The following is a 268117-nucleotide window of genomic DNA, read 5'->3' on the forward strand; positions in this document are numbered from 1 at the left end:
CATATTCGATGGAAAGTAAAGTAGAAGGCAACAGATCTCATCCAGGTCAAGATATAGATATATTAGCACACAAAGGCTCAACTCAACCTGTAGCAACATGTCAGTTATCTCTTATACAAAGGGTTTAATGGCTCCAGGATGAGAAACAACAATTTTCACAGATTTCCTAAAAGGAAAATTTTTGGATCATTTTTAGCAGATTATTCGTAACAAGCAATACAAAATAAATTATTTAAGACCTGCTTTGGGGGGCAGGCCTGGGTGGTAGTAGGAAAATTCAAAACAATGTTGGTGGGAAGGTGTAATAATGGTGGGGTTGGTGTTGGAATATCGAATGTAATAAGCTATTGTGAATAACTTTAAAAAATTTAATTTAATTTAATTTTTTTAAAAAAAGAACTGGGGCCAGTAGCATTAAAGGCAAGCACCTAAACTCCTGGACTATCTCTCCACTCACCAGTTTTATGTATTTTTATGTATTTTAATATGTAGTAGGTCAAGACATCAAATGATGTCTTATTGCATCATTCTTTTCTAAGTTTTCCTCATATTAATCTGACAAATATTTTCATAATTAAGATTTTTTAATTAATTTAGAGTTTAACTACACATTTTTATTGTTGCTTTTGGGTCACATCCAGTGGAGCTCAGGGTTTACTCCTGGCTCTGTGCTCAGGATCACACCTGGAGGGCTTAGGAGACCATAGAGGGTTCCAGGGATAAAATCTGGATTGACCACATTTAAGGCTAACAACCTACCAACAGTACTACTGCACTGGCCCCCCAAACAAGGAAAGATTTCACTTTGCTTTTGCTTTTTTTTTTTTGTTGCTGCTGTTTATGAGCCACACCCAGTGATGCTTAGGGTTTATTCCTGGCTCTGCACTCAGGAATTACTTCTGGGGGCCCTGGGGGACCATATGGGATGCTGGGGATCCAACCTGGGGATCCAACTTGGGTCAGCGTGCACGGCAAGTGCCCAACCTGCTGTACTATCACTCTAGCCCCTCGACTACACAAAGGGAAGACTAAGCGTCAAATTTTGTTAATTTTTTTATCAGCGATTATTGAGGTTCTTTTTTAAATTGAATCACAGAATAATAACTTTTATAAATTCCCAAATACTAACTTATCTTTGCTTTCCTAAGATAAGCTTAAATTGGAAGTTTCCCAGTTTTAGTACTGTTTTATTCTTAATACCAATCAATTCTTTTATTTTTAGCATATTACTATTTTTCAATTTTTATTTTATAAAGTATTTCACAATATTTGATTACAATTAATATTCAAACACCAATCCCACAACCACTATACCCTCCCACCATCATATTTTGGATGTTTACATCCCACACCCCAACCCCTGCCCCAAAACAGAACCAAAATAGTTTATTTTGTATTGTTATGAAAAACTGCTGAAAATGCTCCGAAAAAGTTTCCTTAGAGGAAAGAGTGTGAAGATTGTTGAATTTCACCAAGGGGCCATTAAGCCTTTCTATAAGAGATCACTAACATATTGTTAAAGGTTGAGCCTTGTGTGTGTATATGTATATATATGCACATATATACATATGTATGTCTGTAAAAATTTTTTCCCTCTAAGATTGGTTGCCTCCTACTTTGAACCCTATCAAATGTGTTGCGGTACTCTTGGAGTATGGATAGGTTGTGTGGTACAAAGTGTCAGTACAGGAATAGGTTCACTCATGGGTGAGGCTCAGCCCGAGCATATGGAGAGTGGCTGTGAGCATAGTGGCAGTTGAGTTCTGGAGGTTTTCAGCTGCCAGGGCTGGGTCCCTTGGGCCAGAGAGGGCTCACACCCACCCCACTCTGTGGCACCCTGAATGAAACAGCCTGGCGTGTGGGGGGGGGGAATGGTTGCAACGGCGCATGGAGAGGCAGGCAGTGGGAGGAGGGAGTTCCCGAGGCCTGGCTGTCTCCCCGAAGATTCTCAACAAAATACTAGCAAATAGAATCCAACAACTCATAGAAAAAATCATACATCACGACCAAGTAGGATTCATCTCGGGGATGCAATGATGGTTTAACATTCAGAAATCAATCAACATAATCCATCATATCAACAAAAGTAAAAATAAAAACCATATGATCATTTCAATAGATGCAGAGAAAGCATTTGACAAGATCCAACACCCATTTATGATGAACACTCTCACCAAAATAGGTTTAGAAGGAACTTTCTTCAAGATAGTCAAAGCCATCTACCACAAACTCATGGCAAGCATTATCCTCAATGAAGAAACACTAGGGCCTTCCCTCTAAGATCAGGGACAAGACAAGGATGCCCACTCTCACCACTTCTGTTCAACATAGTGCTGGAAGTACTTGCAATAGCAATTAGGCAAGAAAAAGACATTAAGGGTATTCAGTTAGGAAAGGAAGAAATCAAGCTCTCACTATTTGCAGATGACATGGTTCTATACCTAGAGAACCCTAAAACCTCCACTAAGAAACTCCTAGAAACAATAGACTTGTACAGCAAAGTTGCAGGTTATAAAATCAATACTCAAAAATCCATGGCCTTCCTATACACAAATAGCGAGTCAGAGGAAAGTGACATTAAGAAAAAAAATCCCATTCACAACTGTGCCCCAGAAGATCAAGTACCTAGGAATAAGCCTTACTAAGGAAGTAAAGGATCTCTACAAGGAAAACTACAAAACACTACTCAACGAAATAAAAGAGGACATGAGGAAATGGAAACACAATCTGTGCTCATGGATAGGAAGACTTAACATTGTCAAAATGGCAATACTTCCCAAAGCACTATATAGATTCAATGCGGTCCCTATGAGGATACCCATGAAATTCTTCAAAGAAATTGATCAAACACTCCTGAAATTCATAAGGAACAATAAATACCCACGAATAGCTAAAGCAATTCTTGGGAAAAAGATGATGGGAGGCATCACCCTCCCCAACTTCAAACTTTACTACAAAGCGATAACAATTAAAACAGCATGGTACTGGAACAAAGGTAGAGTCGCTGATCAATGGAACAGGGTGGAATATCCCAACATGCAACCCCAAATTTATGATCATTTTATCTTTGATAAGGGAGCAAGAAATGTGAAGTGGAGCAAGAAAAGCCTCTTCTACAAATGGTGCTGGCATAACTGGACAACCATATGCAAAAAAAAAATGGGCTTAGACCTTGACCTAACATCATGCACAAAAGTCAGATCAAAACTGATTAAAGCCCGGGTGGCCATGCCTTTACACAACCACTTTGCTGCTGAACGATCACGATCCAGAGCCAGCTATATTACTTCTGGTCCTAGCAAGTGCTTGCAGCCCTGTCTCCAGACTGTGAACTAAGCTTTTGCTCCATGCTGCCCCAGGAAGGGAAATGATGCAATTTCCAACTTAAATTTCCCTGGACTTAATGACTAAAATACAGAAATCCTAAACTGCAGTAGCAGCTGCACGACTTCATATCTCTTCATTCTCATCAGTGGAAAACAAATTATCAAATGCTTCCTTGTCAATAGGGCTGTATTCTTGGGGGATAAACTCCAACAAGAATAGTGAGTTATGTGTTGAAACTCCAACAACAATAGTGAGTTTTATGCTGAAATATGGAATGTAATCAAGGTAAAGAGAAAATGAAGTGAAATTTATCAGTTATGCAGGTTTGGGTGGGGGGTCGGGGAGTGAGGGGTGGGAGGTATACTGTTTTTTCTTCTTTTTTTTGGTGGTGGAATATGGGCACTGGTGAAAGGACAGGTGTTTGAGCATTGTATAACTGAAATATAAGCCTGAGAACTTTGTAACTTTCCACATGGTGATTCAATAAAATAAATTTTTTAAAAAAGACCTCAACATCAGACCACAATCCATAAGGTACATTGAAGACAAGGTTGGAAACACCCTCCACAATATTGAAGCCAAAGGTATCTTCAAAGCTGACACAGAACTAAGCAATCAAATAGAAACAGAAATAAACAAATGGGACTATATTAAACTAAGAAGCTTCTGCACTGCAAAAGATACCGTGACCAGAATACAAAGGCAATCTACAGAATGGGAAAGGATATTAACCCAATACCCTCAGATAAGGGGTTGATATCAGGGGTATATAAGACACTGGTTGAACTCTACAAGAAGAAAACATCCAACCCCATCAAAAAATGGGGTGAAGAAATGAACAGAAACTTTCTCAAGGAAGAAATATGAATGGTTAAAAGGCACATGAAAAAATGCTCTTCATCACTAATCATCAGGGAGATACAGATAAAAACAACTATGAGATACCACCTCACACCACAGAGACTGGCTCACATCCAAAAGAACAAAAGCAATTGCTGTTGGTGTGAATGTGGGGAGAAAGGAACCCTCCTACACTGCTGGTGGGAATGCCAACTGGTTCAGCTCTTTTGGAAAACAATATGGTCGCTTCTCAAAAAATTAGATATCGAGCTCCCATTTGATCCAGCAATACCACTTTTGGGAATATATCCCGGAGAGGCAAAAAAGTATAGTCAAAATGACATCTGCACCTGTATGTTCATCGCAGCACTGTTTACAATAGCCGGAATCTGGAAAAAACCCAAATGCCCGAAAACAGATGACTGGCTAAAGAAACTTTGGTACATCTACACAATGGAATACTATGCAGCTGTCAGAAAGGATGAAGTCATGAACTTTGCATATAAGTGGATCAATATGGAAAGTATCATGCTAAGTGAAATGAGTCAGAAAGAAAGAGACAGACACAGAAAAATCTCACTCATTTGCGGAATATAAAATAGAATAGTAGCAATAAGTACCAGGAGGCCTGTTCCATGGCTTGGAAGCTGACCTCACATGCTGGGGGAGAGGACAGCTCAGACAGAGAAGGGAACACCAACCAAAGTGCAGTGGAGGATCCACTCAGGATAGGAGAGGCAGGTTGAAAGCAGACTATAGATTGAACAGGATAGTTACCCAGTATCTCCATTCAAACCATAACACCCAAAAGGAGAGAGAGAACAATAAGGAATTCCCTGTCACGGGGGGTTGGGGGGTGGTGGTGGGGCGGATAGCACAGGTCGGGGGAAGGAGGGACCCTGGGGCCATCAATGGAGGAGAATGGGCACTGGTTGAGGGATGGGTACTCGAGTATTGTATGACTGTAACACAGGCACGAAACTCTGTAACTGCACTCTCACAGTGACTCATTAATAAAAAAATAAAAATTAAAAAATAAAATAAAAGACACAGCTTGGTGTCAGGTCCAGCATAATGGTTATGGCAAGTGTCATGTTATGCTCCCTCCAGGAGAGAAGGACATGTGATTCTGGGTGGTGGCTGATGATGAGATTATCTGGCATTTCTGGGCGTGACTGTTGAGTTGCCAGAGACAGGGACATATGGGCAGAGGATCCCTGTTTCTTGTTCTGTTGAACTCAGAGTTCTCACAAAGTTCCCACATACCTGGGTTTTCTGGTTTAATACCAATTCTTAATACCAACGTTCAATAAACTGTATACAGTGACACTTGACTTTATCTTCAGGTTTTATTTTATTTTATTAATTGTAGGAGTATTGCTATTTATTCAGCCATTGATTAAGCTGATTGAATTGGGCATGAACTTCACATTATATTTTTTAAAAAATTTTAATTTAATATCCATGAGATAGACCATTACAAAGCTGTTCATAATTGGCTTTCAGTCATACAATGATCCAGCACCCATCCCTCCACCAGTGTACATTTCCTACCACCAATGTCCCTGTTTCCTTCCCACCATCCCCCACACCCCACCAGACCACTCCAGGCTTCCTTCAATGGGAGGCACTTTCCTTCTTGCCCTCTCATTTCTTTTCCTTTTGTGCATTATGATTTGCACTACAGGTGTTAAGAGGTCATGGTGTTTGTTCAGATCATTCAGTATTTTCACCTGGATGGTAAAGCTGGAGTAGCTTTTCAGTTGGGTGGCCACTTTTGGGTGTGACTGCTGAGGCTTCTGGAAGTACAAGGAGGTGGGGGGAGGTAGCCCATCTTGACTTCAAGACAGCCTGGAGATTTCAGTCACAAAACCCGCATACCCGAGTTTTCAGCAGATTATATCTTGGTGAGGTCCATCCTGAGACAGTGGAGTCAGGCTGGAGATATGGCAGTAATTTTGGATTGTGGAAGCAAGCAGCTGCCAGAGGCTCTGCATGGGAGGTCACCAGACTAACCCACTAACCCACCTTCCTCCAATTTACCCCAGTCTGTTCAGCCATGCACAGGTCTGAGATTAACTGTGTTTTTCGTGTTTTTATTTTTTACCTCTTTCGAGATTTATTTATGGGTCCCTGAAATCACTGTATCACTGTCATCCTGTTGTTCATCAACTTACCTGAGCAGGCACAAGTAACGTCTCTATTACACTCAGCCCTGAGATTTTAGCAGCCTCTCCTTACTCGTCTTTCCCAATGATTGGAGGCTCTTTCAGGGTCAGGGGAATGGGACCCATTGTTTCTGGTTTTGGCATATTGAATACACCATGGGCATCTTGTCAGGCTCTGCCGTGTGGGCAGAATACTCTCAGTTGCTTACTGGGCTCTCCCAGAGGTATGTATATATCTGTTACTGTATTTTGGATATGAATATGCCACGGTGAGCTTGCCAGGCTCTCCCATGTGGGCAATAGTCTCTCGGTAGCTTGTCAGGTTCTCCAAGAGAGAGAACTAGGCTATTAGAACTAGGCTTCTGGGAGGTTGGCTTTATAGTCTCTGGATGTTGGTCGTTGATGGGATTAGACAGCACTGGGGGTAGTCTCTGGGTGTGACTGCCAAGCTACTGGAAAATGGGGGATCTGGGTGGAAGAGGCCCAGTCCTGATCTGAGCAGCCATGGAGATCTCGGCCCCAGGTCCCGCTCACCTGGGTTCCTCCACTGGCTCCCCCATGCGTGAGGCTCATCCAAACATGTAAAGCGTGGCCCTGAGCATGACCATGGATGGGTCCCGGAGGTCCTCAACTGTCAAGGCTCTGCTCAGAGGAGGGGGGTTTCTGAAATAAGGCCAATAAATGAGCTTATATAGCTGAGCCAGAGGTGGTTTGTGGGCATGGCTCCCATATACTTTTGGCCATTTAATTTCTTGGTAAACTTGGCCCCAAGTTGTTGCAGTCGGCCAAAGGCATAGTAGCAATTTGGAGGTATCAGGAAATCTAAAGGCACCTTCAGGCTGCTGACACACTCGCCCCGTGGGTACAGGTTGATCTGTTGGTGTCACCATACCCCCTTTCAAGTATTTTCTGATAATATAAACTCCATGAAGATACCAGGTCAAAGATTAAAGCAAGGAATACTATTAATATAGGGGCAAAATAATGATTACATTAGATCAAAACACCCCCATTGAAACTGGACTAGTCAATTAGATTGTTCAGGTGCAATTCAGTACAGTACCAACAACATATTGCACTTGGTCCTGTCTACATAAGAAAAATACATCTCAGAAGAAGTCTGCTTAATTTTTAAAAGAAAATATAGTACATTTTAGAAAGTTTAAATAAATCAGTGATTAATAATAGTGTGCCTCTGTGGGGTACTTTACAATTTACAATTTTTTAACCATATATTATATCAACCCATTAAAATCATGACTTTTTTACACACAATGTTTTTTTAAGTTAAAGGGAACTACAATAAATTGAAAATATAGGAAACCTCCAAATTTTAATAACAGGCAATGTTCATCAATGTTTCATTGTATATTTTGTTTTTATATTTGTGTGTGTGATGTTTTTCACAATATTCTTTAATAATATACCAATATGTATCTGGAGACATTCTTGATCTACTAGAAATTTCACCACATTACCAGTTTTCTTGATAATTAAAGCATTTCAATAAGCTTTCTGTAATGTTATTATCAATAAAGTAAGAGGTTTTGTTCATTCTAAGGCTTTCTCGATCTCTAAACTTTTAAGTACATGTGTTTGGATGATTCAGAAACCTGTGCACTAATTAATTCAATCGATCTTAAGAAATGTATGCAATTAGCTGCTGACTGGAGAGAAGAAAACCTTGCTGGAAAGCAAAATGCCTTCCCAAATTGTTTCATCTGGGGGATATCAAGAAGGACACTTCAAGTCCTATGACCCCCATCTCCAGACAAGCACTTTAGCTGGATGACCGAGAGAATTGCAGATTCTTCTTTTAACTCTTGACCTTATTTTCTGGTAAAATAAAAAATGCCTCTCTGCAAAGGTCATATATTAAACATTATCAGTCATTTTTACCTGGATTTGAATGAAATTCTTTTTCCATTTGACTCTGTCTTCTTCCACAAAGAACTCTGAAGCTGCTTCCCGAGAGAATGAGCAGAGCAAATGCGTTTCAGAGTTACGACATGATGAAAGCCAGTGTGGATCAGAGAAGAACACAGGAAGAAGGGTGTCACCTACCAGAAAAGCTCTGTGTAAATTGGAAATTGCTCTGAGAATATTAGCGTTCATTATTAGAAATGGGGGGAAGCTAGATGGCTAAAGATAAACCTTGCCCATTACCCAATGAGTCAGCCGTTATTCAAAAACTATTCTTCATTCTTCTTATGGGGTTTAATGTCCCCTGTCTAATTCTTTGGACACTGTCAGGAAAAGAAAGCCAATCATAATTTGCTCTTTACCGTGTTCATGTTGCTTTCCTTTTTCCAAATGGCACAAAATTCTGTTAGCTGCTCTGCTGTCTGGAACTACTGTTTACAGTCTCCTGATCTTCCCCATTTCCTGGAACTACAAAGAACCTTTCTTCCTCTCAGACTAAATAGGTATCTTATTAAGCCCAGGAAGGAAAAAAATGATTCTCCCAACATTACCAGGATTTATTGTAGCAGAATGGATTGTTGTGCTATAAACAGTAATGAAATGTCTCCATCTATTTTCAAAGTCACAAATAATAGATAGCAAATTACAGGGGACAGAGAGATAGTACAGGGGTTACGGTGCTTGCCTTGCATACGACAGACCCAAGTTCGATCCCTGACACTGCATTTGTTCCCCCAAGTACCTCCAGAAATGGTCCCTTATGGAAAAAATAAAACAGTATAATAACAATAACAACAATAATAATAGTAATAATAAAACCAAACCAAGGAGGAAAACGATAACAAATATGAAATACGGAACCACACGAATCTGTGTGAAAACAGAAGTGGAGGGGTGGAGGACTGGTGAGGGACAAATCCCAGGTGCATCTAAATGAACCCAGAATATTTGGCCCTACCCAAACTCCAACACCAGCAAAGGCAAACCAAAGCTCATTCTGGATTTAAATATGACCAATCACCACCTAACAAACACCCCACCAATCGGAACTGCACTGACTGAAACCCTCATTTGCATAAAGCAGACCTCAATGGGGATTGGTCCCATTTTTTTTGTCTGTGTGGATGTCCGCGTGGATGTGCTTTTTCCTCCACCCCAATACAGTAACTTGGACTGTATTGCATGTGGACGTGTGGCTCACATGCTTCGCTTTGTCTGTGTTGTATAGACTCCAGTCCTGAATGTTTATGTTAACACTCTCATTGTAACAATGATGTTGAAATGCCTTCAGACTTGCAGTTCTCAGCAACAGAAACATCACCGGGTGATCAAAGCAAAACAGAATTTGGCCACAAACTGCAAAGAAAAGTCAAAGTATGTTTTCAGCTGTACAGATTGCTGCCAAATAAAAAAATTCAGTACATTTAAAAATTGTACTACACAGTTTACATTTTGTTGAGGCCACAGAGAGGACATAACTTTGACAAGAGGGGGCAGGGAGTAAGTTTGAAATGTGTAGAACTGGTCTTAAAATACTTTGCATTGCTGGATGTAGCTTAGGGGTCAGAGAGTCATGAAAGAAAAATTGGCCTTTGGGTAACCTTATAAGGCTATTAGCAGAACTTATTCTTGAACAAATAATTAAAATATTCTAAGAAACTTTTACCATTATGATGTTACTGGCCTCAATTAACAGTCTCCAAATAACATTGTGGTATCAATATTCAGAGTTCTCTTTAAATGAATTTATCTGACAAAAAAAATAGGGTTCAGAGGTATTTAAAAGACCACCCACACTATGCCATGTGTCCTTTGCTCTGTAGAATACTCAGCAACAGAGGTTCCCAGGAGAAAGATAGTCCTGAAGGCCCCAGGCAATCCTCTTTTGGCATTTGGGGACATAAGGACTTGAGCTGGGGAAGTCAATGTCCAGATATGTGTGTTCATGTAACATTTAAATAAATAAACTGTGATGCTTAGACAAACAAACAGAAGAGACTTGGGCAGAGAAACCACAGGACAATCTATGGAATTAATAATGGAAAGGCTCACCAACAAAAAGACAAAGTTATTATTTTGCCACTGTTAGTTCAAACCTTTCCTCAACCAGTTGGCAATGGAAAATATTACAACATACAGCATTATGACTAGAAGTTGGCCATATTCCTTGAAAATATGTCTATTTGAAATATAGGTTTATGTTCACTCATAAAAGTATCTTATCTTAAAAGTAACTCATCGTTTGGATGTGCATTACTCTTCATTGGCGGCATCCTGATTTCTGAGACCTTTAAAAATCAAGTTGACTGGGGGCCGGAGTGATAGCACAGTGGGTAGGGCGTTTGCCTTGCACGTGGCCGACCCGGGTTCGATCCCCGTCCTCCAAGCACTGCCAGGAGTAATTTCTGAGTGCAAAGCCAGGAGTAACCCCTGAGCATCGCTGGGTGTGACCCAAAGAAAAGCAAAAAAAAAATCAAGCTGACTGTGGGTGGAGCGATAGCATTGCGGGTAGGGCATTTGCCTTGCACACAGCCGACCCGGGTGAATTCCCAGCATCCCCTACAGTCCCCTGGGCACCTCCAGGAGTAATTCCTGAGTGCAGATCCAGGAGTAACCCCTGTGCATCACCAGGTCTGATCCAAAAAGAAAAAAAATAATAAAGCTGACTAACATTCTGAGAAGAAAGCAGAGAAGTGGGAGGAATCTATCTCCCAACTCAGACAATACACTGGAAGAGTCTGTCTGATGTAACTATGTTGGAACTCAGGTCTGTAGGCTTGCAACTTCCAGGAAGGCCCGCCTAATCCATTTCATTGCATTTCCACTATTAGCTCAGCAGCTACCTGTAACCATGCCGGTGGTAGCCGCCCATTTCCCACCCTGGTGGCAGGTAGCTAGACAATTCAGCTTTACATGTAGCTTTGGGAACCAGAGTAGTCAGTAAAGACTATATCCTCTAAATACTGAGAATCTGGGTTCTGATCCTGATCCAAGTCACAAAGTGGCAAATACAGGTGAGAACCCAGCTGTGGTGGGACCATCCAGTACCATCGAAAGCCCTTCTCCCTTTACCTGAAGGGCCTCTCAAAAGAAGTAATGTGCCAGAAATTCCTTTTCTATATTTTTCCCTCTTTTCTCTATTTTTGAGGCAGACATGGAAAACTTGGGCATTCAACTAGCAAATGGCATTTATCGAGGACATTAAGTGGTCACTGTGCTTACTCAAGGAAAGGCCAAGACCAAGTCAAGACCAGATGGCCTTAGCTTTATGTCTCAGAATAAACCTTGGCAAAGGAACAGCCTGGAGTAGACAAAATAGAGCAAAATGAACCAAACTCCAGCAAACCTGGAAAGGGAGAAGAATCTGAGTTTCAGAATGTGAAATTATTTGATTCAAATGTCTAGTTTTCAGCAATAGAAATCACAAGGTATGCTCCTAAAAAGTTAGAAAATATGGTCAATTTCAAAGCATAAACAAAAGCAAACTTCCCTAATTAGCTGTTTTAAAAATGTTCAAAGGGTGAGTGCACAGAGTTTATAGTAAACTCTGAGCACAGTCAGTGGGGTCTCAAATCAAAGCAAAAGCAAAACAAAAAATGCTCAAGGTGTGATATATAATATAAGGGTTAAGGCATTTGACTTAAATGTTTCCAACCCTTGTTTGATCCCTAGCACCACATATGGTCCCCTGAGCACAGCCAAAAATGATCCTTGATCTCAGAACCAGGACAAGCCCTGAACAAAGTTGAATGTGCCCAATCCCCACCCCCCAAAAAAGCTAGAGGCCAAAGAGATAGATGAGAACATAATAATGGCACTGCATATGGTGCTTGAGGGAAAAAAAACCCTCATAAACATTACAAATCTGATGTTGTCTGTGATAAAAGGCAATGGCTACCTAGGATATATTTTTTAAACAAATTAATATGTTTAATCTTTTCTGTGAAGGATGGGAAATTTTAAATAAATTTTAATGATGAATAAAAATTGCCATTGTATTTTCAGATACATTTATGCTATGTTGGGTCATTTGGGGAGTGGGTACTGAACATTTGACACAATTATCTTATGTTGCTGTTATATTTTCCCTGGGCTCTAAGCCCACTTGTCAAAAATTGAGAGATAAATAAAAATATAGAGACTTAAGAGTTTTTCAAGAGCAAATGATTGACATCCAAGAAGATGGAAATTTTCTAGCTGAAACTTCAGCCACAAACCTACATAATTGACAGGTAGAGATGAAAATGACTATCTTGATTTGGTAGCAAAGCAAATGATACACTACTTCTAGCCCGACCTATGTATCTATGAGAAGTATCTTTCTTAGCTGTGACAGACATAAAAATCAAGTAAAAATAAGCTGGAAGTAAAACCATATCTTTAAATTACTATCACACAAAATGTTAAATCAATGAAGTCTACTCAATCAATTGAAGTATATTCAACCACTTAGCTAGCACTAATTGAAGCATACTCAATCACTTTGTCAGTGCTGAAAATATCATACTATTAAAATATATATTTACTGGATACAAATAATAGTTTGAGTACAAAAGAATAATAATCATAAACAATAAAAAGTATTTTATAGGCAGGGGATATGTCACTCAGTGACAGAGATTACTTCACGTATCTAAGGTCATCCAAAATCCTTAACACCAAATTTTCTTTTACAGAATTTAATTTTTTTTCTTTTTGGGTCAAACCTGGAGATGCACAGGGATTACTCCTGGCTCTACACTCAGGAATTACCCCTGGCGGTGCTCAGGGGACCATTTGGGATGCTGGGATTTGAACTGGGGTTGGCCACGTGCAAGGCAAACTCCCTACCAACTGTGTTATTGCTCCAGCCCCAGAATTTAATTTTTTTATATACTCTTTGATAACACAGCGGGTAGGCTGTTTGCCTTGCACGCAGCCAACCCAGGTTTGATTCCTCCGCCCATCTCGGAGAGCCTGGCAAGCTACTGAGAGTATCTCGCCTGCACAGCAGAGCCTGGCTAGCTACCCAGGGAGCATTTGATATGCCAAAAACAGTAGCAACAATTCTCACAATGGAGACTTTACTGGTGCCCACTTGAGCAAATAGATGAGCAATGGGATGACAGTGATACAGTGATACTCTTTGAAATATGTAGCTTCTAATTTAAAATGGGCCACCAGAGCCAGGATGTGGCTCTTTGCTAGAACATTGGCTTAGCATGTGAGGCCCTAGGTTCAATTCTGAGCACTGCTCAAAGTAAACCATCAACAATATTTTACTCTGAGAAATAGTGCAGTCAAAAGTTTCAAGAACAATCACCTAAGAAAATACCAATTTTTCTTACCTCTGTAACTGACACTGATGACCAACATTTTCCCTTTTCCCTTGGGGCCTCTCTGTGGTTCCTCTCACAAGCCCCCATCTCCAATTCTATACAGAAAGTGCCAAACTTCCAGAAGTCCCCTCCAGCCAGTCCACACCCAGGCAAGACTGACTTTATCATATAAAATAGTTTAGTTCAGCAGTACTCCTACATAGTACTGTAGCACTGCCGTCCTTTTGTTAATTGATTTGTTGTTACTGTTTTTTTGGCATATCAAATACGCCAAGGGGAGATTGCCAGGCTCTGCCGTGTAGGCGGGATACCCTAGGAAGCTTGCCGAGCTCTCCGAGAGGGACGGAGGAATCAAACCCAGGTTGGCTGTGTGCAAGGCAAACACCCTACCCTCTGTGCTATTGCTCCACACCCGAAGGATTCCTAAGAAACACATATTGAGAAACCAAGACCTAGGTCCTTGGAGGGAAGTTGTTCATACGGAGGAAGGTGCGGTGACTCATGCTGGCTGTTGAAATTTGTAATCGGTTCTGAAAATGGAACATTTAACATTCAACCACACTAGGGACCAGAGAGACAATACAGCAGGCAGGGTGCTTGCCTTGCACAAGGCTGACCCAGGTTCCATCTCCAGCACTCCCTGTGGTCCCCCGCCACCCATTAGGAGTGATCCCTGAGTGCATCGTCAGGACTAAGCCGTGAACATCTCTGGGTGTGACTCAAAACAAACCGAACCAAAAAAAGATTCAACCACACTAAATCATTTGGAAGAAGCATAAAAACAAAATAGTTAAGTGGGTGTTCTGGATCCATAGCTATTTGCAAGCTATTTGGGTTAATTTTTTTATCAGATAATTTTTTGCAGTCATGGACACAGACAAGTTCAAACATATGTTTGCATCAAGGAATAGACATCTTAGTTATTATATAAGAACAACTTATATAACAATATGAAAAATCAGTTGAATTCTCAGGCCTGGTTGGGTGAGTATTGTTAGGAAGGACTCTGGGGCCCTCCTACCCCTCCCCACCTCTCCCAGCCCTGAGCATTTTGGATGACCCTCTCCCTAAATTAGTTGAAAGAAAAAATACCATGGAAGAGAGAACTGAAGCAATTTAGCTGCGACTTGTAATCAGAAGCCCACATGATGAGGCATATTTTAAACGCAAGTGCTTGTTAAAGACAGTCGTTGGAAAGGTTTCACTGTAATGGCAGGGCTCTGGAACACGAAGTTGGAGCTATGCTGATTGCTCACCAGAAGGAAGAGCCACACATCACCTGCAGTTTCAGCAATTCATGTTCATCTGTCCAGAGTGCTGTAAAGAAATTCCTCATTCCCAGAAACAAGAGAGGAAAAGCTTAGGGCAGAAGAAAGGTTATTCTTCCCTTGAGCAGCACCAGCACTGAGCACAGAGCCAGGTGTAAGCCCTGAGCACTGTTGGGTATGAACACTCACCGTTCCCCCCCCCAATAAAATTGTTCTTTTACCAGAAGTTGGTTATATTTCACCATGATCTCTACCCATGTGTGCTAAAATATCCAGCACTTGCATCTATATCCATGTGCTTGTGACTTTTTTTCCCCTCTAGACATTTTTTTATCCTGGGCAGAGAGGCTGTCACTGTCACTGTCATCCCATTGCTCATGGATTTACTCAAGCGGGCACCAGTAACGTCTCCATTGTGAGACTTGTTGTTACTGCTTTTGGCATATCGAATACGCCACGGGTAGCTTGCCAGGTCTCCCGTGCAAGAGATATACACTCAGTAGCTTGCTGGGTTCTCAAAGAGGGGTGGAGGAATCGAACCTAGGTCAGCAGCATGCAAGGCAAACGCCCTACCCACTGTGCTATCGCTTCAGCCTGGGGAGAGGGGCTAGTATTACTTTTAAGAAGTGGATTGGTGGGCTGGAGTGAAAGCACAGCGGGTAGGGCATTTGCCTTGCACGAGACCGACCTGGGTTTGATTCCCAGCATTCCATATGCCCCCCCCAAGCACTGCCAGGTGTAATTCCTGAGTGCATGAGCCAGGAGTAACCCCTGTCCAATGCCGGGTGTGACCCCCCCAAAAATGAAGTGGATTGGGTTCTTTTGCCCCATTCATATGGTAAAACCCCTGTTTCCAGTGCGACTCTGTTAGGAGTAACCCCTGTGCATCACCAAATGTGACCCAAAAAGAAAAAAAAAAAGAGTGGGACCTGTGAAGGACTAATGTGTTTCTAAGAGGAAGATACCTAGAGTTACTACAGAGAAAAGCAGTGATCTGAAAGTCAAGGAGAGAGTCTCGGGAAACACAAACCAAAAACATCTTGACAGCTTGATATGTACTCCACATTATGAGCCCTGAAAACTAGAGTTCTGCTATGGTATTTTGTTAAGAAATTCTTTGCTAAGGGGTCAGAGTGATAGTACAGTGTTGGGTTCTTGCCTTGCATGCTGCCAGCCAGAGTTCAATCCCCGGCATCCCATATGGTCTCCTGAGTACTGCCATGAGTGATTCCTGAATGCAGAGCCAGGAGTAAGTCCTGAGAAGCAGTAGGTATGCCTCAAAACTCACCTCCGCCCTCCTCCCCAAAAAAGAGATTTTAGCTGATTAATACATTTATCTGGAGTGGAAATGAGTGACTGTCACTCAACATCCCTGCTAATTCCAGTGTGTTGTTCTGAAGTGTAGAGACCAAAGGGCTCCCAGTGATATCTTTAAGTCTTGGATGTTCCCAGTGAGATGCCTTCCTAGGATATGGAGGTGGAAGTCAGTTGAGGGTTGTCTTCAGGATGCTGGCAGGTTGGTGGCATCTGTACAGTTATGAAACTTCTGGACTTGACTATAATAGCATCCTAATACCCAGGCTTAGGCTTAGAGGGTAATGAGGGACTGTTGGGTGGTAGTTAAAGGCAGCCCCCTGATCATCGGTGGTTGAGATTTGCCCACAAGATCAGCAGTCCTAAAGGTGGACTTTCGATGCTCCCATCCATGACTATGGTGGGATGGGGGGAGGGCTGCCTTGGGGACCACATTGACAGTGTTGTTCCAAGTCATCCTTGAAGCCTTGGCATGGAATTTGCTTTTCTACTACGTTGTGCATATTTAATCATCTATGTCACTTCTCTACTGATGTCTCCACTGTGTCTTTGACATTGAACATAATGTCTGACACATAGCAAAGAAGAATAGATCCTTATTGCTGTCCAAACTGGTGGTACTTAATCATGTATATCAGAATTGTCTGAGTGAATAATGAAGAATTTAGATTCATGTTCTTTTTGGGATACACCCGGCAATGGTCAGAGGTTACTCCTGTTTCTGCATTCAGTAATTACTCTTGGCAGTGCTCAGGGGACCATATGGGATAGAACCTGGGTTGGCCACGTACACTATACTATATAGTACCTCTGTGCTATCGCTCCAGCCCCCAGCTTCATTTTAAAAGTTTTCCAGGAACCAGGTATGCTTAGAGACACTTGCCATTGAGGCACTTATTCAATTCTCAGATAACTCTACAAAGTATCAAGGAGTCTGATCTCCATTTTGTGGATGAGAAACTGGAACACAAAGAGGATAGAAAAATATCTAGTGGAGCCAAATAGCACAGCAGGTAGGAAGCTTGCCTTGCACGGAACTAATTGGGTTTGATTCCCAGCATCCCCTACGGTCCCGGAGTACTACCAGGAGCGATTCCTGAGTGCAAAACCAGGAGTTACCCCTGAGCATTGCTGTGTGTGTCCCCCCCACCAAAAAAAACACACACAAAAAGAAAAACATCCAGGATCACACAATATCACTACCCTAGCACCAATGGACTTAGACCATAAGCCCCAAGCTTATGGGTCCCCTCCGTGCGGAGCCAAAAGAAGAATTTATAGGAGTATAAATTTAAACTAGAGTTAGCCCCCAAAATCTTTTAGATTAACAATATCCCCAATCTTTCTCATTAGATCTTTAAGTTTCTAAAGAAAATTATCAAGTTAACAAATATCTCTCCAGTAAAGTAATAGTTTCAAGGGTAAATGCCAGCATGCTTCAAAGACAAAAAATCCTTATTTAAATCAAGGAGTCATTTGAAGGAATAATTGTTCTGAGATACAAACTCACAATTTTCAGAATCTTATTATTATCTCTGAAGTGATGAATAGCAAAACTGACCCTTACATTCGTCTATTTATCAGAGAAAATCATTGAAAATCTTCATGAAGAATAGATAAAAATAATTATGTTTAGCTGCAGAGTCCCACAATCCATTTTACTTACTAATTATGTTCTGACGTTTTCAAGATTACTTTGTTAAGGTTTAATAAAATATTTTTTCTTTTAATAAGCATAAATTAATAATGTTGAGAAAGATATCAGAGGACATTCAGAAGAACTAACAGAAATGTGAAAAATGCACAACATATAGCCTCCCCTTTAGTATTTTGTATGCTATTAGCAGTATTTGGATTAGGTGTCTAAATTTTAACAATATAAAAGACAACAAATAGATAAAATTTAGAGGTAAAAATAAAAGGGGGAACACTCTGGTGGAGAGTGTGGTATTAGGATATCATATTCATGAAACTCTGCCATGAGCAGTTTTATAAACCACAGTGTCTAAAATTAAAAAATGAAAATTTAAATAGAAAAAATACTACTGGAAAGGAAGAAAAGAATGACTGTAATCTAGGATTCATGCCCAAATTTCCATTCTGCTGCTTTATGGACTTTGGGTTCAAGGATGTAATATCAACTTTATCTGAATTTTCAGTCTGGTACTCTGCCCTGAGACTTCAGTCTTTTTAACATGCTACAATCAGATGACTCAGGTTTTAAAATAATTCTCTCTACATATCTATATCTCTTGCCCCTGTGCCAGGCTGTCTTCACCGGGGCCCCTCTGAGGGGGGCAGGTTGAGTTTCCCTCCCCACCCCAAGCAGAACCCTGGCAGCCAAAAACCTCCAGAACCCAACCACAGCCATGCTCAAGGCAACTTTCCACATGCTTGGACAAGCCTCACACATGAAGGAACCGGCAGAGGAACCCAAGTATGTAGGACACGTGGCTGAGATCTCCAATTCTGCTCGGATCGTGACTAGGCCTCCTCCACTCAGATCCTCAGTTTTCCAGCAGGTTGGCAGTCACACCCACAAATTGCCCCTGACGCCATGTAATCTCATCAACAGCCAAGATCCAGAGACTATAAAACAAAGCTCCCAGAAGAGAGTAATGCAAAATCTGGCACAGCAGAGCCTGGCAAGCTACCTGTAGTATATTTGATATGCCAAAACCAGTAAAAATAATGGACCTCATTCCCCTGACTCTGAACGCGACAGAAATGAATGGAGATGTTACTGGCGCCACTCGAGCAAATTGATGAGCAACGAAACAACAGTGATACAGTGATACACGTACCTATAAGTGTAACTATACCTACATCCAGATTCCTGTTCTTTTCACTATCTCACTTCTATATTTTCTATTTATTCTGTTCCTCTAAAGAATTCTGGCTTTTCCATCTTTGCTGTAATTATTTCTTTCTAAAGCAAGGATAGAAAGTTTGGCAGGTGCTGCTGGGCTGAAATGTTGTATTAAAGTTGCAAGATTTCAGCTACATAGTTACATGGGCGAAAATTTGGAACAGTCATTCTTTCTTTCCACTAGCATTTAGCGTGAATTACCCGCTAAATTGTAGGTACCATATTAAGGAAAACACCTACGTTGGCTTCTCCTAGAAGCAGTCACTGACATAAGAATTGGAGTGAGGCTCAATGTACTCCACTAGGTTTGATCCCTGACACTACATAGTCCCAGGAAATGCAGAGAGCAAGCCCCAGGCACCATGCAGGAGTAACTTCTGAATACTGCCTCATATTCCCCTCAAAAAAAAAAAAACAAAACAACCAAAGAGCTAAAAATCAAGTATGAGAAAGGGTTTTTTAAAAAAAGGTGTTACAATAATTAAAACATATTATGTTAAAATAAACTCAGGCATAATTTAGAATACTACAAAAACTGGGAATTTTTTAAAGCATAAGAATTCAAGAGTATTTTGAACTGAGAATGTCGCAGTTTAATCTTTGTTTCCTTCTCTTCCCCTTTGTGTCAAATTTTGAATTTATTTGCCAATTTGCAAGGATTCTCCTTCCCTCAGACACCAAATTTGTTTCTGAGCCCCAGAGCCTTGCTGGTTCCACTGCAAAAGAGCTTGTTTCAGACCTGAGTCCTGGTAGCAGACCTGTTGGCCGGGTCCCCAGACCCCCTCCTGTTAGTTGCAGGTATGCTAATGGGGCATAAGTGACCCAGGTGCTCCTTCTCACTTTCACAGAAGCTCAGCGCCCAAACGTCTGCACGTCTAACACATGCACACCTCATTATCTCGCATAATGGGGACAGACCCCACTGCCCACTTAAATCTGACAGCAGGCATCTAGTGTTAGAGTTATCCTAGTCTGGTATATAGGCTGGTGTTGGGCTTGCTTTGTGTCTTCAACAAGACTGGAACAATAAAAGATGGTGGACAGGCTGTACTTTTTCCAGGAGGTACTTGAGGAGAAATCATATCAAGTAAGAAAACACAATAAAATTGAAAACATCCTAAGGTGGATACAGGAAGTGGGGGAGAGGTGGGGAGACGGAGAAGGAGAGGGAGGAAGGGGGCCCAATTAGTTTGAAAGAGGGCCTAAAACAAAGTTTTCATCAAATTGAGTAGAAAATGGGACCGGTGATTCTGTTTTGCTATATTTCCTAATTTCTAGAAAAAACAAGGACAACACTTTACCAATTTAACATTTTTTTGCCCCCAAATATAAATTTTATTTTGGAGGGGGTGGTGAAGCCACACTCAGTGATGCTCAGGGACTACTCCTGGCTCTATGCTAAGAGGTCACTCCCGACCATTCTTGGAGAAGCATATGTGGAGCTAGCGATGGAACCAGTTTGCTGAGTGCAAAGCAAGTGCCTTAGCCCCTATATTATCTCTCACACCCAAGAAAAACTGATTTATTAGAGAAGACAGATTACTCTTAATGTCCACTTCTGCCTGTACAAAGAGAAAAAATAACCTAGAATTCCAGTAGCGTGGCCTCTAGGACATCATCAATGAGCCTTCATTGAAAATCATTTATGAACAGGGTGCCTTTTTCATGTCACTAATACTAGTCTTCTTAAAATAATAACAGGTACAAATATTCTTTTCTTGTCACATAATCTTTCACTATAGACAAATGGATCAACTCTATTTGTGTTTCACTTTTAAAATGTCACCATGATATTGAGAAAATGCCACATTAATGAGGACTATAATTTAGATTCTGGATCCTGAACTGCACACAGTCAGCTCTGTGATGAAAAATAATCTGTCTGATGCCTGAATTGTGGTACTTTCATTTCTTTGTGTTTTGATTTGGTGTTCAAATACTGAGGGATGCTCCTTCGTGAGTGTTGACGTAACACAGTCCCTAAAATTGCACTAAAGTCGTTTGGGACAATAATGTGGAACCATAAGCAATTCTCTGAGGAGATAATCTTTCTATGAGGACTGATAAGAAATCACCAGATCATTTTCCACCTGACTTTACTATTGCTAGAGTTAGTCATTTGACAGTTTTGAGAAATTAGCTACATGAGAAAGTTCTCTCATGACTTCCTATAAAAATGGAGGTGAATGGGCACTGGTGGAGGGATGGGTAAACGATAACTGTATGAGTGAAATACAAACACAAAAGTTCAGAAGTTTGTAACTGTACATCACAGTGATTCTTTCACAATCATGATCACGAAATCTCGTTAATTGTCAATTTCTCGAGCGGGCTCAGTAACCTCTCCATTTGTCCTTTCCCTGAGACCTTAGAAGTCTCTCTCGACTCGGCCCTCTCAACGATGTCGATGTCGCACTGGAGGCTCTTTCAGGGGCAGGGGAATGGGATCCAGCTTGTTACTGGATTTAGCATATGAATACACCATGGGAAGCTTGCAAGGCTGTCCCATGTGGGCAGGAAACTCTCAGAAGCTTGCCAGTTTCTCCCAGAGGGAGAAGTGGGCTACAAGATATCACTCGGCCACGAAGCGAAGCTTCTGAGAGCTTGCTTTTAAGTCTCTCTGGACTTTGGCCATTATTGGGATTACAGACACCTGGGTTCCTCTGCTGGTACCTTCATGCGTGAGGCCTGTCCGAACGTGTGGAGAGGGGCCTCGAGCATGGCTGTAGCTAGGTTCAGGTGGTCTTCGGCCACCGGGAGCTCTGCTCAGGGTGGGGAGGGAAGCTGGAGCCCATCCCCTCTGAGGGACCCTGGGGAAGACAGCCAGGCATGCGGGCAAGAGTCTCTCTGCATCACTCTCTTCTGGGAGCTTGCTTTTAAGTCTTTCTGGATGTTGGCCATTGATGGGATTACATACACCTGGATTCCTCTGCCGGTACCTTCATGCATGAGGCCTGTCATAAAATAAGTGATTCTTTAATAAAAAAATTTTTAAAAAAACAAAAAAAATGCAGAGACAAAGATGGAGAGTCAAAAATGGAGAGTCATGAGAATGTTTTGCTTTTCTTCCTGCCTGCATTTTTCTCTGGGCATCTGAAAGAGAATGTGATGAAATTTCAATGGTCACTTTGATATGATCCGTTAAGGATAGCAGAATGGAAAGAGCTCGGGTCCTTGGCTTCTTGATGATGCTGAGGCTTTGAATCAACTGTGGGAATGCTTCTCCAGCTTTATGGGGAACAGTAAGTATCCTGTCATCAAATCACAGGGACTTGGACTTTCTCCTGTGATTTCTCCTGTGAATCACCACAGAGTCAAGAGGCAGCAGTTGAGTTTCCCCACTTACATACAACAGGTGGGGGTCAGAGATAGGGAAAATGAAGAAGTGAAGGATGACAAGGTCTGCTACTCAGTCTACGTCCAGCAATAAGGTTTGATTCCCTGTGTAAAGAGAGGTAGCAAGCAGAGGCAGAAGGTTCTTTTTTAATCATGAAGGCTACTGTGAGCCTTGGACTCAGTCACCTCCGTGATCTTATAGCTTTGTGAGGAGTATCAAGGTATTGCATCATGAGCAGTGACTTTGGAGCACTAGATATCACTGAAGCAGGCAGATTCAATCATAAGCTGGTTCTTTGTCCTTAGCACTTTTGAACCACTTCTCAAGGATTCCTAGAAGTAGCAGGAAGAGGTTTGAGGAGGAACCTGAGGCCTCAGACAGGGGCTAACTGTGCAGTGACAGGTAATTGAGATTTCTGAGCACATTTGTTTCCAAAGATAGTGAGGCCTGTGACATTTGTGATATATACAACACAGGATCATTTTTTTCAGTTTAAGTCAACTGTTGACAACATCCAGTCTGATCTCTTCTGCAGATAAATGTGGCGTGATTAAAGCAACTGAAAGTTCTATTCATTGTAGGTTGCAGAATTTCTGATTGCTGCTTTGATTTTCATAAAGACTCTGTTCCAGAATAGCCTGACTATACCTTATTTCTATGTGGCTTGAGGGTATTTGGGGGACATACTGGAGGTGTTCATGGACTACTACTGGCTCTGTGCAAGGAGGTCACTCTCAGTAGTGACCAGGGGACCATGTGGAGCTTGGAATCAGACCAGGGTCAGCTATATTCAGGGTACACAGATATGGACCCTAACCCTTATACTGTATATTTTACTATAAGTGGCATATATATTTGGTGCAATCCCAAGAAAAATTACAATACCATTTTGAGGAAAAATAATGAAGAATTCAACAATCTAGATAAAATCTTAAAATACCTCAAATAACTAAAGCAATCTGGGGAAGAGGAGGAAGAAGGGAAATGGAGGCATCATGTTACCTAACTGAAAACTCTACAATGAAGTCACAGTAATTAAAACAATGGAATTGAAGTAAAAATAGACTCTTGGATCAATTAAATAGAAAGTTCAGAAACAAACCCACATGTAGGCAGTAATTCACAGCAAAGGAACCATAATGATATAATGGAGAAAGAAAAATCTTTTAAGTAAATGGGACTGAGAAGACTGGAAAGATATATGCAAAAGAGTGAAACTGGATTATTTTTAAAAGAAGTTTGTTGAACAGGTTCTTTAGTATTTTTGAATGATTTCTGTTTAATACTTTAATTTGCATGCTTGTATTTACTTTTGCTTTAAAAATCCAGGTACCGCTTCTGGGAATATATCCTAAGGGTGCAAAAACACAGTAGAAATAACATCTGCACTCCTGTGTTCATTGCAGCACTGTTCACAATAGTCAGAATCTGGAAATAACCCAAGGGCCCAAGAACAGATGACTGGTTAAAGAAACTTTGGTACATCTACACAGTGGAATACTATGCAGATGTTAGGAGAGATGAAAGAATGAAGTTTGCTTATAAGTGGATGGTCATGGGGCCGGAGCGATAGCACAGTGGGTAGGGCGTTTGCCTTGCATGCGGCCGACCCGGGTTCGATCCCCGGCATCCCATATGGTCCCCCAAGCATCGCCAGGAGTAATTCCTGAGTGCAAAGCCAGGAGTAACCCCTGAGCATCGCTGGGTGTGACCCAAAAAGCAAAAAAAAAAAACAAAAAAAAACACCAAAATAAGTGGATGGTCATGGAAAGTATCATGCTAAGTGAAATGAGTTAGAAAGAGAGGGACAGACATAAAATGACTGCACTAATTTTTGGAATATTAAATAATATAATATGAGACTGACACCCAAGGACAGTAGAGACAAGGTCCAGGAATATTACTCCATGGTTGGAAGCTTGCCATGATCTTGGGGTAAAAGGCATCTGGAATAGTGAAGGGATCACAAGAAATCAATGATGGTTGGAGGTATAGTTCAGGATGGGAGATGTGTGCTGAAAGTAGATAAAGGACCAAACGTGATAACCTCTTAGTATCTGTATTGCACACCATAACACACCATAATGCCCCAAAGTAGAGAGAGAGTATGTGGGAAATTGTCTGCTATAGAGCCAGAGGGAAGGTTGAGATGGGGGGATACTGGGGACATTGGTGGTAGAGAATGTGCACTGGTGGAGGAATGGGTGTTCGATCATTGTATAACTGAAACTCAAACATGGAAGCTTCGTAACTATATCTCATGGTGATTCAATAAAAGAAATACAGGTACCATGGTCTATATTTATGTATTATTAATATTTCTTGAACAGTGTTGCAATACCACACCTACCACCAGAGTACTTCAACACTGTCTCTAGGTCCCTCTAATCTCCTTTTCCCTTCTGCCCCACCCCTCAGCAAACTCAATTCTATAAGCAGACTTTCACCGTCTGTTATGGTTAGTCATTGTTTATTTCCTTTCTAGGTTTTTGAATATGTCACATATAAGTGAGATTTAGTATTTGTCCTTCTCCTTTTGATTCACTTCCCTAAACATGGTAGACCCTCCAGTTCCAACCAAGTAGCAACAAACCACAAGATTCCATATTTTTTAGTGCTGAGTAGTATTTCATTGTGTTTATCTGCCACATTTTCTTTATCCACTCATTTACTATTGGGTACTTGAATTGTTTCCAGACCTCAGCTATTGTGAATAACTCTGGCATGCAAACACCTTTCCAAATGAATGGTTTTTGTTCTCTTGGGGTAGATGTCCAGAAATATAATCCCTAGGTTATTCAGAGGTCTGGTCTAAGTTTTTGAAGCTGAATCAGATGAATATCCCACCAACAGTAAGAAGATGAGGGTTCCTCTTTTACCATATCCCACCAACACTAATTGTTTCCAGTCTTTTGGACATCATCCAGTCACTGATAGGAACTGTATATGATTGTTTTGTTTCGCCATTTTCCTGATAACTCTTGATGATGAAGATGTTTTCATATATCTGTTGGCCATCTCCGGGACTCTTTTGAGGAAGTTCAGTTCCTCTCCCCATTTTTGGATGGGATTATTTGCACTCTTTTATCTTGTTGCTGTTGTTAACTTTTGTGAGTGCTTTATAAATTTTGTATATTAGTCCTTTGTTAGATGTGTGGCATACTTTGTTTTCCCTTTCCACCAGGCAGTCTTTTCAGTTGGGCATCTTTTTTTTAAGTTTTGAATGGTTTATTATTTATTTATTTAATTGAATCACCATGTGGAAAGTTACAAAGTTGTCAGGCTTATGTCTCAGTTTTACCATATTCAAACATCCATCCCTTCACCAGTGCCCATATTCCACCACCAAAAACCCCAGTATACCTCCCGCCCCCGACCCCCACCCCCAACTGCGTAACGGATGAATTTCACTTCATTTTCTCTTTACCTTGATTACATTCCATATTTCAACACAAAACTCACTATTGTTGTTGGAGTTTCCCCCCCAAGAAAGACAGCCCTACTACCAAGGAAGCATTTGATAATTGTTTTCCATTTGCTTAGAATGAAGAGATATGTAGTCCCATTGCTCCAAGTACATAACTCTTTATTTTCTTTTCTCATCCCCCTTCCCTCGCCTCATAATATGGTGGACGCCACACCGCATTTCTCCCCGAAAATGGGAAACAACTGGGAAAGAGGGATATTTCCTCTTCTTGGCCGACGTAGGGCTATGGCTTAGTTCACCGTCTAGAGAAATGGCTGCTACTTTGATTACGTTCAATATTTTTTTTTGCTTTTTTTTGGGTCACACCCAGCGATGCTCAGGGGTTACTCCTGGCTTTGCACTCAGGAATTACTCCTGGCGGTGCTTGGGGGACCATATGGGATGCCAGGGATAGAACCGGGGTCGGCCGCGTACAAGGCAAATGCCCTACCCGCTGTGCTATCGCTCCGGCCCCCTGATTACCTTCAATATTTCAACAAAAAACTCACTGTTATTGTTTGGAGTTTCCCCCCAAAGTCAGATCTGCTAAAAAGGAACCGTTTCACATTGCTGACAATTAAGAAATGTTAAGTTTTGGATTTCTGCATAAAGTCCACGGAAAATTCTGCCAGAAATTGCATAGCCCAGCTCACAGTCCCAGTGCATTGCTGTAGGAAGCTGCTCTGGATGACAAAATGGGTTAGAAGACCTCTGGAATCAAAGGAGCAGAGGGTCCGTTTTGCGCTCAGTAGCTCCGGATTTATCTGGGCCGAGGGCATGCCGTGGTTGCCTATGAGCCCCAAACTGTAAAAACCGTATACCTCTGGGTTAGGAGTCTTAGAAGGTGGCTCTCACCACGTGGATATTGCTGCCGCCACCATTTTCCCTGCAGAAAAACAGGGTGGAGAGAAAAAATCCATCCCTGGGCAGCGCGGAGTTGTAGCTCAGCTCACAGTCAGTTGGGCATCTTTTATTTCGGTCATTTTTTCTTTTCTAGGCCAGAAACATTTTGACGTATTCCTTTATTTTCTCAGTCAATGACATTGAATTGTTGAAAGTAGGCATTATTCTTAGTTGCCTAACTCAATTTTGACACTTCATTAATATTTACTAACATTTCAATTCTTGAAACATTTGTTTTTTCCATATCCTCTCAAATGACTGTTTTTCCCAGTTGCTATAGATGAGGAAACTTATATCCACAGGGAGGGACTCTGGAAGTATCACTGTATAGGCGGGTGGGAAGCAAAATTCATTTCTATTTTGAGGCGGCTTTTATCTTACCCCAGTTGCATCTTCTTTTCCCTCTATGTCTTGTGATCTTTCTCAATTCAAGCACCTCCTTAATTATTGGTCACTTCTTCTATTTGGATATTAAAATAATGCCTCCACAGAGTGCACAGTTTTGGGGGGGGGTGATGGTGTTAGAGGTTCATAGATGGGTGGGGTGTCAGGATGGAAATGGTGTAGAGTTAAGATCTACTGACAGAGAAATTACAAAATACAGGAGAATGTTTTTGTAGAGAAACAATGTTTTGTGGAGTTTACATTGCCTTTAAGTATTTTGTTCTCTACCGCACCTCTTTCCAAAAATGATTTCATAAACAAACCTGACAAAATCACTATCAGGAAACTGAATTTATCAACACAATATTTTAAAGTGTTGTAAATGTCAGGCCATTTTTCAGTGATGGTCCTTTTAGTTTTCTATGGTCTATTTGCTCTAGTCCTTTAGCTTTTCAGAATGTAGTCCTTTTTATTTTTTAATTTTTATTTATTTATTATTAGTGAATCACCGTGAGGTACAGTTACACACTTACAAACTTTTGTGCTTGCATTTCAGTTATACAGTGGTCCAGTGCCCATCTCTCCACCAGTGCCCATTTTCCAACACCAATGGTCCCAACATCCCTCCTACCACCTCTACCTCATCCTCCCCCTACCCCACCCCGCCTCTGTGGCAGGGCATTCCCTTTTGCTCTCTCTCTCCTTTTGGGTGTTGTGGTTTGCAGTAGAGAGAATGTAGTTCTTTGCTAGTGTCATAATTACCTGGGAGTTGGTCAGAAATGCGGATTCTGCTGAGGTCTTGGTGAGTCAGAAGCTGCATTTTATGTAACTACAGTTTGTATCATTCTTCAGTACATTGAAGTTTCACGACATTATGATGGAGTAATATTTTCAGAAATTTTGGTTTGTTTACTTGAAACCTTTTTCTTTTGAATCCTACTTATGCTTTGCTTAAAGTACAGACATGTGTATATTTGGGTTCTTGATTGTTTTGGTAAGAGTACTCTAATAGGTGTATTATTTCCTAAGCCTTTTATTCTAGCATTTTTTTTTTAGAATTTCAATTAGTTAAGTCAGTTACTTACAGTTCTCCCAAATATCTTTATATATTCTCCCAAGGCAAGAACATGTTCTGCTTTCCTTTATGTCCACACAATTCCATATGTATAAATTTTGAAATGACTGCAAATGGAATGAACTATAAACAAATGCTTGCATGAAAGAACATGTGGAAGGCGAGGAATCCAGAAATTCTTCCCTTGAAAACAGGGACCGTATCTCAGTCACCCTTGACGTTTACATGTTTTGTAGAAAAACTCTCAATAAATACTTCTTGGTTAAGTTGTGGTTGTTTAATGGGAAGACCTTCTCTGTTTTTACACAAGACCCCAGAGATAAAGGCACAGAAATGGAAACGATGTGGAGTGCTAAGTGCACCTTCTCCATGGTTACTTCTGCCAGCCACCGCAGTCCCTAGTGAAGCGGGCAGTCTACTAGAAACGTGGAGACTACGTTCTAAAATTCCTCTCCCAAGTTCACACAGTGCCAGTGCCTGCCGATTATTTGGTGAAAAAATTGCCGGGTCATTGTGTGCACCGTCCTTGTGCAGCAAGAGGGATAACCTTTTATAAGAAAACAAAACGCGGAGTCCCCTTGGTGCATCGGAGTCGCTGCGGCCCAGACGTGGAGGAGAGAATAGCCTCTGAAGCCTGACAGCAGGTGCATAAAGAAATACTATAATAATATTAATAAATTAATTAACGCTCTCTCCCGCCAGTAGGTCATTTTCTGCTTGCGGAACTCAGATGCTGGGACCTTTCGGCGCAGGGGGGACCAGAGAGAAGGACGGACACACAGCCCTGCAGTTGCCTGGTAACGCCCGCAGGAGTGGTCCCCGCGGAAGAAGGTCCCGGAGAAGTGTCACTGGCCCTTAAAGTGGGACCCCGCAGCCCGTTCTTCCCGCGCCAGCGGTCAGCGCCCGCGGTTGAGCGGGCCAGGGCAGGGGAAATGTTGCAGGAGGAGTCGGATCTGTCGCGCATCATTGCCCAGATAGTGCAAAAGCTCAAGGGCTCCAACCTGTACGCCCAGCTGGAGCGGCAGGCCTGGGTAAGTGAGGGCGGTGGGAAGGGATGGGGCGGGGGCCGGGCATCCCGCCTGCGCCCGCTCCCCTGCGCCCGACCCCGCGCCCAGCGCGGCTGGGGAGAGACTGGTCCAGGGCGCGGCGCATCCCGCCGCTCTCCCGGGCCCGAGAGAGCCTGCGGCTGCTCATTGATTGGCTATTGTCATGTGCAGGTCAGCGCGGGACTCCGGGCCGCCCGCTCGCTAGGACCAAGTCCGCTCTCACATCCTGTGGGTGTGTCGCCCAATCTCTTAGCAGTGCCCCCCACCCCCCACCCCCCCAGTGGATCACATATTTTTGCACTCAGTCCGGCCTGTAATGATTCCCCTCCTATTCGTCCCACGCAGCTTTTATTATTTTGTTTTCTCCCTTTGGATGCTGATTGGATATCATTCCTCCCCGGCCTTAATATATACATATATATACACACACATATGCATATACACACATATGCCTATGTATGTATATATACACGTATATAAGTGGAATCTTTTATTTATTACAGTGTATAATACTTTGCTCCTGGTTTCCGGCCTTTCGTTCTCTACTTTCGATAATGCTTGTTGGTATTTCGGTAGTTCTGTTCCTTTTTTGTGACTGAGCAATAGTTCCTTGCTTAAATGTTTTGTGAGTTGTATGGTCACTCATGGGGACTGGAGTGATAGCACTCGGGTTTGGTTCCTCCATCCCTCTCGGACAGCCCGGCCAGCTACGGAGAGTATCTCACCCACATGGCAGAGCCTGACAAGCTACCGTGGTGTATTCAATATGCCAAAAACAGTAACAACAAGTCTCATAACGGAGACCTTACTGGTGCCGGCTGGAGCAAATCCTTGAAGTGATATAGTGAGAGTGATGGTCACTCATTGGTTGTTGGGCATTTGATGCTGAGGTGTACATTCTGGTTTTGTTTGTTTGAATATTTGTTTTTTTTGTATGGAAACTTTGGAGAGAACTGTTGAGTTGTAGACTAAGCGCATTTTTAATTCTGTAAGGAACTGCCAAACTTTCCCAAAGGTGTTTGTACCATTTTCTGTCAGGGGTGATGAGACCCCCAGTTGTTTTGCATCTTTGCTCATGGGTAATTTCAGGGGTTTTTGTTTTTGTTCTTTGGGCTTTTTTGGATCACATCCGGCAATGAACATATGTTATTCCTGGTTCTGCACTCAGGAATTTCTCCTGGCGGTGCTCGGGGGACCATATGGGATGATGGCATTCAAACCCAGATGGGTCCGTGCAAGGCAAACGCCCTACCCGCTTTACTATCGCTCCAGCCTCCCCCCCTTTTTTGTTTTTTAAGCTTTATTCATTATGTTCCTGTGGTAGGAGTGTACTAATATCCCATTGTGACTTTGATTGCATTTCTCTGCTAATGCTTTTGAGCACCTTGTCCTGAGTTAATATCTTCTGCGATGAAGTAACCTGTTCCGTGTTCTTGGCTATTAACAAAAATTGTGTTTGCCTGTATAGACTATATATGATGCAATATGATACATTTTTTAGATCTGAATCTTGCAATGAATCATAACTTTTACTCCCACGCCCTCCCAGGAGTTTACCTTTTTATTTTCTTAACTGGACGTTCCAAGAGCCAATTAATTCTTTTCTGGTGATATACTTAAATTGATTTATTTATTTTTGTGTGTTTTGTCCTTTTGGTGCCTTACTAAGAACTTTGACCTGTTTAAAGATCTCAGAAAAGTTTCATGTTTTATTTTAGCAGGTTTTTTTTTCCTAAAATAGATTTTTAAAAAATTTTATCGAATCACCATGAGGTACAGTTACAGACTTAGAAACTTTCATGCTTACGTTTTAGTCATACAGTGATCGAGTACCCATCTCTCCACCAGTGCCCATTCTCCACCACCTATGTTCCCAGTATCCTTCCCACCTGCCCCCATCCTCCTCTCCTGTCTCGCATTCCCTTTTACTCTCTCTCTCTCTCTCTCCTTTAGGGTGTTGTGGGAGGGAGCTTACTATTTTTGAATTGCATGTGTATATGCAAATAAGGACAGTTTTATTTCTTTTCCAACCTTTGTCTTAATTTTCATTTCTTTGTTTCATAGCCTTCTGTGCTCAGTTATATAGATTTTTTATTAGATTGAGTAAACACTCTATGTCTTAGTTTTATTTTGAATAGCTATTGCAACAATGAAGTTTCCCAAATTATTAAAAATAGATTTACCAAAAAAAAAAAAAGATTTACCAGGGCTGGAGAGATTACAGAGAGTAAGGTACTTGCCTTGTATGGAGAGATAGTATAGGTAGTAAAGTACTTGCCTTGGATGAGAGATAATACAGGGAGTAAGGTACTTGCCTTGGGTGGAAGAAAGTATAGGTAGTAAGGTACGTGCCTTGGATGCAGCTAACCTGGTTTGATCTCTAACACTTCATCTGGTTCCCTGAATACTGCCAGAAATTATCCCTGAGCACAAAGCCAGGAATAAGTCCTGAGCACTGCTGGGTGTGGCCCCAAAAGCAAAAAAAAAAAAAAAAAAGAAAAAAGAAAAAGCCCTAGAACAAACCAACCTACCATCCATCTACTTCAACAAGAACATATAACACTGGGGCTGGAGCAATTGCGCAGTCGGTAGGGCGCTTACCTTGCTCATGGCTGACCCAGGTTCCATCCCCAGCACCCCATATGGTCCCCAGATCCTACCAGGCATGATCTTTGAGCTCAGAGCCAGGAGTAAGCCCTGGCACTGCCAGGTGTGCCACCCCACTCCCCGCTCCACAAAAATAAAACCTTAAACCAAGAGCATAAAACACTAATCAAAAAAGACATACTCACACTATTCACTGTATCACTGTTATAGCCAAAATATTGCGATCAAGTATTGAGGGACCTGGGAATAGATAAATAAAATGTGGTGTATGTTCATACATTCGCTGTGGAAAGTACTGAGTAGAAAATATAAGAGATGATATCCAGTCCTTTGCTACAACATACATGTACTGGAGAGAATTATGCTAAGTAAAATAAGAAGAAGAAAACTAGATTTCAAGTAATTGCATTCAGATGTGGTATAAAGCACCAACGTTCAAGGAAAACAAACCTTGGACCCCCAACTGCAGATCTGAGGTTACCAGAGCAGGGGCTGGGCTGAGGAGGGGCGCTGTCGTGGAAGGATATTGGCACTTTAGTGGTTGTGGTGGCCATAATGTAGTTGTGCCACTTTCTCATCATCAGAGTAGGACTGGATACTGTTGTGACTTTCTACAGTCTGTGTCTTTGCAGAGCCCTGGGAATAAGTGTTTGGCAAGCGCATCAGCATCTATGCTTTTGAGAAAGAACTGCCTGGAATCTTATTTCTTGCAATATTTTTGACAGGTTTTATATCAATGTCATGCTTATCTGATAGAGTGAGAAGGGAAGCTGATTTCTGTTGTAAGAGTGTTATGAGATTTATTTAAAAGACAAATGTTTAAAAGAATTCTCCCACAAAGCTGTGTGTCAGATTTTCCTTTTGGGGGAGAGAAAAAAAGAGAGGGGGGGGGAATAGATTTTATTTAAAATTGTTTTAGGTTTGCAGTAAAAATGAATAGAAAGTTTAGAGTTCGTATATATAATATGTATGTATGATTATATATGCCTATATAATATTTATTTATTTATATAAAGAAAACTAGATTTCAAGTAATTGCACTCAGATGTGGTATAAAGCACCAACGTTCAAGGAAAACAAACCTTGGACCCCCTAGAGCATGCAGCTGCATTTGTTTTTTTTATGAATGATTTTGATGAATTAAAGCCTTTATTATTTTTTATTATTAATTTATTCTTTTATTGAATCACCATGTGGAAAGTTACAAAGCTTTCAGGTTTAAGTCTCAGTTATACAATGCTCGAACACCCATCCCTTCACCAGTGCACATATTCCACCACCAAGAATCACAGTATACCTCCCCCGTCCTTCCCACCTCCCCAGCCCCCCACCCCGCCTGTGTAACTGATAAATTTTACTTTACTTTCACTTTACTTTGATTACATTCAATATTTCAACAAAAAACTCACCATTATTATTTGGAGTTTCTCCCCCCTAAAGTCGGACCTGCTGAAAAGGAGGCATTTGATAATTGTTTTCCATTGCTGAGAATGAAGAGATATAAGGTTGAGTGGCCGCACTAGCGGCCGCATGGTTTTGGATTTCTGTATTTTAGTATTTTATAACTAAGTCCAGAGAAATATCTGCCAGAAATTGCATCATTGCAAACTTGTATCTCTCAGTTACTTTATATTTCACATATGAGTGCAATCTTTCTATGTCTGTCTCTTTCTTTCTGACTCATTTCACTCAGCATGATACTTTCCATGTTGATCCACTTATATGCAAATTTCATGACTTCATGTTTTCTGACAGCTACATAGTATTCCATTGTGTAGATGTACCAGAGTTTCTTTAACCAGTCATCTTTTTTTGGGCACTCTGGTTTTTTCCACATTGTGGCTATTGTAAACAGTGCGCAGCTGCATTTGCAGCCGTGTGACCTCTTTATTTTTATTTATTTATTTATTTATTTATTTCCCCGAACGGCAGAGCCTGGCAAGCTACCTGTGACATATTTGATATGCCAAAAACAGTAACAGCAATGTACTTTTTGTGTTCCTGGAGCAATCAGATGCCATTGGGCTACACTAGCATGAGACAGGAACAAATGAAGACATTACTGATGCCCGCTCGAGCAAATTGATGAAAAATGGGATGACAGTGATACAGTGGTATATGTATATGTATATATATGCACATGTATACATATATATACATATATATATATATATATATCTCCCCTCTTCCTCTGTCCCCTGTATAGTTTACTGTTAACATCTTAGTAGTATAGTTACTACAGTAGTTATTCACTGTAGTATATTGTTGCAGTTAGTCAATTCTTGGTAGCACATTATTGTTAAATAGAATTCATAATTTATATTAGGGTTATCTTTGTGTTGCATAATCCTGTGTGTTTGACAAGCCTATAATGCCATATATCCATCCTTCTGGTATCAGAGGAGTTTTCGCCCCCTCAGAACCCTCCATGCCCCACCTGCTCATCCATTCTCCCTCTTTTTCCAGGCACCAGGCAACCACTGGTATTTTTACTGTCTCTATAATTTTGCTTCTAAGAATTTCATGTAGTAGGAAATAAAGTATTAAGTCTTTCTGTAGCTTGATGGCAATATGTTTCCTAAATAATATTCTGTGTATAGATACCTCATATCTATACATATTTGTCATGTATTTACCTATTGGAAGACATTTATAGGACACGTATAGTTGCCCCAGGTTTGGGCACTGCTATAATGTAATCTAATTTCTGCACAGATTTTTGTGTTGAAGTAAGTTTCCAAAGCAGTTGGATAAATAGAAGTGTGATTGCTGAATTGTGTGGGTAATGTAAGTGATGAGTGATGTAAGAAACTATGAGTGATGTAAGAATCTGACAACTTGACTTCCGGTTTTCCTGTACATTTTGCATTTCCACCAGTAGCAAATAAGTGTCTTGTTGCTCCCCATCCTCACCAGTATTTGTTGTTATCAATGCTTTAGAGTTTAGCTGTTCTAATAGGTATGTAGAAATATGTCACTGCTGTTTTAATTTGTAATTCCTTAAAGATATTGAACAATTTTTCATGTTTGTTTGTCACCTGTTTTCCTTCGTGAGCTATCAAATCTTTTGAACATTTTTTAATTGGACGTTTTCTTTGTGTTCAGTTTGAAGAGTTTATTACATATTTTGGATACAAATTCTGTATCAAATATATATATTTTTAGAAAAAGCATACTTTCCTTCTAATCTGTGGCTAGTCTTTTTATTCTCTTTTAACGGTATCTTCACGGAGAAGTGCTTACTGTGTTGTGTGGTTTTGGACCCCACCCAGTGGTGCTCAAGGCTTTCTCCTGGCTCTGCACTCAGGGATGGGAGCTCCTATGGGGTGCTGGTTGAATCCGCATTGGCTGTGTTACTCAGGCCCATTCCCTCTTATTTTGAACTTTGTAGCACTGTCATCCTGTTGTACATCGATTTGCTTGAGCGGGCACCAGTAATGTCTCCATTGTGAGACTGGTCGTAACTGTTTTTGGCATATCGGATACGCCTTGGGTAGCTTGCCAGGTTCTGCCATGCGGGCGGGATACTCTCAGTACCTTGCCGGGCTCTCCGAGAGGGACTGAGGGATCAAACCCGTGTTGGAATAAATATAACAAATATGACTATATTGACTATATTTTGGTGTTAGTTTTTGTTTTGCTTTTGCAGTGCTGAGAGTTAAGCTCAGGGCATAATGCATGTAAGGCAAGAGCTCTACCACTGAGTCACGTCCCAGGTCCTGACTGTGTAGCGCAGGGTAAATATTTAGTGCCTGGCCCTGAGGAGGTATCTCTAGCTTTGGGCTGAATCGTTAGCCCAAGGGACTACAGCAAAGTTTAAGTTCCACCTTAATGGGTAGATTTACTACGAACAGAATATAACATTAAGACACAATCATGTGCCACCTGCTTTTGTGGTTAACTGTGGACTGCATCTCTGATGGTGCTCCCTGAATTCTGTCACCCAGTTGACTAAGCAGTGGAGAGTTGTACCAGAGCAGTGGCCTCATGCTCTTGTTTATCAGGTCCCTCGAGAGCATCATTTTTCTTTGTGCTCCATCCAATCTTTGTGTTGTTTTGTTCATCATAGTCCTAAGCATACAAAATCTATTGCTATTATTGCTAATATCCTCATCGCTCACTTAATGAGGAAAGTGCATGACAGTGCGTCTCTCAGAATGGAGCCCACCAGGCCAGGCGCGACAGGAAATACAGGCGCAGGAGCCCTCACAGGAAGGAAGGAAGAGAATACATTTTTGAAATTTGGAGTTTTTCAAATTTTAGAAAGGTAATGTATTCGTATTCCATATGCTATTTAGTATCCGTACCGTGGTGTTTGTAGTTATCCTCATTACTACGACTGCCAGTAAAGCATCTGACTTTTCACACTGTGTTATAAATAAGGCCTGCAAATAATCTCATATCAATTCAGAGTGGATCAGATTTTGCCACCAGATGAGTTCAAGTCAGGACAAATTTTCTATCAATTCAGTTGTGAAAAAAATTTTAGTTTCAAAGCTTTTCAGGGCTTGGGATTTCAAATAAAGGGCTAGGTATCTGTAAATAGGACACCAGGTAGTTATAATTGCCTTGATATAATAAATCACTGTTACTGTTATCCTGTTGTTCATCAATTTACTTGAGCAGGCGCCAGTAATGTCTCCATTTATGCCAGCCTTGAGATATTAGCAGCCTCTCCTTGTTTGTCTTCCCCAATGATTTGAGGCTCTTTTAGGGTCAGTGGAATGAGACCTGTTATTGTTACTGTTTTTGGAATATTGAATATGCCACAGGGAGCTTCCAGGCTCTGCTGTGCAGGAGGGATATAATAAAACTTAGGGCAAAAGAATAGAACGATAAAGCACTATAAAGATATGATTAGATGGAAACCCAAAACATGTGTTTGCTGAATCTTAAGAAAAATAAAACATACTATTATACATTTAAACTTTAAGAGAATATAAAGATTAATATTTAAAAACTGCATTCTTGGATTTGAAAAAATGTGTGATACTAACTTTGCCTTAATTTGTACCCCACAGCATAAACATATAATAGAAAACTACTCGCTCTTAAAAAAACAAATTTATAACCAGCTTTTTTTTTTAAGGGTAAAAGGCAAGATTGGGGGGCTGGAGCGATAGCACAGCGGGTAGGACGTTTGCCTTGCACACAGCTGATCCGGGTTCGATTCCCAGCATCCCATATAGTCCCCGAGCAGCGCCAGGGGTAATTCCTGAGTGCATGAGCCAGGAGTAACCCCTGTACATTGCTGGGTGTGACCCAAAAAGGAAAAAAAAAGGAATTTATTGAAAACTTGAATTAAGGCAAAAAAAAAAAAACATTCAGTGTGGAACTTCATAGAATGATTGCTACAGATTGTTATGCTTTGGTTTAATCACTATATCACTGTCATCCCGTTGCTCATCAATTTGCTCGAGCAGGCACCAGTAATGTCTCATTTGTCCCTGCCCGGTTCAGGGTCAGGGGAATGAGGCCCATTATTGTTACTATTTTTGGCATATCGAATACGCCATGGTAGCTTGCCAGGCTCTGCAGTGAGAGATTATGTGTTGCTCTCTCTTGGGAGCTTTGTTTTTTGTTTTGTTTTGTTTTGTTTTTTTGCTTTTTGGGTCACACCCAGCGATGCACAGGGGTTACTCCTGGCTCTTCACTCAGGAATTACCCCTGGCCGTGCTCAGGGGACCATATGGAATGCTGGGATTTGAACCCGGGTCGGCCACGTGCAAGGCAAACGCCCTACCCGCTGTGCTATCTCTCCAGCCCCGGGAGCTTTGTTTTATAGTCTCTGGGTCTTGGCGGTTGATGAGATTACATGGCGCCAGGGGCAGTTTGTGGGTGTGACTGCCAAACTACTGGAAAACCGTAGATCTGGGTGGAGGAGGCCCAGTCCTGATCCGAGGAGGCTTGGAGATCTCAGCCACGGGTCCTGCATACATGGGTTCCTCTGTCGGTTTCTTCATGCATGAGGCTCGTCAGAGCGTGTGGAGAGTGACCCTGAGCATGGCTGTGGCTGGGATTTCAGAGGTTTTCGGCTGCCGGGGCTCTCTTTGGTGTGGAGTTTAATATTAGTTGAAACAACAAGAAAGGATTTTAAGATAATGTTTCCGGTTTTGGGGCATAAACTATTGACTTCATATTGAAATAGAACTTTCTATAGTGGCCAGAGCGATAGTATAGCTGATAGGGCATTTGCCTTGCACAGTGCCAACCCGGTTGGCATCCCTTATGGTCCCTCAAGTGCTACCAGAAGTAATTCCTGAGCGAAGATCCAGGAGTAAATCCTGAGCACCTTCTAGTGTGGCCCCAAATCCAATACAAAAGAAGAACAAAACAAACAATAAAAGAATTTCCAATAAAAAGCAATAGGTATAACCAGCTTTGAAAATAGACATTTTACCAAATGGTTGCTTGTAATGTGCATTTTAAAACTTAACACAAGAACCTTTTCCTGCCACCAAGATTTTCTGTACTATTTTCTCTGAGTTTGTTCAAAAAGTGCTAGGATAGTGTTGATCCAGTTCAACTAGAAAAATAAAATATTGCAGAATATTTCAAAGCCAAGAAGAAATGATTTATGTGCTTTTCTCTGCTACTTTGCCTTTAAGACTATTAAAATTAGTTTTTGAATATATATATAATTTTATTTGGATTCATTTTATTATTTAATATCTTATTGGGATAACCTGGAATTTTGTGTTTCTATAAAGAAATTTTGAGGTTGGTGGGGTTTGGGGCCAACTTACTTAGAAATTTTTCTAAGTACTTTGTTATGAAGTCAACTTGCACATTAAAATTGAATTTACTTGTCCATCCTCTAGACAGTAAAATAATAGCCTAATTCCATATTTGATGTTTATCACAAGATCAGCTTTGTTATTTTGTGTTATCATGCATTATTTGTATATAAAGTGGATATTATATAAAACCACAAATGTTATTTCCATTCCATTAAGTGTTTAATAAGTCTTGTTGCTCAGATTGTTATTATAAATAATAGAGTTTTGAAAGGAAGCAACCTGAAAGAAGATAGACTTTGGAGAGAGAAAGAATAATATCACCGATATGCTGTTGTTATAAGTCTAGAACCCCAGATCATCTTAATGCTGGTGTCTTACTCTGACGGAAGGCGGACAATCAATGAAAAAATGTTTATCATCACTTGTGATTAGGGAAATCTAAGTCAAGATGACAATGAGATATCTCACACAAATGAGAACAGCATATATCAAAAATTCTGGGAACAGAGCTCGGGCTCCGGCCGAGATTCGACCCGTGTGGCCATGCCTCTGCACTGCCGCGTGAATGCCGAATGAGCAGGAACCAGAGGCAGGTATAAGACTTGGGGTTCCGGCGAGTGCTTGCAACCATGTATGCGGACTGTGAACTAAGCTTTTGCCCCACGCCGGCTAACGGAGGAAATATCCTTCTCCCTTGGTCTCTCCTCCCTCCCGGGGGAGAAGGCGTGGTGTCCGACATTTTATGGGTCCTTTGAGCAGGTATGAACTTTGTGGCGTGGAAAAAAAAAAATGTGTGCTTTGAACTTGAAACCAGGACACGTGGGCAGGCTCGAGCCGGGGCCGGAGCTCGGGCTCTGGCCGAGATTTGACACGGGTGGCCATGCCTCTGCACAGCCGTGGGAATGCCGAACAAGCAGGAACCAGAGGCAGATATAAGACTTGGGGTTCCAGCGAGTGCTTGCAACCATGTATCCAGACTGTGAACTAAGCTTTTGCTCCATGCTGCTCCAGGAAGGGAAATGATTCAATTTCCAACTTTAATCTCCCTGGATTTAATTACTAAAATACAGAAATTGTAAACCTTTTTATCTCTTCATTCTCATCAGTGAAAAACTCAATATCAAATATTTCCTTGTCAATAGGGCTGTATTCCTGGGGGATAAATTCCAACAAAAATAGTGAGTCTGTGTTGAAACTCCAACAACAATAGTGAGTTTTGTGTTGAAATATGGAATGTAATCAAGGTAAAGAGAAGAGTGAAATTTATCAGTTACCCAGGCGGGGGTGGGGGGTGGGGGTGGGAGGCATACTGGGGTTTTTGGTGGTGGAATATGGGGACTGGTGAAGGGACGGGTGTTTGAACATTGTATAACTGAGACATAAGCCTGAGAACTTTGTAACTTTTCACATGGTGATTCAACAAAATAAATTAAAAAATAAATAAATAAAATTTTTTTAAAAATTCTGGGAACAGTCTATGGTGGTGGGGATGTGGTAAAAAAGAAACTTTCATTCCCTGCTGGTGAGAATGCTGTCTGTCTGAAAGCCCATGGAAAACAGTCTGGAGATTTCTCACTAAACTAAGAATTGAACTGCCACAATGACCCAGCAATCCCACTTCTGGTATCTATACCCAGGACACAAAACTGTTCATTCAAAAGAACATATACACACCATTATTTATTGTAGCACTTAGTACAATAGATCAGATATGGAGATAAGATATGAAATCAACCTGGGTATGTGATGATAGATGAGTGGATAATGAAGATAGTGTGTGTGTGTGTGTGTGTGTGTGTGTGTGTGTGTAATACTATGTAGCTATAAAGAATGATTTCACTTTAACCTGTAAGAAACCATGTTAAGTGAAGTAAGTCAGAAGAAGGACAAATACCGGATGATCTTATGCATCTGCAATATGTAGAGCAGGTGGGTGAGGAAATGCAGTGTGTAAAAGGGGAACTGCCTAGCTCCCCTTGGCCCCAAAGCATAGGGTAGAGAACAGAGAAGGATAGAAATTGAGGGGGGAAATTAGCATAACGGAAGTAACAGGGGGCAAGGGTCAAGGACATCAGATACATCAGTGATGTAGAGAAATGGTTTAGCTATATATGCAAACCACAAAACCAACAACGCTGGAAACTTAAGAGATCCAAACTACCACAACCAAACCTAAAAATGAGATGCAGGCTGGGAGGTGGGAGGGAACTTGGGACACTGATAGAGAGAAGGTGACATTGGTGGTAGGATTAGTGATGGGATATTGTAGGTCTAACACTCATTTATGAATAACTTTATAAATCATAGGGTTTTTTAAATTTAATTTATTTATTTTTAATTGGTGAATCACCATGAGGGTACATTTACAGATTTATACATTTTTGTGCCCATGTTACCCCCATACAAAGTTTGAGAACCCATCCCTTCACCATTGCCCATTCTCCACCACCGGTACACCCAACATCCCTCCTACCCTCCCCAATCCCGTCTCCCCCCACCCCACCCTGCCACTGTGGCAGGGCATTTCCTTTTGTTCTCTCCCTCTCTCTAATTAGGTGTTGTGGTTCGCAATAGAGGTGTTGAGTGGCCACTGTGTTCAGTCTCTAGACCACATTCAGCCTGCATCACCCTTCCCCCGCATGGCCTCCGATCTCATTATACTTGGTGATCCCTTCTCTGAGTTGCCCTCTCCCCAGAATATGAGGCCAGCTTTCAAGCCATGGAGTCATGGAGTCAACCTCCTGGTACTTATTTCTACTATTCTTCTATTCTTGGGTGTTAGTCTCCTACTCTGTTATTCTATATTCCACAGATGAGTGCAATCTTTCTATGTCTGTCTTTCTCTTTCTGACTCATTTCACTTAGCATGATACTTTCCATGCCGATCCACTTATACGCAAATTTCATGACCTCCTTTTTTCTAACAGCTGCATAGTATTCCATTGTATAGATGTACCAAAGTTTCTTCAACCAGTCATCTGTTCTAGGGCACTCGGGTTTTTTCCAGATTCTGGCTATTGTAAACAGTGCTACAATGAACATATAAATGCAGATGTCGTTTCGACTATACTTTTTAGCTTCTCTGGGATATATTCCCAGCAGTGGTATTGCTGGGTCAAATGGGAGCTCAATATCTAATTTTTTGAGAATCGTCCATATTGTTTTCCAAAAGGGCTGAACCAGTCGGCATTCCCACCAGCAGTGTAGAAGGGTCCCTTTCTCCCCACATCCTCTCCAACAGAAGTCATAGGGTTTTAATAAAATTTTTAAAAGTGCTAGCATCTTACTAAGTAATTTTGAAATTATATCTCAAATATTGCTTCCTTTTCTACTTCATGAGAAATATACCATGTACATATACTGTAGAGCTCACTGAGGAGAGATGAAGTTGACATGTATTTATTGTAGGAAACAAAAATTAAATGATTCAGCTACATATTAAGTATACTTCCTCCTAGACATGGGATAGAATATATGTTAGTATTGTAAGGTCTGTTTCTTATTGAGAAATTGATATATTTTTATGTTTTCTTCTTTGAGGTGGGATATAGCATATTCTAGGAGAAACTCAACATTGGGCCACTGCAGTTGATATGAAAACTATATTTCAAAAATCGTGATTGTTTGTTGTGAACCAGGAAGGGGTGTCATCCTTATCCGTATATCTCCCTTGGCTGCTATTGTGTCCTTTAATCCTTTAAAGAGAGAAATAGATACTGAAATGTGGGTTTGCCTTGTGTAAATAAATATCTCTCCATGTTTTATTTCAGTCCTGAGTTACTTAGAGAAAGTCATGTAGAATTCCCTAATTAGTGATGGCCAACTTGAAATGAGAGGCAGAAGATCAGTTCCAAGATAGAACCTGAAGGCTGTTTGAACCAATAAAGTATATTGTGAAAGGAGGCCAAAAATTGACCATGGGGGGTCAGAGGGAGACTCCAGCCAGTACTGGAAGAGAGGTGGATGAGTTTGGGAAGGTCAGTAGGAGAAACCCACTGAGGGGTCCATCGCGGTGAGTTGTACAATGCAGGTTAAGAATAGGTCCGCTTGGACAGAGCCAGAGTTTCCATTTTGAAACCCAAACTAATTCCTGACTATGTATGATCTGTCTATATCTATAAATCCATGTCTGTATGTATGTCTATATCACCTAGATCTATTATCTCCACAGGAACTACTAGGGTTATAGAAACAATTCTCATCTGTAGCTTTTTTTTTTTTAAACAAGCATGTGAAGAAGAAATGGGTATACCATGCGTAGCATGTTTCGGTTGAGCCTCTTCCTGGTGGCAGTGGTCAGTGATAGAGGACCACATGTGCCAGGGTTAGCTGCATGCCGGCAAGTACGATGGCCCCTGTGGTCTTGCTCAGGTCCCATGATGCACATTCTTGTTAAGAGCTCCTGAACAGACACACATGCTTACCATTTTTTCTTCTCCAGCAGAAGTCTTGGTGACTAAAAGAATTTAAATCAAATGAAATAAATTCTCTACAAGTGAATTTTTTTGCATTACATGTTTTACACTAGTATTAATATTTATATTTATATATTTTATATGGGACTGGAGCAATAGCACAGTGGGTAGGGTGTTCACCTTGCACGTCGCCGACCTGGGTTCGATTCCTCAGCCCATCTTGGAGAGCCCGGCAAGCTACAGAGAGTATCTCACCCTTATCTAACCTTTAACCAGTGCTGTTACAAGGAGAAAAATAGAAATCCACGGTGGCATTTTTGCGATTTTAACCTCATACTATTAGCAAGGACCAGAGCGATAGCACAGGAGATAGGACTGTGCTTGCACATGGCTGACCCGGGTCCAATTCCTCCGGCCCTCTCAGAGAGCCCGGCAAGCTACCGAGAGTATCCCGCCCGCATGGCAGAGCCTGACAAGCTACCTATGGCATATTTGATACGTCAAAAACAGTAACAACAAGTCTCAGAATGGAGACGTTACTGGTGCCTGCTCGAGCAAATCAATGAGCAACGGGATGGCAGTGACAGTGATATTTTATATATTTTAGGTGATCAATGTTACTATAGCATATCCACCACCAAAGTGCTCTGTCACCAGCATCTAGAGGTCCCTTCTTGTCCATCCCCATCCCATACCCCCACCCCCCATTCCTCTTTGGTAAACAGAGTTCCGTTGGCAGAGTCTTAGTGTTTGTTTCCTTTGGCATTTCTCTATTCTCCTGCTTTATTTGTGTTCCATATTAGTGTGAGATCATCTGTATTTTTCTTTCTTCTCTGACTTATTTCGTTCAACATGATACTATGTAGTTCCATCCAATTTGCATCAAAAGGCAAGATTCATCTTTTCGTATAGCTGAGTAGTCTTCCATTCTGTATGTGCAATGCCCTCATCTGTTGTTGGGTACTTTCCTGAATCTTGGCCACAGTGCTGCATAATGAATATAGGTGTGTATATATCTTTTCAAATTAGTGATTTTGTCTTCTTGGGATAGATGTTAAGGAAAGAAATTATTGAATTATAAGGTATTTCTAGTCTTAGTTTTTTGAGATGTCTCTGTTTTCCATAAAGGTTGAACCAGATTATATCTATCTCTACTCGCAGTAAATAAGGGTTCTTTTTAAAAATTGTGTCTGCCAGCATTGATTGTTTAGAGCCTTTTTTGATACAGTCATTCTCATTGATCTCATGTGATAACACATTGTCATTTTGCAAAAAATTGGTGATGACGAATACTTTTAATGTGCCTGTTGGCAAACTCTATGTCTTATTTAAGCAAAAAATATTAATCAAGATTTTTAACTTTTGACCTGTCTTCAACTTTATTTTTGTTTTCTTAAATAGGCCAGTCTTCAGAGACCTGAAATTAAGCTTGAATCACTAAAAGAAGATATTAAGGAATTCTTTAAAATATCAGGTGTGTAAGTTACTTTCCACCCTAATTCTTTAAGGAAAATAAGTAAAAATTTTATTTGGATGAATTATTGTATCCCCAACATTTAAAATTGCGTTACACTGGCTTGATAGCTTTCTACTGGGGGTTAATTAGAATTCTCAGAAATGTTAAAAAATGATGCAAAAACTTAGAAACCCTGAATGAGATTGGTCATCATTGGTTTTTGAATGCTCTAACTTTGTGGTCAAAATGCTTTTGATCATATTAAGAATCCCCTTTGCTTTTCATTTGTGACTTTTCCCCATCTACACTTCTTTCCTTTTCTCTATCCTTGGAAAGAAAAGGAAAAAAATTTCTCAGCGAGAAAAAAGTTGGGGGCCAGAGCGGATAGGGAATTTGCCTTGCACATGGCCGACCTGGGTTCAATCCCCGGCATCCCATATGGTCCCCCAAGCACTGCCAGGAGTAATTCCTAAGTGCAGAGACAGGAGCATTGCTGGGTGTGACCCAAAAAGCAAAAAAAAAAAAAAAAAAAAAATTCTCTTTTCTTATCGTTAGCTCATAGACACTGTTTAATTACTTAGATAAGTCTGTCAGCAGCTGGACTCTTGCTGATGGCATCTTAAAATAATTTGCCTCTTGTTTTTCAGAAGTTTATGATTTTTTTGTTGGTGTTTTTGTGCCACACCCAAGCGGTGCTCAGGGCTTTCTCCTGACGTGGCGCTCAGGGACCTTTGCTGGTAGGACTGGGGGACCCAGAAGTGATGACAGGGATTGAACCTGGGCCTAGAGTGTGTAAGGCAAGTGTCTTACTTGTTGTACTCTGTCTTGGGTCCTGTGTCCGAAGTTTTCAGACTAGCTAATGGCAATTAATTACACGTGACCTATCTCTTTGCCATGTGATCGACGGTTTCTTTTCTTTCAGTTGTACATTTATCATAACACTGAGAGTACAGCAACCACGCTTTGTCCTTTATCCTTTTGAGAACCTTAATAGTGGAAGTGGAGCGATAGCATAGTGGTAGGGCATTTGCTTGCACACAGCCGACCCGGGTTCGATGCTTCCGCCCCTCTCGGAGAGCCTGGCAAGCTACCGAGAGTATTTCGCCCGCATGGCAGAGCCTGGCAAGCTCTCTATGGCATATTCAATATGCCAATAACAGTAACAAGTCTCAAAAAAAAAAAAGGGAGACATTACTAGTGCCCACTGGAGTAAATCAATGAGCAACAGGATGACAATGATACAGTGATAACAATAGTGGAAGTAGAAAATGTTTCTTTCATCTTGGTACTATGATGATGCAGTCATTTTATCATTTTACTTAAAAAATTGATAAGTTTCTTTCCTTTTCTTTTTGGTGTTTGGGCCACACCTAGTGGTGATCAGGACTTACTCTTTATTCTTCCCTTAGAGATCTGGGGACCATAAGGGGTGCTGGGGGTCAAATCCAAGTCTGCTGCATGCAAGGCAAGCACCCTACCTGCTGTACTATTTCTCCAGCAGTGATGTGGATGACTTTGCTACTCATTTTTATTGATGACTTTGCTACTCATTTTTATTCAGGAAACATAGTCAAGAAATAATTCCTTAAAACAAATTTATGGAACAGTTGGCAATTGTAATGTTCTTTCACAAGGGAATATAATGGTATAAAATTTTAATGATAACATATTTCTAAAACTAGTATATTCATGTAATTTATCCCTTTTTTTTAAAGGTTGGGAGAAGAAGCTTCATAATGCTGTTTATAGTGAACTGAGTGTGTGAGTTTTTCCTATTTTAAGTTACTGTCACTTTTTCTCTGTTTACTTTGTAAGTAATGGAGTACAGCATGGCTATGTACACTCTTTGTGTTACTGCATTTTAGTGTTCATGTATAGTATTAGAAGCAAATAAAATTATAGAGTTGCCAGAGAATAATGGATAGTTCGGTTTAGTCACTAAATATTTTATATTATCAGTGTTATTAGAGACTGAGATATTTCATATAACTGAAGCATACTCACATTCTTTTTATTGTTGGCCTTTAATTTTACAGTTGTTTTCTCCTTTGTAACTGATCATTCAAAATATAATTTCTTTAAAAGTTGGTGTCATTGTGGAGACCATCGGTACTTTTGTTTAGCTGGATTTTCCCTTGGTCCTTTAAAGTGTATAGAACTGTTTATAATTATAAACTCTTTATAATTATATTTATAATGATAAAAAATGAAGGTCTAGAATGTTCACTTTTTTAGGTTATTCAATGTTCCTTTATTCATCGTTTTTATTTTTCAATTCCTGTATTCCAGCACCATGTTACTCAGAGGTGATATCGTGTAGAATAATCTGTAGTTTCCTGTCACCAGTGACTCTGTGGTTTAAGGGAGTTTTAATGTCTTCTGGGTGTTGTTGCTTTCACTACTCTCTGTGGACCTGTGTCTGGCATCTCTAGTCTCGAACATTCCTCTTTCCAACTTGTCCCTTTGAATCTGTTAGCTGGGAAATCAGAACAAAGCTTGCCAGAATTGTTTCTAAAGGAAGGAGACTCAGATGAGTGTCTGTGGCTCAGGCCTGGAGATACATTTGCCCAATAATGTTTGCTTTTTCCCTTATCACCATCTTTCCAGTTGGCTTTTGAATTTTTAAGTAACATCAGATATGGGTAATAAGTAGATATGTATCTACTAATTAAAGTTGCTGTGTTAATTCCTTTGGTAAAAGCCACCAAAGAAATAGATGATTATCACGATAATTAAGGTTTTAAATTCATAATATGAGATGCCACACGTTGATTGAACTAATGTAAATATGGTAATTTATCTCTATTACACAGAAAGCTTGAAACTTCAGTGTCTTTGTCTCAGATGCTGGTGGGATAAAAGCACCCAAATAATGGGTTTTCTTCTGAGGAGAATTTAATGATTATCTAGTATTTTCCTAAGAACCAATAATTGGATTTTATTTATTTACTTTTCTATTAACAATTTTTTGTTTTGTTTTTTAAAAAACTTCATATAAACACTGTGGTTTACAAAATTATATAATTTTGTAATTATATAATTCGGTTATTTCTGGCGTTCTGTGTTCCAACACTTACCCCATCACCAGTGTGACTTTCCTCCCCCCCACCATTGTCCCTAGTTACCAAGGCAGCCCCTCAAAACTGCCCCTTTTGTACAAAATAATTTATTTCATATTGCTTGTTACACAAAATAGCTAGTGGCATTATCAGAAAATAGTCAAGTGAAAAAAAAATTGTGAAGATTGTTATATCTCACAGTGGGGTCATTCAAGTTGCCATCTGAGTTTTGCTGAGCCTTTGTGGTCTAATGCATTCCTGAAAATTGCTCTTTTAGACTAACGCCCAAGAATAGTAGAAATAAGTACCAGGAGAATATTTCCATGGCTTGGAGGCTGGTCTCTCATTCTGGGTAACTCAGGGAAGGGACCACCAAGTAAAATGTGGTTGGAGGACATGTGGGGGAAGGGTGAGGCTGGTGGAATACAGACTAGAGACTGAACACAATGGCCACTCAACACCTCTATTGCAAACCACAACACCTAATCAGAGAGAGAGAACAAAAGGGAATTCCCTGCCACAGTGGCAGGGTGGGGTGGGGGGAGACGGGTCTGGGGAGGGGGGGAGGGATGTTGGGTTTACGGGTGGTAGAGAATGGGCACTGGTGAAGGGATGGGTTATTGAACTTTGTATGGGGGAAGCATGAGCACAAAGATGTATGGATCTGTAACTGTACCCTCACGATGACTCTCTAATTAAAAATAAACTAATTAAAAAAATAAATAAATAAATAAATAAAAAAAAAGAAAATTGCTCTTTGAGACAGAGTGAGTGCTCACTCACTTGGTGAAAAGGACAGTCTTCCAGGATTGGCCTTTCTTTAGAACACTACACTCTAGATTCAAACATTTTTAAATAAGTTGTTGGGATTTTTGAAGGAGACCAGTAATACCGCCATTTTTCTTGTGTTTCCTGAGAAAATTGAGAAATAAAGGCAATGGGAGATGAAAATAATGGATGCTTTCCAACTGATGATAGTTTATTTGGGATTGTTTTGATTTTAAATGATGTGGAAGCTACACACACTCAGTGGAAGATTGATCCTGTGGTTCTTGGCGCTGATTGTGTGCTGAAATCACCTGAGCAATGGAGAAATGCTGAGTTCTGGATCTCATCCTCCGAGATTATTCTGACAGAGTGTTTGTAATTGTGGGATGGCCCTCAACCATGCTGTTAGGAATTTTGAAAGACATTGTGAGTTTTCAAACCTCTCTGGGTGATTCAAATAAGAAGTAAAGCTTGAGAGCCTCTGGACTAAGCTACTATGTTCATTAGGTTAGATATATCAAGTGAATTTTATTAAAATGCAGTCGTATTGATTTGCTGTTGGTTTATGGTACAGCATTTGTGTAAACAATTTTGTATTCACCCCAGCTTTCTTGTCCAGCTATCCATGAATATTTTGTTATTTCTGTGTCATAGCTATTGCGAATAGCACTGTTTTGAGCATAGGGATACAAATATCTTTTCAAATTATTACTTTCATACTCTTTGGATAAATACCTGGGAATGGGATTGCTAGATCTTATGCTTCTGTTTGTCGTTTTTTAGTACTCTCTATGCTGTTTTCCATAAAGCCATACCAGTTTATATCCCGTCGTTGTTGTATGAGAGTCTTCATCTCCACGCCCTTGCCGACATGCTGTTCCTCGTCATTTTGATACTCACACATATTTCATGGTTTTGAGTTGCATTTCCCTTAAAGTAGGTGAGGCTGAACATTTTTTTCATATGTCTGTTGCCATCTGTGTATCTTCTTTGGAGAAGTGTCTCTTCAACTCTTTTTGATTTCCATTGTTCCTTTGTTACAAGTTGAATATTTTGACTATTTTATATGGTTATATATAAATATCTAACATATTTATATATGCTTTGTATATTTAATTATTGAGCTCTTGTCTGATATCTGATGTGCTAATAGCTTCTACCACAGAGTAGATTCCTTTTTTGTTTTTGTGGTACAAAAGCATTTTAGTTTGATATAATTTCATTCATTAAAATGTTTTACATCTATTCCTTTGCCATTAAAGTCAGATCCCCAGAGATGTCTGTGTTTTTTTTTTTAATATAGAACATTAAAAATAGTTTTGTTTTCTACTATTTACTCACGGCTTTAAGTTTTATATACAAATATTTAATCTACTGTAATTGATTTTATATATGATCTTAAACAATGACAGTAATTTTTTGCATATGACTCTGCAGGTTTTCAAACATCATTTCTTTTATGTGTCTTTATTTCAGATTTTTGTTTTGTGATTCCCATGAAGATTGCAATGATATTTCTGTATATAAAATAAATCTCTTTTTTTGTACTGGAGTCCACTTGTCATTATTTGACTAAACAGATTCTGTTCTTTTTCCCTCCCCTTTAATGTTTTGTTGTTTACTCACTTTATTACTTATTACACTTTGGGTCCTCTTTTACTACTCATTATCTTGCTCAAGTTCACATAATATTTTTTTTCTTTCATGTAGAAGAACTTTTATCATTCTATGAAGGCAGATTTTGTGGCATGTAATGTCCCTTAGGTTTTTTGTTGGCTCTGAAAAAGTATTTTTCATGATCTTTGAAATATAATTTTGTGTGGTAGAATATTCTTGACTGGTAATTGTTACCTCTCAGGACTGTAAATATGTCATTCCACTCTCTCCTAACCTGTAAATTTCCTTCTGAGAAATGTGATGATTGTCTGATTCAATTGCAATTGTGTGTTACATTTTCTTTTCCCTAGCAGTCTTTTCTGTTTTTTCTTTATTGTTGACTTGATAATATAGTACTAATGTCTCTTGGTATAGGTCTTTTTGTGTCTAAAAATTTGGGTCTTCTATCAGCTACCTGGATTTCTGTGGTTTATTGTTTTTTTTTTAGGTTTGATAAGCTCTTATATTGCTTTGACTAAGCTCAATGTGTTTGTTTTTTTCATCTCATATTTGTCTTTTAGCATACCCATCATTCATGTTTCCTCTTCTGGAGTCTGATAATTCTGAGTAGAATTTATTTATTCTTTTCCTAAACTTAATTCCTTTTTTTGTGTTTATCATTTCATCAGTTTCCCTGATTCTTTTCTCTTTGAAACGGAGTCACTTCTATGCTTTCACATGAGATCAGGCACATTCAGGGCAAGATGGCCGTAGATATGCTTGCTATGCTTTAAGTGGGAGCTTTATTTTAATTTTGTATTTTATATCTAGCATTTCTGTGTGGGTTTTTAAGGAATAGCTCCAATTTGGTGATGAACACCCTTTCTTGCCTTTTCTTTCTTATTTCATAATGATGTGTTCTTTGTTCAAATGTATTTGATGTCACTGATTTTCTTCAGAATAGTTATTTTAAAATCACTATTAGTCTCATCTTTTCCATGTCCATTGATTTTTTTTTAAAAAAGAGTTCTCCTTCTTATCCTTTCTACCATAGTATTTCACCTATGCACGTTTGCTTTGATTTTGCAGTCGGAGGCACGGTGGCCTCGTTATGGAGTTCTGTGTTACTGTTTAGGACCTCCAGTGCGTGGGGAGAGAAGCCCCAGTCTGTTAGGGGTTTCCCTCAGTTACCATGTAGTGGTAGGATGGAAAATTCGAGCTGGGTGTAAATTCCTTATGATCCTGTCTTCCCTTGTCACTAGAACCATTCCAGTTTGAGTTCATGATTTATGGTCCCGGATACCCTCCTGCGAACCCAGCCACAGTATCTGCAGTTGGTGGTGACCTGCTCTGAAGACAAATCTCCATGGATTCCCAAGTAGTAGGCAGGGTCACACAGCTACCACACTAGCATGTGCCAAAATAATTGAGATTTATCACACCCAGCTTTGAAAGGCAAGTGGTGGTTCCTCTGCGAAGGACCTAACAGGAGTCTTAGGTATATGGGTGTCCCCAGAGTCCTGGTTCTAACCTCACTTATCTGCACACCTGCACCATCTCAGCTCTTGACCCTGTCCCAGCTGTGACCACATCTCTAAGCTCCCTTTCCTGTGAGCTCTACCTATGGGCTTTGGGCCTCCACCTTCCAAAATGCAGATTTAATCAGGCATGTTTTTTTTAAAAAAAAAATTTATTATTGAATCACCATGAGATATATTTACAAGATTTCATGTTTTGGGCTTTAATCATATAATTATCAAACACCCATCCCTCCACCAGTGCACATTCTCCCACCAATGTCCCCAGTATATCCCCTACCCCTTACCCACCCTCCCTCTGCCCTCATGGCAGACAGTTTCCCCCATACTCTCTCTATTTTGGGGCATTATGTTCTGCAGTACAGATACTGAGAGGTCATCAGGCATCTTTCAATGGTAAACTGGTGCCAATTGTTTGAGATGTTTAGTTGGTTACTGGTTATGATTTGAGTCCTAGCATGGCTTATTTTGCCAGGTTTTCTGGGCGTGTAACCAGTGCATTTTTGACATATTTTCAACTCTTGGTGCTTTTTATTAAGAATGTAACTATTCTAAACACTCAACAACTGCTAGTGGGAATGTTGTTAGGTACAACCCCTGTGGACAATAATATGGAGAGTTCTTAGTAAACTTAGAATTGAACTGCCATATGACCCAGCAATACCACTTTGGGCTGTCTAACTCAGCCTCCCACCCAGGGCATGAAAACACTCTCTGAAAAGGACAAATGCACACCATTACTTACTGTTGCACTCAGTGCAATAACTGAGATATGTAATTAACTGAGGTGTCCAACAACGGATGAATGGGTTATGAAGATGTGGTATTTATACACAATGGAATATTATGCAGCTACAAGGAATGATGAAATCATGCAATTTGCTGCAACATAGTTGGAACTGGAATATATGTTGAGTGAAGTAAGCCAGAAGAAGTAAGAAAAGCACAGGATGATCTCATTTATCTGTGGTATATATAATTGGTATATAGAATATTGAATGAGGAAACGTAGCAGAAGGGGGTTGTGTAGATCACCCTTGACCCCAGTGTTTAGAGAGGAGAAGAACAGAGAAGAAAATAAATCAAGAGGGGAAGAAGAGAACTGGAAGTAGTGGGTGATCAGGTATCAGGGCTTCAGTTATACCAGTGGCACGAATGAGTAGTGTAGCCATATACCCAAAACAGACCCAACGAAGCTGAAAGCATGAGATCTAAGCTGCAACCACTGAAACTTTGTAATGTGCCTGCTAAGTTGATAGGTGGGGTTGGGGTGGGGTTGGGAGTGGGGCGGGAATATGGGGACAGTGGTGGAGGGAAGTGACACTGGTGGAGGGATTGGGGTTGAAATATTATATACTAAAATACAACCATCAATAACTTTGTAAATCATAATTCTTTAATAATTTTTTTAAAAAGATGCAACCATTCTAACTGGAGAAAGATCTGTACACTTATAATTCTGATGAAGATTAGTAAAGGACATAGCTTAGTACAAGAGAAAATTGTCCTTTCACTGAACCCTAAAATTGACTTAGGGTTCAAAAGCCTTGGGGGCATCAGTGGTGCAGAGGAGTGCCATGGCTGTTTCTAAAGCAGAGTCTTCAACACCAAGAACATTATCCAAGCTACAGCATGTGCCTGTCAAGGTGTCAGACTGGAGACACTGAAGGAAGTTGACACCGGTGGTGGGACTGGTGCTAGAACATTGTGTGCCTGAAACTCTACTATCAATAGCTTTGTAAATCATGGTGCTTTAATAGAATTTTTTAAAAAAGAAACCCAGTTAAATAACCCTCTTAAGGATGCTCAGGTTATTCTTCCAAAATTTGAGAGTGACTTTCTGAATAATTCTTCTGTGGTTGAATAAAGCCCTCGAGAGTCTAAGAATGTTGAAGTAATAGAACTCTTCACATGGAAGATTTTTTTAAATTGGTTTTTCAGTTCATTTCCTTTAGTCTTTAATATCCTACATAAGAGAAACTGTGCACTAATTGTCTTTCACTTAGCAGAATCATGTCAGCTACCAATCATGTCACAAAGGCAAAATTCCATCTTTTTGACACTGGTATTCCATTCAGTATGTAGGAAAGTGCACACTAGGTGTATTACATGCATTCTGTATGAGATGTAGCATTCCTAACAACCCTATATGATGTAGGATTTTTAAAAATGATGTTATTTTAATATAAAAAATTTTAAATCACTATATTACTGAGAAAACATCTGGTTACTATGTTGGTGGTCAAGAACAGTGCCACAGCAAGACTTCTTTCTTGCAGTTTGATCCAAGGCTCAAACAGTTGAAGGCATCGTGTTCGATGAGATGCATTCCTCACCTGGATCAAAAGTGTTACAGAACAAGAATCATGTCTCATCATGTATTGTCTCATATTGCATGAGTATTACTAAAGATGGTTCTTCTGTGCTTTTGAAAATAAAATAAAATTTGTCATTGGTTTGTAATGCTATATAAATTTGAGGGAATATAAATTTACACCAAAGGCAGCTATTGTAGTTTCACCTTCGTAAAATATAACCAGAAACGCAAATAATTTTCATTTCTGATTGGGAGAAATAAAATTGGGAGAAATGAAAATAATATATGTTATCAAGTTTTCATAGGCTCTTTCACTCTATGTAGATGCATGGAATTGTTTTATTTAATTTTTACACGAACTCCAAAGGTAATTTCTTAACAAAGGTATCAACTTATTATCAAGCATAATTTAGTTGCCTCTTTTTGTCTCTAGGTTTCCTTTACCTAGTCATCCTGCCGCGCCTCCTGAACATCTCAAGGAACCTTTGGTGTACATGCGGAAAGCACAGGTTGGCTACTGTTCATATGTAACATTATTTTTCCACATCATGTTATGTAATGCAGAGTGAAAGGTCCTAATTGATATCAAGAGTCTGTGTTTCTCTTTATATAAAAGACTGAGTAAGAACCACTAAAATGATGTGAATAGTATTTCTTTACTCTTTCCTTTTACTTTCAATAACCAAAGGTCACATCTATTTAATTATGGTAATCCTGAAAATATTGAGCCAAGGAAAGGCCATACTGACCTGAACTTTAAAATGATAAAAATATTATGAAGCAATATGTTCCACATGATCTGTGATATTAAATGAATGAAATGGGAATGAATGACTCATTTTTCCTTTAAAATTTTTGACTTTTGAAGCCAATGCCAATGTTACCTATTTGAAATAAATTTGTTCTCACAGCAAGTCGTTTTGAACTAATTAATTGCATTTTGTTACAGAATTCAAATTCTCTCTCAAGATAAAATGGGCTGAAACAACTAAAACTGACTTTAATAAAAACAATAAAATAGATCCCTAGCTTCTTCATAGAGCCTCAGAAAGTGTCAGAAAAATTACAGTCTGCCTTCAGACAACTCTTATATGCCTATCACTCACCTTCAAACAACTCCTGTATGTCTGTCACTCACCTTCAGCAATTTGTCTTTCTTCACTCCTCAGAAACTTTCTCTTACTCTGGATTATCATATTGTTCTAGAGCAGTAGATTTTAGACAGATTTTATTTTCAACTTTTAATTTTAAAAAACCCTTTAAAGTGGTGAAATAAGCAATATAAACAAAGAACATGAAGTTATTTCAGAAAATGTGTCATTTTATTTCGCTTTTCAGGGGGTACCTATAGAACTAGTAATCAGACTTTATTATTGATATGTCATAAAGCATAGTTAAAAATGATACATGTGGAAAAAAATTCTTTTGTCTTTTGTTGTAAAGATATAAAATTAAGAAAATAAATGCAGTAAAGTGTGGGTTTAAGCATTTTTTTTGTTAAATTTGAAATTTTTCTAAAGGTTTAGAGAAAGAAGCAGTTTTTAGCATGTCAGTAAAATTTTAGCATTTTAGTAAAAATTTACTTCCATATTTTCATTTTTTTTGCCCTTATGTACTTAATTTAATTTTTAAAAATTTTTAATTTTTTTAAATTAATGAATCACCATGAGGGTACAGATACAGATTTATATATTTTCATGCTTGTGTTTCAGTCAGACACTGCTTGAGTACCCATCCCTCCACCAGTGCCCATTCTCCACTGATGACCCCAGCATCTTTCCCTCCCCCCATCCCACCCCCTCTGTGGCAGGGCATTCCCTTTTGTTCTCTCTCTCCTTTTGGGTGTTGTGGTTTGCAATGGAGGTATTGGGTGGCCATTGTGTTCAATCTATAGTCTGCTTTCAGCACACCTCTCCCATCCCGAGCAGGTCCTCCCACCACACTTTACTTGGTATTCCCTTCTCTATCTGAACTGCCTTTTCCCCCAGCATGTGAGGCTGGCTTCCAAGCCATGGAGCAAACCTGGTGCTTATTTCTATTATTCTTGGGTGTTAGTGTCCCATTCTGTTGTTTTATATTCTGCAAATGAGTGCAATTCTTCTATGTCTGTCCCTCTTTTTCTGACTCATTTCACTTAGCATGATACTTTCCATGTTGATTCACTTATATGCAAATTTCATGACTTCATCTTTTCTGACAGCTGCATTGTATTCCATTTGTGTAGTTGTACCAAAGTTTCTTTAACCAGTCATCTGTTCTTGGACACTTGGGTTTTTTCCAGATTCTGGCTATTGTAAATAGTGCTGCGATGAACATATAAGTGCAGATGTCATTTTGACTATATATTTTTACCTCTCCAGGATATATTCTCAGAAGCTGGGTCAAATGGGAGCTCAATTTCTAATTTTTTGATACTTCCATATTTTCTACGACTGCGTTTGCAGTACAGTGTCAGACCTAAGTAGTGGCATTGGAGAATGTACAACCCACAAAGCCTAAAACATTGGTAATCCCTCTTTCAGGCTGTTTGCCAGTGTCTGCACCAATTTATTCATTCTTTAAGAGCAGGACTGTGCTTTTTATTCTCAGCACCTAACCCAGTGCCTGGCCTACAGAACACTCTTGGTAAATGTTTATTGGAATAATAGGTTCTCTCTCTTTTTAATTGTTCGCATTGATTTGGTACATTCAGTATTCCAATACCAATCCCACTACCCCTTCCCACCACCATTGTTTGCTGTTTTCCCAACCACCACCCAAGCCTTCCCCAAAGTGGCCCTAAATGATTTATTTTAAATTACTTGTTATGATTAATTCACTAAAAATGATCAAAACAGATTTCCTTAAAAGAAAGTGTGAAGATTCTTGTATCTCAACCTGGAGCCAGTAAGCACTTGTATAGAAGATAACTAACATGTTGTTTGTAGGCTAAGCCCTGTGGTTGCCTTACTGTACGTCCCATTCAATGTGGTGTGCTGCTCCTGGCAGGGAAGTGGAGTATGAGATGTTGCACAGCTGCTCCAGGAATTCTAAAATTTTGGTGGGGCGATAAAACTGGAGTTGAATTATTAACTGGATGGCGACTGTGGACTCCGGACGCATCTCTGCAGCTTGCTGATCTCTATTGAGATTTATTTATGAGTTTTTGAATCATGGCCAGTTAATGAGCTTATTTGGTGCCACTGGAGACAGTTCATGGGCGTGACTGCCAGGCTCCCGGGAGAAAAGGAGAGTGAGGGCAGGCCACCCATCCCCGACTCCATGGAAGCCTGGAGAGTTTGGTCACAAAATCCATGTACCTGAGTTTTCCAACAGATGCATTCATGCAATAGGCTCGCCTGAACCTGTGGGGTCAGACCACGAGGATGGCTGTGATTGGGTTCTGGAGGGTTTTGGCTGCCAGGGTTCTGCTGGAGCAGGTAGGGGGACTCACGTCCCCGCCTCCCACCCCTCCAGGATGCCTTGGATCTGAAATTCAGGCTGGCTTGAGACCTGGGGGCATCTCTCGAAATAATAGGTTCTTTAACCGTGATCACAGGGAGGAAGAAGTCCTCTGGCTGTTAAGCCTGTCCTTGCTGTTCTACATCTGTTCTTGTGTTACCTATGTCCTTTCGCTTTCGCTCCTGTGTGGCAGTTTTGCTTGAAAGCTACCTTGTCTGGACTGCCGATGGTCCTTCCATCATGTTCTGTTGCATCTCATGTTCAGTCTATCTGCCATTCCAACAGTTGGCTTCAGGTTACCTCTGCTACCTACTGCCTCCTTTCTCATTGAATACTCAGGAGGTAAATCACAATAAAAAGTTCTGTCTTTATTAGCTAGTATCGACCCATTTCATTCCTTTCAGTGGTTCATTTTGATGCCATTCGGTGCTCCTATCATTTGTTTTCTCTATTCTAGTTAACGTTTTCATGCTTTTGGTCATCTCCCATGCCTACTTCATCTCTGCCTCATTCATTTTTAATATCTGCATTTTTATTAAGAATATTCAGGTCTTCTCATTGACACTTTCAGAGTTTTTTTCTTGGTTGAAACAGTTTTTTTGGGCTTGGTAGTCAACTGTTTGTACATTCCTTCTGTGAGAAGTACTGTACCAGCTCAGTACATCTAGAACTGAGTTTATTATATTATTGCTAAAGTGAGCATCTCTCCATGACCTTCAAATTCCTCTAAATTGTTTTACAGCATTACCATAGTCATTTAGACTTGAAATATCTTTGATTTCAGTTTTTCATATCCAAGCAGTCCCTAAGTTCTGTCAATTATTTCCTTTCCATCCCAGAGCCTTTCCTTTTCATTATCAAGGCCATTTCCATGATGATGAAGATAATAAAAACTAATGGCTATATTCAATTGTTTACTTTGTTTCAGACATTATGCTTTTAATTCATATCCTTATTTTATCTTACCAACTTTCAATCTCTCCCCATTTCCTCATATTTTAAAAACACGATTAACTTTAAACACAGGCAGTTGAACACTTACTTAAAATATAGCTCACTGTCTTCCAACAAACTGTCAGTGACTCCCCAGTGCCGAATAAATAAAGTAAGTGCCTTCTTACTCTAGTGCTCCACAGTTAAGAACATTTGCTCTGCCCCAGCCTCCTCTGCCTTACCCATCTCTGTTTCTTAAAACTGTCCTATTTGCCTTCCAGTTGAGTCCTTCTACCAGTGGTTCGTGCATCTTGGACACCTTTCTAGTCATGGGAAGCCCTTTTGGCCTGCTTTCCATTATGAAAGTCCCAGCTCTCGTGGGGGCTCAGTGCGAAGAGCGTCCCTTCTCCCATCCTGGCATGGTTTCTGTTGGAAAGAACCTTTGGCTCTAGGACCTTTGTAACAAGCACACTGTCACTGGAGGGCCTTTTATCACAAATTGCCTTGTATGATAGTAATGTGGGAACACATCCTTCTGACCATTGTCACAGTGAAAGTGGTTGCCATTTGACATCATTTTTGCATGCCCATTGCATCTAGTATATTGACCTTTATGTAGCAGGAACTTAGTAAGTTTGTGCTGAATTATAAAGGCATTAATCATCTCTTCTGCCAATGTTTACACTATTTAAAATCTAGTTACTAGATGCCTGTTAGTAGAAGACACTCTTGTTATATGCTGTGGAGATCCTGGCATAAAGGTACAGATTTTGCCATCAGATAACTTAGTGATTTAATCTTTGAAGTAAGACTTGAACACCAGTAGCTAAAGATAAAAAGTGCTGAGTGGTGAGGAGTTCTGTGGGAGCCCTGGGAAGGTGCAGCGCCAGTGGAGTCCCCATAAGATTTATTTCTCTTTACAACCAAAACAATCTTTTTAAAGAACTAATTGGGTAACTCTTTACAAATCTCCCTTTTATATAGTAAAATACTTGGGCACAAAATTGTTTGAAACTCTGCCCTCGAAACATTTGATTCTTATTTTTCCCGAGTTTCCTGTGTTATTTTCAGTTCACTTGGTTTTTAGTGACATCAGAAATGTATCAACTTCTTGGCATCCTTAGCCAGCTACGAGTGAAGCTTAATTTTTCGGCTGGGAGGAGAACTCTTTAGACTTCATTGACTTTTCCCAAAGCACATGTGTAGGGTGCTAGCATGAGAGATACACCAGAGAGGGTTCCACAGACAGAGAAGTTGGGAAATGAGGGACACACTTCCTCTTGAAGAATCACAACTTATTTTGTTATTTTAAAAAATAGATTGAATTATTTTTATGGGAGGGGGGAAGTGCCATGAATCAAACCGAGAGCATCATATGTGAGTCATGTGTACTGTCACTGAGTCACTTCTATAGCCCAGTATTGGGCTATTAGATTGACAGAAAGTTTTAGACAATTAGGAAATTCTTACAGGTCTACCCAGTTTCTCCTATTATTAGCATTTTAACACTGATGTGGTACAGTGTTATAATTAGTAAACCAATATGAATGGTTTACTAATTCATATTGTTAACTAAAATTCACATTTTATCCATATTTCTTAGTTCTAATCTATTTTGTTGCTCATAGTATATTTTGGTGTGTTAAAGGTTTAGTGAACTTCTGCCATGAGCAAAGTGTTTAATTTTATTTAATTCAGTGTTCAAATTTGTTTGACCATAAATTCTTACTTCTATATAAACAACTTTGCTATATATGTCAGATAAAGCAGTATTTAAAGAAATTGATACACAGTGTGATAACTGAGTATTCATGTGAAATAATCTTAGTAAGCATATAAAGCTCTGGTTTTGTGGCAGGTGCCATTCTGATGCTTTGAAAATATCTACGAACTTAATATGCATGGCAACACTATGAGATGTTACCCTTAGTGTTGTAGGAGCTGAGATTTGAACCTGGCAGTTTGGCTCTGGAAATGTCCAGACATACTCGAGCTATGATGTCCAGATGACTTTGCTGTGTTCTCTGACAACCTAGTCACCGTGACAGTGACACTTTCCTTTTATACTGTTTCACGTCAACACACCTGTCTTCACTGGTCTTTCTGCTTCCTGTCTTTTGATTCGCAAGACTTAGACTAGTATGTGGATTCCTTACTTTTGCTAACCAAATGGAATGCTTGCGTCTCTTTCTCACTATTCCCATTTTGCCTGTTTTCTCACAGGAAGCCTCTCCATCCTCCTACTCCTCTCTCCTTGTGGAGTCACAAACTCCCAAACACTTTCTGTCTAATCTAATCTAATTATACGCGACTTCTTCAGTTGTTCTGGCAGGTGACCCTGCACTCATCCCCATATGACTGCTGTTCCTAGGAACTGCCTTCCAAATCCCATGTCTTTTTATTTTTTCAATTTAAATTAATTTATTTTTTAATTAGTGAGTCACCGTGAAGGTACAGTTACAAATTTACCCATTTTCGTGCTTGTGTTTCCTTCATACAATGTTCGAGAACCCATCCCTCCACCAGTGTCCATTCTCCACCACCAATGAACCCAGTATCCCTCCCACCCCCCAATCCTACCCCCCCACCCCACCCTGCCTCTGTGACAGGGTATTCCATTTTGTTCTCTCTCTCCTTTGGGGTGTTGTGGTTTGCGATAGGGGTATTGAGTGGCCATCGTGTTCAGTCTCTAGTCTACTTCCAGCACGCATCTCCCTTCTCACTCGGGATCTCCAACCACATTTTACTTGGTGTCCCCTTCTTTATCTACCAAATCCCATGTCTTTGTGGCAAATGTGGCCATAGCCTCCTGTGAGACAATGGCGGCTTTTGACAGATCTCGGTTGCTCGGCTGTATCCTTCCTTCCAGTTCTCTGCCCGGAGGTTTCCTACTTCCTGCCACACTATTTGGGCTGTCTGAAGGACAGTCCTCCGTTTGAACCGTGTGCCACTCCGTTTTGTTAAGGTGAGTTGAAGTCCTACAGGTGCGTGGGAAGTTTCCTGACTCCCTAGAAGAAGAGCAGTTGGGAGTCTCACCCGGAGTTAGGGTCACTGCCACCAGGAGTAATCGTTTTATGGGAGTAACCTATCTCTGCAGCTGGAAAGACTCTCATTCCAGAGCACCCGCCCTTTCGAAGATGCTTCATCCCGTGGCCCTTGCCTCCCTCCTTCCTTAGCTCAGGGTACATACCCTCAGCTTTCCTTACTTGGGTTTGGTACCCCTACCCCTACCCCCACCCCCACTCCATGTCTTTGTGGAGTCCCTGTATGTACAAAATTAGTGTTCTCCTATTAACGTGTTCCTGGTGTTGATCTGATTATTTGACTAGCACAGGGAGGAGCTCAGAGGTGGGGAGGAGCCCGGCTCTCTATCCTCACTCTTAGTTCGGGAGCAGTTGTGTGTCTTCATTCCCTCTCCCAGGTCTGCCCCGGGGCCTGACTCAGGGTATGCTCCATCAGTATCGTTTAAATGATTATGTGCTAAAAACTGGAAAAAGTCCCTCCTATAAAATATTCATATCCTCTCCCCTAGTAATCCCACTTCTAGAACCATTTCTCAAGGGAAGAATTTGAGAAATGCAACTTGTATTCATGATGAGATTTTAAAAGAATCTAAGTAAGACCTAATTAAATGTAATGTGGTTTCTCCAAAGACAGTGCGGTACAGGGATCAAAAATACCATTTTAGAAGAAGCTAAGTAGGAAAGTGAGTATAATATATTCTTAAATATTCTTAAATGGACAAAGCAAAATTTAGTTAATTTTATGATATATACAAACATGTATATATAACATGTATCCGGTTATACACATACATGCATAGAAATAAGGGACAGAACACAATGTCAATAGTGGCTGCTTTTAGCTGATCTGACTTTTTGGATACTTATTGATTATTTTGTTCTTTGCAGGTTTCCTCCTCCTCTCTGGCCAGTCACATGTTTTCTAAATTAATTTGACTAAACAAAAGTCAGAGAAGAATGTTAAAATCATTTTCTACTATTTAGATGGTTAATAGTTATTTTCTGTGGGAGGAGAGATGAGGGTGAATAAAATTTAAAAAAAATTTATACTTCCAAAGAATATATTTATGGTTTTTTTACAGACTTGCATTTGATTGTTTAAAATATAAAGTAGTAAAGTGATCACCAGTGCCTATTTGAAGATTTCATTGTAATCACTTTTTTTCTTTTGATGATTATTTTGCCTCTATGGCTTAGAAATTGCCTTATTTGTAACACTTAAAACCCTTTGGGTTAATATGATAGATTCCAATTATTAGGGAAATTGATTTTAAGAACAGAGTAATTTCATTTGGAGAGGATATGGGTTTGGGTAAAAGGTAATGTCTTCCTACTTAAACATTTTAAAATTAAAAGACCATTAATTTAAATAAGTTTTCAAAATTCTTTTATATGTTTTGTAAGTCTTTTTGTTAGAAACCATTACTTTTTAAAATACTATGTTGAAAAACTTACTTGCTGCCTCCACATATATCTTTTTTTCTTGGTGTCCATATATACACTGGAAGCTTAGTAGTATGAGAATATAGGGCTACCTTGGAAAAGTCCTGCCAGCCTTCTCAGTGTCTCTTAGATATGGCACAGGAAGTGAGGAAGACATGCCAGGCAGTCAGTTTTCTTTCATTACTTTTAGGACTATTTTGTTTAGTTGTTTTGTCTTGTTCTGGGGTCACGGAGTGATGCTCAGGGATCACTCCTGACTCTGTACTCAGTAGTTACTCCTGGTGGTGCTTGGGGGACAATATGACAACTAGAGGAATTGGTATATCTAGCTTTCTGTTTCTTTGCTCATTTTTATTTATTTATTTATTACTTTTTGGGTCACTCCCGGCTCCGCACTCATGAATTACCCATGGGGCTGCTCAGGGGACTATATGGGATGCTGGGAATCGAACCCGGGTTGGCCGCATGCAAGGCAAACACCCTACCCACTGTGCTATTGCTCTAGCCCCTATAATTTTATTTTTTTTATACATATGTGAGAGTAATTATCTCTTTACAAGTTCACAAGCTCTTTTATGATTGGCTGAGAATTAGACTATTTGCAAGCATAACTCAACAGCTAGTTTTTTTTTTAGTATAACAAGATAAATGATACAAATTTTGGATTGAATTTCTGATTTTCATGATCGTGATTAGAATAAAAATACCATTTTTAAAAATTAACTTTCTCCGACCTACTTCTTCCACATTCTGTCGTGTTTTGGTTTGTCTTTGAACCACACCCAGCAGTGCTAAAGGCTCTGCTAGAGGCTCTCAGTGGTCCCGGCGCTGCTCAGAGATCACTCTTGACGGTGCTTGGGGCCCTGAGGTGCTGCTGGAGAGCAAACCAGGGTCGGTTGCTCGCAGCGGGAACCCCTTAACCCCCGTTCTGTGTCTCTGGCCTCCGCTTCCACAGGCGGGAGTGGGGGAAGTAAGTGACATAGCCTTATTAGAGAGAATTGAATTTAAACAGAGATACGAACGTTGAATAAATTTAATCCTGGTATTTGGGAATTGGATGTTGAAAGTAAAAGTGGGTTGTATTGTTATCCTCAATGTTTTATCATGAGTAAGGCAGCCGAATATGTTTTTTCAGTTTTGTATCTATTTACTGTGTATTATATATGTGTGCTATGTACGGTGTGTGTGTCTGTGTGTGTGTGTGTGTGTGTGTGTGTGAGAGAGAGAGAGAGAGAGAGAGAGAGAGAGAGAGAGAAGATAGAAAATTGAAAATAAATCAAAAGGGGAATTTGGGGATATTTTATGTACTTTAATCAGTGTTTTTTAATTCATGAAATTTATTTTTATATATTTAATAAACTAAACCTATATGTTTCACGCTATAATTCTATCACTCTATATTTCTCTCATTTTCTTCCTATTTATTTATTGCATAGACCATTATATCAAAACTGTTAGAAATCCTCACAACATTTCTTGGAGGAGAAATCTGCTCTGTTATTTGGGTTCTTTTATGTGCTAGAGAAAGTGTGACGTGTGCCCTGACAGGGATGGACAGGGTTCGGTGAGAAGCCCTCGGCAAGGACTTAGCTGGCATGTGGGCAGGAGGCCAGGTGACAGGGCACAAGGGAGGTGAGGAGTGGAAAGGGGAGAAGATTCCCAGTAAGTTAGGATTAAGGAGTGTGTTGGGCATAGAAGAATTTAGTACGTTTCAAATGAAGAGAGTGATGTATTTTAAAAAGTATAAAAAAAAAAAGAAGCTGTGACTGATAGTGTTCAAACTCTGTTCTTGCATGATTATTTTCACAGTTATGTCACTGTTAAAGCATGCTCCAGCTTTACTCGATGACAAACACATACAGGAGTTATTATTATTTTTATCATTATTATTTTGCTTATTATATTGCTTATATTGACTGGTTATTACTGCCCTCCCCTCTACGAATAACATTATACAGAGTCCCTCTTCTTGTCAAAACTTTGGATTTGGGTAATTTTAAAATTTTTGTTTCAGTAGGTCAGAGTGGCCTGTGGATGGACTCCAGTAAAATATGACATTGTAACTTAGTATTGATAATATGTGACCTGCTATTAAAATTAACAGTTACTGAAATTAGTTCAGTCCCGAAATTAGTCAGTAACTGTTCATTTTAATAGCAGGTCACAGATTATCAATACTAAGCTACAATGTTATATTTTTACTAAAGTCCATTCACAGGACTAGAGCCATAGCACAGCGGGTTGGGCGTTTGCCTTGCACGCAGCCTGCCCGGGTTCGATTTCTCCATCCCTCTCAGAGAGCCCAGCAAGCTACTGAGAGTATCCCGCCCGCACGGCAGAGCCTGGCAACCTCCCCATGGTGTATTAGATATGCCAAGAACAGGAACAACAAGTTTCACAGTGGAGACTTTACTGGTGCCCACTCGAGCAAATCGATGAGCAATGGGATGACAGTGTTATAGTGCTACAGTGCTACTGAAATTAGTAACTACTATAATACAATTAATGCAGATTGTGGCACATTCTGTCAGATAGCCTGGCCTGGACTCCTCAAAATAATTCTTATCATGTAAAAGTAAACAAAGGCTCTTGACAAAGCTATGCTAAAAGAGGCATAACAACCAAATGTGACATAATGGCATGGAGTTTTAATGGATCTTGTATTTAAAAAGTACTGTAAAAGTATCTTGGGGATGTCTAGAAAATTTTGCAAATGGACTTGATGATATGAAATATCATTTGAAATATCATTTTCATTAATTTTCTGAAATGTGATATATTATGATTATATCAGAAAGGTAGTCTTAGAATATTTATGGCATTTAGGGGTGAAACATTATGTTTCTATAACATTTTCATTTTTTTTGCCAGCTCATTGATGGAATTCCTGATGCTAAATTTAGCCTATTATTTTTCTCAAAATATGACTTAATTCTTCTTCATTCTTTATTCTCATCCTCCAGTAGGCCATCAGTTCCTCATAGATGGAGACTTTCTATTATTAATTACTCATTCACAACACTAAGGCTATATCTGTTCATACAGTCAACATTAATCATATTTGTTGAGTTAATGAATGAAGAAATATCAATTATTAATATTACTCACGATAACTTTAATTTTTCAATAAATTTCATTATTATCTAGAAATACCAGTAATAGACTATTCCTTATGTTTCAGGGAAGTTGGGAAAAAAGAATTTTGAAGAGTTTAAATAGTATGTGCACAGAACTGAGTATCCCATTGGCAAGAAAGGTACTTTTAATATAGAATTATTTTATATAAATGCAAGAATGTGTCATGAAATTATAACTGTTATGTGGATATATTTTCTTTATAAAACTTATCTGTCTGCTTTGACACAAAAAGCTTCATGGGTTTATACCATATGGGTATATTCTATATAGATTTCTATTATGTATGTATGCTGTAATGATTTCTGTATTAATCTGTGTCTAGAGTTTGGAATCTGTGGTATAGATTATTTAGAGGTTTGGCTCTGAAGGAAATTATAAGTACACTTCAATGATTTTTAATTACTCTTATTCATCTTACTTTTGGGCTAATTAAATAACCATACTTCTTAAATTGAAGTGGACCTCTAATTCAATTGACTTGTAATAGCCAAAATGGTACCATCTTTCATGTTAACATAGACAATACAAAGAAACCATTTTTCTTCTCTCTGTAAACAGTTTAAATCTAGTAGCATTAGATTTGTTTAGGTCTAATGCTCAATATTTATCCACCACTCTGGACCTCGAGTAGGGAGAGAGAGAAAGAAGACACAAGGCACGTAAGGAATGCCCTGGATTCTCTAGAGTTGCTTACAAGTAACAAGTGGGAGAGGATAAGTTTCTTTCCATTTTAATCTCTTTACCTGCTGTATATTCCCGACTGTTAGACAGGACATATGGATGGACTTTGGATAATATCCAAGGACAAATTACTGAAGGCACCAGTAGGATGGTGTATAAAAGGATAAATTTATATGAAATATTGTCTAACCGTGTAGTGCTGTATAATATACCACTTTTCATACAGGAAGATGATGCCACTGACTCGCAGTCACACTCTCTCGGCCAGTGCCCCTGTGATGCATTTCCGAGATGCTTTCTGCATCTCTGGATGGGGTGAGAGAAGTCGTATGTGACTGAGGAGCAGGTTTTCCTTGTGAAATTTACTGGCCTGTACACATCATTGACCTCTTTTTAGATTCCTTAGCACCAGATTCTGAGTTGACACTAGATATATAATAGTTAAATAATAATAATTTAAGTGTAATTCCAGAAATTGTTTACTGTCTGTGATGAAGTTATTTTCCCTTATGCTTGGTAGCTTAAAGTTTTAGATAAGTTACCAATTTTTATTTTTTAGTTGCATTGTTTAGCTTCATACACTGAAACCAATTTTAAAAATCACTTTTTTTAGAGGCCAGTTGGAGAACAGAAAGAACTTCTCAATAAGTGGAATGAAATGGGAACCGATGAACCAGGTATTTCAAAATATTTTTTCAAAATATGGTAGAGGGGAAATATTTTCCTTCTTAATTACAAATCCATAGTAGTAACATTAATAATTCTTTTGGAAAGATAGTTCTTTCCCCATTCTGCTAGTTTATTGTCATCTGTTCACTTGAACTTTACAGTTGAAGAATTCCTAACTTTGGTCTCTGTGTTTCACTATTTGAGGACATTTTCATCAATTATAATATTTCAATTTTATTTTTATTTAGGGTGTCACACCCATCGGAACTCATGTACTACTCCAGGCTTGTTGCTAGGGCGTGTTCCCAGCAGGACTCAGGGAATCATGTGGTGCCACAGATCAAACTAGGGCCTCTTATATACAAAGTATGTGTTCAGTTAGTTGATCGGCTGGCTCCAGTGCTCAGAGATTTTTTAAAGCAGCATTTAGAAACATTTTTATAAAAGTATAAAATAAATAGATTCCTTGAACTCAGATAAGGTAAATATTTTCAAACTTAGTTACATTGCAAGTAAAATGATGAATTAACAAGATGAATTAAGTAGTAAAATGTTGCGAGTTCTAATTTTATAATTTATTTTGGTTTATTTAGTATTTAAAATTGAGTTAGTTTTGTGAAAAATAGTGACAACTAGACATCATTTACTGTGGTCAGCTGATTTATGTAATTTCTTTTTTTTTTTTTTTTGGAGGGGGTCACACCTGGCGATGCACAGGGGTTATTTCTGGATCATGCACTCAGGAATTAGTCCTGGCGGTGCTTGGGGGACCATATGGGATGCTGGGAATCGAACCCGGGTTGGCCATGTGCAAGGCAAACGCCCTACTCGCTGTGCTATTGCTCTAGCCCCAGTTTTTTTTTATTTATGTAATTTCATAGTCAAGACACGCACAAAATTTTTCTCTGGCATTCAGTAAAATAGTGTGGTCATCTAGACAAATGGTACCCATCATAATAGAGGAAACTGTGTTATAAGCTCAAAAAGGCAGACAGGCCCAAATTATCCGGGAAACTCATTAAGAGTACATTGTTGTCTAAGTATTTTGAAAATTCTCTTATAGAACTTCCATATTTTATTAATTTTTAAGAATTTAGTTCAAAATAATTTGCAAATTTATGAAGGCAGATTCTTAATTTCTTGCATATAATGTCATCTGAGCTGTAGGGGGAAGGACTATGTTTATTTCTGTGTTCCCAATTCTCAATACAATGTCTGACAAATAACAGCCTGATTCTCAGCCAGTGTTGGAATTAATCTAGCTGCACAGCAGTGTACGAATCATTGACATTATTTATTGGCATGGATACAAAATCTTAACTGAAATTTTGTTTTAATATATCTCATTAATTTTAGATTTAAGCCTTTTCAGACCTGTTTACGCACCTAAGGATTTTCTTGAGGTAAGTTCTTTGGGAAAATGTGAAAGAAATGATGGTATTATAATATCTCCAGGCAATAAGATTACCATATAAGAGCTTTGAGCCATTGAAACAGATGAAACAATCTGATTTGTGTCTGGAAATTGCTTTTGAAAAATTTAGAATGATTAGAGTGTATATATATACATATATATGTATGTATACACACACATATATATATGCATATATATATGAAAGATTTTGATTAAATTCTGCCTGGCATGTAAAGATGCTGAGTAATCTTTACATTTGCATCTCTTCCCTGTTTTCGTAGTCCAGGTAAAACATGATAAAGTTCTGTATGTTTAAGAGGACAGCTTTGGAAATAGAATTCAAAGAGATTTGGAGGAGGGTTTAGGAACTGTTTAGATGTGGCTATATCAGAAGAAAAGGATGACCTTTTCATGCCTAGACTTTGTAGTAATTGGGCAGAGATAATTTGTCCTGGCAGTAGATCGATCTGTCCTCTAGAGGTCCGGAAGGGACATGTCCATTGGTGAAGATGGAGAGCAGTTGAGAACGACACAAGTTTCCTAGTGGAACTCTTTCGTAGACCTTTAGAACTCGTTATTTAAATTTGCTTTCTTCACTTCAAGCTTTCCTTGTAACTTACATGAAATTCAGTAGGAAATCCTATTCGTTATCTATCAAAATAGATACAGAATCTATCCATTTCCCATCATGGCCACAGCTACCCTCCTGGTCCAAACATCCCTCTCCTGTCTGGGTTGTCACAGTAGCTCCTCACTGACTTCCCTGTGTCACCCTGACCTTTGTCTATAATCTGTTCTTAGCACAATTTCAGAGGAAGCTCTTGAAGTGCCTTTCAGAATAAGCCACTCATTTGGTATCCAGTGACTTTTCAACCCATCCTTGTTATAAACCTAAGCCACAACAGTGGTGTAAAACACTGCTTTCCCCAACACCCTGTTCACTGTCACTGTCATCCTATTGCTCATCGATTTGTTCGAGCGGGCACCAGGAACATCTCCATTGTGAGACTTGTTACTGTTTTTGGCATATTTAATATGCCACGGGGAGCTTGCCAGGCTCTGCTGTGAGGGCGGGCTACTCTCGGTAGTTTGCCGGGCTCTCCAAGAGGGATGGAGGAATCGAACCGGGTCAGCTGCGTGCAAGGCAAATGCCCTACTCGCTCTGCTATGGCTCCAGACCTGTTCTCTCTGAATTTATATCCTTTGACTTTCTTCTAACTGCTTTTGCCTCTTGCTTCCCTGACTTCCTTCTCTCATCCAGGCCTTTGCTGCTTGCTTTCTCTGTTGGAACTCCTGATAGCTATTTCCTGCTTTATTCTGGACAAAGCTTTTCATCATAAATTATACTGCTTTCTTATTTTGCTTATTGCTAACCTTCTCTTGCAAGGTGCCTGCTTCAAAAGGCCAGGCCCTTCTCATTCTGTTTTGGTCATTGCCTGGACAACTTGAGTCAAATCATTGTAAGGACTCACCAGGCTTCACAGGGGATGCCCCATCAGAAAGCCCCTGTCCAGACACCCAGGCCTTCCTCATTTGTACAGGATGTGTTTTTTTTGGCGGGGGTAAGGAGGGGTGTTATAAGCCACCAAGAGATAAGCAAGATCTCTTAGTCTTGGAAACAAGGCCAACATTTTCCAACAGGTCTTATACACTCCCACTGGTTAAATCAAAGTTGCAGTTTTTATTTTAGATTAGCTATTTCCCATCCCCACATATACACACACCTTCCCTCCCTCCCCAGCCTCTTCTCAGGTAACCGTAGTTTCATGCGTAACCTGTGCATTGTTAATCAATAATGGATATAAATCGATCAGCCTCTAGGGGATATTAAAATAACATGTGCTACATAAGTAGTATATTTCATTCTGTCTCATCAGTGATGAGGGCACAACTTGGCTTCATGTAGACCTGGAAATAGGCATACAACTACTATTTAACTGCTTAAATAGTGTTAAACTGCTTTCTCCAGCCAGTCACAGAAGGCTTAGCACATAGGTGTCAATAAATGGTAGTTAAATGATTGTGCAAATCATGACTGAATTCCTCACATTTTATTTTGCGAATGTTCTGAGCACAGGGTCTCTCACACCGATTCTTATAGCATTCAATGTTAGAAATTATTGCAGGCCTTTTGCATGTTATCTCTAATAAGATGGTAATCTGTCAGAAGCTGCCCTTTGTTGTTGATAGTGCCATTTGTCTGATTTATCAAAGGTTTCTCTCAAGCTATCCTTTTCTGGAACTTAAGGGCTGAGATGTCCTATTATTTTATATGGATTATCTTTAACTAGATTTTCTCCTTAATAATAACATTATATTTCCTTTAGAACTATTGCTAAATTTATCTTTTATTACTTATGCAGAGATTCTTCTTTTAATCATTAACATTTCCTACAGTTATTTCCTTCATTATAGTTTCTGTATTTCTGCCATATTCTCTCTTTTTTTTTAGATTTATTTTTCTTTAATTTTTTTTAATTTTTAATTTTTTTAAATTTTTTTATTGAGTCACCATGTGGAAAGTTACAAAGTTTTCAGGTTTAAGTCTCAGTTATACAATGCTCGAACACCTATCCCTTCACCAGTGCACATATTCCACCACCAAGAATCACAGTATAGCTCCACCCCGTCCCCCCACACCCTAGCCCCCCACACCCTTAGCCCCCCCACAACCCCTAGCCCCCCTTTGCCTGTGATATTCTCTTTTTTATTACCCATGTATTCATGCTCTCTTTTTGTTTTCTATTCTATTTTTTATTTTTGGCTTTTTGGGTCACACCCGCCGATGCACAGGGGTTACTCCTGCCTCTGCACTCAGGAATTACCCTTCAATTACCCTTGGTGGTGCTCAGGGGACCACAAGGGGTGCTGGGAATGAACCTGGGTCAGCCGCATGCAAGGCAAACGCCCTACCTGCTGTGCTATTGCCTCAGCCCCTTTGTTTTCTATTCTATTTGTGACTTTCTTATGAAGTGTGATGCATTATTTGTGTAATTAGGCTAAAATTTCTTTTCTACATTAGTTTGTATTTAACACTATTGCTTGCTAAATATTTTCAAGTACAGGTACTGTTAATGTGGGCCGGGGGTGGGGGGCACACCCAGCGGTGCTCAGGGATTATTCCTGGTTCTACACTCAGGAATCCTTGTGGGCTCAGGGGGACTACATGGGATGCTGTAGATTGAATCCAAGCTGGCTGCATGCAAGGGAAACACCTTACCCATTGTACAATCTCTCTGGTCCACTACTGATGATTTTAGTTTCAATTTCGTGTTTGTATTTTTGGAAATTTTTACATAGTAGGATTCTGTTTATCATCCATAAATTTCCAGTTAAGGTTGTGCCAAACTATGACAGTGGTTTTGTCATCAGTGGTTTTGTTTTCCTCTAGAGTTGCAGTTCAAAATTTAATTTAGCAATGTTTTAAAAATTATTTTGCTTTCCTTCTGATGCATATTGTAAGAAAAATGAGAAAATATACAAGATTTCAAAAGAATTGCCCATAATTATTAGCACACAGCAATAAATACAACCATTTAAAAATCTTAAATGTTATACATTTTTTCATAGAATTATATTTATATTAAAGAATAGTATGCCATATTTTACTATATGAATTGACTATAATTTATTTCATAAATTCCTTCTAACCCAATAGTTAATTTGTTCCATGTTCTACTGTGATTAGAAGTGCTTCATTTTGTTCTTTCTGCACTATCTTTGCAAACATCTTTTTTTCCACAGAGAAGTGAGTTTTCTAGACAAAGATATGCATATTTCTAAGACTTCCTTTTTTCCATTTAATTTTGAAAAGAAAAGTATGTAAATGGTCTTTGCCACTTGCTAGTTTGACTATAAAAATACCCCCTTTATCATATGGATTTGGTTTAAAAACCCTGTAATAATAAATTTTTTTGTTAAAAAAAAGTCTTAACAACCTTGTCAATATGTTTTTCAGAGTTTAGACTTGTTTTACATTTTTCTATGAAAAATAGTATAAGCAAGCAATTAAACTTTTTTTTCTCACCTTCCTTGGTAACATATTATAATCAAATATTTTTTCTTATTATCAAAAAGTTTTTCTCACTAAATTATTAACTTATTATTTTTTTCTATAGATAATTGGTTGGAATGAATGTTAAACTATCCTAATTAAAAGTGTCTGGTATTTTAATCTTGAAATATAATTTTATAGTATTTTAGGATATAATTAAAGAACATGTGTAGCCCCAGATAGTTTCTTATTTTGTGGTGACATACAAAGAATAGTACAGTCAATAGCGTAAGTGTTGGCATCTTGTAAAGAAACTAACCAATTTTGTTGGATTTGTTTTTAAAGGTATTAATTAATCTTCGCAACCCAAATTATGAAAATGGTGATTCTCTTAGTTTCAGGACTCATTTGGGTTTAATCCAAGTTCCTCTGAAAGTAAAAGATATCCCTGAACTGGTAAGTATAGGACTTAAAAAACAAACATATTTACAGTCATCAGAAATATACTGTAGGGTAGCATTTATCAACAGTAACAGCACAATCTGCTCATTAAATAAAGGAATAAAATGAAAAAGGAAGATAAGGATGAATTCAGCTCTCTTCTCTGGAGACTTTTTAGTAGAAATTAGTTAAGGCAGTTAGTGGGAGATTTCCTGATAGTTGAGCTGTAGCACTGTAGCACCGTCGTCCCATTGTTCATCGATTTGCTCGAGTGGGCACCAGTAATGTCTCCATTGTGAGACTTGTTGCTACTGTTTTTGGCATATTGAATACGCCACGGGTAGCTTGCCAGGCTCTCTGAGAGGGACTAAGCTCTCAGAGTTTAGTTGGTTGAGCTAAGAAAAAAAAAATCATTCCAAAAATACAAATGTTTAAATACAGTCTTAGGAGACATGTAAATTTTTTTTGAAGATACTAGGGAGCAACTTGTTATTCAGAGGTGTACTGTAGTTAGAGAACTGATGGAAAAATGATAAGTGGCCCCCAAATGAAGAAGGAGGTTGAGCCTATATGCCTCTAGAAAGAGAAGGTGGGGGTGAGAAGGGCAAATTTATCTCTCAATTCCAAATCCACCCCTTGCTTTAGCTCTGCTCTCTGTTGGAGCTGGTGGACCACAGAAGCATTTCCTTTCTGTCAGAGGGCTCACTGTGAGACTGTGTCAGTAGAGCATTGTGGAGGGCCACCACTAGAAGGAAGGCGCTTCCTGCAGGCCCTTTGTATCCTGCATAGTCAGGGGACTCCTTTGCTCCTGGACAATCAGAAGCATATGAAATAGAGAGAGTCAGGAAAGCTCTGGGCTCGAAGGCCTCAGATAGATGACCAGGAATAAGACACTGTCATTTAATCAGAAGAACTAAGTGAAAGTTCACTGCCTGGTGAAAGCATGTCTTCACCCCTTCCTACTACCACGATGCTTGCCCAGTTCACTCTTTCTCTACCTTGTACCAACTCTGAACGCAGCAGGGCAGGCGAATAGGCCCTGACAAAGGATTGCTGACTGGTTATAAAATTGCCTTTACCACGCAGACTGCCACACTCTACATCCCGTCCCTACAGACAGCGCTCCTAGTCAGTTTTTTATTGTCTCATTCTTAAATATGAATGACCAGTGTAAAATCTTTAAATATTTGCAAGCTTCCAATTTGAAAGGCAAAGACTAAAACTTAAAGAAACACATAAAGAAATCATAATAAAGTGGAGAAATATCCAAGTTAGCCAGATTAGGAACTGAGTGCTTATCAGGACCATTAGTAGTAGTTTCAGGTTTGAATTTATATTCATACTCTCACAGGCCCTAGTAGATAGAACTTGGTACCAGGTTCTTTTAGATTTGGAAGATGATAGTGGGCAGAAAACAGCCTGTTCATATGTCAGTACAGCATTATCAGATAAATATTCACAGGAGTCTGTAGTCAGTCAGAGCTACTTCCAGCTTTGACAAGGAATACACTCATGTGGAAGTGACAAGGTCACACACACACAATGTAAGGAAATCTCACAATGGGAACCATTTCTCGTCATGCGCATGAGCACAGCTTCCAAACCCTCTCAAGGAACACCTCACAGGGACGCTTGGCCTTCCATTTCTTAGTAGATTTTGAGTCTTTGCCTAGTCTTGCATCTCAAATATAATTACCAGTTAAGGTTCATAGTAATGAAAATTGCTTACTAATGTAGGTAGCACTCCACCTTTTGGGGGGGAACGTGGGTGGTGGGGTGATAATCTGGTATATTTTCAGAGTAATACAGCTAGGAGAAGGAAAGCCCTAGATCATCTTATCATGGATAAAGGGGCTAGATTTTTAAAATTTTTTTATTTTTAAAAATTTTTAAAATTTTATTGAATCACTGTGAGATAGTTACAAGCATTCGTGTTTGGGTTACAATCTCACAATGATCCAACACCCATCCCTCCACCAGTGCACATTCCCCACCACCAATATCCCGGCTATACCCCCCCTTTCCCACCCTCCCCTGCCTCTAAGGCAGACAATAATACCCATACTCTCTACTTTTGGGCATTATAACTTGCAACACAGACACTGAGAGGACATCATGTTTGGTCCATTATCTACTTTCAGCATGCATCTCCCATCCCAACTGGTTCCTCCAGCAATCATTTTCTTCGTGATCCCTTCTCTATTCCATCTGCCTTCTCCCCTCCGCTCATGAAGCAGTCTTCCAGCTATGGGGAAATTCCCCTGGCACTTGAATCTACTGTCCTTGGGTATCAGCCTCATGTGATGTTATTTTATATTCCACAAATGAGTGCAGTATAAAGGGGCTAGATTATTATTAACCATTTCATCCCAATAGAAACAGAAATATTAAATCTTTTAGTATTCTCAGAGAGAAGATATTATTCATGAAACAACATTTTCTAAAATATATGTACATGCATATAATGAAAAAGCTTTTTTTTGCTTTGAATACCGTTCAAAAATATAGTATGCAAAAAAATCAGTAGATTTGAAATTAATACTGAGGAAATCTCTACCACAAAGAGAGCAAAGTCAAAAAGCTGAAAAATAAGTAAATTTTTTTTTTTTTTTAATTAGAAGACTAATCCAGGAGGTCTAACATCTGAACAGGAGAGTTCCTGAAAAAAGGAAACAGATGGGTGAATTTTTTTAATTTCCGGTAATTGAAAGAGGAATCTCTAGTTATGAAAAGACTCAGCCACTTACAACCATTGTCATCAGTGGATGAAGACCTACATCAAATCACCAGATATAATGGAGATTAGAGAAAGAGATATTATTAAGTGCTGGTATCAGGAATTAGAGTGGAATCTGTCTCAATGACCGGACTTCAGGCCAGAGATCTTGAAATGATGCCTTTGCATACCAATGATTTCAAACCCAGAATTCTACATGTAAATAACAGTCAGTCAGCTATAACATTGGAGTAAACATTTTCAGATTCATGGGGGCCAAAATATTTACTCTTATTCAGGAAGTTAATGGTAGAAGCTTCCAAAAACAAGATCTTAAACAAAAAGTTAAATAGATGACATGGTAAATGGAGTTCCAGTGTAGAGGAGAATTTCTGAAATAACCACGAAGAAAAGCTCTGGGACAAAGAGGACTGAGTGATCCCAGATGGACACAGAAACTTGGAAGGCTTTAGGGAGAACGCCTGCAAAAGAAACACCAGAAGTTTGCGTGAGCTGACAGATTTGACCACATGCAAAATTGTTTCAAAGAGTGTCTTTTCAAAGTTATTCAAGAATCTAGGTAGAACTAAGTGAATACAGAAAGTTGTATCACTGTCACTGTATCACTGTCATCCCGTTGTTCATCGATTTGCTTGAGTCGGCGCCAGTAAGTTGCTTGAGTCGGCGCCAGTAACGTCTCCATTCATCCCTGTCGTGTGCTAGTGTAGCCTGATGGCATATTGGGGGCTCTTTCAAAGTCAGGGTAATGGGGACCATCATTGTCACTGCTTTTGGCATAGTGAGTATGCCACAGGTAGCTTGCTAGGCTCTGCCGTGCAGGTGGGATACTCTCAGTAGCTTACCGGGCGATCAGAGAGGGATGGAGGCTTTTGGAGTGGTCTCTAATCACCTTTACATATGTTCCCAGTCAGGCATATATATATAATAAATATATAATTTATTACATATAAATATATAATAAATATATGTAATAAATGTATATCTTATGTATAAATATTTATTATATTTATAATATGTGTAATAAATATTTGTATATATAAATATATATATTTCCCTCTATGATTTGTTGCCTGCTGTCTGACCCCCATCAAAAATGGTGTGGTAATTATGGAAAATGAGTAGGGAGTGTCTTATGAAGTGTCCAGGAATATGTTCACTCATATGTGAGTGTTGGCCCAGCCTGTGGAAAGTGGCCTGGAGCATGGTGGCGGTTGGGTTGTGGAGGTTGGCTGCCAGGGCTGGGTCCCTTGGGGGTGGGAAGGGCTCTTACCCGCCCCCCTCTGGGGCACCCCAAGTGAAAACAGCCTGACGTGGAGTCTGGTGGCATGGTTATGGGGGCCTGAGTTTATGCTCCCTTCTGGAAGAAGCAGTCGTGAGTTCTGGACGGTGGCCTGGCTGATGAGGAGATTATTTGGCGCCACAGGGGGTGGTTTATGGGTGTGACCCTCGCCCAGAGGTTGGGGGAAGCAGGCAGAGGATCTCTGCTCCGGTCCCGCTGAGCCCAGAGTCCAAGGTCACAAAGTTATACAACAGAAAGTTGTATAAATGAAAAATGGCTTAACTGTGAGCTACAAAAAAATGAGCGTAAAGAAAGAGAACATACTTCTAGTCATCATATGATTGTAAACTGAGCATGGATGTAAGCAAGTATTGATATATAATTTTGTTGACATGATGGAAGGAGGAAAAATAATCTGCATAAACTAAAAATTCTCATTTGGCATAAAAATCAATATCGATATTGATGAATTAAAAATAATAATGTACCAATGTGAATATAAATGCCAGGAGAAATATGAAAGTAGTGGTATATTGGGCCAGTTATGCTTGTGTGTGTGTGTGTGTGTGTGTGTGTGTGTGTGTGTGTGTGTGTGCGCCCATGCAGGTTTATATTGGGGAATAGTATATAAGACATAATGATATAGGGAACTATTTTGTTGTTGTTGCCAAAAGTCGTTTAACTGAATTGACTTCTTAAAGTCACTATTTCTTCAAATAAAGATCTTGATAATGGGATTTATTTGTCCTGATTTAAATTCTGTTACTTACTGACTGGGTGACCTTGAAAAAGTGTTCTTGACCTTCGATGTTAGTTCTTTCAGGTTTTTTTTTTTTTTTTTTTGCTTTTTAAATCACACTTGGCGATGCACAGGGGTTACTCCTGGCTCTGCACTCAGGAATTACCCCTGGCGGTGCTCAGGGGACCATATGGGATGCTGAGAATCGAACCCGTGTCGGCCGCGTGCAAGGCAAACACGCCCACTGTGCTGTCGCTCCAGCCCCTAGTTTTTTCAGTTTTAAAAATAAGGATTAAACAAGCTCTGATTAGTGTTCGGCAAACCAGTAGATTAAGAGATACTTTATGGATTGTGTCCCTCCAGAAGAGGTGGGGAAATCCTTTAGTCTAGTATCTGTGAACTGTACTTGCAAAGAGAATCTTTGCAGGTACATTTGATTTAAAATAATATCTTACCAGAATATAGTAATCCCTATGTTTAATATTATTGGACTTTCTAAAAGAAGAAACACACAGGAGAACAAAAGTAACAGAAGTAGAGATTAGTGTGCTCTGTCTATAAGCCTACAAAAAAGACTTTCAGAATACCAGAAACTAAGAGAAAGGTGTGAAACAGATTTTCCCCTCGGGCCTTCAGGGCGAACATGGTCTCTTAACAGCTGTGTTTGGATTACTAGCAACTAGAACTGTGAGTATAAATTTCTGTTCTTTAAAGCTGTCCAAGTAGTACTACTTTTTTAGAAATAGCAACCACAGGCAACATAATATATGAAGCAAATAGCTGGTATTTGAAATATAGTAAGCAGTATTAGTACCAAGAAGAATTACTATTTAGGATTCTCTTTGCTTTTATGGGATAATTTATCATCACTATTAAGTTTTTATGTTTGGTTTTTAAGCATTAAAAGTCCTCTTAGCGGTGGTTTGTACCGAATGCTATTGTTGTGTGGAGAGAAAGTGTGAGATTTTTCTGGAGAAGGTGTGATGTCACTTCAGACTTACTGCTCTTTGAACTAGGTTGGTAGAGCATACTAGTGAAGACGCATTTATGCAAAGGTTCCGTTTGTGTAGAAGTGGCACTAATCATGCCTTCTCTCCTAAAGGCAGCTGTGCTAATTCGGATTCAGTCTTAGCTGTTGGACAATCAGGAGCCAGGGATGATTTTCAAGCAGTCGAGGCTTTGACTCTGAGGGTCCATCAGTTATTCTCTTCCTGTAGGCATTGGTGTCAGTTATCTCTGTCTTCTCCGAATCATCTGCCTTATATAATGATTATCACCCCAGTATGCTTGGTTTTATCTATGACCTGATGTGCCTGTATAACAAGGATTGAACTTGGCAAAGTTCACTTAATTTTGTGAGCCCTTAATATATGGCTCTTAAATCTAGCTTATAATATTAGATATATCCAATGATGTTTAAAGGAAATTTCTTTTTTTAGAGATTTTTAGCTGATTTTTTTCCCTTTTTACTTTTATTGGTATGCAAGGTCATCGAATTTCAAGGCCTTAGCTTCATCGTGACTATCTGGTGGTCATCACTCCCGTGTCCAGGGCTCCAGGGCCACAACCTTGCAGTCCTCAAATACTATCAAAATACTTTAAAAGAAGATATTGGTAAAGGTGATTTTGATATCATGGGATTTTATGCTTTGGATTACAAAATGCATGCTGGTTTCAGAAAGATTGAAAAGTGAGGGTTTTGTCAGTGTGCAGATTGTTACAACATGCCAGTCGACCAAAAGCTTACATTCGGTAGACTGGGAACACCTGTAAAGGTGATTAGAGGCCGCCCCAAAAGTCTCCATCCCTCTCAGAGATCCAGGCAAGCTACTGAGAGTATCCCGCCCACATGGCAGAGCCTGGCAAGCTACCTGTGGTGTACTCAATATGCCAAAAACAGTAACAATGATAGTCCTCATTCCCCTGACCATGAAAGAGCCTTCAATGTGCCATCAGGCTACACTAGCACACTACAGGGACGAATGGTGACGTTACTGGCACCCGCTCGAGCATATAGATGAACAACGGGATGACATTGTTATATACAGTGATATAGTGATTAAGATTGATTTTTAAAAAAAGTAATTCATGACAGTTGCCTATACCATCCTAGGATATCAAGAAAGTTATGCCACCTTGGGTGAGTTTTGAAGGAAATTTTGAGATTAGACCTGGGGTCTGCTGATAATCGAGGAAAATCTAGGACAGAGCTGTGAAACAGAAAGTTAATGCTGAGAAGCCTGCTTATGTACTTACAGAAGTGGAAGTCGCCATTGTGACCAAGAACATAATCTTAAAATGTTTATTGAACCTAAGTTCTTTATAGATGAAAATCAAACTTACATTAGCACAGTGGTAGGGCGTTTGCCTTGCACGAGACTGACCCGGGTTTGATTCCTCTGACCCTCTCGGAGAGCCCGGCAAGCTACCGAGAGTATCATGCCCACACAGCAGAGCCTGGCAAGCTACCTGTGGCATATTCGATATGCCAAAAACAGTAACAGCAAGTCTCACAACAGAGATGTTACTGGTGCCCACTCGAGCAAATTGATGAGCAACAGGATGACAGTGACAGTGATTTTAAAAATAAAATATTTATTTTAATTATTTTGGTGAAAAAAGAATATGTATAATAAGTGGAAGATAAAAACATAGGAAGGGAACAACAAATGGTTGAAGTCATTGGAACTGAAGATTTTGTCTACAGAACTGACCTTTCATTGTGAGGAAGGGTCCTAGGGACAGCAAAATGGGGTGATGGGGTGATGTTGGAATGACAATATATGAGTGTGATTCACTGCATCGTAAACTCCAGTACTTCAATTAAAACTGATTCAGAAATATTGATTGGAAGGCATGGGTTGAAAATTAGAAAATAGCAAAGTATTGCTTGTGTAGTCACTAAATGGTGACATAAGATGCAGAGCATTTTGAAAGAATAGATAAAAATCAAATTTAGCTAAACATTTCAATAAGTAGCAATGATTTAAAATCAATACAGAAATGAAATGTGTGTGCATGTTAGGCAGAATAACTGTCAAGTTAGAAACAGTAACAACTAAATTAAATCATATATGTAATTTTTGAAGGATTAAAGCTATTTTCATGTTCTGAGGAAAGACATTTAGTTTTAGCAAATAGAATAGTAACAAAATACTAAGCAAATATTAATAGAAATATTTAATTACTTGTGAATAAAAATAACGTGAATAATATGGGATTATAATATATATGTGTGTGTTTTTTACAGACAAACATGATTATTTTCCCTAGACATTACTAGATAAGTAGAGGAAGTCTGTAGAATAAATCTAATTTATGCTTTTTTTAGCAGAGCAGTTGATAGTTACTTAAAAATTAATTTAAGTTGTTTTGAATATTTGCCGTGTTTTGTTATGTACAGTACCATAGAAAGCACAGATACAAAATTATATTAGTAAATTTAGAAAATTATTTTGGAAGGTAAAATTGACAAGTGCTTTATAAACTGTGTGTATGAGCATTTCAGAAAGAATTTGAATGTTATTTTTACTCAAAGGGATAATTATCATTCCTTTCATAACTCATTAGTCTCTTTCCTAAAAAGGGAAAATCAAACCTACTTAAAAAAAAATTTCAAAAAACTGCATCACTGATATTGGTCCAAAGCATAAAAGCATCAAATTTCTCTTAGAAAAGTCAGGGGACAGAAAAATATTACTAAAGATGCTTTATTTGGAGTAATATGTATTTAAGATTCTTTTCGTATTATTAAACATTTTATAACATAGTTTCCATTCATGTTTATTTTACATAAGTGTCAGAAGTGTTTCATAATTATACTTATAGTCAAAGAATCATGGTCATTCTGCTCTTTAATTTTGGATTAGTGAATAATTATTTAAAAGTTAAATGATATGTTTTTAAAAATATTTAAATAAAGCCAAGATTTCTTTAGCTTTGTGATTTTAAGCTGATGTTTACGTGAATGTGTTTTTCTTTTGTAGGTAGCAAAGTATGACATGTAATTCTTCGTGTGTTACTTTTCAGAAAGAATTCTTTGTAGAACTCGGCTTAACTACAGGACAACTGGGTATAGATGATTCGACACACGTGCCTCCTGGTTAGTATTTCTGCTCTGTGGTATATGATTAATGATAAAGGAGCTTGAGATCAAGAAGCTTGTCATTTCCAAATTAATATAGTGAATTTGGGGAGGGGGCATTGTGAGTGAGGGTGGGCTAACCTGGCAATGTTCAGGGGCTACTCCAGACTCTGTACTCATATGGTCCCCTAAGACCTGGTGGTGCTCAGGGGACCACAAGGGGGGCTGGGAGTTGAACCAGGGTCAGCCACGTGCAAGGCAAACTCCTTAGTTCCTGTATTATGTCTCATGCTTGATAGTGAACTTTTAATGCATGGCAGTTAAGCATGATTTTCTCCCTCTCCTTGGTTGCCATTATTTTTAATAGACTATTATATGTTGTAATTATCAGAGTTCACCTATAAGTGAACTTTGTAGATCATTAAAATAATTTTGAAAAGTAATTAGACATATGTGACTTTATTGGCAAATTATTAATTGGCAGCATTTATATTTTCCTTTACTAACATCAATACTTGTTCATTTTTAAAATTTTACCAAGTTTTCTAGATGCCTTATGTTCTACCATGAAAAAATAAAGTGTTTCATATAAATCCAGTGTGCTTTTCACATATAAGGATGCTGTGAATATTTGTATGTATGGCTTGGTGAATATAGATATACCATTCTATTGATTACACACCAGGAAATCCAGTTTCTTAGTCTTAGGGTATGCATAAATTCAGCTTTAATAAGCAACTGCTAAAGAATTTTAGCCGTGGTGGTATCATTTTATATATTTATTTATTTATTACCTGGAGTACCATTTTTATTTATTTTTTTAATGAGAATTTTATTTTATTGAATCACCATGTGGAAAATTACAATGCTTTCAGGCTTAAGTCTCAGTTATACAATGGTGAAACAACCATCCCTTCACCAGTGCCCATATCCCACCACCAAAAAAAAAAAAAAAAAACCCACACAATACACCTCCCATCCCCCCACCCCTTCCCCCCACCTTGTAACTGATAAGTTTCACTCTACTTTCTGTTTACTTTGGTTACATTCAATATTTCAACACAAACCTCACTATTATTGTAGGAGTACCCCACTAGAGTCAGACCTGTTGTGAAGAGAAATGAGGTAGGTCCTCAACAGGTCTTCACCTGTTGTGAAGAGAAACTGCGGCTGCTCGGTTTTGGATTTCTGTACTTTAACAACTAAGTCCAGGGAGATTTCTTCCAGATATCGGATCATTGCAAGCTTGTAAACCCCATCTGTGGTCGTCATAATATGGCGGTCACCACGCCCTTCACCCCCGGCAAGGAAGAGGCGAGAGAGAGAAATACCTTTCCCCTCCTGGGCGGGCATGGGGTCGGGGCTTAGTTCTCAGGCTGGAGACATTCTGCAAGGAGCTGCCCATGCCGAAAGTGGTTTAGCTGGGTCTGGAGTCACGCTGCGCTCGTGCAGCTGCGGAGAGGCCGCACACACGTGCGGCCCCCGGGATCACATCTCGGCGGCAGGAGGGGCCGGTGCCACCCCCGTGATGGTATCATTTTAAACCAGCAGCAGTGAGTAAGAATAAGAGCTTGAGCTGTGAATTTGCTGCTGCTGCTGCTGCTGCTGCTTTAATCGTTTTGCTGGTGTGTAATGATGGAGCAGTGTGGTTTTCATGGTGTTATGTGTGTAAGGTAGAAGGACTACCACCACTTTATTTATTTATTATTTTGCTTTGGAGTCACACCTGGCAGTGCCCAGGGCTTACGCCTGGCTCTGCTCAGGGATCATTCCTGGTGGTGCTCAGGTGACCTTATGTGGTATTAGAGATCAAACCTGGGTCTGCTCCATGCAAGCGCCCTACCCGCTGTACTATTTCTCCAGCCCAATGTTATCACCAGTTTAAAGTTGAAGCAGTGAAGATGTTAAGTAATGTGCCCCAAGTCACAAAGCTAGTGGAACTAAAGTTCAAAACTAAGCCACTTGCTATACTATTCTTCCTTGCAACTCTTTTTGGTAGTCTTATTTTATTAGAAAATATTAGATATCTTTATTTTTTTTTTAAATTTTATTGAATCACCATGTGGAGGGTTACATAGTTCTCAGGATTATGTCGGTTATACAATTCTCAAACACCCTTCCCTTCACCAGTGCCCATCCTCCATCACCAACCCCCCCAGTATACCTGCCGCCCCCTCCCACCTCCCCAGTCCCCACCCTTGTACTTGATAAGTTTCACTTCGCTTATGCCTTATCTCGATTACATTCCATGTTTCAACACACAACTCACTACCGTTGTTGGGGTTTCCCCCAAAAAAGAAAAGCAGTCCTATTGCCAAGGAGGCATTTGATAGTTCTCCACTGCTAAGAATATAGAGATATTAAGTCCCGCTGTTTGTTACATAACTTTTCTTTTTCCCCCTTGCCCCGCGCCACCGAGTTCACGCCTGTTTAGTAATCGCCACGCTGCCTGACAAGGGAAAAAAAAAACGAAAAGGATGGTTATTTCCCGTCATCAGCAGACGTGGGGCTCTGGCTTAGTTGATAGACTAGTAGAGTGTCTGCAAGCAGTTTCTGGAACCGAAGGTCTTGTGCTGGTATGGGCTCTGGCTCGAGATTCCACCAGCGTCCCACTGTTCCATGTACATAATTTTTCCCCTTATATCCCATTCCCACGCCACCAGGTCTGTTTGCTTAATGGACATCACACTGTAGTTGACGACACGCCGCGTTTCTTCCCGAGAAAGAAGAAAATTTCTTCTCAGCTGGCGTGGGGATATAGCTTAGTTTAGTCTAGAGAGATGGCTACCGTTTTGATTGCCTTCAATATTTCAGCAACAGACTTACTATTCTTGTTAGGATCTCCCACAAAAGTCCGACCCATTAAAAGCGAACCATTACATATTGCTGATGCTAAGATGGTTTTGGGTTTCTGTATAAAGTCCAGGGAAAGTACAACCAGAAATAACATCACTACAAACTTTTACCCTTTTATGGTGCTCATAAGATGGAGAAGTCCTGCGCTGTGTTCAGGAGGGAGGAGTTGAGAGAGAGAGACAGGTTAAAAGAATTGGGGGATGCCCGGTTCCCACTGTTTCAGCGCACCGTGGGGTCTCTGGTCCCATGCTGGAATTAGTTCAGTGGGCTGCCTGGAGTCCAAGGGCGCTCCCTTGGGCTCTTCCATCATGCTCGCTCCGCAGCCGGATCCAAAGGGAAGCACACGTGGGGGAGGTGGGTTTAAATATCTATCTGCGGTGGGCGGGGGTCGCCGCCCCCGCCCCCTGGGGTCTCCCGCAAGCGCGCGAAAGCGTCCTGTTTCAGCTGGATCGCCGGCTCCATTTTGCGCTCAGGAAAACCGCGGATCCTGCGCTGTGCTCAGGAGGGAGGAGTTGAGAGAGAGAGACAGGTTAAAAGAATTGGGGGATGCCCGGGTCCCACTGTTTCAGCGCACCGTGGGGTCTCTGGTCCCATGCCGGAATTAGTTCAGTGGGCTGCCTGGAGTCCAAGGGCGCTCCCTTGGGCTCTTCCATCATGCTCGCTCCGCAGCCGGATCCAAAGGGCGAAAATATTAGATATCTTTAAAAAATATTGTATTGATTCACCATGAGATACTGTTAAGACTTACCATTAAAGACTTACAAACTTTCGTGATTATGGTTCAGTCATACAATGGTTGAGCACCCACCCCTCCACCAGTGCCCATTCTCCACCACTTCCCACCACCCACCCTTTCCCACCCCCCACCTCTATGGCAGGCACATTCCGTCTTACTCTCCCTCTCCTTTTGGGTGTTATGGTTTGCAATACAGGTACTAAGAGGCCATCATGTTTGGTCCATAGTCTACCTTCAGCACGGATCTCCCATCCCAGGCTCCAACCACCATTTCCTTGGTGGTCCCTTCTCTATCCCAGCTGCCTTTCCCCCGAGCATGTGGGGCCGGCTTCCAAGCCATGGTGTGATCCTCCTGGTCCTTTAGATATCTTTTTTAATGAAAAAAAAAATCGATTTGTTCAGAGGGTAGGAACCTGAAAATACGGCAAACTCTTGTCAAAAAAAAAAAAGTCATCTTCAATATCAGATATCTTTGGGGGTTAGATATCTGGTTTCACTATTTGTGTTCCACCCCACCTCCTCACCTCAAATTCATATATACTCACCAAAGTGATTCTAGTAAGAGGTGGGCCCTTTGGAAAGATCAGGAAAGGATGTTTTCATGGACCCTTTTCATAGAGGCTTCTGGATTCCCCCCCGTGGAGGACCCAGGAAAGTCAGCAGTCTACACCTAGGAGAAGGCCTTCTGACCCTGCTGGCACCCTGATCTTGCGTCATGCATTCTACATGCCTGTAGAATCGTGAGAAATAAATTTCTGCTGTGTATATATTCCCGTGTCTGTGGGGTCTGGGGGTGTTCGAGTCACTTTCATGGTTTCTCCGAGATATCTTATACTTCTGTTCATGGCTAGAGATAGCTGTACAAAACAAGCGGTAAAAGTAATAACTGTTCTCTTCTTATTTTTTTCCCGCTTTTGTTGTTATAGGTTTTTTGTTTTGTTTTTTTGCTTTTTGGGTCACACCCAGCGATGCTCAGGGGTTACTTCTGGCTTTGCACTCAGGAATTACTCCTGGCGGTGCTCGGGGGACCATACGGGATGCTGGGAATCAAACCTGGGTCGGCCGAGTGCAAGGCAAACGCCCTACCCGCTGTGCTATTGCTCCAGCCCCTGTTGTGTTAGTTTTTTTTAATTAATTTTATTTTTATAAAGTTGTTCACAATACCTGATTATGTTTAAAATTCGAACACCAATCCCTCCACCTTTCCACCTTCCCACCACCATATTTTCATTCCAAACCTCAAACCCAACCCTGCCCCCAAAGCAGATTCGAAATAATTTATTTTGTATTGCTTGTTATGAATAATCCACTAAAAAGGAAACAAAAAAAGGTTTCTTAGAGGAAAGTGTGTGAAGATTGTTGAATTTCACCCAGGAGTCATTAAGCCCTTCTATAAGAGATTAGTAATATATTGTTAAAGGTTGAGCCTTGTGTGCTTATATCTATTTCTGTATAAATATATTTCCCCTAAAAGTGGTTGCCTTCTACTTTAAACCCAATCAAATGCGGTGTGCTACTCTTAGTATATTGGTGGTGTAAAATACAAGATGTCATGCAGTCCAGGATTAGATTCCCTTGAGCATGTGGAGAGTGACCGTGAGCCTGGTGGCGGTTGAGTTCTGGAAGTTTTCGGCTGCCCAGTCTGTTCTGTTGGGGAGGGAAGGGCCTCACTGCCTCCCTTGGGTTGCCCTGGATGAAACAGCCTGGCACAGGGTCCGGCGACATGGCTATACAGTTTAGTTTTATGTTCTAGAGATTTATATTGAATCTCTGGATCATGGCTGTTAATGAGATTATATGGTGCCAGTGGCAGTTTTGTGGGTGTGACTGCCAAGCTACTGGGAAAACGGGGGAGACAGGGGGAGGTTAACCATTCCCGGTTCCGTTGAGCCTGGAGTTTTCAATCACAAATCCTGCATACTTGAGTTTTCTGCAGATTAGTCGAGGGTGAGGCTTTTCCAAGTGTGTGGAAATTTTTTTTTTTTTTAGTCTAGGCCTTTGGATAATTTGACAATGGCAGGTATTTGATGATATTGCAAATACTTGTATTTAGGTAGCGGCAAGGGTTTGTTTTTGTTTGTTTTGGGGGGCATAGCCAGCAGTACTCAGGACTTACTCCTGACTCTGTTCCCAGGGACCTCTTCTGTGGGGCTTCTCAGGAGACCATATGTTGTGTCTGGGAGCAAACTCAGGTTGGGTCTGTGCAAGGAAAATTTTCCTCAGCAATACTATCTCACCAGCCTGCAAGTTTTCTGTTTAGTATTGAGCTTAACTATCACTTAGTAGAATGATCTGAATATATATAACAATGAATCTCACTAGATGGGGCTTCTACTAAATAGGCGTTTTCTTCAGTTTATTAGTTCTTAAAAAATAGTGCATCTTCAGTTGGCAAAATATTTCTTGAAGTGAGCTCTGCAAAGCTGTCTTCAAGTAGCTGGTGAAGAAGAGGGTGCTATAGTCCAGTCGGGTTTGGGAAAGACGGTGCATACACATCACACTGTGTATGATTATTCTAAACACTGCTGGAAGCCTGAAGTGAGCTGTCGGCTCAGCGTCTTCCAAACTCATCCTACCGCTCAGCATCTTCCAAACCCATTCTACCAGATAGCTTTTTATCTAGGTAAGATAGACTCATCTAGAATCATTTGTTAACACCGGAGTCCTTAGAGAATTAGTTGAGAAGCAGACTACAAACCTGTTTCTGACAGCTTATTCTTACCTCCTCTTGGGATAGACAAAAGGACTTAAAAACAAAATAGTCGAATTTCACTCTTATCCACAAATACCCACTTTTTCAAGAGAAGAAAATTGACTGACAGCTTTTGATTTTTTTCTTTTGTTTTGTTACTAACTCTGGGAAATCATAGCTAATTAGAATGAGACTTGAATTGCTTTTTCCTATGCAGTCTTTGAAATAAATACGCTAAACTATTTTAGCGATAAAAATAATTGTATGTTACTAAGGACTGAAATATTTTACTTGGCTGTTGTGTAATCTACTTAACTAATAATGTCAGGGCCATTCATGATAGAATAAAAGTATAGGCTACACTGGCTCAAATATTCTATTTATCAAAACCAGATTTATAGATAATTTTCAAAGTCAGAAACTAACACCGAAAATAGTAACAAATGGAAATCAGAACCACAGTAATATTTTTATTTGTCTAAACTAATCCTGCACATTGCAAAATGAGCTTCTGGAAAACTGGGTTAAAAGCTTAGCCTAGGACCTGCTTTCCACTCCCCTGGACCCAGATCGCACCAGCAGCAGCAGCAGGCCTCTGACTTAAGAGAGCCAAGGTGTCTGAGCAGTGGCCTTCTGCTCAGAAGAGAGACAAATGCCAGCATGGCCACCATCTTGTCAGGGCACCCAAGGCCCTATTAACCTAGAGTAATGTGCCAGTTCGTGACCTCATATCACAGTTATCCTTTTATTAGAAAAGGATAGTTTCTGTGAACTAATTAACTTTTCCTTTCTCACATGGTAGGAAGAAAGTGAAGAAAAAGAAATTGAGAAACTGATTTTCTCACGGATGGGAAGAGGAGCTAAAATCCCTCTTCATAGTTTCATAATTTTTTTGTTGTTTATTTTACTCTATTTAAAAAATAGAAATGTACAAGAAAAAAAAACTCCAACTCCATCAAAAGAAATAGGGAGAAGAAATGAACAGAAGCTTCCTCAAAAAAGAAATACAAATGGCCAAAAAGGCACATGAGAAAATGCTATTAGCTAGAAAATTAGCTAATAATCAGGGAGATGCAAATCAAAACAACAATGAAATGTCATCTCACACCACAGAGACTGACACACATTCAAAAGAACAAAAGCAGCCACTGTTGGCATGGATGTGGAGAGAAAGGGGTGCTCCTTCACTATTGGTGGGAATGCCTACTGGTCCAGCCTTTTTGGAAAACAATATGGGAATTCTTTCAAAAACTAAAAATTGAGCTTCCACATGACCCCGCAATACCACCTTTGGAAATGTATCCCGGGGGTGTAAAAATGCACAGTAGAAATGACACCTGCACCTGTATGTTCATTGCAGCACTGTTCACAATAGTTCAAATCTGGAAACAATCTGAGTGCCTGAGAACAGACTGACTAAAGAAACTTTGGGATAGCTATACAATGGAATACTATGCAGCTGTTAGGAAAGATGAAGTCATGAAATTTGCTTATAGGTGGATGGTCATGGAACGTATCATGCTAAGTGAAATGAGTCAGAAAGAGAGGGACAGACATAGAATGACTGCACTCATTTGTGGAATATAAAATAACATGAGACTGACACCCAAGGACAGTAGACACAAGGGCCAGGAATATTGCTCCATAGTTGGAAGCCTGCCTCATGTGCTGGGGGAGAAGGCAGCTGGGATAGAGAAGGGATCACTAAGACAATGATGGTTGGAGGAATCGTTTGGAATGGGAGATAAAGGACCAAACATGATAGCCTCCCAGGATCTATATTGCAAACCATAATGCCCAAAAGTAGAGAGAGAGTATGGGGAAATTGTCTGCCATAGAGGCAGGGGGGAGGGTTAGGAAAGGGGAGGTATACTGGGGACATTGGTGGTGGAAAATATGCACTGGTGGAGGGATGGGTGTTCGATCTTTGTATGACTGAAAGTCAATCATGGAAGCTTTGTATACTGTATCTCATGGTGATTCAACAAAAAATATAAAAGTGTATCATGCATACCGAGAAGGGCATATAATTATTCAGATCAGTGAATTTTAATAAAATGTGCTCACTTGCATAACCCCCAACCAGATCTAGAAATAGAACACTGCCAGCATCCCCCCATCCCACTTAGACAGTCAGACTCCTCTGACCATAACAACTATCCTGACATACAGCATTGCGGTTAGTTTTGCCGAGTTTTGACTTTACGGGTATGAAATCATACCCGTATGTATGTAAGTACGTAGTCTTGTATCTAATTACTTATTCTTGATGTTGTCTGAAGCATCCATTTGTCTTATGTCTTTTAAATCATTCATTCTCATTATTGGATAGTAATCCATTGAAAGAATATGTCATTGGGGATCCATTACACTATTGATGATCATTTGTATTGTTTCCATTGCTTGGTTATTATCAATAGGGCTATTGTGAATGTTTTTGTACATGTATTTTGGTACAGGCATACACTTATGTTTCATAATTTGTAACTGTACCCCATGGTGATTCACTAATCTCTGTATCACTATTATCCCGTTGTTCGTCAATTTACTCAAGCGGACACCAGTGATGTCTCTATTCCTCCCAGCCCTGAGATTTTAGCAGCCTCTCCTTACTCATCTTTCCCAATGATTGGAGGCTTTCTCAGGGTCAGGGGAATTAGACCTATCATTACTGTTTTTGACATATCGAATATGCCACGGGTAGCTTGTCAGGCTCTGTTGTGCGGGCGGGATACTCTCTGTAGCTTGCTGGGCTCTCCGAGAGGCATGTATATATCTGTTACTGTATTTTGGATATGAATACACCACGGGGAGCTTGCCAGGCTCTCCCAAGCAGGAAATAGACTCTTGGTAGCTTGTCAGGTTCTCCAAGAGGGAGAACTAGGCTATTAGATGTCAAGGCTCTGCTCGGGAGGCAGGGAGGGAAATGCAACCCGTCTCCTCCGAGGGGCCCTGGTGAAGACAGCCAGGCTCGGGGGTGAGAGACTTCTTTGCTCTCTTCCGGGAGCTTGGGCTTATAGTCTCTGGATGTTGGCTGTTGATGGGATTACACAGCGCTGGGGGCAGTCTCTGGGTGTGACTGCCTAGCTACTGGAAAATGGGGGAAGAGGCCCAGTCCTGATCCGAGCAGCCTTGGAGACCTCGGCCCCGGGTCCTGCACACCTGGGTTCCTGCGCCAGCTCCTCTATGCATGAGGCTCATCCGAACTTGTTTAAACGTGTTCAAATGTGTTCAAAATCGTTAGTCCAAACTATTCACTAATACAATTTTTTTTAAAAAATCTGCATATCCTATATAATCTTTTAATTTTGTTATTATTATTATTGGCAACACCCAGCTGCACGCAGGGCTTACTCCTAGTGCTGTGCTCAAGTATCATTCCTCACAAGCTTGGGGAATCATATGGGGTGCTGGAAATTGAACCTGAGTCCATTATGTGTAAGACAAGCACTATTAGCCACCCTACTATCTCTCCAGCCCCCTGTATAATTTTTAATGGCCTTTGTACAGTGAGATTTTACCTATGTAGTCTTAAGACTTTTACTAAATCTACAATAAGTAGATTTGAGTAGAAGGGGAGTTATCAACTAGGATTTTTTTATTTTGGTGGGACAAACTGAAGATTAATAAACTGAAACATTTTGTGTTAATGCTATTGTTTTAACAGGAACAAATTTGCTTGTCAAATTTTTCTTCTGCTTAAATAATAATTTATTACCCTTTTATTTTCTATGATCTTCTATACAATTTTTTAACGATATTTTATGTGGAGGCCATCTAGCTCGAAAAATAATTTAAAGTATTAATACCAGAAAAAAGTAGACCTAATATTATCCTCAGTTTGGCTGACTGTATTTGTGTCTGATCATTTTAATTTCTTTTTCTATTTTTAGAACTTTTTGAGAATGAGCATGTACGTATTGGGCAAAAAGGTAAGCTTGGATTATTATTTATATCATAATTTTTGAAACTAGGCCATCCTATGTGTTTCTTAGCTCTCAACTGAAATTTAATTTCTGAAAAACTAAAAGCCTGAAAGAGGTTTGATATTTAACTATGTAGATATTATAGTTAGCATTCCTTATAAAGAGGGGAAATGCATCTTTTGATATATCAAGAGATGTTAGATACGGAAGTATGCAGATGTTTCACTAAAGAGGAAATAATGACTGACAAACACGTCTCTCAAGAATATCAGCTTAATCTGGTCAGCAGTCAGATATCATTTGGGCATCAAAGCGGTAGGCTTTCTCTTTGATGCATCCACACGCTTCTCATTAGTGCTAATGAGAAGATTCTCCTGTGGCAGAGGAAAATGGAGCCGTCAGGCTTCCTGATGGCTCATCACAGTGGCAGGACCTAATGGCCAGAGACGCTGTTTGTGTACTGTGGCCTAATTTTTGCCGATCTTTTGAAGATTCTTTTTCTTGCTTTTCTAAATCCTGTTTTGTCTTTGAAATATGAAGTGCAGAGATGTCTTTGAGGCAGAATGAGCCTTTGGCAATTATGCAGTTCCATTTCTCAGAATTATACTTGTTTAGAATGTTTCATTTATGCAATTTTACATTTTCACTAAACACAATTTAAATTAAAGCGCCTACCTTGTCTCTCTTATTTCATCTGATCCTTTTGTTTCTTGACATTATTACTTAATGGAAGATTTTTCTTCTTTTGCTTTTTTCTTTTTCTTTGTGTCCAGTTTTTCATTTATAGCTGAGTGTATGAGGTGGTCATTTCTGCGATTACCAACAGTGAGGGTGGGAGGGGAGGAAGGAGGCAGAGAGAACGTGGAACAGAGATGCAGGCAGTTAGTGCCCCACTAAGTTGTGCGAGGGGCTGGGGAGCCCCTCGCTAGCCCCAGCAAGGCCAGAGGGAACTTTCCTAGGAGAATAAAGCACTTAGAACAACAGTGCTGTCAAATGTTAGTAGATGTGTAGTATGGTTTTTCTTTTTTGGGGGGTGTGAGTGGGGAGAGCTGTTTGTTTTGGAAGAAGCTGTTTGTTATGTTTCAAGACTTAACTGGTATTTGTATTAAAGCAGTTCAAACAATAATAAAAAGCAAAAGGATATTAACTTTGTGAATTTGACTGCTCACAATAATTTTTGGCCAACTTAAAATATCAGATCTTTTTGTTTTTTTCTTAAAATATTTTCTTTCTGTTTATTTTGACAGCTAGCAAAGAAGCCATATAATGAAATATAGATACCTTATACCTTTCTAAATTCTTATTACTTCCTCTGTCATTGTCACTGTCGTCCCATTGTTCATCGATTTGCTCCAGCGGGCACCAGTAATGTCTCCATTGTGAGACCTGTTGTTACTGTTTTTGGCATATCAAATACTCCACGGGTAGCTTGACAGGCTCTGCCATGCAGGTGGCATACTCTTGGTAGCTTGTCGGTTCTCTGAGAGGGATGGAGGAATTGAACCTAGGTTGGCCGTGTGCAAGGCCGTACCCGCTGTACTATCGCTTCATACGGCTTCCAAATACTAGAACACCAGCTTCCAAATACTAAAACATCAATGAATTCATAGAATATATACAAGAAACTCAGGGTTCCTGTGAATATATGACTTCCTTGATTGTGGTACTTAATTATAAAATTAATAATATATGTACGTAAATACCCATAGATTATAAAGCAAATAAGAATCTCCCAAGAAGATTTTATTAGTCATATATATACACACACATATATATATATATTTTATATTACACATGCACACACACATAAATACTATCATTAGTTTCATATTCAGGGAGTCATAGTTAAAATAAAATGATGTAGAAAATTACAGACGTCTTACCAGTCAAGGTAAGGCTTGAGACTTAGATCTGTAAGTTGGGCCACATCAAAATTCAGAGAGTGAAAGAAGGTTGTCAGGACACGATATAATTATTTGATGTAGAGATAAAATGTTGGCTTCCCCAGACATTTTTAATTAAGTATGCCAGAGTAATTTCTTACCTCGGCAGTTTTCTAATGGGATCTTAATATCCTCTTGTCAGTTCTCGCGGAGCAAGATAGCGCCGCCGCCCAGCAGTATATCAGACAAGGGAGCCCCACGGCTCTGCGGGCCGAGTTATGGGCGCTCATCCTGAATATTTCCAGTCAGCCAGAGGTAAGAGGGATAAAGGATGTACTGTTTGAGCTTTTGCAATTTTTCTTTTCTTTTTAAAATTTATTTATATTAAATCACCATGTGGAAAGTTACAAAGTTTTCAGGCTTATGTCTCAGTTATACAATGCTCGAACACCCGTCTCTTCACCAGTGCCCATATTCCACCACCAAAACCCCAGTATACCTCCCATCCCCCACCTCCCCACCCCTGCCTGCATAGCTGATAAATTTTACTTCATTTTCTCTTTACCTTGATTACATTCCATATTTCAACACAAAATTCACTATTGTTGTTGGAGTTCCCCAAAAAAAACAGCCCTGCTGACAAGGAAGCATTTGATAGTTTTCCATTGCTGAGAATGAAGAGATATGAAGTCTAGGTTTAGGATTTCTGTATTTCAGTATTTTAGTAGTTAAGTCCAGTGAGATTTATGTTAGAAATTGCATCATTTCCCTTCCTGGGGCAGCATGGGGCTATGGCTTAGTTCACAGTCTAGAGACTTTGGTGGAAGCAGTTGCTGGTACCAAAAGTAGTCTAGCTGGCCCCCAGATCGTGGTCGATTAGCAGCAGAGTGTCCGCACAGCGTGTGGCCACCTGGGTCGCATCTCGGTGAAGCGCGCACTGGTATCACCCAGGCCCGAGATTGCCCACGCTGTTTCAAGTTCAAACCTCATTTTTTTTTTTCTTCCCGCGCCACCAAATTCGTACCTCCTTAATGGTCCTCATAATATGGCGGGTGCCATGCCGCTTTTCCCCGAAAAGGGAAAAGAAACAAGAAAGATCTTTCCCTCCTCGGCCGGCGTGGATCTATGGCTTAGTTCAGTCTAGAGACATTGCTGGAAGCCACTTCTGCTGTTTCTTCATATAATTCTACAGCTTTATTTTCAAAATGATTGTAGTTTTGAGTTCTGAGACACAACTGGCATAATTTAAACACTGTATACTATAGAAGATTTTGTTATTGATCATTTGAGATCATTTGACGAGATTTTGTGAACTTGTAAAACAGCAGAACAAAAAGTAACATTTCTGAGGAATTCAGTCTGGGGACCGAATATACAGCCGGTAGGCATGTGCCTTGCTCCTGGTTGACCTCAGTTCCATCTCCGGTACCCCATATGTTCCGCTAAGATCAGCCAGGAGTGATTTTCTCCCCTTTTTTAAACTTTACTTTTCTTCAGGGTGATCCTTGAGCTCAGAGCCAGAAGTAAGCCCTGAGCACTGTCAGGTATGCCCCTTCCACCCCTCCCCACGTGCCCCCAAAAAAGCATGAAATCTGCCCATTTCAGTCATTGAAGATGGGTAGCTTGGTGAGTGAGTACTTTGTCTCTACTTTAATTTTTGAAAAATGTCTCTTTTTATGGTTCTAAACACTGACAAATTATAAGGATATATTATGTTGTAAGAATAAGAATGTTTTGTTCTAGGAAACATAGTAATCATGAAGAAAAATTACTGACAGACAGATAATATAGTCAACAGAGAAAAATTATCCAATATATTTATTTATTTTGAAATGTCCTTAGTTAAAATTTAATTAAAAGTTCTTTTTCTATGCCCATTATTCATAAAAGTCATCCATGTAAATATTTTAATAAGCAGTAAACCAGTGTTTCCCTTTTTTCTGGTTATTTAAAAAGGTGGTTTCGTACAGCAGCAATAACCAAGCACTGCATGTGGTGTGGGCCAGCCCAGGAAGCAGTTCCCTGTGCAGTTAGGATATTTAAGCAGCGCGTCTTTGGGGCTGTTCACCCTCCATCCCAGCTCCTGCCCTCCCTGCATTTCAAGGATTCCGTTTCTCAGAGGATCCAGTGGTGTCAGTAGCAAGGGAGGAATCCTGGACACTCAAGCTGGACAGTGGCGGTCAGTGTGTCTCCTGCCTCTCGAGAAGGCGGTGAGCAGACACAGCATATTGTATGGATTAATGATGGCGTAGCTTTAGACTACAAAAAAGTGTTCTTTGTCATTTCTTTCCAGAACATTTCTCTCCCGTTCCACCCCTACCGCCATCCTTCCTTTTTTTAATCCTGGTGTGAAACAATAGTAATCTGATATATGGCAGTTACATTGGCATTTCTCAACCCAGTATTGCGAGATCTCGAGATATCGCACACTTGTCTAGTGCTTTGCTTTTTGCAAGTTTAACCACCGAACAGAAATTTTGTCACATGATAAATTGGAGCAAAGGAAAAGCGATGTGGGTTTTGGTATTAGAGACCTAACTTCAACTCCTATGCTTAACTTGAAGTATTTCCAGGGACTGGAGAGATAGTACAGTGGGTAGGATGCTTGTCTTGCAAGCAGCTGAGCCTGGTTCCATACCCAGCATTCCATATGGTCCCCCAAACCTGCCAGAAGTGATCCCTGAGCACAGAGCCAGGAGTAAGCCTTCAGCACTGCTGGGTGTGCTCCCGTCCAACACCAAAAAAAAAAAAAAAAAGTCACTGAGCTAGTTTCTTAAATTTCTTCAAATCTCAACTTATGCATACTAAAATTATATATACGTGTATACATAGTAATGCTTATGTCAGAGTTGTGATGATTAAATCAAATAATACGTATGAGTAATATATGCAAGAAATCAGACGTGATACCAATAATAGGTGTTATATAGATAGATTGCAATTGCATATTAGTAATAACACTGCAGAGTTTTATCTTGTTTTTTGAGCCATGCTCAACAATGCTCAGAGTTTAGTCCCAGTTCTGTGTTCAGGAATCATTTCTTGCAGTTCTTGAAGGAGAGTCTGCAGTTCCAAGAATTGTGTCAGGGATAGTCGCATGCTAGGCAAGCTCCTTTATCCTGCACCAGCTCTCTCCATTTTCAACACTGTCATTTATAAGAAAATCAAGCATTATTATTGTATCACTTGTATCATTTGTCATCAGGTTGATCTTTGATTTGCTCGAGCGGGCACCAGTAATGTCTCCATTCGTCCCTGTCATGTGCTAATGTAGCCCGATGGTATCTGCTCGCTCTAGGAACACGAAGAGCCTCAAATAGTTCTTTCAGGGTTTTGACGAAGAAGTCTGACCATCTCATAGGTGGGCGGCCACGTGGTCTTTTGACATCCTGGGGCGGGAATCCAGTCGGTAACAGCTCTAGTCATTGTCTCTAAATTGCATTACATATCCGGCCCATTTGATTTTCAACGCCTTGGCAAACGAGACAGCATCCCTGATTCTTGATCGTTGATGGAGGTCGGAACTCTGGATTCCTTCTCTCACTTGAATGAAAAATGATATTCCAAACATAGCTCTTTCGATTCCTCTTTGGGATACCCAAATAGCGTTCTTGTCCTGTTTTCATAGGCCCCAGGTCTCTGAGGCGTATGTTAGTGCAGGAAGAACAGTTGCGTCGAAAAGATGTGCCCGGAGCCAGAGGTTCTTTGTCCTCTTAACCACTTCTTCGATACTCTTGAAGGCATTCCACGCTGCTCTCTTCCTCCTGCGCAGTTCTGGTGCCAAGTGGTTCCTCATGTTGAGTTCTCGACCCAGGTACACATAGCTGCTGCATTCGGAGATGTTTGTTCCATTGAGAGCAAATGGAACATCAGGGACTAGTTTGTTTTTCATGAACATTGTCTTGATGAGATTCAGCTGCAGTCCGACCTTTCCACACTCTCGGTTGAAGTTGGCCAGCATTTGTGTCACTTGGCTAATGTTTGGTGTTATGAGAATGATGTCATCAGCGAAGCCGAGGTGGTGTAGTTCCCGATCGTCTATCTTCACTCCTATTCCTTCACATTCCAGTCGTCGAATGACGTTCTCAAGGGTGGCACTGAAGAGTTTCGGTGAAATGGTATCACCCTGACGAGCCCCTCTCTTTACATCAATGATCACTTCCTTGTAGAATGGTGAGATCCTGGTGGTGAATCCATAATACAGCTCGAGGGGGATCCTGATGAATCCTGAAGATCCAGTGCCCCAGGGATCACACCCAGATAACCCACCCTACTGGCGCCTGATAAATATCTCATCCGCTGACCTCCACTACCTCCACTACCCAACCACTATCATGCTCCAGGACACTTTCTGGACCTCGCATCATAGGACACTTAATACCCATTTTCCATAATTACCACACCATATTTGATGTGGCTCAAATATGGTGTGAACCATGGGAACACCTGTAAGAGCAATTAGAGGCTGCCCTAAAAGCCTCCATCCCTTTCGAAGAGCCTGACAAGCTACTGAGAGTATCCAGCCCGCACGGCAGAGCCTGGCAAGCTACCCGTGGTGTATTTGATATGTCAAAAATAGTAACAACAATGGACCTCATTCCCCTGACACTGAAAGAGCCCCAAATACAGCAGCATTAAGAAGGGTGTACAAAGAGAGGCTGATAAAATCTCAGGGATGAACTAGACTGCCAAAATGAAGAAGGACTAAAATGAATGTCTGTACTTTCTGTACATGTATACTGGCATCAGAACATCCATCGAGGACTTGATGGTGCAAGCGCAGAAGATCAATTTCGACATAATTGGTCTGACCAAGATGAGAAGGCATCGATCACATCACGCCATTTTCGACACTGGAGAAGAACTGTTCCTTGGAACATGCGACAAAAGAGGTGTCGGTGGTGTCAGTGTCCTTGTCAACACGATCTTGGCCCATGAGCATTGATTCATTCAAATGCATAACAACCCAAATCTGATGATTACGGTTGAATAGATGTGGCTCACTGCTGGCAACTTCTATCTTCATTATCTATGCATCAACATCCAACTGATGAAAAAGTTGAGAAGTTCTACATGAAGCTGGAGAAGTTCTATAAAGAAGACCACATCTTCTTCTACAAGATCATTGTTGGTGATTTTAATGCCAAGATAGGACCCAAAAGGTCACCCAAAGAACTCCACATTGGGACCCATGGCCTAGAATGGAACGAACAGTGTGAGAGACTGTCTGAGTTCATTATGTCGACCAAGACCATCCATGGTAACTCACAGTTCCAGAAGACTGAATCTAAACATTGGACATGGAGTCTCCTGGTGGACAGTTCCACAACAAAATTGACCACATCATATTCAATTGAGTGTTTTGCCTGACCAATGTAGCTGTTGTCCCAAAATTCCAAATGGGATGAGACCACCGTCTCCTTTGTGCAAAATTCTACTTCACAGAGCAGGGAGAAAGGACTGCAAAGTTTAAATTTAAGAAGAAAACTCCCCAGAATGACCACCAACTGGGAGCTCTTTGGCACTATTGCAGCAACATGGGAAGATGCCGTCCTTGACAACATCGATGAGGAATATGATCGACTGGTTCAGCACCTCCCTGACTTCGTGAGGAATGCTGAGAGTGGGAAAGCCACAAACAGATGCCTGTCTTCGGAATCTCTCGAGCTCATTCGCCAACATGGTTTGGCATGAGCCCCAGGCAATCACAAGCTAACATCCAAGCTCACAAAGCTGTGCAGAGAAGCAATAAAGGAAGACCTTAGAGAAGAGTAGCAGTGTTGGCCGATATGGCAAAACTGGGAAAAGTATTCACAATGCTCGCCTGTCCTTCACCAACTACAAGACCAAGATGACTGCCCTTCGACATCCTGATGGATCTATCACATCTTCCAGAAGGGCAATGGAGAGGATTATTCATGACTTCTACTTGGATCTCTTCAACAGCCATGTCCACCTGCCCACATACCAAATTCTGAAGGATGATGTGTCATTCCCAACATCCTCCCTTCCAAAATCTGACACATCATTTCGTCAGTAAAGATGCGTACAGCACTCAGTCCAGAGAAGGTCAGATCCGAATGCCTGAAGAATCTGCCGCCAGTACTCGTCAATACACTGGCTTGGCTCTTCACACACTACCTGTCTGAATGCATGGTTCTGTCCCAATGGAAAACCAGCAGGACTGTTCTGTTGTACAAAAAGGGAGACATCCACGACATCGGCAGTTATCGCCCAATCTGCCTGTTGTCCATCATCTACAAGTTGTTCACTCGAGTCATCCTGAATAGAATAGGCAGAACACTAGATGAAGGATAACCATTCGAGCAAGCTGGGTTCGAGTTCTGAAAAGGATTCAGCACCATCGACCACACTAACCAAGCTCATTGAGGTTTTTCACGAGAGTTCAAGATGCTGCTCTGTCTACTGTTCATCAGTTTAAAGAAGGCCTTTGATTCTGTTGAGACTGAAGTGGTCTTAGAAGCCCTCACCAAACAGGGCATTCAAACTCATTATTATTTATTTTAGAAATTATACCTCTAACTTTGGCAAATTGTGTGTGATTTCAATTTCCTTGTGAATCACACTGTCAAAAAAATCACACTTCCTTTTGGAAAGAATCAAGTTGTGATTTATTTTAGAGCAGTTTTAGTTAAATGACATTGCTGATCTTTTATGCTGTCACTTTAGAACTAAACAGTTTACAAAATACATTTGAATGTATGTTGGATATTTTTATAGTTTAGTCTCATAGGAGAGGTTGTAATTCTTGTCTGCCCTGACTCTACAACTAATCCAACAACTTCACAGATCAAGAGTCGAACTGAAAAAGCTTGTTTCCTAGTAGAAGTAACTACTTCCATTTCAAAAACAAATTTGACTGTTTTCTGGAACTATCTCAGAATTAATGTGGTAATTCCTGATGTCTTCTCTTGTTCAAAGGTAGTTTTCATACATGGATTTTGAAAATAATTTTCTAAATGCAAAATGATGTGTATGCTAATGGAAATTAATGTTTCTGGAAAATGAATCTTTAGTGAATAAAACATTTTCAATCATAATTTGCAATTATGTTCAATTGTACAAGTCTGACCTCATCAGACTCTCGTGGCTCCAAAGTAATTGTTGTAGGTGAGGGAGGGAGGGAGAATTCTTACTTCCTATCAAGAACATCTCAGCAGGATGTTTTGTTCAACTGCTTTCAATCATTCAAAATAAGCTGCAGATAAATGCAGTCATAATCTCGGAATCTGAAAGATAAACAGTATTTCACATTTCACACCCATAAATCTATTTTATAAAAATACTATCTCAATAGGACTTTAGATATAATGCTTTCAATTCTTAATAGTAAAATTATTTAGTACTTTCACTAGAACATTACCTGAGATTTTTACAAAGAAAATAGGTTTTAAAAGATTGGGAGTTAAGGCCAGGAAGACAATACAGCAGATAGTACTTGCCTTGCACACACTCGGCCCAGGTCTGATGCCTGGCACCCTTGAGCTTTCCCCAAGTCTTCCAAGATTTATCTCTGCACACAGGACCAAGAGTCAACCCTGAGTACCACCAGCTGTGGCCTTGAAACAAAATCAAAATGGGGGCCAGAGAGATAGTACAGTAGGTAAGACATTTGCCTTGCACACGGCCAATGTGGGTCTAATCCCTGGCACCCCATATGATCCCCTGAGCATGGCCAGGAGTGGCCCAAAAGCCAAAAATAAAATAAAAGATGAGATATCTTTCATTTCTATAAATAGCTAGGGTAGCATCGAAATATCCGAATTTCATGAACATTATTCATGTTTTAAAGTAGCACTGTAGCACTGTCCTCCGTTGTTCATCAATTTGCTCAAGTGGGCACCAATTACATCTCCATTGTGAGACTTGTTGTTACTGTTTTTGGCAGATCGAATATGCCACAGGTAGTTTGCCAGGCTCTCTGAGAGGGACGGAGGAATCAAACTCAGGTCGGCCTCTTGCAAGATAAATGCCCTACCCACTGTGCTGTCACTCCAGTTCGCCATTATAAAGTACTTTGCTTAATCTTAGCTTGCTTGTTATGTGGAGACAAAACTTTCCTATAGTTTGCTCTAGTTACTTGTTCCTAATTGCTAAAATTACTACTAACATTAAGTACTAACATTCACTGTCACTGTCATCCTGTTGTCCATCGATTTGTTCGCCTGTTGTCCATCAATTTGTTCGAGTGGGCACCAGTAACGTCTCTCAATGTGAGACTTATTGTTACTGTTTTTGGCATATCCAATACGCCATGGGTAGCTTGCCAGGCTCTGCCGGGTGGGCTCGATACTCTCGGTAGCTTGCCAGGCTCTCCGAGAGACACGGAGGAATCGAACATGGGTCGGCTGTGTGAAAGGCGAACACCCCACCGCTATGTTATCGCTCCAGCCCAAGTACTAACATTAAGAAGATTAACTACTTCATCTTCCTTAGGTTCACAACAATGCCTGATTTTTCTGTTCTGCTTATCTTGTCTTCACATTTCCTGTTTCTCCCCTTCTTTCTCTTCAAACACGCCCTTTCAGCCCTAGCGACAGGCCTCTTCTCCCACGTAGAGAACACAGAAACCATCTTGGGAACGCATTCACGGGGCCAGAGAGGGAGCACGGGGAAGGCACTTGCCTTGTGTCCTACGGCCCCAGTTCAGTCCCCAGCATGAGTTGGGTCTCCCGAGAACTACCAGGAGTTGCCCCCGAGCACAGAGGTGTATCCCTTGCCCCCCAAAGAGAAACACATTCAAATTCTTCCCGCCAGACCTGCAGTTAATTTGTCTGAGCATCTCTTCTTGCCTCTTCCACTTTTACAGCTAAACCTGAAAGCTGCTCCTAGATCCTTAATCTCAGGACTGCTTTGGCATAGGCCCAGGACATGACTGCGACTCCCTTGACGTGTGTGGTATTACGATAGTCTAGTCTAGTCTAGTCTGTGTTGGTCTCACCTTTTTTTTTTTTTTGTCTCCATTTGGGTTTCTGTACTGGACCCCAAGGACTTGTATTTCTTGGAATTCTGTTTTGAAACTTTTCATTCTGCACATTTCCCTGGCCTGGTTCATTCACCTGTTCCCCACTGGTTTTGATTCTGTTTTTGGTAAGTTTCTATTCAGACTAAACATTCCTTTTCAGTGGTTTCCAGACCTTAATTGTATGTTCCAGTGGTATATCAGACTAATGGTATCCAGAGGAAATGGCACGAATCTTTACAGGGACATTCTGGGCCTCTTTATCTCTCCATGCACTGTGTTTTTCTCTTCCAAAATAGACTCTCTGCTTTCTTTTTTACTTGAAGACTCGTGTCTTTGGTCTTATCACCTTTTCCTGAGAAGGTGATATGACCTTCTTTTTAACACTTATCTTCCCAAAATCCTATCAACATTGCAGTTAGATACTTCCTTCTCTTTTCTCTGGTCACAGCCAGGTTGTAGCAGAGCCTGAAAGCCAGAGAATTCTATCCCATACCTCTTCCTCTGAGAATTTTATCCCTTACCTCTTCCTCTGAGAACTATGTCCTGTTCTTCTTGCCTGCCTGCCTCCATTTCTGGACTTGAGGCCCTGAGGACAGGGAATTCATTTTTCACCATCCAGAATGGCAGTATATAGGAATGGTTGGTTGGTTCATTTAAGTGTTTAATGAACAATTCAGTTTTGCTCTTATGAATATTCTGAGTTCTTTCATTTCCTGAAGTATTTCTCTTTCCTGTAGTTAAATTGCATAAAAAAAACCAAACAGGTTATACTAAAATATAAGTATTTACTGGTGCTAAAAAATTTGGAACACTTTGTTTTTTGAAGATTGCTTTTTGTAATTATTATTTATCACTCTTAAATATCCATCTTACCAGAACTTATGCACAAAGTATACTTAAAAAATTTTGTGATACTGGAAATTCACTACATTATAAGTGTTCCTGTATTTTAATAATTAAAGTTAGAATATTAGTGTATAAATTATCCTTTACTGGTTTGTTATAATTTTTACTCTTGTAGCTATATATATTTTTAATTTTATATGAATGAATTACACAAAAAGCTATTGAAACCCAACCTTATAGACTGGAAAATAGAACTGTTTCCATCACTAGCTAGTTCTGTCATTTTAGTTAAAGCAGTTAACTTGGGTACATCTCATTTCCAAATTTGCAAATAAGGAAAGTTAGCTAGATATTCTTAAATTTTTCTAAATTAAGGCATTGCTATTTACGAAGTTACGCATAGTTCAGTTTTAGACATACTGTGTTCCAACACGATATTTTCAATATCCCTTGGAGTTCTCAAGTACTTTGATAGATTTTTTCCCCCCACAGAATTAAACATAGGTTTTTCACAGTATGGTCTTTATCAAAAGTTATAGGCATTTCTAATCAGAGCATTATGAATTTTTTTTTTTTGTCTCCCAGCATGGCCCATTCTGGCTGGGATCAAACTTAGGGTCTCACAGTCCTGCATTCAAGCCTTAGATCACCTGGCCCTCAGATATGTTTTGAAGTATCCAATACTGAAATTAGAATATTTACAACTTGCTTGTATTAAAATTTGTTATTTTTCTAACATTGGCCATGAAGGATATTTATTTATAATAGAAAGCATTTTATAAATAAATTGTTATAGAAGAGCAACTATAGTTACATTTCCTGTGGAAATTTATAATTTGTAGGTAATAATGCAGATAGCAATACGTGTTTAAGAATATTTCCTAGGAATATTACCTTAATTGGTCTTGCTTTGTTTTTAAAAATATGAACGTAAATTTTTTTCCATTAAAAATTTTTTGAAATAATTTTCAATAAATTTGTTTATAGCCAGGGGATAGGGCCGGGTGATAGGCCAGGTGATAGGCCAGGTGACAGGGCCTCCAATGTGATGCACAGCTGTTCGTGATGGAGTTTTAGTTGTACGGTGTTGGAGCATTCTTCCACCAGTGTCCCCAGTTTAACTCCTTCTCACCCTGGTCTGCCTCTATGGCAGACACTTTTCTTTTTATATTTTTAGGCATTGTGGTTGATAGTCCTGCTACTGAAGGGCTTTCATTCATATCACTTTACCTCTTTTCAGCCTCCAGTTCTTGTCCAAAGTGGCCATTTCCCACTATCATTGTCGTAGTGGTCCTTCTCTGACCTAACAGCCCTCCCCGAATTGTGGCAGGCTTCCTGCTAAGGACAAGTTCTTCTGGTCTCTTTTCTATTGTCTCTGGGTATTCTCTGCTTACTATGCTTCTTTATATCTAGCAAATGAGTGACCATTCCGTGTCTGTCCCTCTCTCTCTGATTCATTTCACTCAGCATGGTACTCAGCATGGTGTCCATCTATGTGTCACCAAATTTCATGACTTCATTTTTTTCCTAACAGCTCCTAGTGTTCTGTGTAGATGTACCATAGCTTCTTTATCCACTCAATTGGTTCTCAGGCACTTGGGTTGTTTCCACATTTTGGCTATTGTGTTTTAGGGCTGTTAGGGTATATTCCCAGGAGCAGAATTGCTGGATCATATGGAAGCTCAATTCCTCGGATTTTTGAGGAATGTTCATATTGTTTTCCAAAAGACTGGACCAGTCAACATTCCCACCTGCAGTGAATGAGGGTCCCCCCACCCCCCACCCCTGGCATTCATGCCAACACTGGTTGTTTCGTAAACCAGAATTTTAAAATAACAAACAATAAATTAAACTTACTTGTAGACTATTCTAAGAGTGTTTTTTTTTAAAGGACATTGCTTTATTTATTTATTTATTTATTTATTTTGCTTTTGGGATCACACCTGGTGATGCACAGGGGTTACTCCTGGCTCTGCACTCAGGAATTACTCCTGACGGTGCTCAGGGGACCATATGGGATGCTGAGAATCGAACCCAGATTGACCTCGTGCAAGGCAAATGCCCTACCCGCTGTGCTATTGCTCCAGCCCCCTAAGAGTGTTTTTTAACATTGGGACTTTGCTTTTTCTGGAAACAATTTCAAGTTCGTCGGAAACTTGAGATGGGTACAGAGATTTTTCCCACTGCCCATTGCACCCCACCACCCTACACATAGCACGCCAATTAACCTCTCATGAGAGCGGCGCGTTTGTTAAGATGGATGACCTTCTTTTGACACTTTATAATCACCAAAATCCTAAGGTTTATCATAGGTTTCATACTCGTTGACTCTCTGAGTTTGTATGGCAGGTATCTATAATTATAATATCATACAGAGTACTTATGCTACCTAGGAAAATCCTTGGAGCTCTGCCGGTTCATCTTTCCTCTTCCTCTACCAGATTGCAACTTTACTGTTTTCACAACTTTACTGTTTTGCCTTTCCCAGAACGTTACGCAAAATAATTCTCCCCTCTTAGCCTCGGTTTCACTTTCTGCCGTTTCTGTTACCTCATGGTCTGAAAATATTATTTGCAATAAAGATATTTTGAAAGGGAGAGAGATCACATTCATAAAATTTCTTTTAACTATTAGAAAAATATTTTTAATATTTCATTTCTATCTTTAAAAAAGATTTTAAAACAATACACCTTTTTATTTGATGTATTGAACACTAAGATTTCTTTCCCCAAGAGAGGAACTTTTCTTCCAATTAAAAATCAATGCAGACCCTTGTGATGATTTTAAATAGGAAAAAAAGTTTCTTTCTACTTGTTTTTAAATGCCCTAGATCGTCATTTGAAATGGCGTGAAACTTGGAACAACAACAACAAAATGCTTTGTCCCTTATTAAATTCTATCATTGCATTGATTTGCTATTTCTTTGTTACATCAGAGATTGAGAAGATAAGACCTTAGCCACGTTATAAATGGTAACAATTATATTCGTTGCAATTAGATTTATTTTTGAACACCACAATTAAAGGATGATCATCTAGTTCAATAATAGAAGCCAGGATGCTAAAAAAAAACAGTCACTAAAGCAGTAATAAGTTCTCAAGATGCATTGTTGCCCTGGCACTGATCAACGGTTTATTTTTTTTCCCCTTTTTTTATTGATTCATTGTGAGATACAGTTACAAGGCTTTCTTGTTTGGCCTTTGGTCATACAACATCAAACACCCATCCCTTCACCAGTGCACATTTTCCGCCACCAAAATCCCCAGTTCCCTGCCCCCCCACCACCATTGCAGCCCTTCCCCCATACTATCTCTCTACTTTGGTTACATTCAATATTTCTTCATTTTGCTTTTTGGATCATACCTGGCGATGCACAGGAGTTACTCCTGGCTTTGCACTCAGGAATTACTCCTGGCGGTTCTTAGGGGACCATATGGGATGCTGGGAATCGAACCCCGGTCCGCCATATGCAAGGCAAATGCCCTACCCTCTGTGCTATCGTTCCAGCCCCACATTCAGTATTTCGACACCAGTCCCGTCACCACTCAAACCTGCCGAAAAGGCGATGCTAGACAAAGTGTTTTGTATTGCTTGTTATAGATAGAATATAAAGTCACACTTGTGGCCACACCCTCTAGGAATTCTAAAATTTTAATACTTAGGGTCTGGAGAAATCTCTGCAGTGAGCTGCTTGGTTCCGAGATTCATATTTGTGTCTCTGGGTCATGGTCGTGTCGGGGCTTAAGTAGCCTGTGGCAGTTTGTAGGCGTCATTTCAGAGTCTGATCAGGGCGAGGGTGGGGGGAGGGAGAAGGGCCAGCTCCCCACCTGTCCCGTGAGGCCTAGCGTTTGTCGCCACTGCCACCGTGTACCTGGAGCTTTCGCTGAGTTCTAGGAGATGGAGGCCACCGGGATTCCTCGGGGGCAGGCGGAGGGACGGCACCTGCTCCCGTTTGGAGTGGCTATCGAAAGTGGCCCATGGCAAAGTCCCGAGGCATCTCTGCAGCGAGCTGCTCGGGTTCAAGATTCGTGCATGTCACACAGATTTTTTAATACAGTATAGTCTTAAAGTTTTTCTACTCTATTTTTCCTATTTTATTGTGTACATAATTCATAAACTGAACATTATTATAGCTCTCTCTGTGTCTATATATATATAAACCTATATATAAAAATATAGTATGTTTATTTCTCAGTATTCACATGAGGACACAGGCAATTACTATAAGGACATTGTACATGCTTTCACACTTTAGCAATTTCAGTTAGGAGTAATATAAGAAATTTTACCCGTCTCAAATGCTTTATGACTGCTTCTGCTACCAGGAATGATTAAACGAAATAATTTAGACATTTGAAAGAACCAGGTTGTCTTGGATAAAATCTTAACTACCTTTGTGACGTTGGAAAGTAAATTATTTTTCTATGAGGCCTTATTTTTTCAAGTGATTATAATCTCGAATTCTTGTTTTATTGATATGGGATTAAAGAGGTTAATTTATTTGTACTAAGTGAATAGTACCTGTCATGTTGCAGTCATTTAGTAAATGCTCCGTTTACCATCACAGTTAAATTGCAGTTAATCAATTTAGGAAACATTGAATGCCCATAGGTGCCAAATCTTAGACTAAGTGAAATTGTTTATTGTTTATTATGCAGCTGCTATTGCCCAGATATATAGAATATAATACTGAATAAAAATATTTGCTTTTCTCTTTGTATTTATGATACTAATGATTATTATTTATTAAAAATTATAATGGACTGTATGAATATAATTGACCTTTAATATTTTGGTTTATTTTACTTTCAAATCTAGGATATCTTATATTATGAGCAGCTTAAAACCAATGTGATACAGCATGACCTTTTGGTGGACAGTCTTATTTATAAAGTAAGTAAAAATGTACATCATTTTCCCATTTTATTAATAGTGTTAAACAGTTTTCAAGACTCTTTAACATGCAAGACCAATACTATGCATGTTGACACATATTAACTTTGAAAAACAATTCTAAGTACTCTTTATACTTACAAAGCTTAAGCTCACTTTCAAAATGTATAATCCTCATTCAGTATTGTCTTTTTAATGCTATTCTCATGATCCTATTCTGGCCATATGATTTTTTAAATTAGAGGGCTAAACATTTTTTATCCTTATAAATTCAAACTAAATGAGCTTAACAAAGCTAATAAACAACTGAAAGGAAAATTAAATCATGCTATTTGTATCTGATTTATCTATGATTTTACAGGGCCTTTTTGTTTATTCCCTTATATTGTGCTGATTTTTTTAAAAAATTTCTCTTCGTTTTTAGATAGATAGGCTTAAGTATATCTCGAGTTTTATGACAGAGATGTATTGAGTTTTTATTTATTTCTTTTATTTATTGTTATGACAGAGATATTTTGGCATCTGATAATGAAGTTGAGAGTTAAGATGTAGGTAGGTGCCCTGTGCAAGATACAGGGTATGACTGACTCTGATGAACAACTATGCTACCTAAAGGTTTTGTTTCTGTTTTGGGGCTCAGGGATTACTGCTGGCTCTGAGCCCCGAGGTCACATCTGTCAGTGCTCAGGGGACAGAGGGACGGATCCTGAGTCGGTCATGCAAGTGCCCTACCTGATGTTCTGTTCTGTGGCCCCGTGACATAAAGGATTTGGATTTTAAATTTAGATTTGTAAACTCGAGAAACTTTATTTCTAAATAATCTTCCTTAAAATGGAGCATTATTCTGTCGTTAGAAATGAGGGAGCAATTGCATTTTGAGGACCTTAGTCTTTGTCTGACCAGAATATGACCAAGGCTAATAATAACAATTACTACTAGCATTTAAGTCATCCTTAGTATATGCAGTATTCTCGAAATGTCATGCAAATTGTCATTATATCCAGAAAACTAATTTTTTTAAAAAATCAGCATTGCATTATTGAAGATATAAATGGCAAGTGCATTTCCCCCCAAATACTCATACATAAAAATAGTACACAGTGTATGGGAAATTAGGATTGGAGTAGATTATTAAAAATTTAGGCAGCTTACTCAACACCTTTATTGCAAACCACAACAGGTAATTAGAGAGAGAGAACAGAAGGGAATGCCCTGCTGCAGTGGCAGGGTGGGGTGGGGGGAGATGGGATTGGGGAGGGTGGGAGGGATGCTTGGGTTTACTGGTGGTGGAGAATGGGCACTGGTGAAGGGATGGGTTCTCAAACTTTGTATGAGGGAAACATGAGCACAAAAATGTATAAATCTGTAACTGTACCCTCACGGTGATTCACTAATTAAAAATTAAAAAAAAATTTAGGCAGCTTTGTGAGTAGAGTACCAACAAAGATGCTAATTGACAGCTTCGGAGAGAGACTGGACAGTGCCCATCGGCTGTTCTGCGGGTGCTATTAGAAATATGCCACAACAGTGAAGTGAGTGCTAACATGATAGCAGCAGCGCGGCCCAGCGCCTGGAAGCTGGGGTGTTGGGGTGCACCTCAAGGGGAGCCGCCCGGGCGGACTTTCAGTTTTCATTCATTTCTTAAAATGCTGTTGTCCATGTCTGTCTGTGTAGCAGCTCCAAGGGCAGTTTTTTCCTTCCTGTTGAAGATTGATTCTGCCTCTTCATCCGGCCTGCCATGCCCACCCCGTCCCATTAGTTTTTTTTTTAATCTCTTTAAGATTAAAAGATTAAAATTAATATTTAACACAATTCCAACATGTTAGCCGGCTTTTTTTTTTTTAACTGACAGGCTAATTCTAAAAGTACATGAAAATGCATGGGACCTAGAAGAGCTCGAATATCTCGCAGAACATAGAGGACTCGTACGGGCTCCTCTCTTTTAAAGAAAAATTGTATATGAACATTCACAGTTTTCATGTTTATTCTAATATCATTCCAGCCACATGTTGACAAGCCCTAGCAAAACAGGAAGTAGTGCTGTGAGATTTTACAGAAGAGGGAACCTTGTTTAAAGATTAAAATATTAGGGCCAAAGAGAGAGTACAGGGGTTCAGGCTCTCTACTGGAGGTAGCCAACTCCAGTTTGATCTCCGTCACTGCTTATCATCCCCTGAGCACTACCAGAATGGAATGATCTCTGAGCACAAAGCCGGAAGGAATCCCTGAGCATCTCTGGGACCATCCCCACCCCAGTAAATAAAAAAGATTCTTAAAAAGTTGTTTGATGGAATCAAAGGCTATTAACATGCTGAGTGTAACCTGTCAGAAGGAAAGGGATAGGTACAGAATGACCTCACTCATATGTGGGTCTTCAAGATACACATCAAGGTAACAACGAAGGTCCAAGTGTAACATACCGGGAGAACTGATCCACACGATTGAGTTGGGGTGGGGGTGGGTTTGAGAGGGAGAGGCCCTGGGGTCCTTGGGGAGAAATGTAACTACATTGATGATGGGTGTGGTGTTGGAACCATATGCACGAGAAACTATTATTGACAGTATTGTAAAGCATAGGATCTTAATTTAAAAACATGAAAAAAATTAATTATTTGAATGTACTTAAGTAGCAAAGCCACAATTAGGATCTAGGGAATGTGCCTTCACGAAGGCAATGCAGTCCTTTGAAAGCTTGGCTCTCCAGAGATTTTTTATTTGCATTTTAAGTGATACTATTAACTTTGAGTTCCAATGAGCATGCTCAGGATTATTTTTTTAATTAATTAATTTTTTAATGAATCCTGTGAGATGCAGTTACAAGGCTTTCATGATCCAGTTTCAGTCACACGATGTTCCAACACCCATCCCTCCCCCACTGTACATTTCCCACCGCCAATATTATTTTAGCAGTAGGCTAGGATCTTTGGGACTCTCAGATCCTAAAGTAACTCTTTTCTATCCAAATGAAGAAGAACCTCAAAAAGTGACTATCAGGGAATCCTAGCTCCATGAATTTCAGTGTGAGTCAGTGAAAACAATCTGCTGTTAATCAGAATCAAGTTGTTATGCCGTCAGCCCTGGCTCTCAGCAGCAGGTGAGGGCTTTGGGGAAGCCGTTACGTCTCAAGTTGTACCTAACTTTTGTTGGGCTCTGCTGATCTTGTTGGAGCAACTCCAGACATTATTAAAGCCATCTCTCGAGGGAATAAGCATTTTAAAAAGATTACTTGGAGTTTCATTATAGCTCTCTTTGGCAAAGACTCATTTTTAATAACTTCAAATGAAGGAGAATCGCTTTATTGGTTAAAGGAAGAATGGAATAAGACATGCCAAGTACAAAACACCATGAAACCTTCCATAAGCTGAAACATGAAATGCTTTTGTCTGAGTTTTGTTCTTTTCCCTCCCAAAGCTTGTCTTGCATCTACTCCAGTCTCTCCGTGCAGGCCTCGTTCACTAGCACACCCATCATGGCTGTCCCCGTTCCCCTACCCCAAGGTCCCAAGGGCCCCTATGTCCCCCCCCTTCCCTGCACGTAAGCTCAGGTCTATAGGCAGAATCTTCAGTTCTGATAACTTGAGCCATTTGTTGTTCCTTACTATGTTTCTGTGCATCCCACATATGAGATCTCTAAAAGAAAAAAACAAAAACCTTATCTTGGAGTTGGTAACACCTATACATGCATAGATGAACTAAACTCCTAAAACTCCTAAAATTCCACAAAATTAGAAATCAGTAACAGTAAAACTGTTTTAAAAACTGTATATTCCTTCTCTTCTTATAAAAATTAATTTAAAAATTAATAGAATAATTCCATGCTAATATACTACAAATAAGCAATTTTAGTTAGAATGAGGGGAGGAGAATTAAGAAAATTTTAAGGGAAAATCTGAGTATACCAACAATTATACTAATGTTTCTTAACCTATTATTATTGCCTTTCTAATATGAAAAATTAAATACCAAAAAATAAGATTTTGTTGGGCTTTAGTGGTTCACTCACCATTGAAATATGTAAATTTTTTGTTTTGTTTTGTTTTTTGGGGCCACACCCAGCAATGGTCAGGGGTTAATTACTCCTGGCTCTACACTCAGGAATCGGGGACCATATGGGATGCCAAGAATGGAACCCCGGTTGGTCGCATGAAAGGCAAGTGCCTTACCAGTGTACTATTGCTCTGGCCCTGAAATATGTAAAAGTTTTAATTCCCAGAAGCCAGTTCTCACCACATAAAGGCGATATCCCTATTGAAGAAGCACAGTCTCCAGTTAGTGCGGACTTCTGATTTGAGGGCTGGTCCTTACTTCTCTCTTCATCTGTCCTTTTCAGTTTTTCCAGGCTTAGCACGCACACATTATTTCACCGAGAGTCATCTATGACTCATTTCACTCTTTCACTTCTGCATTGCTCAATTTTCGTGATTGTGTAATATCATGAATTTTTGCAATATTTTCGCTGTAATGGTGCTGTGGTTTTACTGTGAGATCGTAGACTTGTTCAGGAGAAGCGTTCTCATTGTTTGGGGTAATTGATGACTTGCAAGTGAATAATCACAAAGGTATAGAAGATTTTTGATATCTTAAGGGAATGACAAGAATGTATACTTGAACCGTGGAAGATAAGATTAGAGCAGTGATGTGTATTATTATGGGTGTTTCTGGATGCTATGATTGCATCTGAATTTTCAACTTTAAGACATCTAACTGTAATATTAAAAGGAAATAAGACAAATAAGTAATAAGGAATTACTAATAAACCCTAAACTAGTACAAGTAATTTGTTTCACTTATGTCAAGTAAATCGGTAGCAGCAATAAAATCTAATTGAGTTTCTAATCATTCTTAAAGTAATATAAAATCATTTTGGCATTGTTTTTAGATATTTGGTTTTCTAGATGACTCACGTAGTTCTTTTCAAATATTCTCAACTTTTAATTACAGGATGTGAAGCTGACAGCAAGTAATGATGATTATTATTTTGTATTTGAAGATTACTTATACCAGGTAAGTTGGAAGAGAAACTGTTTTGTTTTGGAGGGGAAGTGTTTCAGCGGGTGGTGCTGAGGCGCTGCTCCATGCTCTGTGCTCAGGAGTACTGGCCAGTGGTGCTCAGGGGACCAGGCAGTGCCAGGTTGAGGGGACTGACTGCATGCAAGGACTGTCTCTGCAGCCCAAGAGCCCTTGTTCTAATTCCTCTGACTCTCAATACTTTAGGAGATATCCCTATTGTAACTGAGGCCTCTTGAAATTTAAGCCATGTTTATTTACCTTGTTGCTGTTGTGTTTGGCTTGGGGATCATGCTCAGGACTTTCTCCTGGTTCTGAGCTGGCAGAACCAGGCAGGCTAGGGGGACCATATGGGATGCCAGAACTCGAACTCAGATCAGCTCTGTGCAAGGCAAGGTACTCGCTACTATTTCTCCAGCCCTGAGCCATGTTATTGTTTAACAAATTAAATTTTCTGTTTGCAATAAGATTTTCCTTAACATTTTAAAGAGTTTTTTTTTCTATAGACAAAGTTAACTTTATTTTTTTACTTAGGTGGGGAAAAGTACCAATGAGTGTTTAGAATGCTCCTTGTGATCATATTTTCTACAATCTAGAGAGATAGAGGCATAAATTCTTAAATTGGATTCACTAAAGTAAGATTCATATTTAAGCTATCCTACTGTATTTAGTGAAAGTATTTTACATGATATTTTCCTATTAAGTATATTGTAAAAATGAATATTTGAACTATTTTAAATCATTTTTAAATGTTTGAAACATTTCAAACATTTGAAATCAGTTCAAAGTGTTAGGATTACTGTGACCATTTTATACTTGACACTGTGGATCTATGGATCCTTCTTTAGGTCTTTTTCCTAACTGTTAAAATAAAACATTTTATCATGAATAGAAAATATATAATAGAGAGTATTGCCTAGATGATGTTCTTTTGTTAATGTCACTCACACACATATATGTATTTGGTTTTGAGTGAATGTCATGGATAAAACACTGATTTTTACTTAGTAACTTCTTCTTGACGAAATGTGAAAAGCCCTGGGTTCAGTTCCAGAACCACCTGGGCTCCTGTGTCCCCAGCACTGCCACCCATAGCCTGGTGGCTCGCAAGTACCTCTGAGTGTGGCCCCACAACTGTAAGAACAAAAAATTAAATGTAAATCAGTCTCAGATATTTAGGTTACTAGCATTTTATTTGCTAACAGTGGTACAGTGGTGTGTGTCTGTGCCTGTGTATATGTATACCTGAAAAGAAAAAAGAATGAAATAAGAATCTCCGAAGAAGGTTTAATTAGTCACACATTCAAGAGCCAGTGTCCAAACACCTCATAAAATGAATTTATAAAATTGAATTTTGAAAAACCCAAGAACTAATTTTTTAGAGATTTAAAAAGTCAATGATTTGAATTCATTTAAAACATTTCAACTTAAAAACATTTCAATAATTTCAAATGTATGATTTTAAAAAAATTGTAAAGATCTCAAATCTCATCCTTTAGTATAATTATTAAGAACTGAAACTTTATTTTTGAAAATTTTGAAATTTGAAAATTTATTTTTGTATAGATATTATGTATCCTGATGTCTAATTTTAGTACTAACCAAAAATTCAAATGCAGATAAAGTTAATGCTTCATCATAATCATATTAGTTTATTGATAACCCCTGCATTTAAGTAAAAATTAACGCTTCAGAATGGCTACAAGAGAAATTTCACAGATGCAAACATACCAGAAAATTATTATTATTATTATTATTTGTTGCTTTTTGGGTCACACCCAGCAATGCACAGGAGTTACTCCTTGCTCATACACTCAGGAACTACTCCTAACGGTGCTTGAGGGACCATATGGGATGCTGGGAATCGAACCCGAGTTGGCCAAATGCAAAGCAAATGCCCTACCCACTGTGCTATCGCTCCAGCCCCCAGAAAATTCCTAATTGGTAAAACATGTAAAAAACAAAGATATTTAACTGAAAGTCTTTTCCTCTGAAGTCAGGCACAAAACAAGGGTGTTTCCACTTTCACCAGTAATTTTAATCATAGTATTAGAAGATACTGCCACAGCAGTTAGTCAAGAAAGAAAAAAATCAAAGAAATTCAGATTGGCAAAGAAAAAGTCAAACTGTCACTACTTGCAAATGACTTGATATGATACACAGGAAACCCTAACGACTCCAGCTGTAAAACGTCCTAGAGATCTGGTAGATGGATAGGTATACTCCTCTGCAACTATACAACAAGGGCTCTAATATTATTTTAAACGATGGTACCCAATTAAAAAGTGAATTAAAAAAATCAGAAACAATCAACATGTACAGTAAGGTGGAAAGCTATAAAATTAATGCAGAGAAATTGGTTGCATTCTTATATATTAACAATGATGTAGAACAGAAAAAAATTAAATATTCCATTATGGTCATGTTTATAAAATCTCAAATGTGAATCAGTTTAACAAAGGAGGCGAAAACCTATTTAGTAAAAATTATGAGTCACTTATGAAAATTACAGAAGAACTCAGGAAATGGAAAAATATTCCTGCTCATGGAGTGAAAGAATCAACATTATCATCTTACCCAAAGTAATTTACAGATGCAGTGCAATTGCTGTCAAAATTCCCATGGTATTTTTCAAGGACACAGAACAGAGATTTCTAAAATTATATGGAGGAGCCGGAGTGATAGAACAGTGGGTAGGGCACTTGCTTTGCATGCAGCTGACCTGGGTTCAATCCCCAGCACCGCGTTTGGTTCCCCAGGCACCACCAGGGCTGATTCCTCAGTCAGGAGTCAGCCCTGAGCACCACTGGGTACGGCCCCCAAACAAAATAAAACAATGTTGATTGTTTTAAAATAAATAAAATCTTTATGTAATGCTAAAACTCCCAGAATAGCTAAAGCAATCCTGAGAGGTGGGGGCAGGAAAATAAAAAGGAGTCATTGCATTCCCAGACTTTAATCTACTATGAAGCAATGGTGATTAAAACTACATGGTACTAGAATAAAGACAGATTCTCAGATCAGTGGAATAGAATTGAGGGCCAAGAGATTAGCCCTCAGGTAAATTGACAGCAGAAGGGCTGCGTACATGAAGTGGAGCAACAGGAGACTCTTCAACAAATAGTTTTGGGAAGATTAGATAGCCACATGCGAGAAAATGAAGTTAGACCTCTTTTTCACACTGTATGCAAAGCTTGATTCCAAGTGGATTAAAGACTTTGATATCAAACCCATTTCTATAAAATACATTGAGGAAAGATTAGGTAGGGCTTCCTAAGATCTCATCCTCAGAGGAATCTTCTTCTGACAGAAAATACAACCCCACTGACAAAGGAAACAGAAGCAGATAAACAAATGAGAATTGCATCAAACTAAAAGTTTTCTACACTAAAAAAAGAAATGAGGTATAAAATAAACCCCACTGATTGGGAGAAAATACTCAGACATCAAACAAAGATATTCAAGATATATAAAGATCTCTCAAAACACAACATAAAATTGCAAACCATAATACCCATAAGTAGAGAGAGAGTAAGAGAGTAAGAGAGAAATTGTCTGCAATAGAGGTGGGGGAGGGGTGACAGGATGGGGGCAAATACTGGGGACATTGGTGATGAAAATGTACACTACAGGAGGGTTGGGTGTTTGATCATTGTATCACTGAAACGCAAACATAAAGAAAAAAACAAATGCAAAAAAAAAAAACCCTCAACATAAAAACAAACAACCCATCAAAAAAATGGGGAGAGGAGATGAACAGGTCCCTCAAAAAATGACAGAAAGATAGCCAACCACACATATGAAAATTTTTCACCATCACTGAGCTGATGGGACTGTAGCCTGCTGGAAAACTCTTTGTAAAATGGTTCGATCACAAAAAGTTAAGAATATAGAGTAAGTTTCTGTTGGGCAGCTACTCCCCAAACACAAAGACGTTAATCCCAAAGGACATAAGCACACCTGTGCTTGCTGCAGCACCATTCACAATAGCCAACACCTGGAAACTACCAAAGTGCCCCACAACGATTGTGAACGGGTAAAGAAATGAGCTCTTTCTTGTACCATTCAACAGCAGGTAGGGCATTTGCCTTGCAAGCGGCCGGCCCGGGTTTGATTCCCAGCATCCCGTATGGTCCCCTGAGCACCGCCAGGAGTGATTCCTGAGTGCATGAGCCAGGAGTAACCCCTGTGCATAGCCAGGTGTGACCCAAAAAGCAAAAAAAAAAAAAAATTTGCAGTTTGCTGCAACGTGACTGGAACTCAAGGAAGTCATAATACGTGAAGTCAGAAACATAAAGACAAACATTAAATGATCCCAAAGTGTAAAAGAACCAAGCCAGGGATTAGACGATTCCCAGGTATTCCCAACACTGAGACAAGATGAATAGGACTGTGATCTAAAGGTGTGGGAGCGACTGTGGCATAATGGTGGAGGGACGTTGGCACTCTGCAGGTGGGCACTGTAGAGTGGCACTGCAGGTATAAAATAATAATATTGTCCTGTAAATATTTTTAATTAAAGTTCTTTTTTTAAAGAGATTAGAAGGTGTTGGAACACTGTATGACTAAAACCAGATTATGAGCAGCTTTGTAAAGGTCTATCTCACAGTGATTCAATCATAGAAATCTTAAAAAAAAATAAAGACTCTAGAAGAAAACACTTAATGTTTTCTTTTCTTTTCTTTTTTATTTTTTGGGTCACACCCGGCGATGCACAGGGGTTACTCCTGGCTTTGCACTCAGGAATTATCCCTGTCGGTGCTCGGGGGACCATATGTGATGCTGGAAATCGAACCTGGGTCAGCCATGTGCAAGGCAAACGCTGTGCTATTGCTCCAGCCCCATTCTTTAATGTTTTCTTGATGCAAAGTTCAAGACGAGCATAATCTCTCCAGGAGGGGCAGGGGGCCAATGCAGCCCAAGTCTCTCAGTTCTCTTTGCAAATGCAAAATCCAGAAAAAGTGTATATGTACATGTATGTGCATGTGTAGATATGCGTGTATACACATCCTCTTTCATTTATCCACTTCCAGATACTTTGGTTGCTTCTGTATATTGGCTTATGGTGATGAATACTGCAGTGAACATGTCCTTTGTCAAATATCACTTGACTCTATAGCAAGGTTTTATTTCTGGTCTCTGTTCCAGAAAAAAAAAAAAAACACCTTAATTCTGGTGAAGTATCCTCTCCACCAGTTCTCTGATTGCATCGTGCAATTGAACATAACTGGTATAACTCATTTGTTATAACTCATTTGTGACCCATAACCTTGGGCTCTTTACTATGTGCCTTGATTCCATTTCTATCTTCTTCTCTCAGCTGATGGCTGAGTCCTGTTTCTGAATCAAAAAATTTAAGTTCTGAGAACTTCCTCATTCCTTTATGACCATTATAGTTCCCCTTCCTGCTCTGTGCCCACCGGTGATAAACTGTTTTTGCTTTCACTAATAGTCCCCGAATGTATTACAAAAACGTCAATCCTCACACAAAGCTCATTCCCCCCTTGGTACTCAAAGACAGTGCACTTGTTAATTTTTCCATTGTCAATTTTTCTATCTCTATTGGAACACCCCCCTCAATATAAAATATTCTCATCTGAAAGACAAAACAGGATACATAAACAAAAAGCCATTCTTGGTCCCAGGTCCATTGCAAAGGACATTCTTCCGTCCTTTGTTCAGTATAACTTTTTTTTAAAACTCTGTAGAGACTGGGGCTGGAGAGAGTACAGCAGGTCAGACTCTTGCTTTGCATGCACTTGACGCAGGTTCAATCCTTGACGCCCCATATGCTTCCGGGAGCCTGCCAGGAGTGTCTCTGAGCCCAGAGTCAGTAGTAAGCCCTGAGCACAGCAGGGTGTGGCCACCCTCCAAATCTTGTAGATATTATTTCCAATGATTGTCCTCCTATTCTCTCATGAGATTAGACTTTTGCCCAACTTCCCCACCAAGGGTCGAGAGTGACTTCACATTGTGAAGCCAGTGGTCCCAACTGCTGTCTTCTGTTTAGCCATTTGGTTACTCATGTTCTTTTCTGCATTCTCTTCGCTTGGCAGCTTGCACGTTTGCTTTGTGCATCCTTCTGTCTTGCCCACTGGCATTCCCTCCACCTCTGCTGGCTTCTCCTCTTCCCTGGAGTGCCCTGAGGACCAGTGCTTAAACCTTCTTTCTCCCACGCTTTGCCCTTGATAGTCTCATCTATTCTGATGACTTGAAATACCATCCAGACCCTGATTACTCTCAATTTTATATCTCTTCTAGGGCCTTTCCCTTTCACTCCAGGCTTGCCCAGGTACCTGTTCCCAGAGAGGTATATTTCAGTTAAAACTCATGACTCAAGGGGGCTGGAGAGATAGCACAGCGGGTAGGGCGTTTGCCTTGCACGCGGTCGACCTGGGTTCAAATCCCAGCATCCCATATGGTCCCCTGAGCACAGCCAGGGGTAATTCCTGAGTGCAGAGCCAGGAGTAACCCCTGTGCATAGCCAGGTGTGACCCAAAAAGCAAAAAAAAAAAAAAACTCATGACTCAAGATTCACTTTCTGATCACTTGTAGATCATCTAGTAGAAGAGCATGCTTCTTCCATTAACTGCCCGAGGCATACCCATGCATCATCCCTCCAGTCTGCAGCTTTTCTCTATGGCACTGAACACTGTGTGACATACAATATATTTTGCTTTTTATCCCCCTGTCTCCCTTCACAAAAAAGTATTAATGTTTTAAGAACAGTTTTTTTGGCAGTCTTTTTTACTCACAGTTATATTCTCAGTCCCTAGAACAATACCTGCCATGTCGTAATTGTTTAGTAAATACTTGTTAGGAAGAAGGATAGATAATGAACTATCAAATGCAGGATAAACAGAATTTGGGTGGCTGAATAAACATGAAGATTGAAAGACACAGAAGAATCAAGAATGACTGAACATTCAAACATGGTGATACTAGGGATTAAGACTGAAAACAGAAAGGATGTGAAGGTTGGCAGTCAGGGGGAGAGAGAGGTGGGATATTTGTAGTTTCTTTTCCTCCATAAAAATGTATTAAGAGGCTGGAAGGATAGTACATCAAGTAGGGTGTTAGCCTTGCTCGCCACTGACCCTGGCTTGATCCCTGGTACCACATATAGTCTCCCAGCACAAAAGGAGTAAACCTTGAGCATCCCCGGACGGGGCCCCAAAGCAAAAACCAAAAAACTAAACAAACAAAAATAGACAGGAAAAGAGTTGTTTGTTTTTTTAATGCACAAGCTAAAAATGGCACCGGAAAAAAAGTTTTTCTCTCTCACTATATTCTGTCATTACAAGTGAGATTACCAGCACTATTTTTAGCATTTATTTATGGAGTATTTGTTAGGTCACAGACTCCACTCTGGATACTCCGGGCACCTTATAATTCTTACACCACCCAACGTAGCAACTGCATTCCCATTTCACAGATGAAGGAGGAAAGGTTTGGAATACAACTTCATACAACAGTCATTTACCCCAGCCAGGCCTCTCTGTTTTCAGAGCCCCATGGTTACATTGCCTGTGCATTTATGAAAATCTGAACCAGGGCAAAGCATTTCAGAATCATTCCTGAGATGTTATTGTTGAAAGGTTCCAAAGCTATAGGCTTAGGTAAAAATCCTCTTCAACTCTCTGCAGACATTTAGGTATTATTCTTCTGTATGAATCACAGTTCAGACGTACACATCAAGTTTTCTGCAGTTCTTCTAGATAAAGGAAATCATTACCCTGTATAGCCTTGACCTGAGAAAGTTTAATTTTCAGCTAGTACTCAAGTTACATTTTCTACTAATTTGATTGGAAGTCAACTTCATGTAATCACATTTTCTAACACATTTGCAAGCGAACTCTGCCTTGCAGATTCAAGATTGGCATCTCAGAAGTGAACTGGCTGCGTGTGAAAATAAAAACCGGAGCTCTCTGTGTGTGTGGTGGGACTGCACACGGTACATGGTGTCTAATATACCACCTCTGGCATTCTCGCCTTACAGCCACCCACGGGCTGTGCCTTTAGCAGAGTGTCAGATATCTCGACTTCCCGGGCAGCAGGGACTCTCAGGGGATATATTTAATCGCAGAGCTTCTCCTGACATTACCATCTTCCCACCACCTGCTAAGGGAAAGTGAGTGCAAACATGCCATTAGAAATTGTTTTCCTGGGGCTGGAGCGATAGCACAGCGGGTAGGGCATTTGCCTTGCACACAGCCGACCCGGGTTCAATTCCCAGCATCCCATATGGTCACCTGAGTACCACCAGGACTAATTCCTGAGTGCAGAGCCAGGAGTAACCCCTGTGCATCGCCAGGTGTGACCCAAAAAGAAAAGAAAAAAAAGAAATTTTTTCCCTAGGTAATGGCAGAAAGGTATTTTTAAGTAAATATCCTCTTTCTCTCCCCCATGGTTGTATTAGCTGTTAGCAAATATATTTTTATTAAATGTATTTATTGTATTTTTTATTATTTTGTATTTATTGTATTTTGTATTATTGTGTATTATTGTATTTTGTTAGGGACTGGAGTGATAGCACAGCAGGTAGGGTGTTTGCCTTGAATGTGGCTGACCCGGGTTCGATTCCTCCAACCCTCTTGGAGAGCCCGGTAAGCTGCCAAGAGTATCCTGTCCGCACGGTAGAGCCTGGCAAGCTATCCGTGGCATATTCTATATGCCAAAAACAGCAATAACAAGTCTCACAATGGAGACGTTACTGGTGCCCGCTCAAGCATGAACAATGGGACGACGGTGCTACAGTGCTGTTGTATTTTTAATTTTTTATGTAGAAGCCGTAACCAGCGGTAGTCCTAGCTTGGAGCGCCAGGGGTCACTCTCAGTGATGCTCAGGGGGACCATGCTGCATGTTGACCCCAGGCCTCCTCCGCACAAAGCAGGAGCGCAACCCGCTGAGCGATCTCTCCAGCCCTGGCTGCACTGTTTATTATTTAATGTGGCTCCTCTGTCATGTAACCACAGAATTTAGTGACTTAAAACAAATCAAAGGAGACTAAAATGGGTTTCACCGGGCTAAAGTCAAGGTGTTGCTAGGGCTGTATTGCTTCCAGAGGCGGTGCTGAAGAAACATATGTTGCCTTGACTTCCCCAGCTCTGAGAGTGCTCCTTGGCTTGTCCCGCTTCCATCTGCACGGGACAGCTTCAAATCTCTCTGGCTCTGATCCTGCTGCCTTTCTCTTTTTCATAAGGATTCCTTTGATTACACTGGATCTTGTGCCATCACTCTCACTGTCATCCCGTTGCTCATCCATTTGTTCGAGGGGGCACCAGTAACGTTTCCATTGTGAGACTTGTTACTGTTTTTTTTGGCATATCAAATACACCACAGGTAGCTTGCCAGGCTCTGGTGTGCGGGCTAGATACTCTCGGTAGCTTGCCGGGCTCTCCAAGAGGGGCAGAGGAATCGAACCCAGGTTGGCCGCGTGCAAGGCAAGCGCCCTACCCACTGTGCTATCGTTCCAGCCCTATGAACTAAGAGCCTAAGAACTATGGCTCTTGTGTCATAGTTCAGGATAATCTCATCTAAAGACCTTCAGTTCAGTCACATCTGTAACACTCCATTTGTCCATTTGTCATCTAGGGAAACATTCCCATAGGTTCCAGGGATTACAATATCCATTATTCTGCTTAGCACAGGAGTACAGGAGGATTTGTTAAGAGGAGATTGTTGTTTAATGATTTGTCAACAGTTCGTAAATTTAACTTTTAGAAGCTACTGACTTTGTTTGGTTCTTAGAAAATAATCATATTTAGATATCTGAAAATAAAAATGGAATGATTATGATAATTTCACAATATAGACAAATATACAATATATACAAATACACAGTATATACAAATCATTTTATGGTGTACCTAAAATGAATGGTATTTATGTATCACTGTATCACTGTCATCCTGTTGTTCATCGATTTGCTAGAGTGGGCACCAGTAACGTCTTAATTTGTCCCTGTTTTTTTTTTCTTTTTGGGTTACGTCTGGCGATGCACAGGGGTTACTCCTGGCTCTGCACTCAGGAACCACCCCTGGCAGTGCTCAGGGGACCATATGGGATACTGGGAATTGAACCCAGGTTAGCTGCATGCAAGGCAAACGCCCTACCCGCTGTGCTATCGCTCCAGCCCCTTCATTTGTCCCTGTAATGTGCTAGTGTAGCCCAATGGTGTCTGCTCACTCTAGGAGCACAAAGAGCACATTGTTGTTACTGTTTTTGGCATGTTAAATACGTCACCAGTAGCTTGCCAGGCTCTGCCATGTGGGAAAAACAATTTTTTTTTCTCCAGAAAAAAATTGCTCTGCTCTCTTCCCGGAGCTTTGTTTTATAGTCTCTAGATCTTGGCCGTTGATGAGATTACATCGCCCCAGGGGCAGTTTGTGGGTGTGACTGCCAAGATACTGGAAAATGGGGGATCTGGGTAGAGGAGGCCCAGTCCCAATTTGAGCAAGCTTGGAGGTCTCAATCACAGGTCCTGCACACCTGGGTTCCTCTGCCGGTACCTTCATGGGTGAGACTCATCCAAGAGTGTGGAGAGTGGCCTTGAGCATGGCTGTGGCTGGGTTCTGGAGGTTTTGGGCTGCCGGGGCTCTGCTTGGGGTGGGGAGGGAAACTCAACCCGCCCCCCTCTGAGAGGGCCCAGGTGAAGACAGCCAGGCACTGGGGCAGGAGATTCTGCATCGCTCTCTTCTGGGAGCTTTGTTTTATAGTCTCTGGATCTTGGCCATTGATGAGATTACATGGTGCCAGGGCAGTTTGTGGGTGTGACTGCCAAGCTACTGGAAAACTGGGGATCTGGGTGGATAGTAAATCTCATTCTGAAATGCTTATGTCAATAGATGCCCAGAATACATTTAATCCTGTATTTAATTACATGTTTATTTAAACTGTGATTAAATAACGCAGGGGCCGGAGAGATAGATAGTTCAGCGCATAAGGACTCAATGCAGAACCCAGTTCAGATCTCCAGCACCACATATGATCCCCTCAACACCAGGGATCATTCCTGAGCACAGAGCTAGGAATAGCCCCAAAGCACTACTGGGTGTGGCCCAACACTTTCCCTGATAATAACATAAAATGTACTGCATTATCTGCACTATGTGTACTTGCTTTATTATTTAGTTATTTTAGACAGTCTAATCTCAATATAATCATATTGTTTAAAACTATCATGTTAGTCATTTACAACTGTACAGTGATATTGACTATATCCATAGTTAGGTGTCTAACATTTGATTTTTGCATTAACGTACACCAGAATAAAAGCATATTTTCTTGACGTATAAATATTTGTGAAACCAACATTTGCCAGCTTAATGTAAGTTAATATTCCTTAATATTGAAATGCTAGAGATAGTCTCACAAGAGAGATAATTATGCAAGTTATTTTGGGATTTGTAGCCAGTGTGTAAGATAAGAAATAGGGTGGAGTATGCCTGTAGAAACGGCATCATGAACGAGTGAACTAAGTCATCTGGCCTCCTCTCCACTAACCATTAGGAAGTGCTGAATAGGGCCCGAAGAGATGAAGGCAGGAGTCAAGATGCCCTGTGCCTGCCCAACAGGGTTCAGTCCCTGGCACCTTAGTCAGTGCCCTGATCCCTGTTGGGAGCACTGAGCCAGGAGTAAACCCTGAGCACCACCAGGTGTGGCCCCCAAACACAATAAAATGAAAACAACCCAGAGGGCTTGAGGTTCCCACCACAAAGAAATCTCTCCTGATGCTGGGTAGAACATGCTCTGTTGGTCCGCAGGGCCTGGGTTATAATGGGGAGCACACAGGCCCCAGTGTCTGTCCCAGACGCACCAAGTGTCCTTGTGCATCATGCCCACCCCCGTGCCCAGGTGCATAGTCACCAAGGTCTGGAACATTGGCAGCGCAGAGAGAAAAGAGATCTTTTCTGGAGTTGGAGTGGAAGTACAGCATTTGCCTTGCACGCAGCTGACCCAGGTTCCATTCCCAACATCCCGTGTTGTCCCCCAAGCACCGCCAGGAGTAATTCTTGAGTGCAGAACCAGGAGTAACCCCTGTGCATCGCTGGGTGTGACCCAAAAAGCCAGAGAGAGAGAGAGAGAGAGAGAGAGAGAGAGAGAGAGAGAGAGATCGCCTGTGGCGTTGCCCTGGTGCTAGGAATCACCAGGTCATGCATGACCCTTTAATTACCGCAGACCTAACCACCTGGCCACCTGACGCCATTCCTGTCTCTGTCGCTCCTGCAGCTCCTCTACTCCAGCCCTCCCTGGGGGTCCCCTGCTTTCGAGACTGGCCGTCCACCCTTCTTTGAGGCATTTCCCAGTTCCTTTGTCAGCGGCATCTTCTTGAACCTCAAATCTTGGAATAATTGGCACCCAGATTTTCCTGTTACCAGTCCCCTTCCCCGGGCACCCTCCCACCTCCACGTCCCACAGCAGTGTCAGCCGCCCGGCCCCACTTGGTGGCCCTGCTTGCTGCTGGCCTTCTCCTCTGCCCATTGTCACCCACCGGGGCGAGCTGCCTGCTGGGCAGGACAGCCAGCCTTTAACCTCTATGGGCTGACTCTCCCCCGATGCTGCTCCTGCTCCCCCTAAGTAGGAGGAACTGCCTTGCTTCCCACGCTGACCTGTCCACCGCCTGCAGTCTCGGCCACTTTCCAAATTGCTCTGTGTCCCCCTCACCCCCCAGCCCGTACTAGCCCCTTACCCCATGCATGTGTCCTCTGTTACGTTTGCCCCAGGCGTTGCTCTTTTCCAACTTCAAAACAAGAAAAAGAGTCAACGGGTAGTTAGCGGCCTGCCTGCCGTTTCTGGTTTTGCCGTTGTCCAAGGTCCAGGTGAGAAACACCCGTGAGCAATCTTTGCAGGCGCTTTCGGCCGCCGGGGGCGCTGGCGGAGCTGTACCGACAGAGGGCGCTCTTCTCGCGGTCCGCGCAGCTTCCCCAGGCGGGCGTCGCGGGCACTGATGCTAGGAAGCAGGGCTGATTGTTCTTGTTTTCTCCCGCTGTCACACGCAGGTACTGCTTTGTTTTTCCCGGGATACAGCTGTGTTGGCTCACTTCGCGTACAACAGCGCTTCACCGCCGAAATCATACATAAGAGGTAAAATTGGAGGGACATAGAGGAGGTGTCCTTTACGGCTTGGTGACTGTTGCCAGCTCTGCTGGTCCCTCGCCCGTGGGAGGGCTGGCGAATGCAGTCACTCAGCAAAACTCTGCCCACTCTCACTGCATCCGTGCCTGAGCCCCCCAGAGCAACCCCCGGAAAGAGCTTCTCTGGCTGCTTATCGCGTGCACTTTTTTGTTGTTGTACTTTAAAAAAAATTTTTTTTAACCTTTTATATTCCTTCTCAACATATTTCACGTCACTTAAATGTTTGATATAGATTACATACTCTCTGTAATTTCTTCTTCTTCTTCTTCTCCTTCTCCTTTTTTTTCTTTCTGGCCCTTTGGGTCACACCCAGCAACGCTCAGGGATTACTCCTGGCTCTGCACTCAGAAATTTCTTCTGGCGGTGCTCAGGGGACCCTATGGGATGCCCGGGATCGAACCCGGGTAGGCCGTGTGCATGACAAATGCCCTACCCACTGTGCTATCACTCCGGCCCCCTCTCTAAGATAACTTCTACTTTAGTGTTTCCTTGTGTTTATCACCTGCTACTTACATCCCATCCCTTTTCCAATATCCTACCATTCTCTGACCACAGTTCCCGCGAGGACCTTGCCTAACTTCTTTGTGTTGAGTGATGGGCACCCAGGACGGTGTCTGGGGGGCCTGCTGTTCCCCCAGGACAAGCGCATTTCCCCCTGAGTCTCCAAACTCAGCCTGGTTGCTTCAGTCCCTGCCCCAGGAAAGCTCACATTCCCGGGTGCTGGGCGCAGGTGGCACCCCACCCTCACCCCCAACTTAAAGGCTCTTTCAGTTTCCTCGATCCACAACTGAACTCATGGAAACCTTTTGTCTGCTTGTCAGTTAACATCACCCGCAGAGTTGATTTGTGTGCCTTGATTTCCGGCTCGCTCACCCAGACCGAATGTGACGGCCTTCCATTGGGCGATCCCGACTCACTTTGGCTCCCTAATAATTCCACGTCACCACCTCCTGTATTTCCTCCTTCCTTCCATCCCCACATATGGAAGGATTCCCTCAAAATCGCAGCTCTTTGCACAAGACCCCTAAACTTCACCAGATGTTCAAATCCATCATCAGTTTCCCTTCTAACCCGTCTAAAATATGTAAAGCCCAGGCCCCAGAATTTAGAAAATAGCTGAACTTTTCCTCTTTGAGTCTGAGTTTTATCTGCCTGATTGACAGACTCTATGTCCTGTTTGGTTCTTGGCATCTGACCTCTAGTAACTCCCCAGCAGCTATTCTATATCTTTCCTGTCTTTCTCCTCCCTCCCTCCTTTCTCTCTTTCTCTTGTTCTTTCTTCTTTTCTCTTTGTTTTTGATTATGGAAGTTTTAATTATTCTGTCCTTCTTTACACACAAGACCAGTCCCTGTTGCCTCCGCCTTACCCTAAATCACTCAAGCACCCTTTTCTTGTCTCCTCTCTGTTACTATCTCTACAGGAACAAAATTTAAAGATGAAAAATCTTTTAACTAGGAAACTCTTACTTTAGGAATGCTTGTGACTTTTCTGTCGATTCAAAGGTGTTGGAAAAAGTGTCAATATAAAAACGGCCCAAAGAGAGAAGTGCAAGGAAGGAAGAAATCGGAGCCTGGCAGCTTTGAAAAAATGCATTTCCTAAAATGCCTTTATACTTTTAATTGTGAAGTACATGCCTTGATTTTCTTAGAAAATTCAGATTTCAAACATTCAGTCTCATTCTTGGACCAACTGACTTGCTTCGGGATTCAGGAACTGTAATCATCACAGTTAAAGACATTTTTAACTTCTCAACATTTAAAAGTGTACACTTTAATGAATATATTAGAATTTTTATAATTAACAAAGCAATTCTATGCTTATAAATAAATGCATCTCGGGTTCTAAGGAACTTGAAAGCATTTCTTTCCATTAATTTTATATCATCTGTATATAAGTTCATTATATTGATTTAATTGGTAAAAGGGTTTGCTAATAGCAGAAGACTGGCATATTTTTAAATTAATTACATATGAAATAAAATAAGATTTAATGTATTCATTAAAATTGTATTAATCATTAATGTATTCAGAAGGTTATTTCATAATATTGAATAGAATGATTAGTTTAATCATACAAAACCCTCTGATTTTCTTACAGGAAAACTAGGACTAGAAGATTATGCTGTCTTTTATCCACCAAACGGTAAGAGTAATCCTATTGCTTCCTCTAGTGGGAGGTAGGAAAACTACAACTTTATAATAAGAATACGATATTCTCTTACTTTTGAAATGGATAATAATTTGGGATTGGAGAGATAAGACATCGGGCAGGGCTCTTGCCTTGCACTTGGCTGACCTGGGTTGATCCCCAGCACCCTATATGGTTCCCCAACTACTGCCAGGAATTACCCTGAGCACAGAGCCAGGAATAAGCTGTGAGCACTGCCAGGTGTGACCCCCAAAGTTATAATAAATAAATGGTAATAATTTGTGATCTCTGCATGAGATATCCTCATATCTACTTAATCATAGTTAAGTAGTTAATCATAGCTACTGTGATTAACATGTTTGGTAGGCTTATTCTAAATTACACCCTCTCCGGTTTTCTTGAGATTGATATTGATAGTCACGTTTATGGGAAAGATACACTGCCTATGCCCGAGGCACTTTAGTTTCTCGAAGGACCCTGACTGGTTCCCTAGTCTTTGGTCTTTTCTGGACAATGTGCCAGTCAGTTGAGTGGGTCACCACGCTGCACACTTTTGTTCTCATATGAAAATAGTATTTATAAAGGTTTAAAGCTGCCCCCCAACTACCCCCCATTACATAGCTCACTGATTATGACTAAATATACCACTGATACTACTGAAATAATTTATTTTCAGTCTACAAAGTGAGACCGCATGTATAATTAGATATTAGATATTAATATTTCTTTGAGACTATTAGTCACTTCCAGGGGCTGGAGCAATAGCACAGCAGTAGGGCGTTCGCCTTTCACGAGGCCAACCCAGGTTCAATTCCTCTGCCCCTCGGAAAGCCCAGCAAGCTACCGAGAGTATCACACCTGCATACAGCAGAGCCTGGCAAGCTACCCGGGGCGTGTTAGATATGCCAAAACCCAATAACAATAAGCCTCACAATGAGAGACATTACTGGTGCCCACTCGAACAAATCGATGACGGGACGACAGTGACAGTGACAGGCACTTCCAGAAAGAGACCTCTCAGAAAAAACCATTGATCCCAGTCCTTGTTCCGGGTAACATTAAGTTGTATCCTCAAGGTTTTTGCTCCAGCAGAGTCAAGAGCATTGTAATCCAGTAGGCCTTGGGTCCTGACCCCAGTTTTGCCAGCTCACCCCGTGACATTGGGTAAGTTGCATGACTGCACTGGACTCCATGTTTGCCCTCCACAGCTCACAGGAAGCACAGTGAACGACATGCAATACGCAGAACAAAGTGCTCCTAGAATGCAGTTGTTCTGGTGTAGAGTCTTCTTGCCGGACCCTCAGGAAACTCACACACCGTCTCCTCTTGCACATCTCTTCTGGGCCACCTATCATGGGGAGTCTTTGAACATTCCATGTCCCCCGTCTCCCACCCATCCTCTGTTTCCGCACATTTTCCTAGGCCTTGGTGATGGCTGTTGCACTAAAATTTCCTTCTTCCATTCTTTTCGTAAATTTTTTTTTAAGGGAGGTGGGTTGTTTTGCGGGCCACATCTGGCGATACTCAGGGTTACTCCTGGCTCTGCACGCAGGAAATACCCATCATGGGTCTCAGGGGACCATACGGGATGCCGGAGATCTAACCTGGACCCGCCGTACAAGGCAGTCGCCCTACCCGCTGTACTGTCGCTTCGGCCCCTCCTTCAGCTCTTCAGTTCTGTAACAAGTACCCCAAGCTTAACAAATCTCAATCTAAAGTAGTCCTTTTGCACCTACTATTGGAAAGGGAAAAACAGTAACCATGTTCTGTGTTCAGGTCGACACTTGGCTTGTGTATTGGCTTGTCTCCGAGGGGAGCCTCCGCCAGACCCAGAGGCACTGTGACAGGGAGCTGACTCGCTGGTAAAGGTGACTTCCCTCAGATAGGCCAATAGTGACTGAAAGTCCTCCTGGAATGGTGACATGAGCAATGAGAGGGAGCAGACGCTGACTGCAGGAGGGAGGTGGGAAGGGCGCGACTTTTTAGCACAAATCTGAGAAATGTTGCCTCTGAGGAGGAAGATGATGACGAGAGACCAGGATATTGCAGGGGGCCGGGGAGAGAGAGCAGCAGCAGCAGTTAAAGTGCATGTCTTGTTGCAGAGTGAGCCACTCCAGGAAGGGAGGGAAGAACATTCCCGGCCACTGCTAAGGCTGCAGGTCTACACCAAGAGCACGTGGCTGGTGCCAGTGTGACCAGGACAGGGGGCGGTGGGTGAGGCTGACGGGCCAGCCAAGTAGGCAGACAGTTCTGTCTCGCAAGACCAACATCGGCACCTTTTCAGTTTCTATGAATGTCTTGTTCACCCGTGAATGGGGTGTCCTTTATTTCTTTGTACAAAGAATTTCTCATTGGAAACTGGATTTGTACGAGACACCCTAGTGTGTACACAGGTCGGGCAGCCGCGAAGGTTTCAGGCCTCCTCAGGCCCTTTCCAGAGTCCTCTGCACGCAGTGGGACCTTTGTCCCGCCAACAGTCCCCTTCCCCAGCCTCTTTTCTTCCCAGGCTTTCCAGCCTGTCTGCTGCTTGCCTGCAGCCATGGCAATAATACTTATATTAAATACTTTGATAATACCACCTGGCGGTGCCTTTCAGCTCAGTCCCACAGTAACAACTAGAGCAGGGCTTCTTTTTTTTTTTTTTAAATATATTCTTTTATTGAATCACCATGTGCAAAGTTACAAAGCTTTCAGGTTTAAGTCTCAAACATACAATGCTCGAACACCCATCCCTTCACCAGTGCGCATATATATTCCACCACCAAGAATCACAGTATACCTCCCCCACTCCTCCCACCTCCCCAGCCCCCCACCCCGCCTGTATAACTGATAAATTTCACTTTACTTTCACTTTACTTTGATTACATTCAATATTTCAACAAAAACTCACTATTATTGTTTGGATTTTCTCCCCCCTAAAGTCGGACCGAGTAGGGCTTCTTAAGGGTTTACCACTTGGAAGCCCTTTTGCTCTGACATATTCACAGGACCCCAGGTATATAGCGTAGCTACACAAATCAGACATTTACTTGCCTATAATGCATAAATTTATTTTAGAATGTTTTTCATGACCCCTACTTTCAGTTACATCACCCCATAGCGGACTGCAGCCCTCTGTTTAAGAAGCTAGGAATTAGGGCTGGAGCAACAGCACAGCAGGTAGGGCATTTGCCTTGCACGCGGCCAACCTGGGTTTGATTCCCAGCATCCCCGAGCACTTCCAGGAGTAATTCCTGAGTGCATGAGCCAGGAGTGACCCCTGTGCATCGCCAGGTGTGATCCACAAGCAAAAAAAATTTTTTTAAAAAGCTAGGAACTGAACAGGTGAAGACAGACTCAATTGCTTTTATTTATCTTTGGTCAACCACTTTGGGTGCACTCCAGGCTCTATGCTAGTGGTGGTGCTTGGGGAGTCTCTGTGTGCTGGGGATCGAACCCAGGCCTCCTGTGCACACAGTCTGTTAGCCCACAGCTGCTTTTCCTTCCAGGCTAACATTGCTTCACTCACACCAGGAATTGCAGGAGGAACACAGGATACTGTCTTCATAGCCACCAGCCACCAGAGAGCGGGGGGGTGGGGGGGGGGGGTGGGGGGTGGGGGGGGTGGGCAGAGGAGAGAGGGGAGAGGGGAAAGAGGGAGAGAGAGGGAAGGAGAGCGGGAGAGAGGGGGAGGAGAGAGGCAAATAAAATTATCACCTGCTCTTTTTCCAAAACCCAACTTTTTTTTTTTTTCTTAATCATTTTCTCGGTGGCTGGATTTTTTTCTTTAGATTCTAGAATCCAACAAAATATTATTTTTTCTGGTTTTTTTTTTCCTAGCTCAGTCCTGGCTTTAGCAGGAAGTCAGGATTTGAGGGGTTCCTTGCTCTAGTCTTCTCTGGGTCAGCTCTCCTCCCGTTCCTGATTCATATTTTTTAAACATATCGTCTGAATTCTTGTGTTGCGTGAAAGTGTCCAATGAAACGTAAGCTCCAGGAGAACAAAGGCCTGGAGTCGTCTTGGTGACCAACATGCCCAGCACGTAGAAGTGTGCGTGGCGTACAGTCAGTGCCCAGTAAACATGACCGGAATAGGTCAGTGAGGGAAGGAGGAAATGAATGTAGAAGAACAAAGGAGAAACAGACACAAAGAAACAAGCCGTGGGAGAAATAACACAGGTCTGACAAAGACAAGCAGTTCGCTGATGCCATTTGCTTCCCTAAAACCAGAGAAGACGGTTAGTTTCTCAGGACGCTCAGGCTGTGGATCCCAGCCGAGTGCAGTAGGTTCCCGCATCAGAGTAGCCGGAGCATTTGGTGATGGCCCAAGACTCCAGCCTCTGAGCCAGGAGGGCTGGAGTTACGCTATTGGTTATCTCACGCCCGGGATCGCACGTGCGCAGGACAGTGCCTCGCTACAGAAAAGGGGAAAGGAGTCTTGGAGCAAAGGGGGGCACCGTGCCATTTAAAATCTACTGTGTCAGGGCTGGAGTGATAGCACGGCGGGGAGGGCGTTTGCCTTGCACACGGCCGACCCGGGTTCAATTCCCAGCATCCCATATGGTCCCCTGAGCACCACCAGGGGTAATTCCTGAGTGCAGAGCCAGGAGTAGCCCCTGAGCATAACCGGGTGTGACCCAAAAAGAAAAAAAATCTACTTGTGTCAAGCAGACAAGTAATGGGGTACTTTGTCATCTCTGAATTAAATTCAAAACAGCTAACAACCCAAAATTCATTTGCTGTGGCACTTTATATAAAAATTGAAAACCTGATTTAAGAACTTCTTGAAGTGGGCAGATAGTGATAGCCCGAAGGACCGGAGCATGTGCTTTGCCCGGAGGAGCCCTGGCCTGACCCTCGGCCCTGCACACCCCCCGGCCCCTGCCGGAGGCAGCCCAGGCTGGGGGTAGCCCTGCGCATTGCCCACTGGCTTTTCTCTCTCTTTTTTTTTGCCCTTAATGTACAAATTTTAGATATTTAAATATGGCTATGTGTTGGTAGTTAGGGGAAGCTTAGTGACAGAAGTTCTGATTCAGGAAAAATAATGGAAGTAACTTTTGAGAACAGTCTAGCCATTGTCCCAAAGCCCTGCCCCTGCCAACCTCTGTGCAGGACCAGAGTAAACAGGAAAGGGTTACTTGGACCAACAAATAGACTGTGCTAAATGATCCCAAAGGAATCTGTGTTTTAAAAAAATTCACTTTAACCTAGGCGATGTCGAAGCGAATCAGATGGGAGCATTATGGTACAAAGGCGAATGCTAGTATTAATAGAGACAGTGAGGAAATGGGGGGAAAATATTTAGTAAGTGCAAAGCATGTTAGTATTTAGGATATTTTCTGACTCACATTTACTATTTATAGTCCATCCAGTTCAAGAATTATTTTTGTTGATGACGTTTACCGTTCTGAGCCATGTCACAGGCCCTTTCAATCATTATATGGTTATTCAAAGTGAATAGAGGGAGCAGCCAATAGTTTAGTCTTTCTTCAGTCGGGTAAGGGAAGGTTAGCATCTGAAAATAAGCACACACGGACACGGAAGGCTGGCCAAACCCTGAGGTCAGTGAAGAGGTGGGGCTCAAGCACGCACGGCCTGGAAGAAGTATTGTCTCGGAAAGTGGCCAGGTGGATGAAACGTGACCCATGAAGCCTGGAGTGACGAGAGGCAAAGAAAGGGCTTTGGCGAAACTGGCCAAGAACATGACAGCCTCCGAGATCAAAGAAATGCCCAGGGTGGTATGTGCCCTAGAGTGTTAATGGTCCTTCATTGCCTCTCATGCCTCCTGCTTGGCTTTGCCAGAGTCTGACTTTGCCCTTCTTCGACACCGCAAACCGCGTGTCCTTTTTTGGCGTCCTGAGCCCTGGATAATCTTAATTAAGCTGAAGTGAACGCTTACTAATTCTGGCAGAAAAAATATTTCTGACGTTTAAGCTGATACTTAAAGTGGTAGCTGCTCTTCTGAGAGCCAAAATGTCGAAAGGTGATTGAATATTGGCTGCACCCGAACAGCGCTACCTTGGCGCACTTTAGATGCGTTGAACTAAAGGGCACGTTAGTACAACTCAGTGACGTTGGGATTTTTTTACCCTCATGTTTGGAAATGAAAATAAGGACTCACAGTATCGTCTCAAGTCACACCGAATTCAAATCCACGTCCCATGAGTTTGTTTGCCATTTATAATTTCCACACTGGGTCCTATTCCTTAATTACTAGTCCTTTTTGCTAATTCTTAAACAATTCTCATAGCATCCTATTTTATTTATAAGCATTCACAATACACATATAAATTCTCAAATGTCCGTTATATTAATAGATATTAGAGATCTCATTTATAGAAGATAAAGTGCAGAGTGCAGGCGTTACCTCAGGTTACCTCAGGTAATCCCCGGCTTTCCCATTCCTCTGAACAGAGAGCCAGGAATAGCCCCCCGAGCACTGCGGATGCAGTCCCAAACTGAAGTAAATAAAATTTTTTAAAAAGTAAATAAAATAAGGGATGGGACTGGGCCCCCTTGGGCCCTGTCCTGTGCGGCAGAGGCTGGAGAAGCGGCCGTGTTCACGTTGGCCCGTGTCATGCAGTGCCTGTGGGGCTGGGAGAGAAACAAATCTACCGGCCCTCACTCTGGTGCTTTCAGTACCCCGAATGCCAGAGAGAGGGACGGGGGCACAGTCACCTCTGCGTGGGACGGGCTGAGGGGGAGCAAGGAAGGGAAGATCACTGAGAATTTGCTTCCCTGAAGACTCGGGTCGCGAGGAGTCGGGGGCCATGAACAGTGTCAGAGGGACGCCCTGGGCGTCCATGGGAGGAGAGAGGCCAGTGTGAGGCCTCGGAGACGCTGAGGGGCCGGGAGCAGGCCTGGGAGAAGCACGTTCCCCTGGTGGGGCTCTCACACGCAGACGCTCGCCCCCCACTGCAGGTCTGGGGAGGGCCAGTGAGCCGGTGACAGGGAGGAAGGCCCACAGCGTCGCCTCCTCCTTCCAAGGAGCGTCCTTGCTTTCACCCCTGCTCCGCGCCCCTTCCCCTCCTCCTCTCGCTTCCATCCCCACCTCCTCCTTCAGATTCTTCAGATTCACGGTGTTGTTGGCTCCCTGCTGTGCGGAAGCGTCTAGGAGAGTGCTCTGCCGGCCTGCCCCGGCCTCTGCCGCCTTGGTGGGAGTGAAGAGCAGCCGCCCTGTCAGGCCTGTCAGCGCAGGGTCTGCTCTCCTGAGCGAACTTGCCCCGCGCTGCTTCGCCTCCCGGGCCACCCCGTCGCGGGCGGGCTCCCCCACCCCCTCCCTCCGTTATTTCTCTCCTCACTCCACCACCCTCATTTTCCAGTTTCACGGCCTCCAGGGTCTCCACCCATCATTCTCTGTGGTTTGAAAATAATCCTTTCAAAGCGCCCAGGCAGCCTGAGCTTCCCAGCCTCTGTGCCAGTCAAGGGCAAGGTCCAGCTCTGAGGGCCTGGCGCGAAGGACTGGGGCGCTGGATGGAGGCCCAGGGTCCATCCCCAGCGCTGCATGGCCCCTGAGCACACTGGGAGCAGCCCCCCCCCCCCAGCACCAGAGTCACACACACACACACACACACACACACACACACACAGATTCTGAACAAGAATACAGATACATCTTCCTCTAGAGACTCCTCCCCCTTCAACTCCCCCCCCCCCCAAGGAAATTGAGACAAAGATGTGAGGAACATAAAAGTCAGGTGAAAGAGTTCATGTCCACGGCATCTGCCTCCTGGTGAGGAGGAAAGTGAGTTCTCCGGTGCTCAACACTGAGAGCGTCGGACAGTACTAAGAGAACAACAGGGCCGCTAACCCTGCTCCGCTAATGGAGCGGGGAATTATAAAGAACAGGGGTTCAGCAGAATTGGACAGGTAAGTCTGTGGTACATTCTAGAAGACTACAGGAACTTAGGAAGAGATAGATATTGGGAAATTTATGAGTGATGCCATACAAAATGCTAAAAATGATTGACCTGACGTGCTAATTCAGATTAATGTGGATTTTTCCCCATGTTCTCTTTTGGTAAAAATACTTCTTGAAACTACAAAGAAATAATGGGCTTACTTATGAATGATAACATCAATAATTAGTATTTATTAAGGCCTTACGTTATTTATTAATAATTAAACCATGGGCATTATCACGTTTAATCACATCAAATAGGTTTTAACATTACCTGATTTACAGATGAGAAGCTTGAAGCTTGAAAATATTATGAAATAAAAAATATTATGAAAGAGAGGGACAGACATAGAAAGATTGCACTCATCTGTGGAATATAAAGTAACTAAATGGGAGACTAACACCCAAGAGTAGTAGAGATAAAGACCAGGAGGTCTGCCCCACAGCTTGGAAACTGGCCTCACATGCTGGGGGGAAAGGCAGCTGAGATAGAGAAGGGAACACCAAGTAGAGGATGTTGGCAGGACCCATTCGGGTTGAAAGATGCGTGCCGAAAGACTATAGACCGAACATGATGGCCACTCAATACCTCTATTGCAAACTACAATACCCAAAAGGAGAGAGAACAAAAGTGAATGCCCTACCGCAGAGGCAGGATGGGGTGGTGGGGGATGGTATGGGGGTGGGGGGAGGGATACTTGGAACATTGGTGGAGGAGAATGGGCACTGGTAGAGGGATGGATAAACGATCACTGTATGACTGAAATGCAAACATGAAAGTTCATGAGTTTGTAACTGTACTTCACGGTGATTCACTAATAAAAAAATTTTTTTTATATTATGAAACTTGGGAATAGAGAGATGGTGCTGTGGCCAAAGCACCTGCCTTGCACAGTGCTGACCCAGGTTCGATCCCCAGCACCCCAGATGGTCCCCTCAGCTCACCAGGAGTGATCCCTGAGTAGGGTCAAGAGTAAGCCCTGAGAACTCACAGAAGGGGCTCCAAAACTAAGAACAAACAACAAGTTATAGGAGTTGCCCCAAAACATACAGAATAACACCCCACTGTGTTACTAAAGAACTGAAAAGAATAATCCAACCTGCCATTGGAACCTGTCTCATAGAGCAAATCACTGTCACTGTCATCCCATTGCTCTTCGATTTACTCGAGCGGGCACCAGTAACATCTCCATTGTGAGACTTGTTACTGTTTTTGGCATATCGAATACGCCACGGGTAGCTTGCCAGGCTCTGCCGTGCAGAGTGTGTGTGTGAGGACCTCCAGAACCCAGTCACGGCCATGCTCAGGCAACTCTCCACATGTTCGGATGGGCTTCACGCATGGGGAAGCCGGCAGAGGAACCCAGGTGTGCGTGACCCAGGGCCAAGATCTCCAAGGCTGGTTGGATTAGGACTGGGCCTCTTCCACCCAGATCCCCCATTTCCAGTAGCTACACAGTCACACCCAGAGACTGTCCCTGGCACCGTGTAATCTCATCAAGGGCCAACATCCAGAGACTATAAAACCAAGCTCCCAGAAGCATCTAATAGCCTAGTTCTCCCTCTTAGAGAATCTGACAAGCTACCGAGAGACTATTGCCCACTTGGGAGAGCCTGGCAAGCTCCCCATGGCATATTCATATCCAAAATACAGTAACAGATATATACATACCTCTCAGAGAGCCCAGCTATAGCTACCGAGAGTATCCCAACCGCATGGCAGAGCCTGGAAAGCTACCCATAGTGTATTCTATATGCCAAAAACAGTAATAGGTCTCATTCCCCTGACCTGTAAGAGCCTCCAATCATTGGGAAAGACGAGTAAGGAGAGGCTGCAAAAATCTCAGGGCTGGCACCGGTGGAGGGATGGATAAACGATCACTGTATGAGTGAAATGTAAAAAAAAAAAAGTTCAGGAGTTTGTAATTGTATATCACAGTGATTCTCTAATAAAAAAAATTTTTTTAATCTAAAAAAAAAAAAAAGAATAACACCCCACTCCATCTGCCTCACCCCCAGTCTGTGCCCTTAGCCACAAAGGGTACAGATTAGCACATTGATGCCAGCACACACTATGACCGGCTCACACTTCAGTATGGTCTAATTCACGCAGATTTCAGCGCTGGATGCCACTGTGTTATTAGACCACCATCCATATAGCAGATGGTCTCTAGAAATAAGTCCAACCCTTATGGTCTTGTTCAACATTTCATTTTATAACACTTTTGGTGAGAATTTATCTGCTTATCAAATTTCCTGTAATGTGGAACCAGGAGGAGTAAGACTATGTTTGATAACTACAAGAATCCAAAGAGATGATGGAATGATTCACTAAAAAGGAATGTAACAGTTATTAGAATAGAATCCTTACATCAGAAATAACTGCACAAATGTACTATCATAGCCATGGAAGGGAGTGCATAGGAAAGAAAGTATTCAGAGGTGTTCATTCCCTCACTTCAAGGACGATGCTGAACTAAAACTGATCCAAAGGAAAATGGAATAGAGACTGCCTTACCCGAGGAACCATTCAAGAAATGTATAAAATCTTTGGGCAAAACAAAATTTTGCTCTGGTGGGGATAGGGGCAGGGCAAGAGTATAGTGTGTCTTCAGATATTTCTGAAATTGGGCCACGAGGGGATATTAAACCCCTTATGTTTGGTTCAATGTGAGAAATAACTCTGTGAGTTGTGTTGGAATCAATGTGTTCCCTATTGATGGTTGTTTTTTTTTTTCCTCCAGAATCTCAATACATTTTAATTGTCTGTATTCCCAAAGGGAAAAAGAAAACCAGAATAAGAAAAAAACCTAGTCATTTTTCAGTATGGTATAAAATAGCTTTAAGCATAGATAGAGACTTTATGTAAGAGGCTGATGAGTATTTTTTAAATTTTTTAATATATATTTTATTTTTATAAAGTTATTCACAATAACTTATTACGGATAATATTCAAACATCAATCCCACCAGCATGGACCTTTCCACCACAATAAGAGGAAAGTGTGTGAAGATTGTTGTATTTCATCCTGGAGCCATTTAAGCCCTTGTATAAGAGAATACAAGCATGTATGTTAAAACCAAACAATGTGTGCTAATTTGGGTACATCAATGGGCTAGAGTATAAGAGGCTCAGGGCATTCTGCATTGCTCTCTTCCAGGAGCTTTATTTCAGTCTCTGGATCTTGGCCATTGATGAGATTATATGGCGCTGGGGCCGTTTGTGGGTGTGGCTGCCAAGCTACTAGAAAACTGGGGAGCTGAGTAGAGGAGGTCCAGTACCGATCGAGCAGGCTTGGAGGTCTCAGCCACGGGTCCCGCATACCTGAGTTTTTTCTACAGGTTCCCTCATAGGTAAGGCTCGTCAGAGCCTGTGGAGAGTGGCCCTGAGCATGGCTGTGGTTGGGTTGTGGAGGTTTTCGGCTGCCGGGGTTCTGCTGGGGTGGGGAGGGAAACTTAACCCACCCCCTTCCCCACCCTCCGAGGAGCCCCAGTGAAGAAAGCCTGGCGCAGGGTCAAGATGTTCTGTCTTGCCGGATGTTTTAAACTGAGAATGAACATTCATCCTTAGAAATACTCTACGTGACCTTTAAAATAACTCCCTAAGAGATATTGCCTCTGCTCAAGGGATAGGGGATGGGCCAGTCCTCCTCACTCCCCCGCCCCCTATGGGACCCTGGAGGTCATGCCCACAAATTGCCTCTGGCTGCTCCTTAAGCTCCTTAACAGCCATGATCCAGAGACACACAAAAGAATCTTCAAGCTGAGCAGCTCACTGCAGAGATTTCTCCAGACCCTAATTATCTAAAATTTTAGAATTCCAGGAGCACACGGCCACTCTGGAAGCCACGCAACATCTTATGCTATTCATAACAAAAGAGAGTATGAGGGATATTGTCTGCCATAGAGGCAGGGGGAGGGGTGGGATGGGGGCTACTGGAGACCTTGGTGGTGAAAATGTGCACTGGTGGAGGGTTGGGTGATTGATCGTTGTATGACTGAAACTCAAACAGGAAAGCTTTGTAACTATATCATGGTGATTAAATAATAATAATAAAAATAATCAAGTTGACATTTTGAATTAAAAATTTAATGTGGAGTTCATGCCCAATTCAATCAGCTTGCCAGGCTCTGCCGTGCAGGTGGGATACTCTTGGTAGGTTGCCAGGCTTTCTGAGAGGGACAGAGGAATCGAACCTGGGTCAGCATCATGCAAGGCAAACTCCCTACCCACTGTGCTATCACTCCAGTCCTATTATTTATTAAAAACACTTAGTTTTTAATTAATTGAATTCTAATAAACATGATGAAATTGTTTTAGGGCAGTATCTATTAAAATTATAATTTTTTCTTAATATAGCTCTGTGATCTGCCTTCTGTTTTTTTGTCCTGTCTTGAAACATATGCTAAACTTTTTATTTTCCAACATTATCAATAGAAACCTAACTGGATACATATTGAATACCTTTAGTTTCTTTCCTAACAGTATTAGAAAACATCTTTTTTGTTGGTTGCCATCAATATCTTTTCTAACATTTTAGAATAAAGTAGAAGCAAAAATTATGTTTTGTTTTAGGATTTTAATCCTCCAAAGCTTACTAGTAATTTAGTGGGTAAATTAATTTGAGTGAATTTATTTTTTAGGTGTCATCCCTTTTCATGGATTTTCAATGTATGGTAAGTTGGGCTTTAAAATAGTCATTGTTTTTTATTATACTTTTAAAAAATCAAACATGAAGATTCCACTTTATACCACATCACCCATACATTTAATAAGTTATTGTGAACATGTTGAAACTCTTGAGTTTAGTTTTTGTATGTTCGGTGGGGGGTTCATCATATAATCATTCAAATGATGACTGTTGAACAGATCAGAATTAAAACATACTGTGCCCATGTATGGAGACTGTGAATTAAGCCTTTACCCCACGCCGGCTAACGGAGGAAAGAACCTTCCTTCTTGGTCTCTCTCCCCTCCGGGAGAAGGCGTGGAGTCCGACATTTTGTGGGTCCGTTGAGAAGGTACGAACTTGGTGGCGCGGAAAAAAAAAAAAAAATGTGTGCTTTGAACTTGAAACAGCCGCAGGATACAGAGCCAGCCCTAGTCGGGCCCGTGCTCGGCTCCGGCCGGCCGGGTTTTCGGCCCGGGCGCCCATGCCCCTGCAGAGCCGGTGGATGTGGAACAAGCGGGAACCAGAGACAGCTTTAGGAATTGGGGTTCCAGCAAGTGCCTGCACCCATGTATGGAGACTGTGAATTAAGCCTTTGCCCCACGCCGACTAACGGAGGAAATATGTAATTTCTGGCAGAATTTTCCCAGGACTTTATACAGAAATCCAAAACTGCGCGGACGCTGCCGCGTCCGCGCGACTTAACATTTATAATTGTCATCAATGTGAAAGGGTTCCATTTGAACAGGTCAGACTTGGGGGGGAAACTCCAAATAATAACAGTAAGTTTTTGTTGAAATATTGAAGGTTCTTAATGTAACAGCCACCTCTGGACTATGAGCTAAGCAAAAGCCCCACGCTGGCCAACGTGGCGTGGAGTACACCATACTATGAGGCGCAGGAAGGGGGATGAGGGGGAAAAATTAAAAAAAAAAATGGAAAAGGAAAAAGAGAAAAAAAAGAGAGAGAGAGTTATGTCAACTATAGTGAGTTTTGAGTTGAATTATGGAATGTAATCAAGGTAAAGAAAAAATGAAGTGAAATTCATTAGTTATACAGTAGGTAGGGGGTAGGGGGTGGAGGCGGGGGGTAAACTGGGGTTTCTGGTGGTGGAATTTGGGCACTGGTGAAGGGATGGGTGTTTGAATATTGTATAACTGACATATAAACCTGAGAACTTTGTAACTTTAAAAAAAAAAAAAGTAAAATATATATGTATAAAAAAAAAAAAAACATACTGTGAAAATGCTCATGTGATTTGCCACTTCCGAATCCACTGGGAAATAGAAATCCACCTTCATATTTAATCTCACAGGTATAAAACAAAATGACTTAAATTCTGAACTAATTATCTTTAGGTCTTTTAGATTTTCAAACAATCATAAGTCAGTAAGAACGGAAAGGGAGGGACAGCACTGAGTTTTAGTTCCCAATTTCTCCTGACTCCTGGGACCCACGGCAATAGTGACACTGAGACCTTTGGGCCTCCACAGCTACGTGTCCAGCTGCAGCCTGTGCCCCTTTGAGTGCATCAGAACCTTTCCGTCATGAGTCGTTGGTTGAGACGTGCAAAGCAGCCCAGTGACAATGAGCAGAGGAAGAATGCTCTGCTCCTTAATGCCACCTAATGATTCCCTTTCCATACCTTACATAAAAACTTGTGCAAGATTGTTGTCTCTACTATCCAAACTTTAGACTGAAAATTTAAAAGAAACAAATTAAACAGAATTTTTTTTACTTTTGTTTTTAAAAAATCAGCAATATAATGACACTTTTTTTTTTTGATAAAATGCTATTTGTTCAACACAACACAATCACGGTGAATGGCATGATAATGAATCCTTTCTTAAGTCATTTTATTTGATCCCTGGCACTGGATTTTGATCCTCAGCACTGAAAAATAAACAAAATGCATCCAATGAAATGGGTACAAGGTTTCTAGGAACTTTGCATTATGCTGCTATTGATAGTATTGGCCATGAGCTTGAATTATAGGGTGTTCTATTCTGAGTGCCTGAAATTTCATAATGTGACATTGTAGTGGCCTCCTGGCAGATTTCTTCTCTCAAAAAAGTGAGGGACTTACAGCAGAGAACCTCTTGGCTCGAGGAAGATGGCTCGAGGGACTGGAGCACAGGCTTCACAAATGGGAGCCCCCCACCATCCTCCGCCCTGAGCGCCCCCCTCAGCACCACTGGGAGTGCTCCCCCAATGCTGCAGGGCGAGGCCCCAGCAGGAGCAAACTCGGAAATCCGGAAATGGCTGAGAATATGATTTTTGCCTCTAATAAAAATATTATCCTTTTATTCTATTTTAATAACTCCAACTGCAAAAAATGTTCCAAGTATATCATTTGAAAAAGACGTACTGGAGTGACTCGGAGGTGAGCTAATGATGCCATCACAGGGTGTCAGACAAGCTGCCTCTTCGTTTTCTTCACCATGTCTATGGGGCCAGGTTATACACCCAGAGAAAATGTGTGCTGGAGAGACGGTCGGTGTGAAATGTCTAAAACAATGAATGCTATTTCCGAAAAATACATTAAGCATCCACAAACACTGCGGTAACCACTTATTTAGGCTCAGTGTTCTAGAACAATCACAAATTATTCCAAGGAACCCTAGTACTCTACCACTTCAGTTTCAATGACTATTTTTTTAAATTGTAACACTTAACTTTAAAATCAGCCTTCCCTCTCCCATTTATGTAGATTAGTAATCATATTGTAGGTATAATATGACTTCATAAATAAATTTATGTAGTTTTGAATTGGATAAAAAGTAAATTACTTCAGTTATATGGGAGAAAAAGTTACTTAAATTAGGCCCCAAAAAATATAGATGTTTTTTACATATTGTATGTAATGGACTAAAGTTTTATCATTTCATAGCTACATAAAAAAAATCAACAGAAACAATTATGGTTTCTTGGATAAAAGGGTTTTGTTAAGTTTCACTTATGGGGAAAGGTACTGATTTTAAAATTTATTTTTATTCCTTCACTCGAAATGATCATTGATGATTATTGAAACTAACTTCAACAGCCACGTTACCGGCTTCTACATATTAATAGATTAGGAGTTAGAGGATGGCTTTGGAGGTAGGTCCAGAAAGACTCAACACAGATGAATGACGCTGAACACACAGAACTTTATAATAATGTTAAGTAATGGAAAATCAGTAAAATTCAAAATTTTAAAGTCAAAGGAAGGTGGCTGGAGCGATAGTCGAGTGGGGAAGGCATTTGCCTTGCATGCAGCTGACCCGGATTCTCCCCGGCATCCCACATGGTCCCCTGAGAACTGCCAGGAGTAATTCCTGAGTGCAGAGCCAGGAGTAACCTGAGCATTGCCAGGTGTGACCCAAAAAAGTCAAAGGAAAAAATATGCATTATTAGATGCATAAATTCCGACCCCCTACTTTGATTTTTCACTATTACCATATATTTATAATGATACCATCACTTTTTCTTGGATAAGAACAGATCATAATCTTTCGATACATATAATACCTTTAATTGAAGTTAATCTGAAAAGTAGAAATTTATTTGGTAAAATACATTTTTAAAGTTAATTTGGAGGTAGAAGGAAATGTTTGTCACCTCTGAAACATATTTTTATTTGCACATAAAAGTAGTACTTTTGGGGGAAGAAAGATGTATAAATAGTATTTTATTTGCATATAAATGTAGTTACTTGGGGGGAAAGGATAGGCCGTGTGCAAGGTAAGACACTTGCTTTGTATGTGGTCTATTATGCTTTGATTCTCTGACTCCCCCTTTTGCCCCAGAGCACTTGGTAGGAGTCAGCCCTGAGCACACAGCCGGGAGCAAGCCCAGAGCACAGGCAGCTATGGCCCACAAACCAAAAGGATATAAATAAAAGGGCCAGAGAGAGAGAGTACAGCAGGTTGGGGCCTTGCCTGTGTGAGGTCAGATCAGGTTTGACACCTCATATGACCCCCTGAATGCTGCCAGGTGTGGTCCAGAAACAAACCTCCCCCCAAAGACTATAAATAGATACGGCTATTTATTTATTTATCTAAGTTTAAAAAGCCAGAGTTCCTTATTTTTTATTTATTTATTTTTTGCTTTTGAGTCATACCTGGCGATGCCCAGGGGTTACTCCTGGCTCTGCACTCAGCAATTACTCCTGACAGTGCTCAGGGGACCATATGGGATGCTGGGGATTGAACCCATGTCGGCCATGTGCAAGGCAAACGCCCGACCCACTGGACTATCACTCCAGCTCCTATCTGGTTATTTTTATGTGTTTAGATATTTACCCTCCAAATTGTCCCCCTCCCTTTTTTTTTTTATTTAAGAAAAAGCAAAATTTCTCTCTTGAAATGCCAGTTTTCTAAGATTTCCTCATCACTAACACTGTCACGTACAGTCGACTGAAGTTTTATGTTTGTGCGGCTTCAGGCCGTTCACTGCCTCTCCCTTCCCTGGGTGAAAAGGCGTGAGCTGAGCTGGCTCCCTGGGGTCTTTGCTTCTTCATTGCCTGCCGTGTTCCCCCTGGATGCTCGCCGACAGCTTCCAGGACCCCAGTGCTCTGTGTTCACTTGGGATCGCAGTGGAAGGGACTCAGGACTTTTGCGTCGGTGATGCCCCGCAAGTTTCTGCATCTCAGACCTGCTTCTGCCGCCTGGCCTCCCTGGGGCTTGCCAGGCTGCGAGCTGGGACCTACTCGTGTGGCCCTGGGGCTCTGGCCCTCTGCTCTGCGGTGTCAGCTTGAGTTGATCTCCCCCGGGCTTAATCACCTAGAGCTGGCTGAGAAAGAGTATGGAATTCACATTCATCAGAGAATTACATTCCTTCGTTTCTCTCAGCCTTTGCAAGCCGCCTAGATACACAGTGAGACATGCCAGTGTTACCAATAAGCCTAAGTGGTTTGTCAAAATATTTTTTTATTTCAGAGTTTAATTTCTAAACACTAATTATTCTCCTTTTTTGATGTTGTTTATTAATATTTTTAATAATAAAGGCCGTGCTCAGGGGCTCATTAGGTCTCAAGGTTTGGACCCGGGGCCTTGGCCTTGAAAGAGGGTGCTCTCATCATTTGATCGACCTCCCCGGCCCAGTTTAAAATCTAGCCAGGAATCAACTTGTATGTTACTTATTTGATTTTCAAAATTAAAAAAAATGATCGTAAAATGGCCTGGGTCCTTTGTGAGTGAAACAAAGTAAAAATGAATCACACAATTGTCACTTTCTTCATGTGTTTTAAAGAAAGTTTTAACTTTTGTAGACTATAGAGCTTGCTTTGAATTTTTAAGATTCCTACATAATCCCATCACATTTTTTGGCCGTGTGTATTTTTTTCAGCAGGAGAAAAATGATTATAATTATGTCTATGAATAAATACCATTTGTCTTTTCTGATTTATATTTTCAGTTCTCTCATGAACTACAGGACTGGAGCAATAGCACAGCGGATAGGGCGCTTGCCTTGCATGGGGCCAATCCGGGTTCAATTCCTTCGTCCCTCTCGGAGAGCCCCAGAGAGCCCCATCTGCACGGCAGAGCCTGGCTAGCTACCCGTGGCATATTCGATATGCCAAAAACAGTAACAACAAGTCTCACAATGGAGACATTACTGGTGCCTGCTCGAGCAAATCGATGAACAACTGGACAACAGTGCTACAGTGCTACAGTGGTCATGAACTACTATTAGTAGTTCTGATATTATTATCTGCAATAATATCAATGAATTCTTTTTGTTCTTTCAGTTGCACCACTTTGTTTTCTTTACCATGAACCTTCCAAATTGTACCTGATATTCCGCGAGATGTATGTGCGCTTCTTCTTCAGGCTCCATTCCATCTCGTCCCATCCTTCTGTAAGTTCATAAAAATTCTGATCCAATCAAATGATCTCTCTCTCCTTCAGAAAAGGCCTCCTCAATTAAATTATAAAGCCACAGATTTTAATCTGTGATGTCGAGCAACATATTTCCACAAAATAAATGCAAGTCCTTGGTTTTTGATTACAAATTGAGATTGCCAAATTGCGGGCGGTGGGGAGGGGGAAGGGGAGGAAGGAAGGAGCATGCGTGACATCAGGCCTGTGGCGGAAGGTGCAGTGACTTTGTGCATCGAAACCAGCCATGACAGCACAGTTGTAACCCTGTCACCTAGGATATAGTCTGAATGTTAAAAATTTTAAATATTAAGTAAATGATTTAAATTTTAAATCATTGTGGTGATGGGGAAATGCCCTTTCTCATCTGCACCAACTCGCTCCTTTAGATTAAATGTGTATTCTTTGACAAAGAGGTCTTCCCGGGGGAGCACTGATTTCCTCACCTATGAAACAGGCGGCAGCGAACAAGCCTACGAACCTTCCAGGCCGTCTTGGCTCACAGCTGTCAGAGAATAATGAGCTTCTGTTTCCAATTGTTGCTATGATCATCATCCCGTCTCTGAAATGAAAATCAGATGTTTATCATGCATTGTTCATTCCCGGCTTGTCTAATTATCAGTGATCCCAGATACTTTCTTTGTGTTTATCCTCTCTGAGACAACCCGCGGGCCTCACCGTGAGAGTCAGGAGACGCCTTGTGGGGCCCGGCACCCTGGTCTGTTTCCTTGAGCCCCTCCTTCAGCCTTTCTCTCCTCGGACCCTGGGTAGGCACAAAGGCCGCGTTGAGCCCCGTGTGGACACTTCTTTTCCTCCATTTCAGCTGTGTTCTGGGTAGCTCGACCGACTCTCCCAACCAGACGTGACACTGGGATGAGTCAGGGCTGCCAGCTTTCCCCAGAGGCGGTCCCTGTAGCTCCAGTCCTTTCTCTCGCGCCTTAGCCCTCTTCCCTGCGCCCTGTCTCCCTGCCCCACCCTTGCACTCAGACATCGCTGATGGAAGCTGGCTCAGGCCAGAGGGCCAGGGCGTCCCGGGGAGCCCCGGCCGCACCCCGACATTTGCTCGGGTCTTCCTCAGAGACTCCTGGATTTAGTGTTTCACTTCTGTGTTTGCCTCGGAGAGAAAATCTGAACTCTTATTTCTCTTAACTGTGAGCATCGGACTTTTGACACTCCTCCTCTGTCCTATTTTATGCTTACATGAAAGAAATAAAATATTTGACTCGCTGTCCAGTGCAGCCCGGAGAAGCCTGGCCAGCCCTGCTCTGGGCCAGCTGTCCCTGGGGTGTCCTTGTTCAGCCAACCCCCTGGGCCAGCCCCGCCGTGTTCCTTCTGCTCGGCTGCAGCGTGAAGCCTTCCCGGCCCAGCGGCCATCTCCTCGCCTCTTCTGGCCAAACTAACTCCTTGGAACCTTGACAACCCTTCTTCCCCTTTAGAAACTCAAAAAGAGGATTAAGACTTCCTTACCAAGATCTCCTCGGAGGAATGCTGAACTACAAGAAAGACTTTATTCAGAGTCCAGAAGTGAAAAACGCACTTGAAAAGCCATCTGCTTCAATCAGTTACTTTCTGTACTCTACCCAATAATGCCCCTTTGAAGCAGTAGATTCCAGAAAGAAAAATATCTTTATACTAAGTAATCAAATATTCTTGTTTGATAACTTCCTGATGCAAATTTGGAGCAGTCAGCAGTCTTTCCCTGGGGGTGGATTTCAAAAAAGAGTGAAAAAAGCAGGAAATATTTTTCTTCATGGGTGAGGCAGCTGAAAGGAAAAGGGCTTGGAGGAGAAAGGGTGTGACCGCAGCCCCAGAGAAATACCTGGAAGCTGGAATGAATCCAGAGAAAACTCATTTGGCTGGGCTGAGTGATATTACAAGGCTCTCAGGAGCAGGTTTTCCTTCGGCTCCGAATGTTCCCTACCTAGGTGATGCGGGAGCCCCCCCTCCCCCCCCCCCCCCCGTACCCGAGGCGCCTTATGGGAGGACACTTAGAGACGCGTGTCCTTTGTCTTACAACACTGTGTCTTGGAAATCGTTTGTGCTGTTCTTGGTTTTGACTTCTATTATTAAAAACAAATGTAAATGTTTCCCTTTTTTTTTTGTTCCTCACTTCACTCAATATGTTGACAGAGTTGGTTTTTAAATTTTGAAATGCATTATTTCTCTCATGGTTTGTTATTGTGTGCAGGGTATTGTGTCGCTCTGTTTGCTGTTTGAAACTCTCCTTCAAACATACCTTCCCCAGCTCTTTTATCATCTACGGGAAATTGGGGCTCAACCGTGAGTATTTTCTCTCCTAGTGAAATCAGTTGTTTGATATTCGCCGTCATTGTAAAACATTGGCGATGATGCAGTAAATCTTCTGACAAATGGACAATTTTCCCCCTTTTATTTTGAGAAACAGTTCCCTCCATGGAACTACTTAATAAAGTAGTTCCCAAGTAGTGATTGTAACAGAAGCATGCCCAAATATTCTTGGAATAGTTACCAAAGTCATAATAAATTCTTACTTGCTAGAAGTTTTGTGGCTGGGACAACAGTCACCAGAACAAGCAGGCTTTATTATTTTTTTTTAAGTTTTGTTTGGCTTTTGGTTTTGGTCGTTGGAGCTGGAGCTGGGAGGCACTGGACCCTGGCCTTCCTCTTGTAAAGCAGGCCCTCAACTCATGGCACTCTCTCCAGCACCAACCTAAGTTAAAGGTGTTGGTCAAAATTGAAGCAAAATTTTGTAGGAAAAAATACTACCTGAGAAATTGGGTCAGAGTGATAGTACAATGTTTGCCTTACTCAGGGTTGGCATCCCTTATGGTGCCCTGAGCACCACCAGGACTAATTTCTGAGTGCAGAGCCAGGAGTAACCTCTGAACATCACCAGGTGTGCCCCTCCCTAAAAAAGAAAGAAAGCTTTGTAACTTTCCACATGGTGAACTAATAAAAGGAAAAAATAAAATTAAAAAAAAATAAAATAAAATATATATGCACAAAAGTGAGAAAGAAAGAAAGAAAGAAAGAAAGAAAGAAAGAAAGAAAGAAAGAAAGAAAGAAAGAAAGAAAGAAAGAAAGAAAGAAAGAAAGAGGAAAGAAAGCAAGCTAAAGATACATGATGACACTAAAATTAAGTCAGTTTATCAGAGTGTCTTCATGAATGCTCTGGAAGCTAAATTTTTCTGTCTTTAAAATTTTTGTTTCGTTTTGTTTGCGCCACACCCAGCAGTGCTCGGGGACTATTCCTGGCTCTGCACTCAGGGACCAGTCTGATCTGAGTGGTGTTAGGGATCAAACCTGGGCTTCCCGCATGCAAAATATTATCTCAATCCTTTGAACTATCTCTCTGGTCTAAATTTTGTTGTCCTTATATAAAGTACCATTAGGTAAATTAGCTACCAATTATTGTACACTGATTTTCCTTCAAAAAGTTTAAAGATATGTTTATATCACAGTGAATTATCTATTAATGTATAAAATACTTAGGGTCTTAAGTATGATTTAGTTTTTCTCTCATTTAAAAACAGTTTATCTAAAGCAAAGGAGTCTACAAATGATTTACCAATGATTTAGAACTGTTAGGAAAGCATGCTGGAAATGAATATTAATTAATTCTTTGAGGCTACAAAAGGAGTTAATGAGAAATGGAACAGTTTAGTATTTATATTTGCCACACTTGAGTGTATAGCAGATGAATAGATGGGTGGATGGATGTATGAGTGAGTGGTTGAGTTTGAGAAATTAAATTGTCTCTTAACAAATTTTCTTAAACTGGAAAAGCACATTAATTTACCCAAGCATCAACATTCCTTTAAATCAAGATAACTTAATTTAAAATCAAGAGAATTCTTACTTTGTGGAATTGTTTTAAGGTTCAGTTGTATATTTGTGTTAATATAATTATATATAGCCGACACGGGTTTGATTCCTCCGCCCCTCTTGGAGAGCCCAGCAAGCTACTGAGAATATCTCGCTCTCGCTCTCAAGCTCACCGTGGCGTATTCAATATGCCAAAAACAGTAACAAGTCTCATAATGGAGACGTTACTGGTGCCCAATCAAGCAAATAGATGAGCAACAGGATGACAGTGACAGTGACAGTACACATATGACTATGTGTATCCTTTCAGTAGCGCACCACTAAATGTCAAGTACTTTAGATCTTAGGAATGACATTTATAAAACAAAACCTTATAGGACAAAGGGTGTGACTTAAAGTAGTAAAGCATATGACTTAATTGTGTGATGCCCTGGGTTTTTTGATCCCAGTACACAAAACACATGCACTCACACTCACACACACACACACACACACACACACACACATACTTACATACACACAGAGCAAGTGTATATAACAAGTTTACACTTGTGAATTTTCTATTTTTCTACTGGTTATTGATTAAGAAAAGAGATATTATGGTCTCCTACTATAATTATGAAATTTTCATTTTTTCCTTTATTATTATAGATATGTCGCACACACGTATATAAATATATACATATATATTTTTAACTTCATGGATTTGAAGTTTGATTTTGGGAAACTTGATCCCTTTATTATTATGAAATGTCTTTTTTCCTGCTAATAAATAGGTATTATGTGACATAGCTATTCTAGCTTTCTTTTGATTTCAATTTGCATGGTATATTTTTTTATCCTTTTACTTATAACATAGACTATCAATATCTATTTTTCATGTGAGTTTCCAATTATGCCTCCCCAAAAAATTGGATCTTCCATGAAGCATCTTGCCTTTTCATTTCATTTTAATTAATTCCATTTACATTTAATGTCATTGATAACAGTGGATTCGAGAATATTTATATTATCTATTAATTTTCTAATGTCTGATATGTTTCATGCTTTCTTTATTCTTTTTTCATCTTTTCTTGCATACTTTATTATGTAATAAGTACTTTTGTTCCATTTTAGCTTCTCTAGTGAAGTATTATTTTTACCCTTTCAAGTTACTATAAACTGTGCTGCTTGTAAACAACAGAAATTTTTCTCTCTTGGTTTTGAAGACAGGATGTGTAAGCTCAGATGCTAGCACAGTCAGGTTCCCGGGATGACCCTGCTTTGGGCCAGAGCTGCCGACTTGCACTGTATCCTCACGTGGTAGGAGAAACAGACTGCGTCAGGAGTCTCGTCAAGGCACTTATCCCAGTCCTGCGGGCTCCACACTCATCATCTCCCACAGACACCACCTAACTAATGGTCACTCTGAGGGGAAAGTTTGAATATCTGAATATGGATGGGGTGCACACAAGCATTCAATCCATAATTATACCCTACCACTGATAATATTCATTATTAATTAATCACTTCCTACCTTCAAATAACTCAAGGTTTAGAAATCTTCAATGGCAAAGATCTTGGTATTTAGTTCTCAGAAATTTTACTATTATCCAACTAGGGATTTCTTTGAGCCAATTAGATCTTCAGAAATGTCTTTTGTCACAAATGGCCAAAAGGCACATGAAAAAATGCTCCACATCACTAGTCATCAGGGAGATGCAAATCAAAACAACAATGAGATATCATCTCACACCACAGAGACTGGCACACATTCAAAAGAACAAAAGCATCCAATGCTGGTGTGGATGTGGGGAAAAAAGGGACGCTCCTTCACTGTTGGTGGGAATGCCGATTGGTCCAGCCTTTCTAGAAGACAATATGGACAGTCCTTCAAAAACTAGAAACTGAGCTTCCATATGACCCCGCAATACCACTTCTGGGAATATATCCTGAGGATGCAAAAGAGCACAGTAGAAATAACATCTGTACCTATATATTCATTGCACCACTGTTCATAATAGCCAAAATATGGAAACAACCTGAGTGCCCTAAAACAGATGACTGGTTAAAGAAACTTTGATACATCTACACAATGGAATAATATGTAGCTGTTAGGAGAGATGAAGTTATGAAATTTGCTTATAAATGGATAAACATGGAGAGTATCATGCTAAGTGAAATGAGTCAGAAAGAGAGGGACAGACATAGAGGGACTGCACTCATTTGTGGAGTGTAGGGCAGCATCACATGAGGCTGACACCCAAGGACGGTAGATACTAGGGCCAGGGGTATTGACCCATAGCTGGAATACTGCTTCATGAGTGGAGGGGAGAAGGCAGATGGAATAGAGAAGGGATCACTAAGAAAATGATTGCTGGAGGATCCAGTTGGGATGGGAGATGCATGCCGAAAGTAGATAATGGACCAAACATGATGCCCTCTCAGTGTCTGTGTTGCAAGTTATAATGCCGAAAAGTAGAGAGAGAGTATGAGGAATAGTGTCTGCCTTAGAGGCAGGGGGAGGCTGGGAAAGGGCGGGGTATACCCGGGATATTGGTGATGGGGAATGTGCACTGGTGGAGGAATGGGTGTTTGATCATTGTGAGATTGTAACCCAATCATGAAAGCTTGTAACTATCTCACAGTAATTCAATAAAATTTAAAAAATTTTTTAAAAAGAAATTATTAAGCTATTCACTATTAAATGATGCAGTAGAGAATTGGAATCCTGTCAAATTCTTGTTAACATCTTAATCCTTAGATTAACTTTATAAAGTAAATGGTACTGTTTTATATTGTATAACCACTGAATAATTTTAAGCAAATAATTAATATGGTTATATGTTAATATATTTTGTATGCATACTTATATTTAATATTTGTATATTATCTATATAACTAGTAGATGTTTTTATTAGTTATATTAAAGCATTATAACATAAAAAATAAGAAATGTCTTTTGTCAAATTTAGGAATATTTTCTTTTTCTTCTTCGATTGGAGGGAAATGAGACACACCACATAGTATTCAGTATTCAGGGGCTAGTTCTGACTCTGGGCTCAGAAGTAACTTCTGGCAGTGTTTGGGGGCCTGGATATGGTGCCAGGCAGCAAACCAGCCTTAGCCACACACAAGGCGAGCACCTCGTGTCCTATACTATTTCTTCAGCCCTTAGTCATTATTTCTGCAATTATTTTTTTCTGAACAACATTTAGTCTCCTTTTCTTCTGGGACTCCAATGCCACAAATGTTAAAGCATTTGATCTTATCCTACAGTTTCCTAAAACTCTCTTTATTTTATTTTGAATTGTTCTCACTCACCTTATTCCTTTCTCTCAGCTTGAGTACATCCTACTCCTGTATTTGTTAATTCACTGGCCTTCTTATTTTCCTCAGCAATTTTTCCATTTTGCTACTGACTCCCACCTAGTATGGATTGTGCTTTTGTTTGCACGTTTTTTTAGATCTAAAGCTCTCATTTGATGAATGTACTGGGGTGAGGGATGTTAGCACTTTGGTGGTCCGTGTGGTATGTAGCGCTGCAATCTTAAAACTTAACAACAACTGCTGTAAAGCAGTGTTACCTCAATAAAAATAAATTTAAAAATTAGTAATGTTTCGTGTGTGTGTGTGTGTGTGTGTGTGTGTGTGTGTGTGTGTGTGTGAGAAGATTGAATCCAGGGCTCATACATCTTTCCCTCTGAGCTGCATCCCTAGTCCGCATTTGATTTTGGCAGAACTCAAAGAACTGTGCGTTATAAATAAAGATAAATTTTACTCCGTACAAATTATCCCTCAATAACTTTTTTTAATTGTTTTTTGGGCATACCCGGTGGTTCTCAGGCCTTGCTCCTGGCTCTGTCCTCAGGGATCACTCCTGACAGTGCTCAGGAAACCATGGGGGTGCTGCAGGCAAAGCAAGCACCTTAACCCTGGACTCTGTACAGCCCAATCAGGAACATTTTTTTTAAATTTCGTTTGTGCTGTCTACAAAGGAGAAGCATGGTGTGTGGTATTACTGTTCTAACAAGATACTGTAAGAGGACCGATGAAATGCAATCAATAGAAAGTTAATCACTTCAGGTCTCTTTCTCTTAAGAAAACAACACAGGGGCCAGAGAAATAGTACAGGCATCAGAATGCTTGACTTGCGTGTGGCCAACCCCTGTTCAATCCCTGGCATCGCACATGCTCCCCTGAGCACTGCCAGGACTGACGCCCACCAAAACTGACAGAACCCTGAGCATCCCTGAAAAAGAGCACCGAGCCAGGACTAGTCCCTGAGCACTGCTGGGTGTGGTACAAAAACCTAAAGCAAAACAAAAAAATTAAGGACAGAAAAATTTAGCCCCTGAAAAAGAAAACCACACAGAGGGCCAGCAAGATTGTGCAAGGGTCAGGGCAGGGGCACGTAGCTGACTCTGCTACGTCCCCAACACCACGTGGTCCCCTGAGCACTGCTGCGTGTGGCCTCGGAGAGCTCAGGAGACGCTGCGCTCTAGCAAGGTGCCTCACGTGACCTCCAGCACTGCAGAGCCCAAGAAGCACCACATCCTCGGGCTCTGCAGTAAACCTCCGCCCAGTTGGTTGCTCAGGTCTGGACCTCCTGAGCACTGCTTGGGAGCCGCCCCCCAACAAAAAGGGGGAAAAATACAGACGTTTATCTACATGACATTGTTACCATGCCAGCAAAGAGTTTGGTTAGCAGCTCACCAGACCGTCCAGCGATGATCAGATGCTGACAGCACAGAAACGTGAGGGAGCCATGTACCTCTCAGGTGCCAGAGTCAAAGACTCTGTCTCCTGACTCTCGATGAGCAGCGTTCTCGTAACGCGGCCTACTTCTAGGTACTGCAATCAGGTAGGGGTTTTGCTTAGTTTTGCACAATGAAATTCAGTTGAATTTCTAATTGCTCTTTCAGAATTCTAATAACCTTCTCTTCAAAACAAAGAGTTTGGGGGCTGGAGCGATAGCACAGCGGGGAGGGCCTTTGCCTTGCACGCAGCCGACACCCGGGTTTGAATCCCAGCATCCCATATGGTCCCCTGAGCACCGCCAGGAGTAATCCCTGAGTGCAGAGCCAGGAGTAACCCCTGTGCATCGCCAGGAGTGATCCAAAAAGAAAAAATAAAAGAGTTTGAAATTAAAAATCTCTTTCTAGAAAGATCCCTTAGATAATTAAAAGACTTTTCTTCATCTTTAAACACTACTCCCTGTTTTATTTTATTCAAGTTATGCAGCCATTTTGAGTGAAATATAAGAATATAATTTCTTGAACTGGAAAAAAAAAGCATCAAGCACTTTCAAGTACTTTGAATAAAATTTAAATTATCTAGGCTTGCCTGGAACTGTTATGATCCTGAAAAACAGAACTTTGAAGTGAGTTTTCTAAAGGCTCACCTGTAACACAAAGGAGAGCTCTGCAGAAGTAATTCTTTCTAATACTTTGAGACCACTAATTTGATGACTAACAGTTTCTCTCCATTACACTTCTTCTACAGCTTTCAAGAGAGTACTTGAATTTTAAATACCCAGGTGATTTCTAAGACTCATAAAGAAGTTCTATTAACAATAGAGTTAATTGAGCTCTTTTGGTATTGCCTTTTTTGTAAGGGAAAAAAATGCCAGTGGTAAAATTGATTTTTTTTTTCCTTCTTTGCTTATAGACTTCGTATATCATTTAAATGGATGGTGCGTGCTTTCTCTGGATACTTAGCTACAGACCAACTCTTGCTTTTGTGGGATAGAATCCTAGGATACAACTCCCTGGAAATTCTTGCTGGTAAGAGTATTAGTTTATAATACACACGCTGTTTCTCTATAAGGCCCTTGCCTTTCTAACATTCACCCTCTGCAATTGGTGTCGAGTCTACAATTATTAGCCTTTTCTGATCCCTGGTATGTCTTTCCTAATAATGACAAAAATAAGGAAATTTATCTGCCTTAAAATTAAAGTGCTGAGTTTCCGAGATCATGATGCTGAGGTAATTATATAACATCATCTGTTCTTCGTCTCTTTACCTGGCTCCGTTACTCTTCTTTTCCTTTCGGTCCAGGCAGGGCAGAGTTCTCTCTTCCCTCCCGGAGGTCTGTGAAGCTGAGAGTAGGTGTTGTCTTTCCTTTCTGCTTTCACGAGTCCATCTTAGCACCCTTTTCCATGCCCCTTCTCAACCCCTACCTCACCTCCACTGACACGGGGCCTCCCTGGAGAGTTGAAATCCCAGCTTTGCTGGACTTCAGTTTATGCTGAATTCAAAACATTTTCCTTTTTGCTAATAATATCTGACTTCTGCCCTGGTGAGTTTTCCCTCCCAGGTGCTCTTTTAAGCTAAAAAAATAATTTTTGCATCTGTCTTTCAAGAAGCTACATAGTCAACTCACCATTATCACATTCACACCAAAACCATTCTTACAACAAATAAACACACGGACAATTATGTGAAAACACATCGTGCACAGATTTATTATTATTTATATGATTTTGTTTCCCTTTTGCAAAACAGACTTGGTTATTTTTACCATTGGGTTTATCAGGATATTCAAATAAATATAACAAGATTTTCACAGCAGGAGATGCAGGACAGAAAAGTTGGCAGTGTTGTTCCAACCTTTTCCTGTTATGTGATATTAAACAAATGATTTAACCTAGCCTTTCCTTCTCCCCTTGCCTTTTGTATGTAAATACCTCTTTGGCCTGCTGTGGAAATGATGCTTAGTTGAAGATCACCTTTTCTTTTCTTTTCTTTTTTTATTGAATCACCATGTGGAAAGTTACAAAATTCTCAGGCTTATGTCTCAGTTATACAATACTCAAACACCCATCCCTTCACCAGTGCCCATATTCCACCACCAAGAACCCCAGTATATCTCCCACCCACCCCCGCACCCCCACCCTGCCTGCATAACTGATAAATTTCACTTCATTTTCTCTTTACCTTGATTACATTCCATATTTCAACACAAAACTCACTATTGTTGTTGGAGTTTCCCCCCATAAAAGACAGTCCTACTGCCAAGGAAGCATTTGATAATTAGTTTTTCATTGCTGAGAATGAAGAGATATGAAGTCCCGCTGTTCCAAGTACATAACTCCATTTTTTTTCCTCCTTCCCACGCCACCAAGTTAGTGCCTGCTTAATAGTCCTCATAATATGGCTGATGCCAGGCCGCCCGACAAGGGAAAAAAAAAACCGAGCAAGAAGGATATTTCCCATCCTCTGCCGGCGTGGGGCTATGGCTTAGTTCACAGTCTAGAGACATGGCTGCAAGCAGTTTCTGGAACCAAAAGTAGTCTAGTTGGCCTGCGGATCCTGGTCAATCAGCAGCAAAGCGGCTGCACAAAAGTGTGGCCACCCGGGTTGAATCTCGGTGGAGCATGTGCTGGTATCAGCCCCGGCCCAAGACTGCCCAAGAGTACCGCTGTTCCAAGTACATAATTTTTTTCCCCTTCCTGCACCTTAATAGGAACTTAACTTCCTATTAAGTTCGTGCCTGCTTAATAGACCTCATAATATGGTGGACGCCACACCGCGTTTCTCCCCGAAAAGGGAAAAGAACCGAAAAAGAAGGATATTTCCTCTACTCGGCCAGCGTGGGACTATAGCTTAGTTCACAGTCTAGAGAAATGGCTGCTACTTTGATTACCTCCAATATTTCAACAAAAAACTCACTATTATTGTTTGGAGTTTCCCCCCAAAGTCAGACCTGCTAAAAAGGAACTGTTTCACATTGCTGACAATTAAGAGATACTAGGTTTTGGATTTCTGTATAAAGTCCAGGGAAAATTCTGCCAGAAATTGCATCACTGCAAGCTTTTACTTCCCTTTTGTGGTGCTCATAAGATGGAAAATCCTGGAGAGAGAAACCCTAATCCCCCTGGTGCCGCATGGGGCAGTGGCTCAGTTCACAGTCTATAGGTATTTTTGCTGCTCGTGTCCAAAGTAGTTCACTTGGCCTCCGGGATCATGCTCGTGCAGCAGCGGAGAGGCCGCACATGTGTGGCCACTGTGCTTAAATATCAGCAGAGGGCGGGGCCGGTACCCCCGCCCCCTGGGATCTCTCGCACATCTCACTGCAGCTGGGCTGGTACCTCCATTTTGTGCTCAAAAAGCGGCGATCGCCATGCTGTGCCCAAGAAGGAAGGGTTGAGAGAGAAAAACCCTTCCCCACTGGCGCGGCATGGGGCAGTGGCTCAGTTCACAGTCTGGAGGCATTTTTGTGAGCTGCTCGTGTCCAAAGTAGTTCAGTTGGCGGGATCGTGCTCATGCAGCAGCAGAGAGGCCGCACACGTGAAGATCACCTTTTCTTGCATAAGAAGGAAAAGGTCACCTTATATAGGAATCATATTAACACTTCTTGAACCCTGGGCAGGAAGGTAAAAAAGGAGTATTAGGCAAGTAATAAGGTTTCTTAAAGAGAAATACTGTCCCTAGTGCAATCAAAGATATTACTTGTGATATTTTTAGTATCACCTACTATCTTTTACCCTGAATTGTTTTTTATTTTTAAATAATTTTTTCTCTTGGGGCCACACCCAGCAGTGCTCAGAACTTACTCCTGGTTCTGTGCTTAGGGATCACTCCTGGTAGTGCTCAGGGGACCATATGGGATGCTGGGGATTGAACCAGGGTTGGCAGAATGCAAGGCAAGTGTCCTGCCCTCTGTTCTATCTCTCCTGTGCCCTGTTTTGTTTTTTTTTAATGTTATTTTTTTTTTTTGCTTTTTGGGCCACACCCAGCAATGCACAGGGATTACTCCTAACTCTGCACTCAGGAATTACTCCTGGCAGTGCTCAGAAGACCATGTGGGATGCTGGGAATCGAACCCAGGTCAGCCACTTGCAAGGCTAACACCCTACCCGCTGTGCTATTGCTCCAGCCCCCTTAAATGTTAATTTTTAATGGTTAATTTTTAATGTTTTTAACAGTGAGATACACAGTTACAAAGTTGTTCATAATTGGGTTTCAGCCTTTCAGTGTTCCAACACCTGCTTCTCTGTAGCAGGCACTTTTCTTCTCTCTCTCTCTCTCTCCCTCTCTCTCTCTCTCTCTCTCTCTCTCTCTCTCTCTCTCTGTGGTGTGTGTGTGTGTGTGTGTGTGTTGCTTTATCTCTGTCTCTCTCTCTCTCTCTCTCTCCGCTTTTGTGCATCATGGTTTTTGTGCATTATGGTTCAATACAGGTACTGAAAGGTCACCATGTATGTCCCGATACCTTCTTTCAGCACTCAGTTCTTGTCTAGAGTGATCATTTCCAACATCACTGTCATAGTGGTCCTTTCCGTATCCTAACTGGCCACCCCGCCACCCCCCACTGTGGCAAGCTTCCAGTAGCGGACCATTCTCCTGGCCTTTGTTTCTACTGTCCTTGGGTAAGCAAGGACAGTAGAAGAAACTGTCCTTGTGTAAAGCATAGTCTTACAATATGTTTTTTATACCCTACAGATGAGCGCAATCATTCTATGTCTGTTCTCCCCTTCTGACTCATTTCACTCAGCATGACACTCTCCATGTCCATCCATTCCTCGTTTTTTAAAGTCCATGCTGATTTTAGTTAGACGTCATCTTATTTGGATGTCAGTGATACTTGTAATTTAGCAATAAAAGGAATCCTAAAATAATTAGGTATAACTGCTCGAAGGTATTTCAGACAGGAAATCCTCAGCCTCTTTTTCAGTTTATCATGTTGGGTAATCCGTGTTTACCAGCCCATTTCAGTTCTGTGTTATTCAGCTGCCAGAATAAGTGGGTTCTTATTAATCCAGGATGGTAATCTTGTTATTTCTACTCTTGTATCATCTCCTTTCCCCGAACTCTTATTTCCAGGCTAAACAGAAATAAGTTGTCTGCAACTATTTTTCAGGGGACAGGATTTTAGACTTTCCCTTACCTAAGTCATAAGTCTTGAAGAAGTATATAGTATATAGCTTTTTGTATCATTTCAGAAATATGTGGCATGTAAAAGGAGTCCAAAATAATGCAGTATTTTTAATTAATGGACTTTCCAAAAGTAGAATGGACTTTTAAAGGTCATTTGAGGAACTAAGAGGTTGACGGTGATAGCAGTGTTCAGTTAGAACACTTTCCAGACCTTTTTAAATGAGAGGATTCAAATTCTCTCATTTTGTTTGTTTTGAAACTTTATTTGAATACTCTTACTTTAGTGTGGGGAGCTCAGCACACTAATTAAAATGTTATTATAGGGTCAGGAAGATAGCACAGGTGTTAAGGGCTTACCTAGTTCAATCCCGAAACCCTGTATGGTCCCCAGAGCACTGCTAAGAATTATCACTCAGCCCAGTAAAGAGTGGTGGTCCCAAATACCAAAGAGAAAAAGAAAAGTTACTGGTAAATCGGCAGCAATGAATTCTGCATTGTAATAGCCACTTTTCTTGCGTACTTTTTAAAACCAATTGAGAACTGTGGAAATAAAAAAATGGAACTAGATGGATGGGAATTCCCCTGCCATGGAAGACAGATGAAGAGCCACAGGGATGAGGAATACAAATTAGCTTCAGTTATTTGGTACAGGTTTTGGTCTGAATGGGACCATCTTGTTTGCTTGAGTAATATTTTAGTAAATATTTAATAAATATTTTTGTTCTAATTGTGAATTAATTAGGTATTTTTAAGAAACAGCTTCCAGCAAAGGCACCTTAATATTCACAATATAATCACTTAGAATTAATGAGAATAGCTTAAAAGATCAAAAGTGAATATTCACAGGTCCATATTTCAGGCAAAGCCTGATTTCTGTTGACAGTGTTCCAAACTAGAGGCCTTTTCTCCTTGTCGTGCAAACCTGTTCTCGGGAAGGACAAGGCCACCCAAACACGAAGTGGACAGGAAGGAACTCGTGTGATGTGGCACCAAGATAAATAGCGGTTTTGAACACATAAGCATTTTGGATGCTGAGGTGAATTAGCGAGCCACTCTTTCCCCTCTTATCTACTGCTGGAAAAACAATTTCCAACTGAGAAAAAACTACTCCTTCCTGTTGCTGCAGAATTCGGAGCATCCTGTCAGTTTTCACCATCTCTGTTAAATTTTACACCAAATGCAAAACAGTGATCACACCTCTTAGCCTGTAAACGGTCTCCGTAGACATATTTGATTCCGTTTAGGAAACTGAAGAAGCTGCTGGTCTTCCAGAAACAATTTTCTTTGCTCTCTTGTAAACATAGAAGTAACTAAATTAAGTTTTCTGCTTTTCAATTAAAAAGGCAGTTTCTTGGTCCCGCATCTCTTTTGTCCCTTGTTACAGATTAAATCATTGCAACTGATTTGACTTTATCATTATTACTATTATTTCTAGTCTGGGGATCAAACCCCGTGGCACTCAGGGGCTACTCCAGCTTAGCATTCAGGGATAGCTCGCTGTGGTGCTGGCAAGGAACCCGGGGCTCCTGAATGCGGAGCATGCTCTCGCTCCTCCGAGTTCTCTCTCCCGAATCTTTTCATTTCCCCATCACCTTAATTTTGTAACCCCGGAACTCTCTTCTCTAACCAGTGCCGTGCCTTTTCTGCCAGACTGTCCCGAATCTCTTGTCCCAGAGAAGTGCCTCAGCGCCCTCGGGACTCAGTGCTCTCTGCCTCACTCGGGGGAAGCCGCAGCCTGGACACTGACTTCTGCTCCTCAGGCACGCCGACCTCCCGGCCCGTGCCCGTGGCTTCAGCCTCGTGCCATCTGTGGACGGGAGCCCGGGCACCGCAGAGCTGCCGAGTGTCAGGAAGGTGGACAGATTTCCGTGTCAGGGCTGAGTCAGCGCCGGTCACCTTTAATCGCAATTATGTCATCGCAGAGTGATTGGATAGTGGCGCTCCAGAAGGAGCACTGAGTTGCCACACTGTTTTCTGCGACTCTCCACATGTCACCCCAACTTCCTGGGCCTCAGTGTCTGCATTTGTAAAATGGGGGTGATAATAGTGCTTAACTCCAAGTTGGGATGAGAATGCAGTGCAGTTCGTATTATTATTATTATTATTATTACCAGAGCAAAGATGTGTTTTATATGTTTTATAAAGACATATTTGACTAGCTGTGCAGTTTTCTTGGGAGTCAAGCTTCTTCCTACTAATACTGAATATTCCTTATCATTTGTTTTCTAAACTTCAGGGACTTGTAGTGTAGGAAACGCATGGTAGGAACACTCCCGCCAACTGGTGATCCCAAGACAAGAAAGTGGGGAGAAGCAGTCAGCTCGGCTCCTTATTGGGGCTGCTTCTCTCTCACCCGACTCCTTCCTTTGTCTGTGGTGACTCATTCCCTGTGTGATTTCTACACTAGATTATGTATTAAGCAGCACTGTTCATTAGTGTTACTCACTTTCATACGCGTGTGCTTAATGGCAGCACAAATCCAGATGCTGTTTTCTGTTCAGTGCATATTATTAATCTCCAGGGTGCCCCTGTGTGGTGGTTTTTTATTTTTCTAATTTTTAGGAAAATGTTTCTTCCCTGCCCCCTCCCCCCACCTCCCGACAGCATTCATATAAATATCAGTATGCTCTGGGGCCCATGCTGGTGGTGTTCAGAGGGTTTTGTGGCACCCAGGATGTAATCTAAGGTCTCACCCAGGCATGTTCTTGAGTCACATTCCTGACCCCTACAAGGATTTTTTTTTGGCTTTTTGGGTCACACCCGGCAATGCATAGGGATTACTTGTGGCTCATGCACTCAGGAATTAACTCCTGGCAGTGCTCAGGGGACCTTATGGGATGCTGGGAATCGAACCCAGGTTGGCCTCGTGCAAGGCAAATGCCCTACCCGCTGTGCTATCGCTCCAGCCCCCCTACAAGGATTATTTTTTAACAGCAGGCTTTATGGCTACTTTTCTAGCAAGGCACTTCACTGTAAATATATATATATATATATATATATATATATATATATATATATAACATGATTTATGTAAGCTTCAGTCTCTGGCAACTTTTTAGATGCCTCCTTATTGTCATAGCATAAAACAGCTGCATCAAAGCAAACCTTGATTCATAATTCATTAGAAACCTATAGCATTTAAAAACTGTTATCATTTAAATTGTAGCTATGACTGAAACACCATATAAAAACAGTCGGGCTTTTTTTTGAGACCACTGAATTTTTCTTTTCCCCAAAACTGTGGGTTCTCTTGATCTTGCTGTGAGACTCTGTTCCTCAGAGGTGATCAGTTATGTCCGTGTTAGGCCCTTCACCCCGAACGAAGATGGCAGGCAGGGAAAGCGTTATTTGGCACTCTCGCTGTGGGTTGTGGGCCGAGCAATAAATTTGCCAAGCTGATGAGTAGGTCAGCAGTTGAAATAGTGTGCATTCTTTTCCAGTCCTGGCCGCTGCTGTGTTTGCTTTCCGAGCAGTGAACCTGATGGAGGTGACATCACTGGCTGCAGCTGAAGTAAGGATAAGTTTCACTTCGATGGGATGGAAATAGTTTCTGAGAGATTGCCAGGCCCGGGCGCGTTAGTCTCAGATGCATAGGATACACATGACTCAGAGCCTAACCTGAGTAAAACCTGTAAGTTCCGAGCTAAGTACTCGTCGGTGTTCAAAATGCTTCCAGTGCTTGAAAACGTCTTGTGATGGAGTCATCCGCAAGTTTATTATAGGAAACCATTAGAGGAAATAAGAAAACTAGAAATCTCAATAGAAACTATTGGGGCTTATGTTGTGTTTTCTTGTTATTGTATGTGTCCATGTCTTAGGCTCATAAAACAAAGAAAAACTGGTTAAGGAAGTTACAGAGCATGTACTTAAATAACATAGAAATAATAGTGTTTCTTTTGTTATTTTCGATTGTGAGTTAATTGTGCAAGGCTGACGTCTTTCCAGTAGTATGTTTTATTCCTGAAACATGGTTCAGTTTAGTAGTGACTTACTGTATTACTCTATTTGTTATCTCTCCCAGAAATATAAATTTTTCCTTAAAATAGCTGCCTACATTCTTTGTTTAAAGGGAAGAGGATGTTTACATGTCTTGTGACTGAATAAACACAAGTTCTATCTCAAAATTACTTCCTAAAGTCAGTTACCCCTGATACTAGTATAACAGGACTAGGATTCATAATGTACGTTTATTTATAGAACCAAGTTGAAATGTTAGACCTCTTATAAACTTATGCTACCTTGTGTATTTGAAAATGGCTCAAGGCTAAAGTCCAGATTATTTTTTGCTGCACAATTTAGCATTTTGGCCATGTTCCCTACCATTAGGATCTTCTGAAATGAGAAGGAAAGTATAGTTTTAGTACAGAGATTTGGGACGCATTAAAGAACCTGTTAATGGTTTCAATGCCAAAATTACTGGGTAATAGTGTTTCTATTGCACCTTATTTCATAGGCTTCACTTTCCTGATTAACATCCAGATACTGATAGATTTTATTTTGTTCTTGTTTTGTTTCAGGCAGTTCTTGCGGATCTTTCCACTTTAAAAGTCATGCCTCTTCTTCAGATTTTTCTGTTTGCTACTGTTACCTGATTTTCTTCAAGGTCAGGACAACACATCTAGTTCCTCATTAGAAACTAATCATGAACTATGCAAACTCTGCATAAAACCAAAATTAAACTTGCATATAAGCCAATAAAGATCATGTTCCCTCCTCAGTTAAAACCTAAGTAGTTTCTCACTTTTTGAAACAATAATTCTGCACACCAAATATTGCATTGCATGCTGCTGATTTTCAAGATGGAAGCAATAGCGATAACGTCTGCTAAACTGAGCATCCTATCTATAGAATCCTAATTTGTAAAAGGCATGTAACACTCTATGCAATAGGAACTAAAGATACTGTAATAAACTCAAGAGGTCATCAATTCTCTTATGTCAGTCTGTAAGTTTCCCTCCAGATGTGTCAGTTAGTCAAAGAAACTGCTCTTCATGCAGAGCCAGAGGTGAAGTACACTGTGAGAAGACTTGAAAAAGATGATGCTTTTAAGTGGCCATTCCAGTATAGTTTGGTCTTCTTAACTTGTCTCTCACCGGAGCTTTTCTGGATCCCTCTCCACTTCTTTCACCCTGTCTTCTGGGGAAGCTCAGATATTGTTGTCTCCGCCCGATGGTGTTTATGTCATCACTTTTTCAGGAGAAGTCAAATAATTGTGAAGTGATTCCCTTCCAACATCTCCACCTTCCATCTTTTGTTTAGAAGACTTGACACTGCTGGGCCCGTGGCCAGGTTCTTTTACTTTGGAAGTATTACAAAGAGGATACCCAAGAATTAAAAGGAGGGAATGAAAAGTCAGAACCATATACACTTTTCGTGAAGCTTAATTTAATGAGATTTACTTCCAGGGTGGAACAGTTTAAGAGAGACTAGAAGTAAGTACCATTTGTTCAAAAACTAGGGAAGTATGTAAGGCACCAGTCAGACTTATTTTGATCTTTTTTTTATAAGCATACGGTCTTATATTATATTACTGCCAAAGACTTATTATTTCTGTGGAATATGTGTGAAAAGTTCTAAAAACTCTACTCATTTGATTTTAGATTCAAACTCAACATACTGATCATTTCAACAAAATTCTAAGCCCATAGTTTCTACTCTTTCTTTGTACCTGGAGAATTGTTTTATTTTTGTCCAAAAATATTTCCTAAGTTTTTTATTTAGAGACTACATGTTAGGAACTCTATGAAGTTTCACACAGCATTGCAAGCATGAAGTTTTACTAGCTATAAATTTGAAAATCTCTTATAATAAGCTGTTTTCATCAGGTACTTGTTGATTTATTATCACTAAATAATAATGAATTAATTGGGTTTTAATTCCATTTTATTGCTTTTGAAGGTGTTTTTGGTTATAATCACATGCTTTGCCATTCTCTGCTAATGCACGTTGATCACAGCAATGCCTGTAACTATTCTCTCCTTCCTTTCCTCACTCTGAGACAATGAGGGGAGAGCCTGGAAAGAAAGGGTATTCAATTATAAAAGTCAGATATGTGTATTTCCCCGTAGCTGAACGTTTTTATTTAAGAGAATATTCATAAGGGGATTTTTTGGTTTGTTTTTTTTAAGTAACAATATAATGGCCTTGTAGAAACCCCATTAAACTGGAGAGTTCTCTAGTCTGTCTGGAGAGTTTTCTAGCTCTGTCCCTGGATAATCCCCCTTATGTGTAATGGTAGGGGACAGAGACATAGAGCAATATTGGCAGTACTTGACCTATTTACCTTCTAAGTATGTATCACTGTATCACTGTATCACTGTCATCCTGTTGTTCATCAATTTGCTTGAGCGGGTGTCAGTAACGTCTCCATTCATCCATGTCAAGTGCTAGTGTAACCCGATGGTGTATTGGGGGCTCTTTCAGGATCAGAGGAATGAGGACCATCCATGTTACTGTTTTAGGCATATCAATTACGCCACAGGTAGCTTGCCAGGTTCTGCCATGACCTCCTAAGTATGAGTAATACAAAATGAGAGAATATATTTGAAAGGGCTTTTTTGTTTGGTTGGTTAGTTGTTCCTTGTGATAGAATCCTGGACCTCATGCATGCTTGTCATGCATGTACTCTGTCTTCACTAAGCCCTGCTCCGAGACTCTTCAAATGGCTTTTAACTGAAACACACACACACACATATCAATGTCACTAGTAATTAATTTAAAATATGATATTTTAAGTTCAAATGGAAAATAATTTATGAATTTGTTAGTCTTTGTATACTGTATCTGATAGTATGAGACATGACTATAAAAAAAGAACAAACTATGGCATCACAGACTGATTGGAGCAGGTGCTAGTTCTAAATTGGAATCCCAAAGCCAAACCTGGTAAGTTGTGACACACATTTTGCTGCTGTCCCCAAGCCCCTCTTAGCTCTTCATTAATTTTCCACCCAGAGCAATCAGCCAGTCTTGCCCCGCCCATCTCTGCCTGTTTCTTCTCTCTGTACCTCTCCTGGTTCCCTCCCTCCTGCAGCCTCACTCCCCCTCTCCTCCCAATGCCAGATACCCCCTCCCAGTTCCCTCCCCCCACTTCTGCTCCACCAGTGCTTCCCGTAAGGATCTGTGATAATGATAGAACTACTTGACCAGTGATAATGATAGAATTACTTAGCCATTCATTGATAATTATAAAAGTATTCACAATGGAGGTGAAAAAAGCCTAATAGATTATTTGTATTTGAATCATTTGGATTTCAATTCATCGCTAAGATAATATGTTTGGTCTTATATTGCAAAGTTTATTGAAACATCTGTTTATCGAAGTGTTTCGGTAATGCAGCATAATTGGAAATTCTAGCCTAACTGCATAGCATCCTGTTAGACTCATCACATAATTACATTCAGCATTCTTCCTATGTCACACAGAAAAAGAATCCTCAGCCTTTCATATGGAATTAAGTTTTATCTTCCTTACAGTTTCCTTCCTTCTTACCTAAAGATGTTCTTTGTATATTCCTTAAGTATTGTGTATTAAGTAGCTCTCTTAAGTATTGTATTTAGAAAATTAAACAGCACCATTTTGCATAGAGGACAGTCAGGACTCTGTAGCATAGCAAGGAAAACTCTCCACAATTTGACCCTCCAAGTCTGGCCCATCATCCTGTTTTTTAACCTCACCAGGTTAAATCCTTGTTTATCCTCAGCCAACTGCAGTCACGCCCTCAACTGCTACAAGGACCTCTCCATTTCTCAAAGTTCATTCAACCAAAAAAACTAAACAAAACAAACAAACAAAAACCAACCTCATCTATTATGATGATACTCTGTGACCTATAAATTAGCGTAAATCCTGCTGCCCTGTTGGTTCTCACACAATTGCTCACCCACAAATATGGGGCTTAGAATAGTGAGTGAAAATAATGTTCATGCTAATTCCTCCAGCATTTATTCTGCATTCAGCTTTCATTGACTAGCTCTAGATAAAGAAAACTAAAGAAAGTTGCCTATATGTCTTTGTATTCCTTGATCCCTTCACACAACACCCCCCCAAATTTGTTGGAAATATGTTTTTCTCAAAACATACAATATAATTCCTTCTCAGTGTCTAGTCTCCCTTCCGCCACAAACATCCTCATTTTCTCTTGGAGAACTACTTCTTTCTCTTTGTGCCACTCCCATCATCCCAGGATCTCTGTGTCCTGGTCCAGCCAGTCCACCTGTATTGCTTCTGGACCAGTGCAAGATTTAATGCCAAGAAGGACCAATAAAACTTGATTACAAGATTTTGTTAAAGTTAAAACTTTTAAGGAAGATGGATGTGAAAAGGAAAGAAAAAAATATAGTCTTTCCTCCTACAGTCTAGAATTAGAATGAGTGGAGGCTTCCTCGTTGATCTTCCTGACACCTCCTCTTGCTCGTTTATGTTCTGTCAGTCTCCCCTGGACTTCTGGCACAGAAGCTGAGCATTCTCCTTGCAACAGAAAATATACTAACTGAAGATATAGAGCTGTTTTACCTCTTAGGTAACCCACTGTAGCTTGGGTGTCATTGTTTGGTACTGGGCTTCTGTCTACACATTATTTAAAGAAGAGGGGTCTTTTTCAACACTTTGTTCCAATAAAGACACACTATGGCCTTCAAAGGAAGAATTCTATGCCCCAGGCCTACTCAGCAGCTTAGAGTATGTCTCTCCTTTCAATATTCCTCTGTCTGGCCTGCCTTCTCCTCTCTCTTTCTCTCATATTGTACCTCAAAACCAACTCAGGAATTATCAGGGGAAGATATTTCTCTTGTGAATTCTTCTCCTGCCCTAAATATACACATATTGTATCATAAAAAGATACTAACTCTTTTGCTCTATGGATTTAAGACAAAAATGACATTTGACAGATTTCTCTGTGATCTAGCTTCATGCTTACCCCATAGTGGGCTTTTGATAAGTGCATGTTGAAGAAACAAATGAAGTCACCAAATCTAATTTGCCCCTTCTGTTGATAAGGAATCATGCTCAGTTTACAGTAATGAGTCCACTGACACACAGCTATTCTACCCACTAAATCAACATATTGAGCTGCCTATCAAAGCCCACAAGGGAAAAATATATTAAGAGAAGAACAGTGCAGATACTTCACCTCACTCATGGTTTTTGCACTCTAATATCATTAACAATATTCAGGTGTATTCATATGATAAAATCATACACACGATTTGACAAAAACCCTTCCTCACACCATCACCCCACAATCAAAATACCGAATGTCCATCTGGTCCCTCCCATTTGAATTCCCATCTACACATTCATCCCAGACAATGCTGGTCAGCTCTATACCTAAATATTAGATGATTCTTTTCTAGAGTTTCGTGTATATGGGTTCATACATTTGTACTCTTTTTTGACCAGGTTCATTTATTTAACATGTCATGACACAGACGTTGTAGTATAACAGGTCATTTGTTTCTTTTTATTAAGGAATAACATTTTACTGTGTGACTTATACAATCTCGTTATCCATAATTGTGAATGAACATCCTTGTTATGCTCGTGTTTAGGCTTATTATAGATACAATTACTATAAATATGTGTATACGTGTATACAAGTTATCTTCGATGCTTTGGGGTTGATCTAGGATAAGAATTGCTTAGTAAAGTCAACATAAGTTTAACTTGCTAAGAAATCTGTTGTCTTGATTCTGAAGTGGTTCTGCCATTTACATTCCCACCAACAGTTTATAAGTTTCAGTTGCCCCAATTCCTCGCCACCACTTGGAATTGTCCTCCTTGTAGGTAGCACCATTTTTAATTTCACTAGTGATGTTGACCATTTGCAGTGTTTGTTTATACATATAAAACATGTACACATATTTTATACATGTTTGGTCTATAAAACCAAGCTCCCGGAAGAGAGCAACGCTGCCGTCTCTTGCCCCCGAGCCTGGCTGTCTTCACGGGAGCCCCTCGGAGGGGGTGGGTTGCATTTCCTTCCCCGCCCCGAGCAGAGCCTGGACAGTTGAGGACCTCTAGAATCCAGCCACGACCATGCTCAGGGCCCCTCTCCACACGTTCGGATGAGCCTCACACATGAGGGAGCCGGTGGTGGAACCCGGGTGTGCGGGACCAGGGGCTGAGATCTCCAAGGCTGCTCAGATGGCCTCTTCTACACAGATCCCCCATTTTCCAGTAGCTAGGCAGTCACACCCAGAGACTTCCCCCAGAGCCATGTAATCCCATCAATGGCCAACATCCAGAGACTATAAAACCAAGCTCCCAGAAGCGCCAGGCTTCAATGCAGCCTTGCGATATCTAATAGCCTCGTTCTCCCTCTTGGAAAACCTGACAAGCTACCGAGAGTCTATTGCCCGCTTGGGAGAGCCTGGCAAGCTCCCTGTGGCGTATTCGTATCCCAAATACAGAAACAGATATATATATATACCTCTCGGAGAACCCAGCAAGCTACTGAGAGTATCCCGCCATCATGGCAGAGATTGGCAAGCTACCCGTGGCATATTCGATATGCCAAAAATAGTAACGATAGGTCTCATTCCCCCTGACCCTGAAAGAACCTCCAGTTGTTGAAAAAGACAAGTGAGGAGAGGCTGCTAAAATCTCAGGGCTGAGTGTAATAGAGACGTTACTGGTGCCCGCTCGAGTAAATCGACAAACAACGGGATGACAGTGATTATACAGTGTTTATACATATTCTATGTGTTTATACATATTCTATTGTAAACTGTCTGCTAAATTTTTTCCCCACTTTGATAAATTTTCTCCTCAAATTATAAAAAGTCTTTATTCAAAAGACATTTATGATATGTACAATTTTCTTTTTTTTTTGAAATATAGAAAAGTTTACTTCAAAGAAAGAAACTCTTTTTCCAGGGAGGAACTTAGTGTAGGACTGAGTGCAGTGTGTATAGTTTTCTTTCAACCTCTGGCTTGTCTCTTCATTTTCTTAACTATTTTTTGAAGACCAATAGTTTAAATTTTGTTGAATCAGCTTATTATTTTCTTTTATACTTCATATATTTATTTGTTTGTGGTTTTGTTTTTGGTCTATACCAGGCAGCTCTCAGGACTTACTTTTGGTTCTGTGCTCAGGGATCACTCATGGCTCTGTTCTCAAGACATACTCCTGGTTCTGTGCTCAGGAGACAGTATCTGGTACCAGAGATCAAAGCAGAGTCTCCTGAGTGCAAGGCAAGCACCTAAACTCATAGACTATCTCTCCAGACGTGATGCATATTTTTTGTGTCCTACCCAAGAAATGTTCACATAATTCAAGGTAACAATTCCCTCTTTTGGAAGCCTTATTGTCTGGTCTCACACTTTTAGGTCTATGACCATATTATTAGTTAAATTTTGTGTATCATAAAGAATTGATAGGACCAATTACTGAAAAAACTACATTTTGCCTTTACATGATCAACTCTCTGTAAAATTCCTTCACTAAATTATCCTCTATGTTCTGTTCCATATTTTTATTTCTAGTTTTATGAAACTACCACAATGTTTTGACTTGTGTAACTTTAGAGTAAGCCTTAAAATCAAATAATGAACAGAATCTTCTGAATTGCTCATCTATGCTAATAATTTTCACTATTTTTAGTTCTTTGCATTACTAAATAACTTGAATCATCTTTTCCACATGTACCCCTCCAAAATCTTGGATTTGGGGGCAAACAGGGCCTGTGTTCAGGGCTTACTCGTGGCTCTGTGCTCAGGGACCACTTACGGTGGTGCTTGGGGAACTGTTATGTGGTACAGGGGATACAACTGGGCTCAGCCATATGCACGGCAAGTATCTCTCCAGTTCTTCTGGGATTTTTATTGACACCGCATTGGATCTATAGATCAGTTTTGGGGCAACTGATACATGGCATATCTCTATCTCATTCTCTTTTTTTAATTGTTAGAACTTTTAATGTTAATGTTGTATACATCAAATTACAGTAAAAAGATGACAATCGACAACAGGCAGGCCCTCTATTTTCATCCACAGTGGCACACTGAATTACAGCAGACCGAGCTTATGTTCCACCATCAAGTGTGGCTTCCCCATGAGTTCACTCTGTGATGGATCGTTAAGTATATCTCCAAATCCAACAGTCTCATCAGTACCCCTCAAAATACCCAGGGAAAGGTGTGAGCCTGGAAGAAAAGGAAGACAATGAACCCGCTGCACTGCCTTAAACTCCATTTGCAATTTTAGTGGAGCAAACGGTCCCTGAGTGTTTCTCAGTGTGGAAAAATTCATCTTATCTTGGTTGAGCTGAAATTTTTTTTCTGATAATTCAAGGGGATGACTGGGCAAAAGTTCATTTTTGACACAAGAAAAACCTTTTTGAAGAAGATCATGATTTTCCAAAGGTCCACTTGCTGAAAGTTCAGTAACTGGAGTGCTGAGATCCAAGTCCTCTGGCATTCACCTTCAGATCGCTCTGTGAGGAGACCGGAGCCCCGTCCCGTCAGCCAGCCTCTATTTAGTTCTTTAGTTTCACATTTTGTAGTTTTCCATGTAGAGGTCTTGTACATTATCCCTAATTATTTCACATATTGTAAGTGGTATTTTAAATTTCAATGTCCAATGTTTTGTTAATATAGAAATTTACTTGACTGATTACACGGGCCCTGTATCCTGAGACTTTGCTCAACGTACTACTTCTATTCACCTTTGTAGATTTCCTTTTGTAGCTTTAGGATTTCCTACATATAGTCTGTCATCTATAAATAAAGACAGTTTTACTTCTCCCCTTTTATATGCCTTTTCTTTTTCTTCCTTACTATTGATTGCAAAAAATATAGAAGTGTTTCTTCTTTAAGTGTACCTCTTTCTTGTCGAAGTACAATAATTATTTTTAAATATATATCAATTTAGTCAGGTTAGGGATTTGAAAGATTGGAGGAGATGAAATAGACTGAATCAGAATGAGATATGGAGCCACTGACACACAGTGAAGATTGGTTGGATTCTGCGTTTCACTGCATAATTGTCACCATTTTTTTAACTTTATTTTTTTTATTAAATTACCATGTGGAAAGTTACAGTTTCCAGGCTTATATCGGTTATACAGTGCTCGAACACCCATCCCTTCACCAGTGCCCATATTCCACCACCAAAAACCCCAGTATACCTCCCATCCCCCACCCACCACACCCGCCTGCATAGCTGATAAATTTCACTTCATTTTCTCTTTACCTTGATTACATTCCATATTTCAACACAAAATTCACTATTGTTGTTGGAGTTTCCCCTCAAAAAACAGCCCTGCTGACAAGAAAGCATTTGATAGTTTTCCATTGCTGAGAATGAAGACATATGATTTCTACATTTTAGTACTTTAGTAGTTAAGTCCAGTGAGATTTATGTTAGAAATTGCATCATTTCCCTTCCTGGGGCAGCATGGGGCTCTGGCTTAGTTCACAGTCTAGAGACATTGGTGGAAGCAGTTGCTGGTACCAAAAGTCGTCTAGCTGGCCTCCGGATCGTGGTCATCAGCAGCAGAGCGGCCGCACAAATAAACATGAATTGTCACCATTTTTGGCAAAGAGGTGGAGTGTGTGGCCATCATGTGAGCCCTTCTTATGCACTAGTATTACTTGAAAAAGGGCGTGACAGTACTGCAGAAGTGATGACTACATGGTGAAATAGAATAAGCTTTACATTTGTGGCCATTCAATTTAGGTACAGAACGACCAAGTGCTTCTTCCCAGAGGTTGGCTTTAAAGTATAATTAGTATCCTTAACATACTAACAAGATCATTATTATTTGCTTTCATATTGTTTATTCAGCTATTCTTTTTTTATTTAAATTAATTTATTTATTTTTAATTCGTGAATCACCCTGAGGGCACATTTACAGATTTATACACTTTTGTGCTTATGCTTCCCTCATACAAAGTTCGGGAACCCATCCCTTCACCAGTGCCCATTCTCCACCACCAGTAAACCCAGCATCCCTCCCACCCTCCCCGATCCCATCTCCCCCCACCCCACCCTGCCACTGTGGCAGGGCATTCCCTTCTGTTCTCTCTCTCTAATTAGCTGTTGTGGTTTGCAATAAAGGTGTTGAGTGGCCGCTGTGCTCAGTCTCTAGCCCTCATTCAGCCCGCAAGTCCCTTCCCCCATATGGCCTTCGACTACATTATAGTTGGTGATCCCTTCTCTGAGTTGCCCTTTCCCCAGAATGTGAGGCCAGCCTCCAAGCCATGGAGTCAACCTCCTGGTACTTGTTTCTACAATTCTTGGGTGTTAGTTATTCAGCTATTCTTTAATCTTAAAGCTTTTGTCCTTAGATATGTGTTATTTATATATTTATTCAACGAACTTTAAACGGTTAGCTTAAGCAAGGTGCAATGCTGAGAGAAGCCAATGGTATGTATCCATGTTTCCCTTTTCATTAGCAAATATGACCAGGGAAGGTACGTCTTCTGGAAAACCTGTTTTTCAAAGTGATTGTACCATCTGTCTTGTGATAGGAATATTGATTAATGATTCTCCCCAAAAGGTTCATATCCCACTTACTGAATTCTCTGTATAGGTAACCATTCATAACAAAAGTACTGTATGTGTTGAAGTTAAGGGTTTTGAGATGGGGGAAGGCATCAGGTGCGTCCAATGTGATGACAAGGGAATAGAGGTGGTAGGCAGCTCAGAGTCAGAGAGGAATTTGAGGGACCTACGTTGCTAGCTCTGAAAATGGAGAAGATCATGCACCCCAAATTGCAGGCAGCCTTGAGTCCCTGGAAAAGACTAGAAGATGGATTCTCCCCATTTGACCTTCCTGACGGAATTCATCTGTGCTGACTTTAGCTTTTAAAACTTCTGACCTCCAGAAATGTAAGATAATCAATTTGTATGTTTTTTTTAAAAGCAGCTACTTGTGTGGTAGCCATACAACAGGAAATTAATCTCTTCTTACTCAGCTAAATTGCCGTTACCACATCCAGAGTATCACGCAGAAATAAATTCCTCTTGCTTCAATTCTCTTCCCTATAAAATAGATGGATCTTTCTGACAAGTTTTTTCCCACGTGATTTATATAATGATAAAACAATATAAAACATATGAAAGAAGTTTTTTTTTTTTTGCCTTTTGGGTCACACCTGGCGATGCACAGGGGTTACTCCTGGCTCTGCACTCAGGAATTACTCCTGGTGGTGCTCAGGGTACCATATGGGATGCTGGGAATCGAACCTGGGCCGGCCGCGTGCAAGGCAAACACCCTACCCGCTGTGCTATTGCTCCAGCCCCTGAAAATATTTTTGAAGACTGCACACTGCTGACTTGTGCTTGATAGAGAAAGATGAGTTGGACGTAGCATCCAGTCCTGATGTGTTGTTTCTATATACAATGAGCTCCCTGGCACAGTGCTCCTCTCTCCTCACATGGAGAGGAGTGAATTCTAATACTGATGAATTTGAGTTAGGTGAGTGTGCAAGAAAAACCAACTCCTTCTGATCTTTCTCTGGGCGTCGGGCATCCTGCAGTGAACACATGTTGTATATTTTCCTCCATGCCCTGAGCTTTAGGAAGTTTGACTTGGTGGTAGGAGAGAGGGTATCAGAGGGGTAACTGTAATTACTCCGTACATCCCTGAGTGCAGAAGTTGGAGATGATTCTAGAACACTTGTGATTACTGAAAAAAACTATGTTAACTTCATGGGATTAACTTTTTCAGTAAGCAGAATGATAGATCATTTTCTTCTGCTTTCATTTACCTAGGTTATAATTTTATCTCTGAGTATTCAGATACTGTTAGCCAAATACAGAAATGTTTTAACGGGTCACTTACAAAAGACAGGTGCTCCGTTGGACAAAGGCCCCAGGACTTCAGCCCTAAGGATCAGTGGCCTCATCCAGAAAGTTGGAACGGCACTCTTCTTCTGACTTTCCAATATATCAATCATTGTGTGAGGATTACTCCGCATTACTTCAGGACTCCAGACTTTACTCTAAGAAACCAGCAATACCTATTTATCCCATGGGAAGAAGAGGAAAGTGAATATACCCTTGAGCTTTGTGGTGGACCATGCATATTAGTAACTCCTAATCTGACAGGCAATAGTCCCCACTGTTGAAAAATGCTTTAACAGGATCCCATTATTTTCTTTATGCTCAATTAGACACAGTCTTAAGTTCCAGCTCTACCAGTTGCTAGTCACACCACCTTGGCAAAATTTACCTAACCTTTAAAAGCCTTCACTTTTTCATCTGTGAAACGGTAGCAAATGGCAAATAAGTCAGATTACTCTAAAGATGAAGTGAAATAATGCATTGAAACATTAACACTAGACCTTTCATTGTTAAAGTCCGAGTCCAGAGAGCTACCTCAAAATTCTTGTGCGCATGCGGGAGGCCCAAGGTTGATTCCTCCACTGTCCTTGGAGTAGGCACATGAGGGAATTACTTAAAGCAAAAAAGAGACTCTCAGAGGAACAGAATTCACACAGGGCAGGTCGGTGCCCTTCCTTACCAGCCAGAGTGGAGAAACCTGCTTCTTTTAGGCATGAGGCATTAAACAGAGTACTCAAAAAGGGTTACCTCACTAGTGGGTAATATTAATCCTAACTAAACACAGGTCTGGTTACACATAACAATCTTAAAAGCTTGAAGATAAAATGACCTCCAAGTAATGTAACCCCAGCCCAAAAGACAGTCCAAGAATATTTATAGAAATACAAATGTGCCAATACCCAATAAAGTCAAATTCAAATTACTTGGCATTTAATATTTTTTAAAGTTACCAGGAAGGAAAATTCAAGTCAAAATCAAAGAACAATAAATCAAACTACTGAAAATGATACAGATGATAGAATGTGTAAGCAAGGGCATTAAAACAGTTTTTATAATTGTGTCATATGTTAAATGACACATTTTAACATGTTAAATATATGTTAAACACAAGTTAACATATGTTTAAATTGGGGAACAATTGGCCATGTTCAGTAAAGATATGTGAGATATTCAAAAATTTAAATCTTCCAGAGGAAAAAAATGTGTATGAGACAAAACTGATAGTTGGATGTTTTAGTATAAGATTAGATACTTTGGAGGGAAATGTTAGTAAATCAGGAAGATGTTGCAATGAAATATATTTTTTGTTTCAAATGAAGGACTGGAGCACAGTGGGTAGGGCATTTGCCTTGCACACAGCCGACCGGGGTTCGATTCCTCCATCCCTCTCACAGAGCCCGTCAAGCTACCGAGAGTATCTCGCCCACATGGCAGAGCCTGGCAAGCTACCCGTGGTGTATTCGATATGCCAAAAAACAGTAACAAGTCTCACAATGGAGATGTTACTGGTGCCCGCTTGAGCAAATCAATGAGCAACGGGATAACAGTGCTATATATAACAGTGCTATAACAGCTTAAAATGAAATCTTAAAATTTTCAATGAGCTGTATGTCATAATTAAATTGTTATCATTGAAACCTGCAAAGGAGTGGGAAGGTATTGCAGGGAGACAATAAGGAAAATATCCAAATTAAAACCTTCATGTACAAAATCAACAAACCCCAAGAAACCAAGAAATGTATAGCAAGATTAACAGCTCAAGAACTCCCATTCTGAGCAGATTAAGAATGACAGCATATTACTCATCAGAAACATGCAAACTGCAAGATAAAAATGCAGTGATATCTTTAAAGAACTGAGAAGAAAGTCTTGACAATTAATTAGAATTCTTTAGTGAATTCTTCATCTAAAAAATGATGAGAAATAACCTTTTTTATGCATTGCATTCAAAAGCCGAAAGAACATGTGTCATTATCAACACACATGCCTTTCATGAAATGCTTAAGAATGTCCTTCTAGCAGGAGAAAATGACATCAGAAGAAAATCACTCAACACAGGAATTAAAGAGAAGTTGAAAACAATATAAGTTGTTAAAGCACATGCGAGTAAGTCAGTTGACCCCTGAACTAAGCAATGAATAGTGTGTGGGTTTTTTTGTGAACAGATGACATAAGCTTACAGTAACAATAAATACAGAAAGGCACTGGAAATGCATTTACTCTTATTATTTTCCTACAATATCTCTCTAGTTTTTATAATAATTTAGCTTATTCTTGCACACAAAAATCAATATACAACATGAATTATTGTATATAGATGTTTAAAGTATAAAAGGTACAAAATAGGTATATATTAAACTTCTTGGTAAGGTTTCTAGCCAGTAACAACCTTTTATATTTTGGGGAGCTCAAAATTTATGTGCCATTTTTTAACAATAGGGCTCTGTCCCTCACTCCTACATTCACTGTTCAGGAGTCAGTAGTATAAAGACTTCTTTCTTGTTATCTAAATCAACCGGGGCCAGAGAGATAGTAAAGGGGGTAAGGTGTTTGCCTTGTACACACCAACTCTGTCAAAAGAGCCAGGAATAAGTGCCGAGCACTGCTGGGTGTTGCCCCTCCCTCCCCCAAAAAACCCTAAATTATCCATTTTAACTAAACTATGAAGGACTGTATGCAAAACCCAAGGGTTGACACACATAGATTGTATGCACCCAACTCTAGTTCACTCCCCAGTGACACGTGGCTTGCAAACACCAGTGGGTGAGGTCTCGTGGCCCCCGTGCACCAGCAGGGTGACACCGGTGGTCACTGGCACCTCAGAGCCCGAGGATCACGAATCTTCAAACCCTATCTTTGAATAGATCTCACCTGCGTGCCAAAAATTTCTGGGAGTGGCCCCAGGCTTCTGAGTACTAATTGGGTGCCCTCCGCCACACACACACACACACACACACACACACACACACACACAAATAAGTAAACCATCAAAAGCAAAAACAATGACAATAACTCATAAGATTTATAGAGAAGTAGAAGCAAAGTATGAAACCACATAATAGTAGAAAAATGTTAGATATAGTTTAAGGTTCTTATATGTGACTATATTTCCTTTGATGATAGACTGTAATAACTTAAGAGATGCATATAATAAACCCTAGGACAACTATTAAAATTAAAAAGTTGTAGTTAATAAGCAAAATCGAGGAAATAGGATCATAAATATATGCATTTCAAAAGAAGGCAAAAAAGTGAAACAGGAAAACAAATACAAATAGAAAAACTTAAAAGAATAAAATATTTAAGCTTATTATTAATCATATTAAATGTAAGCATTTACTTGGATTAAAAAACAAGATCTAACATGTTCCCTGGAATGAACTCATTTTAATATGAAGATACGACTAAGTTAAAAGGATGAAAAAGATGCAGTGTGACAACACTACTCAACATTAAGATTAAGATTTTATTTATAGCAGTCAAATTAGATTTTAAGACAAAAATATTATAATGATGGAAAGTGTATTCATCAAGAGTATGAATATGTGCATCCTAAACATTTGCGCACATAGATATATGAAACAAAAGTAGTAGAAGTGCAAAGAAAATCAAGAAATCTAAAAGCAAAATCAGATTTCAACTTCTATGATTTTTTTATAGAAAAAGTAGGCAGAGAAAAAAGAACTTATGGGCCCATCATGCATCTAGAAACCAAAATGAATTTTAAAAAACTCTTCTGTGAGTTAGTTATATCTACATATCACACCATCCAACAAAAGTAACATGCACGTTTTATTTCAATTTTGCATACAACTTTTATGGAAATAAAAACATTTCGGGAGGTACTTGCTTCAGCAGCACATATATTAAAATTGGAACGATACAGAAATTAGCATGGTACAAGGGTGATGTGCAAATTTGTGAAGTATTCCATATTTAGAAGTAAAAACAAAACCATACTTAGGGTCATCTAACTAGTCTCAACCAATTAAAAAAATTCAAGTCATAAGCTTTGGTATTAGTTTCACTGACAATGCTGGAATGATACTAAAAATTAGCAACAAAGATACACGAAGAAATCTTGAACTACCTGTCAACTAACACTGCTAACTAAGCAAATGATACATGAAAAAAGAGGACTAGGATAGTTCCCTGTGGATAGTTATAGAGGGATATGGATAGTTCAAAGGGCTGGTGTACATACGTGAGGCATGTTCAATCCCCTGGACCACATAGTCTCCTGAGCAAATCGGCACTGACTCCTGAGTAGCAGTGGTGTGGCCCAAAATTTAAAAAAAAAAAAAAAAGGAATTAAAGGAAATTAGAAGTATTTGTACCAACTGAAAAACAACATCTGGAAATATTTGTGTTGGAGTCAAAGCAGTTTGGGTGAAATTTGTAATATATAAATGTCCCTACTAGAAAAAGGAGTAAGGTATCAAATCAATTATCTTAGTGATCCACTTGAAAACTAGAGAAAAATCATAAAAGAAAAAGAGGAAACATTAAATATCAGAGGTAAATTCAATTAATTCGAAAGCAATAGAGAAAATAGCTGGTTCCTCGGCAAGATCAACACAGTCGATTAGCAACGAAACTGATGAGGGGAAAAAGACAAAAATATCATAAGTGGGAGGTATTTGACTCTCTAGCTAAAGAAAATAGCATGGACAACTCAGTGTCTTCAAATCTCATCTCAGGTAGTTTTATCCCTCCGACACTGTTCTTTTACAAAGTTGTTTTGGCTGTTCTGGTACCGCTCTATCTTTTTATTGAGGGAGCCTGGCTCCTTACCAAAAACCTATGTGTATTTTATTTTAATAGGCAATTACAAAGGTTTTATCTGGCAGAGCCTGTGGGAAAAAACCCGCCTGTCCACCCACGCACAGCCAATGCACTGCAGTCTCCAAGGGAGTTGCAATCAGGCGCTCAGACCCCCCGGCTGGCCTTTCTCAGTATTGCTGCATTCCTAGCCCAGGGTCCGTCACTCAGAAACCGCTTTACCTGCGGGTCTCCACAAGAGGCCTTGCTCAAGTGCTTCTATCCAGAGCTGCTCATCTAGATGCCAGGGGAGGACCAGAAGACGTTTCTCCCCTCTGACTCAGTACTCCATCCTCTTCCACTTCCTGTCTCCTGCTGCTTCACTAGTACCCTATACTGCAGGGGTCTGTGTTTGGGGTCTCCCTGAGCTTGAAGACGGTGCCCCAGGTCAGTGCTGACCCACCTAACCTTTAACCAGTGCTGTCCCAAAGAGAAAAACAGAAGTCCAAGGTGGCATTTTTGCAAGTTTGATATGCCATATTTGATATGCCAAAAATAGTAACAAGTCTCACAATGGAGACATTACTGGTGCCCGCTGGAGCAAATCGATGAACAACAGGAGGACTGTGCTATAGTGCTACTATTAGCAAATGTGAGTAAAATCTTGGCTATTCTTTTCATTTTGACTTGCTCTCCTAATCAGTGACCCGGACAGCTGGCATTTAGGGGAATCTGAGCTCAGCTCGATTCTTTTTTTTTTTCTTTTTGTGTCACACCTGGCAATGCACAGGGGTTACTCCTGGCTCTGCACTCAGGAATTACCTCTGGCAGAGCTCAGGGAACCATATGGAATGCTGGGAATTGAACCCAGGTCGGCAGCGTGCAAGACAAATGCCCTTCCTACCTGCTGTGCTATTGCTCCAGCCCCTCAGCTCAATTCTTGGTAGTGATAAATTTTGTGTATGTTTTTCAATTTCTACTAAAAACTAAGACTGCAAGTATTTTGATTGAGATTATTGAGTTCATAGATCAATTTAGATGGAATAACTACCATAACAAAATTACATCTTCAGATACATGAACATGATATATGTCTCTGTGTATCTTGAAGTTCCACATAATATGATGTTAGCACATAAAGTTATGCATTTGTCTCAAGTGTATGTATTCATACATACACAAAACTTTGGCAGAGTTTTCAGTTTCACTTTTTTTATGCTATGCAAAGTTTTGTTGTTTAATTTCAATATCTGCTTATTACTAGTATGTAAAAATAAGTATCTGTAGACCTTGCTGGCAGAGCCTGGCAAGCTACCCATGAAGTATTCAATATGCCAAAATAGTAACAAGAAGTCTCACAATGGAGACGTTACTGGTGCCCGCTCAAGCAAATCGATGAACAACAGGATGACAGTGCTACGGTGCAGATTTTGTATATAAAAACCTTGCTAAACATTATTTCTAGTAGATTTTTGTAGAGTCCCTATTATTTTCCAAGCTAATGATAATGTCTATAAAGTTTAACTTCTTCCTTTCAAATATAGATGCTATCTCTTTCTTTCTGTGGTCTTTCACATTGGCCAAAAGTTCCCATAAAATGCTGAGTCAAAGCTGGGAGAGCAAACATTTCCCCTATTCCTAGTCTTAAAGCATACACTGCTTCTCCATTAAGCATGGTGGTGTTTGATTGTTTGTTTTTAAATAGATGCCTTTTCTAGGATAGGTAACTTATCTTCTCTCCCAAGTGTGCTCATTGTTTTAAGAATTATTAATTTTATAAAATGCCTTGTCTGCATCTTTTGGGATAATCATAGGCTTCCCCCTTTTTATTGTCTTATTATGAAAAAGTAGTTTTGAAAAATTTTGGAGTAGTACATGTTGGAAAGCCAAGATAATTATTTTCCCTTATCAATTATCAAGGCAATAAAAATAATTTAATTCCTTACTATTCTTCAAGATGGTTAGTTGTTTCTTAAATTTCATGTGAATATCACAATTTGGATTTGTTTTAGGCTTTTCAATCTATTGTAGCTGTTATCCCTCTTGAAGCTCAAATTCTATCATCTTGATTCAGTGACTGGTCCTTCAAGCCTTAATGACACGACTTAATTATTAAGTCTTAATGACAAGATTCCACTCTGTTCAAACCTGGCTTGCTGTCTTCTGGGACAAGATGGTCCAGGTTCATATTGTCCATGCCCCTCCCTGACCTTGTAAACAGTCAATTCTCAAAAAATTTCTGGTAACTTCTAGAGGGAAACAATACTTTAAAGTTGGTTGCCCTATTCAGTAGGGCTATTTATTGCTTCTAGATTACTCAGTTACTAAACTTTTCAAGGATTTCAAGACGTATAGCCAGTTCATATACAGAGCATGCTATTTTTACCTTAGTCTTCTTACATTTTATGTTTCCTTTTCCCAAAATGATAATAATGGTTCTCAGAGGACACAAGCAAGGGAGGGAAAAATATCTCCATCACTTATACATTTTATCCAACAATTCTCATACCATAGTTGCATAGCATCAAAGCTGTTTCTCAAACACAAAATAATTTTAAAACTTTTCATCATATGTTCTCACTATTCTTGCATTATTATTTATACTTGGACCATGTCTACATTATAACAGCATAGAATCAGAATGTAACATTAACTGAATCTTAGTTCTACAGGCAACTATATTAAATTTTCACTAGTAAATATCTTTGCCAGTGTCTTATTAACAATTTTGATTGGAGCTTGTTTTTTTAATAAATTTCTCAAGTTCTCCTGTGAGAAAAAGTAAGTTTGGATGTATATAAAAATCCTCCTAAGAGTCATATTTTTTCTTCTAAAAACAAGTCATAAAAATGTCTTGGGTTTGGGTGTTTTGCTGGTATACTCTTTCAACACATTATAGCAAATTTTTTCTTTACTTTCAAGTAGATGCTCTTGAAATCCAGGTCTTAGTGTTTGTTCTGATTCCTTGTTTTGGCTTCCTTTGATAGCAGCCCTGAAATGGTAATTTCACCTTATTTCCTTACATTGCTTGATGTGATAGACCTTCTTATGCCCATTTTTCAAGTAAGGAAACTGATCAGATAGATCCTTTCAGGTAAGGAAATGACTGTGAAATTTGTTCAAGCTAATTACATAATGAGCAGGTAGGGCGAGGCTGCTGAGGACTTCCGCTTTGTTTCGGCTGAAGGCTGACTTCTTTGTCCCTTATGACCCCACTGCTGACTCCACGTTTTACACAACTGGATTTCCCCTGTCTACTTCAAGACTTTTCTTTCCATTCTCATGAATCCTAAACCTCACTCTTCTAAGAAAGGTCCAGCAGTATTGGCAGAGGAGCACTTTTCGGATTGCACAGGCTGCATTTCTTCAGGACCTCCAGTGAGAATTTGGCTTTTTTATAAGATCCCTGGGTGATTTCCCAGTTAATCACCCAGGGATGTTAAAATGTGAGGGAACTTTGGTCCGGGCGGACCATCTAAAAGTTGCTTTGGACTGTGATTCTCAATCTTTATTGCATGTAAAATCACTGTGGATCATTTAGAAATTGAGGATACCCAAGCCACAACCCCTGCCCACAAACCCTCTCAATCGTTGGGCAGGAGCACAGGTGTGATTCCAGTGTTAAAACTCTCTAAGTGCAACTGAGTTGGAGGAAACTTCGGTCTGGACTCTTGGGCCCTTAGCACCCAATTACAGAGGCAGGTGGCTGATCCAGGTTAACAGGATGAGCATCCAGGAGTGGGGGGGGAGCTCCTGAGCACTACTGGGTGTGGCTCCACACCGTAAATACTTGAAAAAAATAATAACAGCCGCAGGTTCTGTAGTGGGCTGGGCTGAGATTCTGCATGTCTAATTGGTCCCCCGCTGGCTTCTGTTGTCATTCTAAGGAGTTTTAGGAGCAAAACACTAGGTAGGGTCTCCTCTAATACCAATAAATATAAATACAAAAAGAACAGCCTCAAGACAAGCTTAGAGCTGTCCTGGCCTGCTGAGCCGTGAGGACAAAATCTGGAACTCTGAAGGGTTGAGACAGGCGCACAGCTGCTCCTGTGGCTTTCCAGGCTGCCGCACACCTGGTGCAGCTGGGCAGCCGGACCTGACTGAAGGCTGGGCAAGCCTTGGGTTCCTGAGTGAGCCAGCAGCCCTCCCACGTCTGCCTGCCGCCCAGGGCAGGAACTCCTGCAAAGACACCCTTCTCCCGGGAGAAGGCTGCGCTGGGTCATCTGGTCTACCTGGCCTGGCCCCTGGGGAGGGGCGGGGGATGGGCCGCTGCCACCACCAAGCTCAGGAGTTTTGGTGGTCCTCGCAGCCCGGTTGCGAGGCTGTAGCCCCAGTGTTCCCCTGGCTTTAACCCAGTGGAAATAGCGGTAGAGGAAGCAAGTCCGCGGGGCTAAGGGCCTCTGAACCTTTGCATGAACGAACTTGTTTTTCATCCGGGCTCCATTCACGAATGCAAGTTCGGGTCCAGCGACGGCTTGTAGTTTACCTTCTTTCCTTCTTGGCAAGTCCCCAGCCACTGCTATCACCCACGGCTGTGCAGGATGTGCCCCGTGAGGCGGCTCTGTGAGGGGAGTGGGCAAAGCCAGGATGCAGCCTCTGCCCCCAAGGCATCAGGCTTTATAGTCCACTTTTTTTTTTTGATTACTTGTTTTCTTCTTTTAATTTATTCTTATTGAGGACAAATTGGTTTGCAGTGATATAAATGTCTATATGCTTTGGGGTATCATGTCACCCTACCATGTCCCCTGCCAAAGTGTCCTCACCCACAGCCCACTGACCCTTTCAAGATCTCCCCCAACCTGACCCCCAACTGCTGATGGGGGTTATGTGGTCAGGGCCTAAGGGTTTGTTTTTCTGGTTTCCTTGTTTTGTATGCCATTGTAATTTAGGTCTACATTTTTGTTTGTCATTTTGGGGTTGAGGGGAAGTTTGGGTGTGCTGGGGGCTACTCCTGGCTGCTGCTAAGGGGTTGATCCTGGCTTGGTGGTACCCAACCTCCCTGTTCCAGTCCTTTCAGCCGTCTGTCTTCCCCACCCCACTCTATGTGTTTCACCCGAGGCATTTTTTAAGTCCTACTAACTGTAGCACTGTTGTCCAGTTGTTCATCGATTTACTCAAGCAGGCACCAGCCAGTAACGTCTCCATTGTGAGACTTGTTGTTACTTGTTACTGTTACAGAGGCATATCGAATACACCATGGGTATCTTGCCAGAAGTGTGTCCCTATGATTTCATTGAAATAATTTTAAAGACTTAAACTTTACTGAAAAGTGAAACTTAATTTCATGCCCTTATGCTTCTTCTCCACCCCTTTTTTAAAAGGGAGAGAGACAAGATATGTGAGGCTTTATTTATTTTATTTTTGTATGAATAGTTCAAGATCAGGTCAGTCTAACAAAACTTAGTATAAAAGAGCATTTCCATTTTACTTTAGATTATATTTTGCACTTTAAACTTCATGCTTATACCACAAGCCCACAGTAAACACTATACTCAATGGGCAAAGGCTAAAAGTCTTCCCTCTAAGGTCAGGAACAAGACAAGGTTGCCTACTCTTACCACTCCTATTCAAGATAGTACAGGAAGTACCATAACAATTAGGAAAGAAAGGGATATTAAGGGCATCCACATAGGAAAGGAAGAAGTCAAACCCGCACTATTTTCAGATGACATGATACTACACTTAGAAAATCCTAAAGACTCTAGAAAATAAGATCCTAGAAACAAGTTTATACAATAAAGTGACAAGCTACAAAATTAGTATACAGAAGTCCATGGCTTCCCTATATGCAAATAATGAAAGAGAAGATAGATTTTTAAAAATCCCACTCACAATTGTGCCACAGAAAATCAAGTGTCTCAGAATCAGCTTAACTAAAGAGGTGAAAGACCTATACAAGAAACTACAAAACACTACTTCAAGAAATAAAAGAACACAAGGAAATGGAGACATACTCCATGCTCATGGATTGGGAGGATTAATATCACCAAGATGACAGTACTTCCAAAAGCCTTGTGCATTGCAGTCCCCGTAAGGATACCATGTCACTTTTCAAAGAAATAGACCAAACATTCCTGAAATTTATATGGAACACTAAGCACCTCCCACCCCCAGCCACAAATAACTAAAGCAATCTTTGAGAAAAAGATGATGGTGAAATTACTTTCACCAACTTCAAACTATTCTACAGAATTAAAACAGCATAGTATTGGAATAAAGACAGATTCAGATAATGGACTAGTTTAATATTCTGAGACAGACCCTCAGGTATATTATCAGTTAATCTTTGATAAAGGAGCAAAAAATACTAAGTAGAGCAAGGAAATCCTCTTCAACAAGCGGTACTGAAAACTCTCCATGACATATATTCTAAAGGTATCGTCAAGTATGAAACTCCACTGACCAAGTAAGAGGAAGCAAAGATTAACAGATGGGACTACATTAAATTAAAAAGCTCTGCACCACCATGTCTTTAGACTGTGAACTAAGCCTTTGCCCCATGCTGCCCCAGGAAGGGAAATGATGCAGTTTCCAACATAAATCTCCCTGGACTTAATTACTAAAATACAGAAACGCTAAGTCTCATGGCTGCTACTGCAGCTGCGCAACTTCATATCTCTTCATTCTCATCAATAAAAAACTAATTATCAAATGCTTCCTTGTCAGTAGGACCGTATTTTGGGGGATTAAACTCCAACAACAAAAGTGAGTTGTGTGTTGAAACTCCAACAACAATAGTGAGTTTTGTGTTGAAATATGGAATGTAATCAAGGCAAAGAGAAAATGAAGTGAAATTTATCAGTTATGCAGGCAGGGGTGGGGGGGTGGGGGTGATATACTGGAATTTTTTGGTGGTGGAATATGGGCACTGGTGAAAGGATGGGTGTTTGAGCATTGTATAACTGAGACATAAGCCTGAGAACTTTGTAAATTTCCACATGGTGATTCAATAAAATAAATTTTTTAAAAAAAAGAAGCTCTGCACCTCAAAAGAAATAGTGACCAGGATACGAAGCCAGTTCACAGAGTGGAACAAATTATTTGCCCATCACTCATCTGATAAGGGATTAATATCAAAGATATGTAAGGCACTGATAGAACTTTACAAGAAAAAAAAAAACATCAAAAAATGGGGAGAGAGATGAACAGAAACTTCCTCAAAGACAAAATATAAATGGTCCAAAGACCCATGAAAAAATGTTTTGCATCATTAATTATTAGGGAGATGCAAATCAAAACAGCAATGAGATATCATCCACACCACAGAGACAGGCACACATCCAAAACAACAAGAACAACCAGTGCTGGCATGGATGCAGGAAAGAAGGGATTCTCAGCCACAGCTGGTGGAATCTCAACTGGTCCAGCTTTTCTGGAAAACAGTATGGACATTCCTTTAAAAAAATTTTTTAAAAATGGAGACTGGAGTGATAGGACAGCCAGTAGGGCATTTGCCCTGCATGTGGCAGACCCAGATTCGATTCCCAACATCCCATAAGGTCCCCTGAGCACCGCCAGGGGTAATTCCTGAGTGCAGAGCAGGAGTGATCCCTGTGCATCGCCGGGTGTGACCCAAAAAGCAAAAGTATATATATATATATATATATATATATATATATATATATATATATATAATTTAAAAATCCAGGAATTGAGCTTCCATTAGACCCAGCAACTCCACCTGGAATATACCCAAAAGTCCCAAAAACAAAACAGAGAAAAGACATTTGCACCTCTCTGTTCCTTCTAGCACAATCTACACTAGGCAAAATATGTGTCACATTAGCTAAAAATAGAAGAGTCAATGAAGAAACTGGTACGTATGAGCAACAGAATACCACTTGGCTGTCAGAAAAGGTAAAGTCGTGCAATTTGCTGCTCTATGGAGGGGCCTGGAGAGTATCATGCAGAGTCAAGTTAGGCAGGAGGAAGGAGACTCACAGAATATTCTCTCTAATATATGGGATATAAAGAAACATATTGGTGGAAAAATGAACACCCAAAAAACAATGGGAACGAAGAACATGAGCACTGGTATTCAGTAGAAAGTAGGCCTGGAGAGGGATGGGGATAGGACGGGGAATAGGGAGGCGAGGAGAAGGCAAGCATTCAATTGGGAGGAGGAGATGGAAGCTGAAAGGTGGTAACATGCGATGGGTGGGAGGCAATTGGCAAATGGCGGGGGGCGGGGGCGGGAAAGAGGGGTTGGGGGGGGCTTTGGAAGTGGGCACTGGTGAAGGGATCCGTGTTGAAACATTGTATGCACAAAATCTAACTATGAATTACTTTGTAACTTTGAGGAAGTAAAATTCCTAAAAATTAATAATATGCATGCTTCCAGACAGAGAGATAGTACAGCAGGTAAGACACTTGCCTTGTGTGTGGTCCACCTGGGTTGGATCCCTGGCATCCCATTTGGTCCTCCAAGCACCACCAGGTGTGATTCCTGAGTGCAGAGTCAGGACTGACCCCTGAGTATCATCATATGTGGCCCCAAAACCAAAATAATAATAATAATAATAATAATAATAATAATAATAATAATAATAATAAATTGTTTACATTAAATTTAAAAATTAACTGCTTGTTTAGATATAAAATGCAGAAATTTTAGAAAATACAGAGAAATGCAAAGAGAAAGAAAACACATACCTATAGCTCAGGGATAATTTCTGTTTTAGAATATTTCCTTTGAAGCTTTTTTTCTGCGCATGGATACAACTACCATGCATACATAAAAACACTTTAATGAGATCATATTACACTATCGTGATCATGCTATAGAGGTAGGAGGCACTCTACACACCTCCAGATTTGGTTCAGATGTCAAGATCGAGGTTGTCACACATACCCCAAGAGGCTGCAAAAAGATTCATTCTTCCCATCTTCCTGGGTTGGGCGGGGCAGCCTTCCAAGGAGATCTGAGTCCACAGAGCAGGGAAAGGACACTGGCTTGGGGGTTGCTTTGTCAAGAAAGTGAGGCTGGATGAGGGATCCTGAGCACAGACCAGACTTGGCCCAGGGAGGGTGCACACAGCTTTCTCATCAGTCTGTACATGCCAACCCAGAAACAGGAAGGGGAAGCTGGACTAGAAAGTTATCACAGCTAGGGACTGGAGAGATAGTACAATGAGGAGGGCACTTGCCCTACAGGCAGCGGACCTGGGTTCTATCTCCAGCATCCCAAATAGTCCCTGGAGCATTGCCAGAAATGATCCCTAAACACAGAGCCAGAAATAAGCCCTAAGCAACACTGGTGTCACACACACACACACACACACACACACACACACACACACACACACAAATAATAATAATAAAATTGTCTGAGCTAAACCTCAAACCTGAAGTTAAACTCTTTCTGATTTGCACACTTTTGAATCTTTGTTCCCTTACTATTTATTGAGTTTTAGGGAAGGGTATTCTGAATTTAATTTAACATCAACACTTCACAGCAATGGCAGGCTTTCGCTGAAGTGGATCCTTTATTCATCTTTATTACAGAAGAACAGGTGGCGTTCAAACAACTCTTCACTTTTTTTCTGCAAGATAAACAATTGGGGAGAAGAATAAAATGTGTCACATATCCAGAAAGGATTGTTGCACCATTAGATTTTCCTTGAAAAATAAATGAATGGATCTAGGTTTGATCCCTGGCACCACATATGATCTCCCTAAAGACTGCCAGGAGTGACTATCTGAGCACAGGGACAGATATGAGTCCTAAGCACTGCTGAGCATGACAAAATAAAAGAAAACACAAACCAAACAAAAATAAATAAATAATAGCACGTGGAAGAGAAGAGATAATTTTCTTATTTATGAGAGTACTCACAGTTTTCATGATCACACATGACTCTCAACTCTATTGCAAAATATGACTGCAGACTGTATGAGTCACTTATCAAATCTGCTTTTAAATATGGTCTGAAAGAATGTAGGTGCTTATAATCCTACCATTGGAGTCCCAGGCCTGTGACAAGAAAAGACAACTCAAGTCAGCTTTAAAGGGGAAACACAACTCACTGTAGGGCTGTTTGTTCATCTCTTATGAAGCCTGAGCCAACATCTTTAATGACCTAAGATAGTTCTCTGTCGTCACCTCGTGCATGCAGGTGATGAAAATATAGACACCGCTTTGAAGAAAGGTTCTGGTGCACCGAGGTCAAGTGAGGGTCAGATTATGGAAAACTGGCATTGCGACAGGAGAAATGAAACCTGGGTCTCTCGAATAAAGGCTCCCGCCATGCCATCTCCCAATCGAAGATTTAATTAAGGGCATGAGGAGTGATTGATTCTAGATGTTGATCTCTGAAGCTTGCATTAGAGAAACATGCTCTGTTGAGACAGAGGAAGGAGAGAAATCTGCTTTCAGATCAAAAGGCCTACCGAGAATCCTCTTGGAATAGGCCAGAAAGATGAGAACAAATGGAAACATCTATTTTCCACATAAAAAAGAAGTGCTTGAAAAAGAAAACCCTTGGTAGGAATATTAACCAACCCTATTTGTTCCTTCCAAATGCAAAAGAACTAGTCATCCCTGAGAAATAAAGTGGGTATGCTTTTTGAACCGTAGTGTAAAGATTGGCAACACAATGTCAAAATAAGAGCTAGGTGGGGGAGAGATCAGACGGGAGGCTGAGGGGGCGTTGAACAGAGCTCTTCACCCCATTTAACTTAGGGGAAGCTACTCCACAGTCTTCATTCCAGGGTAGGGATCAGCAGCTGTGGAAAGGTTTCTGCTAACTGCCCTTCGTGCAGGAATGTGCCGCCAGGCTTCTGTACCCATCACTTGGGACCCAAGTTAGAGCTGGACTCATGTTCCTTCCTCCTTGGAGCCCTGTGTGCTGATCTGATGGGATCTGTGGTCACTCAGTCACTCTGATGTCCATGTGTCTCTCCTAGGGGCCAAGATAGCAGGGGGCAGAGACCCTGCCTTGCCACGAGGCTAAGAGTTGGATCCCTTGCACAACCACCCTTGTCCAAGAATCATTCCAACAACCCTGCTGCTTGGAACCCCCACGGATCATAGCCAAGTGTTCACATTGCAATCTGGTGTGTGCATGCCCACAATCGAAGTGCATAACCACTGGGCCAGGGAAATTGTGCAGCGGTTAAGGCTCTTGCCTTGTATGTGACCAAGCCTGGTTTGCTCCTTGAGACCTCATATGATCCCCCCAAGCAACCATCTCTGAGCACAGAACCAGGAGTAATCCCCATGCACTACCAGTGTGGCCCAAAGATAAGACAAAACATGTGAACAACGATGATCCCTACACCCAAGTGTACAAGCACAGCCAAGTGTGTGCAACCCTGCCCTTTGCAGGAAAAAATTAAACAAAGGGGAGAAAAGGACACACTCTCTCCTGTCCCCGCCCTCAACACCCTGCGCAGGTAAGGAAGGGATTGGAAAGAACGTGTCCACACCAAGTTGGAGCAGGGACGGGGCCCTCTCCCTTCTCTGCCTAGGCTGAGACAGGCTGCCATGGGCACAGCAGAGCAGAAACTAGCAAGAGTCTACGAGTCCCAGGCCAGAGAGATAGTCCAGCAGGTAAAGCACTTGTCTTTTTTTTTTTTCAGTGAATCACCATGAGGTACAGTTACAGGCTTACAAACTTTCGTGCTTTTGTTTTAGTCATACAATGATCGAGCACCTATCCCTCCACCAGTGCCCATTTTCCACCACCAATGGTCCCAGCATCCCTCCCACCACCCCCACCACATCATCTCCACCCAACCCCGCCTCTGTGGCAGGGCATTCCCTTTTACTCACTCTCTCCTTTTGGGTGTTGTGGTTTGCAATAGAGGTATTGAGCGGCCATCATGTTCAGTCTATAGTCTACTTTTTCGTAACACATCTTTCAACCCAAATGGGTCCTCCCAACACCCTTTACTTGGTGTTCCCTTCTCTATCTGAGCTGCCTTTTCCCCCAGCATGTGAGGCCGATTTCCAAGCCGTGGAACAGACCTCCTGGTCCTTATCTCTACTACTCTTGGGTGTTAGTCTCCCATTTTGTTACTTTATATTCCACAGATGAGAGCAATCTTTCTATGCCTGTCCCTCTTAAAGCACTTATCTTGCATGGAACTGACCCAAATTGGATCTTCAGCATCCCATATGGTCCCCCAAGCACTATCCAGAGTGATTCCTGAGCACAGAGCCAGTTTTAAACCCTGAGCATTGCCAGGTATGGCCCTAAAATCCAAATATATATAAGAGTCCAGGGCCAAAGTGCTAGTATAGTGAGCAGGGCACTTGCCTTGCACGTGGCTGACCAGGGTTCTATCCCTGGTATCCCATATGGACCCTCTTGTACCACCAGGAATGATCCCTGAGTGCAGAGCCAGGAGTAACCCCTGAGCATCACCATCTGTGCCCCCTCCCCCCACTAAACAAGCCAGGGGTCTCTGTAGCCGTGAGTGGCTGCCGTGCTGAAGGTGTGAGGCTGCCTTGCTGGCATGTCTGCACTCCGGATCAGGGAATCCCAGAGTGGTTCAAGAGCTTGTCTAAGCCACTTGTCTCCCTGCACTTGACAGGAGCCCAGGAGCCCCGGCCTGGCCTCCTCATTACCAGCTTCACCGGGCTAATCTCTGGAATGGAAAAGGTCAGGGAAGGCCCCACCTGCACCCCAAACTACAACAGGAATCCTTGGCTCATGGTGTACCTTGGGGCCATTTCCAAGGACTTGGTGACGCCTCAGACTCCTCCACTTGACAGTTTCCCTCCAATAGCCTCAGACTGTGATGCAGTGTGAGCTGTGTGTGGTCCCATTAACTCCTGACTCCCAACAGGGATATTCATGGTGACCCCAGACTCAAGCTGGGCACCACAAATCTTCTGAAGACATAAAACTGTAAACCCTAGACCAAAACCACATGTTCGAGTCTCCTTTTGTTGCTGAGATGGCAGTTTGCTAGGACAAAGCACTCTTGAATTTATGAGGGGAGAAACCATGCTCTGCTGGGGGAAACATCCATACATTTTCTTCAGAGAGAGGAAGACAGCCTGGGTAGAAATCTGGGCTCAAGACCAGCGTATGCTGGGGCTGGAGCAATAGCACAGCAGGTAGGGTGTTTGCCTTGCACGCGGCCAACCCAGGTTCAATTCCCAGCACCCCATATGGTCCCCTGAGCACCGCCAGGAGTAGTTCCTAAGTGCAGAGCCAGGAGTAACTGCTGTGCATTGCCGGGTGTGACCCAAAAAGAAAAAAAAAAAAAAAGGACCAGAGTATGCTGTCTCCAATAATAAAGGACACACACTAATCATGAAGCCACCACTGGCCATGGCCACCATTCATGAAAGCCCAACTCTGTGTAAAGAGCCATGATAAATGCAGGACTCTCATTCTTCCCAAGCACCCCAGGAGACCAGAGCATCACCCCAACCCCCACTCCACCTCTGCTAAAATTGAGACTCAGTCCCATGAGGGGACTTGACCAAGGTCACATTGCCTGTCAGAGGTGTCTGTTACTCCCTTGACCTGTCTCAGTCCCCACCTCCCTCTGCTATTTTTGGGCCATTGTAACACACGAGCTCTGCACCTTGGTTCCCAAAGTGCCTCTCTAAGGGATGAAGAATTCTCTTGCTCTAAAGGAAGGATCTATTTTTACCCAATTTTTTTACTTTATTTTATCTTTTTAATTGAATGACCTTGAGATACACAGTTACAAAGCTATTCATAATCAGGTTTCAGTCATACAATGTTCCAACACCCATCCCTCCACCAGTGTACATTTCCCTTCACCAATGTTCCCAGTATCCCTCCCGCCACCACCCTCAAGCCTGCCTCTATAGTGGGCACTTTTCTTCTCTCTCTCTTTCTGTCTACTTTTGTGCATTATGGTTTACAATACAGATACTGAGAGACCATCATGATTGGTCCTTTACCTGCTTTCAGCACACATCTCCTATCCAGAGCGATCACTTCCAACCATCATGGCCACGGTGGTCCCTTCTCCATCCCACTTCCCTCTCCCCCAGCACTTAGAGGCAGGCTTCCAAACATGGGCCAATCCTCCTGCTGGCCCTTGTTTCCACTGTCCTTGGGTATTTGTCTCATGCTATATATATACTTTTACACCCTGCAAATGAGTTAAATCATTCTATGTGTGTCCCTCTCCTTCTGACTCATTTCACTCACTATGATACTCCCCATGTCCATCCATTTATAAGTGAGTTTAATGACTTCATTTTTTCCTAACAGCTGCATAGTATTCCATGTGTAGATGTACCATAGTTTCTTTAACCAGTCATCTGTTTATGGGCACTGTGTTATTTCCAGATTCTGGCTATTGTGAACAGTGCTGCAATGAACACAGAAGTGCAGATAGCATTTCTGCTATGTGTTTTTGCATCCCCAGGGTATATTTCCAGAAATGGTATTGCTGGGTCATATGGAAGCTCAGTTTCTAGTTTTTTGAGTAATGACCAAATTGTTTTCCAAAAAGACTTTACTCATTGGCATTCCCATTAACAACTATACTATAAAACAGTGGTAATTAAAGCAGCATGGTTTTAGAATAAGGACAGACTCGCACAGTGGAACAGAGCTGACACAGACTCTCAAGTAATATGATCACTTAATCTTTGATAAAGGAGCAAGAAATGTGAAGCGGAGCAAGAAAAACCTCTTCAACAAGTGGTTCTGGGAAAACTGGACAGTTACGTGCAAAAAAAATGAACTCGACATCTCTCTAACACAAGACATAAAAATCATATCGAAATGGATTAAAAACCTCAATATCAGACCTGAATCCAAAAGGTACATGGAGAAAAACTTAGGCAGAACCCTCCATGACACTGAAGCTAAAGGTATCTTTAAAGACGAAACACCACTGACCAAGCAAGTGGAAACAAAGATAAAACAAATGCAAAGATAAACTTCATTAAACTTAGAAACTTCTACATTAACCAGTAACCAAGATACAGAAATAGCCCATGGAATGGAAAAAAATATTTACCGAATACTCATCAGATAAGAAGCTAATATCTAAGATATATAAGGCACTGATAGAACTTTACAAGAAAAAAACATCCAACCCCATCAAAAAATGGGGAAAAGAAATGAACAGAAACTTCCTCAAAAACAAAATGAGAAGAAATAAACAGAAACTTCCTCAAAGAAGCACAAATGGCCAAAAGGCACATGAGGAAAATGCTCTACATCACTGATCATCGGGGAGGTGCAAGTCAAAACAACAATGAGATATCATCCTACACCACGAGACTGGCACACATCAACAGGAATAAGAGCAACCAGTACTGGGGGGGACGTGGGGAGAAAGGGGCTCTCATGCAATAGTCCTTTTTAAAAAGTGGTTCCAGGGACCAGAGCAATAGTACAGCAGGCAGGGAGTTTGCTTTGCACACAGCTAGCCTGGGTTGGATCCCCGGCAACCCATGAAGTGCCCTGAGTACTGTCAAGAGTAATTCCTGAGGGCAGAGCCAGGAGTAACCCCTGAGAACTGTCGGGTGGGACCTAAACACAAACGATGAAATTTTAAAAATACTGAAAAGCGCTTCTGGGGCTGAGGAGACCCACTTAGGGGCTCGCCTTGCACCTGGCTGACTCCAGTCTGAATCTCCCGCACTGCAGCTCTCTCCCGGCACCGGCTGGAGTGATTTCTGAGCACAAAACCCGGAATAAGGACTGCTGGGCGTGTCCGCCAAACAGAAAGAGCTTTTGTGGACAGTAGTGGTAATACAAGGGTGAGAGTGCTTGCTGGGTCTGTGACCCACCCTGAGCCACGACAGCCAGTGACTCCCACACAGAACACAGAAGCATTCCAGCGTGCCCCAAACACAACTCCCAAATAAAAGAATTTACAGTGAGATCAAGCTTCCCAACACCTGTCTGATGGGCCCCCATAGTGCAGTCAACACAGCACCTGCTTACACGGCTCTGAGAGTTCTAACCATCCCCCCGAAGCTGAGGAAGGTGACGCTGGCACGTGCCTCCGGAGTGCAGTGGGGTCAGCACTGGATGAAGGACTGAGTCTGGGCTGAGGACACGAGCACCCCACAGCGCCTGAGTGCAGGTGGCGGCACCAGGGCTGGGGGCGTCTGCACAATTAGCATTGCTCAGTTCGGTCATGCACCACTGCTGTCATTCCCTCTGTCCAGCATTACTGGGGCCCCAGCAGCTCTCCTGACTGCCCCCTGGGTCCGAGCTGCAGTGTGGGTGGCCCACCGAGCTCCCCAGGGACAGGCAGCGGGGAAGGAAGGAAAGAGCCGTGAGGTTGCTTAGGAAACTGTACGTGGCATTTCCTGTGATTCAGTCTCAAGGCCAGCGCCCCAGCACACTGCAGGAGTTTTACATTTACTCTCCCTGAGAGTGTGCGCTTGTCAGAAAGTTTGGGAAGCAAAGGAAATGTGGTTCCTTTGGGTTCCAGGGGAGTCTGGCTCACAACTCTGGGAAGCTTTGCTGTTGGGGTTTTGAGATCTTCAGCTGTAGGGCGCCTGGCTAGCAGGCACTGAACCTAGTTTAATTCCAGCCACCGCATGGCTCCTTGACCATCAGTGGGGGCTGCCGCAGGACCCCAGCATTGAGGTCCTGTGTCCTGAGCAACAGCTCATCCTTGGGCTTGTCCCGCGTCGCTGGGCCAGAGAGAGAGGGTCACAGTCCTGACCACTTCTCCTCACAAAAAATAAGAGACAGAGAGAGGGGGAGAGAGAGAGAGACAGAGACAGAGACAGACAGAGACAGAGAGAGAGAGAAAGGAAGGAAGGAAGGAAAGAAGGAAGGAAGGAAGGAAGGAAGGAAGGAAGGAAGGAAGGAAGGAAGGAAGGAAGGAAGGAAGGAAGGAAGGAAGGAAGGAAAGAAGGAAGGAAAGAAGGAGGAGGGAGAGAAAAATCCTTTGTTGATTTCTTGATTTTTCCTCATTGTAGCAATAGCACAGCGGGTAAGGCATTTGCCTTGCACATGGCCTACCTGGGTTCGATTCCTCCATCCCTCTTGGAGAGCCTGGCAAGCTACCGAGAGTATCCTGCTCACACAGCAGAGCCTGGCAAGCTACTCTTGGCATATTTGATATGCCAAAAACAGTAACAAGTCTCACAATGGAGATGTTATTGGTGCCCGCTTGAGCAAATTGATGACAATGGGACGACAGTGCTACAGTGCTACAGGTCCTCCCTGGCCCTGGACAGTGTGGTTCCTGGACAGCTGGGCATGTGGGCTCTGTCTTCTCAGTCTGTCCATGGGTGAGGTAGTGACAGCAAGTGCCCAATCTGCTCCAAGGGCTGCGGCCAGGCTTTCTAAGGTGGCCCCTGTCTTTAGTGTTTTCAGTACAGCACGGGGTGGCCAGAGAAACGCTTGTGGTCCAGCAACAAAGCTATGGTTAGAGTATTTTTGCTTGATTTGGTTTGGGGACCATACTCAGCAGTGCTCAGGGATCACTTTTGACTCTGTGCTCAGGATCACACCTGAACTGGCTGGGTGGGAGGGACACATGCAGTGCAGGAGACGCGCTGCTGTATCGGGACCTTGAGAGTCTGATGCCGGGGGAGAGTCCTCATGTCCCTTACTGGCTGCAGGGCCAGGCGATTGCATCAACTTCCATACCGCGAGGAGAGAACGGGCGATGCCAGCCTCCTGAGCATGCAGGGAGAATGGAACGTGAGGAGAAGCGAGAAACCCCTGGTGTGCGGGGGCCACTTGGTCACACAAACTACTGTCCGGCTCTGGAATGGCCTAGAAACGTGCCCAGGTGGACCTGGAGCTAACGGCAGGAGCTGGGCGGTAGAACAGGGCTAGAAGGGGGACAAGGGCAGCTCCTGGCACACAGCCCTGGCAAGGGCTGCGCCCAGAGGAGTGGGAAGCACCTCGGGCACCGCAGCAGGAAGCCGAGTGGAGCTGGGTCCGAGAGGCCAGCTGGAGCCTGGGTTTGAAGTACTGTCAAGCACTGGCAGGAGGGGGGGGTCCCAAGCAGTGCTCAGGGCATCCAGAGTGATATTCGGCCACTGGGCTCTGAGTCAGTGCTCCGAGGGCAGAACTGGCGCTGCTTAGGCTGGACGTACTGGAGGCTTCTGGGGCCAGGGTCGGTACTTGGGAGCCTGGCGTACATGCGCCCCACAGCTGCGAGCCACCGCCCCAGTGCCCCGAGTCCTGACTTTGATGCCAGCAGCCAGCGGGGAGTCCAGAAGTGGCAACCCCCCCTCAGGGCCCCCTTCCTTCTTCAGGCGCCCCGACATCTCCGTTTCCTTGGACCTCGGACTCTGTGCTTTGAGTTTCTTTCTTTCTCTCTTTCTTTCTCTCTTTGTTTCTTTCTCTCTCTCTATTTCTTTCTTTCTTTATCTTTCTTTCTTTCTCTCTTTCTTTCTCTCTTTCTTTCTTTCTCTTTCTTTCTCTCTCTTTCTTTCTTTGTTTCTTTCTCTCTTTCTCTCTTTCTTTCTTTCTTTCTTTCTTTCTCTTTTTCTTTCTCTTTTTCTTTCTTTCATGTAAAACAGATTTTATTTGGAGGTTTTGAAGGGCAGGAGGGAGAGAAAGTGGGGGAGAGTGGAGAGTAATCTGCTCAAGAGAGAACCCGGCTTCTCCGAGGGCGGAGAAGGCCCCTACACACATCCCAGCATTAGACAGGAATGCATGAAAGTCCACATCTCAAGAGGGGAGATGTGGTCGACACATGTGCTCGGGCACCACATATGCTTGGCCACGTGGGCACATGCAGCACATGGGCTCGGGCAGCATATGTGCCACACTTTGGGTTTCTGATTTGTTTGGCTGCACAGGATTCCTAGTTCCCCTTAGGGTTCACGCAGACCAGTGGGCCTCACTGCCAGCTCTCCCCTGCCCAGGGCAGCCCCCAGAGCCACACCAACACCCTGGATTGACAGTTAAGCAGCAACTGGTTTGGGGAGATTAGCTGCCACAGGGAGAAAGGCCCCTTAAGCCCCACTCAGACACCTGCTCCCATGAATCACGAGCGTCTCTCCCGGCTCAGAGGAGGAGGCGGGCTCCTGGGCGCAGAGCCGAGTAGCCGCTGAGCACCACTGGGTTTGAGCCAAGCTGATGCTGACGCATGGCCCAGGACACCGCTCAGGAAATCCTGACCAGTTTGGTGGGTTTATGTCTTCAGTGCGCTAAGAACCCTCATGCTCTGAACCAGCTTCCTTGAGTGCCAAGCTGACGCGGCACAGAGGGAGGCGAGGTGCTGTGTGTCTCAAGCCTGTGGAAGCTCAATTTGCCCAGAGATTCAGACTGTTGCCACCTTCCCAACTGCTGGTGGCCGTCGAGTCGCAGAGCCCAGGGCCCTCCCCACCGCCCGGGCCCCAGGGAAACCCCCCACCATAAGGCAATGTTGTGACTATGGCCCCCAAGTCTGAAATGTACTGGCACCGTGGAGTCTCCTGGCTCAGCTAGCCCGCCTCCCTCCAAACACACACCGTAGAGCTGGCGCCCGCTCAGGAAACAAGACGTCTTGCCAGTGGGAGCACAGCTGTTGGGAGCCCAGCTGAATGGAGGACGGGCAGTGGAACAGCTGGTGGGAGGAGGCCTGATGGAGCACAGCTGGTGGGAGATGGCTGATGGGAGGACACCTAGAAGGAGAACAGGTGGTGGGAGGAGGGCTGATGGGAGCACAGCTGGTGGAAGAAAGGTTGATGGGAGCACGGCTGATGGGAGCATAGTTGAATGGAAGATGGCTAGTAGGAGCACAACTGTTGGGAGGAGGGCTGATGGGAGCACAGCTGATGGGAGGAGGGCTGATGGGAGCACAGCTGATGGGAGCACAGCTGATGGGAGGAGGGCCGATGGGAGCATGGCTGGGGCTGAGGCAGCTTTCTGAACCCTCAGGGGTGATTGGGGACTGTATAGGGGATGCCACTAAACTTCTGGCACTCCACCCTGATCTAAACCACACAGCAGATTGCAAGCGCACAGGGAACTAGGAGTCCTGTTTGGGCTCGGAGGGCTGATACCCCCCGAGCCTCCCCGTACATGGTGATGCCCTCTGACCTGGCCTCCGTGGGCTGTGGAGCACAATTGTTCTGAAGCCAGCTGTGCATCACCCCTTCCTTGCGGTTGAATCCCGCCTGTAGTGCCACCACTGATAGTGCTTTGGGCAAGTCTCTTGAGCCTTCTAGGCTTTAGCTTTCTCACATGTCAAATACCAGCTCCACCATGAACAAAAACCCATGTGAGCCAACTGTTTCCACAGCCAGAGTCTCACCCCAAGCCCTCCCCACCTTGTGCTCAGGGCTGCAGAGGGATGGAATTTTCCAGCAACAGGAATGAGAGGTGGTGAGGGGCACAGATTCAAGCTAGCACATGGAACTTGCCAAGGGATCCTCTGTTTTTTTCTCATATCCCCCCTGATGGCTGAGGAGGCTGAAGACCACTCGAGCTTCAGTGGTGACCAAGTCACCAGTCAAAGGAGCCAGAACACCCCTGTCACCACCCAGAAGAAGATGACTGAGAACTCCCTGGCTGGACTAGTGCTTATATGTAAAATGAGCCTCCCTTGTATAAGAGACAGGAAATCCAGGTGGATTTCTTCATCAGTTAATCGTTTAAGAATGAACAGGCAGAGGGACCCTCTCGCCTAAAGACTTTGATTCCAAAGATGTAACACATTCGGGCATCCAGCGCAACATCCGATAACGATGCACTGGGACACCAAACTGGGCTACAACTCTGTGCTGCCGGGGGTGGATTTTTTTTTCCTCCCCACCCTGTCTTCCTGCACGGAAAGCGGCGGGCTGGCGGCACCCATGTGGCAGGCGCCATCTTCTGTGACTCCAGACCCACAGGTATTCGGATTTTACTTTGGGGGCTCCCAGGAACTCATGGGAAGGGGACGTAACCAGCACGCCCTCGGCCCAGATAAATCCGGAGCCACTGAGCGCGAATCGGACCCTCTGCGCCTAAAGACTTTGAATTCAGAGACTTCTTACAGCAATGCACTGGGACTGTGAGCTAGGCTATGTAATTTCGGGCAGAATTTTCCCTGGATTGTCAGCAATGTGAAACGGTTCCATTTGAACAGGTCTGACTTGGGGGGGGGGGAAACTCCAAATAATAACAGTAAGTTTTTGTTGAAATATTGAAGGTTTTTAATGTAGCAGCCACCTCTGGACTGTGAACTAAGCAAAAGCCCCACGCTGGCCGACGCGGCGTGGCGTACACCATACTATGAGGCGCAGGAAGGGGGATGAGGGGGAAAAAGGAAAAAAAAAAAAAGGAAAAGGAAAAAGAAAAAGAAAAAAAAAAGAGAGAGAGAGAGTTATGTCAACTATAGTGAGTTTTGTGTTGAATTATGGAATGTAATCAAGGTAAAGAAAAAATGAAGTGAAATTCATTAGTTATACAGTAGGGGGTAGGGGGTGGGGGCGGGGGGTATACTGGGGTTTCTGGTGGTGGAATATGGGCACTGGTGAAGGGATGGGCGTTTGAATATTGAATAACTGACATATAAACCTGAGAACTTTGTAACTTTCCACATGGTGATTTAATAAAAATTAAAAAAAAAAAAAAAGAATGAACAGGCAGAGAGGATGGCTTGACAGTAATGTGCCTGCCCTGTAAGCATGAGGCCTCGAGTTCGATCCCCAGTGCCAACACACATTCCAATGGCAATGCCAGGCATTCTGTTGTTTGGGACCCAACACCACTGTGTGATCACTAGTGCACCGCAATCAAGTGCGTTGGAGTGTGAATATGCCCCTCTCCCTCCCTGCCCCAATGAGCACCATCATCAAGTCTAGCAAAGGGAAGGGGGAGAATCAAAGAATTTAATACATGCAGATCTCCTTGAAAAGTACCGTTTTGGGGCTGGAGTGATAGCACAGCGGGTAGGGCATTTGCCTTGCACTCAGCCAACCCGGGTTCGATTCCCAGCATCCCATATGGTCCCCTGAGCACTGCCAGGAGTAATTCCTGAGTGTACAGCCAGGAATAACCCCTGTGCGTCACCGGGTGTGACCCAAAAAGGAAAAAAAAGTACTATTTTGAGGAATACATGCATGTAAATGACCTATTTCCATGACTGCTTTTATATGTTAGTAGATAGGTAGGTGGATAAATAGATATCAAGAGAAACAACCAGAAACTTACTTGTAAGAATTGCAAAGATAGGGCCAAAGCGACAGTACAGCAGATGGGGTGCTATATAACATGTTGATCTTTGGCACCTCACATGGTCCCTGAGACCCACCAGGAGGATCCCTAAGTGAAGAGCCAGGAGTAAGCCCTGAGCACAGCCAAGTGTGAAGTGTGGCCCAAAAACAGAATAGGGAGGGTGGGGTGGAGGGAGGGAGAGAGAGAAAAAAAAAAAAGAAAGGAAAGAAGGTATTGCAAAATTCTTGAAAGAGAGAAAAGAACTGCAAAACAGGTGAGGAGAGAATTTCCAGAGTCTTATTTCTCTGGTTGCTATGTAGGGAATGACCATGGGCAAAGGCAGAAGCCAGGAGCCATCAAGGAGCCAAACAGAGTCCTAGGAATGAGAGACGGTGGATGAGGGTTGAGGGTCATTCACCCAGGACAATACCAGGGGACATTCTGCATGGAGTCTGGACACAGAGCCAGACAATTATGACTCATTGGATGTGAGGTGAAACAGGCAAGAGAAATGAATAAAGACTCAGTAGTTTTACACCTCCAAAAATGTAAAATACAGAGCTAGGATCAGAGAGATGGGAGAGGAGCATGTTTATCATGGAAAGATGGTGCCCTTTTTAGGTGTGTCCTATTTGAGATGCAAATTCATCACCCAAGGGAGGAGGGCAAGTATGCAGCTGGAATCCAGGGGAAAGGTTCCCAGCCAGGGTCATAAACTGGGGAGTTGACAGCATATAGATGGTATATTTAAAGCCCTGAAGCTGGCTGGAGATCACGACTTCACAACAGGTGGACAGAGCAGGCCTCAAAGAGTGGGGGTGCGGGGCCTCTGGTCTAAAAGATCTGGGGAACAAGAACCAGCTTGGGAGTTTGATGAGAGGTGGCAACTGTGAGCGCCGAGCCCCAGGCACGAAGCATGTCCCATGAGAGTGTCCAGGAGAGGCTCATCAAGCACGTGCCCAGGGCAGAGAACTGACTGCTGGATTAGCAGCAGGGAAGCTACCAGGGATGGCCAGGAGCAAAGTGGGAATGACAGGCAGACAGCAGCGGGGTTGCAGAGAGCAGAGAATGAAGAATAGACAGTAAATTCAGACACAGTTCAGAATGTGTTTAGCTGTGAACGAAGCCTTCGCTGCAGGAGAATAAGGTCAAGAACAGGCTTTCCTTCGACCAGTAGAAATGACCATCATGATTATTTGGTGTCACCAGAAACCCAAAGTTCATCAAAGCAGCCTTCCCAGAGCCTCACATTCCGTCGTAATCGTAAAGACTCACATCAGTTTGCCCTTTTGTTCTGAAGAATGTTTAAGTTGTCATCCCTTTTCTCTGTGGGATTGGGATTGGGATTTTGGGGAGGCCAGAGAGATAGACCAGTGGGTAAGGCATTTACCTTGCACATAGTAGACCTAGGTTCAATCGCAGGTACAAATATGGTCCACATATGGCCGTTTTACCAGGAGTGACCCGAGTGCAGAACCAGAAGTGAGCTCTGAGCACAATGAGTGTGGTCCCCAAACAGACCACACCCAACTCAAAGTGTGCGGGGGTGGGGGGGCTAGAGTGCATGACTTAGGTGCAGGTGCCCTGCATTGATCCCCAGTGGTGGTGCCCTGAGCACTGAGCTGGGAGTAGCCCCAAGCACCAGCTTGTTAGCTAGTAACCACCCTCCTGAGAGAGGACAGGGGCACAGCACACCCCTTCCCTTATACCATATCTTCTTTCGGACTGCTGAGTTGGGGAGGTTTTATAATAAGCCCGTGATCTAGTGAGTCAGATGGTGCGCAGCTGCTCTAGCAAATACATGGAGTGCAAGGAAGGGATCGCCAAAACCTCCGCTAAGAAACGCCAGACTAAAGGTTCTGAGAGGGACACAGGAACCAGGTCCTGAGGGCACGCCTTGGAGTTCAGGTCCACGTCCTCTGGGTTAAACCAGCTTTCAGCCCTCCGCTCCCCCAACCCTGAACACAGCTCTTTACCTGACCACTCAAGGTTCCTCCACCACCACACTGACTTTGACTTTGGCCAAACTTTGCAGCCTTGCTGCCTCTGCAGGCAAATGGGGTCATTTAAGGAGCTGATTCTGGGGCTGGATCGATAGCACAACGGGTAGGGCATTTGCCTTGCACGCGGCCAACCCGGGTTCGATTCCCAGCATCCTATAGGGTCCCCCGAGCACCACCAGAAGTAATTCCTGAGTGAATGAACCAGGAGTAACCCATGTGCATCGCCGGATATGACCCAAAAAGGGAAAAAAAAAAAAGCTGATTCTGTAACCCCAGCGTGAGCAATTCTGATTTCCGTCCAAATCAAAAAGTTCAAACTTCAGTCAGCTCTCAAAGTAAAACTTTTTTTTTATATTGTTGCAGTTCTGTTTCTCTTTTTTTTTTTAACAAAAAAATTAACATTTCACAGTCAACCAGAAGATTTGGAGAAGCAAATAATGTAGACGTTGCATGCCAAATAGGCCAAAGGGGTGGGTGTTTCCAAGGAGGAGGGGGTCAGGAAGAGAAAGGGTGCAGTGAGAGCAGACTCGTGAGGCAGGAAATGGAAGGGTGACTGTGAAGAAGAAAATCATTTCCCCTCTGCCCTGAGACTTTCTCCCGCGCCCCAGCCCCCTAAAAAGACAGGCTAACAGGAGAAAACCTAACTCAGTTATGTAAATACAGAAACCCCGCAAAGATAGGAGACTCAGAGGCAACTGGGCAATGGAAGTTTCTACAACCAGCCAGAGCAAAAGCAGGTGCAGCTGGGATCTTCAAAGGGGAAGAAAGAGATTCACAGGACAATGAGAAGTTTGGTGACAAATATGCCACACAGACCAATCTCTCAGATGAAAGTCCTCTGCGGAGGTAGCTCTCTTCCTGATATCAGCCCCTTTCTCGTTTCAGTTAAAGAGAAGACAAACAGACTCAACAACACTGACAACATGAGATCTAAGCTGCAAACGCTGGGACTTTATAACGTGCCTGCCAAGTTGACAGCAGGCATGGGGTGGGGACTGGGTGGGGAGGGAACATGAGAAAACTAGTGGAGGAAAGTTGACACTGGTGGTGGGGTTGGCAATAAAATATTATATGCCTAAGATTCAACTATCAATCACTTTGTAAGTTACAGTTCTTCAATTTAAAAAAGGGGCAGGAGAAGCAAATGTTTCCTGGATCTTGACTGCCTTCAACTCCCAATCATTGTTGCTTTGAGAATTGACAAAAGGTGTGTTGTGCCAGGAAGGTAGCTCGGTGATCAAGCAGATGCTTTCAGTGATTGAGGTCCTGGGTTTGGTTCCTGGCATCAGAACGAAAAACAAGAAACCAGAGGTGAGAGAGAGAGAGAGAGAGAGAGAGAGAGAGAGAGAGAGAGTACAGAGAGTCTGACACTTCCCTTGCAGGCAACAGACCTAGGTTCCATGGAGGGGTGGTACCCATGGCATATGGTGGGATATGAGAGCATTCGGGTGTGGCCCCAAAACAGAACAAAAATAAGAAACCGAAGAGACTTATTTTATTCCTCTTCACTTGCCAGCTGTGGCTGGGTCCCTCTCCTCCAAGAGACATCTAGGGGACACATGCTTTGTGGCTATGAAGATTCCTCCAGTGGTGTGACAGGGCACAGTTTCAAACTTACTAAACAAATATGAAAGTTTGTTCAGGTAATTCGAATGTTCCAAGAGGAGCATCTACTCTAGACAAGATGCTAAAGCATTCATCTAATGCCATTAAGACTCCAACTCGGGGCTGGAGCAATAGCACAGCGGGTAGGGCCTTTGCCTTGCACGTGGCCGACCCGGGTTCGATTCCCATATGGCCCCCTGAACACCGCCAGGGGTGATTCCTGAGTGCAGATCCAGGAGTAACCCCTGCGCATTGCCAGGTGTGACCCAAAAAGAAAAAAAAAAAAAGACTCCAACTCTTTTACCGCTATATTCCTCTGTGTTGGTTTTAGTCTCAAACAGGCTTTTTGTAATAGCAACAAGACAGCCTCCAGTCAACCCCTCACTCCCTCCAATCATAGCAACAGAAATCTTCTGGGGATAAAGTCTTTTTCCCGAATGGCCACACAAGCCCTGTGGAGATATCTGATTGGACTACCTTGAGTCATGTGTCCATCCCAGAGTGAACCAACATGAGCAAGCAGAAGCAGAATTTGATTAGCTTGGCCTGAATCATCTACTGCTACCTTTTGCTCAGAAACGAAATCTCGGGACTGAGGGTAAGTGACAGATTGTCGCTAGAGATTTGTTCTATTTACAAAAAAGAATTGAACTTCACATTGCAAGAGCAAAAAGAATATCGATACCCTCTCTACACTGTTGGTTTTAATTGAAAAATTATATTTTAGTCAAGAAAAAATTATATTTTAGTCAAGAAATATTGTTGCTTAGCTATTCCTATTTGATGCTTAACTTATTTGATCTTTAGAACTTAAAATTAAGCTTTAAAAAAGTAAGAACGTAAATCAAATGGAACAAGGAAAATGAAATTCATAAAGATAAAATCTAGGCCAGTAATGTGTCAGAATAGTGACCCCCCTGCTCCCCAGGATATGACTTAAAAAAAAGAAGAGGAATGAAAATAATAACCACTGAATAGAAGTCCACAAAATAACAAAAGCATAAATAAATTTGAATGACATTAAAAGACTAATTATCAGATTATGTGAATGTCTTCAAGGATAAAAAGAGAACAAAACATGTAAGTCTATAAACAAAACAAGAGACAACCACATACTTAGCAGGCACTAAAAGTCGAATGCACAAACAAAAAGAGAAATGTACAATTTTTAAGCAAGCTACAAAATGTCAAAAGAACCAGAAAAATTAAACGAATATTATTATCATGAAGATGATGAAAATGATGACTTTAAAACTTTTATTGAAACACATTTGTACCAGATGGTATCACAGTTGAGATTTAACTTTTAAAAGTGGCTAATTAATGTTAGCACTATGGTGGTAATTAACATTGCAATGTAAAATGCATCAGAACAACATTGCATACCTTAAACCACACAATAATATATGACAATTATATCTCAATAAAAATTAAGTATCTCAAAGGATAACAAAACATTAAAATAATTTTGTTCATATGTGCCAAAGTACACAAGATAGTACAACAGATAAGATGCTTGCTTTGCACATGGTCTACCTGGTTTTGATCCTAAGGGTCCCATATGGTCTACCTGTACCACCAGCACTGATTCCTGAGTGCAGAGCCAGGAATAAGCCCTGAGCTTACTCTAAAGACCATGCATATATAATTTTTAGTTCACACCCCACATATACATACATATAGTTTTTAGGCTGCACACCACATACACATGTATCACTGTCACTGTCACTGTTATCCCATTGCTCATAGATTTGCTTGAGCGGGCACCAATAACGACTCCATTTTGAGACTTGTTACTGCTTTTGGCATATCAAATACACCACGGGTAGCTTGCCAGGCTCTGCTGTGCGGGCGAGATACTCTCGGTAGTTTGCCGGGCTCTCCGAGAGGGACGAAGGAATCTAACCCAGGTCAGCCGCGTGCAAGGCAAACACCCTACCACTGTGCTATCACTCCAGTCCAATATACATGCATACATATATGTATGTATATGTATGTATGCATATGTCATAGATATATATGTCATAGAACCTATATATTATGTATCGGAAAATGTAAACTTTTTAAAAAAGAACATCAAACAATTAAAAATATTTTTAAAATTTAAATTGCTCAGGGGCTGGGGAGATAGCGCAGCAGGTAGGTTGTCTTACCTTGCATGCAGCCAACTCAGGCTTGATCTCCAGCACTACATATGGACCTTCAATACTCGCCAGAAGTAATCCTTGAACACAGAGCCAGATGTAAACCGTGTGCATCACTGGCTGTGGTCCAAAATAATGAAAGCAAAACCAAATTGAAATCAGTCAATAGGCTCCAACAACCATTCAAAAGAATAGCAACTTTGATCTGAGTAGAGTTGATTCTATTTACTCAAGGTTAACTTAGTGCAAGAAAATCTATCAGCATAATTTATTACTGCAACATTATTTTAATCCTTGATTAATGTTTAACTAGTGAGCCCAAACCCAGTGGTTTAAAGAAAACTGCATTATTTCTTATGACCCTGTGGTTTCGCTACCTCAGTTGTACAGTTTTGCTTCGTGTGGTGCAGCTGACACTCTTCTGGATTGTCTTCCATTGGGAGGTCAGGGGGAGTGGACCTTCTCTAGATGGCCCCTAGACACACAGTAGCTGGGCCAAGCTTCATTCCAGCAGGGTGCTTGGCTGCTGAGGAGAGATGTTCTAAGAGGACCAATTCCATTGCGCAACTGTTCAAACTCTGATTGTTGATTCTTGCTTATGTCCAGTTAGCCCAAGTCATATGGTTGGTAACTCTGGAAGAATTTACTTCATTGGGGTCACCAGTGTAACAGATAACCACAGGTTTAAAAGTGAAAAATTAAAGGATCCTACCAATAGCAGCAAAAAAGATACCTAATTAAATGTAGAAACCGGTGCTGGGGAAAAAAAACTTCATCTAGAAAGAATGAAAACAAGAGCCAAGAGCAAACATTTGTACTGAATCACGTGGAATTACCAATGTTGAACACTTTCTTGGTAGTAAAATATAAAATTAAGGAAATGATCACAAAGGGAAAGCTATTCTCCCATCCTTGTCCCTTATCTGTGCAGTATAATCATGCCTCCCTATACATATCCTTCCAGAATTTTCTGTACATACATACAAGCAGATATAAATACTGAATCTTGAAGGTTTTTTTAATGTTTCTTACACAAAGTATACATACTGAAATGCATTTTATCCTTACTAACTTTCCAATTAAAAAAAATTTTTTTTGTGGACCACATCCAGCTATGCTCAGGGGTTACTCCTGGCCTTCACTCAGGAATTACTCCTGGCAGTGCTTGGGGGTCCATATGGATTGTCTGAGATCAAACCTGGGTTGGCCACATGTAAGGCAAACACTCCACCTGCTATATTATCTCTCCGACCCCCAAGATTTTTGTGGGACAGGAGGTTTGGGCCACACCTGGCAATACTCAGGTGTTGCTCCTAGTTCTGTACTCAGGGTTCATTCCTGGTGGTGCTCTGTGGATCACATGGAGTGTCTGGGATAGAACCTGGGTCAGCCATGTGCAAGGCAAGTACCCTACCCACTGTACTATCGTTCTGGCCCTCTCCAGGATTTTTAAAAGTACAATCTGAGCTTCTTTTTCATGATTGAGAGATGCTTTTTTTGTCCTCTATGATATAGCTGTGTCACGCTCCACTGCAAAAATATACTATATAACTCAGGGACCATAGCAATAGTACAGCCGGTAGGTTTTGATCCCCAGCATTCCATATGGTCCACCAAGCATTCCCAGGAGTAATTCCAGAGTGTAGAACTAGGAATAACCCCTGATCATTGCCAAGTGTGACCTAAAAAGCTCAATATATATATATATATATATTATATTACATATATACATATATTACATATATATAACTCAACTAGCCTTCTGTTATTGAATGCTAAGGTATTTTATTTTTTATTTTATCTTTTATTTTCATTCTCAGAGCAATATTGCAGTATGCTTGAACACCTATTATCCTTAATGAAAATATGTTCGAGGAATAATTTCCCAAAAGTACAGTTGCTGGGAACATGCATCTGAGATTTTGCCAAATATTCTTATAGAGGGCTTGTGCCAAGGACTTGTCTCTTATCAGAAATGAATATGTTTGCCAGTAGCCTCAACAACGTGGTATGTTGCCAAACTTTTGGATTATTGGCAATTTAAGAAATAGAAAGTGGCGTAAGCATAAGCTTCATTTGCATTTTATTTTATTAAGAGTGAAACTAAACATATTTTAAGAGCCACTTGTATTTTCTTTTGCAAACCTCTTCACATGCTTTGTGCTTATTTCTCTGGAGTTGAAGGATAGACAAATGAATAAATGGAACAGATATTTTAAGGGCTCAAATGGCCAGCGGCAAAAGTTCCTGCCTTCAAAGCACAAGGCTGAGTTTCATCCTCACCAGGGGAGTGAGGTGCAATTGGGATCTCGGCATCAAAACAGAGCATGTGTGCTGCAGGCACCACAGTCAGCTACCTGTAAGCAAGCAAGTGGCTAAAATGCACCGAGCACCAAGGCCAAGAGTGCAGCCTTGGCAAGCAGGAGTGCAAGCAAGTGTGTGACCCATCAGCATAACACCACCATCCTGGAGAGGGAAGGATGGGCATATTTTCATGTCTAGAGAAATAAATTTCATAGACACAGAAAACAGATATGTGTTGTAGCTTAGGTTGGGGTTGTGGGGTCCAGCTCCAAGAAAACTTCCTGGGGTGATTCAAATGTAAAACTGAACTGGTGTGATAAGTCACTGAATGATGGGTGGGGCCCAGAGAGATCAGTGGTCAGCTAAGGGATTGTTCGGGAGACCGTGCAGTGTGGGAGGACCAAACCATAGCCTCCCACCTGCAGGACAAGCTTTCTCTTTGGCCCCAGTAAAAAATGATTTTGTATGGAGTCTGGGAGATAGTAGAGGGGGTAGGGTGCTTGCTTCACATGCAGTTAGATCGCAAGTAGCGCATTGTCTCCCAAGCAACCCTGGAAGTGACCCCCCCAAAAAAAAGCAATGGTTAGTCCTGACTGTCATGTGTGATGCACAAAGTAATTTTCAGTTAAGTACCAAAGAGTTAGGTATTCAATAAGGGAGTTGGAATAACTGATCAGAAGAAAATTAAGAGACCCCTCTCTCATCTCAAATGAGAGGTGATAAGTTTAAAGGCCTATATAAAATATTAAAATATAAATATAAAATGTAAAAGATCTTAAAATTGGGGGCTGGATCGATAGCACAGCGGGTAGGGCATTTGCCTTGCACGCCGCCGACCTGGGTTCAATTCCCAGCATCCCCCCACCCCCCACCCCCCGCCCAGCACCACCAGGAGTTATTCCTGAGTGCAGAGCCAGGAGTTAACCCCTGTGCATCGCCGGGTGTGACCCAAAAAGAAAATAAAAAATCTTAAAATTATTGAAACATCTCATACAAGATCTGGGAAGGATGAGAGATGTTTAATCAAGATCGAAAAGTTGAAGGCTATGAAAGGGCACATGTGGGTATTCAAGCAGGTAAAAATGAAAAGCATTTGGGAAAGAAGTCATACACCTCAGCAGACAACACCCAGTGGGAGAGAGGGTGAGGACGAGCAATGAGTAGCTGGGACAGGTCTGACGCCTGCCAGTGTCACTACACAGAGCTCTTAAAGACTGATATGTATGGCAGAAGGACCATCCTGGTAAAACTAGAGTATGGACAGGAGACTGTGAATGAGCGATTCCTGGTGGCTATCACACATACATGACAAGAAGCTCAAACTCACATACAATCAGGTACAAAGAAAAACACAATAGAGGGTAATTTACGGTAATCAAATGAAAAACAGACAATCGATTTCACTAAAGAGAATGTGGAAACTTGAGTGTATTTGTGATTGGAAATACATATTAATGCAGCCTTTTTGAACAGCAATATGGTCACATCTGCTATGATTTCAAACATACAAATACTCAAATATCCCCCTTCAGGAATCCATCTGGTAGGAAAGAGAACTTCAGAACCTAAGGACATATTTACAAAGAAGATGACATTGTAAACAATGATTTAAAAAGACAATTGGAAACAAAGTGAATTTCATTTATATATGAGTGGCTGAATAAATTGTAATACTGCCACCGTAGAGTTCTATGTGTCATTAAAAAAATACAGTGAGGGTTCAAGGGTTAGTACAGTACCGCAAATGATCCCAGAGTAACACAAATGATCCCTGAGCACAGAGCCAGGAGAAATCCTGAACACCAAAGGTGTAGCCCCCAAACAACAACAACAAAAAAAACAAATTTAAAAAAGATCAAGTTGGAGTAAGTCAGGTGAATTAAACGTGATTCTATTAGGTGCTTGAGGAAAAAAAATGATACAGAAAAATGTACAAATAATGAAACAATGACAAACATCTATGACTGGGTGGATTAACTGTGGTGTTTATAGATGACATATGACCATAGGAAGAGACAGTCCTACTTAACTTGCACTACTGTAACAGAATAGCATAATTTGGGTGTCAAAATTTACAGGATTGGGGCTGGAGAGATAATAAAGTGGGTAAGGAGTTTGCTTTGCACGCAGCTGACCTGAGTTCGATTTCCAGCATCCTGTATGGTCACCTGAGCACCACCAGGAGTAATTCCTGAGTGCAGAGCCAGGAGTAACCCCTGGGCATTGCTGGGTGTGACCCAAAAAAATAATAAATAAATAAATACATTTTTAAAATTAACAGGATTTTATTTCTTACAATTCTGGAGGTTGAAGTCCAAGTCAAAGTGTCATCTTGGTTCTTGGTAAAAGCCAGCATCTAGTCCTAATTATATCCCAATCATTCCATCCCCTAATACCATCAACAGATGAATAGAGGTGCGGCATTAAGTATCCAACTCATAATAGGTAAGTACTGAGTCCCCAAGATGCATTGTGATCTTGCAGAAGATCCTCACAGAACACTATGGCGGCAGAAGGGGGGGGGGGTATAAAAATTAAATCACAAGCTTTACCTTTTCAAAGACTTAGGGGCCAAATCCCTTTGGTAGCTCAGCTGGTAGGGTGGAGGATTACACAATACTTAGGGGCCAGAGAGATAGAATAGGGGTTAAGGTGTACTCCTTGTGTGCAGCTTACCCCGATTCAATGCTCCCCAGCTTCATGGGGTCCCCCTGAGCATCACCAGGTGCAATCCTGAAGGCCCTTGGGCACCACTGTGGTAGTCCTGGGACCCCCTGGCACTACAGGGCCCGAACAGTGCCCCTTCATGGCCCCTTCTCAAGCCCTTGCCCTGATTTCATTGGTTGGCCTAGAATTGCTGGGAGATGTCCCTGGTTCTCTTGAGCACTGTTTGGAACCCTCAATGAAATAAAATTAAGTTAATAGAATAAAATTTAACTGAAAGCCATATAATACTTAGGAGCTGGAGGCACAGCACAGAGACTCCAAGTGCAGATGCCCCAGATCACGCATGTGCCGAGCATGGTCCCAGCATGTCTGTGACACTGGCAAGTGATTTTTCAGCTGCACCGTAGCCGACTGCATGTGGGCACCACAGCTACAAAGATGCATAAACACCCAGAACACCCAGGCCAAGAAGCCTGACTGCAGCGAGCAGTGTGTGAGCACTCCCGAGACCTGCAGGGAGCACCAGGGCCAAGTGGGCGAGCTCTGTACTTTGTGCAAGCCCCCCAAAAGGCACAGCCTCCAATGTGCAGACTCCGCAGACAGCTGTGTGGGACACACCCGTCTTCACATCAGCAACATCAGCGACAATGAAGGGAAGGGAGATTTAAATAATTGATAATTTTGGGGGTTTTTTTTTTTTGCATCACACCCGGTGATGCACAGGGGTTATTCCTGGCCCATGCACTCAGGAATTACTGCTGTGGTTGATAAGAATTTTTTAATGAGGGGCCACAGAGAGCATGCAGTGGACAAGACACTTGTCTCACATGTAGCGACTCCAGTTGGGTCCCTGGCACTGTGTAAGACTCCCGCCAGGAGTGATTCCTGAGCACAGAGACAGTAGTAATCTCTGGACACTGCCAGGTGTGACCCACGTGACCCCCTTCCCCACCACAAGAACTTTTTAGGCTTTCATACTATTTATTTTGGGGTTTGGGCCCACACCTGACAGTGCTCAGGTAACGGTTACTCCTGGCTCCATACTAAGGGATCACTCACTCCTGGGGGTGCTCTGGAGGCTGTCTGGGGTGCTGGGGGTTGAACCTGGGCCAGCACTGTGCACGGCCAGTGCTCAACACACTGAACGATCTCTCATGCCCTAACACGGGATTTTAAGGGGAAAGAAAAGATTTAATCCGTTATCTGCAAATTTCAGTGCCATGACAAAAAGCTGTCACGGAAAGGGGCTCTGTTTCCACGCGGAGAAATGCAGTCCCAGAAAGGAGGGTTTCCTGGGCCAGGCCCACAGCCAGGCAGTTACTGAATCATCAATACCTCCCAAGGCTCCTGCCGTTCCCAGGGCTTGAGCCGGAACCGTTCCCAGATAAACAGAACGAAGTCATCGGCGTGAGATAGATGAGCGCAGAGCCATAAACCACCCCCGAACTTTGACACTAGCCCCTGTCTTGAGAGGGCTTCTTTGCCGGAGAGTCCAGCGCGCTGACTCTGAGTTTCAGGAAGAGTGTGCCAGGAGCCCCCCAGTCAGCTCAGGGCTCTCCCCGGCCTCCGGGCCCCTGCAGCAAACAGTGCCTTGGAGGGCTCAGCAGGGAGTAGGAGGGGTGCGCAGATGCGCAGATTAGAGAGGAAATCTGTTCCTGGGTGGCTCTTGGCAGGCTGCTGGGGTTTCTGGCAGAACGGGGGGGTGAGAGGACAGTTAGGAAGGGAGAGGAGAGGGAAATGTTTCTTTTCCCTTTCTGATTCTGCTGGACTTACGGAACAACTCTCTTTCTTCATCTCTTTTCCCTCTCTCCATCCCTCCCTCCCTCCCTCCCTCCCTCCCTCCCTCCCTCCCTCCCTTTTTTTATTTCTTTTTCTTTCTTCCTCCCTCCCTCCCTTCCTCCTTCCCTCCCTCCCTTCCTTCCTTCCTTCCTTCCTTCCTTCCTTCCTTCCTTCCTTCCTTCCTTCCTTCCTTCCTTCCTTCCTTCCTTCCATCCTTTCTTCCTTCCTTCCTTCCCTCCTTCCCTCCCTCCCTCCCTTCCTCCCTCCCTCTCTTACTTCCTAGTGTCTGACACAAGCCATGCAACTGCTTGACCACTGAGCTACATAAATGGCCCCTGGCAAGCTGTGTGTGCCCCGGAGCCTCCGGAATGAAGCCCTTTTTGTCAGTTTTGCAGAGGGGGCCCTCCTGGTAGTTCTCCGTTTCCCAGGCCTGATGATTTTGTGCAGTGGCAGTGGGAATTACCTGGGTGGCCCTGGCAGTGTCCAGCGCTGCACCCTGAAATGCTCAGGAACCATGTGGCGCAGAGATGGAACTGGAGACAGCCACATGCCAGGCAAGGGCCTGACCCCCCCCCACACACACACACTCTCTCTCTCTCTCTCTCTCAGGCCCCAGAAAGAAACTCTTGACTGTCTCTAGGTCTTGATACCCCACAGCCCGATCATCCCTAAAGGGAAGTGGAAGTGGCCAGGCAGGAAAGAGGGAATCTTCTGCATTTTAATGCATTCAAGTGAATTCATAGGAAATTCAGTGGGTAGTCTTAATCTCCCAGGGGGCCCACTTCTCTCTGAGCTCCCAGGGGTATAACACCTGGGGGGCGGGAGGGAATCCAATCAGCAGCTATTAAACAGTGCTCGGCTGTGGCCTTGGACAGGTGCTGCGGGGATGTTCCCAAGCCTGTCATGTGTCTGGGGTGAAACTTCTTTCGAGCCTTTCCCCAGAGCAGCTGGCTGGCTTCAGCAGAGTGACGACCTTGTAAACGCTGGGCCGGAGCTGTTTGTTCCGGAGGACGCGGCTGGGAGAGGCCACAGCACAGGCCAACGGTGGTGTCCAGTCCTGCTGAGGGCTCTGGCCAGGCCTGTGGGGCCTCACTCTCCTTCCTCAGGGCTGCCCTCAGCTACTGGCCCGCCTCCGCTTCAGAGCACTCCTGGCGTCCTTGACAAACGGGGCTCTGAAGTAAACGGGAAGCAGCACACACAATCCAGAGGCCGAGCTTTCTTTTTTATTTAGAAATCTTGAAGAGGCCAAAATTTAAATCCCATGTAAATATTTACAGAAAGAGGAGATGGACACACAACTGAAACATCCCAACCTGGACCAAAGCAAGAGGCTAAAGATGGGTCCGTGTGTTTTTCTGAAGGAAACGACCAGCAACAGAAAAGGGGGGCAAGGGGGCTGGAGCGATAGCACAGCAGGTAGAGCGTTTGCCTTGCACGCGGCTGACCCGGGTTCAATTCCCAGCATCCCATATGGTCCCCCCAGCACTGCTGGGAGTAATTCCTGAGTGTAGAGCCAGGAGTAATTACTGTACATCGCTGGGTGTGACCCAAAAAGCAAAAAAAAAAAAAAAAAAAAGAAAAAGAAAGAAAGAAAGAAAAAGAAAAGAAAAAGGGGGCAGGAATTGGGGATGTAGGAGATTTGTGGAAATCAATTTATGACCCATGGTCAGGTGGCCCACCTCCTCACCCCCATTTTCTAAGGGTCTAGAAAAACCTAAACAAGAAGCTCAAAATGGAGTAACATGTGCACTCCCCAAGTCAGCAAACCGAGGCTTCATACCTAAATGAATTGCAGCATCAACATCTGTCTGAAATGCAGTGACTTCTTGGCATGCAGGTGGTCAGCACTAAGGCCTGTGACCCACGCACCTGTCCCTCAAGGAAGGTGATGTCACCTGCAACAACACCTTCTTCTGCGGCCCTGTCTATCTTAACATCTCTAAGGTATCTAGAAATGCCTTCTCTTTCTCTGACAACTCCTCGGAGTTCCTTCCTCCTTGCTAGCTGGGATGCTGCCTAAATCCTAAGTCATTGAAGGAAGCCAATTCTATATTTAAATGTACTCGGCTGAATTTTTGTTTTTTAACAAGACTTTGAGCAAATTGCTGAGCCCTCTAAGTCTTAATGTTTTCATCTGTTACAGATGGAAGAGAACAGCAATGTCATAGAATTTTGCAGGATTAAGAAAACAGGACTGGAAAGTGCTAGCTAGCACACAGGAAGTTCTTCATGAAAAGCAAGCAAGCAAAGAATGCTTCATTCCTGTTACACCACCCATGCCTGCACTGTATGAAGATGGGTGGAGTGAAGACCCCAGGGCTGTATTTTGAGCACAATCTCCAGCATTTTCTACTAGGCAGCTGAGGTGAGAACCAGGAAGTGAATATTGCCAGGAGCTCAAGTCAGAGGTGCAGTGCAATATTGGGTATCTGTGCACTCTACAAATGGCTACCTAGGGGCAGAGAGAGAGAGAGAGAGAGAGAGAGAGAGAGAGAGAGAGAGAGAGAGAGAGAGAGAGAGTACTGCAGGTAAGCAGTTACTTTGCATGCACCTGACCCCAGCACCACATACAATACCCTTATCAGGAATGATCCCCTAGTCATTCCTGGGGTCAGGAATAATCCCTGAGCACAGAGCCAGGAATAGACTCTGAGCACAGATGGGTGTGGCCCACCCAACAAACAAAAGACACCAAAAAAAAAAAAACACAGAGAAAATGATTGACACAATAAGCTTCAAAGTATCTGCCACCTCACCAAGTTATAAGTTTTCCTCTTGTGCTAGGAACTTTGAAGGTGTGTTTTCTTAGTGGCTTTCAAATATACTCTGTCCTTAGGGATAGTCATGCTGGCACCACATCCTGGCAAGTTATTTAGCTTATCGCTGGGAATGTGTCCCTTCTGCACACCTCCACCCATTTCCCTCATCTCTGACAGCCGCTAATCTACCTTTGTACTTATAAATTGCATTTTTAGGGTATCTACATCTAAGTGAGATAATACTGTATTTGTCTTTCTATGACTTACTTAGCATAAGTCTCTCAAATTTGATGCAAATGGCAGATTCTCCTGCTTTCATGTGGTTGGATGACATTAACCATAATATTTTGAATTTGAGAGATGGGGGAAGAGGAGGGAGGGAGGGAGAGAAGGTTTGTCACTTGCTGATGTTCTGCTCAAGGAGGGAATCCATTACATGATAGTGAATGCCACGGGCCATACCAGCCATATGGCCAGGATATTCCAAGGAAACCACAGGTGAAAATGGGGTGACTGAAAGGTTAAGACACAAGACAAGGGCCCTGGGCAGGAAACAAGGTGGGAATGTACTGTACAGCATAGGTGCACTGTAGGGGCCATCCTCTTGTCTGAGTTATCACACTTTATGATATTTGCATCAGGACAAAAATCACCTAATGATGCTCTTCTTAGAACACAGTCCCCTCACTAAGTAATGTATGATTATACAGCAACACTGCGTTTCCTTGATTCATTCGGTCATCCTTGGGAAATGTGCATAGTTTAAAGTAGTTTCAGGCGTTCATTAAGTACTTATTCAATGCTAAGCATTGACTTCTATTATCTCAAGAGATGGCAGCAATTTGCTTACATGTCTACCTCTTTAGCAGATGACAAGATGGAAGGGATTTAGCTCATCTTATCCTCTGGCCAGCGGGCAGGTATCAGACATTAGACACTCCTGTGGGCTCAGAGGCATTCTGCCAAGCTCATGTGCCCAGGCGAGAGGCTGTGCATGTGGGGGAGATTGTGCTGGCATAGGGGGGCCTTGTGAGAGATTCCCACAGACATGGACCCAGAGAGGTGCAGGCTTTTTGAGAGGGACAGACACTTATCAGGGGTTTGTGTAGGTCCAGAATGTGGAGATGCCTGCAAAAGGAAGAGCGTGGTGTGGCCCTGCTCCCCTCTCCCCTCTCTCTCTCTCACTTGCTCTTCCTCCTTCTCTTTCTCTCTCTCCCTCCCTCCCTCCCTTCTTCCCTCTCTCCATTTCTCTCTCTCTCTCTCTCTCTCTCTCACACACACACACACACACACACACACACACACAGAGTCGCTGCTAGGGAAGTCATTTCCATTGCTTTCAGCCACTTTTCTTGCAGCCATGGAGGGTCACTCAATGCCCATCAATGGAGGGAGGGTCTGAGGACTGGAATCCCCCCCTTTACACACACACACACACACACACACACACACACACACACACACACACACAGACACACTCCCATTCCCATCATGAGGCATCCCATTCCTTTCCCCTGTAGTATTACCAGGAAGCTCTTTGGGCTGCTGGCAGACAAGCCTCCCCTGAGAGGCAGAAGGCAGAGTGGGGCTCCAGGGCTCTCCCCATCTCCACTTGGGGGGAGGGGGCCGGGGGCCGGTAGTCACCCTCCTGAAGCCAAAGACGGGCTAATGTGAGCGGGTCCATCCAGAAAAGGGCTTGACCTGAAGGTGACGGGGAGCTAAGGCTGCAAAACCCCAGAGTGGGCTGGTGATTCTGGGGTGCCTGTAGGCCAGGTGGGGCCCTGCTCTGAGCTCCCGAAGTCTCCGCCCTCTCTTGAGAAACCTCTCACCCCCTCTCTTAATTCGTGGCTATTTATATAGGGAGCGGCCTCCTTTCCCCCAAGGGGCTCATTTTGGCCATGATAAAAATGGCTCCAAGAAACCACAGACCAAAATTTATTTCAGACAAGCACCACCCATCCCCCAGCATTCGCCCCCTCGCCTCCTGAGGTCATTCTCTTTCCTCTGTGGGGGACAGTCTCAGATCCTCCGGGTCATAAAAGCACACAGCCCCCTCTCCCCCAGGAACCTTTTCCCCTGGGTCCTGGATCCTTGGCAGGGCCACCCCCCCTATTGTCCCCAAGTCATGTCACAGCCCACAGACATAAGACAGACTCCACCAGGCGCCTGGACCCATGGAAAGGAACCACAGAGGGGCTTGCTCGTGGTCCAGGTGCCCTCAGCAGCATTTTGTGTCCATCACGCCCCCAGGAGGAAAGGGGGCTAGGATTGAACCTTCATTTGCTGATGGGGATACCGAGGCACAGAGCTGCTGAAAAATTGCACAGTGAAAAAGTAAAAAGTTGTGGCACATGAATGAGGGTCTGGCTACCAGCCACTGTTGATAGTGAAATGCAAGAGACGTCTCCTTGGAGGAACCCCCAAATTCCTGAATATTGAATTCTTGTTCGCTATGTTTCTAAAAGGAATGGCATGCATTTTCTTAGCAATCTAGCAACCTTTGTTGTAGCATAGAAGAACATAGATTTTGAGTCATAGATTCTATTCCAGATTGCCCTCACTGGATATAGATGTAGATTTGTATATGGATTCACACATGCAAATATATAACCTTGGGCATGTTTTGCTGCCTCTCTAGTCCCTGGTTGCTCCATCTGTCAAGCGATGATGCTCTAAATAGCCTGGCATTTTGCTAGTCATCCAACAATTTGAGTTCTGTTGGCCTTCCTCTCCCTTTGTAGATTCTACACCTAAGGAGATATCCATCTACCTTCATCCATGCAGATCATGAAAACAAAATGCTATTCAACACAGAGTCCGAATGACAAAAAAATATTTCTCAGTGGCTTGGAGAAATAGCCTGGGGATAAGGTACTGACCTTGTCTGTGGCACACACAAGTTCAATTCCCAGCACCATTTATCCATGAGCACTGCCAGTAGTGATGCAACCTGGATTAGATCCTGGCATTGCATATGGTCCCCCGAGCCCCACCAGGAGTGATCCGTGAGCATAGAGCTAGTAAGCCCTGAGTACCCAAGAGTGACCCAAAAATTAAAAAGAAGGGAAGGAAAGAAGAAAAGAAAGAAAGAAAGAAAGAAAGAAAGAAAGAAAGAAAGAAAGAAAGAAAGAAAGAAAGAAAGAAAGAAAGAAAGAAAGAAAGAAAGAAAGAAGAGAGAAAGAAAGAAAGAAAGAAAGAAAGAAAGAAAGAAAGAAAGAAAGAAAGAAAGAAAGAAAGAAAGAAAGAAAGAAAGAAAGAAAGGAAGGAAGGAGAGAAAGAAAGAAAGAAGGAAAGAAAGAAAGAAAGAAAGAAAGAAAGAAAGAAAGAAAGAAAGAAAGAAAGAAAGAAAGAAAGAAAGAGGGAGGGAGAGAAAGAAGACAGAAAGAAAAAAGGAAAAAAGAAAGAGAAAGAAAAAGACAGACAGACAATCCCCACTGCAGGCTGTGCTCTTTCCACAGAAGGCAGTTTCTTGGATCACAATGCCTCTGCCAGCTTCCTCAACCTGAAGGGCCTGGGGCCGGTAGGGGGTCTCCCACCCACATGGGGCAGGCTACAGAGTTGGGGTGGCTAAGTACCTAAGAGCTCCAGATGACCCTCCTCTCCCCGTGACTAGGATGATGCTGGTTCGTCTTTGACAGTTTCCTGGAGCCCTGAGCTGAGCCGCTTGTATGGCTACCTGCCTCAGGCCCTTCACCTTCCTGACCCACTTCCCCACAAATGGCAGTCTTGGGTCATTCTCCCCCCACCTACCCCCCAACTCCCAATCGTCCTGCTCACACTTACATCTCTGTCCTAGATTCAGCTTCTGTGGGGACTCAATCTGACACATCGAGTGATGTCTGAACAAGAGGCAGCACTGAATATCTCTATGCTCAGTTGCCTCCAAGCCAAAAGGGACTACACTGGGTAAGAGGCTGTGGAGGTAGCTGGGACCCTCCGCAATGAGCCCAGGCTCAGGCTCCCCTGCACTGTCTTTTCTGCCTCACACCCTCCCACGTGACATCCATACACCAGCTCTGTTCAGTTATCTGCAGTTCTTGGAATACATTCTAACCCTTGAGACTCTGGCCCAGAACCAGCCATTCTCACTGCCAGGAGAGACATCTTCTCCATCCTTTGTTGGTCCACCTACTGCTGGCCTTTGAGGTCTCAGCCTTCTAATTCATCCCAGGAGCACACACCCAAGTTGGGGGTCTTGTCTTTCCATGGTGCTCCCATTCTGAGATTGACCGTTTCCTCTCTGCTAAGCTGTAAACTCTCCAACAAGAATTCATTTCTCCTCAGATTCCCAAGCCCCTGGCTGGGGACGTGGCTCAAGCAGCAGAGCACATGCCTTGCACAGGTGATGTTCTGGGACTAGCCAAACCTGGCTCTCCCACCCTGCTGCAGCGAGCTTGACTTCCGTTGGGGGCTGTGGAGGGCTAGTGAGATGAGTACCCCAAGCACCAGAGGTCTTCAAGTGTCACCACTGGTTAGTTTACAAAAGATTTGCACAAACAGCAACCTCCAAAGCAGAGGCAACAAGCCCCAACCAGAATCCACACCCAAACTGAGACCAGGGCTTATAGAGGTTATTTGCACCCTGGCCCCTTCCTTCCTCTCTGATTGGTTATCCCTTATGTGAATGCCCGCTTGTGGAATTGACCAATCAGATAGTGCCAAATCCCAAACCTAGCACCACTCCCTCCCAGAGTCAGCTCTGAATAAATGCAAAATAGTAAGTGCACTGATTCTGTCCTTTTGGAGGGGACAAAGACCCTTCCTCCTGTGCGGTGGAGGGAGCAGGGAGGTAGCAAGCAGTTCCTTCCCTGGAGAAGGAGCTTTGGATTGGAAGGTGCTGAAGGAGGGTGCTAGAGTAGGGCAAGGGGGCCTTAAGGCTAAATGCCCTACAGCAGGGCTTGTGGGAGTCCCTGGGGATGAAGAATGCTCTGGGCTGGCTGAGCACAGGTACCACGGGGGCTGGCGAAGGGGTGGAGCGGGAGGGGCACTTCCTCTGGTCGCAGAGACGCAAGTCGCAAGGCCCTGTGCGATTTGGCTTATTGTTTAATCTCCTCCCTCCCCCAGCACTGCCATCCTTCCTTCCTTCCTCGGCTTCCTCCGTGGGTGGGTGAGGCTTCCTGCTAAGTCCTTCTGAGAACCGTGGTTTTCAGAGATTTCGAGGCCAGGATTGCCTCCAGCAAACTTACCACTAACGATCTCCCTCACTGAATTCCAAGAAACGTGTCCACTCCGCTTAACCCTGGCATCGTGGAAAGCAGCTCCTTGTCCAAGGGTGGAGACAGGAACCTGCCTCTCTTCGCTCCTGGGTCCCTGGACACAGCACTCAAGGTCATTTGAGAAGTCGGATGCGATGGTTTTTGTTTGTTTTTGTCCACAAGCCAAGTTGTAACTACCGGGATGCTGTCTATTTAAAGGAATCCTGCTGTGACTCATTTCCAGGAAGGAGACTCTTTTGCAAAGAAAATTGCCGATCTGTTTTCTAATTAATAATGTTAAGAATCTATAGAAGGTGAATTGCCATGTTTCTCCCAATGACCCAGTAGTAAAAGGATGACACAGAGACAATCAGCATGCATAATAAAGACACTAAAATGTGGTACCATCCTGGGCTGCCTCCAGAAAATCAAACCACTGGCTCCTAATCCCTTCTCCACAATCAACGTTCATTTGTAGAAAAAATGGAAGGGAAGGAATGGAGAGTTATTGCTATGCTTGTATCTCCACTCGGACCTCTGGCAGCACAGACCAGCTTGAGTTTCGTTACAGGAAGCTGTGTGGCCACACATGAGAGGAACTCTGTGGAATGACAACACAATCCCCAGAGGGCCTCAGCTAGAGTGGGACACGCTATCTAACTTTGCTTAACATGATTTTCACTTCATGCAGTGTTTGGGACACTCCAGTTCAGTGACACTGTACAGGCCCTCCGCATTTTCTGCCACTGTGTCCTCCTGCTCACCCTCTCCGCCCTGCTCTGAAGGGGGGTCACCCACAGGATGCACAGCTTCTTCCCACTGTCTTCCTCCGGGGAAGTAGTGACGACTACACCCGCAGCACGGCAGCATTCGTGCAGCTGCTTTTCCCAATCTCACCCTCGCTGGGCTAGAAAACAAATACCCTCTGCTTCCCTGAATTCTGATATATTTTTTTTCTTTTTGGGTCACGCCCAGGATGCTCAGGGGTTACTCCTGGCTCTGCACTCAGGAATAACCCCTCGAGGTGCTTGGGGGACCATATGGGATGCCACGTGCAAGGCAAACGCCGTACCCACTGTACTATCACTTCAGCCCCTCTGATATCTTTTATGGGGGCCTGGAAGGCTGGGGGACACACCTAGCAGGGCTCAGGACTCACCCCTGGCTCTGTGATTAGGGATCACTCCTACAGTGCTCTGGAAACAAATGCAGTGTGCTGGGGATCGAATCAGGGTCGGCCACAGGCAACACAAACCCTTAACCTAGAGGTTCTCTCTGGCCCTTCCTGCTTTGATGGGCAGTAACTGCATCCCACTGCTGTAGATCTCTGGGTGTTCTCTGTGCCCTGGATGCCCTTGGCTCATCAGCACCCACTGTGTCAGTCTCTCATTCGAACCTAGTAGAATGGACCTTCGCTCTGGCAGTGCAGCAATAAGCCCTGACAAGTCAGAAGAATCCAGAAAAATGTCACTGTCACTGTCATCCCGTTGCTCATCGATTTGTTTGAGCGGGCACCAGTAACGTCTCTCATTGATAGACTTATTGTTACTGTTTTTGGCATATCCAATATGCACGGGTAGCTTGCCAGGCTCTGCCGCGTGGGCGAGATACTCTCGGTAGTTTGCCAGGCTCTCCGAGAGGGTCGGAGGAATCGAACTCGGGTCGGCCGTGTGAAAGGTGAAAGCCTATTTGTGGTATAGTGGTGAGCATAGCTGCCTTCCAGAAAAATGTACTAACTTTAAATCAAGTTAAGTTGAATTTTGTGCCAGTTGCTTCCCAAAATGCTTCTCATTTCCCATCCTTGGAATCTCTCAGAAGGGATTGCTACATCCCATTTCAGATGGCACTGAGGTCCTAGAGCAAATCGATGCCTGTGAAAATATCTAGGGAACTCTAAAGAAACACAAAGAATTTCTGAACCCTCTAGGCATCTGTAGGATGTAGCACTACCATCCCATTGTTCATCAATTTGCTCGAGCGAGCACCAGTAACGTCTCCATTGCCAGACTTCTTGTTACTGTTTTTGGCATATCGAGTACACCACGGGTAGCTTGCCAGGCTCTGCCGTGCGGGCGGGATACTCTTGGTAGCTTGCCAGGCTCTCGAACCCGGTTAGGCCACGTTCAAGGCAAACGCCCTACCCACTGTGCAATCACTTCAGACCTTGACTGTTGAATTATTCTGAATATCCTACTTCCTCCCAACTCTTCTGCATGAAAGCATATTTGCTTTGTGTCTTAGTCCAGTTTTATCTAATAATATGGGTTAACCTCTATAACAGTTTTTTCCTTGTCACCATTCTGGTGACTGAGAAGTCACTGGCAAATCTGGAGTCTGGTAAGGACTGTCTCTGGGCCTGCAGATAGCCATTGCCTTCTTGCATCTTCTGGAGAAGACTCTGTTTGGTTTGGGGCCATACCCAGCAATCCTTGGGTTACTCCTAGCTCTGCACTCAGGATTAACTCCTGGCAGTGCTTGAGAGACAATATGGGATGCTGGGGATCAAACCCAGGTCGACCATGTTCAAGGCAAATACCTTACCCACTGTACTGGTCACTCTGGGCTCTGTTCCTCTTTTTGAAGAGATCATTAATCCCAGCAGGAGGGTACCACCCCCATGACCTCATCTAACCTTAAGTGTTTCCCAAAGTTCCCACTGCATCCCATGGAGGAGTTAAGGCTTGAACCTCAGGGGCATGCAACATGCAATCTGTACCACTTTATATCAAGTGGAGTAACATACACCCTGAGCTGAAGCCAGAAGCGGCATGAGGAAAAGGAACACCCGCTCTCTTTTCTTTACCCTCTTTCCTTCTAGCTACCTCATCCCAATGTCTACCATTCACTTCCCAATGGCCACCATTCACTCTCAGCATCTGTTCACTCGGTGTCTCAGATCAAAGTGCACGCACAGTGTTACCTGATGAGCTCCCTTTTCATCTCCTGCCATTCCAAAATTCTTTGGGGGTTTTGTTTTTAATGTTCCTCCAAGTCGTCAACATCTGATCCCATTTTCCAGTGGCTGATCTGTTTTGCTTGTTGGTTTGCTTCCTGGTTTTGCAGTGCTGAGGATGGAACTTACGGGCCTGGGGAACTTGAGGCAGGGACCTTACGGGCCTGGGGAACTTGAGGCAGGGACCCTACTGCCAGGCTGTAGCCCACGCTGCTTAGTCTATTTTGAAAATTATTGAAATTCTCTCTGCTTTCTCATTTTAATTCCATCTCCAGCAGGAATCTCCTGTAGATTTTTGCTTGTTTGTTTAATTTTATTTTGAGCACCATGGTTTGCAAAAGTGTTAATATAGGTTTCGTGCCAAAGGGATTCCAGAGCCTGCTCCCCCCCCACCACTGTCCAAGTGCCCTATTCCCCCTCATTCCATCCCCCCCCCATCCTTGTTCTGTGGTAAGATTTTTTTCCATTATATCCTATAGATAGCACAGCCGGTAGGGCTTTGCCTTGCATGCGGCTGACCAGGGTTCGATACCTCCATCCCTCTCAGAGAGCCCAGCAAGCTACTGAGAGTATCTCACCCCTACAGCAGAGCGTGGCAAGCTACCCATGGCGTATTCAATATGCCAAAAACAGTAACAACAAGTCTCACAATGGAGACATGACTGGTGCCAGCTCGAGCAAATAGATGAACAACGGGACAACAGTGCAGTGCAGTGCAGTGCAATATTCTTTCATTATACTTTCCATGTTACCTATAGACAGTTTTTACCAATAAGAAGTATATGTTCTTTTGGCTTTAGAAAAATCTAGATAAAGTGTGTGTGTGTGTGTGTGTGTGTGTGTGTGTGTGTGTGTGTGTGTGGCCAAAATTAAGCAGAATAATGTTCAACTCTTATCATTTTCCTGAAGCTGGTCATTCCAGCACCACTTGGGTATTTTACATAAAAGGGGATAATCAACAAGATTAAGTTGCTTTGAATGCTTAATTGATTTTCCAGAATTTCCACTTCCTACCCCAAAACGGCCTGTGAGCAACATACTCAAGTTAGCCTAACCTGGCTCAGAGCTTCAGAAAGCAAGGCACATTCTGGAAATCCGATAATCACGTACATGATTCATTGAGACATTTAACTTCCCAGTAGCCCTTATTATTTCTCTTTATCAAGTCTAATGCCTAAACAGATTCTGTCTTCATCTTAAGCACTTTGAAAGCTGTCAAAATTCTTTTCATCTTTGAAGTCTTATACCAAATATTTGCTAGAATTAAGGAGGGCATTCTTACAGGACTTGGCAATACTCTGCAAGGCAAAGATTTTGCTTGGGCTAATTGTGGTAATTACATTTAATTATGATGACTTGGTGTAATATTCCTTCCTCTTGATTTGTAGTTAGGCTTTACAAAAAAATTAGCAGTTACTCTTTAAGTAACGGTATGACACCTCCATAATATGCCTAGTAACTAAAGTAGTGAATCCTACAGATTACTAGGTTCTGGGCAGAAAGAGCTAAAAGTACTATACCCTGTCCTTCTTCCTCCACTTCCCAACCCCCACCCAGCATTGCCCCCTGTAGGCCTATGGAACAAAATAAATCTTGCTTATGTGTCAGTGACATAGAAGTTCTATTCAGAGGAGCTCTCTCCATAGCTTCTCAACAGGGGCCCTCGGACATTTCCTCTAAGGACCACATAGTAAATATATTAGGTTTGGGGCTAGAGAGGAGATGGCTCAAAGGCCTGAAGCACATTCTTTGCAGGAGAGAGCCTGGTTCGATCCCTGGGACTGATGGTCCCGTGAGCACTGAGCAGCTCACTCTGGGCACTGAGCACCACCTGGTATGACCCCAAAACCAAACTATATTTATTGGTATTTTTTTAGTGACCTTGTCTACATTGTAACTTCTCAAGATTCACATTGTAGCATAAAAACAGTCATAGCTGGCAGATTAGCAGATTATCCAAGAGTGTTCATTTTGTTCCATAGGCCTATAAAAACTATTGACAAAAATCAGTGTTGGGTTAGATTTGACTCAGGATCTTCTAGCTTGCCACCCCTACTTTATTACAGAGCAAATGTTCCATTGCACTGCAACTACTTCTAATGTACCTAGTTTCCTATCTATAGTGATGCATTTTTTTTTTTTTTTTTTTTTTTGCTTTTTGGGTCACACCTGGCGATGCACAAGGGTCACTCCTGGCTCTGCACTCAGGAATTACCCCTGGCGGTGCTCAGGGGACCATATGGGATGCTGGGAATCGAACCCGGGTCGGCCGCGTGCAAGGCAAACGCCCTACCCGCTGTGCTATCACTCCAGCCCCTAGTGATGCATTTTTAATAAAGACTCCACTATGAGATTTTTTTTTTCAAAAATAAAATCCAATAGCTGGACAAATCATCATAAAAGTGATGGATGAAGTCAAATAAGAATTCTTGGTGAATACTCAAACTAGTGGGAGGATATAATGAGAAACCAGTGACCAGTGTTTGCATAATCTTCAAAATCTCTCTGCATCACCTACCTAATGAATGAAAAGTGGAAAATGGTAACTTGATGGGGGTGGGGGTGGAAGAACGAACGAATAAAACCCCAATATAATCCGCATCCTCTGCTTCACTGCTATAGAAATCCTGACAAGAAAAAATGAGTAGAACGCAATCTTGTGAAAATATGAAAGAAACCCATATCTACAGTCTTCCTAGTATCTGGCTAATATCCTCCACAAACGTCAATGTCACAAAAGACAAAGACTGAGGAATGAATTCTCAAGGAAACAGGAAAGAAACATAGAAATGTGTGTGACACATGATCTGGAATTTTCTATTTATAAGGGTTGTTGGGAAGATTGACGAAATCTGAAAGAGACTGAAGAATTAAAAAGAAAAGTTTTATCAAAGTTCACTTTCAGATTTTGATCCCTGTTCAAGTGGCTACAGCCACATGTTAGTATACATGCATGGAAGCATTTATAGGCCAACGGGGACCAGCTGAAACTGGGCGACCAGCTTCTGTTTCCCTGGGTCTAAGTCCTTCTGAGATGCAGAACTTTGCTGCAAGAAGCGGGAAAATCCCTGACATAGAGAAATTGGTGACCCTAGTGGTAAACTGATGCTCTGAAAAAAATTAACTGGGTCAAAAGTATGGGGGGTGGGGAGCTGGGCTGGGAGATGGGACAGGAATTTAGTCACTTGCCTTCAACTAGGCAGACCCCAGTTAGATTCCTGATACCAGATATTGTCCCCCCAAGAACCATGCTGGTAAAAACAAAAAAAGAAGTACAAAGGGCAGCGGGTATCTATGTGTTTGTGTGTATGCGTGGGTGAATTTGTATGTATGTGTCTCTGTGTGTGTGCATCTTGACGCAGATGTGGAAAACATTTGGGGGTTGTAGGGCAGCGGGTATCTATGTGTTTGTGTGTATGCGTGGTGAATTTGTATGTATGTGTCTCTGTGTGTGTGCATCTTGACGCAGATGTGGAAAACATTTGGGGGTTGTCAGTGATCAGACTTTGTACCAATCTTGCCACTTCTCTAAGCTTGACATTAAGTTGAGCTGAAAAGCGAGGAGAGTGTGGGGAAGTCTGATGTGGTGGAAGGAAAATTCTTCCTCGGTGTTTAGTATCATGACAACACGTCCAGCAGTGGATCAGGAAGCTTACTCACTGCGTCTGCGTCTCCAGTTTATCAGTGAGCAGCCCCAGGCAGCCAGGCTGACTCCAAACCCTGGCCTGATACGGCTGAATGGCAGAAGCTTGTCTTAGAACCCTAGAGATCTTGCTGGTTCTTGTGGTACTGGGTATGGCACCCAGGGCCTCATGCTTGAGATATTGCTATAGACACTGGTAACAAATAAAAGTGCCCAGGATTTAGTGCTCCATGATATATTTGATCAATTAGCTAGTGTGTGTTAAATCTGTGTGTATGTGTGTGTAAATACGTATGCCTACAGACATATTGAGAGGACAAAAGGTCTCTCAAATTATCCAACACATACAATTACCTGCTAATTTGTTAACTTGCTAAGTTGTATTTTAATACAACACCATGTTCCTACTAAATAAGTCGTTTGGCATCAGCCCTCTGTGATAAATATTTCTGTCTCATGAAAGCGAAAAGAAATATTTTCCATATACACAAATAGGTCTATATGTGTAACATGACAGATGGGTGTACACATCCATATAAACTGTTAAATTTAATGCTAGTGTGTGTATGAATTATGTGTGTCACATTTAAAATAGAGTGACGCTATTACAGTAGTTTTAAAAAGTAATTACTAAATTAATCTTTGGGTCCCATACCTTGTTTTTTTTTTTGTTTTTTTTTTTTTTTCCTTTTTGGGTCACACCCAGCAATGCACAGGGGTTACTCCTGGTTCTACACTCAGGAATTACCCCTGGCGGTGCTCAGGGGACCATATGGGATGCTGGGATTCGAACCTGGGTCAGCCTGGGTTGGCCGCGTGCAAGGCAAGCGCCCTACCCGCTGTGCTATTGCTCCAGCCCCGGGTCCCATACCTTGTTAAATCACTTAATAACACTGATTGTTTGTATATTCTGTCAGTCTTTAAGTACAGAATTACTTATGGATGGCAGCAATTTCAGCTCTTCCTTGGTGCCTTTTTCTTTCTTAAATTATTGCATTGAATATCATTTTTATGCTACTAGTTGATGTTTTTCTCATGGTTGCTTTCCTTCAGATCATTAGTTCTTCCTAAATCGATAAGTTTGCATCAAAAGTAGATATTGATTTTGTTTAAGGTTTTATGAGCATATAGTCATGTGAACATACAGTTGTTCTATTGGTGATGAATTATGTGGATAATTTCTTCACATTGCTATGCTAAAACTCACTTTGTCTTAATTTATGTACACGTGGGTTTGACATGGCAGTTCAAAAGCAACAGGATATTATTTTATTTCTAGCATTGTCTTTGTGATTTTTAAACATATTTTGAATCTTTAGTGTCCAAATTGAATTAAAATGTCAAAAATAGTTTTTAATAAAGAAGTTATTTTTGACAGGATAATTAAACTTTATAATTTTTATTAAGATCAATAATCTTCATAATTTTTAATGAAGAAGTTATTTTTGGAGGGGATAAGCAAGCACCCAGACTCTGGAATACAATACATTAAACTATTTGCAATGATTTCATCTAGAGAGTAGAAATTTTTACTTTCGATCCTTTTTTCTCCTTTGGAAGGAGAATGGAACCCAGGAGATCATTAGTTCTCCCTAAATTGATGTTTGCATCAAAGTAAATATTGCATCAAAAAAAGTTGACATTTTTTGAGCTTATAGTCATGTGAACACACAATTGTTCTATGAGTGATGAATTATGTGGATAATTTCCTCACATTGCTAGGAAGAGAGGGGTTAAACAGACATACAAGGCCTGCACACATCTGCTCAGTCACATCCCGAACCTCTCTTTCCACTTTTAAAAATCTTTTATGAATATTTTAGATCAGGTCTGCACTGCTTTTACACTGTTAGATCTTCTTTTCACTGCTGCCCCTTCCCAGGGGAAGTAGGTGTGATGAGGCCATGCTGGAAAAGCTGTTCTTCCTCCAGTCCAGGTTGAGGTAAACCCAGGGTTAGCCCCCTGGGAGAAAACTCCCCCTTGCTCTGGGAAACAATGGCTGTGGCCATCCTCAAAGAAACAGGTGCCAGGGAGACTAATATACAACAAAGGTTGTTGTGACCTCCCAAGGACAAAAGAATCCCCAGCAACTGGCTGGTTCCTAAAACAAAAGGGTCCTTGGATTTTTTTGTTTTTTTTTTTCTTCAGTGCACGAGCAGGTTGCCTGACACCGGGGCATCTGTTTTCCTTCCTGAGACTGTGGGTCCTCGGGACGCCGGCTCCCAGAGGTGGTGTATGAACAGGTGAACTCTCTGAGTGGGGGATGAGTGAAAGGTGTGCATGCACAGGATTCCAGAGCACAGGGGCCAACTCTGCTTCAGTTTCCTCGAACCCCTTGGAGATTGATGCAAGAGGAGGGCAGGGTTAAACGGCAGAACAGAAAACTCAGCCAGTCCCGCCTCCTGTCTACCATAGACCCAGGGCCAGACCGCCCGTGCTGGTCTGTGATAAACCCCAGAGGTATACCAGCTAGAGGTGTGTGGCCCCAGTCTACGCTGGTCCCTTTCTCTGCTCAGCCCTGCAGCCAGATCAGCATGAATAGATGAGTCAGTGTGATGTAGGCAGGCAGGCAGGCAGAGAGGTAAGGCCCCCTCCCACATCAATGGCAGCAAATTTCCTGGGAAGTTATAGCCCTGACCTCATGGAGAACTGGGGCCAGTTGGTAACAGACCCTGAGGAGGCTGGACCAACCCCCTCCCACAGAAGCTCCTGCAGAAACAAAAGGCCAGGAAAGGAATGTCAAGGAAGACGGTCACCACCACTCCTAACCCCCTTGGTAACTTCCCTAGCTACTGACTTTTACCTAGGTAGAAGCCGCACATGGGGGCAGGTTGCAGAAACACTAGAAAGGCCACCTTGAACAAAGGAAGTGCACGTATGCTGCCCAAGCCCATGTGCTGCTTCTGCATATGTGGCCTAGCACATGCGGTGCCTGTGCACATGTATCGCCCGAATCTCCCCTCCTGAGATGTGTACTTCGATGCTTTCCTGTCTAATGCTGGGATATGTGTAGGGGCTCTCTCCACACTTGGAGTTCTCTCTTGAGCATGTTACTCGCCACTCTCTCCCACTTTCTCTCCCTCCTCTTCAAAACCTCCAAATAAAAACTGTGTCGCTTCCTCTTCTCTCTCTGGTCTCTTACCCTTCCTCAAACTATCCACACCCTACCTGCCTCTGGACATTGTCCTTGCTTTTCCCTCTGCCTGGAATGCTTTCCCTGCAGCTTTTCTGCCAGACATTCTTGAGTATTTCTAAACTCAAATAGCTACCACTCACCCCACCCCTCTAACCATGAGCTCTACTCTCACCACTCTAAAAGTGGAACCTCTGCTTGATTTGCCCCCAGAGCTCTATCTCTACCTAAGAGATTAGTGTTTAATGTCACTGTCACTGTCGTCACTGTCATCCCGTTGTTCATCGATTTTCTTGAGCGGGCACCAGTAATGTCTCCATTGTGAGACTTGTTACCGTTTTTGGCATATCGAATACGCCATGGATAGCTTGCCAGGCTCTGCCGTGTGGGCGTGATACTCTTGGTAACTTGCCAGGATCTCCAAGAGGAACAGAGGAATCGAACCCAGGTCGGCAACGTGCAAGGCAAATGCCCTACCCGCTGTGCTATCTAGAGCCATAGCGTTTAACGTACTTGATGATAATCTTTGCCCTTATGAGAGCACGAGCTCCATTAGTGGCAGGATTTATTTGTTTTCCTGGCTGTATTCTCTGTGTTCAGAACATCACCCAAGTTGTAGTAGGCACTTGAAAATCCGTTGACTAGCTGTGAAATGAATAGAAATCACTCTCCTCCACGCGGTGCTCGAGTCACTGCGTGTCACTGCCTCTGCTCGACCCTGAGAGAAAGAAGGGGTGCGGGGGTCCAGGTGAGAGCACGCCCAGGAGAGGACTACTGCTGCAGCGAGAGTGTGAGAAACCAATCAGCAACTCCCACACCACTGGGAAAGCCTCGGAGATCTAAGCACCTTTTATTTTCCTCTTGATTCCCCCTAGTCCTTATCCCGTCACCTTTTGTTGCTGTCGTGACCATAGCTCTCACAGTGTCAGTGGCAGTGCTTGTAACGTGCTTGGCTGCAATGCTCCAAAGAGCACATGCTCTGCTGTGCCCCGCTGGAGATCCCAAACAGCAATGCCGCTGGGTTCACACTCAGCATGTGGGCTGATGCCAGGGATCGAACTCTTGACTTCAGGCATGCAAGGTAGTTGCACTACCACTGACGTGGGCCTGGGCCCCCGTTTTGTTTTGTTTGTTTCAAAAGTCCTACCTTTAAGGTTTGGCAAACGGATTTCACTATGTCACCTTTTAGCAAAACCCTCCAGGAACCTAACAGTAAATCGTGCCCAAGGCTACTCCCATGTATCAGATCAGCTGGACCCTAGAAGAGGCACAGTCCTACCCACTCACTCTCCCCCACAGAACCAGCACAAAATGGTTCACTTCCTATTTCATGTTGGAAAACCATAATACCTTCCATCTCACCTCTCCGCATCCCAAACCCTAATCCTAGCCTCAATTGTAACCCTAAATCTAATTCCTAGTTAGGCCTGATACCCAGTAAGGCCCAAACGTCTCAAATTTTTAAAGTTTAATGATCTCTATGTACTTAACTTTTTCTTTTTTTTTGGGGGGGGGGGGTCACACCTGGCTCTGCACAGGGGTTACTCCTGGCTCTGCACTCAGGAATTATCCCTGGCGGTGCTCAGGGGACCATATGGGATGCTGGGAATTGAACCCGGGTCGGCAGCGTGCAAGGCAAACGCCCTACCCGCTGTGCTATCGCTCCAGCCCCAACTTTTTCTTTTTTTTAATAGCAATGAAACAGTTCATAGCCCAAATGTCCAGGAACCTAAGAGCAAATCTTGCCTGAGGCTACTCCCATATTTCAAATCAGCTGGACCCTAGAATAGGCTATAATTTTCTTCTGGGCTCTTATTTTGCTTTTGAAATTATTTTGCAATGAGCAACACTTTTGATTTACAATCAGGTGTCGTTTTCAGCAGTCAGCACTGCACCCTTGGGATTTTTTTCCAAAGTGAAAGAAAATCTAATCTTCAAAAAAAGGTTTTCAAATGTAATGAAATTTTTATGAATAATCAACTCAGCAGTTAATGCGATTGGTATAACTATGTGCTTCGTGGGCATTTATATAAGCACTTATTTATTCTGACTCTGCTCTGTGCCTTGTGTATTTTAGAGCTGGTCATTGTTTTCTTTAGGAACTAGGCCATGTTTATGAGCCCCTGGAATCTTCTAGGGCCTTAATCTTGGATGTAGATCACCCCATGAATAAACTAGTCCTGGAAAGAGACAAATTTTCATAAAAGGGATTCCCTCTCTCTCTCTCTCTCCCTCTCTTTCTCTTTTCCATCCATTAATTAGGCATTTGATTAGTGGCCAGCGTTTGGTAAGTGTGGTAGGGAGCCAGGAGGTTATAGTGGGACTCTATTTGGCTACTCTGGAAGTTTCTGTCCAATAGTGCATAGACAACCAGTTCGGTTATCGTTTTTTAAAAAAATTGCTTGTCTGGGTTTAGTTTGGATTTTTGTTTTGGGGTTACGTTCAACAGTGCTCAGGGCCTACTCTTGGCTCTGCACCCAGGAACTACTCCTGGTAGTGCTTGGGGAACCATCTGTGGTGCTGGGGATCAGATCTGGGCAAGCCATATGCAAGATGAGCACACGCCCCACTGTACTATCGCTCAGATCCACGTTTTGAAATAACATTGCATTGTAGCGTGCTAGGTTTCAGGATGCAGCATTCAGGATCCAGTTCCCTCCTCTACTTACAATGGGTTTCTCTGTAGGAGACCCCGTTCTTGCTAAGTGGCAGTTTGGGGGGCCAGGAGGACCTCTTCCACAGTGGCCCACTCCTTGCCTGGCTCGTTGCCTGCACCCTAAGGGAAGCAATGCTTTCACTGACATTTGAGTTTATTTATTTAGTTAGTTTTTCAGAATTCCGTTGACTCATGCAAGACAAGATGGGGAATTTTTCTGCAGCCATTGCCACATGGATGAGCAGATCAGTGAGTCACATCATATGCCAAGCCCTACTGTTGTGTGTGCAGAATGTTTAGAATCACAGGACCCTCAAAGCTGTCCCTTCTTTGCAACATTAGCTGGTTGATTTGTTTCCTCTGTGAGGCTGGCAGTAGCGGAGGTTTTTCTAGTTGCTCTCTCCAGCAGAGGTACAGTTATGGAGCACCCAGGAAGCTGGTTCAGAAAAGCACCGTATAAATGTCCTTCCAGGGATGAAAAGAAAAAAAATCCACTTGCTTGTTCAGTGCCATCCACTGAGAACTTTCAAACCCCAAAGTCCGTGGCTGACCTCATGGACAGATGTCATCTGAAACAGATGGGATGGTTTTGTTTGTTTTTCTCCCAGCACGACTTTGGACCCACTCTGTAAATAAAAGAAACTGGAGCGCAAAACTCTTGACACTTCCTCTTTCTTCCCTGTGTGCTGACATTTCCAAGCCCCATCTGTCGCCTTAAACCAAGTTTGATGGGTTCTGGTGGCTGGGGGTGGGGGTGAACACAACAGCTTCCAGGTTATGACAAGGTAAGAAAAGAAGTGGCCCGGGGGCTGAAACTGTCGCTTTGCTTCCGGGTACAAGCAGGCGCGTTTTAAAAGGTGCAAACTGGAAACGTGGAACAGAGAAGCTGGGCAACAGGGACAGATGCTCATTCAATCCCTTTAAGCTCCAACTATCCTGCAGTGCCAGGGATGTGCTAAACCCCAAGCAGGATCAATGGTAATAAATTTTTCCCGTTTAAAAAATGAGCAACCTTGGGGCTGGAGTGATAGCACAGTAGATAGGGCTTAAGCCTGGCAAGCAGCCGACCCAAGTTTGATTCCCAGCATCCCACATGCCCCCCCCTGAGCACCGCCAGGAGTAATTCCTGAGTGCAGAGCCAGGAGGAACCCTGAAGCATCGCTGGGTTTGTCTCAAAAAGAAAAAAAAAAAAAAGAGCAACCAGGAAGCATTTTAAAAGATGCCAGACTCCTCCAGAGTTGAGATAAGCATTTGCTAGTGACCTCTCCAGACCAGAGTTTTCCTTCCCCACACCCCACCCAACTTGGCTTGACTCTCAGGAGCACTCTCATCTCGCATTCCCACCGATGGGGTTAACTCTGCCCGTCCCACACCTCCCCCCACTCCCCAAATGAACTGCAATTGATTCACAGGCCCTATTTCTCCCACCCAGTGATGGTCAGGGCCGGGCTCCCCATCCATCCTCAGAGAGCTCAGAGACTACCTGAAGGAATTGGAGGACCAGGCCCCACCCACATGGCCTGCTGAACACTGAATCTTGGGTGGGTCCTGCCACCAATGGCTGGCCAGGTTGCTTGAGAACCACAGGGAGTGGTCGCAGGTCCCCTGAGCACCACTTGGGAGGGCCACACACACCAAAAAAAAAAAAAAAAAAAAGCACCAAGAACTGAAAAAAGAGAGAGAATCACGAAGTCAGTGCAGCAGGCCATGGAGCCTTGCATCCGTTGCACGAACGAGTCCTGGGTTTGATGCCAAGTTCTGCTGTGAACCCTGAGCCCGCCAGGAGCTTCTACTCCTCCAGAAAGAGATCAACTCACAGTGTAACTTCTCACTGCAAATCACTAGGAAAGAGACGGAATGCAATCCAAACTTAGTAGAAAAAAGAAGAGAGCAAAATGAAAAAAAATGTCATAGGTGTTCAGCAGAAAATAATCTGCCCAAGCCAGAACTTTTAAAAAATTTTATTTATTTATTTTTTGAAGCTAAAGATATCTTTTTTATTTTTAAAAAAAAATTTTTAGGGGCTGGAGCACAGCAGGTAGGGCGTTTGCCTTGCACGCGGCCGACCCAGGTTCGATTCCCAGCATCCCATATGGTCCCCTGAGCACAGCCAGGAGTAATTCCTGAGTGCAGAGCCAGGAGTAACCCCTGTGCATCACCAGGTGTGACCCAAAAAGAAAAAAAAGTACATTTTAAAAATTTTATTTATTTATTTATTTGCTTTTTTGGGGTCACACCTGGTAATGCTCAGAGGTTACTCCTGGCTCTGTACTCAAGAATTACTCCTGGCAGTGCTCAGGGAACCATATGGAATGCTGGGAATCAAACCCGGATTGGCTGCGTGCAAGGCAAAAGCCCTACCCGCTGTGCTATCTCTCCAGCCCCTAAAAACAGTTACAGACTTACAAACTTTTGTGCTTGCACTTCAGTCAACTACAGACTGAACAGAACTTTGTTTTAAGACGGAGAAACAAACGAGACAAATTTCATTTAGAGCGAAGTCTCAAGTAAATAGAAGCAAAAGAGGAGACATTACAGCTAATACCACAGGAATACTCCCGTCACGAGAGATTGCTATTAACAGTTACATGCTGACAAACTGTACAAGTAGAAAAAAAAAAAGAATTCCTAGAAATGGCTGTCTTCCCCGGGGCCCCTTGGAGGGGATGGGCTCCAGCTTCCCTCCCCACCCCGAGCAGAGCTCCCGGCGGCCGAAGACCACCGAAACCTAGCTGCAGCCATGCTGGAGGCTCCTCTCTACACGTTCGGACAGGCCTCACGCATGAAGGTACCAGTGGAGGAGCCCCGGTGTGTGCAATCCCATCAACGGCTAACATCCAGAGAGAGACATAAAAGCAAGCTCTAAAGCAGCTGCACGTTATCTTTTGCCTACTTCTCCCTCTGGGAGAAACTGGCAATCTTCTGAGAGTTTTCTGCCCCCATGGGACAGCCTTGCAAGCTTCCCATGGTGTATTCATATGCAAAATCCAGTAACAAGCTGGATCTCATTCCCCTGACCCTGAAGAGCCCCCAGTGCAACATCGACATCGAACCGAGTGGAGATAGACTTCTAAGATCTCAGGGAAAGGACGAAATGAGATGTTACTGAGCCCACCCAAGAAATCAGTGATTAACGGGATATTGTGATTGATTGATTGATTATGTGACTAGACTGAATTATTTCAAAATCGAAAATCTGAAGAGACAGACTCACTGATGCTTGTTAGGAGTTTTGAGTCAGTAATAAAAAACCTCCAACAAGGAGAAGTCTAGAGCCAGATGACCTCATTGGTGAATTCTACCAGACACTTGAAGATTTCCCACCAGCTCTTCTCAAAACAGTTCTAACTGGGAGCAGAGGAGAGGGAGCCATCCCAGGACTCTTGTGGAAATTACTAAAAGAGGTTTTCTGTTTCTGAACGGCCAGGTGTGATATGAGGCTCTGAGGTGTCTGAATGGAGAGAACAGAGTGCCAGGAGCCATGGTGTGGAATCTGGAGATGAACCCGTCTCCATTGTCTCTATAGCCGATCCTTGGCCCAGTAAACTTACCAGAAGTCAGTCCAGTTTCTGAACTTCAGCCAGTATGTTCTCTTGGTGGTTTAAGTCAGTTCAAACCGACTTCTCTGCTTCTTGCAACAAGAGACCTAATTGATTCAGGAATGCTAATGTGAATCATAACAGTGCATGTAAACAGAAATTCTTTCCTAAATGTTTTTCTTTTTCGTTTGTTTGCTTATTTTGTTTTGTTTTGGAGTGGTGCTCAGGGATGACTCCTGCGTCTGTGCTCAGGGATCACTCTTGGCAGTGCTCAGGGGACCGCATATCAGCCTCACTCACTATTTTGTCACCTTCATTACTAATGAAGATGACCATTTCCTTCCTAATTGTGTGACTGTTTTCTTGATTTGCCTTTGTGCATTTTCTAATCTCTCCTCTCTTGGAAGGAACTGGGTCGATAAGGTAAATGCTTCATGATGCCATCGGTTTAGTTATTATTTTCCAAATACACAGTCGCTGCACTTTCTGTCAGTAGGAAATACAACCCTCCAGGGGAGTGGACACATTTTGGTTGGAAACACCTATTGTTGAATATTCGCCCACAATTTTCTGCATCACCGATCTGTTGTGAGTTCAGTGCAGCAATTTAAGAGGCATGTTGGTGTAGTCACCGAGTCAATAAAAGCAGTTTAGAGCTAGAGATTAAATAATGTAACCAAAGTCTCTTTGTTAATATGCAGGAATTGGGGTTTAAGCTCACCTCCACACTCTGATAAAATATTGAGGGCACAGGGCTGGAGTGATAGCACAGCGGGTAGGGCATTTGCCTTGTAGAAGGTTGACCTGGTTTCAATTCCCAGCATCCCATATGGTCCCCTGAGCACTATCAGGAGTAATTCCTGAGTGCAGAGCCAGGAGTTACCCCTGTGCATTGCCAGGTGTGGCCCCAAAAGAGGAGGGGCAGGAGAGATAGAGAGGGCTTAAGGGTTAAGGCATTTGCCTTTCAAACCACTTGCACCATCTATTATCCCTCAAAAGCCCAGGAGCTCTCCTGAAAACAGAGCCAGAACTAGTTCCAGAATCCCACTGGGCCTGCCTCACCTACACCCCTGTAAATATATATCAAGGGCATTTAAAAATCTACTCGAAGATCATATTTGTGTCACTGTCACTGCATCCCGTTGCTCATCGATTTGTTCGAGCGGGCGCCAGTAACGTCTCTCATTGTGAGACTTATTGTTACTGTTTTTGGCATATCCAATTTCACACAGGTAGCTTGCCAGGCTCTGCCGTGCGGGCTCCATACTCTCAGTAGCTTGCCGGGCTCTCAGAGAGGGGTGGAGGAATCGAACTCGGGTTGGCCGAGTGAAAGTCGAAAGCTATCTTTCGTGTGATAGCTACCACTGTGCTATCACTCCAGCCCATTTGTGTGTAGATATAAAATTTAATTCCCATTGCAAATAAAATTTCACTTGCTATAGTGCATCACATCTACCTAATCTCTGCCCAGATATCAAACACATATTTCATAATCAAAATTATGAAAAGTAGTATATTTTAAACAACTTAAATTTTGTATCAGTGTTTTTATGGGGTGCTCATAGTGGCTGAACATTACTCAGGAAACAAAACATTAAGAGGCTCTGAATTCTGAATTCTGAACAACGAAACTAGCCTTATTAAGGGTTGTTACAAATGTCAATAGTTCTTGTTTTTCTCCAAAGTGCCTTTCAAAATGCTGAATTGGAAAGTCATTGAAAATGTACTTCCATGTATGTGTTGCTGGAGTGGATTGTTCTAGAAAGTGAACCACCTTAATAGCAAAATCCAGTAAACGTTGGCTCGATCAATGGAACTTCAAGCCTTAGAATCCTGTTGGTAGACAGAAAGATGGTGTTGTTTTCACTGATGAAAGATGTGTCCGGCATTGGGTCAATGTTTGCAGTGGTTCTGGGTGTGGATGGTGACGTAGATGGAGAGGAAGGAAGAAAGCAAACAGAGAGTGTGGTGTTATTAGCAATTAAAGATAAACCTTCCCAGACAAGTAATAATAGTTATGAAATAGTCATGCAGCTCACCCCCTGCTGAGCTAGGAGGCGAGGCAAGTTCTCTCCCCTAAACTGGTTACATAATAATAGTTTTTTTTTTTTCCTCAAGAGGTTTCACAACCTCTTTTATAAACTGTTAATGTGCTTATTCAGTTGTATCACGGGGAAAGGTAACTAATTTTTAACTTGACCATTATAGCTTGACCTTTCCTGTGAATTCTGGGACAGCTAAGTGGACTGCTCAATATCTCCTTCACTCCTCCCTACAAACCCTATTCCAATAAATGACAAATGCAAAGATGAATAATGCTCTATTTTTACTTTCACTTCGTTAGAATACTCAGTTTTTAATGTGCTACTATTATTACCACTCATCTTAGTCACCAAAGCATTTATCTGGGTCAAAAAAACATGGGAACCGGTGTCCACCTACCCAGCCACACACTCACAACATTATTTTTGTGGTTAAGACATTTCACTGGGTTTTGAGATGAGCAGAGATTAACTCAAAATTCTTAACAGAGAAAACTTAGGGCCGAAAAGATAGTACAGTGGGTGGCTAAGATATTTGCTTTGCACGTGTCTAGCCTAGGTTTAATCCCAGGCACACATATGGTCCCCTAGCAGGGCTAGGAGTGAGCCCTGAGCACAGGACAATGAGTGAGCCCTGATCACAACACAAGCTGGGTGTGACCCAAAGAGAAGAGAGAGAGAGACAGAGACAGAGAGACAGAGAGACAGACAGAGGGACAGAGACAGAAAGACAGAGACAGAGAGAGACACACACAGAATTATATGGTGGTGGCTAAAAAATGAAAGAGGGGGGCTGGAGCAATAGCACAGAGGGTAGGGCATTTGCCTTGCACACGGCTGACCCGAGTTCGATTCCCAGCATCCCATATGGTTCCCTGAGCACCGCCAGGGGTAATTCCTGAGTACAGAGCCAGGAGTAACCCTGTGCATGGCAGGGTGTGACCCATAAAGCAAAATAAATAAATAATTTTTTTAAAAGAAATGAAAGAGGGGAAGAATGAAAAGCAAGGAAGGAGGAAAGGAAGAAAGGCAAGAAGGAAGGGAAAGAGGGAGGAAGGAAACACTGAAATCCTTTCTATGGTTCTAGTTTGCTAGATGGCCATTTGTTTAAGAGGTTCGGGGGGTGGGGGGGAGCTGTCCAAGCCCTGCAGATCCAAATCACCTAGCTCTGGCTCTCATTAGGTGTGTGGTACCGTGAAAACGAGCTGAGCCTCAGTTAGGACGCACTTGGCAGATGATCAGCAAGCTACGAGCATGAACACAGGGATGCTCATTTTGATTGCGGCTGGCTCAGAGAACACTTATGCATGCCCACCGGGAAATCACTCTCCGCCTCAGCTGCCTTAAACAAAAGCAGCCTGACCTGCGAGCTGTGGCATGGCCCGAAGTAAACGCTTCCGATTTCTTTCCTTTTCCAAAAATTATCTGTGGGTAAAAAATAAGATGAAAAGGAAGCAGGCAAAAAACTTTTCCTGCTCCGTGAAGAAGTGCTACTGCTGCTTTTTGTGCTGAAACTAATGGAAACAGTTTGTCATTTCAAATCTAGAGATTAACCTTTCATTGGATGGTAAAATACTTGAATAAATGACACTTTCAAACCTTTTAAGTATTGCTTCCAAATCCCTGCATTATAAAATATAACATAGGGACTGTGGTTTTTTTAAAAAAGCAAACCTGTGAACTCTGAAACCCAACCACCTTCAAATCTTACATTTTTGCCATTAATGTGCTGTATGTACTTGGACAAGTTACTTAACGTCCCTGTTTCCTTTTCTTCCCTGAAGAGAAAACTGATTTTTTTAAAAATGTGTCTGTCTTCTAGGACTCTAGGAAGAATTTGATGACTTCATAGGACCTAGGATGGTGTCTAAAATATAAAAGCCCAGTTCCGTGTTTGCCCTTAGAATGGTGTTTGGCAATTAGCAGGCACTCAGTAAATGTTAGCTTTCACATTACCGTTTCAAATGTGATGCCAGAGAGTGAAAAGAACTCAGGAAGGGAGAGAAGGACAAATCCATTTAGTTTATATCCCTTAGTCACTGCATCTACAACCTTTATCAAAGAATTATCTTTCTTGGAGCTATAAGCTTTGCCCAGGGCATCCACCGAGACCTAGGACTCAAGATTGGAAGGAAATGTGAAACTCCAACAACAGGTAATTAGAAGGCGTTCCACTCTGAAAAGCATGGGAGCCTTTTAATGGAGCTTTAAGTGTGCTCAAGGGAAGTTTATTATAAAATGCTCTGTGCACCAAATGCCTTAATGGGGAAAACCTCCTGGCAGTGTAGTTGTTTAAACAATACACAGGCCAAGGCCCTCCTGGGAATGCTGGTGGGAGTCAAAGGTTCTTTGGATGGCCCAAGGTATGCTCAAGTAACCCCAGGAGCACACCTTAGATTCGAAACAGAGTTCAAAACCATCCTAGTCACTCTCTTTGTGGGTGAAGAAACAGGCCCAAAGGAGTTACAGGACTTGCCTGAGACCACTCCAGTAGCACAAAGTTCAAACCTACTCCCAATTTCTTTCATTCCCAGCTCCAGGCCCTTCCCAGTAAACCACCTGGAATCTTTCCCAGAAGGCCAGAGAAGCCACAGCTCCTTGAGAGAGGAGACTTTCCCCGGCATCTCCTTCTCTCGCCCATTCACGGAGAGCAATGGTGCGCCCACACACAGCGCAGAGGAATATCTAGCTTAAGCAATGAAGGACCCAATGTGGGTGGTGCCAGATGATGTTTCTTTCCACTAAAGCCCATGACTGTGTCGACTCCTGGAGTGCTTTGGTGATGCTTGAAGACAAAGAGTGAGGAATGACCTGCCATATAACCTGGTCTGGGGCCAGCCCAGCCTACCCCTGGCAGTAAAGCTGTAGATTGCCCACTGTCTGGCTGATGAGAATTTTTTTTTTTGGCTTTTTGGGTCAAACCCAGCGATGCACAGAGGTTACTCCTGGCTTTGCACTCAGGAACTACTCCAGGAGGTGCTCAGGGGTATGGGATCCTGGGAGTTGAAGCCAGGTCGGCTGCATGCAAAGCAAACGCCCTACCCGCTGTACTATTGCTCCAGCCCCAGGTTGATTAGCCTTTACACTGAGACAATCGCTCCCTCATCTCCTCCACACCCATTTTGAAAAGTAAGAAGTCAGCCAGATAGAAGCTGAGCCGAGGAACAGGCCTTAGTGATTAGCGACCATGGCTTCTGACTACAGCTTCCTGATCTACAGTGGCTGTGGTCCGCAAGAGATTTCTGTGGGTGAACCCACCAGAGGAGCTCTCAAGCTGACATTTGAATTTGGAGAAAAGATCCCCTCGCCTTTCCCTCCACTCACCAGGTCCTTGCAAATCCACTCTGTGCAGTCTAAGAATAAACCACTCCTCCCTGTGCAAATGAGAAGCATCCATGTTTGCTTGGGGCTCCTGAGCACCGTGGGTCCATAGACCTCACAGGAAAGTTCTCAGCTTCAGTGTCTAGCTTGACTGAGTTAGTTACTTCCATTAAGCTAGTGCATGTGACATGCATTCCTCTGCAGTGTAGGTATCTCTAGACTTGAGCTGCACCCAAGTGAGTAGACAAAACAGAGGGAGAGAGATGGAGAACAATAGGTCCTTGCAACTAGGGCCCGGGTTTTCAGGGAACTCTGACTTGTGCAGGAATTATGTATTCTTGGGATGTTTCCTGTCTGACTCTTGAGGGGTAGGGGGCACTGTGCTCAGGAGTGACTCCTGGTGGTCTCAGAGGACCTTATGTGGTGTTGTGGATGGAACAGGCATTAGTCCTGTGCAAGGCAAGTACCTCAACCCCTGTGCTATCTCTGTGGTCCTTCAGTTCAATCTTCTGGAAATTAAAAAAAAAAAAAACACAGTTTATGTGCATTTCTTGTCCAAAGAGATGAGCCATAAATCTTTGTCACTGTATCACTGTCATCCCGTTGTTCATCGATTTACTCAAGCAGGCGCCAGTAACATCTCCATTCTTCCCAGCCCTAAGATTTTAGCAGCCTCTCCTTACTCATCTTTTGCAATGATTGGAGGTTCTTTCAGTGTTAGGAGAATGAGACATGAATTTGTTACTCTATTTGGCATATCGAATATGCCACAAGGAGCTTGCCAGGCTCTGCAAGATATATATATATATATATATATATATATTTCTCTCTATGATGATGCAGGGCTAGAGCGATAGCACAGTGGTAGGGCGTTTACCTTTCATGCAGCTGACCCGTGTTCGATTCCTCTGCCCCTCTCGGAGAGCCTGGCAAACTACCGAGAATATCTTGCTCGCAGGGCAGAGCCTGGCAAGCTATCCAAGTGGCGTATTGGATATGCCAAAAACAGTAACAATAAGTCTCACAATGAGAGATATTACTGGTGCCCACTCGAAAAAAACGATGAGCAACAGGACGACAGTGACAGTGACAGTAATGATGATGCAGCCACACAGTCCAGGAATATGTTCACTCATGCGTGGAAAGAGGCCTGGTGCGTGGCAGCATTTGGGTGGTGGAGGTAGGCTGCCAGGGCTGGGTCCCTTGGGGCTGGGAGGGTTCTCACCTTCCCCCTCTGGGGCATCCGGAGTGAAAACAGCCTGGCACGGAATCCGGTGGCATGGTATGGGGGCCTCATTTTATGCTCCCTTCTGGGAGAAGCAGCCATGAGTTCTTTGTCTTTGATCTTTGTCAATACTCTAAAATGTAGATGCCCTAGGAAAGAGTAAGAATGATTGCTTTCTTTAACAAGTTATTTACTTTTGTGTGGGCCTGAAGATCACTTAGGCAAATGCTCACAAATTGTATGTATCACAAAGAGGGCTGACTAGAAACTTTGCCTAAGATATTTTCTAAAACACACACACACATATGATAACTTTTTTTTCCTCTTTCTTTTTTCAAATTGAAATATTTGTGCCAGTAAGAGTGAGAAATTATCGCAGTATAGAAGTTATATTTTTCAATCTTTTTCCCCCTAGGGGCAAAGCAAGATAAAGTAAATTTATGATAAGGAAAGGTAGCTAGTAGACACTCTTACTTCAAGGGTGCAGGATCCTAGAGAAGCACCCACTATCTTTCCATCTCAACTTCCGGAATAAGGTCTGAGCTCAGGACTTAAGGAATTCTGAAAATGACTATAGGAAATGTTACCTCTTAGGCAGAGCTGGTCAAACTTCTGCAAAGATAGGAAACGTCTTTCAGCTTTTTAGACCACATGGTTTTATGAAGCAGCTACAAGACATGGCTACTGTGTGGAAACAGCTGTATGCACTGTGTAAACATAGGGTGATGATGTTTAATGAAACTTTATTTACCAAACAGGTGGTGGGCCGGATTTAGACCAACTTGTAGTTTGCTGACTCCTATCTTAATGATTTTAAAGCACTATTGAATGAAGACAATACACCTCACCTATTTGCCTGATTTATGCCTTATACCAACTTCAGGCCATTTCACAAAAACAAAATGCTAGATTGTATCCTGGCATTTGACAGTTCTGCTGACTTGTTTTGGTATGAAAGCCATTTCAACAAATATTTCTACATACTGGCTAAGCTATACTGTTCAGCACCTAAAACCAATAATTCCACATGTCCAATTTTCCTACGCTATAAAACAAAAAGTAAACTAGATTCTTTAAACCTTGAGTTGCCTTCCAAGCAACTCAAGGAAGTACGATTTCGGGATGGGGCGGGATGGGGCGGGGACAGAAGTCTGCAGTAACACAATACTTTTTGCCCTAAGGCCTCACAATGGGTGGGAAATCCCTCCCTGCACCTCCACAGGTAGGCTTCTGTTTTTTTCTAGAAACTTTATACCTTTAGAATTACAGGCTCTTGGCATTGGTGGCACACGCAGGCAGACCCTGCCAGCCTCAGGCTGCTGCTTGCCCAACGGTGGAGAGAAGAAATCCTAACGCTGTGAACGCTTCGATTGCTTCCTGCCGGTCCTTCCATTTCCAAGGTGAAACATAGTTGACTCTGGTCTCCTTTTTATTTTCCACAGTGAAAACAGATGTTTCTCTTCCTGCTTAGCCTTTAGTTTTGCGCTCTGTCTGGTTTCACAGTAACCCATAGTGACATTTGAACGAAGGAAATAAGAGGAAAAAGGAAAGGGTTTGGTGGAGCATGGATGAAGGAGAATGAAAGTCGACCCAGAAGAGTAGCAAAGAGCCTGTAAAAATTCAAATCACTCCTCAGGGGCAGAATACACAGCCTCCAAAATAATGAGTGCAAGGCCAGAGAGATAGGACTGTGGGTAAGGCGCTTGCTGTGCCTGCTTCTGTCCCCAGCACTATATGTATGGTTCCCTGACCCCTGCCTGGAGTGATCCCTGAGAACAGAGCCAGGAGTATTTCCTAACCCTACTGGTATGGTCCCTAAACAACAGCAACAACAAAAATAACGAGTGCTGAGTTACCTAAAGGAAGGAAAACCCTTAACAATCTCAATCATCTGTCTACTGTTCTCAAGGATCAGATATTGTAGTTGCAGACATATGAAGACAAGAAGAGTCTACATTGTTGGGTAACCAGTTCCAGTGGATAAGAGGGATCAGACTTCACTAACACCGTTGTAAAAAGGCAGCGCAATGAAGAAATCAGGGGCCTCAGTCTGTGTAGAAGTTAGTTGGAAGGACAGACATTAAGTTTTTACGTCAGGTTTACTGAACCTTACTTAATTTACAAGCTATAAAATTACCCTTTTTAATTGTGGGAGTTTTGACAAGTGCATGCTGGCACAAAGCCATATTCTAAGAAACCACCACCACAAAAATTCCCCTGTGGGGACAGAGATAGTACAACCCATAAGGCGCTGGCCTTGCACATGGCTGATCTGGCTTGACCCCCAGCATCCCCATGTGGTCCCTGAGTGCAGAACCAGGGACAGAACCTGGGTACCCCTGGGTGTGGCCCCAACCCCCAACCAAATTCATTTGTACCCCTTTGTCATTGACCTCTCTGGAAACTCCCAGTTTCTGGCCACCCAGATTTGTTTACTATTTCTGTACTTCTGCCTTTCTCAAACATCCAGTAATGGACACTGGTAATAGGAAATCTTGTCCTACTGCTGTACTATCGCTCAGGTGAAGGCATCATGATTTTAGTCCCAAGCAAAGAGGATCTTTACAATTTTAGTCCCAAGCAAAGAGGGTCTTTTTAGAGCTAAAAGCCTCTATAGCATCTTAAGGCAGATGGGGAAGTTGGTAGAGGAAACGTGCGTTGTGAGGAAATGACTACAGGCTGGAGTGCACACTGTATGGGGGAGGCCTGGGTTCCACATGGTCTCCTGAGCACAGAGCCAGAGCAGCTGTGAGCACCACTGGGTGTGACCCAGCATCCCTTCCCCTTCCTCACTAATAGATCTTCTACGGATAACGGAAGTTCTATTGGTGTGTCATTTCTATACAAATGGCACCAAACATGTGGTGGCCTATTAGTGGCCAGGCAGGGATTCCCCTAAAGCCCACGTGGGGCCACAGAGATTTGGTGTGTCTCTGACTTGTGCTGGGAACTGCACCAATTCGGGTCTCGAGTGTTCTCATATAGCAGTGAACTTCTTTCGGGTTTTCTTAGCCTACACTGTCTTTTCTGTGTGATCCTCCCTGCTCAGACCCCTGTCTTCGAAAGCTGAGTTGTTCCTCTCTCTGATGGCCCCAGATGAGTGAATATTGTATCATATAAGGCCAAGAGACCTTGGAGAAGTGACAGTGGCTCGGAGATGGGAACATCATCCTGTATTATCTCGGAGGACTGATGCCATCATAAGCATTGTATAACAAGTTATGCAGATTTATGAGAGTCAGAGGGATTTCAAGATACTATAGTACTGGCTTTGAAGATGGAGGGACTATAGGTGGCCTTCTTATTCTCCATCACCCCTCTTATTCTTCACCCCAACTGCCATCCATCCAGTTCTTCAAAGAAGAAAGATGTATAGTCACCACCCTTGATTCCTCAATTGCTTCTACTGAATCTCTCTCAAACTCTCCCATTTCCTTCCAGTGCCATACCTAAATCTCAGCCACTATTCTGTTTTTCTTTCATGCTTCCTAAATAAGCCCACTGTCTTCCTTCACTCTGCCTCCTGCTCTAAAATGAATGGGAACTGTTGAAAGCAAATGTCTGATCATGTCAAATCCCTGTCACAAACTTTCCCCTTTTTTCCACAGTCTCCAACATAAAGTCTCATCACTTTTTTTAAGGGGGGGTCACACCTGGCAATAAACAAGGGTTACTCCTAGCTCTGCACTCAGGATTTACTCTTGGCATTGCTCGGGGGACCATATGGGATGCTGGGAGTCAAACCTTGGTTGGCTGCGTGCAAGGCTAACGCCCTATATGCTGTGCTATTGCTCCAGCCCCATGTCTCATCCCTTTCAGACAGGTTTCCAGGCCTTACATGACATGAAACCTGATGTTTCTTCTCATCCTATCTCTTTTTATTCTCCTCTTTCCCCTTCTCTACTCAAAACCTCTGTGCCAACTGCATTGCACATGCCTGCATTTCTTCATTTGAAGTGAACTCTGTCTGTCTCAGACTCTGTCCCTGACTATCTCTGTCTCCCTTCCCTGCCCACCCCCCTCCAGGTCTCCACAAATGGCTTTCTTACCTGTTGGCCTTCAAACACTGACTTCCTCCAGAAGCCCTTCCTGGTCTTCCCAGTTTGGTTTCAACACCGTTTCCACGCCATCCAACACTTCCATGTCCCTTAAAGTTCTACTGATCAACCTACACTGTCACAGAGTGCTCGGTTGTGCATCTTCCTAACTAGACTTCAAACTTGTAAAGCTAATGGGGAACAGACGCCACTTCTGTTGTAGTTATATTTTCAAGCCCAGCCTGGTGTCTCACATGGACAGGTTCTTCTTAAATAGATTTCAAATTAGGTCAAAGCAACAAACCAACACACATCAGAAGAGGAAGAAGTGACTTTTAGCTAAGGGGAAGCAGGAGAGTAAGATGAGATGGAGTCAGGATACTACAGGACAGACATGGTATTTTGAATTGGGTCCTTTGTCCCGATGCAAACCTTTGACTCCCCCTTCTACAATCTGATTTTAATATTATTATTTTTATTGACAATATTACTATTGTTTTCAATTTAAAAACTGTAAGATAAAGCATTACAAAATTGTTCATGATTGCGTTTCAGTCATACAATGTTTCAACCTCCATCCCTCTGCCAGTGTAATTTCCTAGCACCAGTGTCCCCAATTTCCCTCCCACCCCTTTGAGCCACTCCCCATCCCACCTGTCTCTATGGCAGGTACCTCTATTCTTTCTCCCTCTCTCTATTTCTCTTATTTTAGGCATTATGGTATGTAATACATATGCTGAACTGTTATCATGTATGTATACCTTTACCTACTTTCGACACTCAGGTCTTTTCCAGAGTGTTGTCATAATGGACCCTGCTCTATCTTCATTACCCTCCATCCTCCACACCCTTGTAGCAATTCCCAACCATTGACTGGTCCTCCTTCCCTGTTTCCCCTGACTGTGAATATTAGTTTCATATTGTTATTTAAAAATGTTTTTATATCCCACAAATAAAAGCAGTCATTCTATATCTGTCCTCCTTGTGACTCATTTCACTCAGTATGATACTCTCCAAGTTCATCCATTTATAGGCAAATTTCATAACCTCATTTTCCATAACAGCTGCATAGTATTTCATTGGTAGATGTACCATAGTTTCTCTATCCATTAGTCTGTCCTCAGGCAGTCCTCAGGTTGTTTCCAGATTCTGGTTACTGTGAATAGTGCTGCAATGAACATAGGAGTGCAGATGGCACTTCTGCTGTGTTACAACCTGCTTTTAGAGCACAGACAGGAACTCAGACATTATGTTTCCCAGACTTGCTTGCCAGCAGGGTTCAGCAGTAAAATTCTTATTCTGGTTTGGAGTGTGAGGTAGCTCTGAAGCAGCAGTGGGATTGAGGGTGGAGGATTCCAGAGAGGAGCCCCCAACCCAGGCAGTGCCTTCATTACCTGGCTCTGGCAAGCATCATCTAGAGCTGAGAAATGGCAGAGATGAAGTTGTGGATTTAGAAACTTTCTAAGGACGTTTGCCTGTGATTTTATTTTATTCCTATTTATTTCTCTCCTCCACCCTTTGATTATTCAACCTTTCCTGTATCTGTTAAATCAAATTCCTATGACGGTAACACCTAAAACTGATCTTATTCTTGCCTAGACAAAGATCAATATTGTCCTGAAATCAAGATAGGGCTGTATAGGTGTCCTGTAGTTTGATTCCAATATGTGTAGAAGCTTCCCCATACAACTTGTAGGTATCCAAGCAACTCTTGGATACTTGCAAGGTCTGGCGAATTAAAGTCAATTCTGCTTGATGCTGGCACTGTCTGCTGGAGATAGAATGTGAGACCAGAAGCTAAATGATCAATCTCCTGAGCTCTCTCTCTACTTCAGACACCACTTGCAAGCCCAACTTGCTTTCTGGACCTCTGATCACCTTTGGTTGTACACCAGAGATTCCCACACACTCCCCTTCCTCAGGTTTGGTTGGTTTGACTCATTGTCTAGAGAAGCATACAGAGCTAAAGGAATTCACTAGATCATTGATTTATTACAAAGAATAAAACTAAGAAACCTCCAACCAGAGGTTTTACATAAGACAAGAGACAGGGAAAAGGATGAAATTCTTATGTTTCCTCAAAGTGCAACTTTCCCCATTACCTTCATATTTCTAGCAACCCATAAAAAGTTCCCTGAAGTCCATTCCTCTTGGATTTTATGGAGGTTTCATTGTTTAGGCACAGTGGATTACGGCATTGGTTGTTGACAATCAAACTCAACCTCTAACTCACATCTCATCTTGGCTGGGCATAGTGATTGAGTAAAGGAAAGAGAAGTAGAAAATCACAGAGGAATATATGGCCTTTTAGTGTAGGAACACAAAGACTGGGTAGAAACGGGCACTGGTTTTAGTGAGTAGATGGAGATTCACCGCAGGGATGAGTCAGATGCTGTGATAGGAGTCCAGCATGAGTAGCTTGTTCTGCTTAGGGGTGAATATCATGAGTTGGAAAGAAGGAATGAATGAAAAAAAAAGTTGGAGAGATGGTACAGAGCTTAAGGCATTATTTTGCATTTGGATGACGCTGGTTCCATCCCTGGCACTGCACGGTCTCTCAAGCATTGCCAGGTCTCTCAAACACCACAAGGTAGACCACCACAGAACGCAACTTGAACCACATCCCTGGACTCTTGAATTGAACTGCTTGCCTTGTTGACTGGGAAGCTCTGAGAGGGATCCCTGGAGCTCCTGAGCACTGCTTAGGAGACTCCTATCCCCCTTCCAAAAGAACACAGAAAGCTGGCAGAAATGTAGCATCTAGAGACTAATGGGTTTGATTGCATGATTGAGAAAAATTAAAGATGGCGTCTAAATTTCTTTTCTGTTAACTGAAAGAAAGGTAGGGCCCTAAGAGAAGTCAGGAAGACAGAAATAATGTGACTTTCAAGGCAGAAAACAGCAACTGACATTTCTATAGCACTTTGAGTTTTCACCTGTCCTCTCGTTGGATTTCCGTTCCAATGTCCTCACTCTTTCCACCACAATACTCACTGACGCTGGCGTAGAGCTGGGTGAAGAGGTGGTGCTACCTAACATAATTTGGTATTCATCTTCACACAAGAGGGAAGAGAAACACGATCCTGGATGAGATCACTGAGGGCAAGAATAGAGGAGTCAAGTCCACAAGGATGCATGTGAACAGGTGGTGGGAGGCTGAAGGGCTGGAGGTGAGAGGAAGGTCGGTTCAAAAGGAGCCTGAGAGGTGGAAGGCAGGTAGGGAGCAGGAGGTCCAAGACACTTCTGTGCCATACAATCCCGTGGAGAATACATCATGAAAACTTGATTTACTTCCTGCAAGGTGTCATGAAGGAGAAAAACTAAAGAAAAATTGGTAAGGTGTTCAGATATCAGTTCCAAAGATGTTGTGGGAACAGAATCTAGATTCTGTTTGCTGAAGAGAGGGTGACTCATGAGGAAGAGAGAGTAGCATGTTAAACTATCCATTTAGTCCTTTTAACATCCATTTTCTCTAGCCCCATCCATTGTGGGGCTAGAGACTGGCTCAGAGATCAAGCACATACCTTGCATGTATGAGAGCCCAGGTATGATCCCTGTTACCACAAGAAAAAAAAAACAGTGACTCCTACCATTCTCTGAATATCACAAAGTCCTTCCCTCCCACACCACACCTTTATTCTCTCACCCACATAGTTCCCAGACCACCTCCATGAAAGTCTAGAACCAACCCATTGTTGGGGTTCTGCATACAAAGTCAGCTTATTGCCTTGCAAGTTTGGACTTAGTGGATGATGCACAGTATCAGCTTATTGTGGAATCTAAAGTAATTTTCTATTGTCAAAGAATAGTGCTCCACATTGTAGAGTAATGGCGCTTCAAGTCTTTAGTAACATCTTCAAAAGCAATCCTAAAAGAACTATACAACTCATAAAACTTTTAAACAGATGAGTATTTGACATATAAAAATCTGGGTCTTGTACTTGACTCTTGTGCTTGACATCCAAAGTCACAAAATCACAATAATATACACCATTAAGTACTGAAAGCTATTTATCTCACAGGACCCCAGTGAACTCTGAGAGCAGGTTTCTTGTGCTTTGACAGGGGACAGAAGTCAAGGTTAGCATCTGATGACTTTGCAAAGATTCAAAAACTTGACCTAAATTACCCGGTAAAAATTAATTAACACATCAGAACTTCTGCAGTAACACCAACTAGGAGGAACTCAACTCTGACAATTCCAGGAAGTTCAGCTTTGGGAACCTACTGAAACCTTTTTTTTTGCTTTGTTTTGTTTTGTTTTGCTTTTTGGGTCACACCCGGTGATGCACAGGACTTACTCCTGTCTCTGCACTCAGGAATTATTCCTGGTGGTACTCGGGGGACCATATGGGATGCTGGGAATAAAACCCAGGTCGGCCTCGTGCAAGGCAAATGCCCTACCTGCTGTGCTACCGCTCCAGCTCCCAACTGAAACCTTTTATAAAAGGTAGTGCCTTTTCAATCCAATCACAACTGTGCTCATGCTTGAATATCAGTCTTCTAAATGACATTCTGAATGAACAAATATGTCTGTTAAATATCCAGACAACAGCACAGTAGGTGGAAACAGATGCCAGCATTTATTTTAAGGTGAGTGTATTCAACAATTGAAAAGGGGGTATGTTGCTTGGGCTATACAACCTCTTAGGTGTTAAGCAGTTTACCTGCTATATAAAAAATAGAGAGATGCCACGCCGTTCTATATTTTTTTTTTTTTTTTTTTTTTTTTTTTTTTTTTGGTTTTTGGGTCACACCCGGCGATGCACAGGGGTTACTCCTGGCTCATGCACTCAGGAATTACTCCTGGCGGCGCTCGGGGGACCATATGGGATGCTGGGATTCGAACCCGGATCAGCCACGTGCAAGGCAAATGCCCTACCCGCTGTGCTATTGCTCCAGCCCCTCTATATATTTTTTTTAAATAACACAAAAACTGTCTAACTCTGCTTCGTTTCCCTAATGTCAACAAAACAAATTTCTTCTGAAACTTGCCTTTAAAAACTCTGTGGTCATAATATCAGGTATTCTAAAGAAGTCTAATATATTTTTCTGACCACCAGTGCTGGCTGCAGAAAACACTCAGGGTGGGTAACAAATAAAGGGAATCTGAAAGACAGTTCATTTTCACTCCTGGTCTCAAATTTTTTTTTCAAGTGTAAAATATCAAACAGAGATCTTGCTTCATGTCATGTTGCTTTCCTTCTTTATTTAGTTCCAGAGAGCGTGTGGGAAGAAGGCTGGGGGAGGAATAGGGATAGCTGGGTGGGTTTTAACTACTTTTCCATCACCCTCCTGTATAACAAAAAAAGAGAGAGAGAGAGGGAAAGAGAGAGGGAAAAGTGTCTCAACCCCGGCTGTTTCAGCTTCATCACCTCCCATTCACTTGACAACTCAGTACCATCTGGCTTCCATCCCGGCATCCCAAGTTTCATTCAGATGGTTCTTATTAGGATGCTAGCAACATTGTCCTGCTTGCCAAATCCAGTGACCTATTTCTTAAGCCCCCTCTTCTTGATATTTCTGCAGCACTGAACACGCAGGTCAGACCTGAGATTTAGAGCTCATGTGTCCACAGCCATTGACTTGGGGACAGGGGGTCCTAGGTAGTGCCCCAGCAGCTGCTGAAGTGAGTCATAGGATGCCTATCAATGATGTGGCCACACATGTGCTGCACTCAGGGGAACAGCACCTGCCCATTGAAGCTCTGATTTTGGCCATAGAGGAAATGTTGACTTTGTGTTATTGAAGCTTTTCATTTCACTTCATTTCTTTCTTTTTCTTTCTTTTTTCCAGAAAGCTTTTTTTTTTTTATTACACAGGTGTATGCTGAAGACTGTATACTCTTTGGGATGACTTGGGGTCTCCAACAGCAGAACTACAGATTTCACTATTTCAGTGTTCAGAAAAATCATCTGAAGTAGCTGTGAAATGCTGGGACAGGGACCAGAGAGACAGCTCAAAGGGTTTCAGCATAGCTTTGCATGCTGAGGCTCATGTTATGTCCCCAGCACTCAGGTTATGTCCCCAGCACCCAGGTTATGTTCCCATACTCAGTGTTTGAGTATGGTCCCTCAAACACTTCTGGGAATGACCCTTGAGTCCCAAGCTGACAGCGGCTCCAACCACCAACTAGATGCGACTCTAAAATAAAAGTAAACAAAAACAATACCCATTACGTGAGAAATTTTGGTAAAGGATAGAGGGAATTATGCTTTTAATCAGCTCTCCACCCTCAAAGTGATAGTAGGTACTCTAAGCATTTTTATTTTATTTTATTTTATTGAATCACCATGAGATACAGTTACAAGCTTTCATGTTTGGGTTACAATCAAACAATGTTCAAACACCCATTCCTCCAGTGCACATTCCCCACCACCAATCTCCCCAGTAACCGCTCCCCCCTTTTCTACCCTCCCCCTGCCTCCCTGGCAGAGAATTTCCCTTCTCTACTTTGGGGCATTATGGTTTGCAACACAGATACTGAGAGGCCATCACTTTTGGTCCTTTATCTACTTTCAGCACACATCTCCCATCCCGACCCATCCTTCCAACCATCATTTTCTTAGTGGTACTCTACACTTTAGAAAAGTCCAATTTCTAATGTTAATACAAGAATTTTCAATCATCACATAAAATGACTTTTGGTTTTCTTCACTAGTGTTATAAAGGCGAGGGATTCCAGCTCAGTTTCCAGAAGATTTAATTTGTTTATCCTTCAGGTTCTGAAACTTTTCAATGTTTTAAAATATTTAAATAAAAATCCTTTGAACCTGTTATATGATGCACCATCACACAGGACAATCTGTGCAAAGCGGACATTGTAGTTGGTTACCTATGATCATCATGACAAATATCCTTTATTAGAAGGATAACCTAAAAAGTTATGAAGTCTGTAAACCTGTCTGACCCTACACTAAATGCTCCAGCTGGTTATACTTTTATGATTCTAAGTTGCTTTTTGTGTGTATGTTGTTTAAATAACTTTCCTATTTTTGTCCCTCCATGTCAGGTAACTTTTATTAATGGTGCTATTACATTTCTTTTTTTCACTTTTTGCTTTTCTCTTCAATAAAGTCTGGAAAAGCATGAGGAACTTTCTCTGAGTGAAATTCGTTCATTCCTTCCTTCCTTCCTTCCTTCCTTCCTTCCTTCCTTCCTTCCTTCCTTCCTTCCTTCCTTCCTTTCTTTTTTCTTTCTCTCTTTCTGTCACTCTTAATGTTTTTGGGCCACACTCCATGATGCTCAGACTCTGTGATCAGGAATTGATTCAGGGAGCTCAGGAATGAGAACACCTTTTACCCATGTCATATGGGGGTGGTGGGAACGAACCTGGGTTGACCATATGCAAGGCAAGTGTCCTACCTGCTATACTATCTTTTCAGCCCTGAGTGAAGTTCTTGTGTGCATGCAAGTTGGGATGCTTTTAAGTGTAACAACAATAAAAACATAACTCAGCTTAAGGGGGAATTCATTTCCTCATATAACAAGCATCTTTGTTTTATGTCGTCGAAACCAATTTGTACATACAAGTTTTACGTATGTACTGCTTTTTTTCACTTATTTTTATCAAACTTTTACCCTTGTCATTAAAATTCTTCAGCTAAATCTTTAAAGTTTTATTTTTACTTTTTTTGTAGTTTAATTTGAAATTTTTATCAATGTTCTGTGATTTAAAGTTCTGTTTTGGTGGTTCCCATGCACAATTCGCACACTATACCCATCACAAGGATAACCACTTCCCTCACCCAGGGACCCTAACAGCCCTCCTTTTCAAGCCCCTTTACATAATAAACTCATTTATGTGGATCACTTCTCCTATTGTGTTGCATTTGGCACCTTTTGGCTACATTTCTGTGTAACTTTAGGACCCATATAGGAGAAGTTCATTCTGTATCTATCCTTTCCTTTCTGGCTGATTTCATTTAGCATGATATTCTTCTTCTATACATAGTTAAAATTCTTCAGCTATATTTTAAGAGACAACATTTTATTAAATTAATTTATGATATATTTGTTGGGCTGGAGAAATAGCACAGCTGGTAGGGTGTTTGCCTTGCATGTGGCTGACCCAAGTTCAATTCCTCTGCCCCTCTTGGAGAGCCCGGCAAGCTACCAAGAGTATCTCGCCCACATAGCAGAGCCTGGCAAGCTACCTGTGGCGTATTCAATATGCCAAAAAACAGTAACAACAAGTCTCACATGGGGATGTTACTGGTGCCCACTTGAGCAAGTCAATGAGCAACAGGGTGACAGTGGTACAGTGAATATATTTGTTGCCTGCCTTTTATGTGCTAGGAATTGGGAACGAAGATCCAAATAAAATGGAGACCAAGAACAGATTCAAAAGTGCAGAAAACTTATTTTCCGTCAACAACATACATCTTCACTAATTTTTTGCATTTAACACCTCACCTGCCTGGCGTTGGCTATCTGAGATAAGATGATTTAGATTAAAATTTTTTTCAAATAAGTAATTGATATATATAGACACATGTTTCTGCTACATTTGACACTATTGATCCCTCTTCTTTGAAGGTATATTTACCTTTTTATTTCCACTGTTCCTGGTTCTTCTTTCTACATTCTTGCTACTAGTTTTCAGGGTCTCCACTATACTTCCTTCTCTATCTTCTCCTAGGAGTCATTTCAGAGCTTTATTCTTATGATATAAATCCTCTAAGTGATCTGTTCCTTGAACACAATTCCACCCTCCACCCATATGTCAGTGATACTGTGACCTGCCTTAACTTTTCAATCTTCTGCAGTACTTCCATCTGCATCTGAGATCAGTCTGCTCAGTCATTGGTCCATTCAATATTCACCACATACTGACTGAACAATGAGTCGATGTGAGTTTTTTTTTTTGAGGCTTAGAAAATATAATGCTTATAGTCATGGAATTTATAATTCTTGTCAGTGAGACAGACAAGCTCATATATATGTATATATTCTATTGAAAGTTTTGAATAACAATAAGGACTATGGAGAAAAGTAATGCAGGCAAGGAAGTGAAAAAGTATCTGTGGGTGGATATGAGGGTTGAGATTTTTAGCTGAGAAGCGAGGGAAGGCCCCACTGAGAAGGGACATATGTGCTAAGAGCTAAAAGATACGGGCAAGGGAGCAACCAGAGTGAATATCTCCTGGAAAAATATTATAAAACAGAAGGCCTTGAGGCACAGCAGTACCTGATTTATTCCAGAAGCAATGGCTCCAAAATGAATGAAGAGGAAAACAATGGGAAATGAAATCAGAGCTGTCATCGAGGGCAGTTCATACAATGCAGGACCCTGTTGGTTCCATATTGTGTTTACTCCAAGTGAAATGGGCTGCTTGAGCTTTTAAAAAAGAGGAATAGCATGATCTCTTGCAGATGTGTCAAGAATAGACTTGAGGCTGGGAGCAGGGGTGGATGCTTGTGCAAAGTAGGGGCACCAGGTTAGAGGCAATTGCAATTATCCAAGAAAAGACTTGAACCTCAGTGGGAGTTGTAGAGGTGAAAAATGGTAGTGGAGTCGGTAGGGTTTGCTGAGTGATTTGACGTTTGAATGCAAGGAGGAACTCAGAAGCAGACTGAGATGGAGCCTGTAGAAGCAGCACATTTGGGCGAATATATCAGCAGAGTGGATTTGGACCATGGGTATTTGAGGTATTATTTAGCTTCTCCAAGTGGATTTGTCTGTATGTGCCTGGGGTTACCAATTAGATCTGAGCTAGAGAAATTAATTTGGGAGTCTCAAACATAGGATGGAATATAAAACCATGAGACTGGATAACACAAAAGAATGAGGGTACGGAAAGAATTCTTCACACTGAGCTCCAGGGGCTCTGTTTAGATGCTTTTAAATTTTTTTGCTTTTTGGGTCACACCTGGCGATGCACAGGGGTTACTCCTGGCTCTGCACTCAGGAAATACTCCTGGCAATGCTCGAGGGACAATATGGGATGCTGGGAATCAAACCCGGGTCAGCCACATGCAAGGAAGACACCCTACCTGCCATGCTATCACTTTAGCCCCCTTAGATGCTTTTTGTATCTGCCTGTATGAAGAGAGAGAATGAACTGTATCCCCAATTCAATCTTTTCTTTTTCTATTCTTTGCTTCTAAGTACAGTCATTATTTTGATAGAGCAGAGGAATATAAATTAAGAAGAAAGAAAAGCTATAATAGAGGCTTATATTTCTATATGATTATTAAAATATCACAGAAGATTGATTCTTGAGCCTCCTGGCAGCCTAAGTATGAATATTACTTATCAAATTCTCTGAAGACTGTTACCACAGTACATTTCTTTTACTTTACAATAAGATGCCACTGAACTTTTCTGAAGCTCGTCCTCCACCCACCTCTGATCTTGTTGGGTATAAAGCTCTTTATCTTTCTACCATCTGTCCAACATTATTGCTTCCAGAATTAAAATAATCTTTAGGGGCTGTAGAGATAACCCATTACGCTAAATGCATACTTTGCATTGGGAGGGCCAGGTTTCAGCCAAGCAGAGAGCCCTGAGTACCTCCAGATGTGGCACAAAATCCAAAATATACATAGAATTAAGCTTTTAGGTTTAATCCTTTCAAATTATAATATGGCATACTAAGCTAAGAACCTTCCAAGTGGCTCAATATTAAAACACACCACACACAGACACAGACACAGACACACACACACACACACACACACATGCATAGGCACACGTGAATGCACGCACTATATATGTCTCAGTTCTTAAAACTCCATGCCTACTTATTCTGTCATTCTTTTGCAGGCAAATGTGAGAAAAATTATTTACAAAGACCAAATATTTTATCTTCTAGAAGGGAATTTCTCTTTATTGAAAGGTGTCCAGGGGCTGGAAAGAAAGTATAGCAGGTAGGGTGCTTGTGTTTCAAGTGGGTTGGTCCCCAGAACCTCATATGATTCCCCAAGACCCACTAGAAGTGATCTCTGAGAGCAGAGCTAGGTCTATCCCCTAAGCACCGCTAGCTGTGGTCCATAGATTAAAAACAAAAAACCCCACACCCCCTCAAAATGATTCAGATTCAGAGTCTTCTACTTTCAGTTTGAATGTCTTCCACTTTCTTGTATTAGCCTTTGGTTTCAAAACATTTTTGGGGGCTCCAAAGCCATCTCAATTTTTATCTCACCTAGGGAGAATTCTCTAGCTCCCCAGTAAGACTGTGGGTATATAGCATTCTATTTTTACCATCATCAGATTTTTAGTGTAAAATCTTCAGTCATATGCTCTATCATTGGATGAAAAGTTTCTTGGGAGCAGGCACTGCCTTTCTTAAAATCTCTGATGCCGAGCAAGTAGCACAGGATTAGTAACAGCAATAACCTAATATACATGTGGTGAAGAAATGAATTTGCTATGAAAATGAAAGAGACTAATAATAACATCAGCTTTAAACCATTTTTCCTAATTCATTTTTTTTTCAGATCGTGGAATCATCCTACAGTTATTTCTGGTTCTAGAGGAGAATGACATTTTCATTACTTTAAAGCCAACTCATGGCTAGTAGTATGTTAATGGAAGGTTTGTTTAAGAATCTTAAAATTAATTTCATTTTCAGAATCACTAATATTCTGTCAAACCGAATTTTTGGTTTACAATCCAGCTTCATTGTTTACCAGTTATGAGTTACTATATTAGACACAGCATCTACCAGAATTTTAAGCTTTCACCAAGGGGGAGTGGGGTCATATACAGCAGTGTTGGCGTTTACTTCTGGTTTGATGCTCTGGATTACTCCTGTGGGACCATGTGTGGCTAGGGATTGAACCCAGGGCTCACACATGCAAAGTATGAGATCCAGCCCTTTGAGCTATCTCTCCAGACCTAATATTTAAGTGATAAAACAGTCGATAAGTTTAAGTTTTATTCTTTTAATGTGGGTATTGTTTATCCCCAAATAATGGGAAGTTTTGACCTCTAATCTCAGCATGTACCATTATTAGGATATAAGGCCTTTATAGAAGAAGTCACGATAAAGTGAGTTCATTAAGTTGAGCTCTTATTCACTATTATCAGTGTTCTTATGTAATTTAGAGACAGACATTCAGGGAGGGAAGATAATGTGAAGAGACTAGAAGATATCTATCAGATATAAGTCAGGTCAGAACTAACTTTTCTTCCACAGTCTTTAAGTGGAACCAGCCTTGCCAAACCTTGGCTTTTATTGTCTAGTGTCTAGAACTGCAGGGCTGTACATTTCTATTGTTTAAGCCTCCTGGTTTGAGGTACTTTGTTATAGCAACTGTAGTAAATTAATAGAGGCACATAACATGTTCTGAATGTCCATCACAGTAGACTGATCTTAAAACTGATAACACAATTATTTACTTCCTTTTTGTAAAGTATTCTTTTTGGGACAAATATACTTTTAAAATTCAAAAGATACTTTATTTTTTCAACATAAAATTAACTTTTTTTTTTTTTTTTTTTTTGCTTTTTGGGTCACACCCAGCAATGCTCAGGGTTACTCCTGGCTTTGCACTCAGGAATTACTCCTGGCAGTGCTTGGGGGACCATATGGGATGCCGGGGATCGAACCCGGGTCGGCCGCGTGCAAGGCAAACGCCCTACCCGCTGTGCTATCGCTCCGGCCCCCATAAAATTAACTTTATTCAAGTTCAAGTTAAGCAGAAAACTGTGTCTAGGTAAAGGTGATTAATTCAAATAGAAGATTAACATTTTCTAGTTATTTTTCTTCTAGCTCTAGTCATGTTATTCTTTCAATTGAATCACCGTGAGATAGAGCATTACAAAATTGTTCATGACTGCATTTAAGTTATACAATGTCCCAACACCCATTCCTTCACCAGTGTAATTTTCCAGCACCAGTGTGTCCCCAGTTTCTTTCGCACCCCTTCAAGCCACCCCCCACTTCAAAATATACTCTTTAGCATCTCAAGTGTTGCATGCAAGTGATCTAAACCCATGCTACTGAATTTCCTTTAATAAATTTTCTCTGGATCATTTGTTCACTAATTTAGTTACTATGCCTTTGAAATTCTTTTAAGTATTTATTTTGTGCTACCTCTATAGGCAGGGGAGTCTATAAATCTGCTCCCTGCTATGGTAAGTAATGTATCCTGTATTTTCAAGGGGAAGTGTGTCTGTACAATCTCATGGTTTTCAATTCAATCATGTCAATGACTCTTCAGCCTGCATGTCTGTCTCTAACTCTCCAGCCTGGACCTTTCTTCTCTCTCCCCATTTCTATATCCACTGATGTTCCCACTCTGATGCCTAAAAACCTCTTGAGCTTAAATTATCCAGAACTGAGCTGCTACTCTGTCACCACCCACCCTCTGCTTCTAATCTGCTCTTCTCAGTCTCCCCCAACATGGTCAATAGCAACTCCGTTTCCCCCAGCTGCTTGAGGCAAAATGTTCAGTGTGATACTTGACTTTACTCTGCAAAACCTTGTATACAGTAAGTCAGTAAAGGCTATATATTCTACTTTCACATAGCAGCAAGAATTTTACCACTGTTGACCATCACTTCTGGCACTCTTCCGGCCCAAACTACCATCATCTCATGTGTTTGTGGCAGGAATCTCTAGTTGCTGTCCCTGCTAAAGCTGTGATATAACTACAAATGATACTATAAAATATTGCCTTTTTTCTTCTTTGTCTGTGACAGGAATCTTCTGGTTGTTGTATCTGCTAAGGCCGTGATGCAACTATGAATGAGCTTATTATTTTTTTGTTTTTGGGCCACACCCAGTGATGCTTATCCCTGGCTTTACATTCAGGGATCACTCCTGGGAGGGGGAGGGGGTGTCCAGAGGACCATATGGGATGCCAGGAATTGAACAAAGATCAGCCACATACAAGGCAAATCCCTTGCCCCCTGTGCTAGCTCTACTTCCTAAATTTTGACTTTTTATAAGATCATACACCACGACCAAGTGGGATTCATCCCGGGGATGCAAGGATGGTTTGACATTCGGAAATCAATCAACATAATCCATCAAATTGACAAAAGTAAAGATAAAAATCATATGATCATATCAATAGATGCAGAGAAAGCATTGGACAAGATCCAGCACCTGTTTATGATGAAAACTCTTGCCAAATGGGTATAGAAGGGACTTTCCTCAAGATAGTCAAAGCCATCTACCATGAACCTATGGCAAGCATTATCATCAATGGGGAAAAACCAAGGGCCTTTCCTCTAAGATTGGGGACAAGACAAGGATGGCCACTCTCACCACTTCTCTTCAATATAGTACTGGAAGTACTAGCAATAGCCATTAGGCAAGAAAAAGATATAAAGGGCATTCAGATAGGAAAGGAAAAAATCCAACTCTCACTATTCGCAGACAATATGATACTATATTTAGAGAAGCCTAAAAGCTCTACTAAGAAACTCTAAGAAACAATTGACCTGTACAGTAAAGTCGCAGGCTATAAAATCAATACCCAAAAAAACATGGCCTTCCTATATGCAAACAATGAGACAGAGGAAAGGGACATGAAAAAAGCAATCCCGTTCACAATCGTGCCCCAGAAAATTAAATACCTCAGAATCAGCTTAACTAGAGAAGTAAAGGACCTCTACAAAGAAAACTATAAAATGCCGCCATGAAATAAAAGAGGACATAAGGAAATGGAAACATATCCCCTGCTCATGGATAGGGAGAATCAACATTGTCAAAATGGCAATTCTCCCCAAAGCATTATACAGATTTAACGCGATCCCTATAAGGATACCCATGACATTCTTCAAAGAAATGGATCAAACAATCCTGAAATTCATATGAAACAATAAACGCCCATGGATAGCTAAAACAATTCTTGGGAAAAGATCATGGGAGACATCACCCTCCCCAACCTCAAACTTTACTACAAAGCAGTAACAATTAAAACAGCATGGTACTGGAACAAAGGCAGAGCCGCAGACCAATGGAACAGAGTGGAATATCCCTACACACAACCCCAAATGTATGATCATCTAATCTTTGATAAGGGGGCAAGAAATTTGAAGTGGAGCAAGGAAAGCCTCTTCAACAAATGGTGCTGGCATAACTGGACAACCACATGCAAAAGAATGGGTTTAGACCTCGACCTGACACCATGCACAAAAGTCAGATCAAAATGGATTAAAAACCTTAACATCAGACCACAATCCATAAGGTACATTGAAGACAAGGTTGGCAAAACCCTTCATGATATTGAAGCTAAAGGTATCTTTAAAGATGACACATAACTAAGCAATCAAGTAGAAACAGAGGTAAACAAATGGGACTATATTAAACTAAGAAGCTTCTGCACCGCAAAAGACACAGTGACTAGAATACAAAGGCAATCTACAGAATGGGAAAATATATTCACCCGGTACCCATCCGATAAGGGATTGATATCAAGGGTATATAAGGCACTGGTTTAACTCTACAAGAAGAAAACATCCAACCCCATCAGAAAATGGGCCGAAGAAATGAACAGAAACTTTTCCAAGAAAGAGATATGAATGGCTAAAAGGTACATGAAAAAATGCTCTGCATCACTAATCATCAGGGAGATGCAGATCAAAACAAGCATGAGATACCACCTCACACCACAGAGAATGGCACACATCCAAAAGAACAAAAGCAACCGCTGTTGGAGAGGATGTGGGGAGAAAGAGACCCTTCTACACTGCTGGTGGGAATGCCAACTGGTCCAGCCCCTTTGGAAAACAATATGGACACTTCTCAAAAAATTAGAAATTGACCTTTCATTTGATCCAGCAATACCACTTCTGGGAATATATCCTGGAGAAACAAAAAAGTATAGTCAAAATGACATCTGCACTTATATGTTCATCGCGGCACTGTTTACAATAGCCAGAATCTGGAAAAAACCTGAGTGCCCAAGAACAGATGGCTGGTTAAAGAAACTGTGGTACATCTATACAATGGAATACTATGAAGCTGTTAGAAAAGATGAAGTCATGAACTTTGCATATAAGTGGGTCAACATGGAAAGTATCATGCTAAGTGATGTGAGCCAGAAAGAGTGGGACAGACATAGAAAGATCGCACTCATCTGTGGAATATAAAATAACAGAGTAGGAGACTAATACCCAAGAGTAGTAGTTTATAATACCAGGAGGTTGGTTCCATAGCTTGGAGGCTGGCCTCACACACTGGGGGAAAGTCATCCCAGATAGAGAAGGGAACAGAAAGTAAAATGTGATTGGAAATCTGCGCGGGGAGGGTGATGTGTGCTGAAAGTAGACTAGAGACTGAACATGATGGCCACTCAATACCCCTACTGCAAACCACAACACCTAAAAGGAGAGAGAGAACAAACTGGAATGCCCTGCCACAGAGGCGGGGTGGGGTGGGGGGATGGAATTGGGGGGTTGGAGGGATACTGGGATCATTGGTGGTGGAGAATGGACACTGGTGGAGGGATGGGCACTCGAACATTGCATGAGGAAAAACAAGCATGAAAATGTGTGAATCTGTAATTGTACACTCACTGTGACTCACTAATTAAAAAAAAATAAAAAAATACAACCACGAAAACAAAAACAAAAAATTTGACTTTTTGTACTTAAAACCTTCCATTGACTTCCAAACTCAGAGGAAGAAGCTAATTATGATCTATAAAATTTCATCATTTATGGTCCCTAATTTATCTTTTACATATTCTACTTTTGCTTGATCTACTTTATGTGCATCCTGCATGGTGTTTTTGGCTGGTGATATTATTCCAAAGAAGATCATACCACACAGCAACTGCACCCTACTATGTAGCAGAGAGGATGTTTCAATACTGACGAGAGGGCGTTTGAAGAGCCCTTTAGTGTCTGGGTGGTGGTGGTCAAAAGGTGTAGGATAACATAGCCTCAGGTAGTTTAGATTTATTGGGTTACTCCTGTTACAGTGCTCCTATTCCTCTTTGTTTATTTGTAGCTTCTTTCTTAGTGTTCTGTTGACTTGTAAATACTGTTTTTCTCTTCTCCTTGAGTCCTTAGCATAGTTTATTCAGAGCAAGTCCTTTTTGTATGGACACAGGAAGACTTAACAAATGTTATGCTTTTGTAACCTGGGAGTCATTTGACTCTACATGATATTTTCCTCCAGGGCATCTGTTCTCTTGACCTAAGCCTCAGCTGCCCTTACTTCCTAGCATCCCCAAAGCAGGGTCCCGACGAGGGACGCGATGGACCCAGGGCAAGTGGTGAGTTGTGTGCTACCCTGGCATCGAGATGGGCCTGGCCAAAGTGCATAATGCTTAACTGTAAGTTAAGAGCTTGATCATGGACAAACGTTGTCATGATCCAAACAGTGATAACTAGATTTGGACCCTGCTAGGGTGAGGAATGATTAATCTGGCCTGAGTGCTGTGGTCTGAGTCTGTGGCAAGATGTTGCCAGGAGAGCTGCCTTGCAAGCCTCAATGTATCTCTTGCTATGTCCATACAAAAATAACTAGTATTAAGATGTTAATAAGTGTTTGGACAAAGGAAAGGAAAAAACCTTAAGAGTCAGGAAGGACTTTGGAATGCCCTGCCCTCAGGAAGGGCTTTCTTATGTTGATTTTGCTACCTGGCTGGGTGTAGCCTAGAGGACAA

The 268117-nt window shown here is 42.0% G+C and overlaps 1 protein-coding gene and 2 pseudogenes across 3 annotated transcripts; 2 read left to right on the forward strand and 1 right to left on the reverse strand.

Annotated features, from left to right (window-relative positions):
* Positions 1–28961: 28961 nt before the first annotated feature.
* On the forward strand, positions 28962–165835 carry TBC1D19 (TBC1 domain family member 19). 3 transcript variants are annotated; one of them, XM_055138626.1, is made up of 21 exons: positions 28966–29223; positions 44402–44474; positions 46172–46217; positions 54168–54243; positions 65756–65830; positions 67007–67070; positions 68419–68465; positions 72816–72926; positions 81696–81768; positions 91928–91966; positions 94046–94158; positions 108494–108568; positions 113509–113571; positions 126577–126661; positions 128811–128855; positions 141383–141415; positions 147140–147249; positions 149458–149549; positions 156723–156838; positions 164372–164442; positions 165449–165835. In XM_055138626.1, exons 1-21 carry the CDS (start codon positions 29125–29127, stop codon positions 165521–165523), a joined length of 1581 nt encoding a protein of 526 aa, XP_054994601.1. In that variant the 5' UTR covers positions 28966–29124; the 3' UTR covers positions 165524–165835. The 3 variants fall into 3 exon arrangements, with proteins under 3 accessions (XP_054994602.1, XP_054994603.1, XP_054994601.1); XM_055138627.1 differs by lacking the exon at positions 141383–141415 and having other exon boundaries at positions 28962–29223; XM_055138628.1 differs by lacking the exon at positions 72816–72926 and having other exon boundaries at positions 28963–29223.
* Positions 165836–171034: 5199 nt separating this feature from the next.
* Positions 171035–199676, reverse strand: LOC129405029 (proteasome maturation protein-like; annotated as a pseudogene).
* Positions 180565–180662, forward strand: LOC129405296 (U6 spliceosomal RNA; annotated as a pseudogene).
* Positions 199677–268117: the final 68441 nt, after the last annotated feature.

This window comes from Sorex araneus, chromosome 5 (assembly GCF_027595985.1).
Source record: "Sorex araneus isolate mSorAra2 chromosome 5, mSorAra2.pri, whole genome shotgun sequence".
In the NCBI taxonomy this organism is placed as follows: domain Eukaryota; kingdom Metazoa; phylum Chordata; class Mammalia; order Eulipotyphla; family Soricidae; genus Sorex; species Sorex araneus.

Excerpts from the sequence above, each read along its gene's own strand:
- TBC1D19 (XM_055138626.1), top strand. The coding sequence starts at position 29,125 with ATGTTGCAGGAGGAGTCGGATCTGTCGCGCATCATTGCCCAGATAGTG. Across the intron at positions 65,831-67,006 it reads GTATCCCATTGGCAAGAAAG|AGGCCAGTTGGAGAACAGAA; the intron begins GTACTTTTAATA and ends CACTTTTTTTAG. Across the intron at positions 94,159-108,493 it reads ATATTTCCAGTCAGCCAGAG|GATATCTTATATTATGAGCA; the intron begins GTAAGAGGGATA and ends TTTCAAATCTAG.